This window comes from Aquarana catesbeiana, linkage group LG02 (genome assembly GCF_042186555.1).
Source record: "Aquarana catesbeiana isolate 2022-GZ linkage group LG02, ASM4218655v1, whole genome shotgun sequence".
Classification (NCBI taxonomy): Eukaryota; Metazoa; Chordata; class Amphibia; order Anura; family Ranidae; genus Aquarana; species Aquarana catesbeiana.
Window position 1 is genome coordinate 276,668,534 of NC_133325.1, and position 288,358 is coordinate 276,956,891.

Sequence of the window (288,358 nt, forward strand, 5' to 3'; positions counted from 1 at the left end):
TTGATTGCAAAAGATTATAAAAGTTGACTGACTGTAATTATTACCCGATGATAAAGGTGGTCCCCTGGAAGAAAATATTGTGATTGGTCAGTAGCATCATGCCATACAAGCAAGTGCCCACATCCACTCATCCAATTGATGATAGTGAACATCAGGCAACACTTACTGGATGTTTCAGAGGCTTAGGAAATGTAGGGAAAAAAAATCACTCATATGAATGTGGTTTTACATTTTATGGATTTGATAAGAAATCAGTGATACAATAGCAATTAATGAAGTACAACTATAAAAAGTAGAAAATAAGTTTTACTAGTAAGCAAAATCATTTTCCTGTACTACATAGAGTAAATACGATTTTCCAGCATTAATAACATGCTGTACAGTTTGGTATGGTAAATAATAAATATATATTATCTCCTAGCAGAAATATTTATAAAATGCCCCATTCAAATCAGTAAATGAAAAAAAGAAACCATTCTTCAGGAACCTATCAGAAGATTTGGGGAGAGATCTTTAGTCAATAAACCATGCAGATCAATTCCATTAAACATACTTGATACAATACCATGCTAACTTACATCTTTATAGAGATAATATTCTTTACACGCCTTAACTGTTGTGTCCCAAGGGCAAAGTCAATGCAATACTGAAATTATATTACTACACATGTGCTTATGCAAAATATCTAATGGATCACTGTGAACGGCTGGATGTCAATTCTAAAATCATAGCTGGAAGCTTTCGATAAACCAGTGATCAACCTATCAAATAATAAAGCTTTCATGAATATATAGAAACTTTCTCAAAAGATCAGTTTATTTTTCATGGTATTTATAAAAATTTGGAGAACTAGAATTTTATATTCTAGAATAAGCAGAATTTCAGTAACGGAGATTTAGTTATAGAAACTACACCTGAAAAAGTGGATCAGCCCTTAAAAATAAGTCGGGCTTGCGTACTAGCACAGGAATTGAATAAAGTCCTTGTCAGCTTGGGTTGGTGAGGGTCTGCCATTAAAGGCCAATTAAAGTTTTATCTTTAACTGCATATTTAAGTAAAATGACTTGCTATCAATTCCGATGTATCCCTTGTACATCTGGCTGTGGTTTACTTGAAATCCTCCCCTGATCCACCCCCCACTATAATCTTCCAGTGCAGCATGGGTTAATAGAGCTGAGGGACCAGTCGTTTGCGCATCCAGAGTGCCAACTCTGCCCCTTTCTGCCTACCTACTCCATTCATAAAAGCTGTATTCGTTTTTCATTCATAGAAACTAGATCTATGAATGGAGGGGACAGACCTTTCATTCATCCACAAGTCCTACATACATAGATTTTTTTTCATTCATAGAAGCTATAGTACAGTTTCTATGAAAAAGGTAAGACAGGCTGCACTCTTGACAAGTGCCTGTGACAGGTCCATCAGATTTTTAACCCCCACTGCACCCAAAGATTAAGGGGGGGGGGGGGATCGCATGAGGAAGGTTTCACTTAAACAAGTGCCAGCAGCATAAGGGACACATCAGATTAATAAGTCATGTCCCTTGTCCCGATTTTTATTTTAATTTTTTTTTTACTAAATTTAAGCTTACATTTGCTTGCTTAAATTAGCTGAAGCCCCCCAAAAAACCTGTGTTTAGAAAGGAGCTCTAGTCTCCTGTGTAACAATTAAAAGCCAGCAGCTACAAAAACTGTAGCTGCTAACTTGTAATAAACGGCCGTGCACCTGTCCCATGATCCAGTGATTTGCCCCACCCCAGCCGTTTTTACCTCATCTTCTGTCTTCGGTGCCAGCATCTTAGCTGTAGGCACCCGGGTGCCCGCCGCACATCGTGAATGGTCCCGCAGTCTTCTGGGACCTGTCACATGTCCCAGAACAGTGGTGGAAGGGAGGAGAACTTCTGCTTCAGATCACCTAGGCCAGTGGTTCTCAACCTCAGTCCTCAAGTACCCCCAACGGGCCATGTTTTGGGAACTTCCCTTAGATAAAATAGCTCTTATTAATACCATGTCATTGATATTGATTTAAAGCAGCTGTGCAAAGTAAAGGAAAAATCCGAAACCATGGCCCGTTGGGGGTACTTGAGGACTGAGGTTGAGAACCGCTGACCTAGGCGATCGGAGCGGAAGTGGGAACGGGTACCTGTCAAAATCAGGTACCCACCCCCTCCTCAAAAGTACCACTACTGAAAGATGAGCGGGGGAGGAGACCTTAACGTGGAACTTCCCCTTTTGGGTGGAGCTCCGCTTTAAGAGCAGGAGACTTCAGAGAAGACTGCTGCCATCTATGCAAAAGCAGCAATCTCAGTTGGACTCCTGCCCCTCCAAAGTCAGAAATAGTCCTCTCCAATCAGCATATGCTTTGCTAAATGGAGAGTTCTACATCTAACTAGGTTGGGTGTCTAATGGAGACAGCGGTTTCACATAGATAGCACGGCACCACTGCATCTTGCTGTCCTTAAACACAGATATGTACTAGTCCTTAAGCTAATTTAGGCTATCCAATTGAAGTAACCTATTTATATAACACCATTTTCTGCACACTTTAAATATACAGTCAAAATGAAAACTTCAATTAGGCTTTAATAATAACAAATTTGAAGGTTATATAGAAAATATGCTGTCTGAATGTCCTGGCATTTGCAAAAAAAAAATCCCTGTAATGTTTGTAAAATGTGTCATTTTCTATGCATTTCCTATGATCGTCCGCTCCATCTAGTGGCCATAATGCAGCGTATTCCTGATAGCAATATTTCCGAAAAATACCACACTATGGCCACTAAATGGAGCCGATGATCATAGGAAATGCATAGAAAATAACGTTTTACACATAGTACAAACATTACAGGGATGGCTTGCGTTGTTTGTGCAATTGCTAAGACATCCACACAGCAAATGTTTTTTAAAAACACTGCAGGGAATCTGTACTGAATACAAATCTTGACAAATTCATGTTTAGCCAAGCATTAATTGATGATTATTGTGTCACTTGGCCAAGTGTCAGGTATGGATGGCATATTGTGTCACTTGGCCAAGTGTCAGGTATGGATGGCATCGGCATTGCAAAGTCTGCCCCGTCACACTTCCTCCCTCCACACCCTGCTTTCAGCTGTGAATCCACACTTGTAAAGTGAGGCCAGTCTTTAAAGATCACTTTAATTTTATTTTTTTTATAATTAAATTAGGCCATATGTTTCTTAGATTAGATAGTGATTTTGTTTTCTAACAGGCTGCCCATGTGAGTTTATCCAGCTTCATGGATTTGAGGCAACAAAGTCTTTGTTATACATACAGTATCACAGTCATGACCACAGTATTTCAACATCATGAGCAGCTTACACCAATGTGTAACAGAAATGAACAAAACTAACAAAGAAGAGGTACATGCGTGGTTTTTATACCTCTAAAAAACACAAGTTCATCATTCCAACACTATTGCTGTGAACTGATAACATAGCACACATTTCTAGTAGAATATTCATTTGCAATGTTGACCTTCAGGTCAGTCAGTCCCATCGCCATCTGTATCGCTTTCTGGGGAGCCACTGCCTCGTCTCTCACTGACGTTACATATTCTCTTCCATGCAAGCTCCTGCTGAAAGCCAGTACTGAATGACCTTCCCAGGCGTCCGTGTTGTTTCTTCGTCACATTATCTTCACTTTCCGATTTAGGAATTCTCCTTGTTTGAGCTGGAGGCTGGGGGTCAGGTCTCAGGTTGCCAAGCTGAAAGGTCCACGGACCAAATCTTTGCCAGCTGAGTCTTTGAAAAGCCATGATACAATGGAGATTTCCTCCAGTCTGAAATATGTTACATTATAGAGAGAGATCATTTAAAAAAAATAACTTAAAGTGGATGTAAACCCAATGTCATCCTTTGTAAACTACTGCCATAGGGGTTATCTATAAGGATATACATGCCTCCTGCATGTATCTTTACCTGTCAAATGTCTCCCCTCTGTCTGTTATTAGACCCGAAAAACTGCAGATTCTGTGGGTGAGTCTGTTGTCTGGAGCTCGGTGGGTGGAGTCGTGATATCAGTAGACTCCCCGCCCACCTCTACACTCCCCTTGTCAATATGCATTTTCTCCTGTGTATTTCTTACACTGAACTTCTGCTATGATCTCTAACATCCAGTGAAAAGACAGAAAAGTAACCACATGACTTCAGCATGCCAAAATCATGCTGAGGTGTGGAACAACCAATCCTTGCAGAGCTGCTGAAGAAACGAGTGGGGTTGGGAATTAAAAAATATTGCAGGTCTCTTAGGCTAGTGCACGGGATATGTAAATCACCTGTCACTCACAGCAAGGAGGAGGATTTGACAAAGTTTTTCTCTGTTTGTCAAGATTTATCTCACTGAACAATAAAAGAATTGCTCAGAGCTGGATTAGCTCTTTGTGGCAAGACTGGGCTCAAATGATAGAAAATCTTATACTCTACAGTATGATAAAAAAAAAAAAATTTCGGGTTTACATCCACTTTAAGATTATGGTGCTTAAAGTGATTGTAAAGTCTGTTTTTTTCTATAAAAATAAGAAATAACAAACATGTTATACTTACCTCCTCTGTTCAGTTGGTTTTTCACAGGGCAGCCATGATCCTCCTCTTCTTGGGTCCCTCTTCGGCTCTCCTGGCCCTTCCCTTCTGTTGAGTGCCCCCACAGCAAGCAGCTTGCTATGGGGGCACCCGAGCCGAGCCTCCTGTGTCCATTCAGCGGTTCTGCCCCGCCCCCTCTTTCTCCCAACTGGCTAACTGACTTTGACAGCGGCGGGAGCCAATGACGCCGCTGCTGTTTCTCAGTCTATCAGGAGAGAGAGTCCTGGATGGCCGAGGCACTCGTAGACATCGCTGGGTAGTGGGGGTTCAGGTAAGTATTGGGGGGGAGCCATACACACAGAGGGCTTTTTATCTTAATGCATAGAATGCATTAGGATAAAAAACCTTCTGACTTTACAACCCCTTTTATTTGCATTTCCAGCCAAAACGTTTTTTCTTTTGTTTTGGATAGTGTGAGGAAGGAGTAGATTTTTCCTTTTACCTAAAAGATGATAGAGATACTAATCTTCCCTACTCTTTACAGCAGTTCTAAAGCCTGAACATTTTTTTTACCTTAATACATTCCCTCCATTAAGGTAAAAAATATTTAGATAGTAATAATGCCCCTCATACTTACCTGAACCCTCACTCGATCCAGTGCTGTGCCTGTCGGTAGTTGCTCTCTCCACTCTCACAGGCTTTGCTGTGACAGTGGGAGCCATGGGCTCCTGCTGCTGTCAGTCAAATCCTGTGACGAAGGAGTGGGGCCGAGCTGCACTGTCAGTGTCTATGGACACAGTCAGCGTGGCTCGGGATCGAGCCCACAGTTGTGCCACCATAGGAAGTGGCTTCCTATGGTGGCACACCTGAGAAGAGGAGGAGCAAGGAGAAACAGTAGGGGACCCCAGAAGAGCAGGATTGGGGCAGCTCTGCATTTTTTTTCCTCACTGGGTAAATCCAACTCTTTTATTCCATCATTGTAAAAGCATAGAAATAGATGCTAACGCATTTCACACTGCTGTGCGTGATCAATGTTTCTCCTGTCACAATATGGTTACTGTCCATGCTTTTACAATGATGGAATAAAAGAGTTGGCTTTACCTAGTGTGCGGTTATCCCTGAAATACTGATTTGAACTGGTGGTGGTTAGCTGAACCTTCACCTTGATGACTACCTGGTAGACTGGCCAGGAACTGACTTGTTGTTACATTTGGTTTGTCTCAGGTTATACTACCACCTACAGAAGTTTGGGACATATAGAAAAATTGTAAGCCAGCCCCTCCTTTACCCAACATGCCCTTTTCTTCAGCTCTGAAAAAAGTAACGATTTTAAAGTTAGCTCTCCCAATCTGTGGCATTTTTTCCCCTCTGACTTCAATCATGATTTTTTTGTGGCACTTTTGTTTGAGCTGGTCTCTACATAGCAATTAACCAGTTGCTGTTTCCTCAGCATTAGCTTTTGAGGCCACACCCAGGTGCTGCTGGACATGCAGGGCTAGCCTGTAATGTGACCTGTGAGCACTGGGCTCTGCACTTGGTAGTTTGGGTCCAGAGCTTTGTCACAGCCCCAGGTATGAACCAGACTTTGAAGGCTCACTTAGTCAGGCCAGTTAAGCTGAAGTACCAGGTGCTACCTCGCTATTTGTACATTGGGTACCATTTCAAAATTTTGCAGAGGTAAAAGGTTAAGGCTGAGGAATTAACTGCTGACATAATCTTCTAGGTGGAGTTCTGCATGTGCTCTTTCCCATCATTCAGCCTAGAGCAGCCTTTATCAACCAGGATGCTGCGGCACCCTGAGGTGTTGTCTGGGTTCTTCAGGGGTGCCTTAGCAAAATGCCTAAAAACTGCCCCAACAAAGGCATGCAGATTGATCAAGCCTACATTACTTTACACAGAGTCCTGGGTTGTTAATACTTTTATTACTGCAGCATTACAAGCACTGACCCTGTGTGGGGCTGCCAACAGATGTCATCTGTTGCCAAGGAGTACGTTTGGCACCCACACAGTGGTCCTAGGTCTTACCCTCCAACCCTGCCAACCTCCCCTGCCTTTTTCCTAGTGTCAAGGCTACGCTGGCTGTGCGAGGGAGAGAAACTGGGGAAGAAATGCGGGTTAAGAGCTGCTTTTGCTGGGTTCTTCTGCAAAGCAGCATTGAAGCTGTCCAGAACTTTTGACTGTGAGCCTGTGACGGTTACTTCTGAAGATCTGAATATTGTATAGGTACAAGGCAACTGTGTATTACAAACTACTAACTACAAAAAAACTCAGCTTTTTAAACCTAGCCTAGATCAATAACAAGTACAGGGAGCAACTTAGCCTGTGGTTTAGGAGCTCCATATCTGCCTTCATCCATTCCTGCCAGCACAAAGTGGTATCATCCCATTGCTGCTCCTGTGGATTTCTGGTCTATATTCACTGCCCGGGTACGTGATTTGGTCACTACTGGCTGCCTAAAACACTCATCAGCATTAGCTGCCTTAGTTTGTACTTGAAGCTTTGTCTCACATACATTATCAGAGTTGTCCTCAATGGTGTCTACTGCAGCTCTGTTGGGTACAGTCGAGGCCTCTCCCCCATGTCAGTTGTGGACTTCCTGACTGTTTGTGCTCAGATACTGGAACACACTGCTCACAGAAGTTCTAAGCCCGCTCTAGTGCCGACCCCTGCAGAGTCTATCACCGACCCTCTCAAGCCCCTAAACCAAACCAGGCCTGTGGCCCGTTACCATCTCTGTTTCAGAGTCTCAACAATCAATTACTAGAGAGACTGTTTTAAGGCACTGCAGTCCCCTGCAGGTGATTCATACAGGAGGAGGTTTTAAACCTCATTGATGCAGTGTGTACTACCCTGCATATCGAGGATCAGCCTGCTGTTCCAGGCATTGAGTCTTTTAGAGCCCCTACAGCTGAAAGAGTGTCCCACTAAATTTTTGCCATTCCTCTATGTAGATGAAGATTCCTGGGTCCCACCAGGACACTAACGTCTAAATTGGTGGTCCATTCCCACCATGGACACACCAGTGATCCACTTTAACAAGCAGACCACTAAGCAGGTTGAAGGTATGCTCACTTTTCCAGATTGTATCGCTAGACAAATTCCCTCCTTAACTCCCAGTTTGAATTATTTAACGTGACTCTCCATCCTATGTTAGCGGTATAGTAAAACTCAGCTCTAAGAAAATAAAAAAAAGCCACCCTTGCAGTGGTGGATCCCTCATATTGCACTGGTTAAATTCTCATTTAGTCTATAGGTAGAGGATTAAGGAGCAAATACTAACCTTACTCCAGCAGGGTCCCTTCCAAGGCTGTGACTGGTCCCCTGCAACCTGCTCTGTAAGCTTTGATCGACTTTGATCTCGCTCCAGCCTCCTCAGCATTAAATATTCTGGGCCCCTGTACTGTATGTAATGATGCAGAGGCTCCACCCACTCATCTGCTGAGGTAGCCCCTGTTTCACAGAGGGGTTGGAGCAAATGATTGAAGCTGTGGTCTTATGCTGTGAGGACTTGCTTTAAGCATCTAAACATGCCTCTCATTGGACTAATGTCTGTACAAATGCTTGAGAAGCTGATGTTGCATCCAAGGAGCATCTGATTTGGTTTACCTTTGAGGAACAACATCTCTTAGGACCTGCTCTTGACACCTTCATTAGCAATGTCATATAGTTCACCAGAGAATGCTTCTGCTTCAACGCAGGACGACTGTGGAGGGGTTGGAGGAATCTAACCTCTCCCCTTCATTCAACAGTAAGTAAACATAAGCATTCAGAGCCTGCCTCCCACTTACGCCATAGGGTTTGAAGTCAGATAACCACTCTGTTAACCCTTCTGCATGAAACCAAAGCTGTGTCCCTTCTGTAGAGAGTAGACATCGCCATCTGTCTCTCCCAGAATGGTGGTCTCCACACTGCAGAGTGAGGTGAGGGTTCTGCATCTGGATGCTTCTCATCTTCTGCATGGTAGGAAGCATCCATTGCTGGATGACCCTAGCTCCTCTCAGCAGGCATTACACAGTGGGATCCTGCAGCAAGTGCTGCCTTCATGGGACCTGATCACTGGGAGATGGACCCTCATTCTCATGTGGCTGATTGCAGCCTTTTGAGGAAGCTCCTTCAGATTAGGTACATCAACCACGGAATAAACAAGTCCTTGACCTCCAGGGAAGAAGAGCCCCAGGTGCTGGCTAATTCTGAGACAGGCAGGAAGGATACAAAAAAGTTCTGGACAGCCGCACACTGGAAGAAATTTCAAGTGTCTTTATTGAAGATGCTGGATCATGAAGTACACAGGACACCACAGCGTAAAAGTACAGGACAACAGCTGACATGTTTCACACTTATACTAAGTGCTTACTCATTAAGTGTGAAACGTGTCAGCTGTTGTCTTGTACTTTTACGCTGTGGTGTCCTGTGTACTTCATGATCCAGCATCTTCAATAAAGACACTTGAAATTTCTTCCAGTGTGCAGCTGTCCAGAACTTTTTTGTATACTTCCTGCCTGTCTCAGCATTAGCCAGCACCTGGGGCTCTTCTTCCCTGGAGGTCAAGGACTTGTTTATTCCGCGGTTGATGTACCTAATCTGAAGGAGCTTCCTCAAAAGGCTGCAATCAGCCACATGAGAATGAGGGTCCATCTCCCAGTGATCAGGTCCCATGAAGGCAGCACTTGCTGCAGGATCCCACTGTGTAATGCCTGCTGAGAGGAGCTAGGGTCATCCAGCAATGGATGCTTCCTACCATGCAGAAGATGAGAAGCATCCAGATGCAGAACCCTCACCTCACTCTGCAGTGTGGAGACCACCATTCTGGGAGAGACAGATGGCGATGTCTACTCTCTACAGAAGGGACACAGCTTTGGTTTCATGCAGAAGGGTTAACAGAGTGGTTATCTGACTTCAAACCCTATGGCGTAAGTGGGAGGCAGGCTCTGAATGCTTATGTTTACTTACTGTTGAATGAAGGGGAGAGGTTAGATTCCTCCAACCCCTCCACAGTCGTCCTGCGTTGAAGCAGAAGCATTCTCTGGTGAACTATATGCTGACACGTTTCACACTTAATGAGTAAGCACTTAGTATAAGTGTGAAACATGTCAGCTGTTGTCCTGTACTTTTACACTGTGGTGTCCTGTGTACTTCATGATCCAGCATCTTCAATAAAGACACTTGAAATTTCTTCCAGTGTTCGGCTGTCTAGAACTTTTTTCATATACTTAATTTCTGTTCATAGTGAGGTGAATGTTCTTAGTGAGATCATGAATCCAGCCCCTCACTCCTTCACTGAGCATGTTTCACCGTAGTGGGGTAGGTTGGACGAATCTTATGCCGCGTACACACGGTCGGACTTTTCGTCTACAAAAGTCCAACGGACGCTGACGGACTAAAGCTGGCTGGTAATCCGATCGTGTGTAGGCTTCTCCGGACTTTCAGCAGACTTTTTCAGCCTCAAATCCGACGGACTTTAGATTTGAAACATGCTTCAAATCTTTACGTCGTAACTACGACGGACCCCGAAATCCGCTCGTCTGTGTGCTAGTCCGACGGACAAAAACCCATGCTAGGGCAGCTATTGGCTACTGGCTATGAACTTCCTTATTTTAGTCCGGTGTACGTCATCACGTACGAATCCGTCGGACTTTTGTGTGGTCGTGTGTAGGCAAGTCCGTTCGTTAGAAAGTCTGCTGCAAGTCCGCCGAAAGTCCGCCGGAAGTCCGCCGGAAGTCCGCCGGAAGTCTGTCGGACAGGCTGTCGGACTTTTGTAGACGAAAAGTCCGACCGTGTGTACGCGGCATTAGAACCAGGTTTATTTGGATGAAGGTTAGTCAGGTTCTTGTTTGTAAGACCACTGAAAAACCTTCAGGTGTTTAGGCGGATGAGGTTTTGCTCATCCTTCTGATGTCAAGTGCCCCAATCTGGGTTGTGGTATACCCTCATCTCTGCCTAGCCTTTTATAGGTGACTCTAGGGCAGCCGACTTCTTTCAGTCAGCATGACATTGTAGTTGGTACCCTTGGATTTTTCTACCAGCCTCAAGGGTCATTTAGATGTCGGTTGAGAGGATATGCTGTGAAGGCTCTCACATCTTTTTAATATCTCCCTGCAAGATTTGTTGTCAGAGCAGTCAACCTCTTTTCCCTGACTCCTAAAAATTAGGAACATGAAGCTTGGGCCTTTGGCTGTTCCACTTTTTTTGGGTGGATTGTTAGTTGTTTCTCACAAACTCGCTGGCTTAGTGTTCTTTAGGCTCCGTTCTCACTAGTGCGACTCCAAAGTCGCACATTTTTCAGTGCGACTTGTTACACTCTATGGCATTCAAGTTGCAAGAAAGCCTCATCAAAGTAGTGCAGGAACCTTTTTTGAAGTCGCAGCAATTAGAAAGTTGGCCATTGAAATACATAGTTTTCAACTTGTCATGAGTCTTCACATTCATGTTGCATGATAAGTCCCATTAGTGAGAACGGAGAATTAGTGACATTTCCCTTGGCTGTGCCCTGGTCTAGACCACCAGGTTGATCCTTTGTTGCCTCCCCTTGGTCATGGCTGTTGCTCTCTTTGCTAGGGCTTTACCATCTGGCCCAGGTTTGGGCATTCTGTTACTTCCGAGTTATGTAGGGTTCCCAAAATTCTTGGAACTGTTGCCCACTCTGCAGCTGGACTTCTTTTGGATGTCCCAATTTTTCCTGAATTCCTATTTCTCTCAATGTATAAGAAAATGGGATTTTTGTACTTACCATAAAATCTCTTTTTTCATGAGGCCAATTGAGGAAACCGGTACCACCCTGCTGTCTTTTGCTGGTCCTGTGTATTGCTTGCTTAACAAACTAAGGCATGCTGGATAGAGGAGGAGTTTCCTGGGACTGGCTTGTCAGTGTCCCAATCGCCTGTAGGCTGCAGTATAACCCAACGGTTTTTGAATACCTTTAGCCTTTAATGCACTCCATATTACTATGAACATATTAACCATATATCTCTCCTCTGCCTGCCTCTTTGAAACTAGTTTCACCTTATTAGGGATCTGACTACCCACTCACATGCTAGTAATTTGTTTTTTCCCAGCGCATGATTCAATGTAAACACAGGTTCTCCTTATTCATCAACATTCACCTTGCTTTACATCAATGGCACAGATAATGTGATTTAAGCCTACACATTGAAGAAGCCATAGGAAACAGAAGGAAAATGGCATGGCTCTTACATACAGTGGGTATAGAAAAGAATCACCCCCTTAAAAATTATCACATTTTAATGCTTTGCAGCTTGAAATGAAGACACCGTTTTTTTTTGTTTTTTTTTTTTTTTTTTTTTTTATCCAGCTGTATTTACTAGTGCAACGTATAACATCCAAGTAAAGGATATAACACCAACATGTCAGAAAAAAACTGACCACCTTGTGTCAGTATTTTGTTGAACAACCTTTTGCTTTAATTACAGCCTTTATACTGTTCGAATATGTCTCTACTAACTTTGCACATTTAGAGACTTTGCAATATTTGCCCACTCTTTTTTGCAGAACTGCTCAAGTTCAGTTACATTTGATGGTGACTGTGGACTGCAGTCTTCAAGTCATTCCACAGATTTTTCAATGGGGTTACATAGTTGGCGAGGTTGAAAAAAGACACAAGTCCAACCTATGTGTGTGATTATATGTCAGTATTATTGATGCTCCCCGCTGAAACCACCGCCTGTGGAAGGGAATTCCACATCATTGCCGCTCTTACAGTAAAGAACCCTGTATGCAGTTTGAGGTTAAACCGGTTTTCTTCTAATTTTAGTGAATGGCCGCATGTCTTTTTTAAATTCCCTTACGAAAAGTTTATACCTATTGTGGGGTCACCAGTATGGTATTTGTACACTGAAATCACATCCCCTCTCAAGCATCTCTTCTCCAGAGAGAATAAGTTCAGCGCTCACAACCTTTCCTCATAACTAATATCCTCCAGACCCTTTATTAGTTTTGTTGCCCTTCTCTGAACTCTCTCCAGTTCCAGTATATCCTTCCTGAGGACTGGTGCCCAGAACTGGACAGCATACTCCAGGTGCGGCTGGACCAAAGTCTTGTAGAGTGGGAGAATTATCGTTTTATCTCTGGAGTTAATCCCCTTTTTAATGCATGCCAATATTCTGTTTACTTTGCTTGCAGCAGCTTGGCATTGCATGCTATTGCTGAGCCTATCATCTACTAGGACCCCCAGGTCCTTTTCCATCCTAGATTCCCCCAGAGGTTCTCCCATTAGAGAGTAGATTGCATTCATATTTTTGCCACCCAAATGCATTATTTTACATTTTTCCACATTAAACCTCATTTGCCATGTAGTTGCCCAACCCATTAATTTGTTCAGATCTTCTTGCAAGATTTCCACATCCTGCGGAGAAGTTATTGCCCTGCTTAGCTTAGTATCGTCCGCAAATACAGAGATTGAACTGTTCCTCCCATTCTCCAGGTTGTTTATGAATAAATTAAATAGGATTGGTCCCAGGACAGAACCCCTATTTATCGCCACCCTCTGAACTCGCCCAGTTTTCAATCCATGTACTCACCCTATGGTCCATGCCAACGGACCTTACTTTGTACAGTAAACATTTATGAGGAACTGTATCAAATGCCTTTGCAAAATCCAGATACACCACGTCTACGGGCCTTCCTTTATGGAGATGGCAGATCACCTCCTCGTAGAAGGTTAGATTGGTTTGGCAAGAACGATTCTTCATGAATCCATGCCGATTACTGCTAATGATACCGTTCTCATTACTAAAATCTTGTATATAGTCCCTTATCCTCACCTCCAAGAGCTTGCATACAATTGGTGTTAGGCTAACTGGTCTGTAATTCCCAGGAATGCATCTTGGCCCTTTTTTAAATATTGGTGCTACATTGGCTTTTCTCCAATCAGCTGGTACCATTCCAGTCAGTAGACTGTCAGTAAAAATTAGGAACAATGGTCTGGCAATTACTTGACTGAGTTTCCCCAGAACCCTCGGGTGCAAGCCATCTGGTCCCGGTGACTTATTAATGTTAAGTTTTTCAAGTCTATTTCTAATTCTGTCCTCTGTTAGCCAGAGTTTAGGTCTGGGCTCTGACTAGGCCATGCAAGGACATTCTTTTTTATATCTTTTACTTGGATGTTATAGGTTGCACTGAGTAAATACAGCTGGATAAAACAAAACAAAAATGGTGTCTGTCTTCAATTCAGGCTGCAAAGCAACAAAATATGATATTAAAGGGGGGGGGGGGCGATTCTTTTCTATGCCCACTACATACGGCTGGCAACAACTATACATTTGTTCTATTGTAGATGTATATAAGAGTAATAAAAATCACCTTTTTAGTTTTTCTGTATTGCAGGCCCCTTTCCGTGTGTCGAATATCAAAGAATTCTGGATTTTGTGTGTTCAAATCTGTAACAATGTCTGTCCATCTAGAAAATCAAGAAAAACACAAAAAAAAAAAAAAAAATTGACTATTACATGAATTGTACTAAAACAAATACAAACTTGACATATTCTCCACTAAAATTATTGCATCAAAATGCTTGTCACGAGGCATATGAACAACGACATATGTTCGTGACATGAGTTTTGTTACATTTTCATTCTTTTCAATGGAAAACACATTGGGGGAAAAACAAAGAGTTATGCATTTAGCCTTAGAGTGAAGTTCTTTCCTTTAAAGAATAAGTTCTCCTTTAGTAACAGATTACAGCCATATTGTGTAACATGTTACTAAATCACCTGTTGCCACCCCAAACCGATCCCCTATTGTGACAGCGGGTGGGGATCCTCTCCCTGCACCCAGTGTCACAATTCAAAAACAGCGCTGCCATGCAGGGCTCCACCCACACAGCTACATTATTCATCAACAGAGTTCTGTGAATGAACTACACCTACCATCAGCCATTGCGGCTTATAGTTGTCAATGAACTATACGGATGCTGTTGAGCGCTCTAGTAGTTTATTGATCTTCCTGCAACTCAATAACTAACCTGTCCATATCGGAGCTTCACTGACAGCCTGCAGGAGCCTGGCATTGCATCCCCACTCTGCTGATCACTGGTGTATTGGTTTACAGGCTCCTAAGAAAAAACTAATAAATGCACATTTTTGTTTACCTGCAAAATGTGCATTTATTTTTTTAAAGGCAAAACAAGCCTTGTGGTCTCCTAACTATCTTGCCATGATTTGACATAGTAAACATTGCAGTGTTTTGTGTTTGAAAGTAAGATGTTCATAAAATATTTAGACCCTTATGCATCAAAGTGTCTAATGGAAGAACCATTCTAGCTGCCCCAGCAAGCAACAAGATTCCTAATTTTATGGTCCCAATATATTTCGGGGGAAAAAAAACGGCTAACGTACTTTTTGCAGTGAATTGTTGGATGTTTTCTGCTCGGCTCTCCTATTAATATCCAGTATTCTACTTCATGCTGGAACAGCTGACCTCTAGAACAGAAATATATTTGTTAGTAAAACATGCAGTTAACAGTATGTTTTAAAGTGTACACTCAATATTTAAAATGTTTTAGCTTTAGAAACAATTAGGGTTGCACCGATACCACTTTAAGACCGAGTACACAAGTACTGATACTTTTTTTCAAGTACTTGCCAATACCAATTCTTTTTTTTTTTAATGTCATGTGACAGTGGCACTAATGTGTAACACTGATGGGCACTGATGAGGCGTGAACTGTCAGTAGTTTTTTTTTACTCTATTTATTTATATTTTATACATTTTTTACAATTTTATATTTTATTTATTTATTTATTTATTTTTACAATGTTTTCTTTTTTTTGGGGGGGGGGGGGGGGTGGACAGTGTCAGTGTTTTTATTTTTTACAATTTAACTTTGGAATATTTATTAATATTTATTTGGAATAACCTGAGCCTCCAACAGTGAGTCCGGCAAAATCTTATTTTCTAAGCAAAAAGGGAAAGAGATTTAAGTCCTGGGACCAGAGCCTCCATGTGTGCCCTGTACAATTCTATACATAACCCCGTCAGGGCCAGGGGATTTGTGCGGTGGAAATGATCTGATGGCCAATTCAATCTCCTTCTCAGTTATCTCAGCCTCCAAATCATTCCTATCAGCTTCCGATAGTATAGGGATATCTAAAGACGACAATAGTGTCTCCAATTCTTGTGTGTTGTAAGCTGGTATAGGAGCGTATAGTGTCTTGTAATATTCTACAAACGTATCCAAAATATCAAATGGATCCATAAGAAGAATGCCTTGGCCATTTTGAATACATGGTATATTTGTCTGCATTCTCTGTTCTGCTACTAGAATGGCCAATATCTTCCCATTTTTATCACCCTGTTCAAAGATGGACTCAACACGCTTTGTCCAGGAGGTATGCGTTAGCTCTGTGAAGTGTAGTGCCAGGAGACAACGAGCCTCCAGAAGCTCTAGGTAAGTGACATCTGATTGGTCCTGTGCATGAGCTAGTTCGCGCGTCCTCTCTACATCCTGTAGCTCTTGGGTTTTAGCATTGAAAGCTTTCCGTGCTTGTTTTATGGCCGATGTACTGTCCCCGCATACATGCCTTGAAGGCATCCCACACCACAGGCAAGGCAGCCGACTCGATATTATCCTCCCGGTAACCAGAAATATGCGGTGCCACTTGAAAGGACACTGACTCTACCTCCAACCAGCCCGGATTTAACCTCCATGCTCCCCCTCTAAGCCGCGAGGGCAGACCTATGTGCACAGACAAGGGTGTATGATCCGATAGGCCACCAGCCAGGTAGTTTGCGCCCCTTACGAACTGTAGCATGGGGTCACTGGCGAATGCCAGATCTATCCGAGAGGAAGATCTATGAGTTCTTGATAGATAGGAGAAGCTCCTGGTGGTTGGATTTTTCCACCTCCACGGTTCTGTTAAGGAAGCCGTGTCTGCCCATGGAGCTAAATCTACTGAGGCCACCCTGGACACGTTAGACGAATCCAAGGCGGCACACAAGATAGCGTTGAAATCACCCGCTATCAATAAGGGAAGATACATAAAAGGTGCCAACTTACCCAGCAGATCATACAACACCTGAATCTGAAATGGAGGAGGAACATAGAGGTTGGCACCTAGCATTTTGAAAAGAGTTTAGGAATAGCAGCCTCCATGTGCTTTCCTAATGATTTTTTTTCAATAGATGTTTAGAGTTTGGTTAATATTTCAAAAATTGACACAGCAACTACCTGGAATATGGTGATTATAGATAATCATCTGAATGTAGTACTTCTAGAGCTTAGAGTTTGCTCACCTGTATGCTTTACAGGCCTTTAACGGAGTGGCTTCAAATCCAATAGGGCAAAAGTAATGATTCTGGCAGTGATAAATGTAGGCCATGCAATCATCTTTCAAACCCTGAGTTAACTTTGACAAAGCTCCAGCAGCTAAAAAGTATAAATGAGAAACCAGGTCAAAACAGTAGAAATGCATTCAATAGGCACACCAAAAAAAAGACACACTGCAGTCAGGGAAGGGGCTTAGGGACTCATTAACAATCAGGTTGTGCAATTTAAACCACAGCTAGTATAATTCCCTGAAATCTACCTTTTTATAATATTACTATACTCTTAATTCACACTGCTGCCTGCAGGCAGCTCACTCACATCCATTAGGATACAGTGGCTGTGACAGGCATGTGGGTGCATCTGAACGGCCCCAAACGCAAACTGTGTTCAGGTCCTCTCATCGACACCTACACACTTGTAACATTAGGAAATGTGTCTGTGTCCATGCAGTCCCTGCATCCTAAAAAAACTTGAATGGACTGCCCACATGCAGCAGTGGGCACCTGGAGCCTAGAGATGCAGAAAAAAAAAGGCCCGTTGACAGTATATGGGCCCCAGCGCATGTGTGAACAAGGCCTTATTTAAACAGTCAGATTGTTGACAGGATTGCATAAAGAAGTTTTCACAAAGGGTGGTTTGTATGTACATTTAAAGTGATTTGTTAATTAAAATAAGATGTAATACCTGCTCTGTGCAATGGCATTGTTAGTCCCTTACCTCCTTTTCTGGAGTCCCCCGCTGGTGCTGTCCACAGCTCCTTTCCCACGGGTGCCCCCTCAGCAAGCTGTGTGCAGAGGGGGTACCCGTGCTTTCTCGCTCCCAAGCCAGGCTGTGTGTATCCATAGATACACACAGCACGGCTTGGCCATGCCCCCCCCCCCCCCGCTCCCCCTTCACAGAATTTGACTGACAATAGCAGGAGCCAATGGCTACATGCTGCTCTCATTGTGTCTTGTGAGAGCAGGACGAGGACCACAATTCAACTTTAAAAAATATAATGTAAAATCTAGAATATTTACAGAAAAGATCTCATGAAAGCACTGGCATTTAAAAAATGTTCACTTCAAGAATAATAAACAATGTCAGAACAAAGATTTATTTGTCCATAAAAGAAGGTTGGTGCATTTGCGGAAAGTCAATTTATAAATGTTATATAGAGAAATAAAGTGAAGTCACATACTTAAGAATTTACCCAGATTCAACATTAATTCATAAGTTAGTTTACTAAATAAAAAAATAAAAAAACACAACAGTATGCTACGTGCCAGTACCATTCTCCATATTCAAACAACAATACAAATGTTTGGAACATTTTGAAAAAGATATTTGCTACACTTAGTGTCTGAAGAAGCTCATATAATCTTTTCTCCTTTTTGTTTCCCTTGATCCTATATTTTCAGACTTATACGTACTTAAAAGGATTTACATATTACAGTATTGCCATGCACTAGACAAGCCCTTAACAAGCCTTCAGTGACCTAGATGCTGGTGCTTTGAAGTAATGTATTCTTGAAGATTCTCAAAGATCACAAACAAGAATGGTTCACACTATACCAGTTTCCCTGTGGCCACATTTGTGTGGACACAGCAGCTACCTACAGAAAACACTGGGAAGAAAGTTCTTGCACCTTTTCTAAAAAGTGCAGCCGCAGGGAAATGATAGGCGGTTCCCAGCATGGGAAAACGTGCTGCAGTTTCCAGTGCGTGGGAGTGTCTTTGAGGCTAGGTTCACACTTCTTCAGGTGCAGGACTGCTTGTAAATTGCACACTTTCCTGAACCAAAAACGCGCTGCGGTTAGTACTCGCACAAGGGTGCCATCAATTGTTAACGTCTCCCCCACATACTGGAAACCACACCAAGTTCTCCTGTGCTAGGGACCTTATATCACTATGTGGTTTCCCTGTGGCTGCAATTTTGGAAAAGGTGCAGGGACCTTTTCCTTGTGTTTTCTGTGGGTTTCAAATAAATGGGCTGCTGTGCCTGCATAAATACAGTCGCAGTAAAACTGGCATAGTGTGAACCTAGCCTTAAAAAATAAGTCACCTGTCTATGTGATGTACATTGCAGGGATTTTAACAAACTTTGTTGCAGATTCCTACATTTTGTTATTCTGAAAAAATAGTTGGCTATTTGTCTGTTTCCATGTGCAGAGTGACTCTAATAGGAGCAATTTTATAACTATCAATCAGCTACTTCACCTGCAGGGCTCTAATGAGGAAATTGGCAAGGTCTGCATCCCTTTAGATTTCCCTTTGGGAGCATCTCACCAAAAATTATATATTTTTTTTGTTGCGGCGGATGCCAAAAATCTGATTTGTATCTTAGTTCAGACTTCTGGGAAAATCAGTGAGCCAAACACTCAATCAGTAAATGACATATCTGGGGGGTGTTTTGTACAAGATCTTTGTACAGAATGCCTCCAAGTAGCCTTGTTGCATTTTACAGAAAATTACAACTCCACAAATTGAAGAGGAAAAGTCATTTTTAAGAACATTCAATTACAATGTGACTTGAGTCGCAATTGTATATGCTATATATTTTTTTTATTTGCAAATTATTTCCCCCACAAAAGTGGTGTTAGCCTCTAATAATTAATGGCATCCCTATGAATCTGTGAACAGTAGCGTGTCTTTTTTAGTCAATGGGCTGGTGCAATAAAAGGTGTAATGCAAATTATGTTGCTCAGGGCTGGTTCATGTATAATTAATTTCTCTACAATGCGTATAGCACAGTGATGAATAAATGCTTGTTATAACCCTTTCATGACTAAGCCTATTTTTGAAATTTGGGGTTTACAATTTAAAATCCATATTTTTTGCTAGAAAATTACTTAGAACCCCCAAACATTATATATATATTTTTAGCAGAGAATCTAGAGAATAAAATGGAGATTGTTGCAATAGTTTATATCACACGGTATTTGTGCATCGGTGTTTTAAACGCAAATTTTTGGAAAAGGGACACTTCCATGAATTTTAAAAAATCCAAACAGTAAAGTTATCCCAATTTTTTTGTATAATGTGAAAGATGATGTTACACCGAGTAAATAGATACCACACATGTCACCCTTTATAATTGCACGCACTCGTGGAATGGCGACAAACTATGGTAGCTATGAATTTCCATAGGCGATGCTTTAAATTTTTTTTACGGTTACCAGGTTAGAGTTACAGAGGAGGTCTAGGGCTAGAATTATTGCTCTTGCTCTGACGATCGCGGCGATACCTCACATGTGTGATTTGAACACCGTTTACATATGCGAGCGCGACTTCCGTATGCGTTTTCTTTGCTGCGCGAGCTCGCGGGGATGGGGGCGCTTTAAAAAAAAATTATTTTTTTTTTTTATTTATTTTATAAATTGTGTTTTAAAAAATAATTTTTTTTTTTACTTTTATTGCTGTCACAAGGAATGTAAACATCCCTTGTGACAGTAATAGGTGGTGACAGGTGCTCTTTATGGAGGGATCGGGGGTCTAAAAGACCCCCGATCCCTCCTCTGCACTTCAAAGTATTCAGATCGCCGAAAACGGTGATTCTGAATACTGTGTATTTTTTTAAATTCAGCGCCATTGACAGCCGAGTAAACGGGAAGTGACGTCATGACGTTGCTTCCGCGTTTACATTGAGAAGGCTGGAACGAAGCCACCCACAGCTTCGTTCCAGCCTGCCCACAGCCGCCGGAGGCAGCCGATTGGACACCGGGCCTCCCGATCGCACAGGAGGCCCGGTAAGAGCGGTGGGAGGGGGGGGCGTCCCCTCCCGCTCCTCCGGTATAACAGCTGAGCGGCTTTTAGCTGCATCGGTTGTTATATACGGGTAGCCGATCACCCGCTCGAAACAACGGTACCGGGATGATGCCTGCAGCCGCGGGCATCATCCCGGTATAACCCCCGAAAGCCGAGTACGCACATATGCGTACGGTCGGCGGGAAGGGGTTAAAGTGTTTAATGATTTATCAAAATATGTAAATCATTAGTGTGCATGATTTGGGCACAAGTTCACTTTAATATTGTAGTGGAAAGTCCAAATCACAATAATCCATAGCATTAGCATATAACTAAAACTTTTCTAGTTTTGGATAGAGTGGGGAGGGATTACAATAATGTCAGGATTTTATTGCTGTCTATGTCCCTGTTAGGGAGATTCAGCATCTGTTTGTCCAGTTTACCCTTATCACAGAAAGTGCACCCCACCTTCCCCTTCCAGGAATAGTAGGATGTCCCCTTTTCCCATCTGCTATATTTGCTCCTTGCTCAACATTGAAAACATTACTACTTCAGACAGTTAAAGGTGTATAGGAATGTACCAAATAGGGGCATGATTTCATCAACTGATACCAACAATGGGGCATATTGGCCCCCCACCACCAGTGAAGGGGCACAATTCCTTCCAATGATGCCAAAGATGGGGCATAATTCCTCCCACTGACACCAACAATAGGGCACTATTTCTCCCACCGACACCAACAATGGGGCACCATTCCTCCAAATGACACCAATGAAGGGGCACAACTCCTCTCGTTGGCACCAAAGATAGGGCACGTTTTTTTCCTGCTGACTTGGAGACCTGTTCTACTCCCAATGGCCACAGTCTGGTCCCCCTAAAGTCTGAAGAACTGTAACTGGCCTCTTGTTTAGAAAGTTTGGAGACCCCTGCCCTACACTAAGCTTTCAAGGGGTTGAAAACAAACTCAAGGATATATTCAAAAACACTTACAGCTATTCTTTTGGACACACACACAGAAAATTGTTTGGTATCTACAGACAGATCACTCCAGCCTTTCAGGCCTGGACTCTTCCCTCAAACCTCTGAATATTGATATGGCCCAAAAACACTGCATCTGAAACAAACTGCCATGTGTCTCCCTGGGGAAAGACTTTTCCCCTTCTCTGCCCACCCCTTCTCCTTATCACCCCCTACCACTTTTTTTTCCCTTATCTCCTGTTCCTTTCTATGCCACTTTACTGTAGCATCCTCTCCACCTAACTTCTACTATTCACTTCCCCAACCCACAGCTTTGTAAAAGAAAAAGATTAGCACCAGGGCAAAATGTTGACATTTGACAGCAGAATACCCTTTAATAAATGTTTGTACTGTATACACTTACCGGACTCTCCAGCAGTCTTGTTTTTTCCATGAGGTTTGTAAAGAACATATGAACACCCCTTCACGTGAAAATGATCATTTATTTGTCTGAACCATCTGGAAAAAAAAAAACTCATTAAGAGATTCAACTGAAATTTCGATATAAAAGGAAAAGTTATAATGAATTCTTACTTGGCTCAGAAGAGTAATCTACAGTGTTAAATAGAAATAAATAATTGCGCTATTATTAACCAATTAATATCACACTAGGTGCTGAGATTCATAAATGACATAAAACACAATGCAAATTAAATACGGGTGAGTGTGTATAATACATAAATAAACAGACCTCCTGTGAATAAATAAAGTGGATAAATAAATATGAAGGAAGCTTGGATGAAATGACAGCAAGTTCAATGATACCCTTCACCTGCCGGTACTGAATGGTAAAATTCCCAGCCCTCAACGGCCATCCACGGTATGAAAAACAAGAATGGGAAACAGAACCATTGCGCAGGGATTAAACTAGAGTGATAAAATATAATAAGAGTAATCTCACTCACATGTCCCCGTTCATATTGATCGCATAGAGATAAATGGTCAGCTGCATTCAGCTACGAGCTGAAAACTCCTCATTCACCTCCAGTGTACACACACACAGACACTGCTGACACTGCTGAGAGCGTCACAGGCTCCTCCTCCCGACGCGTTGCGTCACCAGACCTGTGACTTTTTCAAGGGTGCTCATGTGATGGCCCTGAGCGATACTTATAGTATGTGTACTGGTTGCCACGGTAACCCCGGAAGTCAATGCATCATCATACCATTTTTCAGATCAAAGATTTTATGACATGTAGAACTGAGGGGGTGGTGTATGTATTGCAATGCCCGTGCTCATTACAGTATGTGGGAAGAACGAAACGACCGATGTGGAAGCGCATCAGGGAGCACATACAAAACATTATTAAAGGCTATCCAAAGCACAGTGTTTCACGCCATTTTTCATTATGTCATGATAAAAATCCAACACTATTAAAATTTTGGGCGATAGAAAAATATAAACCCCAATGGGGTTAAACATAGAGTTTGATCTTAATTGCTTCATAGCAGATTCTTAAATTTCATGATTTTAAAATACAAATAGATTTTAATATTTTCTATCTATATCTTGATCTTAATTGTTGTCTACAATATATTTTTTCTATTTTTATTTTTCTATTTCTATTTTTATTTTTATATGAATTATGATTCATTGTGGATTTATCTTAATATGTATGATCGGCTGCAAATTAATTTCTCATCATACTGCGATGAGGGAGCGCTCTCAAATTTGTTTGCATTTTTTATTCTTTTAGATGGTTAAAAAGTTAATTAAGTTTGAGGCAACCAGCCCGTTCTTATATATTTATTCAGCTCAAGTGAATTTTAAATGTTGTATTAAAGGTGTTCAGTGTTAATCCTTGTATGTAAATAAATGATATGTTACGTTGTTTAGTAATTTAAAATACCATGTAATCTAAAGATCGCTTAAATGGTATGATGATGCATTAACTCCCGGGGTTACCGTGGCAACCAGTACACATACTATAAGTATCGCTCAGGGCCGTCACATGAGCACCCTTAAAAAAGTCACGTGTCTGGTGACGCAACGCGTCGGGAGGAGGAGCCTGTGACGCTCTCAGCAGTGTCTGTGTGTGTACACTGGAGGTGAATGAGGTTTCAGCTCGTAGCTGAATACAGCTGACCATTTATTTCCATGCGATCAATATGAACGGGGACATGTGAGTGAGATTACTCTTATTATATTTTATCACTCTAGTTTAATCCCTGCGCAATGGTTCTGTTTCCCATTCTTGTTTTTCATACCGTGGATGGCCGTTGAGGGCTGGGAATTTTACCATTCAGTACCGGCAGGTGAAGGGTATCATTGAACTTGCAGTCATTTCATTCAAGCTTCCTTCACAAGGTTCCGGTTTCTTATTAAGAGGATCCCTGCTTGTTTCACAATAGTGGACTATATATTTATCTACATATTTATTTATCCACTTTATTTTTTCACAGGAGGTCTGTTTATTTATGTATTATACACACTCACCCGTATTTAATTTGCATTGTGTTTTATGTCATTTATGAATCTCAGCACCTAGTGTGATATTAATTGGTTAATAATAGCGCAATTATTTATTTCTATTTATACATGCATTTGTGTATTTCACATATTTATTGCAGCTTTATTATTTGGGCATCTTTTAATATATTCTCACATAATTTGTTTTCCACTTCAGCGCTTTAGTAAACTTATTACTATTATAATCTACAGTGTTGGCAATAAAATTAAAATATAAGAGATACCCCTCATTGCCTTACTGAAAATCTCATATAGCACAAGCTTTCGAGAATACTCGGTTGTTTTCATCAGGAATGATGTCATACAACAATGAAGAGAAACACACACACACACACACACACACACACACACATACTTATTTAATTTTTTTCTTTGTAAGTTACTTGTATGATACCATGCCTGGAGACTAGAATGGAGTATTCCTTAACACTTACACTAAAAAATACATATAGTTAGCCAAGTGAAGGTATGACCTATATTTTCACTTTTATCCAAAACTGTATGCTGTACACTTCACTCTGACATAATAAAAGACAAAAGCCAGGCAGTTCAAAGACATATAATTTAGGAATGTCTTGAGTTTGTGGTTACTGAATGTTCTTTACTGTCTTTGTAGTCTAGCATAAAACACAAGGGAATTATATGACCGTTCGTCCGTGAAGCACGCACACCTTTTAGCTTGGTATTTAAAATTAGCCTGTTTGTATGTGATGCAATGTCCTGGGCAAAAAGAAATTGGGAAGACTGACCTCATTAAAGTGGTATTTCCAGTAAAAGGACCAAACCGAATTTCTTCAAAGGGTGGCTGGAAACCCAATATATGCAGAGCTTCTTCTTGAGTGATTGGTGGGAGGCTTTGTGAAGAAACAAAAAAAAAAAAATCATATAACTCAATTGGAGTTTGACTGCTTTTTAGACCAAACTTTTATTTGTTCCTAAACTGAAATAGAACTCTAACGTGTATATGTTGTAAAGTGGAAATGAGCTCATTCTTGTATGTGTTACAACAACACTGCACGCTGTTTGCAATGGTGCAACGCAGTGCCATTCATTCTGATGACGTGAGCTGCAGCGCAGTGCCAGGCAACACATTGGTGTGCTGCCAAAAAAGGTACAGGTCTGATTTCTGGGCTGCTGAGTTCATTTTGAATGGGCTGCCCAACAGAGCGCACATTACCAAGCAAAAAACCTGCATTGCACCTCAGCGGTCAGGTGTGAACTGGTAGCCAATGGAAATAATGCCTCTTACATTGGTAGTCAGTGGAAAGAATGTTTCTTACATTGATAGTCAGTGAGAAGGATGCTCCATACACTGGTGGTCAGTAAAAGGAATGTCTCCCTTACAGATACAGTAGCTAGAAAAATAGGTGGTGTCAGTAGTTACAAATGATGGTCAGAAATTGCTCATAGAACACCTAGCAACCTCTGGATGAACCCTGGTTAAGAGGGCCACTCTAAAAGTAATTTGTCAGAAACCTAGGCAATACATACATACATACATAGCATAGGGAGCATATATATATTGTATATTCATATAGACAATTTTATATGCAAATCTTAATTTTTCCAGTAAAGTTCGAGCTAAACACACCTATTCCACCTTCCTGACCTCTCTATTGGTCATTGAGGATCCCAATCTTATTAAGGAGCTAACAATGGAGTTCAGGAGCCAGGCTTTGGTGGGCAAAGCTAGACCTTTACAGAAAAAGTCTAGATTTGGAAATACAGTAGTACCTTGGATTACGAGCATAATTTGTTCCAGAAGAATGCTTGTAATACAAAGCACTCATATATCAACGCAAGTTTCCCCATAGGAATCAATGGAAACTCAGATAATTTGTTCCACAGTGACTGCTGGTGTATGCAGTACCACATGTGCTCAGAGGTGCGGGGGCACCGGAGACGATCGGGAACAGAGTATTTCTGGTGCCCCCGCACCTCTGGCCATATGCGGGACTGCTTACCCCAGCGGCTTGAATCCTGCTCGTCTTGCGAGATAACGCTTGAAAATCGATTCAGAATTTTTTTTATTAAGTAGCTTGTATTGCGAAACGCTCATAAACCGCGTTACTCGCAATCTGAGGTTTTACTGTAAAGTGATTGTAAAGTCTATTTTTTTTTAGTTAAAATTAACAAACATGTGTATACTTACCTGCTCTGTGCAGTGGTTTTGCACAGAACAGCCTGGGTCCCTCTTCGGTGCTCCTGAACCCCTCCCTCCTGTTGAGTGCTCCCACAGCAAGCAGCTTGCTATAGGGGCACCCGGGCCGAGCCACAGCTCCCTGTGTCCATTCAGACGTAGAGCCGTGGCCCAGCCCCCTTTCTGTCCTCATTGGCTGCTGTCTGATTGACAGCGGCAGGAGCCAATGGTGCCGCACTGCTGTCTCAGCCAATGAAGAGGGGAGTCCCAATCAGCAGAGACAATCCTGCAACATTGCTGGATTAAGAGGAACCTCAGGTAACTGAGTTCTGCTGGCAGGGTGGACCGGGGAGTCTTCCTGGCCAAGAGAACACATTGATTACTGCTAGCAGCTGTAGCAATCGCATTTCAAAGATCTGACAGGCTGGTTGTACTGAAGTCAATCGATGGATCATCTTCAGTACAACCAGCTCCAAGTTCAGTACAACTAACTCCAAGTTTTAGTAAAGTTTAATTACTGCAGTTCCTTTGCACCAAGCTGGTCCAAACTAACAACTCTCTTCACTATCAGATGCAGCAGCTGCGTGTATTGTATACATTGCATGTAGCCTCAGCTACATGCAGTATACAGGGAATTTCCTGTCCCGCTTCCAGAACAAAATTGAGTCGCCATTCACTGGGAGCTTTGTATTCTACGAATGAATAAAAAGTTTCTTCTGATTTGGAGAGGCGGGCAACATTGCGATCTCCAGACTCCACCTCAGCCAATCAGAAGAAGTTTTTGTATTCATTCATTCCTGTAAATGGCTGAGCAAATTCTGTTTCAGGAACAGGAGAGGAAGGTCCCTGACTCGCTGCTGAAGCACAGCGCTATATACTATATTTAGCCTTATCTACATACAGTTTATACAGCGCACACAGCCGCTGCAACTGTTAGTTAAGTAAACAGTTCATTTGGACCAGCTTGGTCCAATCGAATGATTTAAACTTCATTAAAACTAGGAGTTAGGCTTTAATCTCTATTTACGCATTTCCTTATCATGACCTCTGTTTGAATTTAAGAAAAATATAACATTACAGGTTACTAAAAGAACATGGATTTCAATCAGTCTTCTGCATTTCCTCAATATGCTAGTAGCCTTTACTCGGTGCACTATACCTTCCTGATCCCAGAGTGCTATACAGAAAGTTCCAGCAGGATACTAGAGAGGAAATACCGCAGGACGTCTTGTACTGGGGCCGACTGATGCAATACCTGCAGAGACAAATGTTTTATGTATAAAATACTGCCATTTAAATATATTTATACAGATTATACAAAGATACATGAAGCCTTTTCCAAACACCAAACTATTATGGAACAGAGGCTTGATCTGTATGGAAAGCTACATAGTTATAAATGCTCAGTCAATAAAAATGTATCCCTTCAGTACATTTTCCTTTTTCCACTGACAGTTAACTTGATACAACAATCTGCTACTACCAACATCAAAATTATTAAATACAATTTTTAACATATTAGCAAAATCGAAAAAAAGGGGAAAAATAAAAAATCTAACACATGGGACTTTCGAGGCACACCATGTTACAATAAAATACTACTTATTATTATCAGACAACATACATAAAATATTATAAGATAATATTTTATGTATGTTGTCTATTAATAAAGAAGTGGTGTGCCTCCACAGTCCCACATGTTAGATTTTTTCTTTTTCCCCCTTTTTTCGATTTTTCATTTTAACATGTTAGATTGTTGTTGGTCACATCTGAGTTTTCATCTCCTTATTTGCTAATTTTGTATAATAAAAGGGCACCTCCACGGATCTGCTCCTCATCTTCAGAACATAGAAACTCATAGCTGCAGATGTGGTCACAAGATGGTTACATATGGACCAATGTGTGGCATGTCAAAAATTAATACTTTATCATAAAATTGAATAGTAACAAAATAATTAAGTAAACATCCACTAAACCATAACCACAATAAAAATATGAAAATGTGGTAAATCAAACACCACAAAGGTCCAGGAACTACAAACCCAGTGCATTCCAATGTGAAAATCTCCACTTTTGCTAAGAACTTGAGAGTTGGTGAGCCCATTCTCACCTCCCACAACTCCCTACTGGACACTGAGGTTGCCCATCATTCTGAAGATCCAAAAGGGAGCTATGGGAAGCTAGTCGGAACTGGCCAGCTCTCGGTTCTCTCAGCAAGAATTCAGAATTGCATCTCAGAGCACTCCGGGGTTTGGGGGTTCTGGAGTGTTCCTGAAGATGAAGATAGATATGTGAAGGCTATTGAGTATTCAAGGATTTCAATACAGCTGCATTTTTACAGGATGTTTTTAAGGGTTACTTAAAAAAGCATTCCAATCTTTTCATTTGTAAAGTATTGTAACAGTTGAAGGAAAAGTACCATCTTCTGAGATCTAGAACTTTACGTTGTTTAATCTCATCTGCTATGAAGTGTTGTGTGCATTCCCTCAGTGGCTTCACCTTTCTATCAGGCTTCTTCTTTGGAGCTTGTTTAGCTATGCCTGGATCAAAAAAAGAACAGAGGAACAGAGGAAGTGAAGGCTTACCTGAAGTGCTCACACATTAAAAAAAATAAAAATAAATAAAAAACACACAAAAAAAAAAAAATAGTAAGTACACTAGAAAATAAATCACACTTATTACATTTTACCCCTGTGGTGAAGTTTGAAAAATTGCATAGGTGGAGGCCTTGATAGCTTTACAACTTTATCACTCTAAGACCCCATTCACACTTATGCGACTTGTCATGCTACTTTGGACATCAAAATCGCATGACAAGTCACAGCCAATGATAACCAATGATAACCATTCATATATGTGTGACTTAAAGTCGCAGCGACTTGAAAGTACTTCATGCACCACTTTGGTCTGACTTTTATGCAACGTGAGGGCCATAAACTAATGCTGACCTTCAAAAGTTGCATGAAAGTCGTAACTGAATGTTTTACATGCAACAGTGGATCCGACTTTGCAGAGGGACAAAAACTCACATCCAAGTCGTACCCATCCAAAATTGCGTCAAAGTTGCACAACTTTGGAATCGTACAAGGGGGAATGGAGCCTTAAGCCCCACTACAGACTAAAACTAGCTTTCTACCACCTCTACCTCCCACCCTCCTCTAACCCATTGTTTCTCAACCAGGGTGTCGCAAGCAGTTTTCCCCTGGGTGCAGTACACTGCTATGGTGCTGGCAGTCAGCCCACCTGCCCCATAGCAACTCACCATGTTGATCCAGGGCCACCCCAACATTCAGAAGAAGGTGAAAGCCTGGCTCCTTCACACCTGCTCCACTTGCTGCCCTCTGCCTGGCACCTGGAGCCAAAAGGTAGGGTTCTGATCATTATGGGGGAAATCTGATGTGATAGAAGACTTTTGATGTGAAGTTAATTTCATTAAGGAGGTAGTGTGCATCGCCCCAGGCTCAGGTTTCCCATTGATAAGTAACATTTACATTTTTTAGACGGGTGCTTTGAGATTTTACATACTTTTAAAGGATGCCACAGCTGAAAAAATAGTTGAAAAATGCTGCTCAAACCCATCTTGTCTGGCTTTTTTTTTCCTTACCTGGTGAAGCCAGCAATACTCACCTAAGTTCCCTGTCCAGGCCCCGCTTCACTGTCAGGTCCAGGTACAAGGGGCCGCTAATCCAGCGCTGCAATGACGCCCGAGATGTTGGTCCACTCAACTTCCATCTGTTGACTTCAGTTCTCTTCTGAATCCTAAGAGAACCCCCAATGCTGGTCATCCAATGGGAAGGGTCGTCCATGTCACACAGGCAGTGATGTGGACACTCGAAGAAGGACTCAACCAGGGAGTAAACAGAAGAGAAGGCTTGGGGCTGGAGCATCTCATGGCTGCAGCTTAAGATAAAAAGAAAGGGGAATTTAGATTTTTTTTTTTACAGCGATCAATTATAGGCGGGGGGGGGGGAGTAGGGATATTACCTTTATCCCAGAGAGAGGCTTCATATTAGTGCCGATTACACTGATCGTTCACTTTTGCATCTGTTCAGAACTGACCTGACCCTTATGTGTCTATGTAAGATTGGCACAAGAGGACATTTATTGGCACAAGGTGACATTTCCCCCCCATGACTGCCCCTTTATATTTAATGTGTGTTTATGTCATATTAATTCTTTTTTATTTTTAAAGAAAGTAAAAGAAAGGCTCAACTATTTCTATTAGAATAGGAAAACTGTTTACCTGTCTTAGGTTTTAAGTTTGTAGTCATTGTGTTAAAGTCTGATGTGTCAATTTCCCAAGCAAGAGGATATGTCCCAACATCACTGGATAAAGAGTCCAAGCTAGTATCCTCATTATATATGCCATCAGAAGCACTAGCCGGAAGATCTATGTAATTCAATGGGTTGGTAAAGCTGGGTTTCTCATGGGAACTTGCACTGCTAGCAGAACTGGAAGTTTTGCACAGGGATGTTGCTTGGTTTAGGAACGCATAGTCTGAACATATAGTATAGAACTTTTCTCTTGTGTGAGTCACTGGACATCCCCAAGGATGACGGTCATTAGCATGTCCCAGGCTTCCCACATTGTAGGTCTTCACATTGGTTTGGCGATTGTCTTTCTCAGATTTCTCTGTAGACGTCTCCTCGTTTCTGCCAGAACCATTAGCTTCTCTGACAGCCTCTACGTTAGGCATTGAATGAAAAGGCAATCTGGAGTTTACCAAAATTCACCTTGTCACCAAGGACTACTGGAGTAAAGGAGACGAGCTATTTCATCCGACGAGCTTCACAAGGAATGCACTACCTGAAAATAAGAGAAAGAATATTAAAGAGACCCTGTCACCAACTAAAAAAAAGGCAGGTAAAGCACCAATGTATTTTAAATGCTTAGTTGCAGTGTATTCCCCTTCCATAAATGTTTTTATATTCACTTGCGATGTGCCTCTGAACTTTTTTTTTTTTTTAATCAAAAGGTTTTTATTGTTCATAAGACAAACAATATATTTAAAAAAATGAAACAAAATACACTGCATTTAGACATTGAAATGGCCTATCCATTAGTCTTAATTGCACCAACAAATATATACATTTTGCTCATTTTCCCTTCACGTAGATTACCTTCAGTGTATTCCATAGCATGTACCAGTCCTGCCTCCCACTCCCCTCCCCTCACACTCCCTTATTCATCCTGCATACAGTCAGCCTACCATCTGGATGACTCAAAATTTATATGTCTCTCAACAACCTCATCTGTACCAGTTCCATGGGACTTATACCTGGTGTAGCAAGCCATGCATCCCATAATCTCTCAAATTTCTTGGCGTTCCCCCTATGCTGATATATGTATCTTTCCATTATGAGTGTTTTACCCATGTGTTGTATCCATGTTTTTACCTTGGGCGGTATAGCTGATTTCCAGCTTAGAAGTATGGTTTTCCTTGAATGGAACAGTGCTCTGGCAAATACCACTCTTTTCCCCTCCTCCGTTATCACCCCCTCCAAAACTCCAAGCAGGCAACTTAATGGTTCCAAAGGGACGCTGGTCTGGAACACCCGATTCAGCGTATCCAGGACCTCCGTCCAAAATCTGTGGAGTTTGGGGCAACACCAGAGGAGGTGAATCAGATCCCCAGGCACCGTTTTACATCTATTACACATTGGGTCTGATGCCCTGCCCATTTTGTAAAGCTTCACAGGAGTGTAGTGCACTCTCAGTAATATATACAGTTGGGACACCTTTTGTGACACATTTAAGGAACATGTAGTAACCGCCTGCAGTGCCTCCTCCCATAATTCCCCTGCAATAGGCCCCACGTCTGCCTCCCATTGAGTCGCTGCTTTCATGGGATGCCCCTCTGGGAATGATGAGAGCAGCATGTTATAGCATTGGGAGGTTAAACCCTTCGTGTCAGATGCGTCCTGCGGCATGTGAAAGATCGGAGTGGGGGACTAAACCCATTCCACTGCGTCCCCTTGTGCTCTAACAGCATGTTGTAGTTGTAGGTAGTAGAATAGCATATTGGACGGTATTGCGTATTTAGATTGCAAGTCACTAAAAGAAAGGAGGGTCCCATTTTGAAAGACATGTCTCAAGTGAGTTATACCTAGAGGGCACTATTTGGGCCCCTGCTGGATCTTGGCTAGCTCAGTGTATGTGTTGTTTCCCCATAGTGGGCTATATACTGTGTACCCCTTCACATTCTGAAGCTGTTTAGCTTTGTTCAACACCTTCTGAAGGAGTATGTGGGCATTATCTTCTTGGGTATTTAAACTGCTGGGCCTCTAGTCCCTCGGGGACCGATTCGGCTCCCGAGCCAAGTAACTTGAGCCTGGCTGTTGAGCTCACAAAGGTGTCATGGCTCCTATCAGGTGCTGTAACTGCGCAGCCAGATAGTATATCCAAGGGTTGGGTAGGGCAAGGCCCCCCCTCCCTCGGGTATTGCAGCTGTTCCAGTTTGATCCTGGGGGGGGTTTAGTGTGCCACAGTAATAGTCTGAAAAGAGAGTTGACCACTCTGAATATTTTCAGGGTGAAAAATACCGGTGTGTTGTGAAGCAAATATAACAGCTGTGGCATTAGAATCATCTTGATAAGGTTCGTTTTGCCTGCCAGGGACATTTTAAGTTTGTTCCATATGTGTATTTTATCTCTAAACCGGGTCAAGAGGGGATAGATGTTCAGCTTGCAGAAGTCAGTCACTATGGGGGGGACACCATGGGAATCGGGCGCGAGGGCCCCACATCAGGCCCAGGAGTCTCATCCAGAAACATTAAAGCTGATTTGGACCAATTAATAGTGAGGCCTGAAAAACGTCCAAATTTCGTAATAAGGGACATAACCTGAACCAAAGAGTCATCTAGCCTCTGAACTTTAATCCATTACAGGTACTTATATAGCGTGGGCAATTATTTATGCAGACACACACACACAATTACCAAAAGTATTGGGACACCTGCCTTTACACGCACACGAACTTTAATGGCATCCCAGTCTTATGCCCTGTACACACGGTCGGATTTTCTGACGGAAAATGTGTGATAGGACCTTGTTGTTGGAAATTCCGACCGTGTGTAGGCTCCATCACACATTTTCCATCGGAATTTCCGACACACAAAGTTTGAGAGCTTGCTATAAAATTTTCCGAAAACAAAATCCGTTGTCGGAAATTCCGATCGTGTGTACACAAATCCGACGCACAAAGTGCCACGCATGCTCAGAATAAATTAAGAGACAAAAGTTATTGGCTATTGCCTCGTTTATGGTCCCGATGTATGTGTTTTACGTCACCGCGTTCAGACCGATCGTATTTTCCGACAACTTTGTGTGACTGTGTGTATGCAAGACAAGTTTGAGCCAACATCCGTCTGAAAAAATCCATGGATTTTGTTGTCGGAATGTCTGATCAATGTCCGATCGTGTGTACAGGGCTTTAGTCTGTAGGGTTCAATATTGAGTTGGCCCACAATTTGCAGCTATAACAGCTTCAACTCTTCTAGGAAGGCTGTCCACAAGGTTTAGGAGTGTGTCTATGGAAATGTTTGACCATTCTTCCAGAAGCGCATTTGTGAGGTCAGGCACTGATGCTGGACGAGAAGGCCTGGCTCACAGTCTCCACTCCAATTCATCCCAAAGATATCAGGTTGATGTCAGGACTCTGTACAGACCAGTCAAGTTCCTCCACCCCAAACTCACTCATCCATGTCTTTATGGACCTTGCTTTGTGCACTTGTCCAAATCATATGGTGGAGGGGGGATTATGGTGTGGGGTTGTTTTTCGGGGGTTGGGCTTGGCCCCTTAGTTCTTACTTTTAGTAATATAGTGTTTATATGTACATTCACATCTGTCCCTGTCCTCAAGGAGCTTACAATCCAAGATGCCTAGTACACACAATCAGAAAATCTGACGAAAAATACCAATTTCAAAATGATCATTAGTACACAGTTTTGGAGAGCCGATCACAGTTCATGTAAATTATCGGAAGGGACAAACATAAAAAAAAATTCTCATGCGATACCAGATTGTATGATTTTCATTTAATCAGTACAGTTTTCGTAAAAAAAAAACAAAAAAAAAAAAACACAGATGCTCATTCGTCCGATATTCTCATTGTATGTATGAGGCTTAAAGTGATTGTAAAGGCAATTTTTTTTTTTTAATAAAAAAATAACAAACATATCATACTTACCTCCACTGTGCAGCTCGTTTTCTGGGGTCCCCTGGTGGTTCCTCCCCACATCTGATAACCCCCTCGGGGAAGCGCTTCCCCGAGGGGGTTACCTTGCTGGCACGCTCCCGAGTCCAGCAATCGGCGTCCATAGAGGCCGAATGCAGGACTCGGCCCCACCCCCCCCCCCCCGGCGCTCCCATCATTGGATTTGATTGATAGCATTGGGAGCCAATGGCTGCGCTGCTATCAATCTATCCAATCAAGAGCCGAGAACCCCGGGCAGAGAGACAGCGCGTCCCCGCTGGGCTGGGGGAGCAGTCACTGACAAGTGTTTTTTTACCTTAATGCATTAAGGTGAAAATAAACATGAAGGTTTACAACCCCTTTAACTCACATTCATACATATAGGGCCAATTTAGACAGGGACCAGTTAACCTACCAGCAGGTCACTGGAGTGTGGGAGGAAACCCACGCAGGCACAAGGAGAACATGTAAATTTCAGACAGGTTGTGCCGTGGTTGGCTATTCGAACCGACGAGCTTAGTGCTGCCAGGCAGAAGTACTGAATGTGCTAAATGTGCTGAATGTGCTAAGAAATATAACTACCTCTGTAAAGTCCATTAGCTAGCACTGCTCCTTCCATCTGAGTACATCATAGCCCTCTCTTCTCTCTATGCTGGTCCAGATCCCCCATCCCACATTACCTTTTATGTAGCTGCCATGGGAGGAGTGAATGAGAATACTATAGAGCAGGGGTAGGCAACCTGGGGCCCTCCAGCTGTTGCAGAACTACAAGTTCCATCATGCCTCTGGGAGTAATTGTAACTGGCAGCTTTGCAATGCCTCATGGGAAATGAACTTTTGAACTGTCAAATCGCACTGGTGGGAACCAGGGTTAGGGTTGCCACCTCATCCCTTTAAACCCAAACACATGAAATACACAGGTTCGGAGGCTAATTTAATGCAGATAAGGCAGCGAGTTTAATTACCACCTTAATCAGCCACGGAACCTGTGTAATTAATATGTCTTCGGTTTTAGAGCCGTTTCACACTGGGGCCGCCTGTGCGTTAGCGGTAAAGTGCCGCTTGTTTTATTGGCACTTTACTGCTGTTTAAGCACCGCTTTTCAGCCACTAGCAGGGCGCTTTTAACCCCCGCTAGCGGCTAAAGAAGGGGTTCAAAACGCCCGTGTTGTGGCGCTTCCAAAGCCTTCATTCATTGCAATGGGCAGGGGCGGTGTAGGAGCAGTGTACACATCGCTCCTACACCACCCCAAAGATGCTGCTTGCAGGACTTTTTCTAACGTCCCACAAGTGCACCGCCCCAGTGTGAAAGCACTCGTACCTTTCAAATTCGGGGAGCATGGGAGGCAGTTTTCAGGTGCCATTTCTAGCGCTAAAATGCCTGAAAACTGCCTCAGTGTGAAAGGGACGAGATAACCCATACAGGGCTCAACCCACGGATTTAACTTTTTCAAAAAAACGGTTCTATCCCCGGCATGCTGGGATTGCCAATTGTCACCTTAGCTTGTGCTCTCAATCCATCCAATGTCTGGAGTCATAACAGATCACATGTGCAGCACCATGGTAACTGCAGATCAAACACAGGCCAAGATGGCAGCTTCCTTGGCTGAAAAGGAGAGGAGGGTTTAGTTCCGCTTTAAAAGCAGGAGTTCGGGGCGCATTTTTTACCACTCCTCAAGCTCCTAGTAAAGCAGTCTGCAACTAATAATATGGGCAGCACACCGAGCCACTCACATTATCAAAACATGAAGCATTTATGTCGCTCATTCAAAATCCAAGCTTCGTGCTGAGTTTGGAAGGGAATGAAGCACCCCTACTCTTACCATTCAAGTCTATAGAAATGTGCTTGCGTGTTAATGCCACTTCCTTTAATTTGGGTGCATTTTTTAACACGCGTCAAATGCACCAAATAAAAAAGCATTACGCTACAGGCGTGTTTTTTTTTTTTTTTTTCAAGCGTCAGTATTTTGAGCAAGTGAAAAATGAGCTGAGGGAGGCGAGAGGTAAGAAATCATGTGCTGGAGATCTCCAATCAGATTTGTAGATCATCACTTTGCTTAGAAATAAATACATTGCTTCCAATAATAACACAATATGAAAGGTGCAGAGTAATAATCATTCCCACATATGGTCCTAATCCTACATGAAGAGTCCAGTAATAGAGGACCAAGGACATGTGAATGAAGCCCTATGGAAGGACACGTGAATGAAGCCCTATGGAAGGACACGTGAATGAAGCCCTATGGAAGGACACGTGAATGAAGCCCTATGGAAGGACACGTAAATGAAGCCCTATGGAAGGACATGTAAATGAAGCCCTATGGAAGGACATGCAAATGAAGCCCTATGGAAGGACATGCAAATGAAGCCCTATGGAAGGACATGCAAATGAAGCCCTATGGAAGGACATGCAAATGAAGCCCTATGGAAGGACATGCAAATGAAGCCCTATGGAAGGACATGCAAATGAAGCCCTATGGAAGGACATGCAAATGAAGCCCTATGGAAGGACATGCAAATGAAGCCCTATGGAAGGACATGTAAATGAAGCCCTATGGAAGGACATGTAAATGAAAGCCCTATGGAAGGACATGTGAATGAAGCCCTATGGAAGGACATGTAAATGAAAGCCCTATGGAAGGACATGTGAATGAAGCCCTATGGAAGGACATGTAAATGAAGCCCTATGAAAGGACATGTAAATGAAAGCCCTATGGAAGGACATGTGAATGAAGCCCTATGGAAGGACATGTAAATGAAGCCCTATGGAAGGACATGTAAATGAAGCCCTATGGAAGGACATGTAAATGAAGCCCTATGGAAGGACATGCAAATGAAGCCCTATGGAAGGACATGCAAATGAAGCCCTATGGAAGGACATGCAAATGAAGCCCTATGGAAGGACATGCAAATGAAGCCCTATGGAAGGACATGCAAATGAAGCCCTATGGAAGGACATGTAAATGAAGCCCTATGGAAGGACATGCAAATGAAGCCCTATGGAAGGACATGTAAATGAAGCCCTATGGAAGGACATGCAAATGAAGCCCTATGGAAGGACATGCAAATGAAGCCCTATGGAAGGACATGTAAATGAAAGCCCTATGGAAGGACATGTGAATGAAGCCCTATGGAAGGACGTGTCAGGCCTGTGACATCGGATCCAAGACAACCCGATGACAACAAAGCAGCATCTGTGTGCGGAGCTTCTATGGATGACAGGCACATGAGGACCGATCCTACAGCACAGCTCCTCCACTCTTCTCTTCCATCCACCCGCAGCACATTGTCCTCTCTATGACACATCACCGGATCTTACCTGTCCGCATACCTCCTATTAACAGTGCGATGTCAATCAGGATGGATGAAGCACCCCCCTGTCCCCTCCGTTATCCACCACTCCCCTAACAGACCTGGGGATGATCGCCACCTACTGGACGGAGGAACACACCGTTTAACCTGCTGATCGCTAATAGGCTTCTGTGGGCAGCTACACAGCCAATGGCACGGCTTGATTTTATTCTAAAAAAGTGTCACCTGTATAAACTGCATAGCTCCCAACTGTCCCTGATTTCGAGGGACTGTCCCTGATTTAGAGCAATGTCCCTCTGTCCCTCATTCCTCCTCATTTGTCCCTCATTTTGGTCTGATCTATACAGTTGTATATAAAATGCACTTTTTAGCACTTTTTAAAAGTGTTTTCCAGTGCTAAACCTTTAATCTGATTTCTAAATTGTTGTATTTGTAAATTCCAAAAGCCAATATAAAGGAATAGTAGTGGTAAAAAAAAAAAACACTTGTGGATTTAACCAATCTTGTTTTTTGTACAATTCTCCTTTAAGGGGGCGTGGCATTGGGGTGTGTCCTATATCTGTATACTTTTGCTGATAGGTGTCCCTCATTCCCATCTCAAATAGTTGGGAGGTATGGAACTGTGACTGATCTACAATTCTTAACTCTTGATGTATAATTTGATTTATAAATGATCTTGGTTTATAATTTGATCTATCATTTCTTTCATCCTGAATGATAGGCAAAACTTTTTTTTTTTTCATTTTGGTTTCAATTCGACATCAAAACAGTGTCACGGACTTCTAAATACTGTATTTCATGATATAAGCTCAGTTTAGTGGTAAAAATAAGTGTGAAATGCAAGACTCCGGTGGGTGTAAAAAGATGTCCACTTGGCGACTTCAGACTGTAGGCTTACTGCGGGGTGTACTAAGATGGCTGTGACAAAACGTCACTTTCGTTACAAGTTTTGACGGGTCGCCTAATCTGACAGAACAGGGGCACTCGGCGCGCCCGAGTCCTGCTGCTGCGTCCATTGACACAAACAGCAGGACTCAGCCCCGCCCCCGGCTCACGTGTCACTTCATTTGAGTAACAGCAGTGGGAGCCAAGGGCCTCTGCTGCTATCAATCTATCCAATGAGGACCTGGAGCTGCTGGTTTGTTTGTCACCCCCCCAAAAAAAAGCACCAGCCGCCACTGACACCCATTATGATCTGATTGTACAATCTCCTATTTTAAAAAGTATCACTTGTATAAACTGTGACTGATCTCGAATTCTTTAACTCTTGATGTATAATTTGATGTATAAATGGTCAACGATCTCTGTTTTACAAATGAGAAAATGTGCTCAGAAAGTGTTTCCCATACCCTCTTTTTGAATATAAAGTGAACGGACCCATGGTCTATATAGGTTTGTGATACTAATAGGCTGTATAGATGCTTATATTTTTATTTCATCTTTCAGTGTTTTGTTCCCTCTACTTTTCTCCGGAAGAAGCAGGAGTGCGTGAAACATGTTGAGTTAGATGGTCTACACATAATGATCTTCTCTGGAGTAGCATCCCAGGTAGAAGTAACCCTAACATTGGGGGGCGTAGTAACCGTCAAGAGGGAGATAATTTGCATATTGTGTGTTCATGTGATCTTTTATACTGTATTGTAAAATTATTTGTATATAATAAAACTTTTATGTTTTTAAAAAAAATCCTTGTTGTAATGTTCTATGACGGTACCGATAAAATCTTGCTGCCCCACTCTATCCCTTTTTTTTTCCATATGTTTTATAAACGATCAATGATCTATAAATGTTCTTGATGTATAATTTGATCTATAAATGATTTATGTTTTATAAATGGTCAATGATCTATAAATTAATCTTGATATATAATTTGATCTATTATTGATCTTTTTTAATGGTCAGTGATCTATAAATGATCTTGTTTTATAATTTGATCTGTAATTAATCTACAATTTCTTTTATTCTTCAAGCCGGGTTCACACTGGTACGACACGACAGTCATACAACTTTGGATCCGACTTTTTCCTGCGACTTGAAGTCCCCTTTCACACTTATACGACTTGTCCCACAATTTTGTACTGCAAAATCGTATGACAAGTCATTCTCCATAATTTTCAATGACTACCATTTATATTGGCACGACTTTAAGTCGTGCCAACTTCAAAGTAGACCCTGCACTACTTTGGTCCAACTTCCATGCGAGTTGTACTCCATAGACCTCAATGTTAAACCCTCAAGTAGCATGCAAATCGTACCTGAATAATATAGACACAATTTCAGTACGACTTTGTAAGCACAAGCTGAGAATGGTTAATGCCAAAGTTGTGGCAAAGTCGTACAAAGTAGTACTGCTCCCAAATCGCGGCAAAATCACAGTAAAATTGCAGCAAAATCGCGGTAAAATCACACGACTTTGAAGTCGCACAAGTGTGAAAGGGGCCGAAGTCTGACATGCGTCTGACTTCAATGAACAGGGATCCGACGTTGATCCCTGACAATACCAGGCATTGTGTCTGGTATTAATCTTTAGGGGAAATTCCACGCACAATGTAAAAAAAAAAACAGCATGGGCTCTCTCTCAAAGAGCAGACCAGGCCTTTCAGTCTAGTATGGATTTTCATTGTCATGCATCTATATGCTCACAACCTACCAGCAATTTAGAACACAGTTCTTCAATCAATTATGGTTTTATGTTGTGTCAAAAATTTTACTCTCCCGGCTCAGTGCTGTTTTTTACGTGGATGTTTTATATGCATTCATTGTATGTATTTACTTATCAGTTATGACCACTATGTGGCGTCTTGTTGACATAATTGATGTACTCTCGATGCCCCTTTGTATGCGCACATACATATGTGTGTATAACAATTTTGGAATGACATTCACTACAATGCTCTTTCCTTTATGTGGTTCTTGTTGTGATATGTTTGATACATTTTATGATTAATAAATATACTGTATTCAATTCACCTCCACGCTGTCCATGGACCTCATTTAAAGTCCCAAATTCCCATTTTTCTCCTAGTATGGATTTTCAGGCGAACCCCCACGCCGAAAAAGGCGTTGGGGTCCCCCCAAAATCCATACCAGACCCTTATCCGAGCACACAGCCCGGGAGGTCAGGAAAGGGGATGGGGACGAGCGAGCGCCCCCCCCCCCCCCTGAACCGTACCAGGCTGCATGCCCTCACAATAGGGGGGTGGGTGCTTTGGGGCAGGGGGGCCCTGTGGCCCCCACCCCAAAGAACCTTGTCCCCATGTTGATGAGGACAAGGGCCTCTTCCTGACAACCCTGGCCATTGGTTGTCGGGGTCTGTGGGCGGGGGGCTTATCGTAATCTGGAAGCCACTTTAACAAGTGGTTCTAAAGTCAAAATTGGTTTTTTTTACCTTAATGCATTCTCTGCATTAAGGTAGGAGCCTGTCCACTACCTTTCCTACCCACCTCCTTCCCTTAACACTTACCTGACTCCTCTCACTGATCCAGTGCTGTCCCATCTGCAGCACTGCTCTCCTCTCTCACTAGTCCCACAGAAGACACTGAAAGCAGCGGGAGCCATTGTCTCCTGCTGCTGTCAGGCAAACTTCTGTGAGGAGGGAGTGGGGTGCACGGCTTACCAGCACTGTGTGTGTCTATGGATGCACACCGCTCAAATCGGGAGCGTGGGCGTACAGGTTCCCCCATAGCGCAGAAGGAGAAGGAGTTGACAATGCCAGCAGGGGACCACCAAAGAGGACGTAATTGACCACTGTGCAATTTGGATCACGCTGCAGATAACCATTTTTTAGTTTAACACTTTTTTTTTTTTTTTTTTTTTTTTTTTAGTATCACTTTAAGCATGCCTTGTCTGTAGATCTGAGGCTAGGAGGGAGAGTTACCAGTTTTCCATGCAGAGAAAGCAGCCTTGGAGAATGTGAGCCTGTGGAAATATTGATCACTCAGGATGTAAGACTATCCCTTGAAATAGAGAACGGCTGTTCAGTCCTGTGCAGAATAACATTTCAACAATGAAAAGCTTGCAAGGCTACTACGGCTCTATGGACATTGATCACTCCTTATGTATCGTAAAAATAATCTCATCAGAAGGTAATGCAGTTTCTTCAGTAGATGAAAAGGGGTGACTAGGGCTACGGAGAGATGTATGAGCTGATTTACTAAAGGAGTTGAGACTCTTCACACAATAAATGTGTGTAACTATTCATTTTAGTTATCCAATCATGTAAAAAGCAAATTCCTGTTCACGTTGAATACACAATCAGGTGAAGATAAAAGAGTTAAATGGGAATTTGCTTTTATCATTGAAGCGAACATTTACTGTACATAGGTTAGTGAGTGAGAATTCTTAGCTCCTTTAGTAAATCAGCCTTAGGTTAGGTACACAAGTCAGAAAGGTAAAACCCAGCTTTTTACTGTGCGGACTAGTGACAGCGCTGGCTCCGGCAGACAAGTTTGTTTCAGCGCATCGCACTGCTTGTATTTTTTCCTCGTGATGTGGAAATCTAGGCTAATACTATTTAGTCATAAACCTGCTCCCACCTCCCACCTCTATTCTAAGCCCTATAATAACTCTCCTGTAAAGGAAAGATGTCTATACTTACCTTACCTAATCTAAGGGCGCTCTGGTCCAGTTATGTGATCTCCGCTCTGGTCGGGTCATGTGAACGGCCAGCTGCAGGGGAGAGGAGAGAGCAGCAACAACGGCTGCAATGCCTGGGCGATGACATCACCCAAAGACTTACTATGGAGCATCCCTTGTCGGCTGTCCCTCCTCTCCCCTGGAGCCGGCGCAGAGAGCTGATCACGTGACCAGACTGGAGTGCCCTTAGATGAGGTAACTATACATATTTTCCTATACAGAATAGTTAGTATAGGGTTTAGAATGGGAGTTGGGGCTGGTTCACGCTTAGATAGCATTAGCCTGGGCTTCTACCTCAACTTTATTTGAATTGTTAGGTAGTGACACCTCATTCAAATCAGAGAACAGCAGTGTAGTACATTGCACTGCTCTGTGCTGACCAGTGGTGTAGTGTGAGGTGCCAGAACCTGGGACAAGGCAAGTATTCTGCCCCCTAACCCATGGACCATTAGCACTTCTTGAATCCTTTCAAGAAGTGCTAATTAGAATTAGATAATGTATGTATCATAGTTGAGACACTTAGCCTTGTTTCCATGTTTTATGCATGAAAATATAGGAACCGGGGTGCAAAAAAAAGCCAGCAGGTGCTCTGGACTGATAAGTTAAAATTTGAAATATATGGCTGTAGCAAGGAGGCAGTTTGTTTGCTGAATGGCTAGAGAAAGGTACAATTATGAGTGTCTGCAGGCAACAGTGAAGCATGATTGAGGTTCCTTGCAAGTTTGGGGCTGCATTTCTGCAAATGAAGTTAGAGATTTGGTCAGGATCAATGGTGTCCTTAATGCTGAGAAATACAGGCAGATACTTATCCATCATGCCATACCATAAGGGAGGCATGTGATTGGCCCCAAATGTATTTTGCAGCAGTACAATGACCCCAAAAATGCAGCCAATGTCATTAAGAACTATCTTCAGTGTAAAGAAGAACAAGGAGTCCTGGAATTGATGGTCTGGTCCCCACAGAGCCCTGATCTCAACATCATCAAGTCTGTCTGGGTTTACATAAAGAGATGGAAAGATTTGAGGCAGTCTACATCCACAGAAGATCTGTGGTTAATTCTCCAAGATGTTTAGAACAACATACCCGCCAAATTCCTTCAAAAACTGTGTGCAAGTGTACCTAGAAGAATTGATGCTGTTTTGAAGACAAAGGGTGGTCGCACCAAATATTGATTTAATTTGGATTTCTCTTCTGTTCATTTACTTTCCATTTTGTTAATTGATAAAAAAATAAACTATTAACACCTCTATTTCTGAAATCATTCTTCATTTACAACATTTTCACACCTGCCTTAAACTTGTGCATATTATATATATATATATATATATATATATATATATATATATATACACAGGCATACCCCACTTTGGGGTTTATTTACTAAAGCTGAAAAGTGCAAAACCAGGCTCACTCACTTCTGCATAGAAACCAATGAGCTTCCAGGTTTTATTACCAAAGCTTAATTGAACAAGCTGGGGTTAGAAGCTCATTGGTTTCTATGCAGAAGTGAGCCTGATTTTGCACTTTTCAGCTTTAGTAAATAAACCCAATTGTGTACTTAAAAGTGGGGTATGCCTGTATATATATATATATATATATATATATATATATATATATATATATATATTGTGCACCCTAGTTCCATATATCATGGCATGCCGGTTGGTGGTGCTCTCAGGGAGGAAGGAGGAGAGGAAGAATTGAAGAAGTGCACCGAGCAGTGCACTTCCATGCACTTAGCTGAAGCACGCACCTCGCTCTGCTCAACTCCACCTAGAATCACCCATTCGGTGCTGCCCACACAGCCTACAAGGGAGAGAGAGGAGGGAGTGAGCCGCTGACAAGACTAGAACGGGAGCACCCGCAAACTGGTCTCTGTGTGCACTAAAAAATAATGTTTCTGTATTTTCTATTGAAAATTGTATTTTGTTTCAATAGTATTTATTGAAAGTGTTTTACAAAGGTTAGAAAGGTAAACATACAAAAATAAGGCCTACGATCGGCCTTGCTTGAATCAATTAAACTTGAACATAGTGCAAAACCGTGACGCAGGCGGCATAAAGTATTAACTTGGAGATCACAACAATAGTAAACCATGGGAATGCATACTGGCAGTCACAAGATCACCAGTGGGAATTCATATTAATGTTGCAAACTTGAAAAAGGAAGGGAAAGAGAATCCGAGTTGCAAGTGGAGTTATAGGCTATGCAGTGGGAGGAGAATGGAGCATCCCACAGAGAGATGTCCCTCCTCCTCTCGACATGCCTGTTGGGGCAGGGAGAGAATAGTGGATTCCAATAAACACAAAACATGGCTCCCCAACCACACAATAATTGAAAAGCACTTTGCTTAGGAAGGGAAACAGGGCCCCCCTAAATCCAACCATCATCAAGGAATAGATGTAAAGGGCAGGTAGAGCCAGAAAGAAAGGGGGAAAAGAACAAGGGGAAAGAGATAAAGAAGGAATAAAAGTAGAAGAAAAGAAAGAAAAAGAAAAAAAACTAGAGAAAGCAGAGAGAAGAAATCAAGATCTCCACTCTGTCCGCACCCCTGACTACCATCCTATGAAAATGTCATTTTAATAAACATTTGCACATGTACAATAGGATGTAAAAGATTAATATAATGTATTTTTATGCGTATAAATGATATGTCCTGGAATCTTTAGAGTGTCGTAGTCACCATCTAGAATTCTTTTGTGCCTCCTCATGACAAATGTTGGGGCTTGTGACTTCTTAATGTTCTTGCTGGAAACTGGTATGTGAATTTTTCACATGGAGGCCAGCCACTCACTCCTCAGGGTGTTCCCAGTCAGCAGCTAAGGAGGTTTGGGGGTGGCTGGGTGAAGGCTGATAGGGATACTGAGAGACTCAGATTTGCCTTCCTTGTGATCAACAGCAGATGGCAGTGGCCAGATTCCAAAGCTGATCCAAATGAAACTTGCAGTGCCACTCTAAGCTGAGACAGAGATTTCTCCACTGGTTGCACTGAAGGGAGTTGGCAGTGCACCATTCTGAGGTGTAAGAGCATTATCAAAGAGAAGAAAGGGTGCCACTCACCAACCCAGTGCATTGGAATGTAGATAAATTTGGCCTCAGCCAGTTTCGCTCCAACCATGTCCCCCTGACATGTTTCCCCAGATCACTGTGGCTTGGTCACAGAAGTGGGCCACCTCTGTGATCAAGGCTCAGTTAATGAGGCAAAACATGTCAGAGGGATGTGGCTGGAGCAACACTGGCTGAGGCCAAATTTATCTACATTCCAATGCACTGGGTTGGTGAGTGGTGCCCTTTCTTCTTTTTGAGAATCAGATTCCAAAGCTGCTAGGCATCCCACTAGTGGCTAGAGAATCCATCCACTGCTGTCCCCTGTCAACCACAAGGAAGGTGGACCTGATGCCACATGCCCTGCACTTTAATACCCAGTACACAGCCCCAAACTAAGCACTCTAGCCTGTCTCCATATGCCATCTTAAAGAGTACTTTTACCCTCACCTATTACTTTACTTAATTTACCCCCTGCCGCCTCCCCACCCTACAAACTTGGATATTACACTAGGCATATATGAGAATGATATTCCCTCCACCCAAAGTCTCCCAGGATGCTCATTCCAGGGAGGCTTCCGGTCAACCTCTGCCACAATGCGAATGTGCCAGGCAATTTCTGCTGCCCTGCACATGTAATGCTATACATTATCGGGGGGGGGGGGCATCTCAGAGCACCCCAAAAAGGCAGCTGACCTCCTGAAGAGGTGGGACAGGGCAGCAGCTTATACAAGATAATGCTGGATTCGCTGTGCTGGTGAGTATGTTTTTTAAGGACAACTTGTAGGAAGGTTGTCAAAGGGTTATATAGATAATGGCTGACCCAGGCTGGCAAGTGGTTAATATTGTGCTCTGCTGTTCCCGGGCTAATTGGACTCAGCCTATTCACCTGGTATTATAAAAAGGGGGAGGCCAGGGTCCAAGGCCCTTCACCCATTCCCACTAAGATGAAGATGCGATTGCTGCAAAGCAGGACTGTTGCACCTTGCAGTCTGTCTGAGTCACTGGGAGGCTAGAGATTTACCCTCGACTGAAGAGCACCAAACATGGGCTTCTACCTTATGGAGGTAAGCCTGGGCAGGCCTGCTAGAGTTAGTTAGGTACATCCCATGTTTACTGTTCATGTTGGACTGTGTTATTAGGATAATTCAAGAAAAGTTGCATCAACTTTCCTAAGCCTGATCTGAAGTCATTTGAAAGGGTGCATGATGGTTCTGGACATATGCAAGAACTAGGGTCAGTACAAAAGGTCTACTCAGCAAGTCAATTAGGAGTAATGCAGTTTCTATGGGTAACCAAGTACTTGAGCAAGTTACAGTGCAGCCAGTTGCTAGGCATGGTACCCAGTGCAGTTGATGGGTTCTCCAGTAGAATGGGGTCAGAGTCCTGGCTCCCTCCCCAGGGGTCGATCTCCCATAGCAACTGGGACCAAACCTGTGTTACGGAGGCCCTTAGCATGGCCATATGGTGTGGAAGGAAGGAGTTAAAAAGTGCATGCATTAGGTCCACACTAAGTGCCTAGTGGGACCCATGTCTGTTACTGGGAGTGAAGTAACAGAGGTATGCTGGACAGGTGGAGAGGGCACAGGCTCAGCAGTGTCCCTCCCGATTGCAACATACATCAGGCAACAGTGTGTAGCAACAGTGACATGCCATAGTTTTTGATTCTCACATGAACGTGGTCCCCGCCTGGCCCTGGGCATTAATGAGCGTGTGCACGGCAAAAGTTACCCCCAAGTGCATGGCGAATGGCCCTGCCCACAAATTCAGCTGTTAATGTTAGAGGGAAAAGAAATGTAAAGTTCCTCTTTAATATTGGTCTTAAATTCATTGTAAAGGCACCTTCTGTGTTCAGCTCTGAAGACCGAGAACTCAGTTCATGGTCTTAGAGTAGGTAAGTAGGGCTGTTTGTTTTTTTAATCCTACACTTCTCTTTTGTTACCTCCAGTTCCTTATCTACCAACTGGCGGTAATTCTATTGTCAATTCAATGCACCATAGCAACATATTGTGAAAGTGGTGCAAATATGAACTACCAGAAAGTGACGCACTTACTGAAACTGATCTGTCACAAGTCTTTCCAATGTAACAATACTGCCTGAAAAGTGTCCCAAATGCTTTATTGGCTTGCCCAATGGTATGTGGTAGGTGGGGGTTTTGTGAACTTTCACCTCAATAACTGTATGTAAAAAATGGTAAAGCTGACACAGCAGAGAAAGAGTTGTCTCCAAAAATATGCTGGTGGGTTATTTAGCTCCTGTCTAAATATATGTAGTATGTGTACATGTATAGTATGTATGTGAGATTAGAGACCTTAGCCTACGTTCACATTGGGCCGACATGGCATGCGATATCAGAGCCTATTGCCGGCAATGGTACCGTCCGAATCAGTGTGACGCTGACTTTGCGGCGCCACACCGATTCCCAAAAGTAGTTTCTGCACTACTTTTGGTGACTTCAGGGGCAATTTTAATAGACATCTGTGCATGATCCCGCACAGACGTCTGTCGAATCGCCCCCCGAAGTTGGACTGAAATGCCGGTTTGAAATTGTGCAAATTCAGCTGAACTCGCCTTCAGTGTGATCCTAGGCTTAGATTGTAAGCTCATTGAGGGGAGGGACTGATGTGAATGTGCAATATGTAAAGTGCTGAGTAAATTGTCAGCACTATGGAAATACCTGTAATAAATAAAAATATAAGTAAAACCGACAAATTATAACATGAAGACTATAGGAGTATATTTCTATGAGATTGGATTGACTTTGGATTTCACTTTCACAAGCATCTTGTCTTAGTTCTCTTACTACAAGGGCTGGTTACAAGAACTGCCATAAAATGTGCCATAAAAGTGTCTTAAAATGTGGAATGCAGCATGTTGTAACTTTGCCCAAATGTCTAAACGCCATTTCCAATAGTGCTTTTGCATAATCTGTAGCACATTTTTGCAGGTTTTGATGTGCATTAATGTGTTTTTGATGCTGATTTGGCCAATGACAAGCAATATTCGTGGTGACATCAAGCATTGTTTTCCTTTTATCTGCTTCCTCTGTGTTATGATATCTGACCAGTCATGTTCGTTATGCCATTTTTTGGCAGCTCCACAATTGTAGTGAGTCTGGGTAGTCATCCCAATTGACATAAACAGTGTGGGAAATATCATTCCTCCTTTGTAATCTTTGCAATTATCTTGGGATCAGCAATGTCCTTTCAAACACCAGCTGTATGGCCTTGTTCACACGGGTAATGATGCCCTTATAGCGTGAACAGGCCATTTTTTTCTGTAGCATCCCAGCTCCAAGGGGTTGTGTGCAGGCAGCCCATTGAAGTCTATTAGGACACAGCGCTTGCATGGACACAGCCACTGCCCCTAACATGGCAGGCATGTGGGTATGGGTAAGCGCCCTCCAAATGTAGACAGCATGGGATTGCCCGTGTGAATGAGGCCTAGGTCTCCATTTTGCTGCTCTCTCAATTTTGTCTGCAGCCTGGTTAGAGTAGTTGTTGCTGGAAAAAGGAAACGTTGTTTTGCATATTTTTTTTTTTTGCAAAAAAAATATTAAAAAAAGCACATTTTTTATGAATCCATGCACATTGGCTTAACCATTTGACCTCCGGAAGATTAACCCCGTTCATGACCAGGCCATTTTTTGCGATACAGCACTGCGTTACTTTAACTGACAATTGCGTGGTCATGTGACGCTGTACTTTTCGGTCATTTTTTGTTTGTTTAGCAAAAAATTAAAAACCCAATGCTTAATTAACACCAAAAGAAAGCTCTATTTGTGTGGAAAATATGATGAAAATTTCATTTGGGTACAGTGTTGCATGACCATACAATTGGCGTTCAAAGTGTGACAGCTCTGAAAGCTGAAAATTGGCCTGGGCAGGAAGGAGGTAAAAGTGCCCTGTAGGCAAGTGGTTAAGCTCAGCGTTAATGCCTGGTTCACACCTATGCATTTTTTAGTGTGTTTTTAGTTTTTCAGAAACTTGTTACAGTCCATTTAACATGGATGTAGTTCACATCTGTGCATTTTATGGAAAGGGCAAGAGACTTATTTTCTGTTTTTTGGTCCCATAAGCTTCAATAGATCAAAAGCAAGTATTGAAAAATGCAAAATACACCTGGAATATGCAAACTGCAACCTGCATAGGTGTGAACCAGGCCTAAGACCCCTTTCACACTGGGGCGATTTTCAAGCATTTTAGCGCTAGAAATAGCGCCTGTAAAGTGCATGAAAACCACCTCCCATTCATTTCAGTGTGACTTTTCACATTGGGGAGGTGCGCTTGCAGGATGTTAGGAAAAGTCCTGCAAACAGCATCTTTAGGAGTGCTGTTTTTAGCGCTCCCAAAACGCCCTGCCCATTGAAATGAATGGGCATTGTTTCCAAAGCGGCTGAAAAGCGATTCGGAAATGCTGCAACACGGGTGCTTTTATCTCCTTCTTTGGCGTTAAAAGTGCCCCGCTAGTGGCCAAAAAATCGCAGCTTAAACAGCGCTAAAGCGCCACTAAAACGAGCTGCAACCGCGGCCCCAGTGTGAAAGGGGTCTTAGAGCCAGGAAAGAAAACTTTTTGGTTTGCGTTTCTGATTGGAGCTTTCTGGCAGAAAAAAAAACGCTAAACTCTCCTAAACTGTGTACAAAATGCTCTATATATGAGCGTTTTTTTTCTGCCAAGGGAACTGCCATTTGCCCAGTGTGCATAGAGCCTAAGTGCCCGCAGCCGCTATCGAGAAGTGCCCGGGATGTACTGCGCATGCGCCTTATGGAACAGTACAACAGTAGATTTTATGATCAGCTCTTGTGACGGCGAGATGGTGCCTGCGCACAATAGCCGATGGAACAAATTTTTCTGTCAGATTGTGCCTCGTGCTGTCGAGGCATGTTCATGTTGGTGAGGGGCGGATTTGTACATGTTGGGGGCAGTTCACACTTATGCGATGCGAACCGGTGCGATTGCACAGTGAATTTTTGCTGTTTTTGAGTGCAAGTTTTCATTGCGTTTTTGGTTAATAACAGCACGATTGTAATGTGAATTAACCACTTGCCGCCCGCCATACAGCAGAATGACAGCGGCAAAGTGGTTTCAATATCCTGACTGGGCGTCATATGATGTCCTCAGGATATTAAGGGATATTAAGCCGCTGCGCGCCCCCGGGGGCGCGTATCGCGGTGATCATTGTTGCGGTGTGTCAGTCTGACACACCACAACTCTGATCTAGGTAAAGAGTCTCTGACGGAGACTCTTTACCACGTGATCAGCTGGGTCCAATCACGGCTGATCACGATGTAAATAGGAAGAGCCGGTGATCGGCTTTTCCTCACTCGCGTCTGACAGATGTGAGTAGAGGAGAGCTGATTGGCTGCTCAACCTCGGATCCCGCCCAGGACCACCATCATGCTGCCCAGGACCACCAGGATGTCCATCCACACTGGACCACCAGGTATGCCCCCCTAGACCCCCAGGGAAATACTAATCTGTGCCAAGGCAGCTGCCAATCAATGCCCAGGCAGCCGCCAATCAGTGCCCACTCACAATGCCTACACCTGCCAGTGCCACCAGGGATGCCTATCAGTGCTGCGTATCAGTGTCCATCATTTCCATGTATCAATGCCCATCAGTGCCCATCAGTGCCGCCTATCAGTGCCACCCATAAGAACCCATCTTTGCAGCCTTTCAGTGCCCATCAGTGCCGCCTATCAGTGCCACCCATAAGAACCCATCTTTGCAGCCTTTCAGTGCCCATCAGTGTTGCCTATCAGTGCCCACCAGTGCCACCCATGAGTGCCCATCACTGCTACCTATCAATGCCCATCAGTGCTGCATATCAGTGCTGCCTACCAGTGCCCATCAGTGCCACATATCAGTGCCCATCGTCAGTGCCCGTCAGTGCCCGCTCATTGGTGCCACCTCATCATTGCCACCGTATCAGTGCCTGTCAGTGAAAGAGAAAACTTACTTATTTACAAAATTTTATAACAGAAACAAAAGCAAAAATGTTATTTTTTCAAAATTTTTGGTCTTTTTTATTTGTTTAGCAAAAAATATGAACCGCTGAGGTGATCAAATACCACCAAAAGAAAGCTCTATTTTGTAGGAAGAAAATGATAAAAATGTAGTTTGGGTACAGTGATGGATGACCGCGCAATTGTCATTCAAACTGCGACAGCGCTGAAAGCTGAAACTTGGTCTGGGCAGGAAGGTGTATAAGTGCTTGGTATTGAAGTGGTTAAATCTGATTTCTTTTGTCGTGCACTGTAGAAATACAAAAGCACCATAAATGGTACTAATGTGAATGGGAGAGTCCATAGCAGGAGTTGTCTCCATTTATTGTATTTATTTATCCATTTATGTGTTTATTGTAACATTCCCCTGGATAACCTGTTACATATCATTCACGACGTACTTGTTTGTTACAAAGTATTCATAATAGATGCTTTCCCCTCATACTCCAAAACTGACTAGAGTTAGAGCGAGCTGAGGGAATAGCCAACCAGACCGCGTCTGACAAAAGCATCGAAGGGGGCGGGCCAGACGTGTACCATTCAGGTTGGCGGACACAAAAGAGAAGGCGTGTCTGTGTTGTCCCACATTCCGCGCATTGCCTGTGAGCGGATTGTAGGTAGCGCCGCTGTGGTGATGTAGTGCCCGCTCCCACCAAGGCAGGGATGCCATCCAACACATGAGACTGCTGCCCATTGCTGTGTCCCTCCCATATCCTCTGCACACTCGCAGTCATCAATAGACGGGCAGTGCTCCGGCTGTGTGTTACATTGTGGTGGGGTTCCCTCCTGTGAATGTTGTCAATGATCTGGCAGCTGCTATTAGTCACATCTACAGTGTACTGCACTGCCAGCCCCCCCACACTGAGTGCCAGACTGAGCAGGGTATGGGGGCCGGGGCTCCAGGGACAAGTGCGACTTCCTGCCCGCTACTTCTACATCCAGGCTGTGGACACACACGGGGACAAGTAAGTGATCACTATAGGGACCGTGCTGGAGGGAGGGATCAGCGAGTGCTAGGAAAGAAAGGATCACATCTACCATAGACAAGGTACTTTCCTGGACAGGACCACTTGGGTCACACATGCCCAGACTATGACTCATGCTGTAAGCCTAACATTACACAAAACTTTCCTATAGTGCATGATGGAAGGATTTCCACTCCTCTCAGGTCCTAAGATAGAAACAATACAGCCCTTGTAGTGAGCTGCCCTCCTCTGCAAGGGTTATCATAGACCTACAACAAACATTCTTATGTGCTGGCTGCATTCCTTTTCTGCTTTAGCCATTTTTCCTTAATTTCTTTATGTTTTCCTTTATGTCACCAGGTGATCCAGCCGGTAACGCACTTATAGCTCCTAACTGTCCCTGATTTGAAGCAATGGGGGTTATTTACTAAAGGAAAATCCACTTTGCACTGAAAGTGCACTTGAAAGTAACTGTAGATCCGAGGGGGACATGCAAAGAGAATAAAAAACAGCATTTTAGCCTGCACATGATTGGATGATAAAATCAGCAGAGCTTCCCCTCATTTCAGATCTTCCCCTTAGATTTAGAGCGACTGCACTTCCAAGTGCACTTTCAGTGCAAAGTGGATTTGCCTTTCATAAATAACCCCCAATGTCCCTCTGTCCCTCTTTCCTTCTTCTTTGTCCCTCATTTTGGTCTGATCTATATAGTTGTATAGAAAATGCACTATTTATCTTTCAAAAAGTGTTTCCCAGCACTAAACCTTTCATGCAATTTCTAAATTGCTGTAATTGTAAATTCCAAAAGCCAGTATAAAGGTATAGCAGTGGTAAAAAAAAAAAAAACTCGTGGGTTTAAAACCTTCCTGCCCAGCCTATAGTGGATTGATGGCCAGGAGGTGGCTTTACCGTTCTGACTGGACATCACATGACATCCTTCAGAAGGGGCCGTTTGCTAGCATGGCAATCGGTGATGCAGTGTGACCCTCGGACACACCGCATCACGGTATAGAGCCTGTGACTTAGGCTCTTTACCATGTGATCAGCTGTGTCCAACCACAGCTGATCACAGTGTAAATATTTAATGCCAGTTATCAGCATTCCTCACCTCACGTTGACAGTGTGTGTGGAGAAGAGAGGCGGTAAGCGGCTTTTCTCAGTGCCCTTAATTGTCACCTTTTAGTGCTCATCAGTGCTGCCTATTAGTGCCCATCCATGCTGCATATTAGTGCCTCCTCATCAGTGCAGCATATCAGTGGCCATCAGTGCAGCCTCATCAGTGCACATCAGTGAAGGAGAAAAATTACTTTTTTTTTTAACAAAATTAACAAATTACAAAATGACAAAATAACAGAAACTTTTTTTTTCAAAATTTTCAGTCTTTTTTCGTTTGTTTAGCAAAAAATAAACCCAGTGGTGATTAAATACCACAAAAAGAAAGCACTATCTGTCTCAAAAAATGATAAAAATGTTGTTTGGGTACAGCATTGCGTGACCGTGCAATTGTCATTCCAAGTGCAACAGCCATGAAATCTGGCCTGAGCAGGAAGGGGGTAAAAGTGCAGAAGTGGTTAAAGAGGAAGTAAAGTGCCATTTTTTTTTTTACCTCCAAAAGTAAAGGCATAATGTGCTAGTATGCATTGCATACTAGCAAAATATGTTAAACTTACCTGCAAACGAAGCCCTCGTCATTCTGCTGGAGGCCACATCCATATTCGCCCGTCTTCCTTCCGGGTCTGCGGGCTCCAGCTATGTGACTGGCCGGAGAGTGTGTGTGAGCTGCTGGTCACGGCACAGGGTTCTGAAGAAACGGCATGGGTGGCCGTTCCTTCAGAGCGCATGCACCAATGACGTAATCGGCTGCATATACAGTAAATATCTCCTAAACAGCGCACTTTTAGGAGATATTTACAGTACCTATGGGTAAGCCTTATTAAAAGCTTACCCTTAGGTAAGCTTTTATATATAATAATACACAGAAGTTTACTTCCTCTTTAACTAATCATATTTTTGTATATAATTCTCCTTTAACCACTTCAATACTGGACGCTTTTACCCCCTTCTTGCCCAGGCTAATTTTCAGCTTTCATCGCTGTCGTGCTTTGAATGACAATTACACGGTCATGCAACACTGTACTCAAATAACATTTCTATCATTTTTTTCACACAAATAGAGCTTTGCTATGGTGGTATTTAATCACCACTGGGTTTTTATTTTTTTGCTAAATAAACAAAAATTGGCCAAAGCAACATTTGAAAGATTTTTTTTTTTTTTTACCTTAAGGCTCGATTCACACCTATGCATGTTGCTTTTGAGCGTTTTTGGAGGTTTTTTTTTCATGCTTGCCGCGTTTTTGAGCCGCGTTTTTGCCGCGTTTTAGCGGCGTTTTTGCCGCGTTTTTGCCGCGATTTGCGTTTTGCGTTTTTTTTTTTTTTTTTCATTTTTTTTTTACAGTCTTACAAAAAAATTACAAAAAAAAAAAAAAAAAAAAAAAAACGGCAAAAACGTACCAAAAACGCACCAAAAACGCATCAAAAACGCTGCAAAAAAGGTGCACTTGCGTTTTGGATGCTTGTCCATTGAAAACCATTACATGCAAAACGCTGCATTTTGCATGAGAAAAAGTCCCCGACCCTTTCCAAAAACGCGGAGATACAAAAAAGCATTGATGTGAACATGTTCCATAGGAACCCATGTTAAAAAATTCCCGTGCATTTCTGCAAAATGCAAAATGCATCAAAAAACGCGCTAGTGTGAATGGGGCCTTAAGCGGAGTTCCACTCAAAAGTGGAAGCTCCGCTTTTTTGCTCCCCCCCCCCACCCTCCACTGCTACATTTGCCACTTTTATTTGGGGGGTGAGCGGATACCTGCCAAAACCAGGTACCCACTCCCACTTCCGAGTAAGATCACCGCACAACGATGCAGCTATCTACAAAATTTCCAGCCCCCCCCCCCCCCCACTGCCTTCTGGGAGACACACAGGTCCCAGAAGACATCAGGACCATTCAGAAAGCGCAGCGTGACTCCTGCATGCGCAGTAGGATTCAAGATGTGAAGCTGCAAGGCTTCACTTCTTGTTTCCCTTAGTAAGGATGCTGGGACCTGCACCCAAAGCCGATGGACGATTCGGCTAGGGGTGCCGACATCGTGGGATACCTGGACAGGTAAGTGTCTTTATATTAAAAGTGTTATTTTAAACAGGCTGGAACTCAGCTTTAACATGGTTAAGTGTATATAGTATTTTAGTTCATAAAGCCTCGGTCTTGTCACAAGCTCAGAATACCAGAAAGTACAGGCTATTTCACAAATCTTCCAGGACAGTTACTTATTTATTTATTTATTATCTTAAGAGATGGTTGGCTCCACCTTTAACAGGAAACATAAGCCAATAAAAATTGTTAAAGCCCCCTACCCCCCCCCATGTTTTGTTGTAATCTGATTGTGATTCTGACCATCCAGGAACATGCACCATCATATTTATGTTTCTTTCTCTGGATTAGTGTGGTCAGTGACCTCGGTGTAGTCAGGCATCTGCTATGTATACTGACGTCTCCTTCTTACCTGAATGTTTCTCCTCTTTTTGTTACCTTGATGGATCTTGTGACTGCCAAGTCTATGGCCCCATTCACACAGCTGGATATAGCAGCAGAAATGTTTCACTGTTCACTGCATATAGCAGCGTAAACATAAAAACTGGACACAGCTGCATCCAGAGGCATAATTTTACATTGCATGCATGAAAACATTTCTGATAACATTTACATGTGTATAGCAGGCAGTATACTGGCACCCTATTTACCGCCACTGCTCTTGTCCAACAGGTCAATATCAACCATGTGTAATCCACTGATTATGCACTTTTGATCTGAGTGAGTCATTGATGCGCCTGCAGCCCATGTACAGAATTACCTCCAGTATTCATTCATGAATGACTGCCTGGAGTAACTTTGCACATGCACAGCCAGCACCACAATGACTTATGGCCCGTACACACGATCCGAATATGGTACGAAAACGGTCATCCGAGGAAGGATCGTACGATTTTCGGATCGTGTGTACACTACTTTCGACAGCCGATCACGACCATTCATCCGATCTTATTTGATCAGGCATGCACAGAAATTTTCCTCGTACGATTCCAGATCGTACGATTTTCGGTTAGTCAGTATAGTTGTCGTCCGAAAATTCAATACAAAGACATTACAACACATGACATCACTTCCGATTTTTTTTTTTCTGTCGTACGAGAATTTTCGTGACTTTATTTAGCTATTCAATTTCTACTTGCGATTATTAAGCGAAAACGGTCGTACGATCGGTCGTACGATATTCGGATTGTGTGTACGGGTCATTATTCAGCCCAACAGTGTGTAATCAGTGGTACAGGTGCTGCTTCTTACACATTGTTGATTTTGACATGTCAGCCCTAGCAGTGTGGGTGGGCAAAAGGGTCCCTGTACACTGGAAACTATATGCATTGCACAAATATTACAAGCATATAGGTGTTCCTTACAAAGCCTTTGTGACGTAACACGTAGGATGGCGCTGTTGGTGATATTATCACAACAGACGATCTAGAGCCAGACGGCAGTGTCTCTGGTGTACTCCTGAGTGGACACACTTTTCATGCCAGCAAGTTTGTGCACATTGAGGTGCACTTTCAAATGTGAGTAGTTTTCATTATTTTATATAAAGAAGTATTTATACTGAGTATATTTCAGCTGAGTGTGTTTTATTTTGAGCAATTGTGAAGGAAATAAGGAGGAAGGAGCAGAGGCAGACAGCCAGGGATCTAAGCTCAATTGCTGGGGAAAGCATACTTTGACATTAGGTTTTTGCTGTCCATCCTGAAAGGTGAACAGATTTCCAAATTGAGGTGGAGGAATAACATTTTCTCACTTAGCCCCCTTTCACACCGGTGTGAATTGTCATGCGATTTAACAGTTCCAAATGGCATGACAATTTCCACTCCATTATCGGCAATGGAACCATTCAAATTCCTACCACTCATGTTGCAGTGACTTTGGAAAAAGGTTTCTGCACTACTTTTTGCTGATTTCATTGCAACTTGCATAGACTTCTGTTGTATGAAGTCGCAAGCCTCAATAAAATCTGCAGTATAATCGAATGGATGTGCGGCTTTGAAATCACGCTGCAGTAGCATGATTTCAAAGCCGCACCGGTGCTTAAGGTTAAGGCTGTACAAGGATCCCTATATTTTTTTTTTTTTTTTCACTGAATGGTTTGGAAGAGTGGTTGCAACAGTGGTTGAAGGAGTTTGGGACATTTGGAAAACATTTTATTGTCTTTCTCTCTTTAAAAGAGAAGCTCAGTTTTTTTTTAGAATCATACTTACCTAAGTGGATGCAGCATCAGTCCCATGCTGCATCAGTCCCATGCTGCATCTGTCCCCCGCCGACTCCAAGACTGAGAACAGAGCAATCAAAGACCGCTGAACACTTGGTTCTCAGTGCTTCGTGGTGCCGGTTCAGGGTCGTGGGAGCGGATCCCGACATATTATTGCAAGATTTCCTCACCCTGGACCGGCTCTGTGATGTCAGCTGACAGCAGGCTTCAGCCCGATGTCTGCTGAAAACGAGTCAAAGGAGTGCAGAACGAACTGCACTCCTGTGATCGACAGGAGAAGTATAGCCAAGTGAACTGCTCCTTTAACCACTTGCCGACCGCCGCACGACTATATACGTCGGCAGAATGGCACGGGCAGGCAAAAGGACTTACATGTACGTCCTTGCCTGCCCGCGGGTGGGGGGTCCGATCGGACCCCCCCCCGGTGCCAGCGGCGGTCGGCAAATCTCCCCCGGCGATCGGAGGTGAGGGGGAGGCCATCCATTCGTGGCCCCCCCCTCGCGATCGCTCTCAGCCAATGGGATCATTTCCCTGCCTCTGTATTGTACACAGAGGCAGAGGAAATGATGTCATCTCTCCTCGGCTCGGTATTTTCCGTTCCGGGCCGAGGAGAGAAGACTGCAATGTGAGTGCACAACACACACACACACAGTAGAACATGCCAGGCACACAAAACACCCCGATCCCCCCCCCGATCGCCCCCCGATCCCCCCCCAATCACCCCCCCCCCCTGTCACAAACTGACACCAGCAGGTTTTTTTTTTTTTTTTTTTTTTTTTTCTGATTACTGTATTGGTGTCAGTTTGTGACATTTACAGTGTTAGGACAGTTAGTATTACCCCCCTGTAGGTCTAGGGTACCCCCCTAACCCCCCCTAATAAAGTTTTAACCCCTTGATCACCCCCCGTCACCAGTGTCGCTAAGCGATCATTTTTCTGATCGCTGTATTAGTGTCGCTGGTGACGCTAGTTAGTGAGGTAAATATTTAGGTTCGCCGTCAGCGTTTTATAGCGACAGGGACCCCCATATACTACCTAATAAATGTTTTAACCCCTTGATTGCCCCCTAGTTAACCCTTTCACCACTGATCACTGTATAACCGTTACAGGTGACGCTGGTTAGTTTGTTTATTTTTTATAGTGTCAGGGCACCCGCCGAATAAAGATTTAGCCCCCTGATCGCCCGGCGGTGATATGCGTCGCCCCAGGCAGCGTCAGATTAGCGCCAGTAACGCTAACACCCACGCACGCAGCATACGCCTCCCTTAGTGGTATAGTATCTGTACGGATCAATATCTGATCTGATCAGATCTATACTAGCGTCCCCAGCAGTTTAGGGTTCCCAAAAACACAGTGTTAGCGGGATCAGCCCAGATACCTGCTAGCACCTGCGTTTTGCCCCTCCGCCCGGCTCGGCCCAGCCCACCCAAGTGCAGTATCGATCGATCACGGTCACTTACAAAACACTAAACGCATAACTGCAGCGTTCGCAGAGTCAGGCCTGATCCCTGTGATCGCTAACAGTTTTTTTGGTAGCGTTTTGGTGAAATGGCAAGCACCAGCCCCAGGCAGCGTCAGGTTAGTGCCAGTAGCGCTAACACCCACGCACGCACCGTACACCTCCCTTAGTGGTATAGTATCTGAACGCATCAATATCTGATCCGATCAGATCTATACTAGCGTCCCCAACAGTTTAGGATTCCCAAAAACGCAGTGTTAGCGAGATCAGCCCAGATACCTGCTAGCACCTGCGTTTTGCCCCTCCGCCCGGCCCAGCCCAGCCCACCCAAGTGCAGTATCGATCGATCACTGTCACTTACAAAACACTAAACGCATAACTGCAGCGTTCGCAGAGTCAGGCCTGATCCCTGCGATCGCTAACAGTTTTTTTGGTAGCGTTTTGGTGAACTGGCAAGCACCAGCCCCAGGCAGCGTCAGGTTAGTGCCAGTAGCGCTAACACCCACGCACGCACCGTACACCTCCCTTAGTGGTATAGTATCTGAACTGATCAATATCTGATCTGATCCGATCAGATCTATACTGGCATCCCCAGCAGTTTAGGGTTCCCAAAAACGCAGTGTTAGTGGGATCAGCCCAGATACCTGCTAGCACCTGCGTTTTGCCCCTCCGCCCGGCCCAGCCCAGCCCACCCAAGTGCAGTATCGATCGATCACTGTCACTTACAAAACACTAAACGCATAACTGCAGCGTTCGCAGAGTCAGGCCTGATCCCTGCGATCGTTAACAGTTTTTTTGGTAGCGTTTTGGTGAACTGGCAAGCGCCAGCGGCCTAGTACACCCCTGTCGTAGTCAAACCAGCACTGCAGTAACACTTGGTGACGTGGCGAGTCCCATAAGTGCAGTTCAAGCTGGTGAGGTGGCAAGCACAAGTAGTGTCCCGCTGCCACAAAGAAGACAAACACAGGCCCGTCGTGCCCATAATGCCCTTCCTGCTGCATTCGCCAATCCTAATTGGGAACCCACCGCTTCTGCAGCGCCCGTACTTCCCCCATTCACATCCCCAACCAAATGCAGTCGGCTGCATGAGAGGCATTTTCTTTATGTCCTCCCCCTAGTACCCCTACCCAACGAACTCCCCCAAAAAAGATGTCGTGTCTGCAGTAAGCCCGGATATAGGCGTGACACCCGCTATTATTGTCCCTCCTGTCCTGACAATCCTGGTCTTTGCATTGGTGAATGTTTTGAATGCTACCATTCACTAGCTGAGTATTAGCGTAGGGTACAGCATTGCACAGACTAGGACACACTTTCACAGGGTCTCCCAAGATGCCATCGCATTTTGAGAGACCCGAACCTGGAACCGGTTACCGTTATAAAAGTTACAGTTTCAAAAAAAGTGTAAAAAAAAAAAAAAAAAACACAAACAAAAATATAAAATAAAAAGTAATAGTTGTCGTTTTATTGTTCTCTCTCTATTCTCTCTCTCTCTATTCTCTCTATTGTTCTGCTCTTTTTTACTGTATTCTATTCTGCAATGTTTTATTGTTATTATGTTTTATCATGTTTGCTTTTCAGGTATGCAATTTTTTATACTTTACCATTTACTGTGCTTTATTGTTAGCCATATTTTTGTCTTCAGGTACAGCATTCACGACTTTGAGTGGTTATACCAAAATGATGCTTGCAGGTTTAGGTATCATCTTGGTATCATTCTTTTCAGCCAGCGGTCGGCTTTCATGTAAAAGCAATCCTAGCGGCTAATTAGCCTCTAGACTGCTTTTACAAGCAGTGGGAGAGAATGCCCCCCCCCCCCATCGTCTTCCGTGTTTTTCTCTGGCTCTCCTGTCTCAACAGGGAACCTGAGAATGCAGCCGGTGATTCAGCCAGCTGACCATAGAGCTGATCAGAGACCAGAGTGGCTCCAAACATCTCTATGGCCTAAGAAACCGGAAGCTACGAGCATTTTATGACTTAGATTTCGCCGGATGTAAATAGCGCCATTGGGAAATTGGGGAAGCATTTTATCACACCGATCTTGGTGTGGTCAGATGCTTTGAGGGCAGAGGAGAAATCTAGGGTCTAATAGACCCCAATTTTTTCAAAAAAGAGTACCTGTCACTACCTATTGCTGTCATAGGGGATATTTACATTCCCTGAGATAACAGTAAAAATGATTAAAAAAAAAAAAAATGAAAGGAACAGTTTTAAAATAAGATAAAAAAGCAAAAAAATAATAAAGAAAAAAAAAAAAAAAAAAAAAAAAAGCACCCCTGTCCCCCCTGCTCTCGCGCTAAGGCGAACGCAAGCGTCGGTCTGGCGTCAAATGTAAACAGCAATTGCACCATGCATGTGAGGTATCACCGCGACGGTTAGATCGAGGGCAGTAATTTTAGCAGTAGACCTCCTCTGTAAATCTAAAGTGGTAACCTGTAAAGGCTTTTAAAGGCTTTTAAAAATGTATTTATTTTGTTGCCACTGCACGTTTGTGCGCAATTGTAAAGCATGTCATGTTTGGTATCCATGTACTCGGCCTAAGATCATCTTTTTTATTTCATCAAACATTTGGGCAATATAGTGTGTTTTAGTGCATTAAAATGTAAAAAAGTGTGTTTTTTCCCCAAAAAATGCGTTTGAAAAATCGCTGCGCAAATACTGTGTGAAAAAAAAAAATTAAACACCCACCATTTTAATCTGTAGGGCATTTGCTTTAAAAAAATATATAATGTGTGGGGGTTCAAAGTAATTTTCTTGCAAAAAAAAATAATTTTTTCATGTAATCAAAAAGTGTCAGAAAGGGCATTGTCTTCAAGTGGTTAGAAGAGTGGGTGATGTGTGACATAAGCTTCTAAATGTTGTGCATAAAATGCCAGGACAGTTCAAACCCCCCCCAAATGACCCCATTTTGGAAAGTAGACACCCCAAGCTATTTGCTGAGAGGCATGTCGAGTCCATGGAATATTTTATATTGTGACACAAGTTGCGGGAAAGAGACAAATTTTTTTTTTTTTTTTTTTTTTTTTGCACAAAGTTGTCACTAAATTATATATTGCTCAAACATGCCATGGGAATATGTGAAATTACACCCCAAAATACATTCTGCTGCTTCTCCTGAGTACGGGGATACCACATGTGTGAGACTTTTTGGGAGCCTAGCTGCGTATGGGACCCCGAAAACCAAGCACCGCCTTCAGGCTTTCTAAGGGCGTAAATTTTTGATTTCACTCTTCACTGCCTATCACAGTCTCGGAGGCCATGGAATGCCCAGGTGGCACAAACCCCCCCAAATGACCCCATTTTGGAAAGTAGACACCCAAAGCTATTTGCTGAGCGGTATAGTGAGTATTTTGCAGACCTCACTTTTTGTCACAAAGTTTTGAAAATTAAAAAAAGAAAAAAAAAATTTTTTTTTTTGTCTTTCTTCATTTTCAAAAACAAATGAGAGCTGCAAAATACTCACCATGCCTCTCAGCAAATAGCTTGGGGTGTCTACTTTCCAAAATGGGGTCATTTGGGGGGGGTTTGTGCCACCTGGGCATTCCATGACCTCCGAAACTGTGATAGGCAGTGAAGAGTGAAATCAAAAATGTACACCCTTAGAAATCCTGAAGGCGGTGATTGGTTTTCGGGGTCCCGTACGCGGCTAGGCTCCTAAAAAGTCCCACACATGTGGTATCCCCATACTCAGGAGAAGCAGCAGAATGTATTTTGGGGTGCAATTCCACATATGCCCATGACCTGTGTGAGCAATATATCATTTAGTGACAACTTTGTGCAAAAAAAAAAAAATAAATAAATAAATTGTCACTTTCCCGCAACTTGTGTCAAAATATAAAATATTCCATGGACTCAACATGCCTCTCAGCAAATAGCTTGGGGTGTCTACTTTCCAAAATGGGGTCATTTGGGGGGGGTTTGTGCCATCTGGGCATTTTATGGCCTTCAAAACTGTGATAGGTAGTGAGGAGTAAAATCAAAAATGTACGCCCTTAGAAATCCTGAAGGCGGTGATTGGTTTTCGGGGCCCCGTATGCGGCTAGGCTCCCAAAAAGTCCCACACATGTGGTATCCCCATACTCAAGAGAAGCAGCTAAATGTATTTTGGGGTGCAATTCCACATATGCCCATGGCCTGTGTGAGCAATATATCATTTAGTGACAACTTTTTGTAATTTTTTTTTTTTTTTGTCATTATTCAATCACTTGGGACAAAAAAAATGAATATTCAATGGGCTCAACATGCCTATCAGCAATTTCCTTGGGGTGTCTACTTTCCAAAATGGGGTCATTTGTGGGGGTTTTGTACTGCCCTGCCATTTTAGCACCTCAAGAAACGACATAGGCAGTCATAAATTAAAGGCTGTGTAAATTCCAGAAAATGTACCCTAGATTGTAGGCGCTATAACTTTTGCGCAAACCAATAAATATACACTTATTGACTTTTTTTTTACCAAAGACATGTGGCCAAATACATTTTGGCCTAAATGTATGACTAAAATTGAGTTTATTGGATTTTTTTTAGAACAAAAAGTAGAAAATATCATTTTTTTTCAAAATTTTCGGTCTTTTTCCGTGTATAGCGCAAAAAATAAAAACGGCAGAGGTGATCAAATACCATCAAAAGAAAGCTCTATTTGTGGGAAGAAAAGGACGCAAATTTCGTTTGGTTACAGCATTGCATGACCGCGCAATTAGCAGTTAAAGCGACGCAGTGCCAATTTGTAAAAAGTGCTCTGGTCAGGAAGGGGGTAAATCCTTCCGGGGCTGAAGTGGTTAAAGTACAACTATAGACAAAACATTTTTTTTAGTTTTTGATAGTGTGGAGATGGATTAGAACACCTGTCAGTTTTTATTGCTGTGTGTGACTCCGTTAGGTAGATTCAGCCTCTCTATATGTCCTGTTATAATTGAAAGTGAATGAAAAAGAAGATTCAAAATTTTGGGTTATCCCCAGAAAAGAAGAAGAGAAATATTCCAGTGGGGGCACTAGTTCTGGTGACCTAATTGGTCCCCAAGGAATTACCTTAATTTGCAGGGATTTCCTTACACTTCCTGTTTTGGCTATGGGACAGCAAGTGAAGGGAAATCTCCTCAATGGGACACAGATGGCAAAATAAACTGACAGGGGCTATAACCATTCCTTACTCTATACAAAATAGAAACAAAAAGTTTTGACTATAGTTCTACTTTAAGAAGTGGTATAAGATTAACATGTTTTATTCACTCTTTTTGTATGGTACTTGAAATTGATGGATTATTTCTTAGATATTTACACACTATATGTGGTTGTAATTGATTTATATATTTGAAATCTATACAATAGGATTAGGGTTGATTTGATATACATACATACTGTATACATTCATTGTTTTGTTCATATATAGATTTATTTATTATTAGGTCTGCGAGACAGGTTCTGAATTACATAACAGGACAGGCCATTCTAGAAGTCCTAGAGAACAAACGATTTCAGGGGCTCTACTCCCAAGTTTATCTGGTCAAGAAAAGGAAATTCAGAATGATTATGAATCTGAAGAAACAAAACGTTCTGCATGGAAATAATCCTCTTGGTGAAAAATCTTCTCTTTCAGAAGGCCACAAGTATCTATAGACTTGCAGGATGCTTACCTACATGTTCTTATTCATCTAGTTCAGTGGTCTCCAACTTGCAACCCGGGGGGTCCTTTGCCCACCTTTATCTGGTCCTTCTGGCACTATTCCATCAACTGACACCATCAATGTGCATTATTATTCTCACTGATCTCATCAATGAGGCACTATTCCTCCCAATAAAACCAATGATGGGGCACTGATGCCGGGGTATTTTCTACTCCCACTGGCCAATGTCTGGCTCACCTAAAGCCTGAAGACACCAAACTGGCCCCCTTGCTTAGAAAGTTAGGAGACCCCTGATCTAGTTAGTCAAAAATATCTAAGGTTTGCTATTCTTATCTAGAAGTGCCTGCAACATTGACAGATCTGTGCTTTCTTTTGGCCTCTCAGAGACACTGAGTATTTTCACTAAGATGTTTGTGTTGATGGCCTTTCTCCAATTCCAGAAAATATTAATCATTCCTTATCTGGATTAACATTATTTTTTTCCCCCAGAACAGGGAGAGATTATGCCTGGATCTCTATTTAGTTTTTCAGACATTGCATAAACTAGGGTGAATGGTGAATCTGCAGAAGTCAAATCTGAATCCATCACAGTTAGTGGTGTTTTGGGGGTACAAAATAGACACAGTACAGCAAAAGATCTTCCTCACAGAGGAAACGGTGCAAAAGATCATTTCTGTAAGAATGATCAAGGATCTCTCACAAGTATCTATCAGACATGTCATACAAATTTTAGGTCTTATAAGGGCAGCCCATGTGGTATGGGCTCAACTTTCACCCAGAAGCCTACAGGTCATTTTGTTGGAGATGTGGAACCAGAGACATAGTTCACTGAACTTTACAGTGTTGATTTTAAGAGAAGTTTCTAAGGATCTCTCCTTATGTGGCAATATTCTAAATCCAGTGAAGAGCTATGCCTGGGCTCAGACTCGCCCATGCAAAATAACCACAGATGCCAGTGTCTGGGGATGGAGGGCTTGTGCAGTTCTACAGGCGCAGGGAATTTGGAGTGCAGATTTAGTAGATCAATCTTCTAACTTCAGAGAACTTTAAGCTGCTGGGAAATCATTAGTTACCTTAAAAAAAAAAAATATTGCAGACAGAGATGTCCTAGTGTTTTCAGACAACGCAACAACTGTTGCATGTGTAGGCAAGTAGCCTACTGTAGGTGTAGTTAGCACCCGTCTGCCCAGGTCAACGGGAAAGGGTTATTGGTTTTGCCACCTTTTTTACCGTTATGTGCGCAGGCTTTCGCTGGAGTCCAGCCTCCCTCCCATGTTCTATAAAAGGGAAGAGGTCGGATCCTAATGGGGCTCCGGGGAACACTTGGGGAAACCCATGGGGAACCTAAGCTTAAGAATTGCTGGGACCTATGGACCGCTCTGGAACGCTGATTTTCTGGAAGAAACTTAGAACATTAACTTCTCTGTTCAAGCACCGCCAAGTTTGGACTGTCCTCTAGGAGACTTCACCTGTGCAGATAACCTGGGGCAGTGGGGGGTCCTACTTTTATGAAATTGAGAAAAAGGGGGCTTTTAACCATTTTTTGGCTTGTGTTTCCTGTTGCAGGTAGGGACAATCATCTCTCAAGTAGCTGTCCTGGAAGACTCTTGTAAATACTGACTGTTATACTGTAAGACAAAAGCTACATTCACACTGGCGATTAAGGCCAGTGCAAATTGTAGCAGCAGGAATCTACTGATTCTTGCAGCGGTTCTCATCGGCTCTCGGACTAGGTGTGGCCACCAGTTTCATTCACTATAATGACAGGTTGCCAGCAGCCACATCTCTTTGCAACTACGTGCACAGCCAGTGATTACTGGTGGTGATTGCTGGTGGACGCACCGGCCTCAATTGCCAGTGTGAATGTATTGGAACTGTCTAATAATGTATGCAAAACTAGGGAGAGTGGCATTTAAATGAAACTGTTCACAGGCAAACCACAGGATCCCTTGAATGAGACATGCTTGTACTTATTTGCTTACTGTTTGGTTAGTGTAACATGTATTTCTTTATTGTACATCATGGGACACAGAGTCTTAAGTAATTACTTAATGGGTTATGGGCCACCTTCAAGTGTTGACACTGGTATACCTAATCAAGGAAGTTCACTCCCTATATAACCCCTCCTCCTTCCAGGAACACATCAGTTTTTTCGCCAGTGTCTAAGGTGTTGGTCACCAGTGAAGATGTGCTCTGAGGAGCTCCAGGAGGGATCCATGCTGGATTTAAAAAACCTCCACAACCAGATCCATCCACGCCACTGCGGCCACAGGATAGTACCCGGGCCTCGCATAGAAGAACGAGGTTTTGCCTGTAATGCTTCTCTTTGAGGGCTGGACCCTAGGAACCAGGAATCTTTTTGGTCTTGCTACATTACCTAAAGTTGTCCTGAGGGGTGCTATACAGGTCCAAAGGAGTGGAAACCCTATTAAAGGGACCCGGTCTTTGAAGGCTTAACTACGCTGCCCACCGTGATGGGTGAAGTTTGGATCTGTCTGTTTTCAGCAGTATCCTGCAGTGAGGAAAAGGTAAGAGAAAAGCTTAGGAACTGCAAAGTCCACCTATGACTTTTCTTCCATATGTTACATTATAATGCCTTAAAGTCTCCTCTAGAAGGAGTAAGAATACACTTACCCTTTCAATCTGTGCTACAACAGCGTGTGTCCTAGCAGCTAGAGGGGGTTCATTATTTTCTCTCCCCCCAATTGGGGAAAGCTGAGTGACTGGGGGTACATGTACTGTGGTATATTATACCTTGTAGCAGTTTTTGGTAATCTATGCTCATTGCAGTGTGACAAGCACTAAAAACGCTGATTCACAAATTGCTAAATACCCCTCCCAACCCGCCCCCCCTCTCGAGGGACGCGGGGCATTTTTGTTTTACATAAACATTTTATGTCTACTTGCCTATGCTGAATCAGCCTCTCTCAAAGGAGAGAAAGAAACGCTGCATGGCGGCTGCAGCCTCCTCTCCTCCTTCTGGTCTGTTACAGACCCGTATGCTGTGGTCCCCACGAGTGCGGGCTGAGGTTGTTTCTCTTGGAAAGAGGAGGAGGGCGGGTTGAGGAAAGGGGCGTGGCTAAAGTGGGCAGTGCCATGTGCGGACTCAGCATCCTTGTGAAAGTACAAGGCGCACAGGCAATCAGGTTTGAACCCTAGAGAGCTTAAAGGCTGATGCTCTTATAAACTAAATGTGCAGAGCAGCTGAAGCAAGAGCTGCCACAGGACACAGGAGCGCTGGAGCACGTGAGGGGTGTACACAGGCATTTCCAGTACAGCAAAAGACATTATTGTTTAGCATCAGATTAATCTGTTGCCATTGTTTTTTCTTTCTATTGCTCAGTAAATAGAACATTTCTTAGCGTGCCTCTGCTTTTGTGCTTAGCACTATGGCTTCCAAGGTTACTACTAAGGCACCAAAAGTTCCACCCCCAGGCACTGGGAACTCCAGTCATGCCTCCACACTGTCATCCTCTCTGGAGATACCAGATATGGCAAGCCAGGGTGAGTCTTTGGAACCGATTGGTGGTGCATTCTTTTCACACTTCAACCCCTGTATACGTGACTGAAGATGCATTTTCCTTTGCTCTGCAGGGCTTAGAACGAAGATTAGCAGCTTTAATTGCATCCTTCATCCAAGGGGATAGGAAGCGTGCTAGATCCCCCTTCCCCACCTCAAACCCTTTATTAAGAGAACAGTGGGCACAGGAAGAGGTATTACCCTCAGGCGATCACGTAGAAAAATAAGCCGATTTTTTTCTCTGCGGAGGAAACAACAGTTGATGAACCTTATGCAACCTCGCAATCTGAAGAGATTGAGGGTACAAACTCTTACGGAGATGGTTCGTCCCTCTTTCATGCTACCACTAACAGAGTCAGCTAAAAGTTCGGCCCCTTCCTTGGGTTTTTTAAAACCTTTACAGCCTTTTCATGCATTACTAGAAAAGCTTATTTATGCTGGATGGGATCATCTGGATAAGCATTTTCTCCCTCCAAAGAGTTTCTCAGTTCTCTATCCCATGGAGGAGAAATTCACAAAAGATGGAAACTACCAGCAGTAGATGCTGCGATTTCCAGCATCAATAAAAATGTAACTCGTCCAGTAGACAATGCCCAAATGCTTAAAGATCCACCAGATAAGAAGTTTGAATTTTTGTTAAAATCCTCTTTTTCGCCGTTTCTCAGCCTGCAGTCGCTGCAATAGGCATCTGTCAGTCCCTAAAGGACCAGTTCAAAGAGGCCCTTAGGGTGGTCCCTGCACAACAGGCCCGTGAGTTAGCCGAACTACCAAAGGCGCTATGTTTCGCCATAGACACCATAAAAGACTCTATCCACCAGGCGCCCCGCCTTGCGCTTGTGCTAAAACACATGCGTAGGACCCTGTGGTTAAAAAGTTGGTCAGCCGAAGCATCTTGCAAAAAAAGCTTCTGACTAGTTTCCCTTTTCATGGGGAGCGACTATTTGGGGAGGATTTGGTCAAATATATCCAAATGATTTCTAGCAGGAAGGGTACTCTCTTGACCAAAGGAAGGTATAAACGTCCTTTTATTTACACTGACTCCTTCCCCTGCGCCAGGGGAAGCTGCCTGTAGGCAGTGGCGATGGCCTCCACCGTCAGACTCTAGAGGAGAAAACTTTCAGCCCCTGTATACATGATTGAAAATGCATTTTTCCTCCGCCCTGCAGGGCCTAGAAGGAAAATTAGCGACTTTAACCGCATCCACTATCCAAAAGGATAGGAAGCGTGTTAGATCCCCCTCCCCCCACCTTAGACCCCTTATCAAGGGAACAGTGGGTAGAGGATGAGGGGTTACCCTCAGGTGATCAGGAAGAAAAGCAAACCGATTACTCTGCGGAGGAGACAACCTTTTATCAGCCTCGCAATCTGAGAGATTGCTGATACTAATCTCTTAGAAATGGTTCATGCCTCTTTCAAGGTACCTCTAGTAGAGTCAGCTGATAATTCTGTTTCTTCTTAGGTTCCTTAAAACCTTCACTGCCTTTTTCATGCGTTTCCTGTACATGTACAGATCCACACAGAAATTCAACAGATCCATTCTAGATCTAACAGAATCCAAATCAGTTCCTGAAGATCTGCCCCTTTCTTTGGAGTCGAGCAGGTCAGTAGTTTCTAGCCTACAAGGAGGAAAACCTCTGACGTCTATCGGCATCTGGGATGCATATCTGCATGTCCATATATTTCCCGCTCACCAAAGGTTTCTGCAGTTCGAAGTAGAACAACAGCATTTCAGTTTGTAGCTTTGCCTTTCGGGCCAGCAGCCCAAGTGTTCACAATAGTGCTAGCCCCACCTCTAGCCAGGTTAAGGGCACAGGGCATAAACAGTCTTGGCATACCTAGATGATCGGTGTTCAGAGTAAGGTGTACGCATTACAACCAGTTACCTGGAAAGGTCTGGGTTATGTTCTCAACCTAGAGAAGTCTCCCTTAAAACCGCTAAAAAAGCTGGAGTATTTGGGTCTGATCATAGATGCAGCCCACAAAAAGGTGTTCTTGCCCAGGCAAAAAAACAACTCCATGAGAGAGTTGGTGCGGAGGGTCAGGTCAAAAGGAGATCCTTCCATTCGCCTTTGCATGAGGTTGTTAGAAAAGATGGTGGCTTCATTCGAAGGAGTTCCCTATGCCCAGTTCCATTTGAGACTGTTGCAAAACAGTGTTCTATTTGCTTGGAACAAAACGAGCCAAGCTTTGGACTTGCCAATGCGGCTGTCCCCAAGGGTGTCCCAAAGCCTCAATTGGTGGTTACTAAAAAATCTGCTAAAAGGTAAATCCTTCAGACCAGTTACCAGGAAAGTGGTAACGACAGAGAAGACAACTGTCCAAGGACAGTGTTCAAGAACCGAAAGAGCCTTGCCCATCAACATCCTAGAGATTCAGGCAGTGCATCTGACTCTGAAAGCCTGGACTTCCAGGTTAAGGGATTGTCCTGTTAGGATCCAATCCGTCAGTGCCACGGCTGTGGCCTATATCAATCACCAAGGGGCCACCAAGAATCTCTCAGCGCAGAGAGAGGTGAACCATATTCTAACTTGGGCAGAAAGAAATATTCCGTGCCTATCAGCAGTCTTCATTCCGGGAATAGAGAATTTGCAGGTGGACTACTTAAGTCTCCAGAAGATTATTCCCAGGGGAATGATTTCTTCACTCCGACATATTTTCGGGCTGTTTGTCAAAGTTGGGGGACTCCGGGTGTCCAGTTCAACATAAAGTTAATCAACTTTGTGTCCAGAACAAAGGATCCATTTGCATGCAGAACAGATCCGTTGGTGATACTGTGGGATCAGTTCTCACTGATCTATGCATTTCCCCCTATTCAATTGCTGCCTCAACTTCTTTGCAGGATCAAGCTGGAAAGAAAACTGGTAATTTCTGGCAGCACCAGCATGGCCCAGAAGGTCATGGTATGCAGAAATCGGAAAGATGGCAGTGAAGGCTCCATGGTCCCTTCCACTAAGGCCAGACCTGTTCTCACAGAGGCCGATATTCCATCCTACTTTACGAACGCTAAATTTAACGGCCTGGCTATTGAAACCCACATTCTGAAGAAATGTGGGCTTTCCGGGTCAGTTATCTCTACTTTGATTAATGCAAGGAAACCAGCTTCCAGAACTATACGTTATAGAGTCTGGAAGGCTTATGGTGTGAATCCAAGGATTGGCACCCTCGGAAATATATCACAGGCAGAATTCTTGCCTTTCTACAATTAGGCGTAGAGATGAAGTTGGCCTTGAGTACTATTAAGGGCCAAGTCTCAGCCTTATCGATTTTATTTTAAGCACTTGCTGCCGGGACGGTGCAGCTGTTATCCTGGGCCGCCGTCATATGGCGTGACGACCTTCCAGGCCCCTCCAGGGGGCGCGCACGCACGCCGCGTCACTCGGGTCCCGGTGCCCGGCGGCTGTGATGTCTGCCGGGCACCCGTGATTGCCTGGTAACTGAGCAGGACCGTGAATCTGTGTGTGTAAACAGATGGTGTGTTCCTTGTACAGAAGAACACTGATCGATCTCCTCTCCTTGTGAGTCCCCTCCCCCTACAGTTGCAATCACTCCCTAGGAACATAATTAACCCCTACAGTGCCCCCTCCTGGTTAATCCTTTCATTGCCAGTCACATTTATACAGTAATCAATGCATTTCTATAGCACGGATCACTGTATAAATGTGAATGGTCCCAAAAATGTGTCAAAAGTGGCCGATGTGTCCACCACAATATCGCAGTCACAATAAAAATCGCAGATCGCCGTCATTACTAGTAAAAAAAAAAAAATAATAAAAATGCTATAAATCTATCCCCTTATTTTGTAGATGCTATAACTTTTGCGCAAACCAATAAATATACACTTATTGCAATATTTTTTACCAAAAATATGTAGAAGAATACGTATCGGCCTAAAATTAATAATATTGTGTTTTTTTTCAAACTTGTCACTCTTGTTTTGTTTATAGCGCAAGAAAAAAAATCTGCATGGGGTGATCAAATACCACCAAAAGAAAGCTCTATTAGTGGGGAAAAAATGATAAAAATTTAATTTGGGTACAGTGTTGCATGACCGCGCAATTGTTATTCAAAGTGCGACAGTGCTGAAAGCTGAAAATTGACTTGGGCAGGAAGGGGGTGAAAATGCCCTGTATGGAAGTGGTGAAAGAACGCTTGCTACATATTCTTAGTCCGGGGTTTTATGCAAGAGGTGATGCAGATTAATCCACCAGTTAAATCACCTTTAAGCCCTTGGGACTTGAACTTAGTTTTGTGAGTGTTAGAAAAACAGCCATTTGAACCGATACAACATATTCCCTTAGTCCTTCTGACAAGGAAGCTGGTATTTTGGTTGCTATATCCTCAGCAGGGAGGGTTTCGGAATTGGCTGCTCTTTCTTGTAAAGAGCCATATTTGATTATTCATGAGGACAGAGTGGTGTTACACCCTTGTCCAGGCTTTTTGCCAAAAGTGGTTTCAGGTTTTCACCTGAACAAGATATTGTCCTGCCATTGTTTTTTTCCAAAACCATGTTCCAGGGAAGAAAAGTCACTACATTGTCTTGATGTGGTGAGAGCAGTGAGAATCTATTTAAAGACAACTGCTCAGATTCTTAAGACTGATGTCTTATTTCTTCTGCCAAGACAGGCAGCGTCAAAATCCACTGTCGCTAAGTGGATTTGACAAGTTATAATTCAAACTTATAATTTAAGGGGTAAGATTCCCCCTTTTCAAGTTAAGGCGCACTCTACCATGGCGGTTAATGCTTCTTGGGTAGTGTGTCGCCAGGCCTCCATGGCCTCAGATCTGTAAGATTGCAACTTGGTCTTCAGTGCATACATTCACAAAATTTTATTAGGTGGATGTAAGGAGGTATGAGGATACTGCCTTTGGCCGCAGTATGCTGCAGGCAGCAGTATAAGTCCTCAAGTCTGGGGGTACCCTGCGGGTAGTGTCTCCCTCCCCTCAAGTAGCATTGCTATGGGACATCCCATTAAGTAATTACTTAAGGCTCTGTGTCCCATGATGTACAATAAAGAAAATAGGATTTTTATTACAGCTTACCTGTAATATCCTTTTCTTGGAGTACATCATGGGACACAGAGGCCTCTCCCCTCTTTTAGGATTTAAGTTTATTGCTTTACTACAAAAACTGATGTGCTCCTAGAAGGAGGAGGGGTTATATAGGGGGGTAAACTTCCTTGACTGGGTATACCAGTGGGCTTTCCGGGTCAGTTATCTTTACTTTGATTAATGCAAAGAGGGACCTCTGTGTCATAGGACACAGAGGTCCCTCCCCTCTTTTGGGATTTAAGTATATTGCTTTGCTACAAAAACTCATGTGCTCCTGGAAGGAGGAGGGGTTATATAGAGGGTGAGCTTCCTTGATTGGGTATACCAGTGTCAACACCTGAAGGTGGCCCATAACCCATTAAGTAATTACTTAAGGCTCTGTGTCCCATGATGTACTCCAAGAAAAGGATTTTACAGGTAAGCTGTAATAAAAATCCTATTTTTTGCTAATAATACTTTCTTTTCTTTTCATGTATAGCTTTACTTTTTCACCAACAAAGGATGTTTTTCAAATCCGTATAACTGCTCCTGGAGAGCAGTATACCAGAGTGGGAGTGCAATTACTTGACCGGAAAGATGGCTCCTTCCTGGTGCGGTATAGAATGTATGCCAGCTACAAAAGCCTACAAATCGAGGTTACACTCAGCAGCAAACATGTTGCAGACTCTCCTTACTTTCTAGAAGGTATATTATTTTTCAGCATTTCTGTGTTTATATTAAATCTAGTCAAACCAGAAAAAATGCAGACATTAACAGGCTGCGATGTGATTGTTAGGGTTGGCTGGGCTTACACAAAGTGAAAGAAGAACTGTTCTTGTGACCCACAGCATCTAGTTAGCTTCTCTTTCATGTTTCATGCAGTATATGAAACGGTGAAAGGGAGATACTGGTGTGATACAAGAACTGTTCTTTCTGTACATGTTTTATTCATAAAGATCAGGTTGGCCAGAATAGGGCGGTTTATAACTGACCTATATGTTTTAGGGCTCATGCGCGCAGGGCATTAGAAAAAAACAAGCTGTAAAACCACTACCTATGCCAGGAAAAAGCAGCTGTAAAAACATGCTACTAGTAGCTTTTTGTATTGGCGTTAATGCACGTTTAGCTGCGCTAGCTTTTAGTGGCGTTTCTCTGCCTCTATTCAAAATTAATGGTTCCCTATGAGAGCCCATTGATTTGAATAGAAGTCGCACCGGAAGTCGGATCATGATGACTTGTGCGCTGAGGATCTTGAAGAGGAACCCCACGCCAAAATGAAAAAAGAACCGTTGTGGTATTCCCCCCAAGGTTCATACCAGACTTCTTCCCCCATGGTTCTCCTCTCTCCACTGTCTTCTCCTGCCACCGGTTCTCCTCTCTGCACTGTCTTCTCACTCTGCCGGGTCTCCTCTCTCCACTGTCTTCTCCCTCTGTTCTTCCTCCGATGTTCTCTGGACACTCTCTCCTGGTGTAATGCTAGGGCCGTTGTGTGGCAATACTTATATAGCCATGGGGCGGGGCCACCTGGCGACATCCTCCGGAGGCTGCGCCCCTTGTGACATCACCGCCCCAACATACCCCAGGCTGTGATGTCACAAGAGGCGGAGCCTCCAAATGACATCGCTGGGTGGCCCCGTCCACATATAAGAAAGAAAGCTTGCTGCGGCTTAAGAGTGTTAAGCTGCGTCAGACGTTTTTACAGCTTAACCGCCTCTGGTCCTGAACGCACAGGCTGTCGTTTTATTCTACTGCCCCTAAATGCTTAAAAGCAGTTAAAAAAAACGCCAGACGCCCCTAACAGCAGCTGTAAAAACATCCTGTGTGCATGAGCTCTAAATCAGGCATTCTGACTTTTTTTCCCTTGTTTTAGAGTTTAGAGATTTTTAGATAATTTTAGTTTCCTTTATATGTCTCATTTTTTATGCATCCCCAGCAGGGGTGTATATATATATATATATATATATATATATATATATATATATATATATATATATATATATATACATACACACACACATACAGTGGGGACGGAAAGTATTCAGACCCCCTTAAATTTTTCACTCTTTGTTATATTGCAGCCATTTGCTAAAATCATTTAAGTTAATTTTTTTCCTCATTAATGTACACACAGCACCCCATATTGACAGAAAAACACAGAATTGTTGACATTTTTCTGAATTTTTAAAAAAAGAAAAACTGAAATATCACATGGTCCTAAGTATTCGGACCCTTTGCTCAGTATTTAGTAGAAGCACCCTTTTGATCTAGTACAGCCATGAGTCTTTTTTGGGAAAGATGCAACAAGGTATTCACACCTGGATTTGGGGATCCTCTGCCATTCCTCCTCGCAGATCCTCTCCAGTTCTGTCAGGTTGGATGGTAAAAGTTGGTGGACAGCCATTTTTAGGTCTCTCCAGAGATCCTCAATTGGGTTTAAGTCAGGGCTCTGGCTGGGCCATTCAAGAACAGCCATGGAGTTGTTGTGAAGCCACTCCTTCATTATTTTAGCTGTGTGCTTAGGGTCATTGTCTTGTTGGAAGGTAAACCTTCGGCCCAGTCTGAGGTCCTGAGCACTCTGAAGAAGGTTTTCATCCAGGATATCCCTGTACTTGGCCGCACTCATCTTTCCCTCGATTGAAACCAGTCGTCCTGTCCCTGCAGCTGAAAAACACCCCCACAGCATGATGCTGCCACCACTATGCTTCACTGTGGGCAGCACAGTGGTGTAGTGGATAGCACTCTCACCTAGCAGCAATAGGGTCACTGATTCAAATCCCGACCACGGCACTACCTGCCTGGAGTTTGCATGTTCTCCCTGTGCCTGCGTGGGTTTCCTCCAGGTACTCCGGTTTCCTCCCACACTCCAAAGACATGCTGGTAGGTTAAAAAGCACCCTGAGGCGATTCAGTTCGCATAGGTAGCGCTATACAAGTCACTCATTCATTCATTCATTCATTCACTGTTGGGACTGTATTGGACAGGTGATGAGCAGTGCCTGGTTTTCTCCACACATACCGCTTAGAATTAAGGCCAAAAAGTTCTATCTTGGTCTCATCAGACCAGAGAATCTTATTTCTCACCATCTTGGAGTCCTTCAGGTGTTTTTTTTAGCAAACTCCATGCGGGCTTTCATGTGTTTTGCACTGAAGAGAGGCTTCCGTCGGGCCACTCTGCGATAAAGCCCCGACTGGTGGAGGGCTGCAGTGATGGTTGACTTTCTACAACTTTCTCCCATCTCCCGACTGTGTCTCTGGAGCTCAGCCACAGTGATCTTTGGGTTCTTCTTTACCTCTCTCACCAAGGCTCTTCTCCCCCGATAGCTCAGTTTGGCCGGACGGCCAGCTCTAGGAAGGGTTCTGGTCATCCCAAACGTCTTCCATTTAAGGATTATGGAGGCCACTGTGCTCTTAGGAACCTTAAGTGCAGCAGGATTTTTTTTGTAACCTTGGCCAGATCCGTGCCTTGCCACAATTCTGTCTCTGAGCTCTTCAGGCAGTTCCTTTGACCTCATGATTCTCATTTGCTCTGACATGCACTGTGAGCTGTAAGGTCTTATATAGACAAGTGTGTGGCTTTCCTAATAAAGTCCAATCAGTATAATCAAACACAGCTGGACTCAAATGAAGGTGTAGAACCATCTCAAGGATGATCAGAAAAAATGGACAACACCTGAGTTAAATATGAGTGTCACAGCAAAGGGTCTGAATACTTAGGACCATGTGATATTTCAGTTTTTCTTTTTTAATAAATTTGCAAAAATGCTCACCTCTAAATGCCTGTTGCTAGGGGGTCCCTCGTAGTCTGCCTCTTTCAGTGCCTGGGCTGGTGACATCACTTCCCCTCTGCACAGGAAGGGCTCAGCTCTGCTCCCTCCCTCTTGTCAATCATCTGGGACCCATTACAGATCCCAGATGACTGAGCGGCCAATCATGGCACGCCTCTCGCGCATGCGCAGTGGGTGCCTGGCTGTGAAGCCACAGCCCGGCGCCCACAGTTGCAATGCCGGCGCTGCCGAACGGAGGGGGAGACGTGCGGGGCTTCGATCTCCCGCATCGCTGGACCCTGGGACAGGTAAGTGTCCAATTAAAAGTCAGCAGCTGCAGTATTTGTAGCTGCTGACTTTTAATTTTTTTTTTTTAAATGGAAACTCCTCTTTAACAAGGAAAAAAATGAACTTAAATGATTTTAGCAAATGGCTGAAATATAACAAAGAGTGAAAAATTTAAGGGGGTCTGAATACTTTCTGTCCCCACTGTATGGGGGAGGAGGACAGAGGAGAGCACGAGGGGAGGGCAGGATCAGCCAGGTATTTCAGGTTATTCAAAGGGCCAAATTACACAGCACAAGCACTGTGCTGTATAACATGCTTTAAAGCAGGGGTCGGCAACCTATGGCTCGCGAGCCAGAGTTGGCTCTTTTGCTGGCTGCATCTGGCTCTCAATCCGCAGATCGCGTGGTGTGCCAATCCGTGGATTGAGCCCATAGGAAAGGCCGCGGCTTCACCTTATCTCCGGAGCCGCAGCCATCTTGGTACACCCGGCGGCGGCCTAGCACGCTGATGTCATCATCGCCTCAACTTCTCGTGGATCTGCCTGCTAGTGGTAAGCAAGCAGACAATCGCAGGGCAGATGTGTATATTACAGTGGGGGAAATGTGTATATTAAAGTGGGGGAGATGTGGATATTAAAGTGGGGGAGATGTGGATATTAAAGTGGGGGGAGATGTGGATATTAAAATGGGGGAGATGTGGATATTAAAGTGGGGGGGGGAAGTGGATATTAAAGTGGGGGGAGATGTGGATATTAAAGTGGGGGGAGATGTGGATATTAAAGTGGGGGGAGATGTGGATATTAAAGTGGGGGGAGATGTGGATATTACAGTGGGGAAGATGTGTATATTAAAGTGGGGGAGATGTGGATATTAAAGTGGGGGAGATGTGGATATTAAAGTGGGGGGAGATGTGGATATTAAAGTGGGGGGAGATGTGGATATTAAAGTGGGGGGAGATGTGGATATTAAAGTGGGGGGGATGTGGATATTAAAGTGGGGGGGATGTGGATATTAAAGTGGGGGGAGATGTGGATATTAAAGTGGGGGGAGATGTGGATATTACTGTGGGGGGAGATGTGGATATTGCAGTTATAATTGTAATTAGTCGATTATTCGATTAAAAAAAAATCGATTAATCGAACACGAAAATTTTAATCAGTAACAGCCCTATTAAAAATATAAAACTTTCTCATGTATTTCAATCCATTTATTTCCTACCGCTCATGTGCATGGTTGCAGGTGGCTGGAGGGAATCGCAGCTGTCTTCCGGGACAACACCAAATTTTTATTGGATGCGTAAAGTGCACGGGTCGTTGTGATGTCAGGAAGTAAACTTCCCTCCTTTTAATCAAGTAGTCAGCTAGCTAATTGCAGAAACCCTTTTATCGAAGAAGATGGCTAAAAGAAAAAAAGATATGAAGTATCATACTTTTCAGCAGGAATGGACAGAGGAATTTGCCTTTGTGGAGAGAGCAGGTTATGCAGTGTGTCCAATATGCAATGATAAAATTGCATAGATGAAACGGTCAAATATAAAGCGGCACTTTGACACACTCCATACTACATTTGCATCGAAATATCCTGCAGGGGACAGCAGGAAGAAAGCATGTCAAGAGCTACTGTGCAGAGTGCAAGCTAGTCAACAGAAACTCCGTGTTTGGACCCAACAAGGTGACTGGAATTCAGCTAGCTTTGCTGGTGCTTTAGCAATTGTGAGAAATGGAAAGCCATTCACAGATGGGGAGTATGCCAAAACATTCATGCCTGATGTTGCCAATGAACTTTTTGACGACTTTTCGGATAAAGACAAAATAATCAAACGAATAAAAGACATGCCTCTGTCGGCAAGAACTGTTCACGATCGTACCATCATGATGGCAAATCAAATTGAGGCAACACAAGTGAAGGACATAAATGTAGCACCATTCTTTTCTCTCGCTTTGGATGAGTCAACAGACGTAAGCCATTTATCCCAGTTCAGCGTGATTGCAAGGTATGCTGTCGGTGACATACTATGTGAGGAAAGTCTTGCTGTTTTGCCTATGAAAGGGACAACAAGAGGGGAGGATTTATTCAATTCTTTCACTGAGCTCGCTAAAGAACAAAATCTACTGATGGATAAACTTATTTCGGTGTGTACTAATGGTGCTCCGTGCATGGTGGGGAAAAACAGAGGATTCATAGCGCTTCTTCGTGAACATGAAAAGAGACCCATCCTAAGTTTTCACTGCATCCTACATCAGGAGGCGCTTTGTGCTCAGATGTGTGGCGAGCAGCTTGGTGAGGTGATGTCGCTGGTCATTCAGGTGGTCAACTTTATTGTTGCCTGAGCTTTAAATGATCGCCAGTTTAAAACACTGCTCAATGAAGTTGGGAATAATTATCCTGGTCTGCTTCTGCACAGCAATGTGCGTTGGTTGTCAAGAGGGAAGGTGCGCAGCCGTTTCGCGGCTTGTCGGAGCGAAATCAGGACTTTTCTTGAAATGAAAAACGTTGAGTATCCTGAGTTAGCTAACACTGAGTGGCTCCTGAAGTTCTACTATCTTGTGGACATGACTGAACATCTGAACCAGCTCAATGTGAAAATGCAAGGCGTTGGAAATACAGTCTTATCCCTTCAACAAGCAGTGTTTGCATTTGAAAACAAGCTAGAACTCTTCATCGCCGACAGGTCATTTACTACACTTTGAAAAACTGGGAGAATTTAAAGATGCATGCACAGCAAGTGACCCTGCTCAACAACTTTATCTTCAGCAGCTAGCGGGCTTCACATCTAATCTCCTGCAGTCATTCAAAGTGCGCTTTGGAGAATTTCGTGAGCGCATTCGTCTTTTTAAGTTCATCACCCATCCATACGAGTGTACAGTGGACAACGCCGTCCTGAGTTACATCCCCAGTGTCTCCGTCAGATTTTGAGCTACAAGCTGCTGACCTGAAGGCCTCAGACATGTGGGTGAATAAGTTCAAGTCACTGAATGAAGATTTGGAAAGACTTGCACGACAGCAAGCAGAGTTGGCGAGCGAACACAAGTGGAGAGAAATGAAAAAACTTCAACCCGGGGACCGACTGATTGTCAAAACTTGGAACGCGCTTCCCGTCACATACCACAAACTGCAGCATGTGAGTATTGCTGTACTGACAATGTTTGGCTCTACGTATGCATGTGAGCAGTCTTTCTCACATCTAAAGAACATTAAGACCAACCTACGATCACGTTTAACGGATGGAAGTCTCAACGCCTGCATGAAGCTTAACCTCACCACGTATCAACCAGACTACAAAGCCATCAGCAAAACCATGCAGCACCAGAAGTCGCATTAATGAAGAAGTACTTTATTCATCATTGGTTAGCAACAGCATAACAACATTATTAAAAAGAATTCAGAGGTCATGTCATATTCGGCAACTTTGCCATATTTCTTTGTTCTCTGATTTATCCCTTAATAAAGAACACCTGATTGTTAAAAAAAAGAATTCAGAGACTTATTGTACTTTAAAAAAGTGTCGGTCCTACATAAAATGCACACATTTACTTGTATTTAGTTTTAAGCATATTGTATGGCTCTCGTGGAATTACATTTTAAAATATGTGGCGTTCATGGCTCTCTCAGCCAAAAAGGTTCCTGACCCCTGCTTTAAAGGAACAGGATACATTTTTTTTTTAAGGGTTACAAATACTTTAATCCAGCATAATAAAACCAGTTAGGACTGTTCGCCCAGGTTAATATAATGTACATCATAGTATATACAGTGCAGGGGGACGCGTCAAGTGTATAACATACAACATAGCGTATGCAGTACAGGGGTCAGGAATATAACATACAACACAGTGTATGAAGTGGGGAGGTCAAGAGTATAATGTACAATATAGCATATACAATGCGAGGGTCAGAAATATAATGTACAACATAGCTTATACAGTGCAGGTTTAAGAAGTATAATGTACAACATAGCATATTAATTTCAAGGGTATGGAGTATACAATACAACACAGTGTATACAGTGCAGGGGTTAGGGGTATCATTTATTACATAGTGTATAGGTGCAGGGGTTAGAAGTATAACATACAACATGGTGTACACAGTGCAGAGATCAGGAGTATTATGTATAACATAGGTAATGCGGTGCAGGGGTCAGGACTATGTATGATACAGCACTGTGTACAGAGCGCAGTGGTCAATAATATTGTGCCCCTTTCTGGTCCGTAGGAGAGAATATGCCCCAAAGTTGGTGCATGAAGGTGTAGTAATAGACCCCCCCAACCACCTTTATCCTACTATTAGCCCCTCTGTGGCTTCCCCCACAGTGGAGGTAGAGCATAGGAAGATCGCAAGATGGAAAGAAACGCAAGATGGAAGAAAAACACTAGCAGCCCATGTTTCCCAGACACAAGAGATAACAGCCAAAAAGTAAAAGCAGTATACCTTCATGGAAACGTGGGGTGGTAATAATGTGACTCAGCAAACGGTAGTAGAGGGTCACAAATTATTTTGAAAATGTAAAAGACATCTGTGGGTCAAAGTCCAATGTCAAACAGACAAATCAGTGTGATAATAGGTAAATGAATCAGTGAATCCGGAAAACAGTCCCCGCTTGCAGCAACACACCAACAGCCAACTTCAACTCTGATGTTTTTGGCTGATGTCCCTTGTGTTTGGGAAACATGGGCTGCTAGTCTTTTTCTTCCATCTTGCATTTCTCTTCCACCCTGCGATCTTCCTATGCTCTACCTCCACTCTGGATGATCTCCGGTATCACCAATCAATTTGCAGTGTGTGCATTTTATCAGCTATAGAATCCTCCATTGTGCTATCCAAGGGCAAAACCCTGAAGAAGACCACACTGGTCGAAATGTGTTGGGGCCACTTGTTAAAATGCATAATAGAGTATCTGTTTAGATTTACTGTATTGTATTACCTTGTACATGTTTAACCACTTCAATACTGTGCACTTTCCCCCCCCTTCCTGCCCAAGCCAATTTTCAGCTTTCAGCGCTGTTGCTGTATAAATGAGTCATGCTACGCTGTACCCAAACAAAATTTTTATCATTTTGTTCCCACAAATAGAGCTTTCTTTTGCTGGTATTTGATCACCTCTGCAGTTTTTAGAGGCACCGATGAGGCTGCACTGCTGGGCACTGATGAGCACGGATGAGGTGGCACCAATGAGGTGGCACTAATGAGGTGCCACTGATGGGCACTGATATGTGACACTTATGGGCACTGATAGGCGGCACTGATAGGTGGCACTGATATCCAGCACAGATGGGCACTCATAGGCGGCACAGATGGGCACTCATAGGCGGCACAGATGGGCACTGAAAGGCTGCACTGATGGGTACCTACTTATGGGTGGCACTGATGGGCACTGATAGGCGGCACTGATGGGCATGGATGGGCACTAATAGGTGGCACTGATGGACACTGATGAGTGGCACTGATTGACACTGATAGATGGCACTGATTGGCATCACTGATTAGGAGGCACTGGCAGGTATTGCTGGTGGGCACTGATTGGCATCACACGTGGGCACACATTGGCATCATGTGTGGGCATACATTGGCACCCTTCATCAGTGGTGGCCATCCCTGGTGATCCTGGTGGCATCCCTGGTGGTCCTGGATGGGCATCCGAGGGGGGCCGCGCTGATAATCAATCAGCGCAGACCCCCCCGTCAGAGGAGAAAGCGATCAGCTCTCCTCTACTCGCGTCCGTCAGACGCGAGTGAGGAAAAGCTGATAAATGGCTCTTCCTGTTTACATCGTGATCAGCTGTGATTGGACACAGCTGATCACGTGGTAAAGAGTCTCTGTCAGAGACTCTTTACCTAGATCTGAGTTGCAGTGTGTCAGACTGACACACCGCAATAATGATCATCAGGATGCATGCCCCCGGGGCGCGCAGCGGCTTGTTATCCTGACCATGTCGTATGACGTCCGGTCAGGATATTGCAACTACTTTGCCGATGTCGTTTTGCTATATTTGCGGGCGGCAAGTGGTTAATGCTATTTGTTTGTTTACTGTTCAATGATGCCCTCTACTCTGATAAAGGTGACATTTTAGCTTTTTAAATAAATTTTTGTTTTATATTTTCATTACTGTGTATGACTTTTTAAAAAATATCTGGGTGTCACAAAGCCCCGATGCTCCTCAACGTTTCCCCTTCCCTCTGTGGACCATATTGTTATGAATAGAGAAAAAGAGTGCAGCCCTGGATAAATACCACAAGTAGTGTGTGTGATATAACAATGAATCAATAACGTACAGAAATAACTGATAATATCTAATAAATTCAAATAAAATAATTGATAATAACATCAAATAAAAATAATTGATAATAACATCTAATGAAGTAAAAAGTAAATAGAAAAATAATCAATTGGTGGTGCATGTATATATATCACAAAAACATAATTAAGTGAAAAAAATTGTGAGGAAAAAAGGAGCAAATAGTTCATAAAGTGAAATGAAGTCCAAAAGTGAGATGTCCAATGGAAGACCCTGGGTCTGTATTTTCACCACTAGTCCTGTCCGCCACCTGACAATAAAGCAATGGAGGCTTACCAGAAAGCCTGTGACCACCCTTATTTAGGGGGGTCAAAACAGGCTTAGTAGAGCAATCGGAGACACAGGAAACACTGCTGGAGTCCCAGCAACTTCCTTTATGAATAGCCGATCAGCAGCAAGGTGCCTCCTGTTGCTCCTAAATAAATGCAGACCCAGGGTCTTCCATTGGACATCTCACTTTTGGACTTCATTTCACTTTATGAACTGTTTGCTCCTTTTTTTCCTCATAATTTTTTTCACTTAATTATGTTTTTGTGATATATATGCATACACTACCAATTGATTATTTTTCTATTTACTTTTTACTTCATTAGATGTTATTATCAATTATTTTTATTTGATGTTATTATCAATTATTTTATTTGAATTTATTAGATACTATCAGTTATTTCTGTACGTTATTGACTCATTGTTATATCACACACACTACTTGTGGTATTTATCCTGCGCTGCACTCTTTTTCTCTATCCATATTTCTTGTGCCTTATTTTTCGGGGTTACAGTGTTCAGCTGCAGAACACCCTTCACTTTTTTTTAAAAAAAATGTTTTCAATTTTTATACTATTCACGCTCCTAGCGCAATTTTTTCTTTTCCATATTGTAATGAAACCTGTTTAATACACCTGGGATTCCATTCAAATTCCAGATCTGGACAAAATTTTAAGGTCTTTTGAACAAAACTAGTTGACTTCATGATGGCAAGAAAGATCGTTTTGACAAGAATTTTCATATGAATGCTTACCGTATATGAAATTCTACTAATATATGGCCAGCTTAACAGTGGGAATATTCGTGTACATCCTTCTGAGCTCAATGACCAATATCACCAGAAGGGTTGAATCTCTTTGTAGGATAGCTACAGTTTTTATCTGAACCAACAAAGTAACTGTATATAATTCTACTTTTCTCCAGGTCCAGTATATAGTGAAGAATGCTATTGCCCTGAACCAGACAGCAACCTCTGGTTAAAACACATGGCTTGTAATAAATTCATTCCACAAATTGAGCGTGATCTTAAACCATTTCCTACTGTGGATCCTGACAAGATTGCTGTGGAAATTCCTGAAAGGTTTGGTCATCGACAGAGTTTATGTCATTACACCATCAAAGACAACAAAGTAAGTTATGCTTCCTACAGACATTGATAGATTACAAAAAGTTTGTCCTTGAAACTTAGCTTTCACCAAGAAGCAGAATGTGTATCATTTGCTTTAAAGCAACCCTGTCATTAACCAAACTCCAAACAGGCATACCTACTGAGAGAAGCTTACCACTTTTTAGGAGGTTATTGCTTTTAGGCACTCTTCTTTTAAGATTCCTGGCTGCACCAAAGCCCCTGGCTTTTATTTGCAGCTTCTGGATTTGCTGAGCATTGGAGGACTGTACATGGACCCTATCTGGAGAAGATGTGGGGTCAGCCGGTAATGTTCCTTCAGGAACTGGATCCTGCACATCTTGGTACATCACACTGAGGTAGCCGCAGGGTGATGTACAGGTCTAGGGCTATGGTCTGCCAGCAGTCTAAATACCTCTTCGGGGGTATGCTCATCTTGGAAGGTAAACCCAGTATGGGGCCTGCTCCCTTAAATCCTTCCTAGAGTTTAAGGACATCTTTTTTGGTAGGCGCAGGGCTTGTGCCCTTAAAGTCTGTCCCTGGGTGCGTCTGCTCTTATGCCTAGATAAGGAGTCTCAACTTTCTAAACAAAGAGTCAGTTTACTGTCGTTCAGACGTAAGGTGGGCCAGACTGTGGCCATTGGAATTTGAAAAGGTCCTGATGTCAGTGGGAATAAACAGAATAAACAATGCCCCATCTTTGGTGTCAGTGGGAGGAATAGCTTCCCATTGTTGGTGTCAGTGGGAGAAATCGTGCCCTATTGTTGGTGTCATTGAGAGGAAAATTGTGCCCCATCTTTGGTATCATTGGGAGGAATTGTCTACCTATAGTCAGTAGCAGGAGGAATAGTACCCCATCATTGGTGTCAGTGGGGAATAGTGTCCTATTGTTGGTATAAGTGGGAGGAATAGCTTTCTATCATTGGTATCAGTGGGAGGAACAGTCCCCCATCGTTGGTTTCAGGGAATAGTGTTTAATCAATTATGTATATCAGTGGGAGGAATTATGCCCCATTGTTGGTGTCAGTGGAAGGAATAGTAACCCCATCATTGGTGTCATTGGGAGCAACGATGCCTCATCATTGGTGTCAAAGAATATTTGGTGGGAGGAATAGTGCCTATAGAAAGACATATTCTAAATTACACCACTTGAGTGCATACATGAGGCCTAAGCTGGCATGCAGACAATATGGCAACATATAGAACCTCAAGGCATGAATATAAAATATGTCTGATGTGCAGCAGAGGTATGTTTCCTCTTATAGACTTTCAAGCTGCAAAACTCAAACCCTAATAGTATTATAAGCTGAAATAAGCCACAGAATATGAAATCAGAGGGGTACACCAGCACTTTAAGACAATATTTGGGCTTTAAGATCATGTGATCACTGATCGGGAACCTGTCCTATTGGCTCACGATTGCTTCTTTGTGACTGGGAGCTGACGGAGACAGGGCAGTTGCAGGGCTGCTGTTAGAAATCACGGGAGTACAGCCTACCTGACAGGGCCCCCTCTCCCAAAATAATAAAACAATATTTTTGTTAAAAAGACACTAAAATCATAATTAGCGGACACAAACACAAAATGACTTACACAATTTCTGCTGAATCTAAAAGATCAAACTGTATTGAGTTAATAAATAAAATCCTGTTTGTGAGGTCTTGGGGCTCATTCACATGGGTGCTGTGGCCTGTACAGTCTGAATCTGTGTTTTTTTTTACGTGGCTGGAGCTGTGTGCAGGCAGCCTATGATACACTATGGGGATGCAGCAGCTGTATAAACACAGCTGCAGGTCCTAATTTGACAGGTGTATGGATGCAGGTGTATGGCCCCAAACACAGACAGACTGCATTTGGGGCCACTCACCCACACCTGCATACTTTTCAAATTAGGACCTGCGGCTGTGTTCGTACAGGCAATGTGACCTCGCAGAGTAACATGCTGCACAAACAAACCGCTCATTCACACTGTATGGGCCAGAGAACCCATGTGAATGAGCCCTTGCTTTTTTTTTTTTTTTTTTTTTTTTTTTTTACATTTTTAATATTTCTTTACAATTTTTTTTTTAATGAAAGTGCTTGTAAAGGCTGACTTTTTTTTACCTTCATGCATTCTATGCATTCTATGCATGAAGGTAAAAAACCTTCAGTGTGCAGCTACCCCCTCAGCCCTCCTAATACTTACCTAAGCCAGATCTCGATCCAGCGATTTGCAGGAGACCCAAGGCTTTCCTGGGTCTCTCCCTTCTGATTGGCTGAGATGCAGCAGCAGGTGCCATTGGCTCCCACTGCTGTCAGTCACATCCAGGAGGTGGGAGTGGAGGGGCAAGGCTGAGCCACGCTCTCTGTGTCTTATGGATGCAGAGAGCTGGGAGCGAGCATGCACAAATGCTCCCACAGCAAGCAGCTTGCCATGGGGGCACTCGGCAAGGGGGAGGGGCCCAGAGCCACCGGAGGACCCGAGCAGAGGAGGGTAGGGGCTGCTCTGTGCAAAATCACTGCACAGAGCAGGTAGGTATGACATGTTTGTTGTGTTTTTTTTGTGGTTTTTTTTAATAAAATTTTTCTTTTGCAATTACTTTAATTTGCATATAGAAATCTACATTTGAACTTTTAGGCTGGGTTCACACTTATGCAGATTGGATGCGGGTTTCCCCGCATCCAATTCACATAGCAGGAGATTGTGACCGTCTTTCTATAGAGCCTGTTCACACATCTCCGCATTGGCTCCGGTGTGAATTCTTTTGGTTAATTTCAGGTCCGAATTCAGCCCAAAATTCGGGCTGAAATCGGACCTGAAATGGTAAATGGAGATGCACCGGACTCCTGCTGTAAGCCGCTATGTGTTCCAGTGTGAACCCAGCCTAAATGTTTAAAAACTCACAGATGCACTATGGTGTTTTGAGGACTCTAGTATTGTTTGACTAACACAAATATGTTCACATATATGGACTGATTTATATGAATTTATTTTTACTACTTAACTACTTAATGACCGCCCGCCGCAGTTGTACTGTGGCAAGTCGGCTCCCCTGCACGAACCGCCGTCATTGTACGTCGGCTCACGCGGGCGCTGTTGTGGGCGGGAGCATGCCCGCGGGTCAGGCGGACTCGATGTTCGCCCGCGATCGCGGTGAGAAGAGGCAGAATGGGAATCTGCCTTTGTAAACAAGGCGGATCCCCATTCTGACAGGGGACATGTTAGAGATCTACTGTTCAAAGTGATCAGGAACAGTGATCTCTGTTATGTTCCTGTCAGGCCATCCCCCTATAGTTAGAACACACCTAGAGAACACAGTTAACCCCTTGATCGCCCCTAGTGTTAACCCCTTCCCTGCCAGTTTCATTTTTACATTGATCAGTGCATTTTTTATAGCACTGATCAATGTAATGTCACTGGTCCCCAAAAAGTATCATTTGGGGTCAGATTTGTCTGCTGCAATGTCGCAGTCCCGCTAAAAATCGCAGATTTCCGCCATTACTAGTAATAAAAATAAAAAAGAATAAAAGTCCCTAAATCTAACCCATAGTATGTATACGAGATAACTTTTGCGCAAACCAATCAATATACACCTATTGCGATTTTTTTTTTTTTTTTTTTTTTAACCAAAAATATGCAGAAGAATATTTATCAGCCTAAACTGATGAAGAAATTTGTTTTTTTTTTTTTATATTTTTCTATGGGATATGTAATATAGCAAAAAGTTAAAAAAATGTTTTTTTTAACAATTGACGCTCTTTGTTAGTTTATAGCACAAAAAATGCTGTTTGGGTACAGCGTCACAAGACCACGCAATTGTCAGTTAAAGCAACGCAGTGCCATGTCCTGGTCCTTAAGTGGTTAAATGTATATATATTTCTAAAATGTAAACACTGCGCTGCTAGTAACTTATCTTTATTGGTTACTTTTTGTTTTTTCATCTCGACCTGTTTGTTCAGTTTGAGTTTCCTAAGGGATCAAAGGCTTTAAAAATACCTTCATTAAGCAACAAGTCTTGGATCTGTTGGTGAACCAGGACTTGTGCTTTGGGAACAAGGTACTACAGGCTGTGATTTTAAGTGGACATGAGTGTATTCACTTTAAGCATTAGAATGTTTTTAAGGGTTCATTCAAAAATGAATGTATTCCAGTGAGCATAAGTTAGACCACTGCAGTGCTTTAATTTGTGCTTAAAAAAGTACAGCATTATGCACTTTTCAGCATCGGAATGTACGCATAAACATGTACAAATGCATGTCAATGCAAATTAGTGAAAAAAAATTAAGAAAATTAATTGAAAGAAATGAAAAAAATATTCCTGAAAATGCACTGCAAATGCACAGAAAACGCTTGCAAATGCACATGCAGAAATGCATAGTGAACACAGAGATTGTGGTGTAAATGAGCCCTTAGGTTCTGTTCACACCAGAACCCTCATTGTGCTCAAAACGTATGGGGTGTGTGATCTGCTGCAGGTGTCAGCGTATTCCTAATGACACTCCGAACACAGATTGCAAACACAGTGCGTTTGCCTGCACCAGATCGCATGGTACTGCAGTACCATGTGATCCGGTTGCAGTGTATTTTTAAAAGTAGTGCATGCAGTACTTTTGGTGCGATCCAGGGCGATTTCAGCCCATTTAAATTAATAGGTTGAAATACGCACCACACTGATTATTGTTCTTGTTGGGGGCTTATTTTTAACTTTTTTTTTTTTAATTAATTACCTATGCATACTGCATACTCTTTAAGTTTACTACAGGTCATTATCACGAGTCATTGAAAAACGACATAACCCATGCAATATTATTGGCAGCAATTATACCTTAGTACCCATCTGTCTTTTTATAACATAGTTGAAGTGCTTTGATATAAATGCATAATTATAGACATGTCTAATATTACTTTTTTCTTTATTTTATTAGGTCTATATAAAGACGTACGGAGAGCATGTGGGATTCAGAATATTCATGGATTCCTTTCTTCTGTCTTTAACAAGTAAAGTAAGTTCTTATATTCCTAACAGGTAAAGTAAAACCTTAATAAACAATGCTACATTACTGTGTATTGTAATGGCATAACATCAAATATCTATAATTTTGCCTGGTACTAGTGTGAAAAGTTGCTGAGGATCCACTAAGCAATATCAAAGTTAATATGTGGCTCCTGAGATTCTAAATAGCAACCAGTGCTCTTAAAGTACTAAAAGAAATTCAAAAGCTGTCATTACTGGCATAATTCTGACAATGCTAGATTTCTTGCTGTGAATGGTTTGAGTATTTTTCAAAAATTTTTGCGAGAATTCCTTATAACAGGTCTGTGGCTCAAAGTAATGAAGTAAAAACATCAGCATGACAGCCAGGTAACTAACAGGAGTGATCAGCAGTAGTTTCTTACATAATTCACTGATGACAGGGTCCCTTTAAAGAATAGGTACACTTTACAAAAAATGTCTTTAGAACGTCCTCTTGTCTTGCTCATCAAACGCTTAATATATTTACCGATTTCACAATAAGATGCAGAGAGATCTCAGTGGTTCATCCAACAAGGTGATCAAGGGGTAATAGCTCATAATCCAAATACCCAAAAGAGCATTTAGAGACAGTATTGTTGGCAAATGGAATTTCTCAAATGAGTTCTTACTTATGTAAAAATGACTCAGTTACTGTACTGCAGAGCGTCCATTTTATTAAAAAGTAAGAAAAGCAAAGTCTTCTAAAAACCAGCAACCAGCTTCATTGTATAACACATAGGGTCATTCCAGCGAATGCATGCTACATATGACATGGATAAAATCCTAATGGTTAGCACTTACATAGTCCCCAGGGGCTGGTATCTCCGCAGGTAGCAATGATGAAACATGATGAAAGGGCAGCAAGCCCAAGGCGTACTAGACCACATTAATATGAAGCTCCACTATAGCCTTTGGCTGGAACGCCAGATCATTCTCCTGAGGCAGCGTGGCACCATATATTCCTGCTGCTTGGAGCAATTTCTCCTCAATCTATGAAACTGGGAATGTTATTATGCCAAGATACGTGGTGACAACTGGAATAATGGAAGTGGGCGTTGCCTCCCGTAGGTTTGCAATAATTTTTAGTAACAATGACACCGTCCTCATGGGACAGCTCCAAATACAAAAATACAAGTGAACAGAGGGACACCACAAATAGGGGAAATGTAGGCCTAAATCATTATTATTGCAGTGGGACACAAAAGAGGAGAACATGTCCATGCTCCCATTCCAGATAAGCAGGACATCATGGATATACCTGACATAAAAGATGATATATCTGGCAAAGGGATTGTTGTTCCAGATGAATAACTCCTCCCAGTTCCCCATCACAACATTAGCATAACATAATGGGGGGCAAAGGGGACAAGGAGGCAAGAGATCCTCTGTGGTAAAAAGTTTAAGAAAAACTGCTTGTCAGGGCTGGGTCCAGCCCCTCCTTCTCTGAGCTGGCTGCTCAGCTGTTGGCTAATTGCCAGCTCCTATCTCTCCACAGTGACTCACCTGTTGATGATCCTGCTTGTTGGTCCCGCCTACTTAAGCCGTCCAGTCAAAATGATCTCTGCCTTTGTTTTGGTCACATCTCTAGAGATGCTCTCCTGTGTTTCTGTTAAAGACTTGCTTGGCTGACATTCCTTCTGGCTCCAGATACTGTTTGCTGTTCTACTACGCTGTTCTCTGGCTCCCTGATGTTTTGGCTTGTTTGACTGTCCGTTCCGGTTCCTGATCTCTGGCTATGTTCTGACTAGTTTACTCTGTTTACCTTTTTTTACTATTAAGCAAGTGTGATTTAACTGCACTTCTGTCTCAGTCTGATTCATGGTTTCTGACAGTAGGCGAAGGCCATGAATTCAGAAGATGCAGTCAATTCACTTGTGGGTAAAATTTTTTCCAGATTGGATGAGCAGGATCACCGCATGGATCAGTTTACCATGGCGTTACAAACGCTCCTGAGTCACACGACTCACCTGGAATCTCCCACTGTGGCTGCTCCGGTACAACCTGGGTTGCAGGCCATCCCTGCTGCTGCTCCAGTCTCTGTGCAGACACCCATCTCGAGTATTACTTCTGTAAAAGGTATGTTTGGTTCTGCTCCACTTCCCCAGTGATTTGGGGGCAATCCAGTCCAATGCAGAGGGTTTCTCAACCAGGTTGAGCTATACTTTGAGATGCTGCCCCAGGCGTTTCCCATGGACAGAAGCAAGTAGGTTTCATGATATCTTTGCTTTCTGAGAGAGCCTTGGCCTGGGGAAACCCTCTATTGGAGAAGCAAAAACCCATTGTCTTGAGTTACCCTGAGTTTTTGGCTTCTTTTAAAAGGGTATTTGACATTCTTGCACGCTCCGCTTCTGCTGCCAAGTGCCTCATGTCCATCAAACAGAGTATGAGAACTGTTGCCGATTATGCCATTGAATTCCATACTCTGGCAGCAAAGGTTGCTTGGAACAATGAGGCCCTCGTGGCTGTTTTTTCTCATGGTCTCTCGGATACCATCAAGGATGAGATAGCAGCCCAAGATATACCCACTGAACTGGAGGGGTTGGTCACGTTTGCCATCCTCATTGACTCCAGACTCAGAGAAAGACTCTCTTTTAAGGAGTGCTTGTGGAAGCCTCCTGTACATTTGTCTCCAAGCTTTGCAGTCCCACCCTTGCCTCCCTCACCCCCTATGCCTCCTGGTACCGAGTTGGTCAGTGAAGGTGCACTTGGGTTTCACGCGTCTCTGTGCGGATGAGAGAACCTCTAGGAGGAGGGAGAGATCGTGCCTTTATTGTGGCCAGGCAGGTTACTTTTTGAAGTCTTGTCCCACCCGGACAGACCTTAGGTGGCGTTGTTTCCTCCCCAGTTATCCAGAAGGATAAGCTCCTGGTTTCGGTTACCCTTTCTTGGGCTGAGTCGTCCATAGAGATACAGGGTCTAATTTACTCTGGGGCTGCAGGCCTGTTCATTGATGCTGCCTTTGTTTTGAAGCACTCGATTCCGCTGCAGCTGCGTGACACTCCACTTGCAATTGAGGCTCTTGACAGGAGACCTCTACAGCCTGCCCATGTGACTCATAAGACTGTTCCGTTGTCCATGGCCATAGGGGCTCTTCACCATGAGATAATGCAATTCCAAGTTATTTCCTCACCTAAGTTTCCGCTGGTTATTGGTTATCCTTGGTTACAGAGGCACAACCCCTCTTTTGATTGAAGTATGTTGCAGACGCACTTTCTCGAGGTTTCATCCACAAATCCTGGTCTCCTGCTGGTGATGGTTTCCTCTTTGTGAAGAAGAGTGGTGAACTGAGACCTTGTATTGATTATAGGGGTCTCAATCGTTTCACGATTAAGAATGCCTATCCGATTCCATTGATTATGGAGTTATTTGACCGCCTTAAGGAAGCAACAGTTTTCACAAAGCTTGATTTGAGAGGGCATACAATCTTGTGAGGATTAAGGAGGGTAACGAGTGGAAAACTGCGTTTAATACCAGAAGAGGCCATTATGAGTACATCGTAATGCATTTTGGCCTTTGTAACGCTTCGGCAGTTTTCCAGGAATTTATTAATGATGTCCTGCGAGATTTGTTGCAGTTATGTGTGGGGGTTTATCTCGTTGATATCCTCATATTTTCCAAGTCCCTGAAAAGCCACCACACAGATGTCTGTTGTGTGCTTCAGAAACTAAGAGAGAACAATCTCTATTGTAAATTGGAGAAGTGCGAATTCCATCGTGAACAGCTTAAATTCCTGGGTTATGTCATTTCCACTGCTGTTTTTTTGGACCCAGAGAAACTTTCAGCAGTCCTACAGTGGCCCCGACCCATGAGTTTATGTCCTTTGCAGTGTTTTCTTGGCTTTGCCAACTATTATCGGAAGTTTATTAGTAACTTCTCGTCTCTGGTCAAGCCCCTTAGTGATATGACCAGAAAGGACGCTAACCCACAGAGTTGGTCTCCGGAGCTCATTAAGGTCTTTATAAGTCTCAAGGCTGCCTTTGTTTCTGCTCCTGTGTTGGCACATCCTGATCCTACGTTACCTTTTATCCTTGAGGTTGATGCTTCTGAGACTGGAGTTGGCCCCTTCTATCTCAACGTCCTACCTCTGAGAGCGCTATGCATCCTTGTAAAAATCAAAATATAGGGAGTGGCGCTGTGTTAGAACAAAGGGTGTGACTGTAAAATTAACAAGTGCTCTTGTGTGTGATGTAAACGCTTCTTAGAAATGAAGAAATATATTATAATATGAAACTCCCAAAAATCAATGTATCCATATATGTAATTAGTGAAAAATCCTTATTTAGTGGTAGAGGGAATTTTCAACTATGTGTGCAAAAAGTAACTCAAACTTTAAGTTATCACCATTATATAACATGTGTAGACAATGGTGTATATAAATATACTAATTAGTAAATATAAAGTGACAAGTGCCAGGTGGTGCTATGTATAAAAACTATGGCTATCAAACCATTGTGCAATAATGTGCAAAAAACATTTAAAAATTATAAATCATTAATTATGTGTAAAATCCACAACTATGTATCGAAAAAAATCCCATACAGGGAGTCCCCTAGTTACAAACATCCGACTTACAAACGACTCCTACTTACAAACGGAGGCAGACAACAGAAAGTGAGAGGAAATCTACCCCTAGGAAGGGAAATTCTCTCCTGTAAGAGCTATTATGGGGAAAAGATACCTCCACTGATGCTTTATCACCAAGGCTTGTTTCCACAACAACCCAAAATTTTCAAAATCCAATTGTTATTGGGACAGAAAGTGAGGTGAAATCTTCTGAACAGGGGCACAGACAGCAAAACAAATGTTACAGGGGTGTTAACCCTTCCCTATGCTATCCAAAAAGCTTAAAAATTGTTTTTTTGGCTGGAGCTACACTTAAAAAATGTACCTGTTCCAACTTATAAACAGATTCGACTTAAGAACAAACCTATAGTCCCTAACTTGTTTGTAACCCGGGGACCCCCTGTATACTGTTTATTGCAAAGTATTCGTAACATTAATGTAATGTGCCATGCACCAAATCCCCGTAGAAATCATGCAGAAGGTTCTTCTTTGGTGGTAAAGAGCCATGCTGTAATTGTTGGCAATCACCCCCCAATGTGGTTACACTAACCGGAGCGCTCCCCCCCTCAGGGGTACGAGCGTATGATGTTGATCCTGTTGGTCTCTCCAATTGTATGGGTGCCAGTATCCTTCCACGCGTCCCAATCCAAAGCAGCTACTTGCATACAGGGAGATGGGGACTCACTGTCCTTTGATGTAATGCAGGTCCCCACTAGATATCCACTTCAGAAAAAATAAATAGAAGAAAAACTAAACCAAAATGACACTTGCTAGAAACTTGGATCCTTGCTACGATGAGCTTATTTGTTTCCTGTGATTCAGGTGTTGTATTTTCTCCAAGGATACTAGATTCGACTTGCAGAGCTCAGAACTGCTACCGCAGTTAAACAGTCCTACTCGTGGAGGAGTATAGAGGAGACTGTGGATGGTGGTTTTGTGTACAGTGGTAAAAGTGCACGTTGGTGTCCTGCCTGGAAGCCTGCTAACAGGGAAAGTTACCTGCGATTAAAAAAACAAGGACTGTTTAACTGCGGTAGCAGTTCTGAGCTCTGCAAGTCAAATCTAGTATCCTTGGAGAAAATACAACACCTGAATCACAGGAAACAAATAAGCTCATCGTAGCAAGGATCCAAGTTTCTAGCAAGTGTCATTTTGGTTTAGTTTTTCTTCTATTTATTTTTTCTGAAGTGGATATCTAGTGGGGACCTGCATTACATCAAAGGACAGTGAGTCCCCATCTCCCTGTATGCAAGTAGCTGCTTTGGATTGGGACGCGTGGAAGGATACTGGCACCCATACAATTGGAGAGACCAACAGGATCAACATCATACGCTCGTACCCCTGCAGGGGTGGAGCGCTCCGGTTAGTGTAACCACATTGGGGGGTGATTGCCAACAATTACAGCATGGCTCTTTACCACCAAAGAAGAACCTTCTGCATGATTTCTACAGGGATTTGGTGCATGGCACATTATATTAATGTTACGAATACTTTGCAATAAACAGTATACAGGGGGTCCCCGGGTTACAAACAAGTTAGGGACTATAGGTTTGTTCTTAAGTCGAATCTGTTTATAAGTTGGAACAGGTACATTTTTTAAGTGTAGCTCCAGCCAAAAAAAATATTTTTAAGCTTTTTGGATAGCATAGGGAAGGGTTAACACCCCTGTAACATTTGTTTTGCTGTCTGTGCCTCTGTTCAGAAGATTTCACCTCACTTTCTGTCCCAATGACAATTGGATTTTGAAAATTTTGGGTTGTTGTGGAAACAAGCCTTGGTGATAAAGCATCAGTGGAGGTATCTTTTCCCCATAATAGCTCTTACAGGAGAGAATTTCCCTTCCTAGGGGTAGATTTCCTCTCACTTCCTGTTGTCTGCCTCCGTTTGTAAGTAGGAGTCGTTTGTAAGTCGGATGTTTGTAACTAGGGGACTCCCTGTATGGGATTTTTTTCGATACATAGTTGTGGATTTTACACATAATTAATGATTTATAATTTTTAAATGTTTTTTGCACATTATTGCACAATGGTTTGATAGCCATAGTTTTTATACATAGCACCACCTGGCACTTGTCACTTTATATTTACTAATTAGTAGATTTATATACACCATTGTCAACACATGTTATATAATGGTGATAACTTAAAGTTTGAGTTACTGTTTGCACACATAGTTGAAAATTCCCTCTACCACTAAATAAGGATTTTTCACCAATTACATATATGGATACATTGATTTTTGGGAGTTTCATATTATAATATATTTCTTCATTTCTAAGAAGCGTTTATATCACGCACCAGAGCACTTGTTAATTTTACAGTCACACCCTTTGTTCTAACACAGCGCCACTCCCTATATTTTGATTTTTAGTTTTTTTGGGGTATCACTGAGGTGTTCCCTACTTACATAGGGGGGCTGCAGGTGTAAAATAGTCTGAAGCGCGGATCTGCTGATATATTTATAGCTATGCATCCTTGTGGCTACTTTTCCAAGAAATTGTCACCTGCGGAGTCCAATTACGAGATTGGTGACAGAGAGTTGTTAGCGATCATTTTAGCCCTGAAAGAATGGAGACATCTCCTCGAAGGTACCACTGTGCTGGTTCTCATTCTTAAAGACCATAAGAATCTCACATTCTTGTCTGAGGCAAAACGCCTCTCTTCCAGAAGGGAGCGATGGGCTCTTTTCTTGTCAAGTTTCAATTACATTGTCTCATTCTTATCCGTTAGTAAGAATGTAAGGGCTGACGCTTTGTAACAACAGTTTTGCTCCACTTCCAAGATGGAGTTGGTTCTGGTTCCTGTGATTCCTGATCGTATTCTGGCTATGGTTCGCACCAGTCTCACTTCTCCTTTGGGTGACAAAATTCTTGCTGCTCAGGTCCATGCTCCTCCTGAGAAACCTTGTGACTGCTGCTTTGTCCCAGAGAGTCTCTGTACTGCCGTGCTCCAGACTTACCATTCTCCCAAGGCTGCTGGCCACCCTGGGAAGAATCAACTCTTTTGAGCCATTTCCCGACAATTCTGGTGGCCTAGTCTATGTGCTGATGTAACCGCCTTTGTAGCTGCCTGTTCCATATGTGCTCAGAGTAAGACTCCACGACATCTTCCAGTGGGTCTCCTACAACCCATACCCAATGGAGAGAGGCCCTGGATCCACCTGTCTATGGATTTCATTGTGGAGTTACCCAACTCCCAGGGCAGCACAGTTGTCCTTATGGTGGTTGACTGGTTTTCAAAGATGTCTCATGGTATTCCACTTAAGAAGTTGCCCACTTCTAAGAAACTGACTTCCATTTTTGCTCAGGAGATCTTTCACTTACATGGACTATCCAAGGTGATTGTCTTGGACAGGGGTAGCCAGTTTGTGTCCCGGTTCTGGTGAGCCTTTTGTGCACAGTTGGGAATTCAGCTTGCTTTCTCCTCTGCGTATAACCTGCAGTCTAATTGGGCAGCAGAACGAGCCAATCAGTCCTTGGAACAATTCCTACATTGCTATATTTCTGACCTTTATAACAACTGATCAGACCTCTTACTTACTGGGGGGCGGGGGCTCCGCCACTGCGCATCAACGTCACGCATCCCAATCTGGATGTGCGGCGTTCCCGGGACGCTGTCACGCCCACTTGTGTGGTTGTCACGCTCGCGAGCAGCCCTGGGGGTTGTTGGTGCTGGCTGGCCGGACATTGGTTTCCCGACTCGCCTTGCCCCTCCCCCCTCCCTGCCACGTGGCGTGACGTCGGTGGGCGGTCCCCCAGCGGCGCTCATAAGGCATTTGGCACACGAGGCTCCTCTCCACACCTTAGTTTGCACTCAGCCTAGGATTCCGTTTCACCTTGTTGGTTCTCTCATTACAGGTATCTCCACCATATCTTTGGTCTCCTCCTTCACTCCTTCACTAGTTCTGTTAGTACTTTCCTTCATCCCCTTGCTTTTCCATCACTGCTTGGTTGCTATTCTCACCACTCATCCCTTTCCTCCTCACGGATCTTTCCTTCACTCATGCACATCACCATTTCTTATTGTGAACACTCTGGTTCACCTCCCATTCATCTCACACCCAGGTTGCCTCCTGATCCTATGCCTGTCTTGGTCGATGCCTGTTGGGCGCTGCTGCTGGGATACCCACCCCAGCTCCCGGTTGGGAATACGTTTGGACGGCTTGCGTTACCCGGTACCGCATCACCTCCACATGAACCCGAGTGAGTTAATTGGTATGGGGGTTCCTAGCCTTACCCCCGTCCATGTTTACATATACATTTTTTCATACCTCCTAATCTTATATAATTTCTCTTACCTTTAGCTACATCAAGTGCTTGCTCCTGACAAGTGGCCTTCTGTTTCTGGTTATACATATTACTATACAAGCTAATATTTTATACCATATACCTGGATCACTGAGACCAGAGGTTTTTGCAGGCAGTATCATTCAATATATGTTTAACGGTAATGCATTGTTGGTGCACTCTGGAGACTATTGTTTGCCATATTATGTGATATTCCAACAATTTAATTAGGATGTACTGTATTATCCTTTGTATCATTCTGTGATGTTTTCATATTTTTTTACATGATGTATTCTAATTGTACTTTTTGGCAATTAATAAATTCCAACTCTGTTCACCAATTTATTCCTTTGCAACCACGTGCCTCAATTAAAGTCCCACCCCCTTGCCCTCCCCCTTCTTGACTCTTACTGTGGGCAGAGTTTGCTCACAATAGTGCCTTGAATTCTGCTTCCCGATTGTCCCCGTTTATGGCGAACTATGGTTTCCAATCTTCCATGTTGCCTGACTCTTTTGTTCCGCAGAGTATTCCTGCATTAGAGGAGCATCTCCGTGGTCTTCGTTCCACTTGGGCACAAGTTCAGGAGGCTTTGTGACATGCTAATGATAGGTACAGACTCCATGAGGAGTATGAAATACAGTCCATTGTTGACTCCCATAGGTTCTATGGGCGCATACAGTACCTGGTGCATTGGAAAGGGTACGGTCTGGAGGAACGCTCTTGGGTCCCATCCTCGGACGTACCTGCCCCTGACCTCCTCCATGTTTTCCATAGACGTTTTCCCCTCAAGCCTGGTGGTCCTTTGAGGGGGAGTGGTCGTTGAGGAGGCACTGTCAGGGATGGGCCCAGCCCTTCCTTCTCTTGGCTGGCCGCTCAGCTGTCGGCTAATTGCCAGCTCCTATCTCTCCACAGTGACTCACCTGTTGATGATCCTGCTCGTCGGTCCTGCCTACTTAAGCTGTCCAGTCCAGATGATCTCTGCCTTCACCTTGGTTACATCTCTAGAGACGCTCTCCTGTGTTCCTGTTAAAGACTTGCTTGGCTGACATTTCTTCTGGCTCCAGATCCTGCTTGCTGTTCTACTTCTGTATTCTCTGGCTCCCTGACATTTTGGCTTGTCTGACTATCCGTTCTGGTTCCTGAACTCTGGCTATGTTTTGACTATGTTTACTCTGTTTACCTTTCTTTATTATTATTAAACAAGTGTGATTTAACTGTACTTCTCTCTCAGTCTGATTCATGGATTCTGACAATGCTCTGGTGTATTTTCCATGGGAATATATAGCAAACTGACAAAGGAGCAGCTTGTCTACACCATCAAGTTATGAGTACATCAGAGTGAGAAGAGATCTCTATGCAGAGTTAATTCCTGTCAGTCAGTACTCTGTGCTCTGCCCCTCCAGTGCGCACTGGAGTACCGGGCAGGAGAATAGGGCAGGAAACGGCTGGTTTAGGCTCTCAGTGCTGCACTAAGAGGCTGAGCCAGCTACCTGTAAGGCATTTGGGTAGATTCTGACATTATTGTTAGGATCTCTACAGAGTCTGTAGCGGCTCTCTGAGGTCAGTCTTCAGTGGGCCTAAGCCTGGGTCAAAGGAGAGAAGAACTATGTGCACTCCTGTGACCCACATGAGAAGTACAGTATGGCCAAAAGAGCTTTGGCCATATTTCTCTTTTAGTCAATCTGTCAATGGATTTCTTATGTGCTTTTTTGATATCAGTAGGGTATCTAAACTTGTAATCTCTCTGTATTATCTGCTTGATCCTGGCAGTTCCCCACTTCCTGATTTTAAGCTGATCTTGCTAAGCACTGACGCCGATCCATGCTAGCGATGTCAGTTTTTGTCATTTCGTTCAGAGATACAGGCAAGCTGTGCGTGCCTGTATCTTCCGTGGTCAGTGTTTAGCCATGCCCCCTGCCAATCCCTTGTCCCTTGACTGACAGCAGCTTCCCCAGCCAGCCAATCCTCATCTTTCTTATGAACCTGCAGTGTCTCCCAGTTATGCCTCAATGTGGAAATGCCCACTTACAGATCCGTGATGCTCTGAGGAATGAAAAAGGTATGAAAACGTTACTTTAGGGTTAATTAAAAATAAAGACTATTTAAAGGTACACATTACCTAAAGTAATATCATATCAGGATACCTTGTCTTCACAACTAATTTAACACTGCGGGTACCACATTTGAGGACTGCTTCAGTTCTGATTCAAACCAAAAAAAACAGTGTAGCGCAAAAAACCCCCCGAAAACGAAGAGATTATGTTATATATGTATCGTGAAAAAATCAAGTGTCCAAAATATTGTAAATTCAAAAATCAAGTTCTTATAACCTCCAAACAGAAAAATATAAATATATCAAAACAAAAATCAATGACAACAAAAAGTGCACATCCACCACCAGGTGAAGGGCCTGCTCACCTCAATTATTGTGGCAATATGCTCATCAATATTATCCCTTTAAATGCTGCAGACCCGAATTCACCTCTCTTATCCTCCTCCATTTTCACAGGGAATCTATGTCATCCACTTGTCACAGCACCCCAGTGGCTCAGCTCCCATATCAATCAAAAGTAGAAAGGAATAGACATAGTGTACTCAGTATCGCAAATTTTATTAAAACACCCCAGCATATAAAAACACTTACAGGATAATCAAGTAAGCCCAATCATGGAGCGCAACGCGTCTAAGAGGGAGTAGCCGAGCCCGGGACATCACGCCGAAGTCACACCGATAGCAGTGGTAAGCCGGCAGGAGATTGCAGTTGTATAGCGCGGTTTACTTGAATATCTCTGGGGTGCTGTGACAAGTGGATGACATAGATTTTCTGTGAAAATGGAGGAGGAGGAGTGGGGAATTTGGGTGTGCAACATTTAAAGGGATAATATTTATGTGCATATTGCACAATAATTGAGCTGAGCAGGCCATTCACCTGATGGTGGATGTGCACTATTGCATGAAGAGTGAAGACCCGGGGTGTTTTTTTTCTGTCATTGGATATACAGTATCTCACAAAAGTGAGTACACCCTCACATTTTTGTAAATATTTGATTATATCTTTTCATATGACAACATATAACAACACTGAAGAAATGACACTTTGCTACAATGTAAAGTAGTCAGTGTACAGCTTGTACAGCAGTGTAAATTTGCTGTCCTCTCAAATAACTCAACACACAACCATTAATGTCTAAACTGCTGGCAACAAAAGTGAATACATCCCTAAGTGAAAGCCAAATTGGACCTAATTAGTCATTTTCCCTCCCCGCTGTCATGTGACTTGTTATTGTTACAAGGTCTCTGGTGTGAATGGGAAGCAGGTGTGTTACATTTGGTGTTATCGCTCTCTCTCTCATACTGGTCACTGGAAGTTCAACATGGCACCTCCTGGCAAAGAACTCTCTAAGAACTGAGAACTCTCTGAAAATCTAAAAAAAAAGAATAGTTGCTCTACATAAAGATGGCCTAGGCTATAAGAAGATTGCCAAGACCCTGAAACTGAGCTGCAGTACGGTGGCCAAGACCATACAGTGGTTTAACAGGACAGGTTCCACTCAGAACAGGCCTCGCCATGGTCGAACCAAAGAAGTTGAGTGCACATGCTCAGCGTCATATCCAGAGGTTGTCTTTGGGAAATAGACATATGAGTGCTGCCAGCATTGCTCCAGAGGTTGAAGGGGTGGGGGGTCAGCCTGTCAGTGCTCAGACCATACGCTGTAAACTGCATCAAATTGGTCTGCATGGCTGTCATCCCCAAGGAAGCCTCTTCTAAAGATGATCCACAAGAAAGACGCACACAGTTTGCTGAAGACAAGCAGACTAAGCACATGGATTACTGGAACCATGTTCTCTGATGAGACCAAGATTAAACTTTTTTGGTTCAGATGGTGTTAAGCGTGTGTGGCAGCAACCAGGTGAGGAGTACAAAGATACATGTGTCTGGCCTACAGTCGAGCATGGTGGTGGGAGTGTCATGGTCTGGGGCTGCATGAGTGCTGCCGGCACTGGGGAGCTACAGTTTATTGAGGGAACCATGAATGTCAAGATGTACTGTGACATACCGAAGCAGAACATGATCCCCTCCTTTTGAAGACTGGGCCGCAGGGCAGTATTCCAACATAACGACCCCAAACATACCTCCAAGACGACCACTGCCTTGCTAAAAGAAGCTGGGGGTAAATGTGATGGACTGGCCAAGCATGTCTCCAGACCTAAACCCTATTGAGCATCTGTGGGGCATCCTCAAATGGAGGGTGGAGGAGTGCAAGCTCTCTAACATCCACCAGCTCAGTGATGTTGTCATGGAGGAGTGGAAGAGGACTCCAGTGGCAACCTGTAAAGCTCTGATGAACTCCATGCCCAAGAGGGTTAAGGCAGTGCTTGAAAATAATGGTGGCCACAAAAAAAATATTGACACTTTGGGCCCAATTTGGACATTTTCACTTAAGGGTGTACTCACTTTTGTTGCCAGTGGTTTAGACATTAATGGATGTGTGTTGAGTTATTTTAAGGGGACAGAAAATTTACACTGTTATACAAGCTGTACACTCACTACTTTACATTGTAGAAAAGGGTCATTTCTTCAGTGTTGTCACATGAAAAGATATGATAAAACATTTACAAAAATGTGAGGGGTGTACTCACTTTTCTGAGATACTGTAGCTTGTTTTAAACAACAGCAGAATCCTCCAATGCTGGAAATGGTTAAATTAGTGGTTGATTATTTAAAGAGGTCTTTTGCAATCAGTATATTTGAAGTTTTCTATTATTCTGGCCTCCCAGAAAAGTGGTACAGTAGACTCCAATGCAATAGATAATGATAAAACTACCAGGGGTTTACAAATTGATTATGGAACTTTGGGGTTTGGCACATGTTTTCTACCTGAGAATTCAGTAAGAAGTTTTGTAATGTATTGTAAGTATTCAGTTATTCCTCCCAGATAAAAATTATGTATTATTTGAAGACTTCTGGTAACTGAAAAAATAAAACTTGTGCCTTAATTATTCTTATTTCAGGGAAATTTATAGCCAGACATGACATTTTGAGAAGAAAACTGTGGTCAGGTCAAAGGGCCATGTCTCCTGCTGTTATGTTTCCAGCTTTTTCTGGATCTTTTCCTATAAACCAAATATTTCATTACATTACCCTCAATTATGGCTATTGTGCTCCAAGTAGCTTTTTTTCTTGAATAGATAATAAATGTAACCACATTGTTATCGTTTGCTCTATATTTGTAAATTATTCATACACAATACAAAGAATACAAAAAAATTTTAATGACAGGTCGGGAGAATGGTGTACACATTGTGGGGCCTATTTACAAAGATTTAAAAAAAACAATTTTTATTAAAATAATTGTAAAGCCTTAAATTTTCAAAGAGCCCAATGTCACTTAGTGGATTTATAATGCAGGATGCAATGTTCGAAATAATTAAAATTAGATGAATTTTATCTTATAGTAATTGTTTTCAGCACTGATGGGGACCGATTTGAATGTACAATATATATATGTCTGTGTGTGTGTGTGTGTGTGTGTATATATATATATATATAGCATCAGGAAGGTGCTTCTAGTGAGGAGTCCAAATCACATAATCACATATTAACACATATTACATATTCTCAACATTATACTGAAAGAATTAGGTAGTTAAAAATTTGCATCCTTTTTTTATTATTTACTTTTTTTGTGAAAAAAAACTAGCACGTTGTTCAGCTTTTGTTATATCTAGGAATATTAACAAAATGCCACTTTGCTTATTGTGTGTTTTTGAGGAGGAGATTTTAAAAAATAAATCAGAACATATTTTGCAGGTATAATAAAAAGTTGTGAAAATTCAGTATTCTAAAAAAAATCTATAAAAATTCTAATGACCAAAAGTTGAGAAAAGCAACTAGATTTCTAAATATTAGTTGGGCATTACCTATAAAAATAAAACTGATAAAATAAATAATATATGAGCCACTGTACCATTGGTAACCTCCATATGAAAATGCCGCTGATCCTATAGATAATTTCCAAGCCGCTGGCCCAGAACTTATTGAAGCCATAGGATCAGCCTAACCAACAAGAAACCAATGGCGCTTATATGTTTTTCTTTAAACATTTTTTTCAGTTATCTTATTTAATTCTGGATTTCAATCTTATGCAAAAGATCCAGTAGATGTCAGTATATACCATTCCAAGCAAAATCTGTATGTGTCTTACTGGCTTAATTTCTGTTTTCTTAGACTTGTATAGAAAATTTAGCAATACTGCCAGAGAGAGGCTCTCTACTTTGGCCACAGGCGATCTAGAAGTTTGAAACCTTTTTGTCAGTATCTGACTCACATTTCCGTGTACTTGGCTGCTATTTTTGTAGCTATCCACTGCGTATGTAATTACTCCTTTTTGGAAAATACCGATATATATAACCTTTTAGACACTATGCCTCTCTCTTGGACTGTATGTTTGCTGGAAAAACAAAAATGTGAAAAAAAAATCTGTTGCAAATTATTATATAAAGTATGTGCATGTAAAGGCAGGCGTCCCAGGTGGAGGTGGATCGCTGATGTTTTGATGCGTGAGCTACAAAGAAACAGGAAATTTGGTCAAAATTGATTGCAAGATGAATGCAGTATGTTATCAAAAAATACTGGAGGAACATTTGTATTCATCAGCCAGGAAACTGCGCATGGGACGTACTTGGACATAAAAAACACAAGGCCAAGTTGACCTGTCATTGGCTACAGCAGAATAAAGTGAAGGTTCTGGAGTGGCCATCTCAGTCTCCTGACCTCAATGTCATTGAGCCACTCTGGGGAGATCTAAAACATGCAGTTCATGCAAGACGGGCCAAAAATTTACAGGAACTGGAGGCTAGGTGAAAGTGCTAACATATATATATATATATATATATATATATATATATATATATATATATATATATATATATATATATATAAAATTTTGTTATTAAAAAGAATAAAGTAATACAACTCTACTAATTCTATATTATTCTACAGGTGAAAGTTCCAGATGTGGAATTCTTTGTAAATTTAGGGGATTGGCCACTGGAGAAAAGGAAGGTTCAGCCCATTCACCCCATCTTTTCTTGGTGTGGATCCACAGAAACAAAGGACATTGTAATGCCCACTTATGACCTGACCGATTCTATACTGGAGACTATGGGGCGGTAATCTGAAGTTTTTCTTTTCCTATGTGTTGGATCTGTAAATTATCTTTGTTTTTATGACATATACCAATTTTAATTCAATTAGTGAGAGAATAAATATCCAGAATAAACCAAAATTGGACATTCTGTAAATTTAATCTCAATTCTATTTTTAAAGTTTTACTTTTTGGGGTGTACATAGGAACTGTTCACATCAAATTTAAAGAAGTTGTAAACTCTTAAAAAAAGACAAGAAAAAAAAATCTGTAAGACAAAGGCATAATGAGCTCATTATGAAATACTTACCTTAGAACGAAGCCTTCCAGCAGCGCCCGCACACTGCTGAGACGGCTGACATTTTCCCAAAAGTTTCTTCCGGGTTCGCTGTGAGTGACTGTGAGTGGCTGGAGCCACAAGGACATCACTCCCACGCGTGGTACAGGGCACGAAAGAAACGGCACCCGTGGCCGTTCCCTCAGAGTGCATGCGCCAGTGATGTCACTGGCTGCATGTAATATAAATATCTCCTAAATGGTACACGTTTAGGCAATATTTGCACTACCTATAGGTAAGCCTTATTATAGGCTTACCTATAAGTAAATGTCTGCAGAGAAAGTTTACTTCCTCTTTAAAGCCTGGGACAAATTTACTATTATTATTACTATTATTATTAAAATTTACTATTATTAACATTAGGTCTTTACCTAGAGGCAGCAGAATCAGAAAGGCGATGTTTCCCTGTGTAGCTATCAGCCACACATTTCATATTTTGTAATCTCATTTACACATTGTCACAGTGTTCTAAGCTCAGCCAGAAACAATAAAAACAAATGTTTTTCGTAAAGTAAAGTGATTTGTTTATTTAAAAAACAAAAAAAACCAAACATGTGATACTTACCTCCACTACGCAGCTCATTTTGCACAGAGTGGCCCCGATCAGCCTCTTCTGGGGTCCTTTGGCGGCTCTTGCAGCTCCTTCCCACATCAGATAACCCCCTAGGAGAAGCGCTCTCCCGGAGGGTTACCTTGCGGGAGCGTTCCTGAGTCCATCATTCAGGGTCTATAGCTGCCGAATGTATGACTCAGCCTCGCCCCCCGGCACACGCGTCATTGGATTTGATTGACAGCAGCAGGAGCCAGTGGCTCCGCAGCTATCAATCTATCCAATCAAGAGCCAAGAACCCCGGGCAGAGTAAGAGCGCATCCCCGTCTGATGAAGTTCCAGGGCTCAGGAAAAGCAAAACGGGGGGGGGGGGGGGGGTCTGTTGGGGCAGGTCACTGCCAGGTGAAAAGGATGGGATGCATTATTAAGGTGAAAAAAACACAAGGGTTTACAACCCCTTTAAGTTATCCTGGAAGAGAGGTGTTGCTTCGAGCTATAAAGGCTGGGTACCTAGGCTCTATTGAAGACAATCTGGCCCTAAGTAGATTGTTTTTAACAGCTGGATACAAGTGCACAAATTATAACTGGATAGTAACATTCATAGGTAATAAGACTGCCATAGTCATAATTTTTTTTGATTGTTTGAGTTAGATAATTATGACATTTTTCTCATGAACATTTTGTATTTCCCTGTTCTAGGCAGCAGGTGGAGATCTAGGCTTCTTTTCATGTGTTCTTCTAACTAATCTTAAAACCAAATTCCAGGCAGATTTTAAAAATGCACTTTAGTATTAATAAAAAAAAATACATAAATGTAATTTTAAATGCAACTAGTGTACCTGTTTTATGCTTCGCATCAGCTTGTGGCAGTTTTCTTTACAGTAGAACACAGACAAGGAAAGGAGGGGGCAACACAAGGTGTCAGTCATGTGTTGTTTGTGCAAAGATAGTGAAAAGAAATATGGTGACTGGGAAAAAGAGCAACTGGATTATCTCATTAATCTGCTGTTGCTTCTTCACTCTCCAATTATGGGTTTGGGGCAGGGGGGTGACTTAACTACATTACATAGTAGCAGCAGACCACAGTTCTCGCTAAAGACTCAGCGCGTATGTTGAAACAGATTTCATGCAACTGGAAGTCCCATCAGGCAACTGCAGCTTAGGAGGTAAAGCGTATTTCTGTACCTAGTGCACATGGGTCAATGATGTAGCCCTATAACCACCATTACAGCCTTACTGCTGTCTTTCTGTATGAGGGCATTCTCTGGTATGACTTTAAAGAGTGAACTATGGTTGCTGTGGGTTACTGCACTTAACGTAAATGTACTGTAAACCCAAACAGAATGGCATTTGGTTTAGTAAAGCAATTTGTTTCATAAAAAAATGCCTCCCGGTGCTGCTGATATCCTGCAGCTCCCTTTTCAGCAACTTCATATTTACATGTGCTTGCTTTACATAGATATGGCATATCTTAGGGTGGCTTACGTCATGCTGTAGTGGACAATGCCTGTGTAATTTGCATTGAAATGTGCACATGTAGTCTCCTTCGGGAGCATGTGTGGTAGGCAGGGACATGCAGTGAGGTCAGTGGCCGGTGAGGCACTGGCTAGTATCAGAGCCAGATACACACAGGTTGCATACTCTGAGATTGTTAGAGCAAGAGCAATAATTCTAGCACTAGACCTCCTCTGTAACTCTAAACAAGTAACCTGTAAAACATTTTAAAGCATCACCTATGGAGATTTATATGTGCTGAAGTTTTGCGCCATTCCACATGTGTGTGCAAATTTATAGCATGACATGTTAGGTATCTATTTACTCTGCGTAACATCTTTCACATTATACAAAAAAATAATGTTAGTGTTTTTAAATTTTTTTTATTCATGAGTTTGGGGGTTCTGAGTAATATTCTAGCAAAAAAAAAAAAAATTATGATTTTTTACATGTAGAAAAGAATTGTCAGAATTGGCCTGGGTGGCAAGGGGTTAATTACCATAAGTAAGTAATATAAAAATAATTATTATATATTGTTTTTAAGGTAATTTACTATGTTTTTAAAATCTGTACTCAAGCAGGTGGCTTAATGGACAGTAAATAGATAGATAAATAATAAATTATGATGTTATAACATATAGCATATAATTATATGATTTAGCTTGAATATAACAGTACCTTTTTCAACAGAATCAGTCTTCCCTCTGTGAGAAAAACATGGGATTGTGGGTAAATCTTATACACACAAACCCATGTTTTTTCCTTCTAGTTAATAGGGCTGGGCTGGAAGGGAGCATTTATCTTTTAGACACATGGCCCTTCTATGACACTGCAGTGAGAGGTGTGCCTCCACTGCAGCATTTTTATTGGACAGCCTGGACCAATGGTACTTTACCATTTTTCCAAGACTCCAAGCTGTTCTGTCAGGAAGCACATGCAAGCAAACAAAATAATCCCTCTGGAAGAACTCTTGGGCACAAGCTAAAACTGATTCCCTTTCATGCTCGTAAGAATTGGGCATTGGCTAATAGGTATGCGCATGCGCGAACTCGCGCACAAACACAAACCGCTGCGCATCCCCGTGCGCACCGACACTTGCGTGCACCCGTGACAGACGCTGGCGCCAAACAGACTATTTAAACCCAGCCAGTGCTCAGATTCAATGCTGCCTTGTCTTCAGCCTCCTGTGTATCTGGCATCCTGTGAACCTGTATCCTGCTTCCAGTTATCAACCCGGCTTGTCTTGACCATTCCCTAAACTCCACCTGTATCGACCTCGGCTTGTCCAGTGACCATTCTTCTATCTGCTCCTTTGGCTCCAGTTCCACTGATCGGTTCCAGACCCGGCTTGCTTCCTGACGTTCCTGTCTGTGACCTGTACCCGATTCTTTAAGTCTATGTATGACCCAGCCTGCCTGACCCTGCTACCCTGCCTGCTGTCACCAGCACCAGCTGCCTGCCTACCTGTCTACCTGCTGAAGCCATCTGATGACTTCACTTGCCCAGCAAGGACATCTGCCCTGCTGCTAGCAAGACTTTCTGACACTTGTACGACTCTGCACTCCTGTGCCTCCTGTCTACACTATCACGGCCCCTGAGTCAGAGGTGTAAGAGTGGCCTTCTTCATCCTATCAGGCTCTGCTACCAGGTACATGATATGTTCATTGGGCTCAGTGCCTCTGACAAGAAGTGAGGAGAGGCACTGTGAGCTCAACCTCTCAGTCTGCTGCAAACAGTGTGCCAGCTTGTATTTAAACTGGCCACTCTGTATTTAGCTTCTGACAGGCTGCGCAAGGAGCCCTGTATCTCTGGAACCATAGGTCGTAGGAGCCCCAAATTTTCCTCTGTGACCCCAGGTCGCCGAGCTACGACCCTTGAAGCTCGACTTTTTAATTTTTTTTAACCGCTTGCCGACCGCCGCACACAGATGTACGTCGGCAGAATGGCACAGGTAGGCAAATGGGCATACCTTTACGTCCCTTTAAATTTGTCGCCTATTGCGCGCCCGCCGTGGGAGCAGGGAACTCGATGTTCACCAGCGGCCCGCGATTGCAGTGTGGAGAGGCAGAATGGGGAGATGCCTATGTAAACAAGGCATTTTCCTGTTCTGCCTTCTGACATGACAGAGATCCACTGCTCTCTGTCATCGGAAGCAGTGATCGCTGTCATGACAGTGGTAGCCCATCTCCCCTACAGTTAAAACACCTCCCTAGGACACACTTAACCCCTTGATTGCCCCCTAGTGTTTAACCCCTTCCCTGCCAGTATAATTTACATGGGTGCATTTTTATAGCATTGATCGCTGTATAAAAGACAATGGTCCCAAAGTAGTATCAAAAGTGTCCGCCATAATGTCGCAGTCACGATAAAAATCGCAGATTGCCACCATTACTAATAAAAAAAAATAATAATAAAAATGCCATAAATCTGTCCCCTATTTTGTAGACGTTATAACATTTGCGCAAACCAATCAATATACGCTTATTGCGTTTTTTTTTGGTTTTTTTACCAACAATATGTAGAAGAATACATATTGGCCTAAACTGAGAAAGAAATTTGTTTTTGTTTTTTTATATATTTTTTGGGGACATTTATTATAGTAAAAAGTAAAAAATATATTTTTTTTATTCAAAATTTCGCTCTTTTTTTGTTTACAGCACAAAAAATAAAAATCACAGAGGTGATCAAATACCACCAAAAGAAAGCTCTATTTGTGGGAAAATAAGGACATCAATTTTGTTTGGGTACAACATCGCACGACCGCGCAATTGTCAGCTAAAGCAACGCAGTGCCGAATCGCAAAAAATGCTCTGATCAGGAAGAGGGTAAAATCTTCCGGGGCTGAAGTGGTTAATGTTCATGACAGGTGAGGCCGTGCCTCACCTGCCTCCCCTGACTGCATGTCTCTGGTGGTAGGGTGATGACCCAAAAGCACAATAATAACAAAAATTGCTTGAGCAAGAACCTTCATGGTAAGATTAGCAGGTAATAATATAATGAAAGCTGCACATTAAAAAATATTGAAAAGTCTATTAACATGTAGCTTGATATTTTAGTAATTTAGTCTATATATACACTTACTTTGTCTGCTTTGAGGCTAAGTTCACCTTTTTAAAAACTTCAGCTTGTATTAACTGGAACAAGTTATTTACTTCTGTGTGTAAATATCAGCTTGTGATATTGATCTCGGTAGGCAAAAGGCTTCTTTTTTTTGTTAAAAAGGCAAAGTGATCAAAGGAAACACGTAAAAGTGAAAAGTTGTTGTCATTGTCATGCACACTGGTTTCTTGTAAATGTTGTTATTCTGATAGGAGAAAATCAGCATTATAAACATTTTTGCCTCGTGCACACTGCTGCTGTTAAACTCACATTTTTGGGCATTTTTATTCTGCCCTTAAAGTCCCCTCTATGTTATCCTATGTATCCATGCACACATGGACGTTTCTAGCAGTTTATCAGCAGGGAAGTTGCTGTTTTCTGAATACCCTAAAATTGTGTTCAGGAGCAGGAATTCTGACCACAAAAAACACTGAAATGCTGAACGCTCATAAACGTGCATAAGCTCTAGGCACATTTAGGCCTTCAGCGTTTACTTATTTCAATGACCAGAATAAATTAACATTCTGGCCAAAGAAATAAACAAACTCCCAAACTCCAAACTCTGTAAAACTCACCTAAAGGTCTCATGCACACAGCTACTGTTAAACTCACATTTTTGTGAGTTTAGCCGTTTTTTTCTGCCCTTGAACTCCCCTAATGTTATCCTATGTGTCCATGCACACATGGACATTTTTAGCAGTTTAGTAGCAGGTGAGTTTAGAGGAAGTTTTCTTAACGCCCTAAATTTGTGTATTCTGATAGCTCAGTGATTTCCCTGCAGCACTGAGCAGCAAAAATCCTTATATGGTGGCTGTAAAGAATTTGATCGGTAGAACGACTTCTGTACAACCATCTTGTCCATACATGGATCAAAATTCGTCCAGCCCCTGCTGAACTGACCTAATGTCAATCCATGTATGGCCAGCTTAATAGCCAACAAGCATTTTCAGAAAGGCCAGTAATGGCTTGCACCATATTTTTTATAATGGCAGGTTTATGTTAAACAACTTTGTGATAATAACTAGAAATGCAAGGTTTATAGACAGTTTAGTCTGATCCCTAGGAAACTTTTCAAACCATATAAATTATATACATCTGATAAGTAAACCAGAGGTTAGGTTTAATTTTGGCTGTTCTTTATCTGCTTTCCCTCTTTTTTAAAGTTTTTATCATTACCAGAATGGACAAAATTCCCCCAAAAATATGGAATACAAAAAAATATAGTCACCATTATTGACATCAGGATAATCAAGTATGAGTAGCCGTAGTCTGATAAGATGTCATATAAAATATTTTGAATACAGAGTGGTTCCATAAACAATCTTTATATACTATAATTTGCCCAAGGGCAGCTAAGTTGAACAGGCAATTAATGAGTCACTTTATTCAATTGTAGGACATAATTGCAGCAGTGCATCTGGTTTAGGTAGTTCTTCTTGTAATATACAGGAATGGGAAGTCACAATGACAGTATAGGGACACAGAAACAGGGGAAGTAGGGTCCAATTGGAAGGGGAAGCTAAGCTAACAAGAGGGATCAAAATGGGCAAGTATGGGTAGGAAGTAGAGGTCGACCGATATGGGTTTTTCTCTGGCCGATGCCGATGCCGATATTTAGAAATCTCGGTGGCCGATATGTAATGCCGATTTTTTTGGGCCGATATATTAGGCCGATTTTTTTTTTTTTTCCTTCATCTCATAAAATTTAACAGTTAGACCCCTTTCACAACTGGGGCGTTTTTCAGGCGCTTTTGGGCTAAAAATAGCGCCTGTAAAGTGCCTGTAAAACGGCTCCCCTGCAGTCTCAGTGCGATATCCCAAGTGCTTTCACACTGAGGCGATGCGCTGGCAGGATGTTAAAAAAAAGTCCTGCAAGCAGCATCTTTGGAGCGTGTATACCGCTCCTCCAACACTCCTGCCCATTGAAATGAATGCGCACCGCTGCCGAAGCGCCTGCAAAGCGTTTCGGCAGCGGCGCTTCAACCCCTTCCTCGGCTGCTAGCTGGGTTATAAGCTCCCCGCTAGCAGCCGAATAGCGCCGCTAAAATGACGGTAAAGCGCAGCTAAAACTAGCAGCGTTTTACCGTCAACGCATGCCCGCTGCAGTGTGAAAGCAACCTAAAGTGATACAGAAATTTTTTTACATTTAGGCCCCTTTCACACATGCGGACCGTATGTCCGTATTTCATCCATCCGTTTTCGGATGAAATACGGACATACATGCATCCCTATGGGATAGCGGGTGTCAGCGGATGTACATCTGCTAACACCCGATGTCATCCGGCTCCGCTCTCGTCCGATTCTGTAGACGGAAGAAAATCCTATTTTTCTATCCGTCTGCAGAGCGGATCGGATGAACACGGACAGACGGTCCATGTTCCTCCGATCCCCCATAGGGGAGAGCGGAGATCTGGCAGGGCGGTCCCTGCACAGTGTGCGGGTCCCGCCCTGTCATCCGCCGGCTCAGCTGGGGAAAACGGAGCGATCCCCGCTGAGCAGCGGATGTTCACGGGGCGGATCAACACGGATCCGTCCCGTGTTGATTAAACATTTATTAAACAAAACAAACCTCCAATCAGTTCACTTGTATGTAGAATTTAGATAAAAAAAAATATATAAAAAAAAACTATATCTTAAAAATAAATACGCAAAAACATGTAATCAAAACTTTTGGACGAAAAAAAATGGGCTAACTTTACTGCTTAGTTTTTTTAAAATTTATTAGTGTATTTTTTTTTTTTTTTTTTAAATTGCGTTTGAAAGACCGCTGCGCAAATACCGTGTGACATAAAATATTGCAACAACCGCTATTTTATTCCCTAGGGTCTCTGCTAAAAAAAAATATATAATGTTTGGGGGTTCTAAGTGATTTTCTAGCAGAAAATACTGGATTTTTACTTGTAAGCAACAAGTGTCAGAAAAGATTTAGTCTTTAAATGGTTAAACTGAGAACTTCTACACACCTCAGTTCATTCAGAAGTGTAAACATTGTATCAATTCAGGTTCTTTTTATAAGATTTGGCAGGCTGCCCAGAGAGGGGGAGAAGAGCTTCACAGAAGATTACAGGCAACTTGTATTGACTTCAGAAGTCATTTACAAGTCGCGCTGAGTTATATCGGCCTTTTTTATCAGCACAATCGGCTGATGCCGATTAAGAAAAAAACACCAAATATCGGCCGATATATCGGTCGACCTCTAGTAGGAAGGGGGATGTGGAAGAAATGCAAGGGATGGAAGAATGCATGCCACATGAGGGAGGATAATAGCCCTTACCTCAAGGTGTGAATAAGTAGTGAAAACTGGTAAAACTCAGGTAAAAATTTAAGGGGGTTAAAGATGTACTTATCGTAAGGTACCAGTGATAGGTAGTGTCCAAAGTGGAGCTTGTGTGCTGAGGATTCAGGCAAAAACTTAGTCAGGCAGATCAGGAGGGCAACAGATCAGGCAAAGCGGTACACGATCGAAATCCAGAGATTGGTCAGGCATGCAAAGGTCATACATGAGCTGGTGGTGAAGTACAAAATCAGCGGGCTAGAGCATAGTCAGGAACTCAGGCAGAAGTTCAAATGCGGTATTCAGACTCAAAAAGCAGTCAAAACACCCAGGAAGCTAGTCCAAACAAACGGGCACAGAGAGATAGGAAGTGCTGCTATTGATGGGCTGCTTTGATTTTAGATTTCCACAGCTGGCAGCAGGTGGGGCTAGTGAGTCCAAGGTAATGCATCAAACTACGAGAACATCGCTATAACTCCAGAGCTCCTCTGTGGCACAACAAGTAAGACTGCAGCTGTGGGACCAGGAACATCCCAGTTCAAATACACCCAAGTACATGACTGGGCCCCCTCCCCAGTGGACCCCTCTGGGGGCCTAGCGGGGTTTAGTGGGAAAGGAGGCATGGAAGTCTCAAATAAGACCAGGAGCATGCAAATCTTTGGCTGGGACCCAGGAACGGTCTGTGACGGGATATCCCTTCCAATGAACCAGATACCGTAGGCCATGACCCTGTCTTCTAGAATCAAGAATCTTAGAGACTTCAAACTGACTTTGTCCATCAACAAGAACAGGAGGAGGTAGCTGTTGCGTTCTGGAGTAGCGATTGAAAATGGCCTTTTTGAGGAGGGAAACGTGGAATATGGGATGAATCCGGAGAGAGGAGGGCAATTTCAGCCGATAGGAGACTGGCTCGACTCGAGCAACAATTCTGTACGGACTGATGAATCGAGGTTCGAATTTGGTAGAAGGTTGTTTCAGTCTCACGTATTTGGTTGATAGCCAAACTCTGTCCCCCACCACATATGGAGGTATATGGCATCTTCGTTTGTTGGAGAAAAGCGCATACTTGCCTGCTGATTTCCATAGTAATAAGCAAATCTTTTTCCAATGTAGCAGAATATTTTTCACCCGCAGATCTGCTGCTGGTACACGAGAAGGAGGCTGAGGGTGATAGCCTGAGGGTGATAGCCTAGGGCTGCGTAGAATGGTGTGGTATGAAGAGCACTGTGGCAACGAGAATTAATGGTGAACTCAGCCAAAGGCAAAAACTCAGACCAGTTGGAGTGTAGGGTCTGGTTCATGCGTTCGGTTTGACCATCCGTTTGAGGGTGATGTGCGGTACAGAGTGAGAGCGTTACTCCCAGTTTCTTGCAGAATGCTCTCCAGAATTGGGGATCCGTGGTCTGAGATGACATTGGTAGGTATGCCATGATATCTCACAATTTGAGAAAGGAAGAAGGTAGACAGTGCTTCCGCTGTAGGTAATCCCGGGAGCAGCACAAAATTAGACATTTTGGAAAAGCGATCCACTATGACCCATATAGCAGTCATGCCCTCGGACTTGGGTAAGTCTGTAATGAAGTCTATAGACAAATGGGTCCAAGGCTGGCAAGGTGGTTTTAACAGTCCAGTAGGCAATGTGCAAGGTACTTTATTAGCAGCACAAGTTGGACAGGCAGCCACATAGTCAGTAACATCTCTTTTCATATGTGGCCAACAGACATGATGTTGCAAGGTTTTAAGAGTGATGGTGACACCAGGAAGACCGGATAACACACCATCATGAGCCCAGAGGAGTACAGGTTTTCTGAGGCTAGGGGCTATGAACAGGCGACCTGGTGGTATCTTCAAGCCTTGGGGAACACGATTATGGGTTTCTTGTAACTGTTGGTAAAGAGCCGTAGAGATCTGTGCGACAATTTTGTGAGGTGGGATTATATACTGCTCGGTAGGTTGATCTTCTTCAGAGGTAGCGAACTGTCTGGAAAGAGCATCGGCTTTCTTGTTTTTATGCCCAGGAACAAAAGAAAGAACAAAATAAAAACGGGAGAAAAACGGAGCTCATCAAGCCTGAAGTGAGTTCAAACGTCTTTCAGTCTAAAGATACAGCAGGTTTTTATGGTCAGTGAGGATAGAAAAAGGCTTGGGAGCCCCTTCCAGAAAATGTCACCATTCTGACAATGCCAATTTTGATGGCCAGTAGTTCTCGATTCCCAACATCGTAATTTCATCTCCGCTGGAGACAATTTTCTAGAAAAAAATGGTACTGGATAGATTCTACCAGACTTAGGCTGTCTCTGGGACAGCACGGCACCTGCTCTGGAGGAATCAACCTCAACTATGTACTGGAGATCGGGATTTGGATGCTGAAGAATCGGAGCCTTGCTGAACATGTCTTTTAATTGCTGGAAAGCCGATTCTGCTACTGAGGACCACACCTTGCAATTTGTACCTTTCTTAGTCATAGCAGAGGGGGGGGGGCCGCAATGGAGGCAAAACCTTTGATGAAGCGTCTGTAGTAATTTGCAAACCCTAGAAAGCTTTGGAGCCCTCTTAAAGTGGTCGGTTGGGGCCATTGCAAAGACAGCGGAAAGTTTTTGAGGGTCCATTTGGAAACCAACAGCACTTATAATGTATTCAAGGAAAAGAATATGGCTTTGATGGAAACTGCATTTCTCAATCTTCGCGTAAAGATGGTTTTCCCTCAGTCGTTGCAATACCTGCTTTACATGTGTAATGTGCTCTGGATGAGTCTTGGAAAAGATTAAAATGTCGTCCAAGTATATGATCACAAAACTGTTGCTGAAATCGTGAAAAATGTCATTCATGAAACGTTGGAAGACAGCAGGGGCGTTACACAACCCAAATGGCATAACCAGATATTCAAAATGTCAATTACGAGTGTTGACTGCTGTCTTCCACTCGTCCCCATCTTTAATTCGAATCAGAAGCCCCTTGTGGGTCCAGCTTAGAGAAGATAACGGCTCCCTTAAGTACATCAAACAGTTCAAGAATGAGAGGCAAATGGTAAGAGTCTTTTACAGTGATTTGATTTAACCCTTGATAATCTATGCATGGTCGAAGACCCCCATCTTTTTTTTCAACAAAGAAAAAACCTGCACCTACTGGAGAAGAAGAGGGTCGGATAAAACCTCTTTCCAAGTTGTCTTTCACGTATTCCTCCATGGATTTTTGTTCAGGCAAAGACAGGGGATAGGTCCTTCCTTTGGGAAGAGGTGCTCCAGGAATCAAATTAATTGCGCAATCAAAAGAATGATGTGGAGGTAAAACCTCTGCCTTTTGCTTGAAAAATACATCTGCAAACTCATGGTATTCACAGGGCAAGGTAGGTGGGATGGCCACGGAAGCCAAAAGACAACCAGAAAGTCTTTTGGGTTGAGACAAACAGTTTAGATGACAGAACGACCCTCAAGAGGTTAGTTCTCTTTTTTCCCAGTGAAAAGAAGGGTTATGTTGTTGTAACCATGGGTAACCACGGATAACAGGCAGAAGTGGGGAATCAATAAGAGACAAGACAACTTCCTCTTTGTGAACTACGCCTACCTGAAGGGTGATAGTCATAGTCTCAAATTTTACAATGCCATCTCCCAAGGGTTGTCCATTCAGGGTGATGATGTTTGGGGGTCTAGACTTTGGAACGAATGGGATTTTATTTTCTTTAGCAAAAGTGTAGTCCAAGAATATGCCAGCGGCTCCAGAATCCAAGTTGAGAGGGTAAATGGATAATTGCGGGAACGGTAATCTTGGTCTTGGAGGATATACCTGTAAGGTCTAACCCAGCTCCTCCAACACTGGTTAGACCATGCCTTTTACTGGACGGGAGGGGCAGACAGATAACAAAAGTCTTTTAAGTCCACAGTACAAGCATAGGCCCAATGCACGCCTCCTTTGTTTCTCCAACTCAGTTAGGTGGAGACAGCTTACTTCCATGGGTTCTACAGGTGCCTGGGGTTCAACTGAGATTTCAGGTTCTGGCTAAGGTGGTGCTTGGAAGTTATGGGCCAAATGGTAAACTGGCCTAGGAAACTTGCGAGTTCTAAGTCTCTCTTGGCACCTTTCATGATACCGGACATCCAGACGAACACACAGCTCTATGAATTTCTCAAGGTCTTCTCCTTATAGAATCCTTATAGACTAATTCATCCTTGATGCGATCTGTAAGACCTTTTCTGAAGGCTGCACGTAATGCCCTAAAGTCCCAATTAGTCTCAGCGGCCAGGGTACCTTGTTGTATGTCCAAAAGTGAGTACTCGGCTGCAGAAGCTCTGTCTGGCTTGCCAAATACAGTCTGGAGAGAAGCCAGAAATTTGTCAGTATCTAGCAGCACAGGATCATTGCGTTCCAGGAAAGGAGAGACCCAGGCCAGGGCCTTCCCCTGGAAATGACAAAAGTCACTTTGGCAGAAGAAGTGTTAAAAGTCCCAGGGTTGTTGCGGAAATGCAAACGGCAAACATTTAAAAAGCCTCTGCAGTCCTCAGTATCACCACCAAATTTTTCAGGCAGGGGAAGCTTGGGTGGTACAGAAGAGGTGGGTTGGATTGGAGCAGGAGTCTGGACCATTGTAGAAGGACCAGGCAAGCAAGATTTAAGCATAGTACAAAGTTCATCTAACTTGGCGTCCAGGGAAGAAAGATGCTGTTCATGAGCTCCAATCAATTGTCCCTGACGTGAAATCGCCTTAACAATCTCAGCAGGGTCCACTGCCATTGTGGTCCGTTTGTAATGTAAGGTACCTGTGATAGGTAGTGTCTGAAGTGGAGCTTGTGTGCTGAGGTTTCAGGCGAAAACATAGTCAGGCAGATCAGGACAGCAACAGATCAGGCAAAGCAGTACGCAATCGAAATCCAGAGATTGGTCAGGCAGGCAAAGGTCATACACGAGCTGGCGGTGAAGTACAAAATCAGCAGGCTAGAGAGTAGTCAGGAATTCAGGCAGAAGTTCAAATACGGTATTCAGAGTCAAAAAGCAGTCAAAACACCCAAAAAGCTAGTCCAAACAAACGGGCACTGAGAGATAGGTAGTACTGCTATTTAGTGGCTGCTTTGAGTGTAGATTGTCCACAGCTGGCGCCTTGCGGCTTCACTGCCCGTTTCCTACTGGGCATGCGCGATGCTTTGTGAATGGCCAGCTGTGTTCTGGGACACACACAGTTCGCAGAACACAGCGCGACCCATTCCCCAGAAGACAACGCAAGGAGTAGAATGAACATCACCGCGGTGTAGGAATTGGCAGATTAGGACGATCTGCCTAGCAACAGCCATTTCTGGTAAGTAAAAAAATGTTTTTTTTCATATTTTTAGGAGCATTTTTGTGTATTTTTTTTTTTTTTTTTTTTTTTTTAGGGTGGACCTCCGCTTTAAACCCCCTTCCTAACCAGACCGATTTTTAGCTTTCGGTGTTCTCACATTTTGAATGATAGTTACTCAGTCATGCAACACTGTACCCATATGAATTTTTTGGCCCTTTTTTCACACAAATAGAGCTTTATTTTGGTGGTATTTAATCACCGCTGGGTTTTTCATTTTTTGCGCTATAAATGGGAAAAAAAATGAAAATGTTGAGAAAAAAAAATTTTTTCTTAGTTTCTGTTATAAAATTTGGCAAATCAGTAATTTTTCTTCATACGTTTTGGCCAAAATTTATACTGCTACATATCTTTGGTAAAAATAACCCAAATAAGTGTATATTATTTGGTCTTTGAGAAGGTTATAGAGTCTACAAGCTATGGTGCCAATCATTGAAAACTGATCACACCTGATGTACTGACGGCATTTCATTTCTTGGGACACTAACAAGCCAGGACAGTACAAATACCCCCCAAATGACCCCTTTTTGAAAAGTAGACATTCCAAGGTATTTAGTAAGAGGCATGGTGAGCTTTTTGAAGTTGTCTTTTTTTTCCCACAATTTTTTGCAAAATTAAGATTTTTGTTTTGGGGGAAGATGGTAGTTGCGCTGTGATGAAGGGGGGGGGGGAGCTACAAAGATGACTACAGTGGCAAAGTGAACTAAAAAAGCAGAAACGGGCCAATGCATGAATGGATCCTACATGCTAAAAAAACATGGTGGGGATGCAGTGCAGTGCAACGTAGCTGATCAACATAACTATAATGTTGCAGGCAGACAAAGCCTAATATATAAAGGTAATTGTGAAACAGTGACTGCTTGAATATAGCAAAGCAAAAATGCATATACTAACACAAATAGGATGAATAATGACACAATGCAAAAAAAAAAAATATATATATATATGTGGGCTAGAGCCCCATTAACAAAAACGTGACAAATCCTGGTGAACTACAAGTGACAAATCCCTAGGACAAACATGAATATTAGTTCTATCATCCAGTCCAAAAAACAAAAACTCATGATGAGAGACACAAAACAATTCCAATCGTGAAGGGAAGGGGGATCTTCAGTGAGGACACCTCCGTGTTTGCAAGCCGCTTACCTTACAGCTGTAAGGTGTACAGCCTGTGTTGCAAATGACCCGCAGGTGTAGACGTTCCGTGTATAAGGTAGTGACAATGATGAACATGCCAAGCGAAATATAAAAAATAAAAAGTATACAGCATGTAAAATAACTCTGCGACGACCACAGTGGAGGGGGGGGGGGGGCAAGACACACACGGGGGGAGGTTGCACTCACTTTCATGAAGTGAGTGTGGGCATCAATCCACGAGCGCTGAGCTCGTATGCCTCCAGGGGTATCCCCAATCTGGAATCTGTCCCCGTGCCTGGAAACTGGAATATGTCCCCGTGCCTCTCTCCTCAGTGTACGTCAGGTAGAGTAGTGATGTAGAGTGTGAGGGGGAAAGAGACGCACATAGCGTGATCCCATATAAAAGGTATATTTATTTAATAAAACAAGTCCAATCAACTTACTTTTAAAACAATGCTGCAGTGTGGGACTTTTTATTTTACAGCCTAGCCACATACAGAGGCCCAACATGCAGGAAGCATCATCAGGTGTTTCAGGGATATAAATTACACATTTAATTTCTTGACTACCTCTTATACTTTTAAGACCCTGGAGCACCAGGACAATGGAAACGCCCAAAAAATGACTCCGTTTGGGAAAGCAAACACCCCAACATATAAACTATGAGGCATAATGAGCCTTTTTAACATGTAATTTTTTTCCACAAGTTTTTGGAAAATGTGGAAAGAAAATGAAAATGCATTTTTTTTTTTTACACAAAGTTTTCCATGTATAAGATATTTCTAACACATAGCATATAAATAGCAAAAAGTACACCCCGAAATATATTCTGCTACTCCTCCTGAGTATGGAAATACCACATGTGTGAGTTGGCAACATACAGAGGCCCAACATGCAGGGAGCACCATCAAGGGCTTACATTTCAAATCTAATTTGCACTGTAGTGGCACTGATGGGCACTGTAGTGGCATGGATGTGGCATGGATGAGAACTGATGTGGCATGGATGTGGCACAGATGAGTACTGATGTAACATGAATGTGGCATGGATGCGGCATGGATGATTACTGATGTGGCACGGATGAGCACTGATGTGGCACAGATGAGCACTGATGTGGCATGGATGTGGTACAAATGAGAACTGATCTGGCCTGGATGAGTACTGATGTGGCACAGATAAGCATAGAGGTGGCATTGATGTGGCATTAATGAGCATTGATGTGGCATGGATGTGGCACAGATGAGCCATGAATGGGCATGGATGAGCATGGGATGAGCCATGGATGGGCATGAATGAGCTCTGGATGAGCCATGGATGGGCACAGATGAGCACGGATGAGCCATGGATGGGCACGGATGAGCCATGGATGGGCATGGATGAGCCATGAATGAGCCATGGATGGGCATAGATGAGCCATGGATGGGCACGTATGAGCCATGGATGGGCACGTATGAGCCATGGATGGGCACGTATGATGCATGGATGAGCCATGGATGGGGCATGAATGGGCACTGATGAGCCATGGATGGCCACGAATGAGCCATTGATGGACACGGATGAGCCATGGATGGAGCATGGATGGGCATGAATGGGCACAGATCAGCGCTGTGGGCACTTCAGATCCAGCCCACAGTGCTGCTGCACCCAGCTCCCTCCTCTCCTCACATGCTGTACCGATCTGTTTAAGGAGAGGGTAGGAGCTGGACCAGGAATGCTAGGTTTGTTGACAACTGATCGCTCCATCATCGGACGGAGCGATCACGTGGTAAAGGGCCGTTGTCATTAGCAGTTTACCCTGATTCGTGACGCACCGGGTCCAGAGGACCCCAAGGTCATGGGCATTCTCAGGTGCGTGTCCCAGGGGGCATGCTGGAATGTGGTTCTGGGAGGACGTCATTGTACGCCCTCCCAGAATTATCCGACTGCACTGTAGTAGTCATTTCACTATGGCCCGGTCGGAAAGTGGATATAGAATCCCATACCCACAGTTGATCCAAAGGAAGGCAAAAAAATCACAGAAAAGCATGATCCAATTTGCTCCAGCATGAGGAAAAATTATTTCCTGATCGCCTGAGAGGCAGTCGGATATTCCCTGGATCAACTTTACCTATAAATGTTAGTATCCAGTTATATTATGTACATTTAGGAACGAATCTAGGCCATTTTTAAAGCAATCTACTAAGCTGGACAGAACCAGCTCTTGAGAGAGTCTATTCCACATTTTCACATCTCTTACTGTGAAGAAACCTTTCAGTATTTGAGATTAAATCGCTTTTCCCCCAGATGTAAAGAGTGCCCCCTTGTCCTCTGTGATGACCTTAAGGTGAATAACTCAACACCAAGTTCACTATATGGACCACTTATGTACTTGTACATGTTGATCATTCCCCCCCCCCCCTTTACTCTCCTCTTCTCAGAGAGAATAAATTCAGTTCAGCTAATCATTCTTCATATCTGAGCTCCTCTGTGCCTCTTATTATGTAGTATTGGGTAATAGTGGGGAGAGAAACAGAGTAGAAACCATAGATTTCTATGGCAGCTATTGCTCTATATTATGAATCGGGTGGCTCTGTGGCTCCACCCCGCTGGCGAAGTCCCGCAGGATGTAACACGTATGGGAGGAGGAGCCCGCTATCTGTGACATCAGCCGCTGCTACCTGAAAGAGCTGATTTGAAAAAAACGCTCTGGCATTGTACACTTCTTTTATGCTGGGAACAAGAGGAATTTCTTGTGAGTGTTTTTTTTTTTTGTGTGTTAAAGTGTGGATTTTAATACTAAACTAAGAACACTTAGATTCTTTCATTCTTTATCCTGATCGGGTCGGCTGTGATCATCAGGACTATCAGGACCATTTGCACCTGACATTACTTATCCTGTGTTATTGGGTACAAGTCCTTATTGACCATCCTGTTGGCTCAGGGGACAATACCTTGAGATGCACGAGCAATCTGTGTGCTGGTGGTGGGCTCATTCACCTACGTCTATCATCTAAGGACATTTTCCTATTGGGCTTTGGACTGTTTTAAAAATAATATGCTGATACTTTATTGTCATATGTATATTTGTTTGTTTTATAATATTGTCTTGTGAAATTACCCTTAGTGTTATTGCTTTGTGAAATTACCCTTAGTGTTCAGCTTGCAAATTTAATTGTTTGTCACTTCTGGGTTGCGCTGACTGAATTCTTTGTTGTGTTGTTGGACATTTCATTCATGATTGGTTTTATTTTGCACAGGGTGAGCCTAGACATGACTTCTGTCCAAGGAAACACTGGCCCAAAATGGGAAGAGAAAAACAATACAGCTTTTTGGAGAGGTCGAGACAGTTGTAAAGAGAGGCTGGAGCTGGTGAAGATGAGCAGAAAACATCCTGACCTAATAGATGCTGCTTTCACACACTTTTTTTTCTTCAAACATGACGAGAGCCTCTATGGCCCTATTGTACAGCCTATATCTTTTTTTGACTTCTTTAAGGTAGGTGACTATTGCTGCTGTTGGTGGTGCTTATTTCTAGCTGCAGAGCTTGGAATGATTCGTGAAAAGTGCTTTTATTACAAAATACAGTTTTAAGGCTTTATGCACAGGCAAGGCAGCCCATTCATTTGAATGGGCTGCTGTGCCTGCATTTTACGCAGGAACTGCCAAAATTAAACCTAGCCCTGCAGCATCTTGAAAACACAGTGGACAAGAAATTGGATGGTGCTTTTGCACCATGTGATTTTCCTGCGGTTTCCACACCTGCATACGCACTGCGTTTTTATATGTGTGGGGGTGCCATTAAGAATGACAGCCCCATGCATTTTTAAAGAGCAGCACGTTTTGGATGCAGGTGCCTGTGGGTGCGGGAGCAGGGGCATTTCCTGCACCCACAACCACCTGCAACAATGTGAACCTAGGCTCAGGTAGACTGTCAAGTGGCATACAGTATTTATCCAGGGAGAACTGGAATGTGCTGGTGGCGGGAGGTTGTGCTGTGAGTATAGCGCACACAGTGGCCGTGTCTGTGTGATATTTAGGGGTGGGGTGTGAGTTGTAGGGACACCATTCTGTAAGGTTCTGGTTTGTTTGGCTTTTTTTTCTACCACGTGGAGTCCAGTCATTGCTGATTTTCTACTGGAAATGCCACTTATCTGGCTGCTCTGCTCATTCTCTGACGAGGAAAAATTATTTGAGACACACGGTTGGAATTTGGATACTCGTTTTGAAATCCTGTCCATGTGGTTTAAATGCGTCTCAGCCTAACATGAAAGTGTAGGCATTGGAATTTGGTGAGTGCGTTTCTTTAGGGGAGTGGAATCAGATACACTGGTGTGGTGGATGCAATAGGAGGACCTCACATCGATTTTGGATTTATTTGAACACTTTTATGGACTATTTTTTTGCGCTAATTATTTTTGATTAGTTTTATTTATTTTATTATTTTTTCACTTGTCACAGGGTGTAATCAGTATTTATTATCTATTATTTATTACTTTTATTTTTCACTATGTATATGTATATTTAGTGTTTTTCAGTCATATGTCACCTAGAACTGGAATATTGTGTGTACAATGTTGGCACTTGCAATACACAACATAGGAACTATGAATCTTTTTTTTTTTCATAAATATTTTTTTCCATAAAGATATTTATTTATTTAAATTGAAAAAGAAAAGCAACAAGTTCATCTCCGTGAATAGTACAAAACACAGAGAACAGAATCACATAAATCAACCATATACAGGGCTATAGCAAACCCACGCCAGCGGCATATCATGAGCAGATGCTGACATAACGCTTTTCCATAGCTACAAACTCAGTAATCACACAAAATACTGGTCATGGGGAACACTGACCCCTTGCTCTATAAGGCTCTATTTTTTTTTTATCTTTTGTTAACATGAGGATGTTGTAATCAAACTATTTAAAAAAATATATACCGTATATACTCGAGTAAAAGTCGACCCGAATATAAACCGAGGCACCTAATTTTACCACAAAAAACTGGGAAAACTGATTGACTCACGTATAAGCCTAGGATGAGCAATGCGCAGCTACTGTAAGTGGACAAGAAGGTCAACAATGCCCATTTGCATGCCTCACTGTGCCCATTTGCATGCCTCACTGTGCCCATTTGCAGCCATAGGTCCCCCGAACTTCAAACTCGGCAGTTAAGGGTTCCTAGATGCCCCCTAGCTGCAGCCAAAATTTGGGGTCTCTGGACCCAAAGGGTCCCAAAATGCCATTGCTGCAAATGGACACAGTTGACTGAATTGGGGGCCCCGTATCTTGGGGCCACTTAGTGCTAGGAACCCTAAATTTGGTATGCAAATCCAGTGGAACTAGCACCATAATATATCCAAAGCTGGGGTTCCTAGCACCAAGTGGCCCCGAGATACAGGGCCCCAAAAATCGGTTCAGAAAATGTCAAGCACTTTTCTGCAGCAGAGAATGACATTTTCCGAACCGACTTTGGGGGCCCGTATCTCTGTGCCACTTGATGCTAGGAACCCCAAATTTGGTGTGCAAACCCAGTGGAACTAGCACTACATCATATCCAGCTGGGGTTCCTAGCACCAAGTGACCCTGAGATACGTGGCCCCAAAATTGGTTCAGAAAATGTCAAGCATTTTTCTGCAGCAGAGAATGACATTTTCCGAACCGAATTTGGGGCCCCGTATCTCGAGGCCACTTGGTGCTAGGAACCCCAGCTTTGGATATGTTGTAGTGCTAGTTCCACTGGGTTTGCACGCCAAAATGGGGTTCCTAGCACCAAGTGGCCCCGAGATACGGGGCCCCAAAGTTGGTTCGGAAAATTACATTTTTTGCTGCAGAAAAGTGCTTGACGCGAGTATAAGCTGAGGGGGCACTTTCAGCACAAAAAAATGTGCTGAAAAACTCGGCTTATACTCGAGTATATATGGTAATGTATATATTATAATACATATGTTCTTCATTTTAACAACACATACTTCATATAATATAAATGTTACTTCATTGTTTTGTGTAATTTTCCTTTGGTGTGATTGTTTTCCCAATAACCAGTCAGCTGATGTTTTATTGAAAACAGCTTGTGCAGTAAATACAGTATGTGTACCAAATAACCTTACCTTTACATACAGAAGCTGTGCTGGCTAGCCAGAGTGTTACATGGACATACTCTCAACCTTGTTTATCAACTATGTAAGAAGTGAGTTGTGATTACATTCTAAAACTGAAAGCCCTACAAGGACTTGATACTCTTCTAATAGGAAAGTTATATAAAATTAGTATTTGTTCGCTGAAAGACCACAGTTTTTCTTGGCATACAAATAAAGTACAAATAAAGTAAAAACAGATAAATTGCTTTTTTGACAGAGCTCATACTATTTTTTCCCAAAAGACCCAACAAACACTGTTTGGGGTTGCAGATGTTAGGGATGCAGAAGTTATCAAACATGAACTCTGTGACAAACAGAAAGGTCTAATTTCACCGCAGCTTCATATCATATGCAACAAATTACCCTCCACCCCTTGACATTCGTGACAAATAGGCATGGTTCATTTACCCATTTTGAATAGTCTCAGTGGTGTGAAATACATTCTATGAAAGTGCCTAAGTTGAAAAAGTCTATCTCCCTACGACAGTACAAAATATAGGATTTGGAAAATTTCTCTTCATCAAGGTCAGCAATGTCTCCGCACCGCTGGTCTACAACTTTTTGAAGTCTAGAATCTTGCATCTGCATAAATATAGAATAGTAATAGGAGACAAGTTTTGTATGATTAGGCAAAAGTAGGATAACTTCTAATGGCAAATTTTGAAGGGTGATAGTGGGGAGTCAAAGTGGGCTACAGCAGCATGCCTATCGCACATATACTTAAAAAAAAAAATGTTACTGGGTGGGAGGGCATAGTACAGAGGTTTGAAATTTACCTCTGTCATATACAACCCAAATTCCAAAAAAGTTGCGGTGCTGTGTAAAATCTACATAAAAACAGAATGGAATGATTTGCAAATTTCATAAACCCACATTTCATTCACAATTGAAAATAGAAACATCAGAATGTTTAAACTGAGAAAATGTACCCTTTTGAGAAAAAAATAAGATAATTTTGAAACTGATGGCAGCAACACATCTCAAAAATGTTACTATGGTGTAGCATCCCCTCTTCCAGGCCCAGACTGGGACAAATAATAGGCCCGGGCATTTTAGACTGAGCAACCCATTTTTTTTTTTTAAACCAAATTACAAATAATGACAACTACCAGTTTTTCAATGTCTTTTAGTTATATTTAGCCTGCTGCAGTCACTGTAATTCATCAATCATTTGGAATTATGTAAATAAATCAGTATACGTGAAGTATGGGCAGACAGTTCCTGATGAGCAAGAAGATCAATGAACTATGAGAGCACTCACCAGCACCCTCACAGTTCATTGAGGACTTAAAGTCTACTTAAAGCCTACTGCTGCAGTGGCAGACGGGACTTGTAGTCGATTCACTCACAGACCACTGTGAATGAATGGCGTGGCTGTGTGAGCTGAGCCCCGCACAGCTGCACTATTTTTAAATTGTGACAGGAGAAGAACCCCCACCCGCTATCACAGGGGAGGAACAGGAAGAGGGGGTTGTAAGATTGCTGGAGCATGTTACACCTAAATATGGGTATAAGGTGTAACATGCTCTCAAAGGTGAACTTATACTTTAAATGCAGCGGGGAAATCCAGGCATTTGCTAGCAGATTCTATTTGGTCTCAATATTTTCAAGTTTACTTTGTAAATTCTATCAAAGGTTGCCAGTTGAACGAACGGGTTAGTGGCAAGTTGGCATTGTTACTATTTGCAATCAAAGCGTGCTCGAAATGTCTGTGTGTATGGCCAGCATCGGACACGGTCACTAAACACAAAAAAAATAAGCTTTAGAAACAAAGTTAAGCCATCTCTGTTATTAAGCTCAAACTAGCTTCTATACAGTTAGGGAAGGGCAGATTCACAAATAAGTTTTTATTAAACACAAAAAGGTCACTGGGTGTCAAAAGTGCCAATAGCTGATGTGTCAAATTTTAGTTGCTTATCTGAAAGAACATGTAATGATAGTCAGAAAATGGCTACATCAGCAGATTTTAAAGCAGCAGCCATTATGTAGTCTCAGTAAAGGGCATGTCGCTCTGACACTTGGGGTGATCCTCACCATGTTTCCCTAGCACCACCCTCCACGGATGGCCCTTTGGCCCAGTTGTCAACCAGATTGTTGGTCTCCTCCCGGTCCAGAGTGGCCATCTCTCTGGCTGATCTCTCCCAGGCCCCGGTTCTTCTTCCCCCGTGCACATGCTTGTGTCTACTGCTTCCACCTCTGTGCGAGCGCCCTTGGCTGGCCCTGGCACTGTCCCTGAAATTCCACAGGCCGATGAGGGAAACAAGCAGCCCACCGGCCCCTACCCCCATCACCACCAGTGGCTGCTCGATGGCCTGTGGCTTGGTGAAGCACTGAATGGCCTCCAGCAAGCCCAGACTCACCCTCTAGAGCTCTCTTGTAAGGACATGCAGCCCAGTGGCCCCGGTCCACCGGGCAGGTGTGCACAATTGGCCAGTCCGGGCCTGCCCTCTTCGTTTAATCACTTCAAAACCAGGCCAGTTTTGACTCTTCTGGTTTCTGATGTCACAGAAGAGGAAAAGGGACCTCCATTCTTTCCACTTTTCATGGTGAATGCGTTCTGACCAGTTGCATCGGTATCGGGCTCCCTGATTGGATGGGAGAGCCCAGTAACTGTAGCAGGAGGGGGGTCTCGCTTCCGCTGCCTGTAAAAGTGATTAAATGGCTGTATAACCACTCAGATCATCTTTACAAGCTGAAAAGAATGGTACTAGGATCATGGCTGTAGCTGCAAAGAGCTTACAGAAGGATTGCTCACCCATATCTCCAACTAGTTTTCAATAAAGAACACAGTATTCCTCTCCTCTGCACACTCAGGAAATCCTAGTGGACAAATATTATCTTCACCATTACCAGTCTCTTAAATCACTTGAGGAATCAACATGGGCTGTAATGTCTTGTTTGGAAGTAATGAGGTCTGCAGTTAAGGGCTTAACAGAGTCCTCCAGAGTGCTAATTCTTTGTTCTACCTCCTGAACTCTCCTCCTGACTTTGTGTAAATTGTATTTCAGCTAAAAGATGTCCACCCATACTGTTGCAATCTATGTCAGTGATGACTGAGTGACAATGTTTTATGGCCTTAATAATTTGTGAAAAGGAGGGCTCAACAGCTATGTCTGTGGGTGCATGTCGAATACAATTACCTTCAGTCTCCCCTAAATCCAGAATCTGCCGTGTCCCAGGTGAGGATGGGTTTGAAAACTGCTATCATGCTTTTCTCCCTGCCAAATTTATCCAGTCTCTCAGCCCGATCTTCACCATAATGATGGTAGGGGAGGAAAGCACAAGGCAGGGAGGCACAGCAGCAATCGATTACCAGGATCACTGTATGGATGTGGTGAGCAGCTATGGAGCTCTCTCAGAACGCTGGTTCCAACTTGATGGTTGGTCACAAACCCCAATTGGCATTTAATGCATATATTTATATACAGTATGTATCTGCTTCCAATAACCTTAGATGTTAGTACTCATTCTCCAGCCTGCTAGAAGTAAATTGCTATTGCACTTTTAGCTTTCCCTGTTTTCATAAATACAGCCTATAAATCTTCTTTCATTGGCAAACTATGAATGCTTATGAGAAGTATTGATGTCCAGCCTTAAAGATTACTGGTAGTTTTCATTCTCAAAAGATGATTGGATAAGCACAAGGAAATTTTTTTTTAACAGAAGAGTTTTTTATTTTTTCCTTAACACAAAGAAAAAGAAGACAGTACATCATGGTAAGAAACATACAGAGGATCAGACATGGGGTGATTAGTTAGATGACATAATATAGGTATAGGTGTTAAATTATTCCTACTGGGTGGGTGTATTTATTAGAGTTATCAGGCGTAACCAAATAAATTATTGCAAGATCAATGCTATACCAGGGGCGGTCCCTTGAGATCACCTCGAGACGGGAGCAGACATATCACTCCAGCTCACAGTAGGGCTCCCACCCCCTCCCCAGCCCGGGGGGGGGGGGAAGCAGGGGGGGCGGGGGAACAACCCCCATTCCCCGGTCAAGTCATATAGTATGATACCCTGAGATCAAGGAGGAGGTGTAACCCCAGGCCCTCCCGACGAGAGGAGCGAGCCCCCCAGCAAACAAGTACACTGGTAGATGCACTCCCAACACCGGTCTAGCCACAAGCATCAATCCAACTCGACCATACTTTATCATATTTCTGTGGGCAGTTCCTGCTCTCATAAGTTATACGGTATAATGGTAATACATTGTTTATCGCCTTTTGCCATGCTTCTTTAGTTGGGGCCTCTTTTTGTTTCCATTTAAGGAGTATTTCCCTTCTCGCATAGAATAGCGAGTATGTTAGGCATAGTTTAGTATAACGGTCCCCTTCTAAGTCTTCCAAGTGGCTCAATAGGAAAGTGAATGGGTCTAGTGGTATCTTAACTCCACATACTTTCTCCAGAGTCTCCGCGACCGACCTCCAGAAGGGGTGAAGTTTGGGACAGGACCAGGCCATATGATAGAAGGTGCCTGTGTCTAGTTCGCATCTGGTGCAGTTAGGGCTAAGAGCAGGATAAATCTTCGCTAGTCTTTCCGGCGTATAGTAGGTCCTGTGTATAAATTTCAATTGGATAAATCTATCCTTAGCTGCGATCATAGATGGTATGAACGCAATTAGACACTCCTCCCATTCCTCCTCGCCTAAGGAAGGAATATCCCCCTGCCATTTGGTCAATGATCTATTATTCTTAACCTCATGGGACACTGTTAGGTAGAGGTATAAGGAAGAAAGGGGTTTGTCCAGTATCCCCGAGGTCAGAAGACGCTCAATGGAATCAGGCTCCAGTATCACCCGGGAGGGGAATTGTAACTGCCAGTATCTAAATAGGAAAGTCCTCAGTAGATTATAAGCTGCTTGTAGTTCATGAAATGAAAGTATAACCCCCCGAGGCATGACGTGCTTTATTGTAGTGATACCCCTCTTGGCCCAAATTGCCGGGTCCGGGACAGTAAAGAGATGGGGGAGCATGGGATTGGCCCATAGTGGGGTATGCGGGGAGACGTGTGTCTGCTTTATGAGGGATGCTCTAGATGTTTTCCACACCTGAATTGTGGTTTTCATAGTACTTGTCACTGCCGGGTTAGCCCTCAGTCCCCTGTACGGCAGATTAGATAACGCTGCATAAGATCCTAGTAAGGCCGCCTCCAGAGTGACTGCAGGATTCTGCCTAGGTTGCGCAAACCACCACCTCACCGTCACCAGGACTGCCGCCCAATAATACATCAGGAAATTAGGCAGCGCCAGACCTCCTCTGGACAGTGGGAGGTAAAGTATATTCTTTGCTACTCTTGGGTGTTTTCCTGCCCAAATGAAGGAGATTACCACACTTTCCAACCGGCAGAAGAAGGATTTGGGGATAGGAGTCGGGGTGTTTCTAAAATAATAAAGAAATTTCGGTAAATAGAGCATTTTTAAGAGGTTCCCTCTGCCCACCGGGGTTAAGGGAAGGGATTTCCAGGTGGAGCATCTCTGCTGAAGCTGGGTCAAGAGAGGGAGTAGAGGGAGTACATTTTTTTCCAGGAAGCCTGACAATACATTCCCTATTTTTACCCCCAGGTAGGTAAACTCGTCTACCCATTTCAACGGGGTTCCAGTATCTATCCGTGGCATTGCATGGCAGAGGGGAAAAAGCCGAATCTGGAAAGAACCGCCCATAAGTAGCCCCAGTCAACCAAATCAAAGGCTGTCTCCGCGTCGAGTGAGGCCACTACTCCCGGCCTATCCGGGGAGGCAATAGCTATATGTGTGTGTAATCTACGGATGTTTATGTCCGTCCCCCTGCCTGGCATGAATCCCGTCTGGTCTGGATGTATCAGGGCTGTAATGACAGTATTTAGCCTGTTAGCCAGGATTTTTGCAAGTATTTTTGCATCAACATTTAGGAGGGAAATGGGACGGTAGGAAGAACATAAATTCGGATCCTTTCCTTGCTTGTGGATGACTACTATTACCGCCTCATGCATGGAGTCAGGTAGGTGGCCGTCATTGAAGGATTGGGCGAACAGGGATTGAAGTCTGGGGGCCAGTTGTTCTACATACGTTTTGTAGAATTCCACCGGGAAGCCATCCGGTCCCGGCGTTTTCCCTGTCTGCATCATCTTAAGAGCCTTTTGGATTTCTTCTAATTTAATAGGGGCGTCTAGTTTGTCAGCATAAGTCTGGGTAAGGGTTGGTATATCAATATTTTCAAGATAGGCTAGTAGGTCCTCTGAAAGATAAGCAGTCTGGGATCTATATAGTGCTTGATAGTAAGAGACAAATTCACGGTTAATGCCCTCAGGTGTGGAGGTAAGAGTGCCATCTCCAGCCTGAATTTGACCTATGGTCATGCCCACTGTTTGCTCCTTGGAAAGCCAAGCCAGCAAATGTCCCCTTCTCTCCCCCTGCTCGAATATTCTCTGTTTTTGGTGGAGAAGCTTCTTGTGCATCAGAGCTGTCCGCATGAGAAGAACCTCTCCAAGAAGAGACTGCAGCCTGGCATAAGTTTGTGGGTTTGGGGATCTAATATATAAAGCTTCCTGTTTCTGCGCCTCTGCCTCAAGGGCTGTGAGCTCCTTCCTGCGTGTCCTACGGACTTGCCCTATGATGGTCTGGTACTGTCCCCTGGAGTACGCTTTGAAAGCGTCCCAAACAGAGGAGGGTGAGGCGGAGTCCGGGTTTATCTGCCAGTAGGACTCCAGCTCGTCCTTATATTTTAGTTCAACATCTGCATCCGAAACCCAGTATCTAGAGAAACGCCAGAGTTTGTCTGATGTGGCCATGGAGACATCCAATTCCAGGAGGATCGGAGCGTGGTCCGAGATACCCCGGGGAAGAATCGTGATATCACGCACCTTAGAGAGAACTGGTCCCCCTGCATAAACCAAGTCAATACGGGAGAATGTTCTATAGGAAGCGGAGTGGCAAGTGTAAGCCCTAGTCTGGGGATATCTCCATCTCCATATGTCATAGAGACCATAGGTGTCAGCCCAATAAGACAGTCCCTGTCTAGTAGTACCAGCGGTAAGGAGTCTGTCCAGACTTGCATCCGGAACTAGATTAAAGTCTCCTAGCAGGAGCACGTTTTCAGTAGAGAATTCCGCTATTTTGGCTGTAATGTGATTCAGCACGTGAAGAGAGGCCGGGGGTGGGAGATATAGTCCTACTATTACCCATGGCATATTATATATCAAGGCATGTAACACCACAAACCTGCCCTCCGGATCTAGAGCCAGATCGAGAAGCCTGAAGGGGAGGGATTTAAGAATTAGAATGCTTACCCCTCTGGAGAATGTAGAGTGGGTAGAGTGATAGTGATATCCCACCCACGGTTTTTTGAGGCTAAAGGTTTTTTTCCCTACTAGGTGGGTCTCCTGGAACACGCAAATGTGGGGATGATAAGATTTAACAAATTGGAATACTAGTGATCTCTTAATAGGAGAATTTAATCACCTCGTGTTCCAGGATATTATCTTAAGGGAAGACATTATCGCTGTCTATAAATTCTATAGGATAATAGGATGGGGTCAGGCCTCTTCCACCAGTACCTCCAGATCCGGATGGGCGAATAGAAAACATTAGCCACCATGTCATATTGGTCAAGGTGATCACCACCAATACTGTCATAAACCATAAAAACAATAAAACTAGTAACTCAGGGCCTGCAACGGCAGACCAACATAACCAACTATCCCCGCCCCCCTCCCCGCCCGTCCCACAGTCCAGCAGGAGGGCTTTCTTCCCCAAACAAAGGTTGGCTTCCCAGCCTAACATGAGGGCAATGTGCAAGAGGTGCTCCGCCTCTCACTTCAGACTTATTTAAAAATAATAAAAAAATGAAATAAGAGTAAAAGAGAAAAAAGAAAAAAGGGTTCTGCAGTCCGGCAAGGATATCAAGTGTTGATCTCCCGGGTCCCCGGGGGCACAGTCTTCTGATCTCGGGGGTACTATTCCAACCCTCCTCATCATCGTGTAACAGGGGAAGGGGGAAGGAGAGAACTAAGAGAGGGAGAGCACTCCTGGAGGTTATCCTGGTGCAACCAGGTGTCTTCAGGAAGGGGCATATCAAGCAAGCCTCCATAAGGATTTCAGAAGTAATTTTCCCGATGCAAACCTCGTTCGACAAGCCACCAGTCATTCCAAAGAATCAGTAACCCAGCCATAGTGTACGCAAGTGTATCCTGGAGGGGAGATTCCCAATCAGTTCCTGGGCATCAGAGTATGGGGAATACATAGTTCTTCACTCCTTCCTCAAAGGATTCAGGAAGGATAGGAGATGGACCGGGGTTAGTTCTAGCATTAGGGGGCAAACCATACAGAGCGCTGGTCCGGTGTACATAGTAGCATAAAGTGCACTATTATAGCTGACACACTGAGTCCGATCTGCTCAAGGGGGTTGCCACCATGGAGAAGAGCATACAGATGTATAATAAAGAGTTCTGAGCCCTTGCCTGAAGTTCAGCATTCCTGCGGAGGGACTAGTTGGGGAGTGTTTCCGCCCATCTTGCAGCTTCCTTAGGTGAGGTGAAAAACTGGATCCTTTCCCCATCTTGAACTCTCAGCCTAGCTGGAAAAAGCATGCTATACTTTACTCCCTTTTGACGCAACATCCCTTGGACATGATCGAAAGCCTTGCACTGGCGTTGCGTTTCCACTGTATAATCTGGAAAGATGAGGAGCTTTGTATTTTCAAATTTAAGTTCCCCTTGCAGTCTAGCTGCTCGCAGCACTGTATCCCGGTCTCAGTAGTGTAGTAATTTAAATATGAAAGTGCGCGGGGGGGCTCCCTGGGGTCCCCTTGACGCCGGAATTTGATGAGCCCATTCTATGGAAAAGTGGGGAGAGAACTTAGCTCTGGGCAATAAGGATGGTAGTAACTCCTCCATGAAAGCCACGGGGTCAGCCCCCTCAGCTACCTCCGGAAGACCGAGAACTCGCAGGTTATTGCGCCTGTTACGGTTCTCGGCGTCTTCAGCCCTGATTTCCAGGTTTTTTACTTGCAGTTTCAGGGCCTGGAGGTCTGTGTGGTGTTCCCTCTGGCAATCTTCCGTTTCAGAGACTCGTCTCTCCACCTCCGTCACGCGATCGCGGAACTTATCCACGTCTCTACGGATGAGGGCCGCCTCAGTTTGTACCTGGTCAATTTTCGTGGTAAGTGCAGCCTGGCAGGTTGTGATCGCCAGCATTAGGGCATCGAAAGCTGCCGAACCAGCCTGGATGCCACCGTCAGGTGGTGGATCTGTCTGGGCCTCCATATGGTGGGCCGCGTGTGTCGTAGGCCGCAACGTAGGCCGGGTATTCACAGAGGTCGTAGAATTGGTATGTTTTCCATACCTTTTGCCCGATGGCATCGCCCGGTCCCCCCCGCAGAGATTCAGCTGAAGGATAGCTGCTTTTCTGACACCAGGATTTTAGTAGGATTCGGTGCCGGAGACGGGAGGTCAGTTAAGACACGTCTGCTCCCAGCGCCATCTTGGACACGCCCCAAGCACAGGGAAATTTAACAGGCAGGGCAAACAAATCTGTGGCATTATAGCCATATGTTCATGAGGTTCCTGTTAAAAGTTCCTATTTAGTTGGGATGATTTGCAAAAGGTGTAGAGGCTGTTCAATTTGCAAAGGTAATTTTAGTATATACAGTGGGGAAAATAACTATTTGATCCCCTGCAAATTGTATAAGTTTTCCCACTTACAAAGAAATGAAGGGTCTTCAGTTGTTATCATAGGTGTATTTTAAATGATAGAGACAGAATATCAATCATAAATCCAGAAAAAACAAATGTTATAAATTGAGTTGCAATTCAGTGAATAAAATAAGTATCTGATCCCCTATCAACCAACAATAATTATGGCTCCCACAGGCTGGCTACAGTATGTGCTCCTGTGGTACACAGATTAGTCCTGTCAATTAAAGAAGGTGCACCTAACGATAACTCGTTATGTGTATAAAAGGAACCTGTACACAGAAACTTTCTTCTATTCAAACCCACCATCATGGGCAATACCAAAGAGCTGTCAAATGACATCAGGGACAAGATTGTAGACCTGCATAAGACTGGAATGGGCTACAGGGCTATCAGCAAGAAGCTTGGTGAGAAAGAGACAACTGTTGGAGCGATTATTTGCAAATGGAAGAAATACTAAATAACCATGAATCGCCCTCGGTCTGAAGCTCCATGCAAGATATTGCCTCATGGGGTAAGGATGATCATGAGAAAAGTGAGTGATCAGCCCAGAACTACACAGGAGGAGCTTGTGAATGATCTCAATCCAGTTGGGACCACAGTCACCAAACAAACCATTGGTAAAACAATACGCTGGCATGGATTGAAATCCTGCAGAGCCCTCAAGGTCCCCCTCCTCAAGAAGGCACATGTACAGGCCCGTCTAAAGTCTGCCAACGGACATCTAAATGATTCAGAGGATTGGGGGATGTTCAGCTCATCCTTAATGACAATGACCCAAAACATACCTCCAAGGCAGCACAGGAGTGGCTCAAGAAGAAGCACATTAATGGAGTGGCCTAGCCAGTCTCATGACCTTAGTGTTGAAGGGAGCTGAAACGTCAAGTTGCCAAGCGAAAGCCAAGAAACCTTAAGACCCCTTTCACACTGGGGCAGTTTGCAGGTGCTATTGCACTAAAAATAGCGCCTGCAAACCAACCCGAAACAGCCACTGCTTTGTCTCCAATGTGAAAGCCCAGAGGGCTTTCACACTGGAGCGGTGAGCTAGCAGGGCGGGAAAAAAAGTCCTGCTAGCAGCATCTTTGGAGCGGTGAAGGAGCAGTCTCCTGTCCATTAAAATCAATGGGGTAGTGCGGCTATACCGCCGGCAGAGCGCCTGCGAATACCGCCGCTAAAATGACGGTAAAGCGCCGCTAATATTAGCAGCGCTTTACCGCCAACGCACCTCCCGCCCCAGTGTGAAAGAGGCCTAAGGATATAGAGAAGATCTGTAAAGATGAATGGACCAAAATCCCTCCTCAGATGTGTGAAAACCTGGTAACTAACTACAAGAAACGTCTTACCTCTGTGCTTGCCAACAAGGGTTTCTCCACCAAGTAATAAGTCATGTTTTGCTTGAGGATCAAATACTTATTTTACTCACTGAACTGCAACTCCATTTATAACATTTGTATCATGTGTTTTTTCAGGGTTTTGGTTCATATTCTGCCTCTATCATTAAAAATACACTGCTGATAAAACTTATAGACCCTTCATTTCTTTGAAAGTGGGCAAACTTACAAAATCTCCAGGGGATCCAATAATTATTTTCCCCACTGTATGGTGAATCTGTAAACACCCAACCATGTTGTGTCTTGAGCTACATGATCAGTGTTTTATAGAGCTTTTTTGCACCCTTTCTTTGACAAGTCTCAAATAATATCTAGACACTTATTATCTCAAGGTATATCTGATTTTTTTATTATCTGAGGTGAGTCTATTATCTTTACATGACTTATAATAAAACATTGCTGCGTAATCTGATAATGCAAAATTTGCTTACTGTAAAAAGATTGTTATCTTAATAACAGATGCAGTATAATAATCATCAGACGTGCAACTCATGATAAGCAAAAGGACACGTGAACTGTGTAGGATGTGACTTTGTGTTTCACTTGCACAATGGAGACTTTGGTCAGCAGTGAACAGTTTTATAAAAAGAACACGTTGATTATATATAAGGAGTGATGGCAACTGGGTTAAATGTGAATTCTTTACAAATATTCACTCAATATTTTATTATTGTGGTAAACCTTAAAATTATCTTGTTTGATATTTTAATTAATAGCAAACCATTAGAACCATTGTCTATTTTACTGTATTGTGCACCTATCTCTGCTGTTAAATAAGAATAAATGCAGAAATTCCTTCATTATCATTCTTTGTATGGAAATCTGAAATAGTAACTTACAGTATGCAGTATCTCACAAGTGAGTACACCCCTCACATTTTTGTAAATATTTTATTATATCTTTTCATGTGACAACACTGAAGAAATGACACTTTGCTACAATGTAAAGTAGTGAGTGTACAGCTTGTATAACAGTGTGAATTTGCTGTCCCCTCAAAATAGCTTAACACACAGCCATTAATGTCTAAACCGCTGGCAACAAAAGTGAGTGCACCCCTAAGTGAAAATGTCCAAATTGGGCCCACAGTGTCAATATTTTGTGTGGCCATGATTATTTTCCAGCACTACCTTAACCCTCTTGGGCATGGAGTTCACCAGAGCTTCACAGGTTGCCACTGGAGTCCACCTCTTCTATTTCTCCGTGACGACATCACGGAACTGGTGGATGTTGGAGACCTTGCGCTCCCCCACCTTCCATTTGAGGATGCCCCACAGATGCTCAATAGGGTTTAGGTCTGGAGATATGCTTGGCCAGTCCATCACCTTTACCCTCAGCTTCTTTAGCAAGGCAGCGGTCATCTTGGAGGTGTGTTTGGGGTCGTTATGTTGGAATACTGCCCTATGGCCCAGTCTCCGAAGGGAGGGGTTCATGCTCTGCTTCAGTATGTCACAGTACATGTTGGCATTCATGGTTCCATCAATGAACTGTAGCTCCCCAGTGCCAGCAGCACTCATGCAGCCCCAGACCATGACACTCCCACCAACATGCTTGACTGTAGGCAAGACACACTTGTCTTTGTACTCCTCACCTAGTTGCCCCCACATGCTTGACACCATCTGAACCAAATAATTTTATCTTGGTCTCATTGTACCACAGGACATGGTTCCAGTAATCCATATCCTTAGTCTGCTTATGTTCAGCAAACTGTTTGCGGGCTTTCTTGTGCATCATTTTTAGAAGAGGCTTCCTTCTGGGACAACAGCCATGCAGACCAATTTGATGCAGTGTGCGGCGTATGGTCTGAGCATTGGCAGACTGACCCCCCACCCCTTCAAACTCTGCGGCAATGCTGGTAGCAATCGTACATCTATTTCCCAAAGACAACCTCTGGATATGACGCTGAGCATGTGCACTCAACTTCTTTGGTCGACCATGGCAGAGTCTGTTCTGAGTGGAACCTGTCCTGTCAAACCGCTGTATGGTCTTGGCCACCATGCTGCAGCAATCTTCTTATATCCTAGGCCATCTTTATGTAGAGCAACAATTCTTTTTTTCAGTTCCTCAGAGAGTTCTTTGCCATGAGGGTGCTTTAGGGTAGGGTAGCCCCCCGGGCAAGGGTTGTGGGGCCTCATCCCCACAACCCTTGCCCGCTGGTTGTGGGGGTCTGCGGGCAGGGGGCTTATCAGAATCTGGAAGCCCAAAGGAACCCCCAGATCCCAGCTCCCCCCCCCCCCCCCGTGTGAAATGGTAACGGGGTACAAATGTACTGTTCTAAACACGGGAAACATGCGCCACTTTGCAGGCATACTATAGACACCCCCCAGGTACGAAATTTAAAGGAATATTTTACTTTTAATGTTTCACTTTAAGCATTAATAAAATCACTGCTCCCGAAAAAATGGCCATTTTTAAAACTTTTTTTTGCATTGATACATGTCCCCTGGGGCAGGACCCAGGTCCCTAAACACTTTTTATGACAATAACTTGCATATAAGCCTTTAAAATTATCACTTTTGATTATTCATGTTCGTGTCCCAAAGCACTCATACATCTATTTCCTAAAGACAACCTCTGGATATGATGCTGAGCATGTGCACTCAACTTCTTTGGTCGACCATAGCAAGGTCTGTTCTGAGTGGAACCTGTCCTGTTAAACCGCTGTATGGTCTAGGCCACCGTGCTGCAGCAATCTTCTTATAGTCTAGGCCATCTTTATGTAGAGAAACAATTCTTTTTTTCAGTTCCTCAAAGAGTTCTTTGCCATGAAGTGTCATGTTGAACTTCCAGTGACCAGTATAAGAGAGTGAGAGCGATAACACCAAATTTAACACACCTGCTCCCCATTCACACCTGAGACCATGTAACACTAACGAGTCACATGACACCGGGAGGGAAAATAGCTAATTGGGCCCAATTTGGACATTTTAACTGTGTTCATTTACATTGGGGTGTACTCACTTTTGTTGCCAGTGGTTTAGACATTAATTGATATGTGTTGAGTTATTTTGAGGGGACAGCAAATTTACACTGTTATACAAGCTGTACACTCACTACTTTACATTGTAGCAAAGTGTCATTTCTTCAGTGTTGTCACATGAAAAGATATAATAAAATATTTACAAAAATGTGAGGGGTGTACTCACTTTTGTGAGATACTGTATATATAGACTTTATTGTGTAGTGCAGGGATATGCAATTAGCGGACCTCCAGCTGTTGCAGAACTTCAAGTCCCATGAGGCATAGCAAGACTGACAGCACAAGCATGACATCCAGAGGCAGAGGCATCATGGGACTTGTAGTTTTGCAACAACTGGAGGTCCGCTAATTGCATACCCCTGTTGTGTATCTAAAGCCATGATGTTAAAATAAAACATTCTCTTTCTTTCTTATTCTCAGTCGGACAGACAGTAAAAGAAAATCGAGAATTTTACAGATGTCACTGGAACAGGCTGTTAGGGGAAATCCTTCAATGGGAACACTTATTCCAGTGACAACTGCCTAAAGCCCAGTACACACACAGAAAGTTTTTTTGTTTTTTCTGTATAACCCAGCAGGCTGAACAAAAAAAAATGGAGGAGCTTGTTTTACTAACTATGCGATGTTAGTACAGTGATCTCCCTGTTAAACTATTGTTTTCTCAACAGAAGCTGGAACAGGCTGCTGTACACACGGGCTGAATTTCAGCTGGTTTCTATTGAACCCACCGATACTGGACAATATTCAGCCTTTGTGTACCAGGCTTAAAGTGGTTGTAAACCCACAAACAAAACAAACAAAAAAAAAACCTGCAAGACAAAGGCATAATGAGCTAGCATGCATAGCTTACTAGCTCATTATGTATTACTTACCCTAGATTGAAGCCCCCGCAGCGGTCCTCGTTCACCGTTCCGGCCGGCGACAATGCTCCCGGAGTTACTTCCGGGTATAGAGGGCTCCGGAGCTGTGATTGGCCGGAGCCACGATGACGTCACTCCCGCGCATGCCGCCGGTAATGGGTTTAGGAGATATCCAGGGTAGCTACAGGTAACCCTTATTATAGGCTTACCTGTAGCAAAAAGTGGTTGTAAAGGGTTTACAACCACTTTAAGAGGGAAATTTTCTTCACTTACTGTTGTGTCTCCAGAACAGGAAGTGAAGGGAAACCCCCACTAATGCCGCGTACACACAGTCGAAATTTTGGTCGTAAAAAGTTTTTCTGACGGAATTCCGACAGGATTTTGCTCAAGCTGTCTTGCATACACACGGTCACACCAAATTCCGACCATCAAGAACGCAGTGATGTACAACACGTACGACGGGACTAGAAAACGGAAGTTCAATACCCAGTGCGCCACCCTTTGGGCTCCTTCTGCTAATCTCGTGTTAGTAGAAGTTTGGTGAGAGATGATTCGTGCTTTTCAGACTCGTGCTTATTTCCGATTGTTTTACTGCTGTTCAGTTTGTGCTTGTGTGTTTGTATCTGGTTTTCAGTGCGTGTAGTCAGTTCGTATCTTTTTTTCAGTGCGTTCTTGTCTGCTCGTTTCTGATTTTCAGCTCGCTCTTCACAGGCCTTGCTGTTCTTCAGTGCGTTTGGTTAGTTCGCCCTGACCAGCTGACCGTTTTGAAGCCATGTTGCGGTTACGAACTCGTCGTAGAGTTTGTGCTGTGCGGGGGGCTTGGTGTTGGGGTTCTTAGCCAAGCCCAGTCCATGAACAGAGTGGGGAGAAGTTCATGGACCAAGAATTGGTTACTCCAGTGTGACGAATTCTCTCATATGCCTCTGCTGCGTGAGATCCAGGAGAATAACCCTGATGATTTCAGGAATTTTCTCCGGATGACGGACCCCATTTTTCACCGTTTGTTGGCTTTGCAGGCATCTCCCCCCAGGCTCTGGGGATCATTATTCCAGAGACCTGTTCTGCCATCATTCAGGTCCTGCAGAAGGACTATATTAGGGTAAGTTTTATCCTTTAACATCACATTATATGTATTTGATGTATGCTAATGTTTTGTATTTCTTTCATCATTCCATAATTACCCTGTTTGTAATATGCTGTGAATGTCCCCTTTGTCCTCATGCATGCTTGAATCTTTTAATGCTCCTTTTTTGGCCTACATGCATATTTGCCTTCACTAACCTCCCCACCATGCTATCCTGGCCCATACGCACCTAGCCTAGTCACTTAAAGGGGTTGTAAAGGTATAAATTTTTTCACCTTAATGCATTCTATGCATTAAGGTGAAAAAACTTTTGAAAATACCGCCGCCCCCAGCCCCCCCCGTTTTACTTACCTGACACCTCAAAACTCGGCCGCTCGCTCCCGACCTCCATTCAGCCGATCAGCCTGGTCGCTGATTGGCTATAGTGGATGGATTGAAAGCAGCGCAGCCATTGGCTCGCGCTGCTGTCAATCACAGCCAATGACGCGGCACACCGGGGGCGGGGCCGAGTGATACAGCGAGCGGCTGTATCACGGGAGCGCGCCCGCAATAACTAACCACCATGCGAGAGAGCTCGCATTAAGGTGGTTAGTTATTGCGGGGAGGAGCTGAGACAGCCGCCGAGGGACCCCAGAAGAGCAGGTTCGGGGCCACTCTGTGCAGAACGAGCTGCACAGTGAAGGTAAGTATAACATGTTTGTTATTTAAAAAAAAAAAAAATTTACCTTTACAACCCCTTTAAACAATGTATTTTGTCAGCTTTATTGTACTGCTTTACCCTAAACACCCCCTATAATGTGTACAAATGTTATTGTCCTTAAATTCATGTAGAGTGTCAGAGGCTTTTTTGGGGGCTCACAAACTCATTTAGAACCCCCCCCCCCGCCTAAAATTTTGACAATGGGCCATCAGAGGGGGTGAGGAATCTGATAAGTGGACCTTACTTTTTTGTCTTTAAATGCGCATTTAACTCAATGTTATGCTGATGTTGACCAAGAATGTTTGCGTCTAATCTGCTTGTTTATGTGCAAAATTACTAATTTGTTTCTTCTGTTTGGACTCCATAGCTTCCTTCAACGCCACAGGAATGGCAGACTGTGGCATCCCACTTTGCCCATCGTTGGGACTTTCCCAAATGCGGAGGGGCAATAGATGGGAAGCACGTCCACATCGTCCCACCACCCCATTCGGGGTCATACTATTTTAACTATAAGAGGTTTCATAGTATAGTGTTGATGGCGGTGGTGTCGGCGACATACGAGTTTCTCTATGTGGACGTGGGGAAGAATGGCTGGATGTCGGATGGTGGAATCTTTGCCCAGAGTTCTACGGATGTCTCCAGAGCGGTGGCCTGGGATTGCCACCTGCAGAAGAGAACATCGAAGGACTTCCGTTTGTTTTTATTGCTGATGAAGCATTTGGTCTGGCCAATCACATGATGAGGCCATTCCCCCAGAGGACCCTCACCCCGGAGAAGAGGGTTTTTAATTACCGGCTGTCCAGAGCCAGAAGAGTCGTGAAGAATACCTTTGGGATAATGGCCAGCCGGTTCTACCTGGCAGAGTACAAACTGAACCACATTGTTTTATGCTGATGCATCCTGCACAACTTTTTAAAAAGAAATGCTCCAAATTATATAGCCTCAGTTGGGCCTGAGGCCAGACTTCAGGAACCAACACTGACGGCCCTGGAAGCTGTCCCCCCAAAGCGTCTGTGAAGTGCGTGAAAAATATGTGGAATATTTTACGGGTAGGTGGGTCATTCCTATGCCAGCTAATTTGTAAATATTTTTTAAATAAACAAGAAATTGATATGATAAAATCTTGATTTGGATGTACTGCTTATGTTTGTTTTACCTGTCTCCTAGGTTCTCCTAGTGCACTTGTAGTGCCAAGTGGTTTTCACATTATTTAAATAACACCCATTGTCACGGTAAACACCAACTTAATACAAAAAGTGTTATTGAGCATTGAAAGAAGAAGCCACACATTGTTGAGTAGAAAGCCTTTTAGTCCGTGCACATTCACATGTGCGTATTATAAAACATTTGGCGGTAAAAAAAAACACTAAGTTTTACCTTGAAATTTTTGAAAAATACAGAAACAGGCATGTTTCCAAACATAACATACACAACTCTGGAACTTACAAAGTTCAACATTGCAAAAAAGAAGGCAATATCACATATTTTATAGTGTGAAAAAGGTCTTAATCTTGCCTTCATCAGATGGGGTGAAGTCACCCCTGTAAAAGCCAAATTTAGAAGATACACACAAATTGTGAGTCAAAATGGGGATTTCCTTTCTGATCCTATACCTAATGTCAACATGACATTGATCTCCCATCATGGGGGATCAATGACGTGTTTTGGGGGAGCAACCACTTCCTCTCTCCTACTAGAGTTGGGAGGAAGGGGTTGCACCCATAAAACGCGTACATTGAAATCCCCTGATGGCAGATAGCACATGTTGACACACTGTGTGCATCTTCCAAATTTGGCTTTTAAACTGTATTAAAACTTTAGATACATTTTTTAGAAAAAAAAAACCCAAAATCCAGGAATCTTTTTAGAATTTAGATTCTCCCTAGTACATCAATCATGTTCTTCAGTCTTTGTTCAATCTCCTTGGTTTTTTCCTTGATAAGGTCCAAATCACGACTACAAATCATGATTTCCTGGATAAGCCGTTGTGCACTGTCACTGGTGAAATGACTCGATTTTGGTACCACAACCTGAACATCACCTAAAATAAAAATTCACACCATGTATTAAAAATATGCAGGCATACATCTATTACCTGAATCTGTGGTGTCCGACACTGACCTGTTGTGGTGCCAAATTTGAGCACTTCTTCCACCTCTCCTTCCTCCACATCCTGAGGTACCACAATACTTTGCTCCCCTTCTTCATGAGGTGGGTGTTGCTGGTGTCCTCCGACGGAGCGAGTCTTTTCTCCCCTATGAGAATGAAACAAAATGTATACTTAGCACACAGATATTTGTGGACAGAAATATGAATGTGAAACAATGCTTGGAAGTGGTGTACAATTGTCTGTTTGGGCAGAGTTCCAAGTTGAAGAAATGATTAATTCCCTTAACCAAGCTGGAATACTTACCTTTTTTGGACAAGTTTCACACATGGAGACACCCCAAGTATCCACTGAAGCACCTTTGTGGGTCACCCTAAAAATGTGCTCTGGTGTCCCACACTAGTGCTTCAGAGTCCAGATGTGTAAACAGCTGCTGAGTGTCCTCTCCTTACATTCCACTGAATCAAAATAATTCTAGTTTCAAAGACATCTAGACAACAATGTCCTAAACTTCCTTTTATACAAATTATCATGACCAAATGTAGTTAACCCTGTATCTGGAAAAAATATTGTATTTAGTTGGCAAACGAACGAGGTATACTACGACCGATTACTGTGCCCACGAACATGAAAGTAGCCATTTTAAACTGTACAACAGTAAAGAAAAGCACATGGAGCAGCATGCAAGTAATAATAATAGGAACACACAACTACTTACATTTTATAAACATTTTCTTGATCCTTCTGTACTTATCGTGCTCCCAAAATTCTGGCGCAGACTCTTCACAACTTCAGTCATGATCTTGGCCTTTCTCACATTTGGGTTTAGGTACGGTCCATACTTCCGTCATTGTTGGCTCTCTTCAATATGTCCACCATCTCTTAAAAGGACATATTTGAGGCCTTAAATCTCCTCCTGGAATGGGACGTTTCTTGCTTCGGGTTTTCCTCCTCGTTACTGCTATTAAGCACCTGCTATGTCTCCGCCATGTTCCTCTCCCACTGCGACGAAATACGGGGTGGGGAATATTCTAGAAAGAACGTCAGGGGCAGGCGACGCGGGTGGAGTTTCACGCATGCGCAGTGTATATAAAGCGTAACACGCGTGCGTCGTAGGTACGATCTGTGAGCGACGGAAGGTATAGCGGAAGTGCCGATCGTTATAATCAAGGTGCAATTTTAAGTTGGTGCATCAGTGGCCTATACTGCTTATAGATTGAGGCCTACATTGGGTCAAGATTAGGAGAGTTTAGCCTGACATTAGGGTTTGTCTTGTGTTGTGTCTTGCAAAGAAAATTGATCTATTCAATGACGAGGACTTTATGCCCATATTCATTGATATGTACAGGGAGCTGCCCTGTCTGTGGCAGGTAAACCACCCCTTTTATAACAATAAATTTATCAATTGGAAGAATTTGTGACGCCGGTGATCCCCACGGCAGACATCCCCTATTTGAAGGCCCTAATTGGTGGCATGAGGAGCACTTATAATAGGGAGCTCAAGAAGGTCCAGGATTCCCTTAGATCAGTTGCTGCAGCAGATGACATTTATGTAACCAGGCTGTGGTACTATGACAGACTGCATTTTCTGGCAGGCCAGAATGAACCCAGGCCAGCACTCTCCAGTCTTCCTTCCACACTTCCTTCCCCCCCAGCTGAGGCTTCTGATGTCCAACCTGGGCTTTCCAGGCAGCAACATGTGGAGGAGCCCAGTTTGAGCCAGGTATAGCATTCTTCAAAATATTTCGGGTTGTCAAATTAATGATGTTAAATATATGCTAATTTTGATCACTAATTTCTGATTTCACAAAGTGTTTTACATATCAACAGACAGTAGTGGCCACACATTATTGGGACAAGAATGAAAAATGCTGGGGTCAGAATGATAGTCTTTTCTATTTATTAACATTAAATTTGCAACAGCCATGACATGAAAATTGTGTGTGAACGATGTCCCTTTTTCTTAAACAGGAAAGCCTCAGCCAGGCCATGGAAAGTGGCAGCCAGGAGGTGGCTGGGCTCAGTAGCCTGCCAGAATCGCAGGTCCCTCCCCTCCGCCTTCCACCAAAAAGTGGCAGGAAGAGGAGTACCGTGAAGGAGGCAGCAATTGGCCTATTTCTGAAGGCTACTGCGGCCCTCAGAACCCCCCACAGTGTTCAAGAGGACTTTGCGTACATTACAGCCTGCAAAATGCTGGAAATGGAGGAGGGCCAACGCCTCTTATGTGAGGAAGTAATGTTACAAGCCCTAAATAAGGGGTTGAGGGGCCAACTCAAAAGTCAAAGCCACATTTGTGAGTTGAACCATGGTCCTCTTCCTCCAGGTCCTCCCCTTCCACCTCCTGCCACACCTCCAACACCACAGCCACAGCCTGGAAGGAAGCGTCTAAGGAAGACCAGAGAGTGATGGCCTGGGTTCAGTCTGGTCTGGCAAAAGATGCAGGCTGTTGTATGACCACAGCCTGGGGACAGATATGTCATCTGCTGCTGTTCCTGATCTCTTGTAGTCCCGGACCGGATTGTGCTCACTATTATAAGGACTCTTCAAGCCACCAATTTTGACTGTAAAATTATTGATGTCTGCCCTGGGAAACAAAGGTTTGGCAAATCTCACCAGTTTCTCCAGCGTTTCCTTCCTCTTTATTTTGTTATGACCCGGAATAAATGGATATTTTGTTTTCCGAAATACTTACCTATGTGTTTTACTTCAAAAAGGACAGTTTGTTTGTGTGTAGGCAAGTACATTTAAAAAATACAATGTCAAATTAACAAGGGACACCAACCTCCTTGGGATTTACAAATACAAGATAATAATAGTGTTGTGGAAACGTGACATACAAAAAAACAAAAATGGAGATCACTTTAAAATAAAAAAAAACAAAAAAACAGGAGATCTTGATTAAAAAAAAAATGACTATAAAAATTAATTCTAACAAGTAGGGAGATCTGGCTTGAAAAACAAAAGATTATTCAGGAGATCACGAGAAATAATAAAGAAATCAGTTTGTGAGAACTCTGTGTGAATATGAGCAGCAAAACAACTTCATTCTTCTAGCATTATAAAGAAGAAGAGAATGCGCTGCATTGAAATATTTAAAAATTTGCAGTGTGACGAATGTGCCATCTCCATTACTAACTGTCGTTTTACTAGACTGAGCGGCTCCATCTCGTACTTGATTCTGAGCATGCGTGTTTTTTTGCACGTCGGAATTGCATACATACGAACGGAATTTCCGAACATGCTCTCAATCTTTTGCTGGTGGAAATTCGATGGAGCATACACACGGTCGCAGTTTCTGACCAAAAGCTGTGTACGCGGCATAATAGGACAAATACAGGAAAAAATAAACTATGTCAGAAGTTCTAAGAGTTCTAACCATGTTTTTGCTCTATCCAAAGCTAAATAAAAAAACATGTTTTAGATTTACTTTAAGGTACTCATCAAAAGAAAAAGGCCTGTCACAAAATTAAAGAGCAGCTCCATAAGCTAATGAAAAATGTAGGATATTTTAATTATGGAGCTGTTGAAATCAATAAATAGAATTAGTTAACGCATTTTTGTGCAGTTGCAGCTAATTTGAAGTCCAGTGTCTAGTGGAAACTCATGTTGAGAAAAATATATAGGTTCTCATTGCTGATTTTTCCTTCTGAAAATGTTAGTTCCCTGCTGTCAGTTGTTTTAATACTTTCTTTAAATGGTTCAAAGTAACTATGCTGATCAGAAGTTTTGCCTTCACTCTGACTAGCCTCTGCAGAAAGAATTCACATGAGCGTACCTAACCATACACCTGTGCAAAGGGCTGTCTTTGCCTGCACAGGATGTACAGTTGTTCCATGCATCTGAGGGCAGACAGACCCATTCATGTCTATTGTTGCTCAGTGGCTGCACAGACACAGCCGCTAGTCCTAATATGATAGCCACGCAGGTGCATCTCTCCGAAAGCAGTTTGTGTTCAGGAAAACACAAACTCACATGGCTGTCAGATTGGGATTAGCTGCTGTGTCTGATGCTTCCCAATAGATATGAATGGGATTGCCTGCATGCGGAAGCACAGAATACCTGTGTGCACAAAGGCGGCCCTTCGCACCGGTGTATGAATAAGTACACCTGTGTGAATGAGGCCTAATGGCAGCCTTTTAATAAGAACTGGTATGACACAAAACACATAAACCCTTCCAGTGCATAGAGTTCAGCCTCAGAGTGTACTTGTGCAGTGGATCATCAAAAGCAATGGAATAACGACCTTCAGGTATGCGTCATCGATGCAGCCCACCTCATATTGGGGAATCTAGTAGACATCTGTGAAAGAGCACACAGGAGGGCGCACATGCCTAGTGCTTTACCAAAGGTTTAATGTAAAAACAAAACATACAGCCAAATAGATGCTCACAAGGATAAATGTTTACAGGCGTTGTATGAACACAAAGTCTCAATCCAGTGTGGGAATAGCGTGGCCAAACACACTGCAACGTTACGCTGGCCATTATTATTGTAGTTCTTCTTTGACCTTGTCTGAGGCTGTGCAACGACCCCTTCCTGTGGGTGTCACCAACTGTAAAGTGCATGCATATGGCATTTGTTGTGCTGGTGAGTTTAGCTCTGAAGAAAGTGTTAGCTTGCCAGCGCAGCGTTATGATGTGTTTGGCTATGCTATTTCCACACTGGTTTCACACCGAGGGCGGGTTTGAAATTATGCCAGTTCAGCTGAACTCGCACGATTTCAACTGGCATTTCAGTCCGACTTCGGGGGCGGGGGGATTTGTCAGAAATCTCTGCAGGTTCCTGCACAGATGTCTATTGAAATCACCCCTGAAGTTGCCAAAAGTAGTGGAGAAACTACTTTTGGGAATCGTTGCATTGCTGCAAAGTCGCCCTCGCACCGATTTGGACATTGCTATTGCTGGCAATAGACTCCGATTTGGAATGCGACTTGACATGTCACTTCGCATGCCAAATTAGCCCAATGTGAACGTGGGCTGAGTGTCATACAACTCATGTATACATTTATTTTTGTGAGTATCCATTTGGCTGTATATTTCTTGTTTTATACAATAAACCTTTAGTAATGCACTAGGCATGTGTGCCCCCCTGTATGCTCTTTTACAAGAACTGGAATGACCTTTAGAACTTAGCAGACAACCTTGTGAACAAATGGCAAGTCTGTTGGCTAAATATGACTGTGCCAAAGTATTGTTTCTCCAGAATAAGTACAGCATCTCTAATATGAATATACAGGGAACTTTAAAAAAGAAAACAAAACTGAGGTCAAATGCCTTTGGCAAGCTTTGGTGATCTCAATGTCCAGAGTCAAAAAGTATAAATCTCTAAAGATGTGATTTGATGCTTTTTTGTTTAAACAAGCCTTTTCCACATCTTCTTAGCGGTCATAAACTGAAATAGATAATAGCAGTTCAGTTTTGTTTAATTATGAGCAAAGCGTGGAGCGCAGTTATAGAGGGAAAAGTGTTTGATGTAGATGCGGTTGCCAGAGCTTGTTTGACATTTCATGCTGACTTCTCCTTGAGAACATCCTTTCGCCACAGCTACGCAATGCTGAAAAGTTCTGAGGTCATCGACCTTTTCATATATAGCATTTAAACGCAAACTCCAGAATCACTAAACAAAACTTGTCTCCTTTTCCCCAAGCCATAAATCTAAATTGTTTCTTGGAAACGAAAAGAAACGTTTACCCTCACTCGAAGCAACACATAATTCCATTTTATGTTGTCAAAGCAGAGTTTGCTGACGTTTATAGATCAATATAGTTTTCTTCAGTGAAAATGCTTTAAGCTGTGTCATAATAGAAAAGATTGGTATGGGGAATATGTGCCTAGTCTGTGCTCGTACATCATTTCATCTGTCTGTGAATCTGCCGCAGCTCAAGTGACTGTTGATGATGTTCAGGCTAAATGGCTTTTTATGGGCAGCAGACTCTGAGCATCTTTTGTGACATTGAATGGGATTATTATTACCACTGCCATGTCTGGAGTGCTAGTTCATCAGTGTTGCAATCAGCTGTGCTAGAAAATTAACTATATAAAATCCAATTCATTTGCAATTAACCAGAACTCATTTCTATGTTGATTAAATTACCATCTGAACATTGTTGTCCTTAGGATGCATACTGTTTAGTCATGATGCTATCAAGAGTTACAGGTACTTCAAGCTGTGATGCCAATGCTTTGGTGGCAGTTAAGAGCTCTGCTTATGCTGGTGTCATTTAGGCTGGGCTATAAAAAGTATCGCCCCAATTTTAGCTCTAATTTGCGTGCTGAGATATTGCACAACAATCCCACCAAGTCTATAGAAAAGAAGAACTTTTCAAACTATCAAGCTTATTCAGTAAGTCAGTACAGCGACAAGTGAAGATGCGCAATGTGTAATACAGGGCTTGAGAAATTTGCTTTGAATCTAAGAGCCAGCTAAAAAATTTAGGAGCGAGTTTGTGCGCGGGGATATGTAACATATGTATCGCATTTAACGTGTTCGCGCAGGCACCCCATAGCGTGCGTTTACATTTGTATGGTTGGGGGTGGAGGGGCCTCACCATTTTTTGGGGGGGGGGGGTGTTATGTGCTTGCGAGTATTTTTTATAGTAAAAAAATATTTTTTACTTACATTTTTTTTCTCATCACAATGCGATTGCTTTTGGTGACAGGTTCTGTTTAAAGAGACATTTAGGGTCTTTTAGACTCTCTTGTGTGCCACTGAATGTAATGCAATGCGGATCGCACTTTACCTGCTAGTGTGGAAGCAATTGGGTGGCAGCAGAGCCGCCTGAATGCTTCCACCTGACAAGTGAATGTAGAAAAAAACGACCTGCCCGGTACTGCATGTCCTGGTCATAGGGCGATACAAACTGTGCATCCCCACAACAGTAAATAGGCTGACAAAAGCAATTTCACAATTTCTAGTTGTCATGCTGACCTGGCACCTGGGATTTGTCGAGCCCTGGTGTAATAGACCATTATGAGTTTGCAAATGGCTTTTTTTTACCGTTACAAAACATTGTTTGAAAATTTTTGTGTCATCTTTGCCCTATAACTGTAATACGCTTTAAAATTACATATGTTAATGATTTGATAACAGTTATATTAATACATTGCTATTTAACCAATTTTCTGTTAAATTAGTGATAAGTATTAAGTCCAAAGTAAAAGACAGGTCCCAGGACGAGTTTGCTGAATCGGAGGTGGTTTCATTTATTCCGAAATCAGGGCATAAACAATGGCCAGATTGCAGACAGATCTGGAAGCGTTTCGCACCAAAAGGTGCTTACTGTGGCACTTGTAGTCCCCTTTATCAAGTGTCTCCAGAAAAAAAAAAGAGGCTTCAAAGGCTTCCTCCCAGATGCCTCTTACCAACCCTTTCTGTTCAGGTTCTGTTTTTACATACTGACAACTCCAGGTGACCAGACAAGGCCTCACAAAAAAATGATTGCTTTGGTGCTGACAATTGCCAGCACATAAAAATTGTCCTGGCTATTTTTTTTGTTTGCAAACGTTTTTATTTTTTTAAAAGGAAAAAAAAAATAAAGTAAAAATAGTACAATCATGTAACAGTGTACATCATAAAGTTGACATCCAAAGTATAAGATAAACAAAAAATAAAACAAGCAACAATTTCGAAGCATACAGAAAAAGATATGAAAAAGGTATACACGAAGGTATTCTCTTATGGCATAATGATCTTGGCATATTCTTTAGTTTTGTGCCAACAGAATGTGCCTATGGCAAAACACAGAAATATGATGGTAAACTGCAGCAGAGAATGACATTTTGCGACCTGACTTTGGGGCCCCATATCTGGGGGCCACTTGGTGCTAGGAGCCCCAAATTTTGTGTGCAAACACAGTGGAACTAGCACTACAACATTTCCAGATTTGGGGTTCCTAGCACCAAGTGGCCCAGAGATATGGGGCCCCAAAATCGGGTTGCAAAATTTCAAGCACTTTTCTACAGCAGAGTGTATCTCGGGGCCACTTGATGCCCCAAATATATTGAATATGTTGTAGTGCCAGTTCCACTGTGTTTGCACTCCAAATTTGGGGTTCCTAGCACCAAGTGGCCCCAAGATATGGGGCCCCAAATTCGGGTCACAAAATGTCATTCTCTGCTGCAGAAGTGCTTGACATTTTGCGACCCGACTTTGGGGCCCCGTATCTCGGGGCCACTTGGTGCTAGGAACCCCAGCTTTGGATATGTTGTAGTGTTAGTTTGACTGTGTTAGCACACCAAATTCCTAGCGCCAAGTGGCCCTGAGATACGGGGCCCCAAAGTTGGGTTGCAAAATGTCATTCTCTGCTCTGCAGACGCTTCTAGACGCAAACGTGGTAAAACACCGCTAAACGTGGCATGCAAATGCGGCAAAATGGGCGTTTCTAAATGCCAGTTTCAGCTTTTAAAAACATGTGTTCAGCAGAGTTTGCATCGGCGTCTCGTGTGCATGAAGCCTTATGGCGATGAAGCAATATGAACATGTTTGTAGTCCATCTCAAGAGAGCAGCCTAGAATGACAACCATGGCTCTCTACATGGATACAATGAAGGAATGATGTAGCCACCTAGGGACAGGAAGTGTGTTATCTGAAGGATTACCAGGTGAAGATAAAGCAAAAGAAGCCTGAAAAAATTAAAACAAATACAACCATCAAACCAAGGTCTAGTAAGCTGCAATATATTAACATTTTGGTTTTGGGTTTAGATACATTTTAGGCTTCATGTACTCTGCTGCTGATAAACGGACGTTTTGGAGAGGTTGGGCGTTTTTTTCAGCTGCCCCTGAACTCTTCTCTGTTATCTTATCAGTACATGTACACAGGGTAATTTATAGTCCTTTCTAGGCAGTTGAGTTTAGAATAATGCAAAAAAATGCGTTCAGGACGGGTGTTCAGAGGCATTTGAAACACCAAATGCCTGTAACAGCTTGTAAACGTCTTGTTTAGCTGCGTTTCGTTTACAGGCATTTTTAATTTTTGACTATTTGAAAAAAACATATGTAGTTCTGGTAGATTTCTAATCTACCACTTATAGGTAAATTTAATGGATCATCTGTGCCAGTGGTGTATTTAGGTTTTGTGCTGCCCTAGGCCTGACTAAGCTCGCGCACCCCCCTAATTTAACTATGACCCACCCCTTCCTGTCAAGGCCACACCCCTTCCTTTTTAAGACCCGCCCTGTCATCTTCATGGGAGAACAGAGGGACGCCACGGGAAGAGGACAAAGGGACGCTGCGGGAGGAGGACAGTGAGCGATACAGCATCTTTTCATTTGGGGGTAAGGGGATATGTGCTGGGTGCTTTGGGAGGCTCTTGCACTGAAGTTGTGTCCCTCCTCTGTGGCTCCTCCTCCTCCTGGCTGTGTACTGAGTGTGTGTGGCTGACAGTGGGGAGAGAGGTGTGGGCTGCTACTGAAAGCCCATCGCCGCTTGTGGGACTCCGGGCGGCAGATGTCCTGGGTGCCCACGCTGGAACATCCCTCTCTGGCCAGTTACCGAAACTCAGTGCCGTAACTTGTTTTGGGCTCTGGGACAGTGGCGTCACTAGGGTTGGCCTAGAGGATATCAGGTTAGGTACTTCCTAATGGCTCAGTTCCTGAGAACAGTAATGTATAATGGCCAACAGGCTCTCTTACCAGATCCGGTGAAACTGCAACAGTGATCCCTCCGGCTGGACTTTCACTCACTCTGGGTTGCCCAGGCCAACTCTAGTCAGTAGTGTAGCATCTCTACCCTGGCAGTGGCTTCATCTTTCTCCCCCTCTGTTGGTGCGGGTACAGCGTGGCTCTCTGGTGGTGCGGGTACAGCGTGGCTCTCTGGTGGTGCGGGTACAGCGTGGCTCTCTGGTGGTGCGGGTACAGCGTGGCTCTCTGGTGGTGCGGGTACAGCGTGGTTCTGGTGTTGCGGGAACAACGTCTCTCTGGTGGTGCGGGAACAACGTGGCTCTCTCTCTGGTGGTGCGTGGCTCCCTCTCTGGTGGTGCGGGTACAGCGTGGCTCTCTGGTGGTGCGGGTACAGCGTGGCTCTGGTGGTGCGGGTACAGCGTGATTCTCTGGTGGTGCGGGTACAGCGTGACTCTCTGGTGGTGCGGGTACAGCGTGACTCTCTGGTGGTGCGGGTACAGCGTGACTCTCTGGTGGTGCGGGTACAGTGTGGCTCTGGTGGTGCGGGTACAGCGTGGCTCTGGAGGTGCGGGTACAGCGTGGCTCTCTGGTGGTGTGGGTACAGCGTGGCTCTAGTGGTGCGGGTACAGCGTGGCTCTGGTGGTGCGGGTACAGCGTGGCTCTCTGGTGGTGTGGGTACAGCGTGGCTCTGGTGGTGCGGGTACAGCGTGGCTCTGGTGGTGCGGGTACAGCGTGGCTCTGGTGGTGCGGGTACAGTGTGGCTCCCTATCTGGCTTCCCCCAGCACAGTACTCTCTTTTTCTCCTCCTGTAACCCCCCCCCCTCAGAGTGTATGCATGCTGGGGGCTGTAGCATGATGTCTGTGGACACACACAGGGCTGCCATTCTTCAGGGATTACTCTTCCCATGATGCCCCCAGAGTCTTCTGATTGGCCCTCTGCTGTGGCCAATTATGGGGAGGGAAACAGCGGGGAGGAAGCTGGGCAGCGGCACAGGGAAACCAATTAGAGCCGCTCTCTCTCTCTTCTCTCTTCGGCTGACAGAAAGAGGAGGGGGGCGAGCGGGGGAGATACACAGACAGCCTGCATCTCTCCTCTCCCTGTCACAGCGCTGCTCCATTTACCAGAGAACTCCCCCGCTCACCCCCCTCCCCTTTCTGTCAGCTGAACGGAGAAGAGAGAAGAAAGAGAGAGAGCGGCTCTAATTGATTTTGCCGTGCCGCCGCCCAGCTTCCTCCCTGCTGTTTCCCTCCCCATGATTGGCCACAGCAGAGAGAGAGAGAATCACGGCTTTACAGGGGCGGCTTGACAGCTCCTGATTTAACTGCTTCCTGGCCCCATCTGCAGCCGCGAGGCCACTGCACTCCCAAGCTGTACTCCTGATGTGCCCTGCTGTGTGGGAAGAGAGCGGGTGCCGTTTTGGGGGGGGGGGGGGGGCGGCTTTTTGCCGCCCCCCGCAAAGTGCCGCCCTAGGCCTGGGCCTTGTTGGCCTAGGCCAAAACACAGCACTGATCTGTGCTATACATTGTTCAGGTTTAATCTAAGCTTAGTTTAGCCTCTCTTCCAGCATGGCTGTGTTACGTGCAGTTCCACATTGCGCCTGTGGGTGTCGTTGTCATCGTGGGTCAATGTTGGAAAGCAACAAGCTGAAGTGTATGAGTGCTCTTCTGTCCCGGAAATAACTCGGCGGAGGTGGTCCTCCGAGTTGCATTCTCGGAGAGGGTATTTATGGGGCAGACGCCATGTTTCGGGGAGCTTTTTGCCTCGTGGCCCTCTTGGCCTAGAGGTATGTGTCAGTGAGTGCTATCTCGTAGCATAGTTACATAGTTACATAGAGTTACATAGTTAGGTTGAAGTCCATCCAGTTCAACCTTAAAAACAATAAATAAATAAAATAAAAAATATCGTACAATCCAATATACCCAATTGTATACCAGAGGAAGGCAAAAAACCCCAGCAGAGCATGCTCCAATTTGCTACAGCAGGAGAAAAAATTCCTTCCTGATCCCCCAAGAGGCAATCGGATTTTCCCTGGATCAACCTTACCTATAAATGTTAGTACCCAGTTATATTATGTACATTTAGGAAAGTATCCAGGCCTTTCTTAAAGCAATCTACTGAGCTGGCCAGAACCACCTCTGTTGGGAGTCTATTCCACATTTTCACAGCTCTTACTGTGAAGAAACCTTTGCGTATTTGGAGATGAAATCTCTTTTCCTCTAGACGTAAAGAGTGCCCCCGTGTCCTTTGGTTTGACCGTAAAGAGAATAACTCAACACCAAGATCACTATATGGACCCCTTATATATTTGAACATGTTGATCATATCCCCCCTTATTCTCCTCTTCTCAAGAGTGAATAAATTCAGTTCCTCTAATCTTTCCTCATAGCTGAGCTCCTCCATGCCTCTTATCAGTTTGGTTGCCCTTCTCTGCACTTTCTCCAGTTCCCCGATATGCTTTTTGAGAACTGGTGCCCAAAACTGAACTGCATATTCCAGATGAGGTCTTACTAATGATTTGTAGAGGGGCAAATTTATATCTCTCTCTCTAGAGTCCATACCTCTCTTAATACAAGAAAGGACTTTGCTTGCTTTGGAAACCGCAGCTTGGCATTGCATGCTATTATTGAGCTTATGATCTACCAAAACCCCCAGATCCTTCTTCACCATGGATTCCCCCAGTTGTACTCCCCCTAGCATGTATGATGCATGCATATTCTTAGCCCCCAAGTGCATAACTTTACATTTATCAACATTAAACCTCATCTGCCACATAGTCGCCCAATCAGACAGTGCATTGAGGTCGGCTTGTAAATTGGAGACATCCTGTAAGGACGTTATTCCACTGCATAGCTTGGTGTCATCTGCAAAGACAGAAATGTTACTTTTGATCCCAGTCCCTATATCATTTATAAAGATATTAAAAAGTAAGGGTCCCAGCACTGAACCTTGGGGTACATCACTGATAACCTTAGACCATTCAAAGTAAGAATCATTAACCACTACTCTCTGAATTCTGTCTTTTAGCCAGTTTTCTTCTTAATTTACAAACTGATATTTCCAAGCCTGTAGACTTTACCTTACACATGAGCCGTGTGTGGGGAACTGTGTTGAACGCTTTTGCAAAATCCAAGTATACCACATCCACAACCACCCCTCTGTCCAAGGTTTTACTTACCTCTTCATAAAAAGAAATCAGGTTTGTCTGACAACTTCTGTCTTTCATGAATCCATGCTGTCTGTTGCTTAAAATGTTTTTTTCCAGCAAGAACTCGTCTATGTGGTCTTTTATTAAACGCTCCAGTATCCTCCCGACTATAGAAGTTAAACCAACAGGTCTGTAGTTACTTAGTAACGACTTTGATCCCTTTTTAAATATAGGCACCACGTTCGCCCTGCGCCAATCCAGTGGCACTGTTCCCGTCATTAATGAGTCCCTAAAAATTTGATACAATGGCTTTGAAACTACAGAGCTCAATTCTTTTAGGATCCGTGGGTGGATGCCATCAGGTCCAGGTGCTTTATCCACCTTTATTCTGTCTAAATAATTCTGGACCATATCACTTTTGAGCCATTGTGGATCATTCGGGGCTGTGTCACTACCACCCCCATTATGGACATGAGCTCCCCCATGCTCCTTTGTATACACAGAGCTGAAAAAAAGTACTTAATAAATTTGCCTTCTCTTTGTCCCCAGTCACCCACTCTAGATTATTTTGTAAAGGGCCTACATTCTCAGACCTGACCTTTTTACTATTAATACATTTGAAGAATTTTTTGGGGTTTGTCCTACTATCTTTTGCAATCTGTCGTTCGTTTTGAATTTTTGAATCCTTGATTTCCTTTTTACATGTTCTGTTAAATTCTTTGTAACATTTAAACGACACTAGTGTTCCTTCATTTTTATATTTTTTAAAAGCTCTTTTCTTATTGTTTATAGCTTCTTTAACTTTGGCCGTGAGCCACATTGGTTTTGTTTTTAGCCTTTTAAACTTATTACCCATGGGAATATGCTTTGCAGTGAGGTCCCAAACAGTCTTTTTGAAGAATTCCCATTTCTGTTCTGTGATTATCAATGCAAATATTCCCTCCCAGTCTAAATCCTGGAGAGCAGCCCTCATCCTTGGAAAATTTGCTCTCTTGAAGTTAAGTGTTTCTTGTTTACAGCTAACATCAAATGAAATCATGTTATGATCACTGCTACCCAGGTGTTCCTTAATCTGGACATTAGTAATAAGCTCTGGAGGGTTACGCCACTGCAGCCGGGCAGGTAGGCCCAGAAGTCTGTCTGGGGGCTGCTACTGCTGGGATGGTCCTGTGCTGTCTGTCCTGCGGGAAGAAGCCGGACAGTTGAGAAGAATCCAGGGGAGGACCCGTCTTGGAAGGGACCATGCGGAGCGCTGGCCTGGAGAGGGGCCTGGTGACTCAATTGGAGGACGCATCCTAGATTGCCCTACCACACAAGTACTGCCGGGTCAGCTTAAAGGTTCTGGTACTGTGTTTGCTGTTCATTGAAAACTACTACATCCTGTGGCAGAGGATCGTATGAGTTTGTCCCACCAAAGTCTGTGGCAGAGAGTTTTTGTTCGTGTTGCGTTCCGGCTGCTAGGTCAGTGAGAGAAACCTATCCGGGCGGGCAAAAGATTTAATCCTAAGCTGAGAATACATTCATCTTAAAGATTTAAATTCCTTGACGCTACGCCAAGAAAAGGTATTTGAACACCCCTGCAACTCTCCTTCTACCTCTTTCCTGCTACTTCTTCCAGTTATCCCCATTAAAGCATTGAAAAAGTACTTAAGTGACTGGTGCCTACATTGCCTCGCAGTAAACTTAACGGAGATCCCTAGACCCGGTGTTGGTGAAATTACAGGTAACAAGGTAACAGCCCGCTTTAAACCAGCAGCTCCACCGTGAGTAAGTGTTACACATAAAAAAGAAATACTTCTAAATGCAAACGCAGCTAAACGTGGCATGTAAATGCAGCAAAACAGACGTTTTTAAACGTAGGTTACTATCTGCCAAGTTAAATCGTTCAGGAGAGGTTGTAAAACGTCCCGTGTACATGAAGCCTAGAAGCATGTATAGGTGGTGGGGTCCCCTCTCTGTTGCTACAGAGAAAGATCTTTAGCAGGGGCCACTTATAGTTTATTCTTAACCACCTGCCGACCACTCACAGTAAATATACTGCGAGTGGGTGGCAGGTACAGGCACAGTCATGTTCATGTACAGAACGTGATCGCCCTTCTTCTGGGTTTGAGACGTGCATGTGCGTGCCCCATGCCATCCCGTGCTGTTTGTCAGCAGATTTCAACGAGTGTAAGAAATATGTGGCGCTAACTAGAGTGCATAAATAATATAGACAAATATCACAAATAATATGGCTGAAACATGTAACTAGTAGTAATTCTGCAATGTGACATCAAAAAACTAACAAAATAACATTGATGTAAAGTTCCAGTCATGCAAAAATAAAATAAATAAAAAAAAATCGCATAAAGTGCAAAAAAGTGAAAAAAAAAAACACTAATTAAATAAATAAAGGTGTATAGTCCAACAGGTGCAATATGGTTCCAACATACAGTAAATGGAACAAATCTTCATATGACAGTTCATGCAAAAAAACAAAAGCGAATGTGCAAAAAATGATCGGTTTCAGATTCCTCCAATCATCAGCAATCTGTGGTGTGCCACACAATTCCCCAAGCCTCTCACCTCTAATAAAGACCCCTACGGGTCAAATCAAGCATGCCGTCTGGAAGCAGATGAGAACCAGCAATCGAATGATCTCTGATCGTCACAGCACTGGCGGGTCTCTGATGGAAGGCTTCAAACACAAAAATGTCGGCTTGCCTTTCTCCTGTCTGCGCACGCACGTTTCTATAGCAACCAGGCACACTGTTACTCTTATGTACTTTATGAGTTTTTTGGATTTATTTATCTTAATGTATTGTTATTTTTGCACGATTGGACCTTTACATCAATATTATTTTGTTAGTTTTTTTATGTCACATTGCAGAATTACTACTAGTTACATGTTTCAGCCATATTATTTGTGATGTTTGTTAGTTAGCGCCACATATTTCTTATATTCATATTTGTTTTTTCTGTGTGGGAACACTTTTATGTTTGGCGGCTTCTCTTACCCTTAAATTTATTTCTGTTATAGCTCACTTTGGTTTTGCGCATTATTTCCCCCCCCCTTCTTTTCAGATTTCAACTAGTGATTTTTCCTCTCAAACCTGCTGATTGGCTGTGTCTGTATGTGATTGGACAAGCAGGAAGAAGAAACGGCTATATCAGAAAATTAAAGCAGAACACATTACACATTGTTAGGCACCTCTTGATTGCTCCTAGATGTTAACCCCTTCCCAGCCAGCGTCATTAGTACAGTGTCAGTGTACAGTATTAACACTGATCATTGTAATAATGTCACTAGCGTCAGTGTCAGTTAGTGACCTTCTTAGATAGTGTCTGTTAGCACCAGATTTCCTGCCACCCTATTACAGTCCCACTATAAGTCGCTGATCACTGCCATTACAATATAGCGTATAGTTGCATAAATCCCAGTACAGTATATGTACCATAGTATGTAGGAGCTATAACTTTCACACAAACCAATTAATATACACTTTTGGGACTTTTTTTTATCAAAGACATGTAGCAGAATACATTTTGGCCTAAATTTAATTTTTTTTGTTTTCTTTATTGGATATGTTTTATAAAAGAAAGTCAAAAATATTATTTTTTTCTCAATTTTTGGTCTTTTTTCGTTTATATGATAAAAAAAAGAAAAAACCTAGCAGTGATCAAATACCACAAAAAGAAGGCTCGATTTGTGTAAAAAAATGCCCTGGTCTTCAAGGGGGTAATACCTTCTAGAGGTCAAGTGGTTAAACCAGCATGTGCTTTCAAATGAATTCCAGAAATGTTCTATTCAAGATGTAAAAATTTAATGGTATTATCTTTTTCAATGCTCTCTTTGCTAATGAAGCATTGACTGTTTCATATTTTTTTTATCCTGGAGAAGCGATACAGTTTAAAGCTAACTTATGGCAGAGACAGCTATTTCTAAGAATATCTTGTGGTATTTTTACACAAGCCCTACCCTTTAAAGGACATTTTGTACCTGCAATAAAGTGTTAGTGAAACATACCGCAGGCTTATAACCTTCTCCTTTGTACAGCACAAGGACAGGCGTTGCATGGTGCAAGTTCATCTAAATTATTACTGTGTTACACTTGCCTTGCACAATATGCAGATTTACTATATTTATTCAAACTCCAGAATATGTATTCCAAAAATAAGCATAATTAAAGTTTCTGCTGTATATGGAACTGCAATTACTGAAGTACAGCTGACCGCAAGGGTCTATTAAATAAGCACCAGTCATGTCTATCACTCTAAGAAAAGTGCTGTAATCATTTCCTTTTTACAAACTCCAGTTTTCCAACTATCCATCTTTCCTTGATTACATGGGGGTTAATATATGGCTTTAAATAGGAAATTATTGTATTTAACATAAGTCAGGAGCTTAGCTTTAATAACATTTAAAAAAAAAAGATAAAATAGTGTCACAGAATACTATGCTGGCATAAAAAGATACTATTGACTACAGTAGTGTGCCTCTGTGTGCCATTTTTTGAAAATCGCACTACATGAACAGTACTGTCATACTTTAAAAACAAAAAAATGCAAAATGCATCAAAAACTAGGGTTAGGGTTAATTGTTAGGAATAAGGACTAGGGTTATCTGTAATTGTTAAGGTTAGACTGCTAACCCTAAAAATTACCCCTAAATCTAACTCAAACCTTAACCCTAATGATTACCGCTAACCATAACTCTAACCCTAACAAATAACCCTAGCCCTTAACCCTAACATTTGACCCTAACCCTAGCCTTTAACCCTAACATTTAACTCTAACATTTAACCCTAACATGTAACCCTAACATTTGACCCTAAACCTACCCTTTAACCCTAACATTTAACTCTAAATCTAGCCCTTAACCCTTACATTTAGCCCTAACATTTGACCCTGACCCTAGTCTTTAACCGTAGCCCTTAACCCTAACATTTAACCCTAGCCCTTAACCCTAACATACAAATTTGTTCACATAAAGGTTCCTGCACTACTTTGTTGCAACTTTGATGCTACTTGAATGCCAGAGAGTGTAAAGTCGCATCAACGTCGCACTACATGAGCAGAACTGTCATACTTTCCCATTAACCCCCAAAAAACCACCACAAAACGCATCAAAAACGTGTGTTCAAAAATGCACTGCAAAACATGCCCGCAAAACGCATCAACCGCAACCTGCAAATATGTGAACCTAGCCTTAATCAAACTTTTCTTACATGAGACATTTCAACTAATATTGTACCCAACCACCAGAGGGAGAGTAAGGAAAAAGCAGGCAATTACAGCCCAGTGCGTTTAAGAACTCTTGTAATAAAATGAATTGAATCACTCCTGAAAAAGAAACTTGCTGGACCCAAATCAGCATGGCTTTACTGAGGAAAAACCATGTCAAACTAATCCAATGATATTCTTTGACTATATAACAAATGTTTTGAACCATGGTGGTGCTTTGGATACTGATTTCAGCAAATTATTTTATATGATTCCACATAATGATCTCATAAGAGAGTTATACAAGCTAGCGCTTATCCCTTGGGTGGTTCAGTGGACATGAAGATGGCTAAAGAATAGATATCATATTGTGATTGTAAATTGGGTGCATTTGGAGCAGAGACCACTCATAATTAATTATACTGTATTTATAAAAGATGAGTGCAATCACCTTGTACAGTAAGTGTGTTATGAGTACATGTTGGATTCATTAGTTAAAACTCCAAAGTTAGTTGAAGAAAAGTAAATGGAAAAAAATCACTATAGTTTAATTGCTTTATTTCCTCTCTTTTATTTTAGTACAAATATCAAATCCTTATTGATGGAACCGTGGCAGCATACAGAATGCCATACCTGCTTTCTGGGAATAGTGTGATCCTTAAGCAAGATTCCATATACTATGAACACTTCTACAGTGATCTCCAACCATGGAAACATTATGTGCCTTTTAAGAAAGACCTTAGTGATTTACTTGAGAAGATCCAGTGGGTCAAAGATCATGATATTGAGGTAAGCATACATGCATCACCAAAATGTTATCCTTATTTATGTCTACTAATGCTTTATAGGTAACTGCTGTGCACATACTGTACATGGAGGAAGCCAAATTTCTCAGTACATATGTAGGCTACTACTGTTATTACGGCTGTGTATCAATGTTCCTTTCTTAGTGCAACTCAGAATGACTGAAAACAATACATACAGTAGATAGCATATCCTATCATTTTGCTGTTTGTTCACATGCAGATAGCCACTAGAGGAGGATCTTTCATTCTGGATCTAAAAATATGCTTGTTAAAATATGGAATAGCAAGCAAGAAGTATGTGAAAGTAATTTTCCATTATTTTGGCAAACACTACGCTACTTTTCCTTTAAAGAGACACTGTCACCCTACCCATGCAAGGCAAAGGCAAAGTGACAGTGTCTCTTCAAAAGCCTCAATATTTGACCCTGACCTACAACATACTTACACTCCCCTTACAGCAATCCCCCAGTGTTTCCTCCTCCTCTACAGTTGTCAACAATACCAGGCACTTCCAGTTATGGAGGAGCATAAGACCTCCTCCCCTGTGACAGTGCTCAGGTCTAGCAAATCATTAGACCAGAGCACTGGTGCATGACAAAGGGAGTGCAATCACCACTACCAGGCTCAATTTAGTGTTGGCTACTGAAGGAACAGTGAGTGATCGCTAATAAGGAGAGTATAGAGGGGTCAGGGAGGTTGACTTTACAGAGACACTGTCAATTTTCCCTGTAAGAGCAGGCAATGCAAGTTACAACATAACATATAAGGATTTATATAACAAGTATAGCAAGACCCCCCCCCCTTTTTTTTTTGTTTACACCTTTTTATGTCATCTTAATCTTGGTCTCAAAACTGATATTTCCACATTGGGTGGTTGCTGGTTGCAAGCAGGTATAAGAACCTAGTTTACTTGCGTTATATATTAACTGAAATTACATACAGCTAGTGTAAGTACCTAATTTTTGATATCTGGGTCCTGTAATCTTATGCCCATTAGCACTCAGTGAGAGATGGAGTCGTAACAGTTTGGGCCAATCATGATTGATTTGTTTTGCAACGTGCATACAGTATATGAACATGCCTACAGAGGGCAGAGCAGAGGGCCAATTGCATCAATGTACTGTTGCTGCTTCATTGTCCAGTCACAGGCTGGATCGAAAATTGGCTGGTTTAGCAAAGAGTGGCTGAATTTCGATCCTATCTTTGGCTGTTCCCACTCGATAGAATTCAGATCTAATGATCGGCTTCTCTCAAGCTGGAAAGTTGGAAAATTTTCATTTCTGTTGGCTGCAGCACTGTTCAGTGTATTCTGATGATGTAGCCGTCCAATAACACAGCGTCAGGATTCCTCTATTTACCTCCCTTGTATGGATGGGGCTATCTGTTTTTTTTTCACTGGCTGATCAAAAAAACGTGATCCATGTATAGCCAGCTTAAATGCAGTGTAGTCTGTTCAAAGGTCCAGAATATGGTTATGCTGTCGGGCAGGGTTCCTGGATTACAAGGCTGGTTGGGAAGAAAATGTAAAATTATTTGGCAGGTATAAAGTTTAACACCATGACATATGATTCTTGTAATGGCAAATACATTATACTATAGATATAACTTTGGAGTCTAGCTGTGAGAGCAGAACCTTGTCAGTATGGCTTTGAGGAAATGGATGGAGAGGCATGCTACTACAGAATTTTAAGCCCCACAGTTTTAGAAAGACGCCAACTGGTAAGTCAACCCCCTTCTTAGCACTCAAACTTTAGGTTGAGTCACTGTATAAAAAAAAAGATACTGATACAATTGGAATGATAAATCCTGTGATTTTGATCCAGTAATTGTGTAAAATACCATGTGGCTGTGTTTGGCTTATGACTATATACTGTAACAGATCATACATTTTCATTTTTATTTTCCAGGCCAAAAGAATTGCACAAGCAGGGCAGGAATTTGCAAGGAATAACCTAATGGGAGAGCATATTTTCTGCTATTATTTTAAACTTTTTCAGGTATGTACGCCCATTATAATAAACTATGTATAATAAAATATACTTTTGAAATGTGAAAAATTCTATGATCACTAAACACTGAACAGAGTCAAAATAAGCCATTTACTTTGGTTTTTTTTTTTTTTTGTTGTGCTTGAGGTGTGACTGAAGAAAGTTTTCCAACAAACCTGCACTTCATATATTCTATTTCTCTTAAAAGATATTATTTGGCCATACAAAGTTTATTTGTGCCAATTGCCACTCTGTGCTGCATTTATCACATTTAAAAAAAATATTATTACACTTTAAATTAAAATTTGCTGTATTGCCCGGCAGTTGTATTGCTCCTTATGTTTTTTCTAGATTGTATTTAAAAAAAGTTGATTTATTGCTTATGATAAAACAGACACTGTCTTTAGACACTGGGCAGGGGTAGATTTACTAAAACCGGTGCACTCTGGTACACATCTGGTGCAGCTGCGCATGGTAGCCAATCGGCTTCTAACTGCAGTTTGTTCAATTAAGCTTTGGCAATAAAACATGGAAGCAGATTGGTTGCTGATTTGACTTGCACCAGATTCTACACTTTTCAGTTTTAGTAAATCAACCCCTGTGGGGGAGATTTACCAAAACTGGTGCATACAGATTCTGGTGCAGCTGTGCATAGTAACCAGTCAGCTTCTTGGTTTATTGTCAAAGCGTAATTGAGCAAGCTTAAGTTAGAAGCTGATTGGTTACTATGTACAACTGCACCAGATTCTGTGTGCACCAGTTTTAGTAAATATCCCCCTATGATACAAAATGCCTACTGTGACCTAGCTGTAACTATACACCCCAGAACAAACATCATTTTTATTGAAAGATATTCTATGAGACAGTGACAATGTGCAATATGCAGCAGCCTATAAGAGTATCATACTATATATGTGATGATTTCTGATTGGTTACTATGGACTAATGTAGTTTGCACTCCATCATTGCAGTTCTTACTAAGTCCAACTGCAATATCTATGTAAATTCATTTTTGTTTCTTGATTTTATTCAATGTTGCTATCACAAAAACAATAATATTTTAATCATTGTAGTACAAATCTTTGCTTTGTAGCTCTAGCCTTCATTAAAAGGTCATCTTTTTCAAGCTTCTGGGAAGGAGAACAGCTGTATTTTGTAATCTTTTGTAATATTGGATGAGAAACTGTAGTAAGAGAAATATAGGTATGCCAATGTCCCCCTATTGTGAAAAAGTTATTGAGGTGTCTCTGGTGTCAATATTTCTTAAAGTATAACTAAAGTACATTTTTTTTTTTTTAGTTTTGGATAGAGGGGAGAGGGATTAGAATGCTTGACAGTTTGTATTGCTGTCTGTGCCCCATTAGGGAGATTCACCATCTCTATTTGTCCTGTTTACCATTTACTTTGAAAGTGAAAGTAAAGGAACTTCCAAATTGTGGGTTGTCCTCAAAAGTAGTAGCGGGGAAGTCTTCCAATGAGGACATTTGTTCTGGTGACCTGGGGGACCCCAAGGGATTCCCTTAACTCCTTGGCAGTATTCCCGAGTGTGGCACGGGGTGAAATTTCAATATTAGCGGTAACCCCGAGCCACACTCGGGATTGCATCGCTGGATCCTGAAAGAGGGGACTTACCTTGTCCCCACGGTCCCGCAGTGTACTCCCGCTGTGTCTGGCGGCCGGATCTTCCGCACAATGCTCTGTGTATTCTGGCTTCCCTTACCTGCGAGCATCACAACGCAGGGGGGTGGAACCGGTGGCAGATTCAAAATGTCTAAATCATAACACACACAATACATTGTAATCTTATTGGATTACATTACTGTATCAAATCATTTGACCTCAGTTTGCCCCTCAGTGCTTTGTCCAGTGCCCTTGCCTGCAGTTTTACTGTTCTTTTTGCCTGGAAACTGGAGAACGACCATGGCATCCAAAAAGCGTGCCTCTACATCAAAAGCAGTTTATGACCTGCTGGAAAACAGCGATAGCAATACAGAATCACTTGCAGAATTGAGTGATAGCATTTCATGGGGAAATTTATCAGACACAGGAAGTGATTTCAGCGATAATCCTGCGACTGAGCTCAGTGATGTGCGGTCTTGGTGCTCTATTGACTGCGGTACGGATCATGCAGTGCCCCCAAGATTCACATTTACTGGAACACCTGGTATGAAAGTGGATGTTGAAGATGACAAGCCCTTGGCATACCTACAACTATTTTTGACTGATAAGGTTATTGAAAAAATAGTTACGGAGACAAACCGGTACCAAGAGCGAAAAGCTGCTCCGCATCGGAAGTTTTCAAGAAGTAGAAAGTGGGAACCAGTGACCAAAGAGGACATTTGGAAATTTCTGGGCCTAATAATTCTTCAGGGAGTGGTGGGGAAACCCCTGCAGAAGTGGTATTGGACAACCAATGAATTACTTGCCACTCCATTCTTTGGCACGATCATGTCAGAGTACAAATTTTCCCTGATAATGAAGTATTTGCACTCTGAAAACGATGAAGAATTTGATGAAACTACTCATCCAGCACCCAAACTCAAGAAAATTTGGGAAGTGTATCAAATGATTCTGAAGAATTTCCAATGGAGCTATGTGCCAGATAGAGACATCAGCATAGATGAAAGTCTAATGGCCTACAAGGGAAGGCTCAGCTGGATACAATACATGGCATCAAAGAGAGCACAATTTGGCGTAAAATCCTTCATGCTATGTGAATCGACAACTGGTTACATTTGGAATTCTGTCCTATACACTGGGAAAGGAACCAAATTCAACCCAAAATACAGTAATTATGGAATAGCAACATCTTCCGTTCTTTCACTGATTGAGCCATTGCCAAATCAGGGCTATTGTGTAACTACAGACACATCTCCTGAACTTTGAGTTCCTTCTGCAGAAAAAAAACGGATGCTTATGGAATTGTTAGGGCTAATGGGCATGGCATGTCACCAATCTTTATCAATAAGAAGCTCGAGACTGGAGAAATGGTTGCCTGGCAGAAAGGCAAAATGATGGCACTGCGATGGCGTGACAAAAAAGAAGTGTGCCCAATGAATACAATCCATAATACCTCCGCTGTCATGGTATGCACAAAAGGTGGGAAAGACATCATGAAGCCACATGTAGTGATAGACTACCTTTTGTTGTAGTGATAGGCTACAACAACACCATGGGAGGTGTTGACAGAGCTGACCAAGCAATATTTTATCCAGCAATGAGAAAACAACAAAAAAGTATTAAGAAGATCTTCAGGCATCTTCTTAAAAGTGACAAGCCTGTGATTCATGCTGACCTTATTTGGAAAGTTGCTGAACTGATCTTTCTGAAACACCAAACACCAATGGCTGTGAATAGAGCTGGATGTCGTGCTGCTGGTGCTGGCGTTGTCAATCTGGAACGCCTGACTGGTCGTCACGTCATGGACTACATCCCACTAACTGAGAAAAAGTCAGCACCCACAAGGATATGCATGGTTTGTTGCTCAAAGCGTGATGACAGTGGAAAGAAAATTCCGAAAGGAAACCAGTTTCCATTGTCCTTATTGTAACGTCGGACTTTGTGCAGTCCCATGTTTCAAAATGTATCATACCCAGGATGTTTACTGAAGCAAAATGACTAGTAATATTGCACCCTTGTCTGGACAAAAAATTTTTCAGTGTTTTTGATTTGATTATATTATTGAATAAAATGTATTATTATATTATTATTTGTTATTATTTATAGTTATTTATTAAATTATAATTTATGATTTTGTGTTTCAAACTTTATCATACCCGGGATGTCTACTAGACTCTTGGACAGATTTAAGTGAGTTATTCTTAAGAATTACAGGCCTACAAAATAAAACGCCATATTTCCATACAAAACAATTCTACTGATTTCAGCATCAAAAATCTGACATAATCATACCGCCAGGGAGGTTAATTTGCAGGGATTTCCGCTCACTTCCACTCACTATAGGACGGGAAGTGAAGGGAAATCTACAGACTGGGGACACAGATGGCAAAACAGGGGTTATAACCCTCCCTTGCTCTATCCGAAGTGAAAAAAAAAAGTTTTGACTATAGTTCTACTTTAAGTCACTGACTCAGGAAAAGTAAGCAGGGAAAATCAGAATGCTTTACCTGCATACTTATTCTAGGTCAGTGTCTCAGTCTGAAAGTCTCTGGATTGACAAGGCAAACAGCATTTTCAAAAGGAGAGTTTAGCAATGGCAGCCTACATATTCTCTATTTACATGTTTCCTTTAAAAGATCAGCACAAATTATTTTACGAGTGACCAACTTTGGAAACCCTGGGGAAAAAGAGTCTTTATGCCATGTTCTCGGTTATTCTGCACCATTCTCCTGTTTCTCCAGAACAGCTGTTACTGTAATTACTTTGGAACAGCCTTTTCATAATTGTGCCTGTTATTGTGCAATAGCCTGTCACATTATCTCCTCCTTTAATCAGGCTTTCATCTATATGATTTTCTACACACCAGCCTGCGTTGTGCATTACGGTAGTTTTATTTTGGTTTATCTCCAGTCCTATCAAGATACCTTGACCTTCGTTCTTCATTTAGCTAAAAAAGGTTAGATTAATATCACAATTTTAAGATTAGTTTAACATACTCACTTATGGGTTATCTATGCACAGTAGTCTAGATAAGATTAATGTGATATCCTGGGTCTTTTGCAATTATATAGATCCTATAGATATTCAAAATAAATACAATAAACAATGTGTTCTCAAGGAGAGAACTGTTAAATAGGCTGACACAATAATGATTTTTTGTCTCTGAGATTAATTTGTCAAGACAAATCTTTTAAAGAAGACTGCAACAAAAAGGTGTCTGGTTGGCGTTGCTAAGGGTTACTAAACAATGATCTGGTAAATCAAAGGTCACAGGTGCTTCTGTGAGTTAATCACAAGAAATTAGAGAATATTTAGTGTGCTTGCAGTTGATATGATGTGATTAACCTGTAGAATAAGGGTGATGTAATAATAGTAGGCAATTTCCTGTGTGTAGGATTCTAATTGATGCTAATGAACTGCTATTAAGAAGGCCAGCTGAAAGATCTTTCTATTGTTACATACACATGCATGTTTTTATCCCCTGCTTTGGCAAGCACTTTTTTTTCAACAACAATATAACAATACAGTGTTGGTCAAAATTTTCCAACCCAGCCAATCCTGGTGTGTCATAGATCTCCTGAATTTGATGTGGAGTTTGATTGTCATATAGACCTAGTAAAATATCTTTAAATGCAGCTAACATCTGTGGGTACTGTATGCCTTTTAAATGTCAATAAGACTGGCCCTTACCACTAATTAACTTCTAGATTTGTCAAATAATCAAGTTGGAGGCATTAAAAAAATTAAATGTGAGCCTACAGTCCACAATAATAAGGATCATAAGTTATATTTACTTTAGTGAAGAATGGAGGAATCCCAACTATGTCTTCAACATATATTACCACATAAGACCTTTAAATCTTAAAAGGTACATTTTGGCAACCGTTCATTATTCAGTGCAGTGAATTGTGGGCAGAGCTACACAATCCATCAGTCTGTCATAGTTCCGTAGTTTTTTTGTTATGCCTTTAAACTACTTTGTGTTCAAGGCCATCTCATCTATCTGCCATTCTGCTTTGTCAAATTTAGTAACTTTGTGATCTTCAGAAATGTTGCGTGAGAGGATTTTCCCTCCCTGTTTGTTATTAAACAGCTTGTCCTGTGAGTCAATGACCCATACTACACCTTTCCTTTATTGGCCATTCAACTTTTTTTCCCCAAGTTTACACTTCCTAGTGATCATAATACGGCAAATGTCTTAGTTACCTTCATAAAAAGTGAAGTTGTTTTTCCTTTAGGCAAATATCTTTTGTAGAGGTACAAAAATGGATGTCATAGCCAGTCTTCTTATGTGTAGTAAGTGTCTGTCTCTAGTTTTTATCTGTCATTCTTGCCACCGCCCATTTAGCACAGAAATCACAGCAAAAGCTTTTAAGCTTTTCTGCTCCTCCCTAAAACTAAGACCCTCATTAACCTCACATGGAAGTTCACTTTCCTCTCAAAATGTAATATTGCAATAAAATGTCATGCATTTCCTGTGTTACCTCTGGACTAATGTTTTGCGTTATTGGTTTAGGTCATACATTAAATTTGATTATACTTTTGCTTACTAAGGCTTCTCTGGTACCTGGCAAAGACATGTTGATACTCTTCAGTTCTTTATGACATCCAAGTAAAATCTATTACCTTGAAACATTTTAATATTTAACACCCTATTTTTATTGCTTTAACCTTCACATTTATAGTACTAAGTCATGAGATATGAATGTACTGGTTGTTTTGCTGGAAATCAGAACTAAGTAGCAGTGATTACAACTGTATAATGTACTTTTTACTGTCTAGGTAACAACATAGATAATATAATAGGATTTTTGCCTTACCAGTAAAATTTGTTTCTGCGACTACAGTACAGGACACAGGATCTATAGTCTTTTACGATGGGTAATATATCTTCAGGTGACTGGACACTGGCAAAAAATTAAATTTCAGGGATTTCTCTTATATAACCCCTTCCCCTCCAAGCTAGCCTTAGTTTTTGTAGCAAGCAATAGGGAAATAATAAAGAAAACAGGGGAGGGACCCATGTCCTGTACTGTACTCCAAAAACTGATTTTACTGGTAAGTCAAATCCAATTTTCTTAGTTATATAGCACAGAATACATGAAATTTAGACTTTAACCATTGGACATCCAAAAGCTGTCCAAATGAGGGGTGGGCAATACAGCAAACAAATGCCAACAGGCCCACATTAAAAAAAAAAGGGTCAAAAAAGGCTCAACAGGCTCAGAGAGACATTTCTAGAACCTTATGCCCGTAACTGACACCAGAGGAGGCTTGAACATACTGGTAGAACTTAACAAATGTGTGAACAGAAGACCAGGTGACAGCCTTGCAAATCCAAGAAGCAGATGCTTGTTGCTTACAGGCCTATGAAGCACTAACAGATCTGGAGAAGTGTGTTTTAACAGGGAGGAGAGGAATCCTATCCTTTAGACCAGGGATGGGCAAACACTGGACCTTGAAACATTGCAAGACTGGCCATAAACACAACTCTTAGAGGCATGATGAGACTTGTGGTTCCACAACAGCTACAGGGCCGATGTTTGCCCACCCCTGTTTTAGACCATAGGTGTGAATGATGACTTCAATCAACCTAGCAATGGTGGAGCAGGAGGCAGAGACCCCCCCCCCCCCCGTGGAAACCCTCATGATGCACAAAAAAAGAATCCGATTGCTTAAAGGAGGCTATAGATGATACGTAGGCTCTCACATCGCATACCACATCGAGATCGTGGAGATAAAGTTCCTTTGGGATGCATTAGACATAAGGAGAAAAGGACAATATCCTGGTTAAGGTGGAAGGAGAAAACCACATTAAGGAGAAAATATGCTTTAGGCCTCAGGACAACCTTGTCCTTATGTAACACTAGTAAAGAATCTAGAGAATAAAGGTGCTAACTAGGAGACTCTCTACACAGAGGCGATACCAATGAGAATGGCCACCTTGGGAATAAGCTCACACAAGAGAAAATCCTTAATAGGTACAAAGAGCTGCCTCTGAAAGGCTGAAAGAACCAGGTTAGGACTCATGAGGTCACAAGGGAATGCACAGGGGCAGAAATGTGTAGGACACCCTGCACAAATGCCTTAACTAGGGAATGAAAGGCCAACTGTGCCTGAAATAGAAAAAGATTTGCCCATTAATGGTATTTAAGGCCTGATGCTAATGGTGACCAGACATGGAGCAAGGGCAAGATGCTTCCCACCTAGTACTTCCTAGAATTAAAGTTTCTGGTCTCACAGCATGCAAAATAGGCTTTCCAGGTGCGATAGTAGACTTTTCAAGAAGTCCACTTCCTAGCCTTCGAGAGTGTAGGAATAACTAAATCCAATAGGCCCCTGTCCCTTAGGATCTGGGCTTCAACAGCCTAAATTTTAAAGCCAGTGATTGAAAAGCAGAATGGTGGATAGACCTTTGGGCTAGAAGGTTCAGACCACCAGAAATGGCCCACAGGAAGTCTACCAGGAGTCTTGAGTATGTCTATGTACCACGTCCTCCTGGGCCAGTTGGTGCAGTGGCCTCCATTTTGATCTTGTGAAACAGACTAGGGAGAGGATAAGTGAAATTTATTCCACAGGGTCACCAGAACATCCACTGCAAAGGCCAGAGAGTCTTTGAATCTGGCAACAAACCTTTTTAGCTTGTTGTTGAATCCACGTCTGGTGTCCCCCATTTGCGGTAAAGCAGGGACATGTGGTGAGGTCAGTGGCTGGTGAGGCACTGGCTAGTATCAGAGCCAGATACACACAGGTTACATACGCCACGATCGTTAGAGCGAGAGCAATAATTCTAGTAGTAGACCTCCTCTAACACTAAACATGTAATCTGTAAAAAAATTTAAAGCGTCGCCTATGGAGATTTTTAAGTACTGAAGGTTGCCACAAGTGTGCACAATTTTTAAGCGTGACAAAATAATATATATATAATGTTTTGGGGTTCTTAGTAATTTTCTAGCAAAAAATGATTATTACATGTAGGAGAGAAGTGTCAGAATTGGTCTGGGTGGCAAGGGGTTAATTACCATAAGTAATATACAAATAATTATTATATATTTTTTTAAGGTAATTTACTATATTTTATATTTTATTTTTACTATATTTTCAAAAACTGTACTCAAGCAGGTGGCTTAACGGAGAAATTCCTGAAGTTTGAAGTTATAACTCAAACCAGTAATTTCACAGTAAATAGATGAATAATAAATGATTATGTTATAACATATAGCATATACATATATGATTTAGCTTGATTATAACAGTACCTTTTCAACAGCAGCAGATTCTCATTCTCCCTCTTAACTGTGTGAGAAAAACATGGGATTGTGGGTAAATCTTATACCCATAAACCCATGTAGTTTCTTGTAGTTAAGAGGGCTGGGTTGGAAGGGAACATTTGTCTTTTAGACACATGCCCCTTCTATGACACTGCAGTGAGAGGCGTGCCTCCACTGCAGCATTTTATTGGACAGCTGGATCTAATGGTACTTTACCATTGGTCCAAGACTCCAAGCTGTCCATTGAGCTCAGTGCTTCTGACAAGAAGCGTGGAGAGGCACTATTAGCTCATCCTCTCAGTCTGTTGCAGAGTGTGCCAGCTTATATATATATTTTTTTAATCAAATTGGAAAAACCAACTTTATTGAAAAAAGTATGCATGGAACATAAATCAATATAGACCAACATAGCCTTGACAATAGTACATACATGAATACTTTGAAATGTCTGTATAGCCTACAGTAAAACACATCAATGGAGATGGAGTCAATGTACAACATATATAAAAGAAAAAGAGAATACAAAAAGGGGAAGGGGGGAAATAGGAGGTGAGGCTATTAGGTGCACGTTTCACCGTCTGCTAACCATCTGCTCCAGACCTTTTCATATTTAAGCGAACACCCTCTATGGAGATAAATCAGTTTTTTATATGGGAGAGTGTCATTAACCTCCTTCTTCCAGCATTGAATTGTAGGGGGCAGGGCCTGCATCCACATACGGGCTACCGCTTTACTTGCCAAGAATAGCGTCTCCTGCAAAAAGGTACGGAGGGGTTTGTCTGTGTCTAAGCCTGGCGACAGACCGAGTAGGCAGATTTTTGGGTCTAGTGTAGCAGGAGAACCTATCTGATCATGCAAGAAGCGGATCACCTGTATCCAGTATGTTTGTATAGTTGGGCAGGACCATATAAGGTGGTAGAAGGAGCCTGGGGTGTGGACGCATCGGCGACACCCTGGATTATACATGGGTTTAAACCACGCTATCTTCTGGGGGGTCAGATATGTCCTATGTATGATATGCAACTGCGTGAGGCGGTCTGATAACTTAGGGGATACCTTTTTCACGTCTTCCAAAATCTCATCCCAATCCTCATCCTCAATCTGTCCGATGTCTGCCTCCCATCTTGTCTTGGCAGCATAGGCCAAGGCCATGGTACTGGGGAGATGGATAGCGGAGTATAGAGTGGAGAATAATTTGGCAGACTCAGTACCAGTGACTGTGTCTACTATAGAAGGAACTGCCAGGGAAGGGTTAAGGCCAGTAAACTGGGTTTGTATAGCATGACGAAGTTGTAAATATCTAAAGAGAAGACAGTTAGGGAGGGAATATTCGTCCTTCAGCGTTTGGAATGTTTTAAGTCCCGTAGTGGTCATGACCTGATGTAAGTACAAAATCCTGTGTCGTATCCACACTGCAGGGTCTGGGATGGACAACAGTTCAGGTAGATACGTGTTACACCAGAGAGGTGTATGGGAGTGGATCTGCGGGGTTCAGAATTTTTGTAGTGCCACCCGCCATACCCTCCGGTGGTGTGTCAGCATGTCTGTGTTGTGGTGGGGGGAACGTCTTGTCAACTGAGCTCTAAGGACTGATTGAAGCGGGGTGTGGGCTAAGTCATCAGGGTGCTCACATAGTAGTGACTGGTATCGAGGTCACTCACTTTTGTCAAAATGAAAGAAATGGGACAGTTGGGAAGCAAGGTAATACTCCTGAAAGTCTGGAAGGGCAGCTCCTCCCAGTGTCACCGGGTTTTTTAAGGTTTTCCAAGATAATTTGTGTCTACTGTGCCCCCATATAAATGAATTAAGAATAGATTCGATTGTCTTGAAGAATTTTTGTGGTATGTATAGGGGGGCATGCCACACCAGATAAAGTTGGAAGGAGTATCATCTTGACTAAACTGATGCGCCCCATAACACCTAGGGGAAGTCTGGCCCAAATCTGAGTTTTGGTCTTGATCAGGGGCCAGAAAGGTTCAATGTTTAAGAGTGTATAGTCTGCGAGTGATCTAGTGACCTGCACACCAAGGTACTTGATCACGGAGACCCTTGGGAGGGTCAGAGGAGGGGACGTGAACGGGGAGGGGAAATGGTCAATCGGAAGGATCTGGGACCAGTTAATGCTCGGACCCGAGTGAGTACCAATACGTTCTATAGAATGGAAGGCTGCAATCAGAGAGTGACCAGAATCCGCCAGATACAAAAGCGTATCATCGGCGTACATGCCAATCTTTTCTTCCAGATTCCCTATGCTAAGACCATGGATGCTAGTATCTGCACGAATCATAATGGCCAATGGCTCTACAGCCAGTGCGTATAGCATAGGGGAAAGAGGGCAGCCTTGTCGGGTCCCCCTTTCTAGTGGGAATTGGTCAGAGAGCCAGCCGTTCAAGAACACTCTGGCTTTTGGAGATTGATAAAGGAGCTGAACCCAACGGATAAAGTCGGGGCCAAATCCGAATCCCAAAAGGCACTCCCATAGGTAGTTCCACTCCACAGAATCGAAGGCCTTGGCGGCATCCAGAGCCACCACAACTCTCGAACCGATTTCATTGTGGGATCCCTGAATGTTCATGAATAGGCGGCGAATATTAATTGCAGTATTTTTCCCTGGCATGAAGCCAGTCTGATCAGGGTGGATCAGTGACAGAATGACTTGGCTAAAATCTTGGCCAGTATTTTTATGTCGACCTGTAGCAGAGAAATAGGTCTATAGGATTCCGGGTATTTAGGGTCCTTACCAGGCTTAGGGATTACCACAATTTGGGCCTCTCTCATGGAGGGGGGTAAAATGCCGTATCAAATATGGATTTGTACAGGTCATAAAGTTTAGGGATTAGAATTTCAGAGTAGGTGGCATAGAATTCGAGGGGTAGGCCATCTGATCCTGGGGCCTTAGATGCGGCCAAGCAGGAGAAAGCCTCAGAGACATCCTCCTTAGTGATAGGGGCTTCCAAAAGGTCAAGCTGATCTTTGGTCAGTTTAGGGAATTTAACTCCCGCTAGGTAGTCCCTGGTCTCTTGGGGAGTGTGAGTGACACGGGAAGTGTAGAGTGTACGGTAGAATTTCCCAAATTCCTCCGCCACTTGTTGCGGATCATTGGTCGTTCCCCTGAGGATCCGTCAACGACACCACCACAGGGGGATGCGCATCTAAATGAGCAAGATACGCAAGTAGTTTGCCCGATCTTTCTCCATATTCAAACACCCTTTGTTTACAGAAAAAAATGCGTTGTTTAGCTTTTTCAATGTGTAGTTGGGAAACCTGTCACGCCTGAATGTTAAGATTATTAGCAGTGCTGGGCGAGGGGTCCCAATGGAACGCCTCCTCCAACACCTGCAGATGTTCTGTAGCCTGCTGGACAATAATTTTCGATGACCTTTTAACTCTGTTAATACGCATGGAAAGGAGGGAGCGGGCGTGGATCTTAAACATCTCCCATACCAAGTCATATGTGGCCGAGTCCCTGTTGGCTGTGAAATAATATTGTAGCTCTGCAGGGATGTCATCCTGGTCCGTCAGAGCCATCAGCCAAAATGGGTTCAACCGCCAAGATGGAGCAGGGGAGGCTTTCAGGAGCTGGAGCATGATCCAGTATGGGGCGTGATCCGAAAGTATTCTCGGAGCAAATCCCACATCTCCCAGTTTAGGTGTCAGGGACTTGGAAATTAAAATGAAATTGATACGTGACATCGTGTTGTGACTGGCTGAAAAGCAGGAGAAAACTTTAGTGTGCGGATGCTTGTGACGCCAGGTGTCAACAATAGCGAAATCAGTCAGTATGCGGTATAGTCTGGTATGGGTCGGTGGGTCAAGGGGAGGGTCCAGTGTGCCCATTCAGTCTAGAGTGGGGGTGAGGGTCATATTAAAGTCCCCCATCCATACTGCCGGTATAAAGGGATATTGCGTCATAAATGCAAGACCCTCCCTAATTACAAGCGAGTTGTACGGGGGAGGGACATAGCAAGCTAGTATCAGGATAGGGGATCCATTATTGGTGGCATGTATAAACACATATCTGCCCTGCTGGTCCGTTTGTAGCAACACTTAGGTCGAAGGGAACCCTTTTTGCAACCAGGATCGACACCCCTCTGGAATATGAGGTGTGGGTAGCGTGATAGGCCCAACCTATCCAAGGCTTTTTAAGAGAGCATTGTAGGTGGCCCGTAACATGAGTTTCAACTAGCGTGATAATGTCAGCACGCTGAGATTTGAGGAATGTCAGGACGGCTGTACATTTGATCTTATTGCGCAAGCCTCTGACGTTCCACGTAAGAAATTTCAGGGAACTCATGGCGGATATAAGGCGTGTATAATAGACCGCAGTTGTACCAGGACCAGCAGAGCAGAGATAAACAGATCAGGTAACATAAAACACAGTGACATCGAACATCGATAATGTATGTATGGCAATAGCATAGTACCTAAAGCATAAACAGACATTTGGAAATACGTTGGTGTAAAGAAACAAATACCCATAACAGTTTTCCCCCCACCCAGTCCACTGCCACCCCAACTCGGCATGGACATAGTACCCCATAACCAGGTATCATCTGGGGACATCCAATGGGTAGGACCCAATGGAGGCAAGGGACTTAGTTTCAAGGAAGCATAGATACCCATAATGAAAAGAAAAAAAAAGGGGAAAAAAAAACAGTCTGGTAAACGGGGGTGAGAAAGTTCACGAACATCTTATGGGGGCGACTTCTTCTCTGAGAAGTGCATGGGGTGTAGAAGCCACAAAGGTACAACGCCATTGTAGCTATGTAGGAGGGGGGCCCCTCTTGCCATCAGGACAGTTAGTAAAGTAAAGGAGGAAGTCTCAGCAACGGTCAGTGTACTATCTTCCACTGGTCCTTCTCAAGCATGGGGAGAGCGGGGACCACAAGTCCGTGAGATCACCCAAAGGCAGCAGGCCTACTGTGAGGACCAGGGTAGTACGTGGAAGGATTTCCAGTCTCGTCCCCACACTCCACTGGAGTTATACGCAAACAATACACCCACTGAGGGGCGAAACATTAAGGTGAAAATATACAGCATTGCGGGTATAGGGGGGGAGCAGGGGGGGGGAGAGAAAAGTACTCACACCTTGTGGACAGTATGTCATAGTCAGGCTGAACGGTCCCTCTGATCAACCTCATTGGAAAAGTCCGGGAAGACGGCCACATGTGTGTTGGTATGGGGGATATTTCCTTTTTCTCTAGTTAGACGGAGGATCTTGTCTCGGTCTCTGAAATTTAGGAATTTCGCTATTAGGGTACGTGGTGGGGCTCCTTGGGGAGGAGGACGGGCAGGGATTCGATGGGCTCTCTCCACCGCGAACATCACCGAGAATGCGTCTCTGCCGAAGTTGGATATCAGGAAGTTTTCGAGAAAGCTCGCCGGGTCGTTGCCCTCAGCAGTCTCGGTAAGGCCAATAAAGCGGAGATTACATCTTTGGAGGCGATTTTCCATAGCGTCCTGCTTCGCACTAAGCTGTTGTAGCTGACGGCATACCTCGTCAGTAGTGTGTTGTAAGGGGTGCAGGATATCCTCCGCTCTACCAATACGGGTCTCCGTCTCCGCAACGCAGTCTCTCAGAGTAGAGAGATCCTGCCGGATAAGGGATACATCAATTTTGACCTCCTCAATTTTGGTGGTGAGCGTGCTCTGGCACAGGGCGATGGCATCAAGCACCTTGTTAGTGGCCGCCTCGGAATGTTCCGTGTCCGAGGAGGTGCCGGCACCATCTTTGGCCTGTTGGTCTTCTCCAAGCCTGCGGTATTTAGCAAGCTTATCAGCAGCCTCTGAGGTTTTTTTTGGTGGAGACATATTGCAAAGGTGGACAGGAGGGTCCCCGGGTATACCAAGATGGCCGCTGTCTACTAGGCCAGATCCTCAATGTCTTCCTCCCACCGTGCTTTAGGAGCAACACAGTATGTTCTGCAGGTAGTGGTCAGCCAGCTACAAGGTCCAGCAGCTGTAGAAGGAGAAAACTGGACTCAGAATAGTCCGGAACACCTGTGGATACTTGCCAGGGCTGTTGCAGGGTGTAGCAAGATGGCCGCCGGTCCGGGAGCTAGGCCAGATCCACAGACTGTCCCTCAGGCAGCCACAGGGGAAAGAGGCACAGCTATAGGGGCTCCAGGCCATCCAGTGGCTGTGTGAAGCAGAAGCCGGGCTCTGAGCATACAGGGAGGGCAGGCAGAGCTGTAAGAGCTGCCGCCGGGTGGAGCAAGATGGCCACCGCTCTGGGAGGTAGGCCGAATCCCCAGTCTTTCCTGGCAGCTGATGCAGGATGATGAAGAGGGCCTGCGATGGTGGCCCAGAGCGGTGCGCTGACAAGCTGGTAGGCTCTATGGATGGCGCTGGACAGAGGGGAGGTCCGCAGGTGTATAGATGCTGAAAGGTAAGCAGGATTGAGGCAGGATGGTAAGTACAGCAGTGTGGGCAAGTGGAGCTTTCACTACATGTGTCCTACTCCATTGCTCTCCAGGCCATGCCCCCCTGCCAGCTTATATTTAAACTGGCCGTTCTGTATGTTGCTTCTGACAGGCTGCGCAAGGAGCCCCGTATCTCCAGAACCATAGGTCGTAGGAGCCCCAAATTTGGGGTCTCTGTGACCTCAGGTAGCCGAGCTACGACCCTACGACCCATGTTCATGGCTCTGCCTCACCTGCCTCCCCTGACTGCATATCCTTGCAGTAAAGGGCTTGGAACATCTTCAGATGGAGAGCCTATTCCCCTGGATCCCCTGTCCTCCTGACAATTTTCCATGCCTAGGATATGGATGGCAGACAGGGTGGGACATACAGTTTTGACCAAGAGAGCACCAAGGTTGCTTTTCTGTGCTTTTCTGTGCTCAGTGCGACTTCTGGTGCCTTCCCAATGGTTTATGCAAGCCACAGCCATGGCATTTTCTGACTGAATTTTTATTGAGTAACTTAACTCAACTGAGGGGTCCAGTGTTAAAGGACAACCAAATCTTCCCGAGTTCCAGGATGTTGATGGGAATACAGGCTTCCCCCAACAACCAAGTCATAGTTACATAGTAGGTGAGGTTGAAAAAAGACACAAGTCCATCAAGTCCAACCTATGTGTGTGATTATGTGTCAGTATTTCATTACATATCCCTGTATGTTGCGGTCATTCAGGTGATTATCTAATAGTTTCTTGAAGCTTTCAATGCTCCCCGCTGAGACCACCACCTGTGGAAGGGAATTCCACATCCTTGCCGCTCTTACAGTAAAGAACCCTCTACGTAGTTTAAGGTTAAACATCTTTTCTTCTAATTGTAATGAGTGGTCACGAGTCTTATTAAACTCTCTTCTGCGAAAAAGTTTTATCCCTATTGTGGGGTCACCAGTACAGTATTTGTAAATTGAAATCATATCCCCTCTCAAGCGTCTCTTCTCCAGAGAGAATAAGTTCAGTGCTCGCAACCTTTCCTCATAACTAAGATCCTCCAGACCCTTTATTAGCTTTGTTGCCCTTCTTTGTACTCGCTCCATTTCCAGTACATCCCTCCTGAGGACTGGTGCCCAGAACTGGACAGCATACTCCAGGTGCGGCAGGACCAGAGTCTTGTAGAGCGGGAGAATTATCGTTTTATCTCTGGAGTTGATCCCCCTTTTAATGCATGCCAATATTCTGTTTGCTTTATTAGCAGCAGCTTGGCATTGCATGCCATTGCTGAGCCTATCATCTACTAGGACCCCCAGGTCCTTTTCCATCTTAGATTCCCCCAGAGGTTCTCCCCCCAGTGTATAGATTGCATTCATATTTTTGCCACCCAAATGCATTATTTTACATTTTTCTACATTGAACCTCATTTGCCATGTAGTCGCCCACCCCATTAATTTGGTCAGGTCTTTTTGCAAGGTTTCCACATCCTGCGGAGAAGTTATTGCCCTGCTTAGCTTAGTATCGTCTGCAAATACAGAGATTGAACTGTTTATCCCATCCTCCAGGTCGTTTATAAACAAATTAAATAGGATTGGTCCCAGCACAGAACCCTGGGGAACCCCACTACCCACCCCTGACCATTCAGAGTACTCCCCATTTATCACCACCCTCTGAACACGCCCTTGTAGCCAGTTTTCAATCCATGTACTCACCCTATGGTCCATGCCAACGGACCTTATTTTGTACAGTAAACGTTTATGGGGAACTGTGTCAAATGCTTTTGCAAAATCCAGATACACCACGTCTACGGGCCTTCCTTTATCTAGATGGCAACTCACCTCCTCATAGAAGGTTAATAGATTGGTTTGGCAAGAACGATTCTTCATGAATCCATACTGATTACTGCTAATGATATCATTCTTATTACTAAAATCTTGTATATAGTCCCTTATCATCCCCTCCAAGAGTTTACATACTATTGATTTTAGGCTAACTGGTCTGTAATTCCCAGGGATGTTTTTGGGCCCTTTTTAAATATTGGTGCTAAGTCCTCTGCATCAAGAGGGCATCTAGGATTCTCAAGCTCAGGAGGCTATCGTGCATCATGTGAACTTTCCACATATTTGGGGGAAGGAGTTTCCCTGCTTCCAGTGTCAGTTTTGAAATCCACCATGCCAGGGAGAATCTGGCCTTGCAGGTCAAATGCATGGGATAGTCTAAATTGGTTTATCCTATGCTGCCAAAAAGCTTGATTGCAATGCCGAGAAGTGAAACCTGACATATGGCACCAACTTGAAGAAGGCTACCATCATGCCCAGGACCCTCATGAAGGCATAATATGAGGGTCAACCTTGGCACCAGGAGGACACAAAGTTTGAATTTTGGAACAATACAAAAGTGAAAAGGTGAGTACAAGGCATTCATTACAAAAAACAGGCATTGTATAACATATCACTAAAACACTTGAATATATATAAAAGTCCAAATCTGCATATACAACCTAGTGATAAATCTGTCTTAACATCCACAGAACTGCTTATGTCAAACAGAATCAAAAATTCGTTCAACACCCTAAAAAGGTAAGAAGACACCCTGAAAGGGTGAGAGGACAGTTTTTAAGGCATCCAACATTCCATTATAAATAGACGTGGGTCAACATACCTAAGTACATGGAACAAAAAATAAAGAGAGAATTACCCACGAGAAAAGTAGGTATAAAGTGACCCCAGGCAGTATGCTGCTTTATAAAAATATAATCTATATTGGACTTGCTTTAAAAAAGTCAGCAAATATAATGTATCAAAAATCCTCCACCTGACACCATAATAACAACGTTTGTATTTAAAATTGCAACAACCACACAGGGCCCAGTCTAAAGTGAGATACCACATTTTATCAAGATGCATCACCAATCACCTTTCAAAATTAAGTATCACTCATGTCATAAGCTCAGAAGAGCATTAGAGGTATATAGCAACGAAAAATGAAAAATCAAATGACATGTGAGCACTTATTTGGAGGGTGGTATAATCTCATTCAGTGGCTAATCAGTGAATGCGGGATCTTTGCATTGAAAGTATCCTTGGATGGACAAGATATTCCTCACTTTGAACCACTAGTGTATTCCCCTTTAAATTTGGAGATACTGGATAGAAAGTGTTTGAGCTTGCATTTGATCAACCCCCCCAGGTGTTCCTAGGGTAACCACCAAATAAAGTTTGCAACAGAGCAAAAGTTCAGTGCTAATATTAAATATTTCAGTCATTTGTAGTATTTCAAAGGCAGTGTTCATTAGTAAATATTAGCAGCTTTGTCCATATCCTGGATGGATGGTATACCGACTCGCAAAACATCCAGCACAATGTGAATGAACACAGAGTGCGGCAGGTCACTGCATGTAGCTATATTCTGGTCAGTACAAGGGTTAGGAGATCCACAGAGACTCACGGTAACAGATGCAGGACGTTCTGGTATATGCCTGTTTACATTTGAGACTCTTGGAGGACGACTTGTCTACACCTCGTCGATGTATAGTGCTCATGTAGCTACCTGGGCACGCTACATCGATGGCATGCTAGTAATATGGACAGGGACCAGTGAGGAACTTCAAGAATTCATGAGAGATCTTAACCACAATGATAGGAACATCCACAAGATTGGCAAGTACAGAATCACAGGATATATAAAATAATATGCAAAGTGGTTGGAGGGACGCTTCAGAATGGCAAAGATGTTTTTATTACAAATTATGTGAGCAGACTGCAGTTCCTCTTTAATTTTGAAAGGTGATTGGTGATGCATCTTGATAAAATGTGGTATCTCACTTTAGACTGGGCCCTGTGTGGTTGTCGCAATTTTAAATAACGTTGTTATTATGGTGTCAGGCGGAGGATTTTTGATACATTATATGTGCTGATTTTCTTAAAAACTAGTTCAATAAAGTTTACATTTTTACAAAGTAGCATACCGCCTGGGGTCACTTTTACCTACTTTTCTCAAGGGTAATTCTCTCTTTATTCCCTCTTTTTTGTTCCGTGTACTTTTAGGTATGTTTACCATGTCTATTTATGATGGAATGACAGATGCCTTAAAAACTGTCCTCTCACCATTTCAGGGTGTCTTCTTACCATTTTAGGGTGTTGAATGCATTTTTGATTCTGTTTGACAGAAGCAGTTCTGTGTATGCTAAGACAGATTTATCACTAGGTTTTGTTAATGCACATTTGGACTTTTTTTCTATATATTCAAGCATTTTAGTGTTATACAATACCTGTTTTTTGTAATTAACGCCTTGTACTCCCCCTTTTACTTTTGTATTGTTTCAAAACTCAAACTTTGAGTCCTCTTGGTCCCAGGGTCGACCCTCATATTGTGCCTTCATGAGGGTCCTAGGCCTGATGGTAGCCTTCTTCAAGTTGGTGCCATATACCAGGTTTCACTTCTTGACATTGCAATCAAGCATTCTGGCAGTATAGGATAAATCAATTTATACTACCCCATGCAAGCTACCCCATGCATCTGACCTGCAAGGCCAGATTCTCCCTGGCATGGTGGATTTCCAAACTGACACTGGAAGCAGGGAAACTCCTTCGCCCAATAGTTAATAGAACAGGGCTCTGTTTAGTGCTATTAGTTAGATAATTTGCTATACTGTGCTATTTTGCTTTAACTGGCAGTGTAGAATATTAGTTTAATGTCAGTCGAGGGATAGTGTGAGTGTAGTGAGCTTTGCATAATGTGCAGCTAGAGTAGGGACAGCGCAGATAGTTTCACTGTAATGTTGTGAGACCGTGTCATTCATACATACATTAGTGTAGAGTAGGGACAGCTCAGATAGTTTCAGTGTAGTGAGACCGTGTAGAACAGGGCTCTGTTTAGTGCTATTAGTTAGTTAATTTGCTATACTGTGCTATTTTGCTTTAACTGGCAGTGTAGAATATTAGTTTAATGTCAGTCGAGGGATAGTGTGAGTGTAGTGAGCTTTGCATAATGTGCAGCTAGAGTAGGGACAGCGCAGATAGTTTCACTGTAATGTTGTGAGACCGTGTCATTCATACATACATTAGTGTAGAGTAGGGACAGCTCAGATAGTTTCAGTGTAGTGAGACCGTGTCAGTAATCTATACATTAGTGTATAGCTAGAGTGGGGACAGTTCAGATAGCATCAGTGTAGTGACGGTTGAACACCGTCTATTTGATTGCGTTACTGACAGTTTAACGCCATTTACTTCTGTGTGCGTTATTGCCAGTTTAACGCCATTTACTTCTGTGTTCGTTACTGCCAGTTTAACACCATATAGTTATGTGTGCGTTACTGCCAGTTTAACGCGATATAGTTCTGTGTGTTACTGCCAGTTTAACGCCATATAGTTCTGTGGGTCACTGTACGTTTGGCGCATTATATTGCAGTATATTATAGTGTATCTGTGGAGTGTGTCTGTGTAGTGTGAGTACTCAAATTAAAGTGCACCAAACACCTCTTTATATTGATTAACCGCTTCCCGCCCGCCGTACGCCAAATGACGTCCTTGGCTTTGAGCGGGGAAATCTGAGTGATGCCTGTAGCTACAGACATCATCCAGATATCGTCTTTTAGAGCCGGCGAATCTGTGCACCATAAGAATAATCATAGCAGCTGTTCCACCGCTTGATCGTTCTTACAGGAGGCGAGAGGGGACAACCCCCCCCTCTCACCGTCCTCTGGTGCTTGTACTGACTCACCGCTACGATCGGTGAGTCGGTCACAGGATCCGCCAGCCCCGGATGTTTAGCATAGAGATTTCCAGCGGACCAGATGGTCGCCAGAGTCTCTATGATTGTTCAGAGGCCGGGTGCGATGTTATGACGTCACGTCCGGCCTCTGTATTTAAAAAAACAGCGCCGCTTCGGCTGGGAAGCGGTGATCTTTTTTTTTTTTTTTGATTTCAGGCTTCTAAGCCTAGAGGTGAGATGTGGGGTCTTATTGACCCCACATCTTACTGTAAGGAGCACCTGTCATGCTTATTCCTATTACAAGTGATGTTTACATTCCTTGTAATAGAAACAAAAGTGATCAAAAAAATTTTTGGGGGAAAAAGTGTCAAGCTAAAATAAAAAAAGTAAAATTAACAATAAAAATGTTTTTTTTAAAGCGCCCCTGTCCCTGTGAGCTCGCACGCAGAAGCGAACGCATACATAAGTCCCGCCCACATATAAAAACGGTGTTCAAACCACACATGTGAGGTGTCGCCGTGAACGTTAGAGTGAGAGCAATAATTTTGGCCCTAGACCTCCTCTGTAACTCAAAACATGTAACCAGTAAAAATTTTTAAAGCATCGCCTAACGGGATTTTTAAATAGTGAAGTTTGGCACCATTCCACGAGCGTGTGCAATTTTGAAGCGTGACATGTTGGGTATCTATTTACTTGGCGTAACTTCATCTTTCACATTATGCAAAAACATTGGACTATCTTGTTTTGTTTTTTTTTAAAGCCCAAAACTGTTTTTTTCCCAAAAAAAACGCATGCGAAAAATAGCTGCGCAAATACCGTGCTAGATAAAAAGTTGCAATGACCGCCATTGTATTCTCTAGGGTCTCTCCTAGAAAAACATATATAATGTTTGGGGGTTCTATGTAATTTTCTATTATGATTTTTACATGTAGGAGAGAAATATCAGAATTGGCCTGGTAGGCAAGTGGTTAAAGTGCATCTACGCACAGATTTCAACTTCTTCTTTACACTTTGCTTATAAGCACTGCCCCCTCCCTCCTAATAATGTCTGGGAGAACAACAAGAAGAGGCAGACATTCCCTTGGCACTGTAAGGGGGCCAGCAACAAATGTGTCCACAGGCAAAGGTGGACGTGGTGGTCAGTCCTTAGGCAGGGCATCATTTCCTCTGTTTAGTGAGTTTGCCCGTGCTATCCAGCCACATCATGCAGAGGAGATGGTGGACTGGCTTACTAAACCTTCCTCATCCTCCTCATCCTCTGTCACGCAAGTAGAGACAAATGTGCAGTCCCCTGCAGTTGCCAGAGTAGATAAGCCTGCCTCCTGTCTGCATCTATTCCTGCCATAGCCCCAACAGCCATTGAGGAGTCCGCTGATTTATTTGACCACAGCGTCAACCACTTGCTCCTTGATGATGCCCAGCCATTACTGGATTCAGACATTGGTTCTGAGGTTGAGGATGACAGTAACATGAACCTAGAGAGAGGGAGGAACACTAGGAGACAAATTGGCATTCATTTTCCGCAAGCCGCAGCGTATTGCCAAGTTGTCTCCAGTGGTAATGCTGAAGATGGAGGAAATGGAGATGAGGATGATGATGATGATGTCACTGATGTGACTTGGGTGCCAGATAGAGCAGAGGAGGAAACTGAAGGTGAGGCGGCACAACCCCAAGGAGGCCGACATCAAGAAAGAATAGAGAGCAGCCTGTTTGACAGGTGCATATCATTGCAATTTTTTACAGCAAGACCAATTCTTGCTTTCATCAAGAGTACCTCTATAGGATTACCGTGGGAAAGCGCCACCGACACCCAAAAAACATTTTTTTTGCCCCTGTTTGACAGGTGCATATCATTGCAATTTTTTACAGCAAGGCCAATTCTTGCTTTCACCAAGATTACCTCTATAGCAGTGGTTCTCAACTCCTGTCCTCAGGACACACTAACAGGCCAGATTTTAAGTATTACCTTGGGGAGAAGCATACTAGAATACTGCAATCACTGAGGAGCAAATGATATTACCTGTGATGCATTTCAGTTATGTTGCAAACCTGGGACACATTACCTACAAGCTGTCTAACCCTGTAAGCGGTCTATTGTCAGCACTTACTCTCTTGTTACCTATTTTGCTACTTATTCACACAATGACATCTAAAATTGCATAGGGTATAGCGCAGTAAGGTTCACAGATAACAAATTTGTGGCAGTGTTGAATTGCAAGTCTGTTAACTTGCTGCACATTTTCACTGGCAAGTTGTATACTAGCATTTGACACTTTTCCAACTTAGCAAATTTGCGTGGCAAGTAGGGGTGAGCCGAACAACCCCCCCCCCCCCCCCTTTCGGTTCGCTGCAGAACATGCAAACTGACAAAAAGTTTGTGCGAACACCATTAAAGTCTATGGGACCCAAACATGAAAAATCTAAAGTGCTAAGTTTAAAGGCTAATATGCAAGTTATTGTCATAAAAAGTGTTTGGGGACCCAGGTCCTGCCCCAGGGGACATGTATCAAAGCAAAAAAAAGTTTTAAAAAAGTCAGTTTTTTCGGGAGCAGTGATTTTAATAATGCTTAAAGTGAAACAATAAAAGTGAAATATTCCTTTAAATACTGTACCTGGGGGGGTGACTATAGTATGCCTGTAAAGTGGCACATTTTTCCTGTGTTTAGAACAGTCCCTGCAGCAAAATGACATTTCTAAAGGAATAAAAGTAATTCAAAACTGCTTGCAGCTGTAATGTATTGTCGGGTCCCAGCAATATAGATGAAAATCATTGAGAAAAACGGCATGGGTCCCCCCCCCCCCCAGCTCATTGCCAGGCCCTTGGGGTCTGGTATGAATATTAAGGGGAACCCCACACCCAAATTAAAAAAAAAAAGGCGTGGGGCCCCCAGGCCCTATATAATATGAACAGCAGTATACAGGCAGTCCCCGGGTTACAAACAAGATAGGGACTGTAGGTTTGTTCTTAGGTTGAATCTATTTGTAATTTGGAACAGGTACATTTTTTAAGTGTAGCTCCAGCCAAAAACCTATTTTTAAGCTTTTTGGATAACATAGGGAAGGGTTATCACCCCTGTAACATTTGTTTTGCTGTCTGTGCCCCTGTTCAGAAGATTTCACCTCACTTTCTGTCCCAATGACAATTGGATTTTGAAAATTTTGGGTTATTCGGGAAACAAGGATTGGTGATAAAGCATCAGTAGAGACACCTTTTTCCCATATTAACTCTTACAGGAGGGAATTTCTCTTCCTAGGGGTAGATTTCCTGTCACTTCCTGTTGTCTCCCTCCGTTTGTAAGTAGGAGTCGTTTGTAAGTCGGATGTTTGAAAATAGGGGACCGCTTTATATACTATACGGCCTGCCCTATATACTCTGTGGAAAATTGGGCCTTAGGTGTTGGTGGTACCAGAACACAGTAAGCCCTCACAGTTACTCTTGGTGGGCACTGGTGTGAAATATTTTATCAAGAATTGTAATTACATGCCCCTGTTAAACAGGGGAAAAAAAATTGGGCCTTTGGTAGTGGTGGTGCCACAACGCTGTAAGCCCTCACAGGTCCTCTTGGTGGGCGCAGGAATGGGCCCTGCTATGAAACACTATATCAAGAATTGTAATTACATGCCCCTGTTAAACAGGGGCAGAAAAAATTGGGTCTTGGGCATTGGTGGTGGTGCCACAACACTGTAACCCTTCACAGATTCTCTTGAGCGCAGGAACGAGCCCTGCTATGAAATATTAGAGCAAAAATTGTAATTCCATGCCCCTGTTAAACAGGGGCAGAAAAATTTGGGCTTTAGGCAGTGGTGGTGGTGCCCTGAACCAAAAATATTCTTAGAAGCTATCATCATGAAGATTGAGGGGAATAGGATAGTCACTCAGCATAATAGGATAGTCACTCAGCATAGGCAGTCTTCAAGGAATCCCACATCCATAGAAAAATCAATCGGTTACATCAGCATCAGGTGCTTGGTAGCTGGTGATCCAAGACTGATTAATTTTTATGAATGTGAGCCGATCAACAGAGTCTGTGGACAGGCGCACTCTGTGATCGCTTACAAAGCCTCCAGCAGCACTGAATGTGCGTTCAGAAAGAACACTGGATGCAGGACAGGCCAGTAGCTCAATTGCATATTGAGCAAGCTCTGGCCAGTGGTCCAGCCTCAAGACCCAGTAACCCAGTGGATGTTCTGTTGGAAAGGTCTCTAAGTCTGATCTTGCCCCTAGATATTCCTGCACCATGTAATTCAGACGGTGGCGATGGTTGCTGGAACTGATCAGACCTGGGCGCTGAGGACTGAAGAATTGTCTGTAGGCATAGATCAGCCAGCCAACTTCTCCACCGCTCTTTCTGTGACTGAACAAATGTAAGCGGGGGTATAGTGTAGCGTTTTCACAGAGGGAATCACACATACTGACTTTCTAAACCAGGCAACGTTTATTATCTTATTATTATTATTATTTATTATCGGAGAGACGGTAGTATAAAGAGTATCTACAGCAGTAAGGCACGTAGTTTCACTCCAAGCATGGAGGCACAAATACACAGCACAGTCACTTCTGATGTAAGCGGTAATTGTATTTGTCAGCACTATAGGCACTTTCCACTGACTGACACAGTATAAACCCAAGCACATGGTGCGTATCTGTAGAGGCTGCTATTCACACACATTACCCGGTACAACGGTATTCCTTCAGCAGATGGATATAGGCATCTGATCCGCTTGTCCCGCCCTCACAGTGAGGACACCAGATTTATTATCTGCAATGGGGAGTCTTTCATCCGACCAGGATTGCTGATACAGGACTCCGTAGGAACCCTGAGCTATCCCTCACAGGCCGGAACACTCTCCCTATCTTCTAACTCTCCCTGACAAGAGGGTTTTCCATCCCTGTCTATGCACACACGTGAACTGAACTGAACTAAACTTGGCTGGGCTTTCTTATATAAAGTATCCACCCAAAAATGGCCGACCAAATCTCCCAAGATTTGCTTGTCCTATCAGGACACCAGGCTTCTCCAAAATGGTGCTGGAGACAATTATACACAAAGTCTCAGCAACGCGTTGTCCAGCACAAGGAAATTGTAACCTCCCAGGCTCTGGAAATGCATTGCACAAACCTTTCTGCAAGGCCTCCCGAAGATGTTTTATCATCCGGTCCCTCTGCGAAGGCTGGATAAGTTCTGCAACCTTACCCTTGTAACATGGATCAAGAAGGGTTGCCAGCCAGTAATGACCCCTCTCCTTGATACCACGAATCCTAGGGTCCTTTCACAGGCTTTGCAGGATCAGAGAGGCCATGCAGCGTAAGTTTGCACAGGCATTCGTTCCTGAGTCCTCTGGGTCACTAAGGATCACATGATCCGCAACTACCTCCTCCCAGCCACGTACAACTACATGGGTTTCTGGGAACTGAAAAAGATCCCTTGAAGCTGCTGATGCTGAGTGTTATCCTCCACCTCCATGCTGACACAATCCTCCTCCTCCTCCTCTTCTTCCTGTGTGATCGGTGGGCCTGCAGGAATACTATCTGGATAAAGGGGACCTTGAGAGGTAAGGAAGTCCTCCTCTTCCTCCCGCTGTTCTGCCTCAAGTGCCCTGTCCATTATTCCACGAAGCATGTGCTCCAACAGGAAGACAAGAGGGACAGTATCACTGATGCATGCACTGTCACTGCTCACTATCCTCGTGGCCTCCTCAAATGGTGACAGGACAGTGCATGCATCCTTAATCAGTAGCCACTGATGTGGCAAAAAGCCAAGCTCCCCTGACCCTGTCCTGGTGCCATACTCACACAGGTACTCATTGATGGCCCTCTGCTGTGTGTGCAGCCACTGCAGCATTGCCAACATTGAGTTCCACCTGATGGGCATGTCACAAATGAGGCAGTTCTTGGGCAGGTTGCATTCCCTTTGAAGGTCAGCCAGCCGAGCACTGGCATTATATGACTGGCGGAAATGACCACAGACTTTCCTGGTCTGCCTTGGGAGATCCTGTAAGCCCGAGTACCTACTCAAGAACCGCTGCACCACCAAATTCAGGACGTGAGCCAAACAGGGAACATGGGTCAAGTGTCCCTGTCGGAGGGCAGAGAGGAGGTTGGTGCCGTTGTCGCATACAACCATTCCTGGCTGAAGCTGGCGTGGTGTCAACCACCTCTGAGCCTGCCCCTGCAGAGCTGACAGAATCTCTGCCTCAGTGTGGCTCCTGTCCCCTAAGCAGACCAACTCAGTGCTTGTGTAGCCCCTTGAATGCCTATGGAGCACTGCTGGTTCAGAGGACAAATCTGTAGAGGAAGAGGCCATAGAGGAATAAGAAGAGGAAGAGGTGGAGGAGAGAGCTGTGACAGTATCACCACTAGCATTGTGGAGGCGTGGTGGTGGAACAAGCTCCAACAATACTGGTCCCTGTCCTGCATCCTTCCCAGCTGCCAGCAGAGTTACCCAGTGCGCTGTGGAAGAAAGGTAACGTCCCTGTCCATGCCTGCTTGACCATGAGTCAGCGGTAATATGCACCTTACTGCTGACCGCCCTCTCCAACGAGGCCAAGACATTGCCTTCCATATACTGGTAGAGAGCCGGAATGGCCTTCCGTGAAAAGAAATGGCGTTTGGGAACCTGCCACTGAGGTACCGCACATTTCACAAATTCACGAAAGGGGGCAGAGTCTACCAGCTGGAAAGGCAGCAATTGCAGTGCTAGCAATTTGGCCAAGCTAGCATTCAGACGCTAAGCACGTGGATGGCTGGGACCAAATTTCTTTCAACAGTTTATCATCTGGGGTAGGGAAATTTGCCTGCTAAAATCGGATGTTGGTGTACCGCTAGCAGATTGGCCACAAGTACTTGGGACACCCATTTCTATACCTTCATTCCTCTCAGTGCAGGTTTTTGAGAGGTCTGGAGGTATAGTTAGGTTGGAGATCCCAGCTGAAGAGGAGCAAGGAGAGGTCCGTCTTGTTCTTTGATGTGGGTCTTTTAAAGGGGTTGTAAAGGCAATTAAAAAAAAATAAAATAAATAACAAACATGTTATACTTACCTCCACTGTGCAGCTCGTTTTGCACAGAGTGGCCCCGAACCTGGTCTTCTGGGGTCCCTTGGCGGCTGTCTCAGCTCCTCCCCGCAAGAACTAACCACCTTCATGCGAGCTCTCTCACATGGTGGTTAGTTCATGCTGGCGCGCTCCCGTGATACAGTCGGCGGATATAGCCGCCCACTTTATCGCTCGGCCCTGCCCCCCGGCGTGCCGCATCATTGGATGTGATTGACATCAGCAGGAGCCAATGGCTGCGCTGCTTTCAATCCATCCACTCTAGCCAATCATCGGCCAGGCTGAGCGGCGAAGGGGACATCGGGGCGAGCGCAGCAGGTGAACGGGCTCAGGTAAGTAAAACGGGGGGGCCGGTATTGTCGGATGTTTTTTCACCTTAATGCATAGGATGCATTAAGGTGAAATACGCAAACCTTTACAACCCCTTTAGGTGCTGACTGCATGGGAGGTCGTCATATGTCTGGTCAAGCATGTGGTGCCCAAGCGGCTGCTGTTTTGGCCACGCTTCATATCCTTCAGACATATGTTGCAAACAGCAACGGTGCGATTTACTGCACACGTGTCAAATAAGGCCCACACCAAAGAACTTTTCAAAATATGCGGGGAGTCAGCAGCACCCTGCACCTGCTTAGCTCTGCGGTGTGATGCAATAGGGTAGCTGCCCTTAAGCTGCCCCCTGTAGGGCATCCTGCCTTGTTGGATATGTGCCTCCTCCTCTCTTTTATCAGGCACCCAAGTAGAGTCAGTGACCTCATCATCTGCTCCCTCCTCATCACTGGAGCAAACTTGGCAGTATGCTGCAGCTGGGGGAACATGACTGCCAGTTTCTTGTCCTTCTTGGGCACCCCCTCTCTCTAGGCTCACATTACTCCCTTCCTCAACCTGGGTACCATAATCGGAGCCTTTAAATCGCTGTGCATCCTCCTGCAGCATGTACCCGACACTGTGGTCTAATAGTTAGGGAGACTCCTCCATGCATGATGGTGGCGCTAGGGAAGGAGTGACTGTTGACATGGAGCTGATGGAATAGGCTGCTTTGGCAGCTGCATTGGCAGGCAAACTACTCTGAGCCTGGGTGATAGAGGATGAGGACGGCTTTGTTATCCATTCCACCAACTCTTCTGCATGTTGTGGCTTATTAACACGGCCAGCTGCAGAAAAAAAGGACAAGCGCGCCCCACAGCCACGTGCTGGGGATGTACCGTGTCCATGACCAGCACTGTTGACTGTAGACACAGAGCCTGCTTGCCCTCTTTTAGTGGCCTGTTAGTGCTTGCCTCTCCTTGGTGGCCTTCTGGACATGATGTAAATTTTGTTTAGCAAAACCACACTACACTGTATTGTGTACTATGTACACCACGAGAAAAGTAGTAGCAACTACACTAGGGGTGCACGGCACTATGTACACCACCAGAAGTGTAATAGCAACTATGGGTGCACTGTATTGTGTACTGTGTACACCACCAGAAAAGTAGTAGCAACTGCACTATGGGTGCACGGTACTGTGTACACCACCAAAAGTGTAATAACTGCACTATGGGTGCACGGTACTGTGTACACCAACAGAAGTGTAATAACAACTATGGGTGCACTGTATTGTGTACTGTGTACACCGCCAGAAAAGTAGTAGCAACTGCACTAGGGGTGCACGGCACTGTGTACACCACCAGAAGTGTAATAGCAACTATGGGTGCACTGTATTGTGTACTGTGTACACCGCCAGAAAAGTAGTAGCAACTACACTATAAGTGCACGGTACTGTGTACACCAACAGAAGTGTAATAACTATGGGTGCACTGTATTGTACTGTGTACACTGCCAGAAAAGTAGTAGCAACTGCACTATGGGTGCACGGTACTGTGTACACCAACAGAAGTGTAATAACTATGGGTGCACTATATTGTGTACTGTGTACACCACCAGAAAAGTAGTAGCAACTGCACTATGAGTGCATTGTACTGTATACACCAACAGAAGTGTAATAGCAACTATGGGTGCACTGTATTGTGTACTGTGTACACCACCAGAAAAGTATTAGCAACTGCAATATGGGTGCACAGTACTGTGTACACCACCAGAAGTGTAATAGCAACTATGGGTGCACTGTTTTTTGTACTGTGTACACCACCAGAAAAGTAGTAGCAACTGCACTATGGGTGCATGGTACTGTGTACACCAACAGAAGTGTAATAACAACTATGGGTGCACTGTATTGTGTACACTGCCAGAAAAGTAGTAGCAACTGCACTATGGGTGCAAGGTACTGTGTACACCAACAGAAGTGTAAAAACAACTATGGGTTCACTGTATTGTGTACTGTGTACATCGCCAGAAAAGTAGTAGCAACTGCACTATGGGTGCATGGTACTGTGTACACCACCAGAGGTCTAATAACAACTATGGGTGCACTGTATTGTGTACTGTGTACACCGCCAGAAAAGTAGTAGCAACTGCACAATGGGTGCACGGTACTGTGTACACCACCAGAAGTGTGATAACAACTGCACTATAGTAGCAACTGCACTATGGGTGCACAGTACTGTGTACACCAACAGAAGTGTAATAACAACTGCACTATAGTAGCACCTGCACTATGGGTGCACGGTACTGTGTACACCAACAGAAGTGTAATAATAACTATGGGTGCACTGTAATGTGTACTGTGTACACCGCCAGAAAAGTAGTTGCAACTGCACTATGGGTGCACGGTACTGTGTACACCACCAGAAGTGTAATAACAACTATGGGTGCACTGTATTGTGTACAGTGTACACCGCCAGAAAAGTAGTAGCAACTGCACTATGGGTGCACGGTACTGTGTACACCAACAGACGTGTAATAACAACTTTGGGTGCACTGTATTGTGTACTGTGTACACCGCCAGAAAAGTAGTAGCAACTATACTATGGGCGCACGGTACTGTGTGCACTGTATTGTGTACTGTGTACACTGCCTGAAGTATATTATAAAAAGTACACCAGGAATTGCCTGCAGTCAGATATAGGCTTGGCTACACTGGATGCAGTGTGTATATATATATATTTTTATATATTTTATATATATATATATATATATATATATATATATATATATATATATATATATACATACTGCATCCAGTGTAGCCAAGCCTATATCTGACTGCAGGCAATTCCTGGTGTACTTTTTATAATATACTTCAGGCAGTGTACACAGTACACAGTACCGTGCACCCATAGTGCAGTTGCTACTACTTTTCTGGCGGTGTACACAGTACGCAATACAGTCCACCCATAGTTGCTATTAGACTTCTGGTGGTATACACAGTACCGTGCACCCATAGTGCAGTTGCTACTACTTTCCTGGCTTGGCTTGGCTCTGGCCTGGCTACACTGGATGCAGTGTATGTATATATATATTACACACACACGAGACTGTATATGTATGTATATATATATATTAAATACACAGCAGCTAACTGAATAACCTGCCTGCCCGAAGTATATTAGAAAAAGTACACCAGGAATGGCCTGCAGTCAGATATAGGCTTGGCTACACTGGATGCAGTGTATATATACAGTGCCTTGCAAAAGTATTCAACCCTTGCCATTTTTCGTGTTTTGTTGCCTCACAACCTGGAATTAACATGGATTGTTTGAGGATGCATCATTTAATTTACAGAACATGCCCACAACTTTGAAGATGTTTTTTTTTATTGTGAAGCAAACAACAAATAGGACAAAATAAAAAAGTCAATGTGCATAACTATTCACACCCCTAAAGTCAATACTTTGTAGAGCCACCTATCACAGCTCCAATTCGCTTTGGATAAGTCTCTATGAGCTTGCCACATCTTACCACTGGGATTTTTGGCCATTCCTCCTTGTAAAACTGCTCCAGCTCCTTCAAGTTGGATAATTTGCGCTTGTGAACAGCAGTCTTTAAGTCTGACCACAGGTTTTCTTTTAGATTGAGGTCTGGGCTTTGACTAGGCCATTCCAACACATTTACATGTTTCCCTTTAAACCATTCAAGTGTTGCTTTAGCAGTGTATTTGGGGTCATTGTCCTGCTGGAGGGTGAACCTCCGTCATAGCCTCAAATCACACACAGATGGTATAGGTTGTGCTCAAGAATATCCCTGTATTTAGCACCATCCATCTTTCCCGCAACTCTGACCAGTTTCCCAGTCCCGACTGCTGAAAAACATCCCCACAGCATGATGCTGCCACCACCATGTTTCACTGTGGGGATGGTGTTCTTTGGGTGATGTGATGTGTTGCGCCAGACATAGCATTTTCTTTGATGCCCAAAAAGTCCAAGTTTAGTCTCATCGGACCAGAGCACCTTCCTCCATACATTTCGGGAGTCTCCCACATGCCTTTTCGCAAACTCAAAATGTACCATTTTGTTTTTTGCTTAAAGTAATGGCTTTCTTCTGGCCACTCTGCCGTAAAGCCCAACTCTATGGAGCGTACGGCTTATTGTCATCCTATGTACAGATACTGCAGTCTCTGCTGTGGAACTCTGCAGCTCCTCCAGGGTTACCTTAGGTCTCTGTGCTGCCTCTCTGATTAATGCCCTCCTTGCCCGGTTCATGAGTTTTGGTGTGCGGCCGTCTCTTGGCAGGTTTGCTGTTGTGCCATGTTCTTTCCATTTGGTTATGATAGATTTGATGGTGCTCCTAGTGATCATCAAAGATTTGGATATTTTTTTATAACCTAACCCTGACTTGTACTTCTCAACAACATTGTCCCTTACTTGTTTGGAGAGTTCCTTGGTCTTCATGGCAGTGTTTGGTTAGTGGTGCCTCTTGCTTAGGTGTTGCAGCCTCTGAGGCCTTTCAAAAAGGTGTGTATATGTAATGACAGACCATGTGACACTTAGATTGCACACAGGTGGACACCATTTCACTAATTATGTGACTTCTGAAGGTAATTGGTTGCACCAGAGTTTTTAATGGGCTGCATAACAAAGGGGGTGAATACATACGCACATGCCAATTATCAGTTTTTATTTCTGAAAAATAGTTTTATGTATTTATTTTTCTAATTTTACTTCACCAACTTAGACTATTGTGTTCTGATCCATCACATATAATTCAGATTAAAAAAAACATTGAACTAAAGGCTGTAATGTAACAAAATGGGTAAAAAGCCAGGGGGGGTGAATACTTTTGCAAGGCACTGTATATATACGAGACTGACTGTATATATATATTAAATACACTGCAGCTAACTGAATAACCTGCCTGCCTGCTCAATCTAAATCACACTCTCTCTCCGTCTCTCCGTCCACACCAACAACACACTACACAGGGCCGATGTGCAGGCAGCCTTATATAGTGTGGGGCGTGCAATTAGTCCCCCTGAGCCATAATTGGCCAAAGGCACCCTGCCTTTGGCCAATTATGGCTCTCTTAGCTGAGGGCGCTGGGATTGGCCAAAGCATGCAGGTCATGGTGCATACTTTGGCCAATCATCATACAGCAAGTGATCTCGCAGTGCATTATGGGGCAATACGCAGTGCTCAAATTTGCCGCGAACGCCCCATAATGTTCGTTTTTTGACGAACGGCGAACACCCGATGTTCGAGTTGAACTCATGTTCGACCCGAACATAAAGCTCATCCCCAGTGGCAAGTCTCTAGCAAGAGCAAAGTTGCAATGGTGAGTCTACAGCAAGAGCTCTGCAAGTCACACTCCTGTGGTGGAATGACTGTTGCACAACATAACTGAACCAGAACTTGCAGAATGTTTGCAAATTAAGTTGATTTGGAATCATGCAGTACGGACTTGTTGCAATTGTGCAACAAGCTTGTGAAGCCTGGCAAGTCTCGCAATAGCTTAGCAAGTCATTTTCAAACTTGCAGCTCAATTGCTTGCTATCTGGGTTGTTGTTCTGCCAATTACAAACATTCTTAGAGAAGATAATAAATGTATTAGAGAGCCAACCTCCTATGTCTGTATCTAATTGTATGTGCAGTACATTAGAATATACTGTAGATATTTATTGCTTCATGTAGTTATACAGAACTATTTTGGCAAATGTATGTGAAGTGTGGTTGGGTTTAGGTGCAGTGCATTTTTGGCATGTTGTAGGCAGGTTTCACATGCATTACCACTGATGCCTATAAAAGGTTAATTTTGATAGAAAATGCACCAAAGTTACACGTTTTTTTAGTTTTCTGCACCAAAACAGATGTAAATGCATGTTAAGACAACTACAGGATGCCATTGCGTCACTGAATCTTAAACCAGCATTTTTTAAATGGACTACCTCCACTACTGGGTAGGGTACAAAGGAAACTGTATTCAATAACATGTCTGCAATATTTTCTTTGTTTCAATGTTGCGCTTGATTTTTCTCTTATTTTAGGCTTATGCAAAGCTGCAGGTGAGCGAACCGAAAATAAGAGAAGGGATGGAGATTGTTGAACACTCTACAGATAACCTCTTCCCATGCCAATGCCACAGAAATTTGGTGAGCAACACACTTACAATCATGTATATGATGTTGGCAAAGTAAAAACAAGTTCCAATGACACAGGTTGAACCACTCTACAGCACAATGTGTATTAACCAGATGTGGACATTGGACATGCTACACATGCCCCCGAAAGTTTTTTTAAATACACAAGGCATGTGTGGAACACTCTTTGTTGCTCCCCCTTGCATTTTCTGGCAATTCAAGGCTGGACTTGTTGTGTAAATACACCTACTACTACAGCTGCTGCTGTCAAAACAGGCTTTCTGACACAGTGTTTATAAACACTGCTCAGATGCAGGATAATGAGATACAAAGTAACATTGTTAACTTTGTATCTATTCATCCATCTGCAGATCCAAGATTTGACTTTGATCTGCATATTGTGTCAGTTAAAGCAACCTAGCAAGGAAAAGAGGCTTTTTTAGATTACATTTGTTTATATTTATCCCTTTTTAACCCTTATTTTATTCTATTTAGCCCTAATTAACTCCTTCTTTCTCTTCCCCCCTAAAGCCAGCCATGCATGGATCAAAATTCGTCCAGTTCAGCAGAGACCAGATGAATTTCAATCTATGTATGGGCAGGCTGATTGTACACAAGTCAATCTATTGATCGACTTGTGTTCAACCAGCCTGTCGAGTTTTTCCCAAACAATCAGTGCCGCCGGCTATAGCCAGCAACACTGATCATGTATTCTGACAGCGGGTAAGGCTCCCCGCTGTCAGAATACAATACCAAAGTGGAGGTGGATGGGGGATGCGAGGCATTTTCTTTTGTTCAACCTACTGGTTAAACAAAAAAAGGTGCATAATGTATGGGCTGCCCAAGCTATTAGTTTCCTGCTGATATTTTTTGGTGTATTTCTATTTTAATACATATAAACTTTTTTCCTTTTTATTTAATTTGTTTAGTTTAAAAAAAAATTGTCAATAAAGGAGAAGTATGACCAAAGCTCTTTTGGCCACCCTTCTCCCGTGGGTCACAGGAGTGCACTTAGTTCTGCACTCCTGTGACCCAGATTAAGCTGACAGCGGGCCAAAGTCCAGGCTCTGCAGGGATCCCCACAATAATGTTGGGATCTGCCCACATGCATGACTGGCAGCTAACTCGGCCTCTCAGCACTTTGCTCCTACCCCCTCCATAGTCCGGCTCTCCAATGAGCACTGAGGGGGCAGAGCACCAGGGTCCCACACTTCTCTTTTAGAACAATTATTTTGAATTAACACTGATCAATGTAGAAAAAAAAGTATTTTTTTTTTAGTTTTGTTAGTTTTTTGGTCTATAGATTACATTAAAAAACCATATCACCATAAGAAATCATTTTGTTTATCCTAAAAAAAACAATATATATATATATATATATATATATATATGTATATATATATATATATATATATATATATATATATACTACTTCATTATTTTAAGTAAGAACAAAGTTATTGCTGAATAAACAGACCCATAGCAGAAGTATAAAAGTTGCTTTGGCCCATGGCTGATATACAAGCGTGAGAGCTGAAGTGGTAGCTTATATCACAAAAGGTACAAAGAGATACAAAACTTTAAGGGATAGTTCACCTTTACCACAAAACTGCTTATGCAGATAAGGGGCATCTGTAGATACAGTGCCTTAAAAAAGTATGCATACCGCTCGAAATTTTCCACATTTTGTCGTGTTACAACCAAAAATGTAAATGTATTTTATTGAGATTTTATGTGATAGACCAACACAAAATGGCATATAATTGTGAAGTGAAAGGAAAATGATAAATGGTTTTCAACATTTTTTACAAATAAATATGTGAAAAGTGTGGCGTGCATTTGTATTCAACCCCCCGGAGTCAATACTTTGTAGAAACACATTTCACTGCAATTACAGCTGCAAGTCTTTTTGGGTATGTCTCTACCAGCTTTGCAAATCTAGAGAGTGAAATGTTTGCCCATTCTTCTTTGCAAAATAGCTCAAGTGTCAGATTGGATGGCGAGTGTCTGTGAACAGCAATTTTCAAGAGTTGCCACAGATTCTCAAATGGATTTAGGTCTGGATTTTGACTGGGCCATTCTAATGCCACGTACACACGAGCGGACTTTTCGACCAGACTGGTCCGATGGACCTAGTGCGGCGGACAATTCGACCGTGTGTGGGCTTCATCGGACCTGTAGCAGACTTTTTCGGTCGAAAATCTGACGGACTTTAGATTTGGAACATGTTTCAAATCTTTACGTCGGAACTCCGCCGGACCCAGTTCCTATAGAAAAGTCCGCTCGTCTGTATGCTAGTCCTACGGACAAAAACCGACGCTAGGGCAGCTGTTGGCTACTGGCTATCAACTTCCTTATTTTAGTCCGGTCGTACGTCATCACGTACGAATCCGTCGGACTTTGGTGTGATCGTGTGTAGGCAAGTCCATTTGTTTGGAAAGTCCGTTGAAAGTCCGCCAAAAGTCCGTCGGATAGACCGTCATACCAGTCCGGTCGAAAAGTCCGCTTGTGTGTACGTGGCATAACACATAAATATGCTTTGATCTAAACCATTCCATTGTAACTCTGGCTATATGTTTAGAGTTGTTATCCTGCTGGAAGGTAAACCTCCGCCCCAGTCTCAAGTCTTTTGCAGACTCTAATGCTGCGTACACACAAGCGGAATTTCCGACAGAAAGAGTCCGATGGGAGCTTTTCATCGTATATTCCGACCATGTGTATGCCCCATCGGACTTTTTCTGTTGAAAATTCAGACGGACTTAGATAGAGAACATGTTCTATATTTTTCCGACGGAACAAATTACTATAAGAAAAAACGCTCGTCTGTATGCTGCTCTGAAGCAAGTACGAGACAGAAGCTATTGGCTACTGGCTATTGAACTTCCGTTTTCTACTTCTGTCGTACGTGTTTTACGTCAGCGCGTTTTGGACGGTCGGAATTTGATGTGACCGTGTGTGTGCTTGAGTGAAATTCTGTCGGAGAAACCTTCAGAGTTTATTCGTGTGTACGCGGCATAACAGGTTTTCTTGTAAGATTGCCCTGTATTTGGCTCCATACATCTTCCCATCAACTCTGACCAGCTTCCCTGTCACTGCCGAAGAAAAGCATCCCCACAACACGATGCTGCCACCACCACATTTCACGGCGGAGATTGTTTTCAGGGTGATGTGCAGTGTTAAATTTCCACCACGCATAGCATTTTGCTTTTAGGCCAAAAAGTTCAATTTTGGTCTCATCTGACTAGAGCACCTTCTTCCACATGTTTGCTGTGTCCCCCACATAGCTTCTCGCAAACTGCAAATGGGACTTCTTATGGCTTTCTTTCAACAGTTGCTTTCTTCTTGCCATTCTTCCATAAAGGCAAGATTTGTGGAGTGGACAGATTCTCCCACCTGAGCTGTGGATCTCTGCAGCTCCTCCAGAGTTATCATGGGCCTCTTGGCTGCTTCTCTAATTAATGCTCTCCTTGCCCGGCCTGTCAGTTTAGGTAGATGGCCATGTCTTGGTAGGTTTGCAGTTGTGCCATACTCTTTCCATTTTCTGATTATGAATTGAACAGTGCTCCATGAGATGTTCAAAGCTTAGGATATTTTTTTTATAACCTAACCATGCTTTAAACTTCTCCACAACTTTATCCCTGACCTGTCTAATGTGTTCCCTGGCATTCACGATGCTGTTTGTTCACTAAAGTTATCTAACAAACCTCCGAGGGCTTCACAGAACAGCTGTATTTATACTGAGATTAAATTACACACAGGTGGACTCTAGTTACTAATTAGTTGACTTCTGAAGGCAATTGGTTCCACTAGATTTTAGTTAGGGGTATAAGAGTAAAGGGGGCTGAATACCAATGCACGCCACGCTTTTCAGATATTTATTTGTAAAAAAGTTGGAAAACCATTTATCATTTTCCTTCCACTTCACAATTATGTGCCAACTACAAGTCCCATCATGCCTCTGCCTCTGGGTGTCATGCTTGTTGGTGTCAGAGTCTTGCTATGCCTCATGGGACTTGTAGTTCTGCAACTGCTGGAGGTCCGCTAATTGCATAGCCCTGGTCTATCACATAAAATCACAATTAAATACATTTACGTTTTTGGTTGTAACATGAAAAAATGTGGAAAATTTCAAGAGGTAGTGAGAGCCCTAGGAAAGGGTCGAGGCGCAGAATCTAAGGAATTGCCTGGTATTTACTAGAGCTCCTAGAGGTGGAGCTGTTACATTCCAGGTGATACCCAGGTGATAATATGACTCACCCATGCAGGCTGGAGATCTGGACTCACAAGGCAGCAGGTAACACAGTAACACAGTAGAAATAGCAAGGGTGCACCAAATTACTCAGAGCCAAGACACACAGCCTTGGAGTGAACATGTGCAACCAGACTGGCTGGAACTCACAGGGGAAACAGATTGATACAGAGAAGCAAGTAACAGATTAAAGTGCAAAGAGAGACATGGAGGTGAAGGAAGACAGAATGCAATCAGGGACACGCTGCGAACATAAGGCAGGAAGCAGGCTGGGACACACTGGAAACACTGGAAACACAAGTCTGGAAGCAGGCTGAGACACACTGGAAACACAAGTCTGGAAGCAGGTTGAGACACACTGCAAACACAAGTCTGGACACAAGGCTGGGATACACCGGGAACACAAGACTGGAAGCAGGCTTGGACACACCAGGAACACAAAGCTAGAAGCAGGGTTGGACACACCAGGAACACAAAGCTGGAAGCAGGCTGGGACACACTGGGAACACAAGGCTTAAAGCAGGCTTGGACACATTGGGAACACAAGGCTGAAAGCAGGCTGGGACACTGGAAACACAAGGCTGGAAGCAGGCTGGGGGACACAAGGCTGGAAGCAGCCTGGGACACACTGGGAACACAAGGCTGCAAGCAGGCTGGGACACACCGGGAACACAAGACTGGAAGCAGGCTGGGACACACCGGGAACATAAGACTGGAAGCAGGCTGGGACACACCAGGAACATAAAGCTGGAAGCAAGCAGGGACACACCAGGAACACAAGGCCGGTGTGTCCCTAGTGTGTTCTCTTCTCTTCCTGTGCCTAATCCAGTGCACAGGAAGAGAAGAGAACACACTAGGGATACTCTGGCCTCGTGTTCCAATTGTGTCGCAGCTTGTTTCCACACTTGTGTTTCCAGTGTGTCACAGCCTGCTTCCAGATTTGTGTTCCCAGTGTGTCACAGCCTGCTTTCAGACTTGTGTTCCTGGTGTGTCACAGCCTGCTTCCAGACTTGTGTTCCCAGTGTGTCACAGCCTGCTTTCAGACTTGTGTTCCTGGTGTGTCACAGCCTGCTTTCATACTTGCATTCCCAGTGTGTCACAGCCTGCTTCCAGACTTCTTACTTGCCCGGATTTTCAAGGGAATCACGATTTTGGGACACTCAGCCCGATCGGAGGCCGTCCCGATTAAAATCCCGGGATGCGCCCTCTGTTTTCATGGTGAGACAGTTTTCCCCATGAAAACCGGGGGGGGGGGGGACGTGGATGGGGGCGGTAGACAGACGAATAACATTGTGAGGGAGAGTGGGAGGAGCTGCAGTGCAGAGGGCTGGAGGGGCGGAGATTAGGAGGAGCTGGAGTGCAGTAGGCTGGAGGGGCAGAGTTACGATCTCAGCCGAGAGCCAGCCAAGAGCCAGGGGAAACAGGTTTTCTGGGGGAAACCAATGTTGGCACAACACCGGTCTGTGAGAGGCAGAGCCAAGGGACTCTAGTGCACTGGGGAAACCTGATGTAAGGAGGGACTCCGCTGCCTGGGTGTCAGGGCTGGCTCAGCCCTTCCTTCTCTGAGCTGGCCGCTCAGCTGTCGGCTAATTGCCAGCTCTCTTCTCTCTGCACAGTTAACCAGCTGTTATGGATCTGCTCGTTAGTCCCTCCTACTTAAAGACATCCAGCTCGCTTCTTTCCTGCCTTCGCCTTGGTCACATCACAAGAAACCATCTCCTGCGTTCCTGTTTAACCACTTCAATACCAGGCACTTAGACACCTTCCTGCCCAGACCAGTTTTCAGCTTTCAGCGCTGTCGCAATTTGAATGACAATTGTGCGGTCATGATACACTGTACCCATACAATTTTATCATTTTGTTCCCACAAATAGCTTTCTTTTGGTGGTATTTGATCACATCTGCGGTTTTTATTATTTGCGCAACAAATAAAAAAAGACCGAACATTTGGAAAAAAAACAAGTTTTTCTTTGTTTCTGTTAAAAATTTTTGTAAATAAGTATGTTTTCTTCAATGACGGGCACTGAAATGGCTGCACTGACGGGCACTGATTCGGCGGCACTGATGGACACAGATGAGGTGGCACCAATGAGGTGGCATTGATGAGGTGGCACTGACGGCACTGATGATGGGCACTGATAGGCAGCACTGATGGGCACTGATAGGTGGCACTGATGGGCACTGATAGGTGGCACTGGTATGCGGCACTGATGGGCACTCATAGGTGGCACCGATGGGCACTCATAGGCGGCACTGATGGGCATTTGTAGGTGGCATTAATGTGTACTTATGGGTGTCACTGGGTACTTATGGGTGGCACTGATAGGTGGCACGGATGGGCACTGATAGGTGGGCACTAATGGGCACAGATGGGCACTGACAGGTGGCACCAATGGACACTGATGGGTGGCACTGATGACACTGGTGGCACTGATGCCCCTAAGGGTGGCATTGCTGGACATCACTGCAATATACTGGTGCCAATCAGTGCCCATTTGTGGACACTGATTGGCACAGATTGGGCACATGTGTATGGCCATAGGGTACATACCTGGCCATCCACATGTTGCCCCTCTCCCTGGTGGTCCTAGTGGCGATCCCTGGTGGTCCAGTGTGGTGATCTGAGGGGGGGCTGCACTGATAAACAATCAGCGCAGACCCCCCCTGTCAGGAGAGCTGCCGATCGGCTCTCCTATACTCGCGTCTGTCAGACGCGAGTGAGGAAAAGCCGATCAACGGCTCTTCCTATTGACATCGTGATCAGCCGTGGTTGGACACGGCTGATCACGTGGTAAAGAGCCTCCACCTGGGGCTCTTTAACAAGATCGGTGGAGCGGTGTGTCAGACTGACACACCGCTCCATCGATCGCCGCAATGCGCGCCCCCGTGGGCGAGCGGTGGCATGTTATCCTGCTGGATGTCATATGACGCCCAGTCAGGATAACTGAGCCACCGCCCAGCCATCATCTACTATGGGCCGGGCGGGAAGTGGTTAAAGATTGGCTTGCTGACATCCCTTCTGGCTCCTTATCCTGCTTGCTGTTCCTCCACTTGGATCCCTGACTTCTGGCCTGGCTGATTACCCGATCCTGTTACTGGACTCTGGCTATGCTTTGACTATGCTTACTCTATTTACCTTTTTATTTTTATTAATAAACAAGTGTGATTTAACTGTACTTCTGTCTTGGTCTGGTTCTGGTTCTGACAGTAGGTGAAGGCCATGAATTCAGAAGATACAGTCAATCCACTTGTTGGTAATATTTTTTCCAGATTAGATGAGCAAGGCATGGATCAGTTTGCCATTGCATTACAAACATTCCTGAGTCGCACGGCTCACCTGGAATCCCCCACTGTGGCTTCTCCGGTACAACCTGAGTTGCAGGCCATCCCTGCTGCTGCGCCAGTCTCTGTACAGGCACCCGCCTTGAGTATTACCTCTATAAGAGGTATGTCTGGTTCCGCCCCACTTCTCCTGCGATTTGGGGGCGATCCAGTTAAATGCAGAGGGTTTCTCAACCAGTTGAGGTATACTTTGAGATGCTGCCCCAGGCGTTTCCCACGGACAGAAGCAAAGTAGGGTTTGTGATATCTTTGCTTTTAGAGAGAGCCTTGGCCTTGGCTAACCGTCTATGGGAGACGCAAAAACCTGTTGTTTTGAGTTACCCTGAGTTTGTGGCCTCCTTTAAAATGGTATTTGATGTTCCTGCACGCTCCGCTTCTGCTGCCAAGTGCCTCATGTCCATCAAACAGAGTACGAGAACTGTTGCTGACTACGCCATTGAGTTCCATACTCTGGCAGCAGAGAATGCTTGGAACAATGAGGCCCTCGTGGCTGCTTTTTCTCATGGTCTCTCAGATTCCATCAAGGATGAGATAGCAGCCCGAGATATACCCACTGAGCTGGAGAGCTTGATTTCGTTTGCCATCCTCATTGACTCCAGACTCAGAGAAAGACTTTCTTTTAAGGAGGAAGCCTCCTGTACGTTTGCCTCCAAGCTTTGCAGTCCCACTCGTGCCTCCCTCATCTCCCATGCCTGGTACCGAGTTGGTCAGTGAAGATGAACCCATGCACTTGGGCTTCACGCATCTCTCTGCGGATGAGAGAGCCTTTACGAGGAGGGAGAGATTGTGCCTTTATTGTGGCCAGGCAGGTCACTTTTTGAAGTCTTGTCCTACCTGTCCTGGGAACACCCGAAACTTGAGATCCTGTCATGGACAGACCTTAGGTGGTGTTGTGTCGTCCCCAGTTATCCAGAAGGATAACCCCCTGGTTTCGGTCACCCTTTCTTGGGCTAAGTTGTATATCGAGATACAGGCTCTAATTTACTCTGGGGCTGTAGGCCTGTTCATTGATGCTGCCTTTGTATCAAAGCACTCGATTCCACTGCAGCTGCATGACACTCCACTTGCCATTGAGGCTCTTGACGGGAGACCTCTACAGCCTGCCCATGTGACTCATGAGACGGTTCTGTTGTCCATGGCTGTAGGGGCTCTTCACCATGAGATAATCCAATTCCAAGTGATTTCCCCTCCTAAGTTTCTGCTGGTTATTGGTTATCCTTGGTTACAGAGGCACAACCCCTCTTTTGATTGGCTCCGTGCTGAGGTTCTCTCCTGGTCACCACAATGCAGTGAAACATGCTTCCGGAAGGTAGCCAAGGTCCTGTGTACCTCTTCACTCTCCTCCCTGCCAGAGGAGTACCGTGGTTTTAGCGATGTCTTTGACAAAGGTCAAGCCAGTAGTTTGCCTCCACACCGGCCGTATGATTGTGCAATTGACCTTCAACCTGGTGCCACTCCCCCTCATGGTCGGGTTTACCCTTTGTCAGTCTTGGAGGATAAAGCCATGGAGGAGTATGTTGCAGACTCACTTTCTCCAGGTTTCATCCACAAATCCTTGTCTCCTGCTGGTGCTGGTTTCTTCTTTGTGAAGAAGAGCGGTGAACTGAGACCTTGCATTGATTATAGGGGTCTCAATCGTTTCACGATTAAGAATGCCTACCTGATCCCGTTGATTACAGAGTTATTTGACTGCCTCAAGGGAGCAACAGTTTTCACTAAGCTTGATCTGAGAGGGGCTTACAATCTCATGAGGATTAAGGAGGGTGACGAGTGGAAAACTGTGTTTAATACCAGAACAAGCCATTATGAGTACCTCGTAATGCTTTATGGCCTTTGTAACGCCCTGGCAGTTTTCCAGGAATTTATTAATGATGTCCTCTGAGATTTGTTGTAGTTATGTGTGGTGGTTTATCTCGATGATATCCTCATATTTTCCAAGTCCCTGGAGAGCCACCTCACAGATGTCTGTGGTGTGCTTCAGAAGAGAACAATCTCTATTGTAAACTGGAGAAGTGTGAGTTCCATCGGGAACAGGTTAAATTCCTGGGCTATGTCATTATCACTGCTGGTTTTTCGATGGACCCAGAGAAACTTTCGGCAGTCCTACAGTAGCCTCGACCCGTGGGGTTACGTCCTCTTTCCTGGGTTTTGCTAACTATTATCGGAAGTTTATTCGTAACTTCTCGTCTCTGGTCAAGCCCCTGACCGATATGACCAGAAAGAACGGTAACCCACAGAGTTTGTCTCCGGAGTCCATTCAGGCCTTTGAAAGTCTCAAGGCTGCCTTTGTTCCTGCTCCTGTGTTAGTTCATCCTGATCTTACGTTACCTTTTATCCTTGAGGTTGATACTTCTGAGACTGGTGTTGGCGCCCTTCTGTCTCAACGTCCTACCTCTGAGAGTGCTATGCATCCTTGTGGCTACTTTTACAAGAAATTGTCACCTGCTGAGTGCAATTACGAGATTGGTGACAGAGAGCCGTTGGCAATGATTTTTGCCCTGAAAGAATGGAGACATCTCCTCGAAGGTACCACTGTGCCGGTTCTCATTCTTACTGACCATAAGAATCTCACATTCTTGCCTGAGGCTAAACGCCTCTCTCCCAGAAGAGCGCGATGGGCTCTTTTCTTGTCAATTTTAAATTACATTGTCTCATTCTTACCCGGTACTAAGAATGTAAGGGCGTGATTTCCGTGATTTCCATAGACATTTTCCCCTCAAGCCCGGTGGTCCTCTGAGGGGGAGGGGTCGTTGAGGAGGGGGTACTGTCAGGGCTGGCTCAGCCCTTCCTTCTCTGAGCTGGCCGCTCAGCTGTCGGCAAATTGCCAGCTCTCTTCTCTCTCCACAGTTAACCAGCTGTTGTGGATCTGCTCGTCAGTCCTGCCTACTTAAAGACGTCCAGCTCACTTCTTTCCTGCCTTCTCCTTGGTCACATCACAAGAAACCATTTCCTGCGTTCCTGTTTAAAGACTGGCTTGCTGACATCCCTTCTGACTCCTTATCCTGCTTGCTGTTCCTCCACTTGGATCCCTGACTTCTGGCCTGGCTGATTACCCGATCTGGTTACTGAACTCTGGCTTGGCTGACTACCCGATCCAATTACTGGACTCTAGCTATGCTTTGACTACTCTATTTACCTTTTTATTTTTATTAATAAACAAGTGTGATTTAACTGTACTTCTGTCTCGGTCTGGTTCATGGTTTCTGACACTGGAGACACCTGATGTAAGGAAGCACTTCGCTGGGGATGCCTGATGTAAGGGGGACTCCACTGGGGACACCTGATGTAAGGAGGGACTCCGCTGGGGCCACCTGATGTAAGAAGGCACTCCACTGTGGACAACTGATGTAAAGAGGGACTCCGCTGGGGACACCTGATGTAAGGAGGGACTTCTCTGGGGACACCTGATGTTAGGAGGAACTTCGCTGGGGACACCTGATGTTAGGAGGGACTCCGCTGGGACACCTGATGTAAGGAGGGACTCCGCTGGGGACAGCTGATGTAAGGAGGGGCTTCGCTGGGGACACCTGGTATAAGGAGGGACTCCGCTGGGGACACCTAATGTAGGGAGGGACTTCACTGAGGGTGCACCTAATGTAAGGAGGGACTCCGCTGGGGACACCTGATGTAAGGAGGGACTCCACTGGGGACCATAACAACCATGGTGCCTGGATGATTGAACCGCTGACATCAGGAGTATCTTTATCTGCTGATTGTTAAACTTTCTGGCATACACATATTTCTGTTGTGGTGTACGATCTGGGCCTGCTGTCCATCCATCCCTCTTTCTTTCCTTCCTTCTCTCTCCTTCCCTCCCTATCTCTTTCCAGAGTGCTTCTGCTTCTTCCCAGGGGATTTTTGGTTTACCACCACACCTACAGTTTTACTCTTGGACTACAACAGTCCGATCTGGACCGCTGTTTGTTGACCACACTTGGGGCACAATCAAGCCCCCGCTCTGGCTATCCTGGTGTGCAGGACTTTCTTGTTTATATTGACTTTACATGGTTCTACTTTGTCCTTTACCCTACATGGCAACCCCCCTTCCCCTGAGATTGCCACACTTGTATACCCACTATTGCATTGCCCACACTCGGCTTTCATCCTGTGCTTTGATTTGCTCTTACCACGAGTCATCTGCTCCAATGTTGGAAGCTTCCAACTTTTGAATATTTGTTGATTGGCGCTGACTCTTCTGTAAGATAGTGAGACCTTTTCTCTTTCTTGCAACTATTGAACCCAGAGTGTGTCCTGAAGAAGTTTTGACAACGAAATGCGTAGACGCATTAGGGCTCACATCATGTATATTTTATGTTTTATACATATTATATATATGATTTTTATGTGTTTCTTTCATGTCCTTTTTGCACTGTGAATATGTATATCTATATTTGTATTTCAATAAAAGTTTATATTTTTTGAGATCCTTTTGGTTTGCTGTGCCCCTTAAAGTCCGACCCGGGGTCACCTTTTTGGGAACCCCTTTTTCTTTTGCAACTTCTCAATGATTTACGGATGAGGCAATTGGAGTGTTCACTTTTTTCTTTATTTTCTTTCTTTCTCCCTCCATCCCTCATTCATCTCAGACTCGAATCACACCCCATTAAGCCACGTCCCCTTTAACCCATGCCCACTATTTTGTTTAAACAACGCCCAGTTTTCGCTGCGGCATGCGCATATCTCTTTTCCTTCTACACCACGCCTTAAATGAATGCCCCGCCGACTAATCATAACAAGACTCCGCCTACAGACAAAAAAGTGTCCCTATAATTTTTTTTACAATGTTGGCACTATGAGACTTGTGTTCCCAGTGTCCCAACGTGCTTTCAGACTTGTGTTCCCAGTGTGTCTGGGAACACAAGTCTAGAAGCAGGCTTGGACACACTGAAGATGCTAAGGAATGCTGGGGGGTCACTGGATCAGGCTGCTAGCACGTGGAAATTTTTCTCAAACCCCAAGCAATCCACACTCTAGCCTTTTAAAGCGGAGTTTCCGCCTGGAGAGGAAAAATTAAAAGTCAGCAGCTACAAATACTGTAGCTGCTGACTTTTAATATAAGGACACTTACCTGTCCAGGGAGCCCACAATGTCAGCACCTTAAGCCGACCAGTCCATCGGCTCCTGGTGCAGGCGCCGGTATCCTTACTATTAGGGAACAAGAAGTGAAGCCTTGCGGCCTGTTTCCTACTGCGCATGCACAAGTCGCGCTGCGCTTTCAGAATGGTCCTGCTGTCTTCTGGAAGCTGTGTGTCTCCCAGATGGCATCAGGGGGAAGGAAATGACGCGGCGCCCTTACACGGAAGTGGGAGCGGATACCTGTTTTTGACAGGTATCTGCTCCCCCCGAAAGGTGCTAAATGTGGCACCAGAGGAAGCATATAAGCGAAGCTCCCACATTTGAGTGGAACTCCACTTTAGGACAGTGTTTCCTGTGTAAATCGGTGGCTGCACACAGAGGGAAAGACCTGACATTGGGGCATGGAACAGCGAAATGTGATATTAACACAGTGAAAACTCCCCTCCAAGGGTGTTGTGTACATGTGAGGTTTTATATCTGTAACTTTTAATATATACATTATGTACATTGTGCAGTAGAGTGGTTTAGGAACTTGTTCTTCTGTTTTCAGCTAGGTATAATTTGGGTTCCAAGCTAGAACGCTCTGGTGCAGTCCACAACCATTGTGTTTTGGTCACTTGTGTGAAGATATGAGCAACTGTTGCTGTTGATTTTGAGTTTTTAGTATACTCCTGATCATTGCTTTATATATGTAAATCTGTTTACACAGTTCCAATAGTTTACAATTAGCCCGGGTTCACACCTATGCGAATTAGATGTGCGTGTCCGCACATCTAATTCGCATAGCAGGAGAATGTGACTGGCTCCCTATGGAGCCGGTTCACATATCTCCGGGGCGGCTGCTGTGCGTCTTTGGCTGCGTTTCAGGGCCGAATTCAGGCATAGAATCGGCCCTGATTCGTCCCTGAAACGGTGAACAGGGACGCACAGCGCTCCTGTGCGGTCCGCAGTGCATTATGGTGTGAACCGGGCTTAAAGAGGTACTAAACTCTGGATGCTGTGTCCAAAAAAAAAAAAAAGGACAGACAGAGGACAAAAGACTGGTCATTATTATTGCCTGTGGCTTCTCTGAGGCTCATTACTGACTTACAGTATCTCACAAAAGTGAGTACACCCCTCACATTTTTGTAAATATTTTATTATATCTTTCCATATGACAACACTGAAGAAATGATACTTTGCTGAGTATACAGCTTGTATAACAATGTAAATTTGTCACCCCCCACAAAATAACTCAACACACAGGCATTAATGTCTAAACTGCTGTGAGTACACCCCTAAGTGAAAATGTCCAAATTGGGCCCAATTAGCCATTTTCCCTCCCCGGTGTCATGTGACTCGTTACAAGGTCTCAGGTGTGAATGGTGAGCAGGTGTGTTAAATTTGGTGTTATCGCTCTCACTCTCTCTTACTGGTCACTGGAAGTTAAACATTGCACCTCATGGCAAAGAACTCTCTGAGGATCTGAAAAAAAGAATTGTTGCTCTACATAAAGACTGCCTAGGCTATAAGAAGATTGCCAAGACCCCAAAACTGTGCTGCAGCACGGTTGCCAAGACCATACAGCGTTTTAACAGGACAGGTTCCACTCAGAACAGGCCACGCTATGGTCGACCAAAGGTGTTGAGTGCACGTGCTCAGCATCATATCCAGAGGTTGTCTTTGGGAAATAGATGTATGAGTGCTGCCAGCATTGCTGCAGAGGTTGAAGGGGTGGGGGGTCAGCTTGTCAGTGCTTAGATCAAATTGGTCTGCATGGCTGTCATCTCAGAAGAAAGCCTCTTCTAAAGATGATGCACAAGAAAGCCTGCAAACAGTTTGCTGGAGACAAGCAGACTAAGGACAAGAATCACTGGAACCATGTCCCGTGCTCTGATGAGACCAAGCTAAACTTAATTGGTTCAGATGGTGTCAAGCGTGTGTGGCGGCAACCAGGTGAGGAGTACAAAGACAAGTGTTTCATGCCTACAGTCAAGCATGGTGGTGGGAGTGTCATGGTCTGGGGCTGCATGAGTGCTGCCAGCACTGGGGATCATTGAGGGAACCATGAATGTCAACATGTACTGTGACATACCGAAGCAGAGCATGATCCCCTCCCTTCGGAGACTGGGCTGCAGGGCAGTATCTCAACATAATGACCCCAAACACACCTCCAAGATGACCACTGCCTTGCTAAAGAAGCTGAGGGTAAAGGTGATGGACTGGCCAAGCATGTCTCCAGACCTAAAGCCTATTGAGCATCTGTGGGGCATCCTCAAATGGAAGGTGGAGGAGCGCAAGGTCTCTAACATTCACCAGCTCTGTGATGTCGTCATGGAGGAGTGGAAGAGGAATCCAGTGGCAACCTGTGAAGCTCTTATGAACTCCATGCCCAAGAGGGTTAAGGCAGTGCTGGAAAAAAATGGTGGCCACACAAAATATTGACACTTTGGGCCCAATTTGGACATTTCACTTAGGGTGTACTCACTTTTGTTGCCATCGGTTTAGACATTAATGGCTGTGTGTTGAGTTATTTTTAGGGGACAGCAAATGTACACTGTTATGCCCTGTACACACGGTCGGATTTCCCGACAGAAAGTGTTCGATGGGAGCTTGTTGTTGGAAATTCCGACCGTGTGTAGGCTCCATCGGATATTTTCCATCTGAATTTCCATCACACAAAATTTGAGATCTGGATCTCAAATTTTCCGACAACATAAATTGTCATAAATTCCGATCGTGTGTACACAATTCCGACGCACAAAGTTCCACGCATATTCGGAAATCAAGCAGAAGATCCGCACTGGCTTCATTTTTCTCGGCTCATCGTATATGTTGTAAGTCACCGCATTCTTGAGGTTCGGAATTTCCAACAAGATTTGTGTGACCGTGTGTATGCAAGACAAGTTTGAGCCAACATCCGTCTGAAAAAATCCATGGATTTTGTTGTCGGAATGTCCGATCGTGTGTACGGGGCATTATATAAGCTACTTTACATTGTAGCAAAGTGTCATTTTTTCACTTTTGTAAGATACTGTACCATGCCTTGTTCTAAACTGTTTCCATGTGTGATGTTGGCCATCTTGCTAGATACAAATCTGACTCCAAATTGTGCAAGACTAGCTGCCAGAAGTAAAAGTTTCTTAGATTCACACTGCAGACATACAGCTATGAGGCTGTATGCACAGGAGTGCCTAGGCACACTCACATACTAGGAAGTGTTCTGGTCTGAAAAATCTTTCAGGGTACTGCTTAGAGTTAAATTTATATTTCTAGATGTTCCATGAAACCTATTAAACCTTCACATTTTGAGTTTAGTTCCACTTTAAGTTGATGTAATAATAAATAATAAAACAACAAAAAAAACAGTTTTTATAGGCTGCACTGAAAATGCATTAAAGTGTATGTAAACCCTAACAATTAACATCCCATTTGGTCTCTTTTGGTCTGTTAAATATATAGTTTAATGAGTTTTGTTATATCTGTTTAATAAGTGCAAAAAAACCTGTTGATCCTGTCAGAAATTCAGCACTGGCCTGTGTACTCTGCAATCTTATCCCAAGCAATGATATCAGGAACACCTCGCCCCTATGTTATGGAGAAAAGGAGAAGGGGAGGTATTCTGTAGATGTAACACACCTCTGTTCTGCTCCTCCATAGATACAGAAAAGTGAGTGAGTGTTGTCACCCTATGACAGGAAGTGTGTTACAACAGGATCACCAGGTGATAATAAGGAGAACAAAAAACAAAAATGGAAAACAAATGCAGCCACCACAACTATTGACTGGTAAGCTGCAATACATTACATTTTGGTTTTGGGTTTAAATACACTTTAATATATCATAGCAATATGTTAACATTTTGCAACACTTAAGTATTTCTGACCCATCTTTATCTCTTGCAGGTGAAGGATGAGCTTTGACTAGATATTGGTCTTATCTTTTTACAGAGTTGGACTTCCTTTATTACACAGTATTATGTGAATTACCTGAGATTTTTTTAAAAATAAACTTTAAAGTGATTTGCTACTTTTTAATGATAAAACTTTTAATAATAAAAACAGAGCTATAATACATTTTTGGTTTTTTTTTTTTCTATACCCTGTTTTGAACTGTAATTTCTCAGTGAATGATTTGTCTTTTTAGAATTAAAATGGCAAGCATGAGTTGAAATGATTGCTCAGTCAATAGGTCCATAGTTCAAATGTGGAAAAAGTAGTTGGTGGTTTAAAGTGGTTGTAAAGGCTCAGCTTTTTGAAAATAACAGACATGTTATACTTACCTGCTCTGTGCAATAGTTTTATAGTGAGCAGCCCTGAACCCTGTCTTTTGGAGTCCTCCAAAGGCGCTGTCTGCTCCTCCTCTTCTGTGCCTGCTCCAATTGCAAGCGCTTGCTATAGGCATAAACGTGCGTGCTTGATCCCAGGCAATGGGTAGGCACTAGGCAACATTTTAAAGCAGGTTTATTCATTAGCCTTTCATTTTACTTTAAATTATAGCTGCAATGTATTTATATTTGGTATCCTAACGTGTGTATTCTCCAAGACTAGCACATCTCCTGTGTAAATCCTCTTTGGCCCTTTTTCCTTCTTTAATAAAGCTGATCACCTAGTACAATTTTTTCTCCTCTGTTTCTCCATGTGTCAGCATCTAGGCGAAATCAGCAAAAAATACAGAAATTTACAAACCAAATCTAAATTTATTGTTTTGTGTGAAATGTTTAATCTGCAAAAAAGTTAATGGATTTGTATGTGCAGTGCTCTGCAGATGTACAGACAAAATAAGATCGGATGATGCATTGCATTTCAGAGTGTTCTCACGCTTATAAAGGGTTGAACAACTAAGCAAGAATAAAATGTATGAAGAGCTAGTGAAAGAGTTACTGGAGAGAAAGGGGTACTGTATTTTTGTACCCTTCTGTGCTGAAGCATGCTAGAATTCAATCTCTTTGTATTTGATGACCAGCTCTAGCCAAAACCTTTTCCTAGTTTAGCGTAAACTTATCTTAGCTTTTAATAGCTTATTATGTTCCCACTGGTGAAACATCCCGTCCATGTTACTGACATACAAAGGGAGGGGAAATTCTGGGACAGAGTCAAGAATATGAACATTATCAAAATACAAGTTTAGCACCCTCAGTGTTACAGAAGGGGGACATTTAGTTTGGCTCCTCTATAGGCGGAGGAGCTGGAATTAATTTGTTTGTGCTTAGCTGTGCAGAGCTCCAAGGGCTGGGCCCTATTTTACTTCCCCCTGGCATCCAGAATTGGCTCGATAGTTCTGGAACTTAGAGGATGGAGAAAAAGAGGCCAAAGCCTGAATATTTATGGAGTTTCCACCAATCCCTAGGGAGGTAAAGCCCAGAAGGTGGGGAAATAGGCCATAAATGTTCAGGAGCCTGGCAGTGAGGGAGCAGAGTCCAGGGTCCAGTCACCTGGAGGGGATCCCTGGACCAGAAAAGAAAGGACAGGAGAAGGAGAGAGCGGGTAGAGGAGAGAAGGTGCAGTTGGAAGTCTCACCCCTTTTTACCAGCCTCAGTTAGGCTTAGGTAAAACCACCCTGACAGACAAGACTTGGCTTGTGTAGAAGGAAGCCTGTGCAGCAGCTTCTTGCATTCACCAAAAAGAGACTGAGTGAGTAACTTCCTTTCATCACACCCTAAGCCTAGATAGAGGGAACAGTGAGGTTCAATACTTTGCTCATAACCAAGGGACAGCCCAGTGCTAGTACAAAGCTATCAGGAGCCATCCCACACCTCTAGCTTGGGTTAGCCAGGTGCGATAGTATTTCTCTAAGGAGCAGCACCTGCATTCCCCAGTTGGAACTTTTTCTTGTCAGTTTGGTTGGGCCATCAATCCTATAGGAGGACAGAATTTTTGACATTGAGGCTGGGTTCACACTGATGTGAACTGGATGCGGGTTTCACCACATCCAATTCGCATGACAAGAGAGTGTGACCGGCTCTCAATGGAGCCGGTTCACACATCTTCGGGGTGGTCGCAGAGCACATTGCACAAGGGTCCTGTGCGTCTTTGGCTCTGTTTCAGGTCTGAATTAAGGCAAGAATTTGGGCCTGATTTGTCCCTGAAACAAAGAACAAGGACACACCGGACCCCTGCTGTAAACCTTGTCCGCACACAGTGTGAACTTAGTCTAATACCTAGAAGCCAGAGAGGTTAGCAAGTCCTCAAGATTTCATTCAATTTCTACAATTACAGGCATCCCATGCTTCCCTATTACCCATTTAACTTTAACCCCTTTATAAAAAAAAAAACAAAACAAAAATCCCCTGAGCTGATTTTCGAGTCCAAGAAAGAAAGAACACTGGCTAAAATTGGTTTTCAAACAACTCTGTAGAAGAAAAAAATACCGTCAGTTTTACAAAGGTGCAGAAACCTCTAATACCTTGTACACATGAGCAGTTTTGCCGTCAGAATAAACTCTGAAGGTTTCTCCGACAGAATTCCGAAGGAATTCCGCTCAAGCTGTCTTGCATACACACGGTCACACCAAATTCCGACCGTTAAGAAAGCGGTAACGTACAACACGTATGACGGGACAACACGTACGACGTCTCGTACTTGCTTTAGAGCATGTGTCATTTTTGGTATGTCGGAACAGCATACAGGCGAGCGGTTTTCCTGATAGGAATTAGTTCCATCGGAAAAATATAGAACATGTTCTCTATCTAAGTCCGTCTGAATTTTGGACATAAAAAGTCCGATGGGGAATACACACGGTCGGAATATACAATGAAAATCTCCCATTGGACTTTTTCTGTCGGAAATTCCAACCGTGTGTACGGGGCATAAATCCCAGCCAGAGCTACTACACTTTTTGGTACGCTGGAAACTTGCCAGTTCCCTTTTTCCCTTCCATTTGTAATAGGGTCCTGATCCAGCCCAAAGTAAATCTGGTTCTACATTTATTGAGTGATCATTCACACAAATGTGCTCCAGAAACATTTTCCTTAAAGTGGAACTTAACTAATTTCAGCAACCTTTTCCCTTTTTGTTCCTCCCCACCTCTTACAAAATTGGAAAAAATGTGTTATAATTTTTACCCTTTTTATGCTGCAGGACAGAACTTCCTGTACCACAGTCTACCTCCCTGAATTACTACATCAAACGTATTCCAGGAGGTAGTGTGTTACCAAGGGTACAAGTGCCACAAGATTCAGCACATGTGCAGCTCGCATCTAGCGCATCCAAATAAAAAGGGAGCCTCCACATATCACACTATTAAGGGTTGGTGCGAATGGGCCCTATAATAGGATTTCTAGTATTAGCAAATCGAATACAATTGAACTTGGTAATAGTTTGGTTACCTTTTAGTCAGGAGCATTTTTTCTTTAAAAGAGAAAACCACCAGTCTGTGTATGTTACTGTTGTTAGAGTGAACTGTCCAGGCTCTGTTAGGAACATTATTTTACTTCATAATTTATTGTAGCTGTGAGCTAAATAATATCACTTTACCCATGTGGTCCAAAAGTGTAATCGCCACAATTTTGCTTCTCCTGCTTTCCTATTAGAAACTGAACACACTGTGGTCAGTTCTCTAGCTGTGCTGGGAACTCAGGCTGCTCTCCTCCAATGATGAGACTTGTCTTGACACCCCCCCCACAGACTTTCACTGGGAAGATCAGTGTGTTGCTGTTTCTCCTCCCCTAGCTCTTATGCAGCTGAGAACAGAGGGAATGTGATCACTTATAAAAAAGGGAAAAAAGGTGTATTTTTTTTATATATCTATACACAAATGTTCTGCCTTTCATTTCTATTTGAAACTGAATAGGTTGTATTACAAGGTGAGGGTTTGCAATCACTTTAAAGCTTAAGTGCAACCAGAATAAAAAAAAACATGAAAATCAGCATGCCTCTTCTGTTGCGAGAAATATTTGACTGCCCTTTCTGCCCAGCTCCACCATTCAGAAGCCAATCCTACAGCTTTTTAAAATGGAAAGCGATCTAAGAATGGAGAAACAGACTTCCATACAAGCTATAGTACAGTTTCTATGAATGGAAGAGCTGGGCAGAAAGGACCTGTTAGGAGCCTGCGACAGCTCTGACAGTTTTATTAACCCCTACTTCACCGGAAGATTACAGTGCCAAGGTCGAAGGAGGGTTTCAACTGAAGAAGCATCTACACAAGGGATACTTCCTACAGACTGTAAGTTAGATCCCGTGTGCTAATTTTTGTGTTTTTAATTTGACTGCACTTAGACTTTTTTTTTAGATCATTTGGTTCTTGTAATAAAAAGATAGATCAGTATAACAAATTCTGTCTGCTCACTATTTTTCAATGCAGACACTTTAGGGTGCTTTCATACATGAGTGCTGTGTTACCGAACGCAGGTAAACGTGTGGTATGCAGTATTGTCATTCCATGCCATTTTATTTTTTAAAGGGATTGTAAACACAATAAAAAAAATAACAAAAAGGTTTATTTTTTCTTTTGGGAGAAAAGTTTTAAATGAAAAAATAAAAGCTGATAATTTTAAGCACCCCTGTCAGTGTTAAATGGTTTGTCTCAGCCATGTAAACTGACACATTCTTCTGGAAAGCTTGTGCTTTTGAAAAACAACTTGCTGGCTGGATCCCCAGATGAAAATAGAAGAAAGAAAGCCAAAAAAAAAACAAATGCATATAGCCATCACATCTAAGAATTAGTGAGCTGCAATATAATAAATGTTTCCTTTTGGATTTAATACTGCATTAACATCCTCTTACTAGAGCTGAAGTTTGCTTTAAGCAAGGGTCTCAAACTGGCGGCCCTCCAGCTGTTGCGAAACTACAATTCCTATGAGGCATTGCAAGGCTGACAGTTACAAGCATGACTTCCACAGGCAGAAGCATGATGGGACTTGTAGTTTCGCAACAGCTGGAGGGCCGCCAGTTTGAGACCCCTGCAAGGCTTCACCAAAACAGCTTGAAGCTTCCTGCAGGCTTGAAAATACTTTTTTTAAAAATTAGCTGTATACCCTGCTTCTACAAACTGAAAGCCATATTTATAGGGTTTTAATATTTGCCGACAACCCAACAACAATTGAGACACAAATAGATGTTATATTAGATAAAGCATCAGAAGAATTCATAGAAGGCAGGCATGGATACTCTCACAGCCTATGTCTGGATGTAAATGCACAGCCCAATTTGCAAAGCTTATCTTGTACTTTGCACTTTGCATTCAGGGGCGAATACTGAATTGGCTTTTATATAAAAAGGGAATGCTTGGACCCTAGCTATTGTGGTCAGTTATTAAATCGCATATTTCACATTGAATCTCTGGAGATTTTAAAGTTAGCATAAATCCTGTACTTAAAGACTGACAAGCATCTTTTACCTTTGATTGAGAGCATTTTTGCCTCTTGTGAAGAGATGAGTTTAAAAAAAAAATGTATCTCTTACAAATGTACCTAAAGGAATGAGAGGAAAATGTCATTCTGTCTTAGAATCAATGCAATAATGTGTTTATATCAATAAAATGCATTTGTGTTTGGCATAATGGCAAAGAGTAATGGATCAAGTTCTACAAACATTCACATGCCCAGTGTTATCCAGATATTATTGCTATAAATGTAATAAAGGCAGATGACAGCATATGCTGTTTCAATTGGGTGGACAGTATATCTTTATAAGTCTTTTTCCAAACCTGTATTACAGAACACCAGTCCCCTTCATAAGTGGGAAAACAGCGTTTTGCCTGCTCTGCCAAAACAATGTGCGAACACTAAAAGCATACATCTAGTACATCTAGTTTGACTGTACAGCCTAGATAACATTTCCCAAGAATCAGGTAGTATGATACCTTACCTATTCAGTCTATTCACTTTTGGCAGGGCCGGTTTACATCTCAGCAGCCCTAAAGACATTAAAAATCTGGTCGCTCAGAGACAAAATATTCAATTTCTCACTTCCTCTTCGAAATCTAAACTATTTCGGAACTTGGAAATAGTGGAAGAGTTCCATAACTACTATTTGAAGTTGTATAATCTGCCCCCTCTGGGTGGGCCCACGCATCATCTCATTCTTAGTAGTCTGTGAAACTACCTTACCCACAATCTCCACTTAGGAGTAGGGATGAGCCGAACACCCCCCATTCGGTTCGCACCAGAACATGCGAACAGGCAAAAAATTTGTTCGAACATGCAAACACCGTTAAAGTCTATGGGACACGAACATGAAAGATCAAAAGTGCTAATTTTAAAGGCTTATTTGCATGGTATTGTCTTAAAAAGTGTTTGGGGACTCGGGTCCTGCCCCAGGGGACATGTATCAATGCAAAAAAAAGTTTTAAAAACGTCCGTTTTTTTCGGGAGCAGTGATTTTAATAATGCTTAAAGTGAAACAATAAAAGTGTAATATTCCTTTAAATTTCGTACCTGGGGAGTGTCTATAGTATGCCTGTAAAGGGGCGCATGTTTCCCTTGTTTAGAACAGTCTGCCAGCAAAATTACATTTCTAAAGGGAAAAAAAAGTCATTTAAAAGTGCTAGAGCTAGTGCCGGCTATAATGAATTGTCGGGAAAAAAAGTCATTTAAAAGTGCTAGAGCTAGTGCTGGCTATAATGAATTGTCGGGAAAAAAAAGTCATTTAAAAGTGCTAGAGCTAGTGCCGGCTATAATGAATTGTCGGGAAAAAAAAGTGCTAGAGCTAGTGCCAGTGTCTTGCCGAGAAAGTTCCCCCGACGGATAAGGACCCGCCTGTACTGTGCATGTGCTGCGCTTGCGCAGTACGAACGACTACAGAACTGCCGAAAGTCTCCGAGGTTGAAAAGCTGATCGTCACGTTCCACGTTCAAGCCCCACCATCCAAGTGGACATAGAGTTAGAATAAAAATATGCACTGGCCCTAGCTGGAGGGAGCACGATGTGACGCGCTAGGGCTAGGGGAGGGGCCTGACGGCGGCGCTGTGGAGGAGGGCGGCGGAGGAACTTATGATGGCGAAGGGATCTGCACGGGATGAGAGCCCGTGGATGACCCTGTAATTTCCACCTTTGTGCAGCGGGAGGTGACACTCTGGAAGAAGCGGTCGGAGCCAGATGGTAACGCTGGCTGCAACATCATCGGATCGCCGCACAGTGAAGGTGCCTGGACACGTCCAGCCCGCATCTGCTTCTTTCCTGCACCCACCCTCTTGGCTCTGCTCCCGGCTTGAGACCTCCCCATTCTAGCCTCACTATTCCATCTTGTGGAGCCGCATAAGCATCACAACCACCGGATTCCACCTCTAGAGACACCCTAGTGATCCCAGAGACTCGGACTGACCCCTGTAATTGGAACAGGGCACCCTGGGGATCAGGCTCAGCGTCTCCCTGGAAGCCAAGCGGGGGTCTGAAGCAACCCTCTGAAAACAGCTGCGGTCTCAAGGTAGGATCGATGGATGCTGAGATTAATTCAATGCTTTGTACAGTTTAAGCCTAAATACATTGCAAAAGAGGTAGTGGGTTACTACCCCGCATTACCATCTGTTTGAATATGCTTAGCGGTTACCGATAAGACTCACATGGCAGAGACTTAATTGCCAGAATTGAGTGTCATCTGCAAAGGAGGACACTGAGAGCAGGTGTGCTGCATCAAACCTTGCCTTTGTCTTGGGACGAAAGGGTCATTGTGCGTTTGAAATTGCTGAGACTTATATCCTATTCCTGGACTCTATCTTGTCTCTTGAATGGTCTGTGTTAAATAGCTCATAATAGGTAAAACAGCCCATTTGCCATTATAAATAATAAAAAAGGTTGCTTTGAAAATTGTAACAAGAAAGCAATTGCAGATGCAAAGTAAATTCATGTGTGGGGCACGAAAAGTGGGGCAAAGCAGGCGCAAGGAGCAAATTAGAGAGAGCCATAAGTAAGGAAGAGAAAGTGAACAGGGTGGAGTGGAACATGAGAGGTCGCTCTCAAAAAGTTGCTGAATCTAAAAAACCCAGAGAAAGCCTAAATTCAAGCTTGATCCAAAAATACCTAAAAGAAGCAAATTTAAAAAGCCCGGTCATGGATAATAAACAACAGAGGGGAAAGGAAAAGAAGAAAGATCCAGCTAAAAATAAAGGTGCCCAAGGAGGGGCTCCCAGAGGGGAGGTGTCCCCTGAAGGGGATCTTGACCTCAGCACTGAGGAAGAGAATGTCATGGATTCACTCCCAACTAAAACAGAGATGCTGGACATGTTTGCTAAATTAGAAAACTCAATTAAATCAGAGATCCTCAATGTAAGGTCGTATATGAGCCACCTTTTGAAACGAGTGGAAGTAGTGGAGGAGGTACCAGAGAAACAGGCTCAAGAAATCATAGAGTTAAAAACTCAAATAAGAAAGCTACAAATAGACCATCGTGAGGTTCTCTACAAACTGGAAGAACAAGAAAATCAAAATCGTCGGCAAAACTTAAGGATTCGATCCTTACCAGAACAACGAGGAGAGGACCTGACCACTAAGATGAAAGATATTTTGAACCCCCTGCTAGACAGAAGTATAGATGAAGAATTAAAAATTGACCGGCTACATAGGATAAGAAAACCCCCAAGTGTGAGAGAAGATATCCCTAGGGATATTATTATTAAATTCCATCAATATGAAGACAAGGCAAAGATTTGGAGTAAACTCAGAGGAATTCAACCTGTGAAATTTAACAATATTGAAATTCAAATCTTTGCCGATCTCTCAGCAGGGACTTTATTTAGGAGGCGTCAACTGAAACCCCTATTGGAGTCACTGAGGGCGGCAAATTTAAAGTATAGTTGGGGTTTTCCAGCATCCTTAAATGTTATGAGAGAGGGTAGAAATGTTAGACTGAAACATATAGAGGACTTACAGGACTATTGTAGTAATTTAGATATTCCAATACCAATTATCCCAGGTTGGGTGAGGCTATAAAATGTAAAAGGTTGAAATTAGGATCTGGGGCTAGGGGGTATTATAAAATTACCCACAAAGGTGTTGATAAGATAGTAATGTAAGGGGAATAAGAGGAAACTAGAGGGGTTGAGACCTGGGCTCTGGTGGAGTCCTTGTGATGCTGTAATTGAAAGTTTGAGTGCTGGGAGGGGGGGAGGGGGGAGGGGGGAGGTGGAGGGGGGGTTGTGTGGGAAGGATGTTAGGGCCTTAAAGGGGGGGGTGGACCACGGCTGCCCGCTGTTGGAGTCACACCTCATTATATGGTGGGATGCAGGTTGAGATAGACGTGATCTCGATGCTGCGGTCCGGTGGTCAGGTATTGGCTGGGGGGGGACGTGGGAGGGGGGGGAGAGGGTTGGGGGGGTGAGAGGGGGGATAGGGGGGATCCTATCCTTCAGAGGCATTATAAGCGGATCCTAAGTGCTACGATTCGGTATTTGGTATAAGGCCTGTTCTATGAATACGCGGGATGATGGAAATTAACTGTTTGACTTATAATGTAAAAGGGCTTAATTCTCCTAGTAAGAGGCATAACGTGCTTAGAGAGTTACATCATTATGGCGCGGATGTGGTATTCCTGCAGGAGACCCATTTGGCGCTGGATACGGGTATTAAGTTGTATTCTAGAAATTTCCCAAGTTGGATCTACTGTGACTCTCCTATAAAATGGGCGAAGGGAGTAGCAATCGGGTTCTCTAAATGGACCAAATTTGTTCTGATAGAGAGGAAAACAGATCCTGAGGACCGTTACCTATTTTTGAAGGTAAGGCTTGGAGAAAGGATTTTTACTTTGGCAAATGTTTATTGCCCAAATAGAAACCCGATTAAATTTCTCTCTCAGATCTTGAAAAAGCTGATGGAATTTAAGGCGGGGGAAGTGATATTAGCGGGTGATTTTAATTTCTGTTTAAATCCAGTTCTGGATAGTACGTCTAGTGCACAGTGAACAAGTTAAAACCTCTTAAATAACATCGGGCGCAAATTACATAATTGTCAAATTATAGACGTATGGAGGGTGCAGCATGCGAAATCTAGTAATTACACCTTCTTCTCTCCTGTGCATGGGACTTATTCAAGACTGGATTATTTAATGGTGGATCATAGTCTGTTGGAGTCAGTAGGGTATACGAAGATAGAGATAACCACGCTATCAGATCACACCCCTGTCTTAATGAAAGTAAGACTTAAGGGGCTCCAAAAGTACCTGTATACATGGCGCCTTAATGAAAATCTTATTAGTAATGATAAGGTAGCCCAAAAAATACAGCAGGAAATCGACTTGTTCCTTTTGATTAATGACACGAGAGAGACATCGGGAACAAAAAATACAGCAGGAAATCGACTCGTTCCTTTTGATTAATGACACGAGAGAGACATCGGGAACAGTTTTATGGGAAACCTTAAAAGCGTATATCAGGGGGGTTCTTGATATCTATTGGGGCTGGAGAGAAAAAAGAAAGATTAAAAAGGAAGGAGAATCTTATTTCCGAAATTCATAAACTTAAACAAGCTCATAAAGCCTACAAAGGGAATCATAGGACCCTCCTGCAGCAATTGATAACTAAAAGAGAAGAACTTAAAGATTTAATGGAGACTGAATCAAATAAGATTTTGAATAAATATTTAAAAGATAGATTTTGGTGGGGAAACAAAATGGGTAAGCATTTGGCAACAGTCCTGAAGAAAAAAGAGATATAAACTTTATCGATAAAATTCAAAATAAAAAAGGGGAACTCAGGCAAACATATAAAGAGATAGGTGAAGAATTTCGGCAATATTTTACACCCCTCTGTTAGGTTAGGCAAAGTGAAAGTGGTTACTTGGGAAGAGAGGAGAGGGTGATAGACTTCCTGAAAGCGGCCGCGCTACCCACTTTGTCTGAAATTGACACTCTAGAATTAGATAGACCTATTACTGAAGAAGAAACCTTTCTAGCTTTGAAAGCATCTCCTCCGGGCAAGAGTCCCGGACCAGATGGTTTCACATCTTATTTTTATAAAAAATGTAAAGACTCTTTTGTCCCGAAGCTCTGTCAGGTGTGGAACGGGTTGGGGGTGCAAGGGGAATTATGTGAGGGAGCATTAACAGCATCAGTGACCTTAATATTAAAATAAGGCAAGGATTGCATGCTTTGCTCCAGCTATAGGTCAATAGCACTTTTGAATGCAGATATTAAACTGTGTGCCAAGGTACTGGTATTGCGGCTAAAGGAAAAAATGTCCTACTTGGCTCACCCGGACCAAGTGGGCTTTATTCCAGGGAGAGAAGGGAGAGACAATGGCGTGCGGTCTTTCCTTATTTCAGAGGCTATTAAAACTTGTGGGTCCCCAGGTATATTTCTGTCAATAGATGCTGAAAAGACATTTGACAGAGTAGACTGGGGATTCATGATTAAAACTCTGGAAACCATGGGAGTTGGCCCAACTATGATGAAATGGATTAAAGTTTTGTACAATCATCCCTCAGCATTTGTTAAAGTAAATAGTATAGCTTCTGCACAGTTCAAAATGGAGAACAGGACTAGGCAAGGTTGCCCGTTGTCTCCTCTTCTGTTTGTTTTGACATTAGAGCCTTTATTGGCTTCGATTCGAAACAACCCGGACATTAGTGGCTGTATGGTAAGAAGAGATGAACACAAATTGGCGGCGTTCGCCGATGATGTGTTATTCTTTATCACTAAACCAAGGATTTCAATCCCAAATTTACTGTCCATCTTGAGGAAGTACAGAGAGCTTTCAAATGATAAAATCAACCTCGGTAAATCGGAAGCCCTAAACATCAATATAGACAGACAGGAAGTAGCTAGACTCAGGAATGTGTTTCATTTCCCTTGGAGGGAAAACATTATCTAGGGGTTAAATTAGCCAATTCACTAAGGAAGATCTATCTGTTAACCACTTGACATCCGGAGGACGTCATATGACGTCCTCGACTTTCGGGGCTTATATCTGAATGATGTCTGAGGCTACAGACATCATTCAGATACCGGCATTTTCAGCCGGCGATTCCGTACACCATAAGAACGATCATAGCGGCTGTTCCGCCGCTTGATCGTTCTTACGGGCGGGAGGGGGGGACGTCCCCTCCCGCCGCCCTCCGGTGCTACTACCGACTCACCTCAGCGATCGGTGAGTCGGATAGCGGATCCGCCGGCGCCGGATGTTCACCATAGAGATTTCCGGCGGACCAGATGGTCGCCGGAGTCTCTATGATCGTTCGGAGGCCGGGCGCGATGTTATGACGTCACGCCCGGCCTCTGCATTCAAAAAAACGGCGCCGCTTCAGCTGTGAAGCAGCGATCGTTTTATTTTTTTTTTTGATTTTAGGCTTCCCAGCCTAGAGGTGAGATGTGGGGTCTTATTGACCCCATATCTCACTGTAAAGAGGACTGATCGTCTCATATTCCTATTACAAGGGATGTTTACATTCCTTGTAATAGGAATAAAAGTGATCAAAAAAAAAAAATTTTTTTAAAGTGTAAAAATAAAAATTTTTAAGTAAAATTAACAATAAAAAAAAAAAAAAAATTTTTAAAGCGCCCCTGTCCCCGTGAGCTCGCACGCAGAAGCGAACGCATACGTAAGTCCCGCCCACATATGAAAACGGTGTTCAAACCACACATGTGAGGTATCGCCGCGAACGTTAGAGCGAGAGCAATAATTTTGGCCCTAGACCTCCTCTGTAACTCAAAACATGTAACCAGTAAAAAATGTTAAAGCGTCGCCTATGGGGATTTTTAAGTACCAAAGTTTGGCGCCATTCCACGAGCGTGTGCAATTTTGAAGCGTGACATGTTAGGTATCTATTTACTCGGCGTAATTTCATCTTTCACACAATGCAAAAAAATTTGGCTAACTTTGCTGTTTTGTTTTTTTTTAAAGCATGAAACTGTTTTTTTTTCAAAAAAAACGCGTTTGAAAAATTGCTGCGCAAATACCGTGCAAGATAAAAAGTTGCAATGACCGCCATTGTATTCTCTAGGGTCTCTGCTAAAAAAACATATATAATGTTTGGGGGTTCTATCTAATTTTATAGCAAAGAAATGATGATTTTTGACATGTAGGAGCGAAGTGTCAGAAATGGCCTGGATGTGAAGTGGTTAAATTACATTCCATTACTTGATGAAATTAAACAAGAAATAAAAAAAATGTTGAATCGCCCGATCTCTTGGATCGGTCGTGTAAACACAGTTTAAAATGGTCTTAGCCTCAAAGGTTTTCTGTAAGATGCAGATGCTCCCAATCCCACTGGCTCAAAAATATTTCAGAATTTTAATTGGTTTAATAGATCTGTATGGAATAATAAGAAACCACGGATCGCATACACGGTTTTGAAAGCACATGGTGGTCTGGCTATTCCAGACGTTAAAAAATACTACAATGCGATAGTTTTATCACGGGCACTAGATTGGGCAAAAGAAGGGCCTAATAAAAGATGGGTTAACTTGGAAATGGGTTTAAGTAATGCACAGTTAAATAATTTGATTTGGAATCCCCCACACTATAGGAATTTAGGTCCAAACTCACATGACATAACACTTCACACATTTAAAATCTGGGATCAGATCAGATTTACTCACAAAATAAATGGGAGTACAATTCACCTTTAATTTATTTAAAAGATAATGAATTTTTTCTTCCAGTGATGGAGGCAGTGGGAGGTAATTCGATAAAAAATAGAGAAGCACAACTAAAAGATATTACTAAAAAAGGTAAAATTATCTCTTTTCAGGAATGATCTGTACACACAAGTTTAATGAAAGTAGATGTGTGGCGGTATGGCCAGCTCGCTCATTTTGTCAAAAGCCTTCCTGGGCCTACAGGCCGATGGAGAAGCTTTTTTTAAGGGAAAAGTCAAAGAATAATATATCAGTGTTATATAAAATTTTGACAAATGGAGGGGAGCGGGAAGTGCCGCCATACATCAAAAAGTGGGAAAAGGAATTGGGATCAGTTTGTAGCAAAACCACTTTAGGGATTACTTTTGGGGCAACACATAACTCGGCAGTAGATATGAGAATGATTGAGACAAATTATAAGTGTCTGGCTAGGTGGTATGCGACACCCGATAAAATTTGTAAATTCCAACCTGATAAATCCTCAAAATGCTGGAGAGGGTGTAGGGCCTTGGGAACGATGGCACATCTCTGGTGGGATTGCCCTATTATTAAAAAATACTGTCAGGAAGTGATTCAGCTTATTGAGGCGATTACGGGCAAAATCATCCCGGAAGATCCACGGGTCTGTCTGTTCCATGGGTCAGAGGGCTTAAACAGAAGGTACAAATATTCAATCATTCCTGTTCTTTTGAACTCAGCAAAAAGCCTAATACCAAAAAAATGGCAGGAGGCAGAGGGACCTAGGATTCGGGATTGGATAGCTAGGGTTAATGAAACCTATATCTTAGAGAAAACCGAGGCAGCAGACCTTTTGCCCGGGGAAGGGGAAGTTAATGGGGCTAAATGGGCCAACTGGGTATCTTTTAAAAAATCTAAGAGATTTGCCGAAGTTATCATGAGTTAATATATGTGAATTTTTGTGTAGTGTTTCTGAAGGATGGGGGGGTTGGGGAGGAGGGAGGGGGTGATAAAGGGAAGGTATGGGTGATAACGAAATGTCAATAAGGTTGCGATAAATTGAAGTATGTGATTTTTGTATTTTTATATAAAATTAAAGAAGCGTGGCGAGCCCGCGAGGGGCCCTGTTACAGGCGCAGTGTACAGCTGACTCACAGGTGTTTAGCTTCGGCTATTTTCGTCGGCTCGTACTGCGCAAGCGCTGCGCCTGCATAGTACAGGGGGTCCTTATCCGCTGGGGGGAACCTTCTTGGCAGATCACCAGCTATAATGAATTGTCGGTCCGGCAATACACATAAGTTCATTGAAAAAAACGGCATGGAATTTCCCCACAGGGGAACTCCGAACCAAAATTAAAAAAAAAATGCGTGGGGTCCCCCTAAATTCCATACCAGGCCCTTTAGGTCTGGTATGGGTATTAAGGGGAACCCCACGCCAAAATTTTTTAAAAAATGGCGTGGGGTTCCCCCTCAAAATCCATATCAGACCCTTCAGGTCTGGTATGGATTTTAAGGGGAACCCCGCAGCAAAATTTTTTTAAAAATGGTGTGGAGTCCCCCCAAAATTCCATACCAGACCCTTATCCGAGCATGCAATCTGGCAGGCCGCAGGAAAAGAGGGGGGGACGAGAGAGCGCCCCCCCTCCTGAACCATACCAGGCCACATGCCCTCAACATTGTGAGGGTGCTCTTGGGTAGCGGCCCCCCAAAGCACCTTGTCCCCATGTTGATGGGGAGAAGGGCCTCATCCCCACAACCCTTGCCCGGTGGTTGTGGGGGTCTGTGGGCGGGGGGCTTATCGGAATCTGGAAGCCCCCTTTAACAAGGGGACCCCCAGATCCCAGTCCCCCCTGTGTGAAATGGTAACGGGGTACAAATATATCCCTACCATTTCACAAAAAATGTGTGAAAATGGTAAAAAAAAAGACACTAAACGCCTGGGGACAAGTCCTTTATTAAAAAAATAAAGCTGTCCCACGGAGTCTTCTTCTTCTTCTCGCGCTCTGACGGACCGAAAAAGAAAAAAAAAAGCCGCAAGCTGCCTACGATCTGCCTCCATGTGAGGCACCCGCCGTAATGACGGGCCTGTCAGGTAACAGTTCTTTTATAAGTGAAAGCGGAGCCACAAGATGTCATCCCCGCCCCCCTCTACGTAACTGAGTGACCCCGCCCCCCTCTGACGCTATGGGAAAGCCATAGGGCTATCCTCTTACGTCAGAGGGGGGCGGGGTCACCCGGCGATGACATTGTGTGGCTCCGCCCTCACTTATAAAAGAACTGTCACCTGAGAGGCCCGTTATTACCGCGGGTGCCTCCCATGGAGGCAGATCGTAGGCGGCTTGCAGCTTTTTTTTTTTTTTTGGAGCGCAAGAAGGAGAAGAAGAAGACTCCGTGGGACAGTTTTATATTTAAATTTTTTTAATAAAGGACTTGTCCCAAGACGTGTAGTGTCTTTTTTTTACCATTTTCACATATTTTTTGTGAAATGGTAGGGGTACATTTGTACCCCATTACCATTTCACACAGGGGGGCCGGGATCTGGGGGTCCCCTTGTTAAAGGGGGCTTCCAGATTCCGATAAGCCCCCCGCCCGCAAACCCCCACAACCACCGGGCAAGGGTTGTGGGGATGAGGCCTTTCTCCCCATCAACATGGGGACAAGGTGCTTTGGGGGGGCCGCTACCCCAAAACACCCTCCCAATGTTGAGGGCATGTGGCCTGGTACGGTTCAGGAAGGGGGGCTGCTCTCTCGTCCCCCTCTTTTCCTGCAGCCTGCCAGGTTGCATGCTCGGATAAGGGTCTGGTATGGATTTTTGAGGGGACCCCACGCCATTTTTTTTTAATTTTGGCGCCATAAAACCATAAAACCATATAAAACCATATAAAATCCATACCAGACCAAAATTTTGGCGCGGCGTTACCCTTAATATCCATACCAGACCTGAATGGGGAACCCCACACATTTTTTTTTTTAAATTTTGGTTTGGGGTTCCCCTGTGGGGAAATTCCATGTCGTTTTTATCAATGAACTTTTATGTGTATTGCCGGACCGACAATTCATTATAGCCGGCACTAGCTCTAGCACTTTTAAATGACTTTTTTCCCCAACAATTCATTATATCTGGCACTAGCTCTAGCACTTTTAAATGACTTTTTTTTCCCGACAATTCATTATAGTCAGCACTAGCTCTAGCGCTTTTAAATTACTTTTTTTCCCTTTAGAAATGTCACTTTGCTATCAGACTGTTCTAAACACGGGAAACATGCGCCCCTTTACAGGCATACTATAGACACCCCCCAGGTAGGAAATTTAAAGGAATATTACACTTTTATTGTTTCACTTTAAGCATTCTTAAAATCACTGCTCTCGAAAAAACGGCCGTTTTTAAAACTTCTTTTTGCATTGATCCATGTCCCCTGGGGCAGGACCCGGGTCCCCAAACACTTTTTATGACAATACCATGCATATAAGCCTTTAAAATTAGCACTTTTGATTTCTCCCAGACTTTTAAAGGTTGTTCCGTGGCTTTCGAATTTGCCGCGAACACCCCAAATTGTTCGCTCATGTTCGACCCGAACATAAAGCCCAACCCTATTAGTAACTATATTGTGAAGTGCAGTAAAAAAAAAAAAAAGAGCAGATGGAAAAGGGTTTTTTTTTAACCACTTCAGCTCCGGAAGGATTTACCCCCGTAGCCCTTTTTGCGATAAGGCACTGCTTCGTTTTTTAATCAAACTACAGTAGGTGTAATCTGGATAGATCTTAGTTTACTTGTAAATCATAGAAGCATGGAAAAAGTTAATTGCAAAAAATAAATAAAACAAAATAAAATGAAATGAAATGCAATAAAATGAAATAAAGTAAATTAAAATAAAATAAAGCTGTAGTTATTAATTGGATTATTAGTGAATGATTATGAACTAGGTATAAGATGATAGCTGATACTGGATATACGATGCTTATGATATTCGCACTAGTGATAGTATATGCAATACCACTGCTAGTGCTAATGATGATGATCATTGCTGCCAGTGACACTGAATATGATAGTGACACATGGAGTATGCCAGGCCAACCAGGCACGTGATTATAGAGGAGCAAAGGAATAAATACTCCATATAGATGTGTGGAGCAGACAGAGCTAGGCTCATCACAAATTGGATGGAGGGGGTTATGGGAAAAAAATATATACAGTGTCCAATTATACGACCCCATGGACCTCGAGGTCTTCATTCATTCCATCAGGAGACAAGGAACCGAGGGTGAAGATTCAGAAAGTCTTTCTCCTGCATAGCCTCCGAAATCTTCTCCGAACACTTGCAAGCCCATTGGATGTCCATTATGGCAGTCCTTAAAGTGCCATGGAACTGAGTAGTTGTGTCTCCTCCTTTTTTTCATGTTGGGATTATTCACATTGCCATTGATGATGTTGCACTTATGTTCACCAAATCTTATGCCCCGTACACACGATCGGACATTGATCGGACATTCCGACAACAAAATCCATGTTTTTTTTCCGACGGATGTTGGCTCAAACTTGTTTTGCGTACACACAGTCGCACAAAGTTGTCGGAATTTCCGATCTCCAAGAACACAGTGACGTACACCACGTACAACGAGACTAGAAAAGGCCAGTTCAGAACCAAGCACGGCACCCTTTGGGCTCCTTTTGCTAATCTCGTGTTAGTAAAAGTTTGGTGAGAGACGATTCACGCTTTTTTAGACTCGTGGTTTTCAGATCGTTTTCTGCTGTTCAGTTTGTGCTTGTGGGTTTGTATCTGCTCTTCAGTGCGTGCAGCGAGTACCATTAACTTGTCATTGTGTTCTTGTTCGTTCGTTACTGTTTTTCAGGTCGCTCTTCACAGGCCTTGCTTTCTTCAGTGCGTTCTGTTACTGCGTTCTGAGCAGCCGACCGTTTTCTAGCCATGTTGCATATATGTACTCCTCGTAGAGTTCGTGCTGTGCGGGGGCTTGGTGTTGGGGTCTTGACCTTGACACAAGCCCAGTCCATGAACAGGGTGGGGAGGAGTTCATGGACCAAGAATTGGTTACTTCAGCGTGACCAGTTCTGTCATATGCCTTTGCTCCGTGAGATCCGTGAGAATAATCCTGATGATTTCGGGAACTTTCTCTGAATGACGGACCCCGTATTTTACCATTTGTTGGCTTTGCTGACCCCTTATATTAGCAGGCAGGATGCCTGCATGAGGCAAGCCATCACTCCGGAGCAGAGGCTCGTCACCACCCTGCGGTACTTGGCGACGGGGAGAAGTCTGCAGGACCTCAAGTTCTTGACAGGCATCTCCCCTCAGGCCCTGGGGATCATTATCCCAGAGACCTGTTCTGCCATCATACAGGTCCTGCAGAAGGAGTATATTAAGGTAAGATTTTTATCCTTTAATATCACATTTTATTGTATATAATGTTTGATAATATATTTTATTTCTTTCCTCATTCCCTAATTACCATGATTGTAATATGCTGTGAATGTCCCCTTTGTCCTCATGCATGCTGGATTTTTATGTAATTATTATTTTGCTCCTTCATACATATTTGCCTTCACTTACCTCCCCAGCATGCTCTCCTGGCCCTATATTCACCTCATGTAGTCACTTAACAATGTATTTAGTCAGCTCCATAGTAGTGCTTTACCCCAAACACCCCTAAAATGTTTTGAAATGTGATTTGTGCTTTAAATTCAGGCAGAGTGCCAGAGGCTTTTTTTGGGGGGTCCCCAAATCATTTGGAACCCTCCCTTCCCCCAACTGCTAAGTCAGCTGATACCAATTCTCTGTCTATCCTCAATCATCTATCTGCTGACTTTGCCAAACCCATACACACTATACCCATCTCTTTTGTGGTCAGATGTATGGATGAATTCCCCAAAGCATGTAGTGCAAGGGCCTGCCTGTATACTTTCGAATGGTACTGTTTAAAGTTTTTGTATCCTATTATTATCTTGATAGGTAATAGCAGAATGTCCAAATGTGCTCAAATGTGTACAGTGTGTATTTATATCTTTGTATTATGACACTTTTTACCTGTCCAGTGGGCTTCCAATAGTGTAACTAAGTAGGGGCTGTTCAAAAAAATACCCATTATTTAGGCATTCATCTCTCAATGAAGTGGAGAGGGTTACCTGTCCAAGAGTCCCCCCCCTATAATGTTAGAAATGGCCCATGAGAGGGGGGGGGGGGGGGATATGATCTGTGTACCTTATACTTTGGTCTTTAAAAATCCCCATAAATAAATGTTATCTTGATGTTGGCCAAGAATGTTTGTGTCTAATCTGCTTTCCATGTTTATGTGCAAAAAGACTATTTTTTTTTTTGTTTTACTCCACAGTTTCCTTCCACGCCACAGGAATGGCAGACTGTGGCCTCCCACTTTGCCCAGCGGTGGGACTTTCTTAACTGCAGAGGGGCAATTGATGGGAAACACGTCCACATCATCCCACCACCCAACTCGGGGTCGTACTATTATAATTATAACCGGTTCAATAGTATTGTGATGTTGGCGGTGGTGTCGGCTACTTATGAATTTCTGTATGTGGACATGGGGAAGAATGGCCGGATGTCCGATGGTGGAGTCATCGCCCAGACGGAGTTCTACAGGCGTCTCCAGAATGGCAGCTTGGACTTGCCACCTCCAGAAGACAAAGTGGAAGGACTAATTGTAAAAGTGATTCCGCGCTACAGTGTATTAAAAAATATATTCACTCAATAAAGTAAATCAATAAAGTGGCAAACTCATTAAATAATTGAAAACAGTGTAAACAGGTGTACACAATAAAAAATTCTCATATATTCATAAAAACCCAGGGCAAATGATTTAAAATATTATTAGTCTCTTAATCACATTAACCAAAAAAATGTCCATAAGGGGGGTCAAACTTGTAAAGAAGGAGTTCCAATGTACGATTCGATGGACAAGGAGGAGTTAAAAATCCCATAAATTATGCTCACAGAGCCCTCACCTTCATAAACTGTTTAGAACAGCATATAATGATGATTTGAGGTCCGTTGCCTGACGTTGTTCCAACTTCTACCACCAGGGGGTCCTCCGTGCCATCATATGTGAGATTGCAATTATCCAAAGTATCAGCATATAGCCATAAATACAAGTATTATCCGCTATAATAATCTCTACCACCAGGGGGTCCACTACTTCATCCACCAGATCTCCCAGATAACACTGCACATCAACGTCTTCTTATAACCTCGTATCCTCCACCAAATGGAGGGGGGGAAGAGGGATGGAAGTGAACAAGGGTGGGAGAGAGAGAAAAAACCCCAATAGTGTAGTAGGTTAAAGTACACAATTTTTATTTAAAAGGTTAAAAATGGACTCTTACAATGGTAAATAAAAAGACAAGCATATAGAATTGCCAAGGCGTCTGAACGCTGCTCTCACATCACTTCCTGGTATCGCTCAGTCTCCGGCCACTCCCTACGTGTTATGTCATCATGTGACTTCTTCAGGGGATGCGGATTGGCTGAGGCGATCGTGTTTATATCTCCATAAACCGGAAATGGAATAGCGGCCATTTTGTCGTGGTCCGCTCTATTTACCGACGGCGGCCATTTCCTTGTAGTAAATCTAATGTCTTCATAGCGGCCATTTTTTGGATAAGTGTTCCTCTGCTGACACTTCTAAGGAAGATATTTTGTTCTAAAGGCAGACGCAAAGGATGTGATTAAAAAACCTGTGACACCTCATTGCACATGAATGTTTCTTCCGTTTATGCAAAAATTAGTGTGTTAGGTTTCAAAATGTGTTATAAAATATTTTGACATAAATACTTTAATGGATCTAAAAATTAAAATGCTACAATTGTTGTTAACACTCCTAAACGATGAGTCCATGACTTAATAATACAAAAATGGATAAAGTAAATCAAAAATAAAATCAAAAATAAATAATAAAAAATCAATAATAAAAAATAAAATATAAAATATAAAAATAAAAAATAATAAAAGTAAAAATAAAAATAAAAAATCGATAAAAATAAAATAAAATAAAATAAAAAAAAAATAAAAAAAAAATAATAATAAAAAAAAAAAAAAAAAAAAAAAAAAAAGGTATAGAAAGGAAAAATTCTAGAATTAAAAATATATTAAATCCTCAAAAGCCAAATTGACCTTAATTGTGCACCTAATAAATTCTCATAATAGTATATTTACAAAATATATATTTTTTTTAATTATTTCTAAAATTATCTATAATTAAAACATTTACAAGTTGCTTTCTATGACAAATAGTTAACAGAAGGGGATAAATAAACCCAACCATATAACCGGCTCAATATTAAAGGTGGCTACCGGGGAAAATTTAGCCCGACAAGCCTATACCAGAAATAGAGGGAGAGTTACACTTCAGATCAACATTGGAATAGATAAATAAAAGACAGAAATATCCCAATACATTAAAAGTTGCTTGAAAAACAGTTGAGATCAAATTCAACATTTAAACCCCCTGGCACTAAACTTTTCATAGTATATATCCATCTTGACTCTTTCTGACTAATCGTCCTTATCTTATGGCTACCTCTCCATGCTGCATTATACTTTTCTATACCCCAGAATTGCAGGTGGGAGGGATCCCGATTGTGTACTGTAGCAAAATGTTTCGAAACATTGTGTTTGGGGAACCCATTTATAATGTTCTGCACATGTTCTTTTACCCTGATCTTCAGTGCCCTTTTTGTTCTGCCTATGTACTGCAAATTGCAGCTACATCGAAGACAGTATACCACTCCTTCGGAATGACAACCTATGAAGTCCCTAATCTCATAGGTGTGACCTGTGGTGGTGGCTGTAAACTCTGACCTCTTTTTTTGAAATTTTTTAGTGTGATGGCAGGCGTAGCAGTTTCTGCAAGGCTAAAAACCCTTTCTAGAAAAAAACGTAAAAGAATTCTTCGGGGGAGGTTCAACTATGGATTTGACAATAATGTCTTTCAGGGTTGGAGCTCTCTTATACACGATATTTGGTGTGTCAGGCAGAATATCTTTTAAATCTTTATCATTTTTCAACACATGCCAATGTCGTTTGATAAGTTTGGCTACCTTCTTATGCTGTACGTTGTAGTCCAATATAAGGCATGGTGCTTCAGCCTGATATGTTTTCTTCTTCAGATTATTCTGCAGCATCAAGGTTCTATCCATTTTATTCACCTGTTGTATTTGATCGTTGATCCATGTACCATCGTAACCCTTTTCAATGAATCTTACACCAATCAGATCTGCTTGAGTTCTGTAATCTTCTTCATATGTGCAATTTCGCTTTATTCTGACCAGTTACCCTTTCGGAATGTTATATAACCAGGGTTTGTAGTGGCAACTGTTAATGGACAGGTAACTGTTAGTGTCCACACTCTTAAAGTGTGTTTTGGTGATCACTCTGTCTTTCTGCAAAGAGATATTGAGATCTAAGAAATCCAAAGATTTTTCATCTATTTTCCATACCAGTTTTATGTTCTTCTCATTCTTATTTAGTCCTTCTAAAAATTCTTCTAATGCATCCTTATTTCCATTCCAGACAATCACAATGTCATCTATATAACTTCCATATAGTGTTAATTCGGCTGGCACATTCTCATATACGGCCTCTTCTTCCCAAAATGCCATGAAGGCATTAGCTATACTGGGTGCAATCTTCGCTCCCATGGCTATGCCAGTTATTTGTCTGTAATAAACTTGGTCATGCCAAAAATAATTATGTTTTAAACAGAAATCAAGGCATTTAATAAGAAATTTTCTTTGTTTACACTCTAAAGTACTGTACGTCCTCAAAAGCCATTTTGCCGCTGTGCATGCTTCATGATGCTGCACAATAGTATATAATGAGGACACATCCGCAGTGGCCAGGAAAGTCCTGCCTTCCAGTACCGACATTGTATCCAATAATTGGAGCGTATGCTTAGTGTCTTTTATATATGCCTTCGTTTTCTGAACTGCCGGTTGAATAAAATAATCGATATATTCCCCCATTCTGGAAGTCAATGAATCTATGCCATTCACAATCGGCCTGCCTGGTGGTTCTTCACGATTCTTGATTCAAGATTAGGGACTTCATAAGTTGTCATTCCGAAGAAGTGGTATACTGTCTTCAATGTAGCTGCAATTTGCAGTACATAGGCAGAACAAAAAGGGCACTGAAGATCAGGGTAAAAGAACATGTGCAGAACATTATAAATGGGTTCCCCAAACACAATGTTTCAAAACATTTTGCTACAGTACACAATCAGGATCCCTCCCACCTGCAATTCTGGGGTATAGAAAAGTATAATGCATCATGGAGAGGTAGCCATAAGATAAGGATGATTAGTCAGAAAGAGTCAAGATGGATATATACTATGAAAAGTTTAGTGCCAGGGGGTTTAAATGTTGAATTTGATCTCAACTGTTTTTTAAGCAACTTTTAATGTATTGGGATATTTGTCTTTTATTTATCTATTCCAATGTTGATCTGAAGTGTAGCTCTCCCTCTATTTCTGGTATAGGCTTGTCGGGCTAAATTTTCCCTGGTAGCCACCTTTATTATTGAGCCGGTTATATGGTTGGGTTTATTTATCTCCTTCCGTTAACTATTTGTCATAGAAAGCAACTTGTAAATGTTTTAATTATAGATAATTTTAGAAATAATTAAAAAAAATATATATTTTGTAAATATACTATTATGAGAATTTATTAGGTGCACAATTAAGGTCAATTTGGCTTTTGAGGATTTAATATATTTTTAATTCTAGAATTTTTCCTTTCTATACCTTTTTTTTTTTTTTTTTTTTTATTATTTATTTTTTATTTATTTTTTATTTATTTTTTTTTTTATTTTTATTTTATTTTATTTTATTTTTATCGATTTTTTTATTTTTATTTATATTTTTACTTTTATTATTTTTTATTTTTATATTTTATATTTTATTTTTTATTATTGATTTTTTATTATTTATTTTTTATTTTATTTTTTATTTACTTTATCCATTTTTGTATTATTAAGTCATGGACTCATCGTTCTAATATTTTAGGAGTGTTAACAACAATTGTAGCATTTTAATTTTTTATAACACATTTTGAAACCTGACACACTCATTTTTGCATAAACGGAAGAGACATTCATGTGCGATGAGGTGTCACGGGTTTTTTAATCACATCCTTTGCGTCTTCCTTTAGAACAAAACATCTTCCTTAGAAGTGCCAGCAGAGGAACACTTATCCAAAAAATGGCCGCTATGAAGACATTAGATTTACTACAAGGAAATGGCTGCTGTCGGTAAATAGAGCGGACCACAACAAAATGGCCGCTATTCCATTTCTGGTTTATGGAGATATAAACACGATCACCTCAGCCAATCCGCATCCCCTGAAGAAGTCACGTGATGACGTAACGCGTAGGGAGTGGCCGGAGACTGAGCGATACCAGGAAGTGATGTGAGAGCGGCGTTCAGACGCCTTAGCAATTCTATATGCTTGTCTTTTTATTTACCATTGTAAGAGTCCATTTTTAACCTTTTAAATAAAAATTGTGTACTTTAACCTACTACACTATTGGGGTTTTTTCTCTCTCTCCCACCCTTGTTCACTTCCATCCCTCTTCCCCCCCTCCATTTGGTGGAGGATACGAGGTTATAAGAAGACGTTGATGTGCAGTGTTATCTGGGAGATCTGGTGGATGAAGTAGAGGACCCCCTGGTGGTAGAGATTATTATAGCGGATAATACTTGTATTTATGGCTATATGCTGATACTTTGGATAATTGCAATCTCACATATGATGGCACGGAGGACCCCCTGGTGGTAGAAGTTGGAACAACGTCAGGCAATGGACCTCAAATCATCATTAAATGCTGTTCTAAACAGTTTATGAAGGTGAGGGCTCTGTGAGCATAATTTATTTTTAACTCCTCCTTGTCCATCGAATCGTACATTGGAACTCCTTCTTTACAAGTTTGACCCACCTTATGGACATTTTTTTGGTTAATGTGATTAAGAGACTAATAATATTTTAAATCATTTGCCCTGGGTTTTTATGAATATATGAGAATTTTTTATTGTGTACACCTGTTTACACTGTTTTCAATTATTTAATGAGTTTGGCACTTTATTGATTTACTTTATTGAGTGAATATATTTTTTAATACACTGTAGCGCGGAATCACTTTTACAATTATTACTGAGAGTGGATTGTGATACACTTTAGGTTCTGCTGCAGGCAGTTATTGTTCAATTATTTGATTACACGTTAGGATTTGATCACGTCAAGATAGGATTATATTATTTTAATTTATTCACTATTACATCGTAGTAGCGCGAAGGCTTTATATTTCCACAATGTGGAAGGACTCCCATTCGTCTTCATTGCGGATGAAGCTTTTGCGCTGGGGGACCATCTTATACAGCCATTCCCGATGAGGACCCTCACCCCGGACCAGAGGGTTTTTAATTACTGGCTGGCCAGAGCCAGAAGAGTGGTGGAGAACACGTTTGGAATCATGGCCAGCCGGTTCCGCCTATTTCTTACACCCATACATATGGCGGAGTACAAACTGAATCACATTATCCTGGCGTGCTGTGTTCTACACAACTTTTTACAGCAACATTCTGTCAACTATGCTGGCTCAGTTGGTCCTGAGGCCGGAATTCAAAATGAACCAACCCTGATAGTGCTTGAAAGTGGCCGTCCTGGCTTGCCCCCCCGAGTGCCCGTGATGTCCGGCTAAGATACCTTGAATTCTTTGCGGGTAGGGGGGCTATCAATATGCCAGACAATGTGTAAAACCTTTTTCACTGTTGGGTTTTATTTACTAAAGGCAAAGACACTTTGCACTACAAGTGCACTTGAAACTGCACTTGTAGTGCAAAGTGGATTTGCCCTTAGGAAATAACACCCATTGTCACAGAAAGCAGCAATTAGAGCACCCCAAAAATGTTGTAGCGTTGAGACAATAATCCACACATTCTTGCTTAACAATCTTTTTAATACCTGCACAATCACATGTGGATTTAGAAAAGGTTTTTAAAACAAACCAACATGTTTGTTGTATAACAATTTTTGGGGTCACATTAGAAAAAGTAGAAATGTCCATTTAAGATAAAACAGGCATGTTTAAAACCAACAAGAAAGACACAAATCTTGAACTTACAAAGTTCACATTTGGTAGAACTTGAAGGCAATATCAGACATGATTATTTAGAAACTGTGTTTGATATTGCGTTCAGATAGGGTGAAGTCACCCCCGGAAAAGCCAAATTTTGAAGATGCACACAAATAGCCGAATGTCAACATGTGCTAGCTGCCATCATGGGGGATCAAGGGACGTGTTTTGGGGGAGCAACCCCTTCCTCTCAGCTACTTTATTATTGAGGAAGGGGTTGCACCCCCAAAACGCGTCCATTGATCTCCCGTGATGGCAGATAGCACATGTTGACACACTGTGTGCCTCTTCAAAATTTGGTTTTTCTCCAATTTGACAAAAAATGTTAAAATTGTAGCACACCACAAAATAAAGTGATTTGGAGGGGTTTTAAACTCTCCCCAAAACATCGATGATGTTCTTATTTTTTTGAAGAACATCACTGATGTTTTTCTTGATGTTTTCCAAGTCCCTATTACACCCCATGATCTCCCCAATCAGGATCTGTGCACTTTCCGAGGTGAAAGGATCTGGATCCACAACATCACGATCACCTAAAAAGATAGAAACCAAAAAAAACATGTATTCAAAATATGCCGGCATCCATCTCTTACCTGAGCCTGTGGTCGCAGACACTCACCTGTTGTGGTGCCAATTTCCACCACGTCTTCCTCCTCCTGCTCTATTTGTCTTGGGTGGATTTCCCCTTCTTCTAGAGGTGGGGGGTCTCTGGTCTCCTCGGATGAGGGGTGTTCTCCGAGTCTTTTCTCCCCTATGTAAAAGAAAAATGGTATACTTAGCACACAGATATTTGATGGCAGAACTGTAAATATGAAACATTGTTTGGAAATGGGGTACAATTTTTTTGGGGGGGGGCAGAGTTCCAAGATGTAGCATTTTTCTTGTCCTTTGTCAAGCTTGAATACTTTACCTGTCTTGTACAAGCTTCACAGATGGAGACACCTCTATAGAATACACTGGAGCACCTGTGTGGGCCCCCTAATAAAAAGGGTGTTCTTGTGTCCCACACTAGTGCTCCAGCGTCCAGATGTCTAAACAGCTGCTGAGTTTCCTCTCCTTACACAGAATCTAGTTTGCATTTCATTCTAGTAACAAACCCATCTACACAACCAAATTATTTTCAGAGGCCCTAAAAAATGTGAGCAAATGCATATGGCCAAAACAATGGTGTTTTATAGGCCGAAAGAAAAATGTTTGATATAATAATAAGAATAATGTGCCCATGAACATGAAAGTTGACATTTTAAACTGGATAACAGTTAAGAGAAGCACATGGAGCAGCACGAACGTAATAAACACAAAAAGACTAGGAAAACAGCACAGCTACTTACTTTTTTGCAGCACTCTCCGGATCTTTATGTACTGCTCGTGCTCTCTTAATTTCAGGTCCGACCACCGCTTCCTGAGCTGATCTTTCGATCGACGTACCCCGAAATTCCGGTGCAGACTTTTGACCACTTTCACCATGATCTTGGCTTTTCGGACATAGGGGTTGGGGTAAGGTCCATACTTTCCATCATAGTCGGCCTTCTTCAGGATTTCGACCATCTCCAACATCTCCCCAAAGGACATATTTGATGCCTTAAATCGTCTCCTTCTGGATCCAGACGTTTCAGGCCCTGGGCTTTCCTCTTCCTCGTTGGTGTAATTATCAGACACCTGCTCTGACTCCGCCATGTGCTCTTCCCCACTGCATCGAACGAGAAGGTGTGGGGAATAGGCTAGAAAGAACGGCGGAGTTTCACGCATGCGCAGTGTCTATAAAGCATAACACGCGTGCGTAGTACGTACGATCTGTGAGCGGAGGAAGGAGTACCGGAGGCGCCGATCGTGATAACAAAGGTAAGATTTAACATTGGGCCTATAGTGCTTCTAGATTGAGGCCTGTATTTGCACAAGTTTAGAAGACTTTAGGCTGACATTAGGGTTTGTCTTGTGTTGTGTCTTGCAGTGATATGGATATCTTGAAAGATAAGGACTTTATGGCAATCTTCATTGATATGTTCAGGGAGCTGCCCTGTCTATGGGAGATAAACCACCCTGATTATAAGAACCAAACAAAGAGGAAGGCAGCGCTGGATAATTTGTTGGAATTTGTGAAGACGGTGATCCCCACAGCAGATATCACCTATTTGAAGATCATAATTGGTGGCCTGAGAAGCACTTATCTAAGGGAGCACAAGAAGGTCCAGGATTCCCAGAGATCAGGAGCAACAGATGACATTTATGTCCCCAGGCTGTGGTACTATGACAGGCTGAATTTTCTGGCAGGTCAGACTGAACCCAGGCCAGCACTCTCCAGTCTTCCTTCCAGGCTTCCTTCCCCCCCAGCTGAGGCTTCTGAAGCCCAACCTGGGCCTTCCAGGCAGCAACATGTGGAGGAGCCCAGCTTGAGCCAAGTATAGCATTCCTCTAAATATTTCTGGTTGTCCCATCAATGATGTTAACTAGATGTTAGTTTGGAGTACTAATTTATGATTGTGATTGATGATTCAAAAACTACAACCATGTCCCTTTTTCATACACAGGGAAGTCTCAGCCAGGAGGTGGCCGGGCCAAGCAGGCTGCCTGATATCCAGGTCCCTCCCCTACACCTTCAAAGACAAAGTGGCAGGAAGAGGAGTAACCTGGAGGAGGCTGCCATAGGCCTCTTTTGGAAGGCTACAGAGGCCCTGAGAAGCCCCCACAGTGTGGAGGAGGACTTTGCTGGCCTAACTGCCTGCAAAATGCTGCAGATGGAGGAGGGCCAACGACTCCTGTGTGAGTCCTTAATTTTGGAAGCTCTCAATAAGGGGTTGAGGGGCCAAATAACATGTGCTACCCACATTTGTAACCTCACACATAGTCCTCCTCCTCCTCCAGGTCCTACTACTCCTCCTCCTCCTCCAGGTCCTACTACTCCTCCTCCTCCTCCTCCAGGTCCTACTCCTCCTCCTGCCACATCTCCAACACCAGAGCCACAGCCGGCAAGGAAGCGTGGAAAGAAGACCAGAGAGTGATGACCCTGGGTCCAGTCTGGTCTGGCAAAAGATGCAGCCTCTTGTAGTACCACAGCCTGGGGACACAGATGTCATCTGCTGCTTTCCGGATCTCTGGGACTTCTGGACCAGACTGCACTCCCTTAGATATGGACTCCTCAGGCCACCAATTTTGCAGGAAAAGATTTGATGTCTGACCTGGGGGTCCAAGGCTTCGCCAATTTATGATGTTTCTCCAGCATTGCCTCCCTCTTTGTTTGGTTCTGAGCCCTTAATAAAGGATTTTTTGTTTCAATTATACTCGCCTATGTGTGTTTTCCTTAAAAAAGGACAGTTTGTTTGTGAGGAGGCAGGTACATTTCAAAAATACAATGTGAAATTAACAAGGGACACCAACACCAAGCAACCTTCTTGAGATTAAATAATACAAGATAATAATGGTGTTGTGGTAACTTGACACACAAAACACACACAAAAATATTATGGAGTAAAACTAAAAATAAAATCAAACAAAGATCAGCCTTGAAAAAAATACAAACCCCCCCAAAAAAACAGCCTTGAAAAAATAAATAAATAAATAAAACAACAAAAAAAGAAATTTTGTCAGATGTGACAAATCAAAATATATTGAGGGAATTACAATAAATAATAAAGAAAGAAGTTTGTGAGAAGTCTGTGTGAATATGAGCAGCAAAACTACTTCATTCTTCTCACATTTTAAAAAAGAAGAGAGTGCGCTGTATTAAACTATTTCAAACATTGCAGCCTGACGAAAGTGCTGTATCCATTCCGAAGGCTAATTTTACCAGACCGAGCTGTTCCGTCTCGGAATTTCTTCTGAGCATGCGTGGCACTTTGTGTGTCGGAACTGGCCACACACGGTCGGAATTGATGCGATCGGATTTTGTTGTCGGAAAATTTTATAGCCTGCTCTCAAACTATGTGTGTCAGAAAATCCAATGGAAAAAGTCCAATGGAGCCCACACACGGTCGGAATGTCCGACAACACGCTCCGATCGGACATTTTCCATCGGAGAACGGGACATTACTCTTATTGTACTCTTACTCGTATTGTGGTTCCAACATGAAGGAGATCACAAGGGCAAATGATACCATAGACTGAGTACGAGGTGACACAGTTAATTAATTGTCAAATTCTATGACTGTGGCCATCAGTCCCCACTACCTCTTTTTTGCGGTGTGACATGTACACGCAAGCCCCACAGTTCTTAACCCCACATTTGTAGTTCCCTTTTTGATTGAATATTGATGTCCAAGGACCGATGGGGATCTTCGTTACATTTGGGGCTTTGTGTATTCTGCTCAGCGCTATCAGGCTTCTGAGATCTCTAGGTTTACGGAACACAACTTCAGGTCTGGAGAACAGGACTTGGTTCAAGATGGGATCTTGTTTCAAAATATTCCAATTGCACTGAGTTACTCGTTGGATGTCAAATGCCTTAGTGCTAAATTGGGTGTTGAATCTAATGGAATTAGTATTATCCTGCTTGTTACAGATCCGTTTGTTCTTTTGAGTTGCTATGGCATCCTTCTGTGTGCTATGTGAATGGCCTTCAACATACTGTATCCAATATTGGTGTATGCTTGTTCTACATGGTCTTCCTTGTATCCCTTTTCCAAGAATTTCCTTTTTAGGATAGACCCTCGCTTCTCATAATTACTCTTTCTGGTGCATGCTCTCCTTAACCTACAGAATTGCCTATAAGGGATGTTATAAATCCATTTTGGGTGATGGTGACTTTTGGCGTGAAGGTAGGAATTCCCAGCGATCGGTTTAAAGTGGGTTTTGAAAAAGAGTTGAGTTACCCTCTTTGTCTACCTGTAGTTCAAGGTTAAGAAACACAAGTGATGCTTGGTCAACAACATGGGTACACGATATACCAAAGGGGTTGCAATATTCAAGGAAGTTGTTCAGCTCTGTCTCTGATTTGTTCCAAATGATCAAGATGTCATTTATGTATATTGCATAGAGGGCAAGCTGTGCCTTAAAGGGATTGTTTGCCCAGATCGAACAGTCCTCCCAAAAACCCATGAACAGATTTGCGTAGCTTGGAGCAAATCTTGCTCCCATGGCTGTCCCTCTGGTTTGTCTGTAGAACTCTCTCACATAGGAGAAATAATTATGAGTCAGACAGAACTCAATAGAATCAATGAGTAACCTAGTTTGTAGGGGGTGTAGATTGCTCTTGGATAGATAGGATAGATAGTGTTAGATATTGTTCGACTGCCTTGATGCCATATTTGTGTTGGATGGAAGTGTAGAGTGATGACACATCGAGCGACAGCCACTTGTATTGGGGTTGTCAGGAGAAAGTTGAAAGAATCTCAAGCATATGTCATCTTGAACCAAGTCCTGCCCCTCAGACCTGAAGCTGTGTTCCATAAACCTAGAGATCTCAGACGCCTGATAGCACCGAGCAGAATACACAAAGCCCCAAATGTAACGAAGATCCCCACCGGTCGTTGGACATCAATATTCGATCAAAAAGGGAACTACAAATGTGGGTTTAGAAACTGTGGGGCCTGCGCGTACATGTCACACAGCAAAAAGAGGTGGTGGGGACCGATGGCCACAGTCATAGAATTGGACAATTCATTAACTGTGGCACCTTGTACTTGGTCTATGGTATCATTTGCCCTTATGGTCTCCTCTATGTTGGATGCACAATACATCCACTAAGAGTAAGAAAACAATACGTCCACTAAGAGTAAGATTTGGTGAACATAAGTGCAACATCATCAATAGCAATGTGAATAATCCCAACATGAAAAACAAGAGGAGACACAACTACTCAGTTCCACGACACTTTAAGGACTGCCATAATAGACATCCAACGGGCTTGCAAGTGTTCGACATAGAAGCCATTAATAAAGACTCTGATGGGGGAGAAGATTTCGTAGGCTATGGAGGAGAGAGACTTTCTGAATCTACACCCTCGGTTCCTTGGCTCCTGATGGAATGAATGAAGATCTCGAGGTCCATAGGGTCGTATAATTGGACACTGTATATTTACTTTTCCTATAACCCCCTCCATCCAGTTTGTGATGAGCCTAGCTCTGGAGATCAGGTTTGCTATTGGACGCTGGTGCGGTCTATGGAACACACGGCCCCGCCCACACGAATGACGGCATGCGTTCCAACAACCTGCAAAATCACTTCCTGGTTCTGGCGTACACATCACATGGCCGCTCCATGGAGCTGCCCATCTCTGCCCCTCAAAACACCAGCATTATAAATACGAATGTTGCCGAATTGCTGCATGGCTGCATTCCAACACAGGACTATACACAGCACCACACAGCATCCCGGCAGTCAGGGTCAACCAAGGAACAACTCGGGCATTTAGCCACTGACCACAAGCTGTAGCATCTAAATCAGCCAGTAGGTAGGCTCAGCCAGCACAGCCGAATCATTCCTTTATAGAGATCTGTGAATGAATGAACTACAAGTCCCATATGCCACTATGGCAGATGGGCTTGTAATTCTCAATGGAACACAAGTCCAGTAGTCACCTCACTCATTGTCCACTGATACTTTCTCCATGTCTCCAACTGAAAGCTCATAGTCGAGTTTGCAGGAGCCTGTCACTGTACCTGTGATCCACTGTTTGTGGGTGCAATGCTTTTCAGGCTCCTGTGAAAAAAAAAAAAAAATAAAGTCAGTTTTTTTTCCTGCAAAAACATGCGCATCTATTTTCCTTATAGGTGAATTTAACCACTTGCCGACCAGCCGCCGTCATTATACTGTGGCAGGTTGGCTCCTTCCCACGAATCACTGTAGCTGTACGTCGGCCTGTTTTACAGCTATAGCAGGAGCGTGCCCGCTGGGGGAGCTGATGCGCCTGGCTGGCGGCCGCGCTGTCTGCCGGCCACCCGTGATCACTCCACAGAGAGCCAGAATGGGGATCTGTCAATGTAAACAAACAGTGATCCTCTGTTCCTAGTGATCAGGAACAGCAATCTCTCTCCCAGTCAGTCCCCACCCCTCACAGTTAGAAACACCTCCTAGGGAACACATTTAACCCCTTGACCACCACTAGTGTTAACCCCTTCCCTGTAATTTATACAGTAATCAGTGCATTATTATAACACTGTATAAATGTCACTGGTCCCAAAAAAGTGTCAAAACTGTCTGATCTGCCGCAATGTTGCAGTCCCGCTAAAAATCGCTGCTCACCGCCATTATTAGTGAAGAAAAAATTAATAATAAAAAGTCCATAAATCTATCCCCTATTTTGTAGACGCTATAACTTTTGCAAAAAAAACAATCAATATACGCTTATTGCGATTTATTTTTATTTTTTTACCAAAAATATTTATTTCAAAATTGTCGGTCTTTTTTTGTTTATAGCACAAAAAAATAAAAACCGCAGAGGTGATCAAATACCACCAAAAGAAAGCTCTATTTGTGGGGAAAAAAAAGTACATAAATTTTGTTTAGGTGCAACATCGCACGATCGCGCAATTGTCAGTTGAAAGCAGTTTTGTGCTATAAACAAAAAACACTGACAATTTTGAAAAAAAAAACAATATTTTTTACTTTTTGCTATAAAGCGACGCAGTGCTGTATCACAAAAAATGGCCTGGTCATTAAGGGGGCAAATCCTTCCGGTCCTTAAGTGGTTAAGCTGCAAAGGCAACGGATGGGGGTGTACACATGCCATGGCCATAGGGATACCATTTCAAACCCTTTAAACCCAGACACGTATGAATTACATAGGTTCTGAGGCTAATTTATTGAAAATAAGGCACCAAGTGAGTTTAATTACCATTGTAATTAGCCACAGAACCTAATTCATATGTGTTTGGGTTTAAAGGGATGAGCTGGCAACACTACATGGCCATGATGCATTATAGTACCTTCCACCGAATGTGACCCATTCAGTTGAATGGGCATTGCAGCAACCACATGCAACACACATGTTTTTAGGGGTTATAATAGATGGCAAGGAGGAGATATAAAGCCTGCTCACCGCCTCTCAAATGCCCTCTGAAAAGCAATCTGCCACAAATTGCTCTTTAGAAGAGGAAGCTTGTGGAAATGAGCTTTAAACAGACCAATTAATAATGAAATGGTAGGGACTACATTTCACATGCATGAAATAAAGAGCTATTCTATTGTGTCCAGGGACAAATCTTGAAAACCTCAAAGAGCAACTATTTGCATCTACACCCTGAGGCTCTAGAGCAGGGGGTCTTAAACTGGTGGCCCTCCAGCTGTTGCAAAACTACAAGTCCCATGAGGCATTGCAAGGCTGAACGTTACAAGCATGACTCCCTCAGGCAGAGGCATGATGGGACTTGTAGTTTCGCAACAGCTTGAGGGCCACCAGTTTGAGACCCCTTATCTAGAGACTGTCCAGAATCAGGTGATCAGTAATGTATGAAAATGAACATGTGCACATTGTGTATACTTGTACTGCGTGTTATAATCATTGGGAAAAGCCTTTTTATCTAGTAATGAACACTGCAGCCATGTGACAGATCCTGCAGCATGTTGTAATGAGGAAGTTCCTCCCTCCTCCCCTCCTCTTCTAGCAGTGTGTATGAGTACAGCCATGGGGGACTTCACAGAGGTACAGTCATAATACACAGCCATGTGCTCAGCCTCTCCTCTCCTACAATCTCTCACACACTAGCCTACATTCACACTAACCTCCTGCATTTAGATTCATTGTGCAATTATCCTGGAAAATATAAACAAACTTTGCTTTCTGATGAAGTTTTACTACATTTAAATGTACGTGGGTTTAGAAGTGTTCAGAGGATCTAATCTATCTATCCCTGGATGCCCAGAATTCTATTTTCTCTAAATGCAAGTAAATGAAATGCGCCTAAATGCAGCTAAATGTACACTGAGAATATAAAATCATTGCATGCATTTATATGCATTTTAGAAACCAATAGGGCACATTCAGATGTGCGATGAATCCCGTTCTCCACGCTGAGTCGCTGGCAGACATGTGTGAATGCACCTCTGTTTGCAGGCAGCCCATAAAAGTGGATGCACACACAATGGCTGCATGGATACAATCGCATATGAAACTTTGACATGAGGGCAGGAGCGGGTGCACAGATCCGAAACACACAGTCCCTGGCATTCATAAAGACTGGCGCAGACAGATTTAGCAAAAGTGTTTCTCGTGTTGTAAAAGTGGTGAAGACTGCGCCAAATTCATGGACCTGTCTAGAACTTGTACTTCAATTTGGTGCATGTTGTGCCATGTTTAGAATGCAAGCAAGAAACTTTTTGCAAAATCGGTTTTCTATGTGCCCTTGTGGTGACTGTTGTTTATGCAGTGTGAGAAAACGCCAGGCACTGCACACAGTGTGAACGAGCCCTAATGCCCTGTACACATGATAGGATTTTCCGATGGAAAATGTGTGATAGGACCTTGTTGTCGGAAATTCCGACCGTGTGTAGGCTCCATCACACGTTTTCCATCGGAATTTCCGACACACAAAGTTTGAGAGCTTGCTATAAAATTTTCCGACAACAAAATCCGTTGTCGGAAATTCCAATCGTGTGTACACAAATCCGACGCACAAAGTGCCATGCATGCTCAGAATAAATTAAGAAACAAAAGCTATTGGCTACTGCCCCGTTTATTTTCCCGATGTATGTGTTTTACATCACCGCGGTCAGAACGATCGGATTTTCTGACAACTTTGTGTGCCCGTGTGTATGCCAGACAAGTTTGAGCCAACATCCGTCGGAAAAAATACATGGATTTTGTTGTCGGAATGTCCAACTGTGTGTACAGGGCATAAGTCCCCTTTCGTACGGATGCTCCGATTGGGTCCACCTATCTGTTTTGCAATCGGACCCGATCAGAACCTCCATTCTTCTCCATGGAGCGGTGGGTGTAAATGGACATGTGTCCGTTTACACCCGCCTACATCCAATTCAATCCCTTCCGTTGATCGGATGGCAGTCAGGTGTAAACGGTCAGGTGGTCTGTTTACATCTGGCCGTCCATAGAGGAGAGTGGTCTGTGTCCGTGTCTGCTCTGCCTAAGTGGACACGGACCTGTCATCCACCTGCTCGGCGGGAATAGCGGACAGATCCCCTGCTAAGCAAGTGGAATGCAGCCGCAGTCTGCCCCCTGTGAAAGGGACCTAACTTTTTTTTTTCTTTCTTCAATTTCTAAATTTTTTTATTGAATAGTTGTCATAGAACAAAAATTTTTGCATAAACACAGGATAATATGACAAGGTAGTTCATTGCGAGTACAATCAGCAGGTTGTTAAAACACAACTATTACAATCGTCCTGGAGGTGGTACATGAAATAAGATATAACTTTGTCTTGCAGTTACATTTAACTAAGTAATATGGTAGATATCGCGAGTCATTATAGTTTATGACTGACCATGGTAATTGAGGTATCATCAATACAGTTGTATTTAATATGTTTGATCACCTAAGCTCTCCCCGCCATCTAGGGTTGCCACCTCAACCCTTTAAACCCAAACACATATGAATTACACGGGTTCTGTGGCTGATTAAGGTGGTAATTAAACTCACTTGGTGCCTTATCTGCATTAAATTAGCCACAGAACCTGTGTAATTCATAAGTGTTCGGGTTTAAAGGGATGAGGTGGCAACTCTACCATCCTCTCTAGTGGTCGGGGAGGGGGGCAGATACTGTGCACATGATTCAGAAAGGTTTGAGGGAAGAATATGTCAGAATTGGGTTAAATCAAACTCCTGTATCCAAGACATCCACTTTTGATCAAATGAATGTGTAGGATTGTTTTGGCCCGCTACGTATTTTTCGTGTTCACTCTGTGGATGACTTCAGAGATGTTGGGGGTAGTTGTCTGTTTCCATTTCTTTGTTATTGACATTCGGGCTGCTATTAATATATATGAGATTATCATGAAAAATTGCTTAGGAAAGCGATCTAGTCGCATTCCAAAGAGGGCTACTAGTTGATAGGGATGAACTCTGGCGTGTTCGCACAGCCCACGTGCCGAGCCCGCCAGGAAGTCGGCACTGCGCTGCGCAAATCACAGGCTTTCACATGGGCTGTGCGAACACACCGGAGCTCATCCTTACTAGTTGACATGGTTTAGTGCTCGTTCCAGTAATGTGTGAGATTAAGGCGAACACTGATTCCCAGAAGTGTCTTATGGCCTTGTATTTCCATATAATATGTTGTAAGTCGCCCTTTTGTCCACATTGACGCCAACATTCAGAGGGAGTGTCTGGAAAAATGCGTTTGTTTGGCTGGTGTCATATACCACATGTAGGCTTATTTTTATAGCATTTTCCCAGTGGGAGGTACAATGGGAAGAGCTCAGGACCTCATTCTTTAAGGGAGTATTCCGATTTTAGTTCTTTTTCCCACCTAATAATTTGAGGGGGTTTAAGTTCAACCTGTTGGTTATTTAGGTATTTGTAGAACCAAGATATCCATTTCTTAGGAGACGTTGTATTGTAGTAGAATGACCAAATTACATTATTCACTTTTACATGGGAGGAAGGGTAATTATTATGAAAATGTTTTATCTGAGCTACTTTGTATAAGGTTTTCATGTTCCAGGACGTTTGCATCTCTGCAAGGGTTAGTTGTTCTGTGTCAGTGCTTGAATCTACTGTAAAAGAAGGTATTAGATATTCATATGCCTTCATAGGGATGGCTATGGGCCTTGAGGAGTCATTGTAGGGAAGTTCTTGGAGGGAGGCTTTCCATGTCTCCACAGCTGCTAGTATGGTGGGTGCCTTGGCTATATATATATATTTTCTGGTGGGCCTAACTCTTTCAAACTCCTTGGACTCAGTGTATGAAATGATTTGCCTGTTTTATAAATTTGCCGCATATCTCCCCAGCAGCTGTGACACATTAGGCCCTTGTTCACTTTATCTGCGGCTTTGAAATTGTGCAAATTCACTTGAAACTGAACAGTTTTAAAGCCGCATTTCAATGCGACATTTGTGTTGCTTCATGCACAGATGTCTATGTAAGTCGCACCCGAAATCGCCAAATGTAGTGAAGGAACTACTTTTTCAAATCGATGCGTCGCGGCAAATTCGGCGTCTCACCTATTTGAACAGTGCGATTGCCGGCAATAGGCTGCGAACTGTCAAATCGCATTGACAAGTCACTCCAGTGTGAACGAGGGCTAAGGGCCTTTTAGGCAGTAGCTGCTGGTGTGTGGTGAACAGATTGTGTCACACTATGCTGCACTGAAGAAAGTACAATATAAATAGGTTAGCGCACACATACAGTGCTTTGATCCAGGCATACACTTTATTGCAACACACCATGTTACATTGCATGCACAATAGAGTTGAATGAATGTGATTTTAAAAAAGGCAAATGAAGCACTGTGATGCTCTGTAAAAAGGCACTGCAGTGCACGTGCACAACGCGCACCAGTTATGCAGTGAATAACACACATAACATGCATTGCCACAATTTTTTAATTTTTTTTTACCAGTGGGGGCTTTGGGGAAATAGAGGTCTCAGGAGACCCCTGCTTTAAGTTCCTGGGTAGCACAGGTGGAGGTAAACAGCCGTGGCCAGCTAGCAATATCAATGACAGACGGTCTCGACTGTTTGCATGTATTCGCACATCGAGCGGTCTGAGTCCAGGGCTGATCATCTGTCCTTAATCACATATAACAGCTCAATATGAATACATGTGGACATCTGTCATTGAACTGTTTTTATTCAGTTTGGCCTTTCATTGTTATTTATACAGTATCTCACAAAAGTGAGTACACCCCTCACATTTTTGTAAATATTTTATTATATCTTTTCATGTGACAACACTGAAAAATTACACTGTGCTACAATGTAAAGTAGTGAGTGTACAGCTTGTATAACAGTGTAAATTTGCCGTTCCCTCAAAATAACTCAACACCGCCGGCAACAAAAGTAAGTACACCCCTAAGTGAAAATGTCCAAATTGGGCCCAATTAGCCATTTTCCCTCCCCGGTGTCATGTGACTCATTAGTGTTACAAGGTCTCAGGTGTGACTGGGGAGCAGGTGTGTTAAATTTGGTGTTATCGCTCTCACTCTCTCATACTGGTTTTTGGAAGTTCAACATGGCACCTCGTGGCAAAGAACTCTCTGAGGATCCGAAAAAAAGAATTGCTGCTCTACATAAAGATGGCCTAGGATATAAGAAGATTGCCAAGATCCTGAAACTGAGCTGCAGCACAGTGGCCAAGTCCATACAGCGGTTTAACAGGACAGGTTCCACTCAGAACAGGCCTCGCCATGGTTGACCAAAGAAGTTGAGTGCATGTGCTCAGCATCATATCCAGAGGTTGTCTTTGGGAAATAGACATATGAGTGCTGCCAGCATTGCTGCAGAGGTTGAAGGGGTAGGGGGTCAGCCTGTCAGTGCTCAGACCATACACCACACACTGCATCAAATTTGTCTGCATGGCTGTTGTCCCAAAAGGAAGCCTCTTTTAAAGATGATGCTCTAGAAAGCCCGCAAACAGTTTGCTGAAGACAAGCAGACTAAGGACATGGATTTCTGGAACCATGTCCCGTGGTCTGATGAGACCAAGATAAACTTATTTGGTTCAGATGGTGTCAAGCCTGTGTGGCGTCAACCAGTTTAGTTGTAAAAAGACTAAAGATGAGCGTGTTCGCACAGCCCACATGCAGAGCCCACCAGGAAGTCGGCACTGCACAGTGCTAATCACAGGCAGTGAGACATTGTCCCGATGCACGGCTGCAGAGATCGGGAAATGTCTCACCGCCTGTGATTAGCGCAGCGCAGTGCCCACTTCCTGGCGGGCTCTGCACATGGGCTGTGCAAACACGCCGGAGCTAATCCTTAAAAAAGACAAGTGTGTACTGTGACATACTGATGCATGATCCCCTACTTTCGGAGACTGGACTGCAGGGCAGTAATCCAACATGATACTGAAGCTGAGGGTAAAGGTGATGAACTGGTCAAGCATGTCTCCAGACCTAAACCCTATTGAGCATCTGTGGGGCATCCTCAAATGAGAGATCGAGGGGCGCAAGGTCTCTAATACCAGCTCCGTGATGTCGTCATGGAGGAGTAGAAGAGGACTCCAGTGGCAATCTGTGAAGCTCTGGTGAACTCCATGCCCAAGAGGGTTAAGGCAATACTGGAAAATAATGGTGGCCACACAAAATATTGACACTTTGGGCCCATGTGGGACATTTTCACTTATAGGTGTACTCACTTGTGTTGCCAGTGGTTTAGACATTAATGGCTGTGTTGAGTTATTTTGAGGGGACAGCAAATTTACACTGTTATACAAGCTGTACACTCACTACTTTACATTGTAGCAAAGTGTCATTTCTTCAGTGTCGTCACATGAAAAGATATAATAAAATATTTTCAAAAATGTGAAGGGTGTACTTACTTTTGTGAAATACTGTGTGTGTATATATATATATATATATATATATATATATATATATATATATATATATTAATATTACTGTAATGTCTGTCATTGATGTGTTGGCATATTCTTTAATATGTATAATTTGTATTTTTCAGGAGGAGATTAAAATCCCATTTGCAAAGAAACTTCTGGATGCTGTTTTATCCGTTCCTAAAGCTCACAGTGGTGTATTATATGGAGTCATTCTCACACACGGTGCTGGGGGAGACATGAACTTTGCACACTTGGTTTCTCTGGCGAGCCACTTGGCATCTCATGGTTTGCTCTGTCTACGATTTACATGCAAAGGACTCAATCTAGTTTACAGAACCAAAGCTTACAATGCTGTGGTGGTATGTAAATCATTAACATGAGTAGTAATTTCAGGTTTGTTGCAAAAATCCCAGTAATTTAGCATAGTTATATATAATTGCATTGTTTAGGCGAAATTACACAAAAATCCAGTTCTATGGTCAATTCATTAACCCATATGTTCCTTAGTCATTTAGTAGTGATCTGGGTGCTTTTGTCATTCCAAATGCCACATATGGCATATAGCGAATACGTTGTACACCAGCCATAAAAGTGAACTTATAATGAAAAACATATAGTTAGTTCATACCTTTAATTAAAACAATTATACAATCAAACAGATCTTCAAATATAGGCAGCTGATGTGCCATTCAAATTTCTACATTTCCTGTGAAAGGTGAGCTAGGGCCCCACACCGTTTCTTTCCTTGTGAGCCTCCCTATTGGTCATAATGGTCTGTTAATTTTTAATGTGGTTTTCACCAAAGGTAAATTTTACTTATTCATTTTTTATATTCTATTGGTTGAATTGCTTTGGTGTGAGGCATGTTTACTTTCAGGCTTCAAGCACATGGCCACGTAAGAGAGCCACAGGTGCAGTGTAGAGCATCCTATTGAAACAAATGACTGTATGGTCGTATACAAGGGTTTATGGTGGCGTTTGCATAGAATCATGCATGCGCACAGACGTACATCGGTGGACACAGACAATCTGGATTGAAGGTTGTATGCAAGTGCGTGTAAATCCTCATATAGCACTGTACAGCCATTTATTGCAGTGGGAGGCTGTATGCTGCACCCATGGCTCCCTTACACTGGCTACGACCTCTGCCTGGAGCCTGGAAAGCATGCTTTATGGTAAGCAATACCGCTGTGCACTGGTAACCATTGTCCAAAAGTGACAATGACATTAAATTCTGTGTGCAGCAGCACATTGCAACACATTGTTGCATATCATAACATACTGTGTCGCAATAAAATGTATATCTGCATTATTTTATCACAATGGGGTTTGAGGGGGCTTTTACAAACCCTGAAAGCTGTAAGTGAAAAATGACAAAAAAAGTAAAAAAATTGCAAAAATGGTTTGGCCACCTGAGATTAAGCCCTCGTTCACATTGGAACGAATTGTCATGCGATTTGACAGGTCGAATCGCATGACAAGTCGCAACCTATTGCCGGCAATGGCACCATTCCAATTGTTGCGGCGCCGCACCGATTTGCAAAAGTAGTTCCTCCACTACTTTTGCCGATTTCGGGTGCGACTGCATGAAGCCGCACAGACGTCTTAAGTAGCACCGGAAATCACGCTGACCTGCTACTTTGAAATCACACTACTTTAAGTGATGTAGCACGATTTCAAAGTAGCATCAATGTGAACCAGGGCTAAAAGTGGAGCTTGTGGCTTGGCAGTGAAAGGGTTATATCAGGGGCACAGCCTATCTGCACAGGACTGCAGTTTTTTTTTTTTTTATTAGGCATAACTGGCACCACTGCTCCATTTTTCTTGTTGGTGATATAGGGAAATTGCCACTTTCTGTGTAAAGACTTGTATACCATTAAAATTACTAAGACTTTCTAATAGCCACCTCAGAGATACAGACCCACCTGTGAAGTTTGAATGTGATTGGTGGTTCAACAATCAGGGAGAGGAAACGTTACAAAGCATATCCCTCAGGAAGACGTATGAATATATGTAAACTTTTTGATTTTATTGTTATAACTATTTTTTTTCTTATAGTTGTATATAAAATCTCTGGATGATTATAACATTGGTGGGATTTTCCTTCTAGGTGAGCTGTCTTATCTGATGCAGTAATGAGATTGTACTTTATAATGTATAATTTGTTCTAATTGTAATAGCTGGTCAATGTTATTATAAAGCACATTTTGCTGAAATGAAAATAGTGAATTTGTCTATATTCAGTGCCCATCACTCATGCTCTCCTTTGCCTCCCACTCCTCCAAATATGGTGTTGTTTATAAGTGTTTTGGCAATGCTTTGCCCACAATCACAACTGTCAGTGTGCTGCCAACATTTTTTATAGATATATCTAGATAGATAGATAGATAGATAGATAGATAGATAGATAGATAGATAGATAGATAGATAGATAGATAGATAGATAGATAGATATAGATCTATATATACATATGTACATATGTGTCATGCCAACATATTTTCATAAAACACAGTACACTACAGCGCTATCTCTGTGCCAATCCCGTGGTCTTTGGATATAATTAAGCAACTTATTAAAATAAATAGTCAAAAAAAAGTCTTATTCCCAGAGTTATAGGAATAAATGTCAATTATAAAAAGACTGGCTAACACCATAGGTGCTTGCAAGGATGCCTTTAGAAGTGGGCTGGGAATCCACAATCTGAAATGCAAGAGGGAAGAAGGAAGGAAAAAAAAGCACCAAGCAAGCATCGTGTAGCACAATTTATTAAGTGGATAAAAACAATATAAACAGCAATGGCGCTCACCAGCGGGCGTGGTGGGGGATGATGACAGGTTGCAGTGGATGGGAAGTCCAAGTGTGGCAAGCTGTATAGAGGGAGCGAGATCAGCCTGGGATCCGTATAGAGGGAGCCGGCGTCAAGCTGCCCTGTTTAGCTGGGATGGTATATCCGGTGTTCGGATATCCGTCCAAGGTATGTTTCTCCAGCGAGAGTGTAGAGAGGAGCTGTCAGTCCGTCCGCCGTGAGAGCCAATGGGAACGCGTCCATCAGCCTTATCAGGCTGATCTCGCTCCCTCTATACAGCGTGCCTTCTTCCTATAACATGTAAAGACCATAGCTCCAGGTTCACACTTGGACTTCCCATCCACTGCGAAATGTCATCATCCCTTGTGAGTGCCATTGCTGTTTATATTGTTTTTTTATCTTTTTTATCCCAGTGCTCCAAGTGTGTGACCAATCAAATGGTTATTTTGGGGACTTGTTGTCATAAGTTAACCTTTCCTTCACAATCCCAGTCTCATGGTGTTCCAAAACTGCCTAGGTACTTTAATATATATCCACATACAGTATACTAATCATGCTAGTAAAATGGAAAGGCAACCTTATGCTAAGAACTATTCATTACCAGCTCAGTCCTCATCAGCCTGTCATTCTGTTCTCTATTTTCTTCTACCTAAACAAATTTGGACCTCTACACAATATTTTGGCCAAGGGCCAACACGGACCTGAAAGCGATCTTTAAACCCAACTCTGGGCAAATAAAAAACGATTCCATGCAGTGGGACTGTGCCCGCACTGCAAGCGATAATTGCTTCTTTATGCTTATAGAAACAATAAACGGTGATATACTTACCTGATCCTTGGGGTGTACACTGGCTAAACTGGTCCCCACAGCTTCTGCATCCCTGCACTGTAGTGGTCTAGGGTCCTGACGTCATCAAGCCCAGAGCAGGACCCATAGCCCTGCTCTTGGCATGAGGATGCGGCGGGACAGTCTACCGCTGGATCGTGTGGGAGAGCCTCTGCCAGGGGAGCAGAGGATCAGGTAAGTAAACTGTTTCTCCTTTCCCCTGGACAAAATGACCTACTAACCCTTGCAGTGCGAGCACAGCCCCTCTGCAAGGGATCATTTTTTTATCTGCCTGAAGTTGGGCTTTAAATATTTGCAGTTACTTAAAGTGTTACTAAACCCAGGATCCTGCATTCACTATATCTGATCTCCCACAGTACACGGAAATGCAATTATTTTAGTAAATATAACTGCTAAATATCTTTTCTCATCAGCAGTCTTGTGACTTCTATCAGTTTCTGGCTGAGTACTGGTTAAAGCTTTTAGGAGGAGCTTTCATTCTTCTCTGATTGTCCTATGAGGCTTCATGACCACTGACCCTCTGTCTGGACAGTGCTGATTGGCCCTGTGCTGATCACATACACCCTCCCAAGAAAAAGCAAACGCTCTAGCAAAACACACCAAACTGAGCATGTGCAGAGTGCCTCCAGGGCTCTGTGCTATCAGCAGATACATTTGTAAAAAAAAATTGTAACACAGCATCAAACATCCTTTTTACACAATGCGGAGGATTACCCCATAGGTTTCACAATGAGTATAACAAGCATGTTTTACTGCATATACACACTGATTTTACTGTTGTGACTTTAGTAACACTTTAACAGTGAATGTATACATTGATAAAAGTTTGTTTTTAGTAAATTCTGTATGAATGCATAGTGTAAGATATTCTGCAAATTAATATATTACAGGTTTAGGTTATTATCTTTTAAGGTGGTAAATTTAGCTGGTTATTTGCTGTTAAGCAGTGTGTTAAAACAGTTTGCTGTTACTAACATCAATATGACTTTGACTAGTAACATAACTCCTATTAACAGGCTTACTTACAGAATGGATGATGATGTAACAGCTGTTTATATTGAATGGTGGTGATGAAGATTTTGTTATTCCCATTTTTTTGCACAGGCCGGTCCATGGGGTCCCGTGCTGCTGCTAGTGTGATGAGAGCAACTTGTGAAGATGATGATGATGCAGTCCAAGGCCTGATTTGCCTGTCATATCCCTTACACCCTCCTAATGCAAAAGGCAAGCTCCGGGATGAAGATATCTTGCAGATAACAAAGCCAATGCTGTTCATCTCTGGTTCAATGGATGAAATGTGTGATGAGGTGAACATAAACTTAGTATGCACAGTTTTTAGAATTAGAACTCACACCTTTGCAAGCTTTCCTGTTTTCTTGTCATGGGATATTAAGTCACAGTAAATGTATTTTGTTTTTTTACACTGATCAACAGTTTTAGACTTGCACATGTTGAAGTGATAAAAAAAAAGATCTCTGCAAAGTGGTTTACTTAAATGCCAATAATATGCTGATCTGCAGACTTGTTTTGGGTCTGTTACTCAGAATGTACTTTTATTATTATTATTATTATTATTATTATTCAGGATTTATATAGCGCCGACAGTTTACGCAGCGCTTTACAACATTAGGGCAGACAGTACAAGTACAATACAATTCAATACAGGAGGAATCAGAGGGCCCTGCTCGTTAGAGCTTACAATCTAGGAGGGAGGGTCAAGTTATACAAAGGGTAATAGCTGTGGGGGATGAGCTAATGGAGAAAATAGTGCAGTTGTTAGATGGAGGCAGGATAGGCTTCTATGAAGAGGAAAGTTTTCAGGGATCGCCTAAAAGTGGATAAATTTGGAGACAGTCTGACAGATTGGGGTAGGGAATTCCAGATGATAGGCGAGGCTTGGGAGAAGTCCTGAAGGCGGATATGGGAGGAGGTGATGAGGGAGCTAGAGAGCAGGAGGTCTTGGGAGGAACGGAGATGGCGATTAGGTTGGTATTTTGAGACTGGGCTAGTGATATAGCTGGGGGCAGAGTTGTGGATGGCTTTGTAACTTATTGTTAGTATTTTGAATTTAATTTGTTGGGCGAGTGGTAGCCAATGGAGGGATTGGCAGAGAGGGGTAGCAGACACTGAGCGGTTTGTAAGGTGGATGAGTCTGGCAGCAGCATTCATGATGGACTGAAGGGGGGATAGTCTGTTTAAAGGTAAGCCAATGAGGAGTGAGTTGCAGTAATCAAGGCGAGAGATAACCAGGGAGTGAATTTACTGGTCAATTCATTAGATTACCCTGACAGTCAGCAATAACAGGGTTTAGTACTGTCTGATTTTTCTTCCAAGGTCCAGTCCCCGAAAACTTGTCCTGAAAGTTTAACTGCTACCGCAATAAAAAAGGTATCACAGACCGTACTTAACTGTGTTGTAATAATGCACTAATACAGCTACAATCCCCTAAAGAAGAAATCTCACTGGAAGATAATAAGGCTTCTTAAATACCCCAGGGGATTCTGTGCACTTGTACCTTTTAAAATAGGTACTGTGGTTCCTAAACAGTGCTACTGTATGGCTAGCCACTCCCACCACCAACACTGGACAAAGGAGATGGACATCCAACTGACTGCACACACATTCAGAGCACAGAGCCTGCCTCCTCTAAATAACGCAGACAGATCATCTGCAGCTTTCCTTGCCATGCATTCCTGTGCTTCCTCTGCTCTATTTCTACAAATTAAAGGCTTACACAACCCCCTCTCCATTCTGCAGCTGTGCCACCTCTGTTCCCTCTGCTATTGGTAAAGACTGAGCCTGCAATCTTCCTAAGCTCCAGCTAGTTCAGGAGTTTACTCTATTTTTAACCCTCAGCACCAATTTTACAGGACAAGTGCTTGCTGTATTTACACAGGGCTCCCTGGAGGGTTTAACAAGCCATTCTAACTTCAGGTGATGGTTCTTCTTTAAGCATTTAAGCCGGACAGTAAAACAAATTTAAGACATTTAAACTGGCTGTAAATGATTCGAATTTCAGCCAGTTCAGCAGGGAAATTCGAACCATGTATGGGCAGGCTGATTGTATCCAAATAAATCCATCTATCAACTTGGGTACAACCAGCCTGTTGGACTTTTCATGCGATTTATTGCCAGTGGCTATAGCACATGGCAATATTCACCGTGTGTTCTCCCGGCAAAGATGGCTTCCCATGCCCACCCCCTCCACACCCCCACACCCCCCTCTGTGAGAACATAATAGTTCCTTACAGTGTTGATGGGGGAATGGAGCGATTTCCTTTCCTGCAGGAAAGAAAATCACACCATCTATGGCAAGCTTAAAGGATAAGTTCACCTTTGGGAACATGTTACATGTTCCATCTGTTTTAAGGGTGGAACATGTAACTGTTTCGAATGCTGCAGCCGCTGCCCGCTACCCCTGGCAGCAGTATAGGGAGAAGTTTCCCATACGCGGCCATGTCATTCATTCACAGAGCTCTGTGTGTGAATGAACTACAAGCCCCAACATCCTTAGTGGCTGTCGGCTTGTAGTTCTCAATGAACTACGACCGTGCTCTGGAGCACTGTGGTAGTTCATTCATTTCTTTCTGTCAGCGTATCTGCCTGCCCGTAAAAAAATGGTGCGTTTATTATTTTTTTCTAAAAGGTGAACTTCTCTAACGCAATTTTCATTTTCAGTAGGAGAGACAAGCAAAATAAAGTCTTTGTGTTCATCTCACTAGAGGTTTCCTAAAGCTGAACTCTAGGCAGATACTAATGAAAAGCCCAAATTAAAGTAGCTCTGCTGTCATTAATACATCATTAAATGCACATTTTACAACCCTTCTTTTAAAGTCCTACGAAATCATGGTTTACAACAGATATTTCTCAAGGAGCATATTCTCAGAACAGTCATTTTGTGAATTGGATTGCCTTAAACTGGCCATAAACTGGTAATTTTTTTCGTTCAGCCTGTTGGCTTGTCACAATACATGAACAGCAGATGCATCTAATTGCAGGCAGCCACTGTTTGGCCAAAGATTTACCAGAAGACTATGCCAAAAGTTGAATAAACGACTGATTTTTGTTGAACAGAGCAGGGCAGGCATGGCCACTCAGTGAGCAAATTTTTTATGATTCCTCACTGTGTATGATTAGTGATTGTAAAGCTTATTTTTTATTTATTTTTTAAAATAACAAACATGTTATACTTATAAAAAGGTAAAAATTGTGCTAAGTTATTAATAGAAAGTGTATATAAGTTGAAAAAATTGTGCAGGTAACAAAAAGTCCATAAATTGGAGTAATGAATTACACTTAATAGATATGTAAACAAAAGTCCAGAAAATTCAACTAATCTGAAGGTGCAAGTGCAAAAAAGCCTGCACTTATATGATGAAACAAATCAATCTACTTGGTGTCCTGATCCATCCTCCATCACCCAAACAAATGTGAATCCACCACCGGCAATGTGAACTGCTTACCAGCTCCTATTGTCCCCTTGTTGTATGGGGTCAATGTACGCCTGTGGCTTAACACCCAGCCAGAGCTTTTTCTGCGTCTCAGCACTGCTCCGCACTTCTGGTGTCACCCGTCAGATGGATATAAAGCGGGGTACTGAAAACGGAGACCAAAAAGCTTCGTATAGCGTAAAATCCTTTTGGAGGTTTTATTGTAAAATCCATATGCTCACAGCATAATAAAAAAATTCTAAATACGCCTAAAGTCTGGTGTGTCGGCCATACACACCAAAGACAGCCCATCTGTCTGGACATGGGAGTGGTGACGTCAGCATGTCGCTTACCTGCTCTGTGCTCTGTGGTTTTGCACAGAGCAGCCTGAATACTTTTCTTGATTTCCCTGCCGAATGCCCACATAGGAAGCCGCTTCTCAGGGCGGCACTCGTGCATGCTCGATCCTGAGTCAGGCTGTTTGCATCTTTTGAGGCTGGGTTCCCACCATTGCGAATTGGATGCATCCAATTTGCAATAGCAAGAGATTTTGACCGGCTTTCACATCTCCACAGCGGGTCGGGTGCGTTTTGCACAAAAACACTGTGCGTCTTTTGGTCCATTTCAGGTCCGAATTTAGGCCAAAATTCAGGCTGAAATCAGACCTGAAACGTTTAACCAGGACGCATTGGACCCCTGCTGTGAGCCGCATGCGGCTTATATGTGAACCCAGTCTCAGACATAGAGCCCGGCTAGGCCCTGCCACCCGCTCTCTGCTGACAGACTATAATAGAAATGGTATCAACATTCTAGAAAACAAATGACAAAACAAGTCCATTACAATTCAAACAATGCAGTGTAAGATATTCACAGAGCCCACATATCGTACCCCTAAGTACACTTCTATTCTTTAGTACTGTCAGCATACAAAACATTATGTTGCCATGTTCGCTGCTGACAGGTTTTGAATGGCAGCAACAGGAGCCAATGGCTCTCACTGCTCTCAGCCAAGCCTGTCAGAGCTGGAAGAGGAGCTACTGCAGATGTGCACAGTGCTGGAGCGAGAGTGGGTTTCAGCTGAGTATTTGAAGCCACTATTAAAAGGTTTTTTGCCTTAATGCAGAGGAATGCATTAAAGTAAAAAAAACTATTAGCACTTTAGAACCACTTTAAAGCCTTGTACACACCACTAGTTTTTTTTTTTTTTGTTCAAACCAGCTGGTTGAACGAAAAAAAAAACTGACAGCTTAGGTCGCAGCTGCTGCACTAACAATCCAATGTTAGTACAGCGATACCCTTCCTGTGCTATTGTGTTCTTTCTGACAGAGGGACACCCCCCCCCAGAACATTCCGGTCAGCACCATCTGGCTTCTGTCAGACCTGTTGCCATACACACATGGGCTGAATGTTGGACGGTTTCTATTGGCTGACATTCTGCTCATGTGTACTAGGCTTTAGACTACATGTGAATTTTAATCTCATTGGCTGGAATAACCCAGTTCAGTTCAGACCCTGTGTGAATCAGAGCCAGCCTCGGAAATTCATTGTGCTTCAGTGTAGGCCGAACTACTTTACTTAGACATTTTACTCAGCTGGAGACACCTACTGAAAAGCAATGAAGCAATGGCTTTGTCATCCTGGGTTGTTTTTAGCTGACCAATCCTTTTGCAATGGTAGGCATTTGCAGTGCAACTAAAACAGCTGATTGAGGAGATCTGCCAGCCAGGAGCCAGGGGCATGTGAATGGGTTTTCTATTTTTTTGGTTTTTTATCACTGTTCAAGGACTGAGTCTAAAGCTTTGAGTGATATGCAGGAACAACATACTTTAAATATGAATTGAAGGTGTTGTGTCTCTAGTTATATCACGCTTTGCAGAATGTACTTTTAATTACCATCTCTTACTATAGGCTTTGTTGATGAGGACCATTGGCAAAATGAAAGCTCCTGTACAGATCCACTGGATTGAAAATGCCAATCATGGAATGTCTGCCAAAGGAAAGACAGCGGACGATGTTATGACAGAAATAAATGAACAGACTTTGTCCTGGATTCAAGACATATTAAAGCTGTAAAGACTGGTACTACGTTTAGGCTGGGTTCACACTATTGCGAATTGGATGTGGGATCCCCGCATCCAATTTGCAAGAGCAGGAGATTGTGACTGGCTTTCTATGGAGCCAGTTCACATTTCTCAGATGCGGCTCCGGTGTGAATTTGCACATGAGTCCTGTGCGTCTTTTGGTCTGTTTCAGGTCCGATTTCAGCCCAAAGATCGGGCTGAAATAGGACCCTGTACGTTGAACCGTGATGCACCGGGCCCCTGCTGGGAGCCGTATCGGCATGCAGGGTGAACCGAGCCTAACTCAGCAGAAAGCTAAGCCACAACTGTTTTGTTGGCTGAAGTACTATTTGCTCTCTAGTAATTTATCAGCTTTTGTTGTAAACACTATTCTGAAACTGCAATAGACATTAACAGTTACTGAACATCTTCTATTTAGGTATTTAGGGGGCATACCAAGATATCGGTGTAACTTCTAGTGTTGTTCCTTGTAAAAAAAGACATTCCAAATTCCTGCTACATTATAAAAACCCCCGCAGGCATTAAACTTTTACCTTGAACTATGTTCTTTAGTTACAGAATTACTGAACCACACCTATGGTGACCTACCATAGTGTGATAAAATTATATAGTACAGGTATTAACTGCTGTTACATGTTAAGGAAGACCTGCCATGGGAAAATATTTGGGCTGTCATTGCTTACTTCCTTCTGATACTTCTACAGTACATGCTTGGCTGTATTAGTCATTTTCTAGCTTTAACACTCCTGGAGCCACTGACCCAGAACCTGTAGGGAGAAGTCCCTGTTCTATAAACATGTTACAGGTCAGTGGCTTGAACTTTTGATGCTAGAGGATTAACAAGACAAGGTAGTTTCTAGCATTTTAAGAAGGAGGGCATCAGCAGCATACCAAATATTCCTTTCAGGTGTTTTATTAAGTAGTTAGGATGACGCATCCTTCCAGTTTAGCATATGTGTTCAGCATTGAATGTTTCACTTTTTTGTCATGTTTAATTCTTGCTTTTTCCTCCGCTGGTCTGGATTAGTTGAAATTCGTTTTTGGTTTGTTTTTTTACTGATTGTTCAGCATTTTAAATATATTTGTATTACTAAAAAAGTTTAAATCAACAATATGTAGGTATTCTATGTAAATTTTGCTGCTGGCACAAAGCGAAACATTGCGACCGTGACACATGAATACCCCTATTCGCAGCTTACAGGAGAGCAGTAAAACGCAGCTCAACTACGCATTTGTATCACTTCCCCAACCACACATCTAAACTTAGCCCATAGGCTGTTAAAAATCTAACCTTAAAAGAGGAGCTCCAGTCTCCCCCCAAAAAATGTAAAAGTCAGCAGCTACAAATACAGAAGCTGCTGACTTTTATAACAAGGACACGTGCCTGTCCAGGGATTTAGTGATTTCCTCACCCAAGCCGATTTTTCAATTGACTTCGGGCCCAGGCACTAGCATTTTAAAGGAGACCCGCAATAAAGCCTTCTGGCTTCTCAGCTGGTTTCCTACTGTGCAGGGGTAAGGAGGGGGCCAAACTTGTCAAAACCAGGTACCTGCTCCCCCCCCCCCAAAAAAAAAAGTGCCACATGTGGTAGTGGAGGGGGGGAGCATGCAAACAAGCGCAACTTTCCCTTTTAGGTGAAGTTCCTCTTTAACTGTAGCAAGTAGCAAATAAAGAAAAAAAAATGTCATATTATAATTGAATGTTATTAAAAATTACCTTTCCTTTTCAATCTGCAGCTCTATAATTTTCTGAAAATGCAATATGGCTACCTGGAGGTATTCTGTACACAGAATGTGTACAGAACCTCCCCCACAAACATAATTTCCTGCTTGTGTGATTGGCTCACTGGTTTTCCCAAAAGTCTTCACTAAGATATACAAGTCAGATTTCAGGCATCCCCTGCAACAAAAATGTCATTTTTGATTAGATACTTTCAATAGGAAGTCACGGCTAAAGAGATGCAGACCCTGCAATTTTCCTCATTAGAGGCCTGCACATGTACAGCTGACTGATAATTATGAAACCACTCCCATTAGACTTACTCAGCAAAGGGTCACAGAGGAACAAACAGGGATTTCTTCAGAATAACAAAAGGTAGGAATCTGCAACAAAGTTTGTTAAAATCATTGTAATGTACATAGATCACCTAGAGGGGAATGTTTTTTCCTCAACAAAAGTGGAGTTACGCTTTAAGTCTTTATTTAAATACAGACATGCAAGTTACAGACTTTTGCAGACCTTCTTTTTGCTTTTAGTAAAAACATGTGGGTAGGTAGCGCTGTTGCCAGTTATGAAATGGTTTAAATACAAATGTCCTCTGGGGAAATGGATGGCTGGTGAACAATGGCACAATGGGAGTAAGGGGAAAAAAAGTTGGACAAAAAACCCTTTGCATAGGCTTAGAACAGTCTGTATTCCAGGGCAAGCTATCCAGGGAAGCATGAAGCAGGCTCCAAACATGTAAAAGAAAAGCAAAACAGAAGCGCCTCTGGGTCAGAATCAGTTAAAAAGCTTTATTATACAAAACGAAAATGTCCACTTACATGGATAAAAGGCAAGTAGAGCACAGATTTCCTCAAGTGGTGATGTCGCAGCATGAGTGCCTGTATGTCAGCTCATGTCCAGGGGAGAGAGGGGAGACAATCCCGTCCAGCAGGTTGTGTGAACTCCGTCCCAGGGATGAAAACGAGGCTTGGCTTGTGTGAGTAGTGGAACGCAGGCCTCCAATGCGGTGACGTCACAGACAGTGCGACGACGTTTCGGTGCATGCGCACTGTGTATTACAGGCACGCGCCTTCTTCAAACATTGAGGATAGAGGCTCATAGGAGCCTTATATGTGCTCAGTGATGGAGCCATCTAGTGGAGATTGCGTATTATAACGCAATCTAAATAGAGGGGCTTCACCGACAAGGGTAAAAAGTGATCAATAGAAATAAAAATAAGGGGGAGAGGGGGGCTGTGAGGGAAGAAAAAAATATAATATAATATAAAAATAAATTAAAAATGGTATAAAAAGCTAATGGGAAAAGGTATAAATGTGCTTGTGTATATATTGACCTCTGCAGAGCTACTGTATGCAGACGACAATATATAGATAATGTTGTCAGAATAAGTGTGATAATGAAAACAATACATAAAGGACATAACAAAATCAATGGATAAGTAATTAAAAACATTATTTCCATAAACAATATAGAGAATCTGGTAAATAGATAATCAAACAATATGTATCAGGGGGGGAAAAGGAGAGAAGATGTGTAGTAAAAATGGACAATGGACATTAAAAATAACTAATTATTGGGTAAAGATGATGACTGAGGAATAAAGGGGGAGAAAAACAAGATAGATACAGATCTATCATGAATTAGATTCCCTATATATGTGTATATGTGTACACAAAAATATATCATGGATAGGGTTGTAAATAAAATTGAAAACAGAAAGCATATGCGTATGTATCTCTCTAAAATAGTGCTAAAAAATCAAGATAGAGGAAGGAGAAGTGCGAGGAAGAGAAATCAGTCAAAAATCATGATAGGATCGTAGATAGCTCCAGAGTCTCGTTGATTCCTCCAGGTGACAAAGTTTCGAGGGAATATATCCAGTATGTTTCTCGTTCACACAGCCTGAAAAAACTTTCTGCTTCAAAGAGATTTTTCGGCATTTGTTCCAAGACCCACACTTTTAGGCCATGGGTGGAACCTTGTTGACATTTTGAAAAATGGCGAGGGACACTATGTTTATCTTTCCCTTCCTCAATTTTCCTGCGATGGTCGCCAAACCTTTGTCTTAAAGGGCGAATGGTGTGGCCTACATATAGTAGGTGGCAGGGACAATAGAGGCAATAGACTACGAAATCAGATGAGCAGTTGTAAAACTCATTGATGTCATAGGTCTTGCCCTTGGTGGAGAAATGTTTTTGGCCATGTTCCACAAAATCACAGGTTTTGCACAGAGCTTTTTTGCACTGAAACATGCCATATAGTGGAAGTAGACATAGGCGTGGGCTTGACGGTGTGAACAAGGGTTTTAATTTACTGGGAGCAACTTTATTTTTGACATTCAGTGCTTTTCTATAGGTGACAATGGGGAATTTGGGTAATAGAGTCTTAAGATGAGGATCCTCCAGAAGTATTGGCCAATGCCTCTTGAGGATAGTTTTCATTTTTTTATGATCACGGTGAAATCTAGTAATGAAGTGGACCGACTGATTGGTGGCTTCTTTTTTCTTACCCTGTGCAGGAGTATCTGATAGATAATGCATATATGCATCTTGGATAAGTGATTCAGGATATCCCTTATCCCTCAATTTGGCACTAAGCACACTACTTTCCTTGATGTAATCTAGGTGGTTGGTACAGTTGCGTTTAAGGCGACAAAATTGCCCTCTTGGGATGTTATTCTTCCACTGGTGGTGGTGGTAACTTTTATAATGCAGAAGTGAATTGCCAGCAGTGGGTTTGGAGTAATTTCTGGCGTGTATGGTATCACCATCATGATATAGCTCCAAATCCAAAAATGCCAATTTTTCCGCATTGGAAACATGGTTGAACCTAAGGCTATGGGGATTGTTGTTACAATGATTGACAAATTCTAATGTATCCTGAGAAGAACCACTCCAGATGATTATGATATCATCTATGTACCTGCCATAGAATACAAGGTACCTGGAATAGGGATTGTTATCCCATATATACTGGTGTTCCCAAAGGCCCATGGCCAAATTTGCATACGAGGGGGCGAAATTAGCGCCCATCGCAGTGCCTTGTACTTGAACATAAAATTGATTGTAAAAGGTGAAATAATTGTGTTCTAGATAAAATGCAGTACAGTCCAAAATGAATGCAGCTTGTCTATCATTCATATACTGGTCTTGGAACAGAAAATGACGAAGAGCTGTAAGACCAAAATTATGTGGAATGGATGTGTACAAGGAACTGACGTCCAATGACAGCCAGGTATAATCATCATTCCAGGAATATGGAACAAGTAACTCCAAAAGGTGAGTACCCTCCCTAATGTAGGACTGGAGGCCCTGAGCCAACGGCTGGAGGTAGTGGTCTATATATTTGGAAAGTCCTGATGTTAGGCTAATAATAGCTGCTATTATAGGCCTACCTGGAGGATTAACCAGGCTTTTGTGGACCTTCGGAATGTGGTAGAAATATGGGGTGAGGTAAATGTCTTTGATAAGGAATGAAGCTTCAGATTTTTCCAAGATGTAGGATTTATTGCCCTTTCTATTAGGAGGTTTAATTCCAATTTGTACTCGGGAAGGGGATCCTTGGTAAGTTTCCTGTATGTGGAGGTATCCGCTAGAAGACGGTGCCCTTCTTTGATATAGTTGTCTCGGTCCATGATGACAACCCCTCCACCCTTGTCTGCTGTCTTGATGATTAGATCATTGGGAACACCAGTATATATGGGATAACAATCCCTATTCCAGGTACCTTGTATTCTATGGCAGGTACATAGATGATATCATAATCATCTGGAGTGGTTCTTCTCAGGATACATTAGAATTTGTCAATCATTGTAACAACAATCCCCATGGCCTTAGGTTCACCCATGTTTCCAATGCGGAAAAGTTGGCATTTTTGGATTTGGAGCTATATCATGATGGTGATACCATACACTCCAGAAATTACTCCAAACCCAATGCTGGCAATTCACTTCTGCATTATAAAAGTTGTCACCACAACCAGTGGAAGATTAACATCCCAAGAGGGCAATTTTGTCGTCTTAAATGCAACTGTACCAACCACCTAGATTACATCAAGGAAAGTAGTGTGCTTAGTGCCAAATTGAGGGATAAGGGATATCCTGAATCACATATCAGATACTCCTGCACTGGGTAAGAAAAAAGAAGCCACCAATCAGTCGGTCTGCTTCATTACTAGATTTCACCGTGATCATAAAAAAATGGAAACTATCCTCAAGAGGCATTGGCCAATACTTCTGGAGGATCCTCATCTTAAGACTCTATTACCCAAATTCCCCATTGTCACCTATAGAAAAGCACTGATTGTCAAAAATAAAGTTGCTCCCAGTAAATTAAAACCCTTGTTCACACCGTCAAGCCCTACTTCCACTATATGGCATGTTTCAGTGCAAAAAAGCTCTGTGCAAAACCTGCGATTTTGTGGAACATGGCCAAAAACATTTCTCCACCAAGGGCAAGACCTATGACATCAATGAGTTTTACAACTGCTCATCTGATTTTGTAGTCTATTGCCTCTATTGTCCCTGCCACCTACTATATGTAGGCCGCACCATTCGCCCTTTAAGACAAAGGTTTGGAGAACATTGCAGGAAAATTGAGGAAGGGAAAGATAAACATAGTGTCCCTCGCCATTTTGCAAAATGTCAGCAAGGTTCCATCCATGGCCTAAAAGTGTGGGTCTTGGAACAAATGCCAAAAAATCTCTCTGAAGCAGAAAGGTTTTTCAGGCTGTGTGAACGAGAAACATACTGGATATATTCCCTCGATACTTTGTCACCTGGGGGAATCAACGAGACTCTGGAGCTATCTACGATCCTATCATGATTTTTGACTGATTTCTCTTCCTCGCAATCCTCCTTCCGCTATCTTGATTTTTTAGCATTATTTTAGAGAGAGATACATACGCATATGCTTTCTGTTTTCAATTTTATTTACAACCCTATCCATGATATATTTTTGAGTACACATATACACATATATAGGGAATCTAATTCATGATAGATCTGTATCTATCTTGTTTTTCTCCCCCTTATATTCCTCAGTCATCATCTTTACCCAATAATTAGTTATTTTTAATGTCCATTGTCCATTTTTACTACACATCTTCTCTCCTTTTTCCCCCCTGATACATATTGTTTGATTATCTATTTACCAGATTCTCTATATTGTTTATGGAAATAATGGTTTTATTACTTATCCATTGATTTTGTTATGTCCTTTATGTATTGTTTTCATTATCACACTTATTCTGACAACATTAACTATATATTGTCGTCTGCATACAGTAGCTCTGCAGAGGTCAATATATACACATGCACATTTATACCTTTTCCCATTAGCTTTTTATACAGAAAAATTAAGTGATGGGACCTCTGCGCTACTATATAAATGCGTTGAATCAGTAGGATGTGTATAAAACCATAAGAGTGATGCTGCAAAATCAAATAGTGCTCACTGAATCACCATAATAGTAAACTGTATGAAAAGGATTTCGCGCAAACACATAAAGTGAAAATTCAATATATAGCGATAAATCAAATAAATGGTGCAAATCCAATAAGAAATGTCCAATAATAGTGAAAAGTGTGAACTTCTAATTTCCTATAGGACACTTTGGTGAAAAATTAGCTGGATGATGTATTTTCACATACAATCGATGATTAGATGGTTTCCTTCCCTTAAAACAAGTCTCCCATTGCCCTTACCTTAAAGGGCTTAAAATAAAGCCTTGATGTAGATACAGGTGATGGTCTGGGCGTAGTTGGAGTGTGTCCCCTGGTGGTGGTTCCTGGTGTGTTGGTATTAAGGATGCTTCTAGTCAGGAGCGATTCCGAATCCTGGGCTCCGGTCCAACCAAGTGGGGAAAAAGAGAAGGGACAAGGAGGCTTCCGATGGTGTAGTTCGTTAAAAAATGATTTGTATTTTACCAAAAAAACTTTCCAAACACTGGGTAAAAAGCGATACACACTGTGGATACAGTGTGCAGCGGTGACAGGTAAAGATGGCGGCGGGACGCCGTCACCTGGTACAAAGCTTCCGGTCCAGAAGCTGTCAGTGTGAACCAGAAGCTTTGTACCAGGTGACAGCGTCCCGCCGCCATCTTTACCTGTCACCGCTGCACACTGTATCCACAGTGTGTATCGCTTTTTACCCAGTGTTTGGAAAGTTTTTTTGGTAAAATAAAAATCATTTTTTAACGAACTACACCATCGGAAGCCTCCTTGTTCCTTCTCTTTTTCCCCACTTGGTTGGACCGGAGCCCAGGATTCGGAATCGCTCCTGACTAGAAGCATCCTTAATACCAACACACCAGGAACCACCACCAGGGGACACACTCCAACTACTCCCTGACCATCACCTGTATCTACATCAAGGCTTTATTTTAAGCCCTTTAAGGAAAGGGCAATGGGAGACTTGTTTTAAGGGAAGGAAACCATCTAATCATTGATTGTATGTGAAAATACATCATCCAGCTAATTTTTCACCAAAGTGTCCTATAGGAAATTAGAAGTTCACACTTTTCACTATTATTGGACATTTCTTATTGGATTTGCACCATTTATTTGATTTATCGCTATATATTGAATTTTCACTTTATGTGTTTGCGCGAAATCCTTTTCATACAGTTAGCTTTTTATACAATTTTTAATCTATTTTTATTTTTATAGTATATTATATTTTTTTCTTCCCTCACAGCCCCCTCTCCCCCTTATTTTTATTTCCATTGATCATTTTTTATCCTTCTTGGTGAAGCCCCTCTATTTAGATTGCGTTATAATACGCAATCTCCACTAGATGGTTCCATCACTGAGCACATATAAGGCTCTTATGAGCCTCTATCCTCAATGCTTGAAGAAGGCACACGTCTGTAGTACACAGTGCGCATGCGCCGAAACGTCGTCACACTGTCTGTGACGTCACTGCGTTGCTGCGTTCCACTACTCACACAAGCCAAGCCGCGTTTTCATCCCTGGGACCAAGTTCACACAACCTGCTGGACGGGATTGTCTCCCCTCTCTCCCCTGGACATGAGCTGACATACAGGCACTCACGCTGCGACATCACCACTCGAGGAAATCTTTGCTCTACTTGCCTTTTATCCATGTAAGTGGACATTTTCGTTTTGTATAATAAAGCTTTTTTAACTGATTCTAACCCGGAGGCGCTTCTGTTTTGCTTTTCTTTTTGCTTTTCTTTTTGCTTTTATCTGATAATTTCAGTATTTCTGACTTTTAGCAGATGTCTGTCTCTCAATCTCCGTACAATATGCGAACACCCAGGAAGATAGCAAAGAGGGAGGTGGCCATGGATCTCCTTGAATGGGTCCCATGAGTACTAGGGACTAGTAATCCTTACCATATGGTATCAGTGGAACATATATGTGTAGCACCCTCTAGTAGTGTGTGCTACTAGTGTTGAGAGCAATGCCGCGTACACGCGGTCGGACTTTTCAGATACAAAAGGCCGACGGACCAAATCCGGCGGACAATCTGATCGTGTGTGGGCTTCCCCGGACTTTCGGCGGACTTTTCCAGCCACAAATCTGACGGACTTTAGATTTAGAACATGCTGCAAATATTTACGTCGTAACTCCACCGGACCCAGAAATCCGCTCGTCTGTATGGTAGTCCGACAGACAAAAACCCACGCTAGGGCAGCTATTGGCTACTGGCTATCAACTTCCTTATTTTAGTCCGGTGTACGTCATCACGCACGAATCCGTCGTACTTTTGTGTGATCGTATGTAGGCAAGTCCGTTCGTTAGAAAGTCAGCCGCAAGTCTGCCAAAAGTCCGTCGAAAGTCTGTCGGACGGGCTGTCGGACTTTTGTAGCCGAAAAGTCCGACCGTGTGTACGCAGCATAAGAAAAAGAACATTCTGGCCAGGAATAATCTGAGTCATTTAATTAGGTCAGGATTACTAGAGGCCAGGGCTGAATGACTCATCCCGGCAGCTCTTTGGTGCCTACCCCTGGTGTCTGGATGGTTATAGAACGGACGGAGGTTAGGAGGAGCTGCCATGAATATTTATGGGGCCTCTGCTAATCCCCAGAGGTGGGCTGGCAGGGAGCTGAGACGACCCTATAAATAAACATGGGCCATTCCAGCAGGGGAAAAAAGGAACAAAAACATAACAAAATTTCATAGCAAGCATAGAATTATATCATACTGTATATACTCTGCGATGATTGAAAATATAATCGGAGAGTATATATGATACAATTCTATGCTTGCTATGCAATTTTCTTATGTTTTTGTTACGTTTTTGTTCCTTTGTTTTTTGTTATGTCATGTTTTTAACTGATAATTACATGTTTGTATGATCAAATTTTATGTGTTGTTGTTGCCTTTAAAGTCCCAAGCTAGGAGGCTTCCTTTTTTCCTATACAATAGGGATGTGGCAACAACACACTAATCTCTGGCATGGTGAAGACTTATCTATATACATTCCAGCAGGGGAGTCGGGTGGAAGATGGAGAAGCGGTGCCAAAAGCTGGTGGCAGGCAGGTGGACTAGCATTTTCTGCAACCAAGTGGAGCTGGGATCAGTGGCCACAGGGAAGCAGAAGGAGGAATGTCATGCTGTTCAATCATATTGCACTACTTTGTAATGAGAGTTCCTGCCTATAATGGGCCCTTACTGAACTAGTGTCATCCTCCTAGTTCCCACAGGAGTGAGCAGCAGGTGCTATGCTATGAAAACCAAGTTTGTGCAGGAGGAAAAAAGAAGAAGACTTTTTGTAAATAGAGAGAAAGTGTCCCTTTGTTCTGTGTTTTGAACATTTTCAAGTTGGGCATCCCATAATTCCCAACCCCATCCAAGTGATCAACCCCTAAGTTATCACCGATGTGGAGCCTTGCTGTCTCCCTCGCCCTGATTACCAGCCCTCAGGAACTTTGCTATATGCCATTTTTGACATTCAGGTACGGGACCTTCTGGACCAATGCACTTTGGATCTAAGGGAATTACCAAGTAAGTAATTTCTTTTAGTTACTGAGCCAGCCTTTTGGGGAATAACATCCCAGGCTGACCCAGCATCCCCTGGAATTGAGACTAATTTTTTTTCCGGGGATTTACTATTATTCTTTGTCTTGCTCTTTTCCTTCAACCTACAGTGCAAAGTTTTCCAGTGCCATCCAGGGCAGTTAACATCAGGCAATCAATGGATGTTGACACGTTGGTGTCCTCTTGGGGGAGATTTTCTATGGCTCATGTATGTTATCCTTACCATGTGGAGGAGTGCTTCTGCTAAACACACATTTTTTTGTAAGTGCATGTTGATTATTTGTAATGATAATGTATATTTTCATACAATCTTGTACCAACGTTTTACTTATTTAAGCTGTTTTTTCAGAAGTGGTATTATCCCCCGTAGAAGATTTATAACAGTATATTTCGAAACGTGTCGGATATCCCCCTCTGCTGTATTCTTCGGCACAATCAATGACGAAGGGAACAGCAAGTAGATGGGGACTACTACTTTATGACTAATAGTCAAATGTCCAATGTTGTTGACACTATTGATGTAATGTTTTGTTTTTTCAGTACGAGACTTTTTATGCAATTTTTCTACGATAAATACATTTCTATATATGAAGTTTTATATATATTTTTTCAAATTGCCCACAAAATCTCACGTTTTGAGGTTAATTTTATGTATTATCAAGGGATGGTTGCAATTTACATGTGTGTAAATAAATAAAGTGCAGTGCTGAAAATATCTAACATAAGCTTGATATATGTATGAGAAAATATAACATTAAATACACCTGTGAAAATGTGAATATAACAGCAAACCAAATGTGGGAAACCAGCAGTGTAACCTGCTGGATTTAATCAAAGTGTCTATAGTGAAATATGGAACAGCAAAGGCCGGAAGTCCATAAGGTGTAGGTTAAAAGGGAAGTCTTCTCCAATAAGAGGGTACCATAAACACCGGGGGGTAAGTTGACACTCAAATGGAAAGGCGACCACAGATACCAAGGCACACAAATCTTCAATGGAAAAAATTGGATACCCTTACCAGGTCCGTAGGACGCACATGCCGTATAGCAGTGCATCTAATAGGCATGAGAGGATGGTCTCCCGTGATGTCAGATCTGTCCCTAAGGGACAGTTTCTTCGTATGCGATGAAACTGTAGCAACATTGAAGACTTTCAGTCCCAATCTCAGACCCTTAGGGAAAGATTTGTTGAGAAAGGGTATAGACCCTCGGACCTTGATGCCACCATTAGTGAGGTCAGAATGGTGGAGAGGAATTCGCTATTGGTGGATTGCCCTAGAGTACAGGAGAAAAACCAATTTAAATGGTCTTTCTTCACCTCATTCTCTGTACAGCACAAAGAAATTAAGAGAATTATTGACAGGCATTGTAGGGTTTTGAAAAATGATCGTGTGCTGGGTTCCGTTTTGCTGGACCGGGCTGGTGTCATTTTTCGTGGTGTGCGCTCCGTCCGTGGTGAAATCGCTCCCAACACTATCGATCCCCCCCGTCCAGTCTCCTTCTTTCAGGACTGCAAGGGATATTTCCCTTGCAGAAAGTGTAACGTGTGCTTGCACAACACGTGTGGGAGACGCAAAACTGTGACTTTCCATTCTACAGTCACCTCTAGGGATTACAATATGAAACACTTCACCACGTGCGCTACCCGACATATTGTTTACCTTACTACCAACTAGAGCCTTCTCCACCAGGGTTAACGAACACATTACGAAAATTAAAAAGGGTTGTATTAAGCATAGCGTTCCTCGCCACTGTCTGGAGTGTCATGATAGGGACCCTACGGGTACTTCTTTTTTGATCATTGACAAGTTCGTCCCACACTGGAGGGGCGAGTCCCGTCCATGGGGTGTGTCGCGGCTCGAAACTTATTGGATCTACGAGTTGAGGTGCTACTCGCTGTACGGCATGAATGTAGAATGGGATATTAATTGTTTCATTAGCCGTGCGTGATGCGTACCTCCACTTTCGAGCCGCAACACACCCCCTTTTTGATCTTTTTTGTTTTAGGATCTTTTTTTTGTTTTAAGATTTACTGTATTTATTTTTGATGAGTGGGATGATACCTTAACCTTATACACCTTTTGAGGTTCTGATTATATTGAATTTATGGTTCATTATATGTTTTGAGGGGGACATGATCTCTGGTACCCTCCCTTTGGGTGGGTAGTTGTATACGGGGGCCATATCTATTGGCCATCCAGTGTCTTTGTTAGTGCGCCTGTGACAACATGTTAACCAATTTTTTTTTTTTTCTTTTTGTGTCAATTTTTTTTCTTTTTGTGTCGGTTTCCTGCGTCTCTTTCCCATTTAGGTTGGCATTGTGGCGTTGCTCTGCACTCACCAGGGAGGCCTGAGCATGTATTACTCTGACGTGCCTGCAGGGGTCTTGTGACACAGATACCCCGCTCGTCAGACCATGAAACTTAGGCAATTTATGTTATTTTATCTGTATGCTGGTTCATGTGCCAGGAGGGTATTTTGGGTGGCAGCTGGATGGATTATGGCCCACGATGTCCTGCGCTGTGTTTTACACTGGTGCCGGACTTAGGGGGGCGTGGTCCGGCTGTCCTGGAGCGTGTGATCAATTACCATAAGCTTGGCGAGACGAGGAGGGCGTCGTAGCTGGACTGTCTCCTTCACACATACGAGGTGTGGAGCGCAAGCCTCCTGTGTGGGAGTCGGTCTAACACCAGCTGTTGATTGGTCCTAACGCACCTCCTCTCCTTGTAGCTGAGATGACGTCAGCCTTCATGCTGGCTGGTCTCTCTGACACATATGAGGCTTGGAGCGCAAGCTCCCTGTGGATGGGCCGATGAGACACCAGCAGCTGATTGGTTACTGGCTGTCATCTCTGCCTCGTGGATGGAGTTCATGAGGCTTGGAACGCAAGCCGTGCGGAGGATACACTTTTCAGTTCCCTGAGGTTTATAGCCATAATTTTCTTTATGGTATGATTAGATTTGTGATTTTCCCTTATATCTTTGGTCTGTATGCTGTGGTATTGTATATTAAATGTGAACTGGATATAAGTGTTTATGTCCTTACTGATTTTTCACTTCTGGTTCCGCCATGATGGGGCGGACCCGGTCAATTTGAAAGTTTTGTACAGTCTATAAGTAAGTGCAATGTGGGGAGGCTGTTTCATGCCCCTGTTGAAGACTGTTTAGTCGAAACGCGTAGGGCTAGCATTTTCAGCTTCCCACATTGCCATTTTTATCTGTTTGTGATCGCTTTTATCCTGTATGGTTTTTATCCATTAAACCCCACCTACACTATGTGGAGTTCCCTTTTTTTCTTTTTCTATGGCTCCATTTTGAATTGTTTCCTCCTGATCATTCTGTTCCGGAGCCGGAGAGCGTGTGTGACAGTGGTTCAACTTCTGCCTATGACAACTACTCCTCACCGGTGACCGTGGCCTATAGGACACCATTCTGTTAGACATCACGGGAGACCATCCCCTCATGCCTATTAGACGCACTGCTATACGGCATGTGCATCCTACAGATCTGGTAAGGGTATCCAATTTTTTCCATTGAAGATTTGTGTGCCTTGGTATCTGTGGTCGCCTTTCCATTTGAATGTCAACTTACCTCCCGGTGTTTATGGTACCCTCTGATTGGAGAAGACTTCCCTTTTACCCTACACCTTATGGACTTCCGTCCTTCGCTGTTCCATATTTCACTATAGACACTTTGATTAAATCCAACAGGTTACACTGCTGGTTTCCCACATTTGGTTTGCTGTTATATTCACATTTTCACAGGTGTATTTAATGTTATATTTTCTCATACATATATCAAGCTTATGTTGGATATTTTCAGCGCTGCACTTTATTTACATCTTTATGGGACTTGGTTTGTTTGTGTGCCAGCTGCTTTTGCTGTTTTTCTATTTGTTTTGTTGGGTTAAGCGCTGCATTTTCCTACATCCAATTTATATGTGTGGTCCGGTGAATCACTCAATTCTATCAACCCCTAATAAAGCATCAAAAACAAGCCAAGGACTGTTTTCTGCATTGGAATGTATGAAGGAAATGATGTGCGACTGGCTGTGCAGCAGTGGTGACCCGGGACACTAGCGATTCCTATGGGGTAATGCTATATATGGTATACTCTTCTTAGCTCCATGGCAACAAAAAAAGGGTTGGACCTAGCTGCAGAGAGATTTTTCAACAAGCTTCACTACTGCTGTCTCTGACTAAATGCAAAAGTTGATTAAGATGATCATTTTCCTATGTTGGTCCTCCTAAACAGACTTTGAAAGACTTTGCCAAGAGGCACATGCACAGAGCCTACGGAGCGCTAATGCTGTTTTTGCTGTTATAGTGCTCCAGGAAGAACTATACTGGAGCCCACCGCAGCTATCGGCCTCCCTAACGTCACCCGCAGATACCTGCAGTAGCGGGGAACACACCCCGCTCGTAGCCATGGTCCTTGGAGGCTCCAGAACAAAGCTGAAGAACAGCACCATTAAGGAAGCGCTGGCCAGGACATCTGCTAAGATAGAGCCGACTCCCTCTTCACAGCCCAGCACACCGCGCTCTGCCAAATCTCAGCTGCATGCCCAGAAGCTTGTGGAGGATACTGGTGAGTCTGACTCTGACACAGGCAGCACTCACTCTACTATACAATCCAGCATGTTTAAGCAATTTGAAAGAATGCTGCAGAAAGCTCTTAAGCAGACTTCTGATCAAATCACTGACAAGCTGACATGTGAGATCAGGGAACTGGGACACAGAACTGCTGAGCTGGAAGGAGGGTGGATGAGCTGGAAAACCACACACAGGATTACATTGCAGAGTTTGAGAATCTTAAAGAGGAGAATCTGGTATTGCATTCACGCTTAGAAGATCAGGAGAATTGGAACCAACGCTCCAATATCAGGATCAGGGGGATCCTTGAAACAGTGATTGATCTACAAGTACCATGCTGGCCTTATTTCAAGAACTGCTGCCTGGCATTCCAGTGGAAAGATTAGAAATGGACAGGGTTTACAGGTCCCTATGTGCCCGCAAAGCCAATAGTCCACCTAGGGACATAATAGCGAAGTTTCACTACTATCGCACCAAGGAGCAGCTACTAGCAGCAGACGGGGCAAGGACACACTGACCTTTTCAAGGTCATACCTACCAACTGTTTGCAGACCTCTCCCAACTCACAGTGGCCAAGAGACATGCTCTCAAACCTCACCTCCAAATCCTGCCGCGTCACCAGGTCACTTACCATTCGGGTTTCCCCTTCTCGGTACGTTTTACACATCTGGAAACCAAATATGTCTGCCGCATGGCTGCTGAATTACAGTCTGTCTTGCAGGACTTGGGCCTACTCGAGCAGTCCCCACAGAGGGACACATCTCGCAGACGCTCAGCCTCCCGCTCCCCCCAAAAATCCACGGATACTGGCAAAGATCACCCAGGCCACCCCCATCAAAGCCTTTACAAATGTGCCCGCTTTGATAACCTTGCAGCACCCGCCAAAGACTCAATGGACTGACCACGTTCATACATTTAACAACAGGACATACCCTGTCCCTTCCACTGATCCTAGGGATTGATGGAACTCTCCTTTGTCAGCACTTGATACATTCCCACATGAACTCTGACCTTTTCTTCAGTCACCAATCCTCATGAAACAACTTGCCTGGGATTACCTGGAATCAGGACCTCACCTTTCAGCCTCTCCTGACTGGCATGTAGACGATAGGCTCCGAACCAAAAGTTGAGCCTATTAAGCCCTTTAACTTCAGATGCACTTCCCCCCTTTGTTGTTTTTCTTTTTTCACAACACCACTGCTGTTACTGAGTGCCACTGTTTTAACGTTATAGAGCCATATAGCACTATGGTTTAGATAAATCGGGGTTGCTAACATTCCATATAAGTTACCCACAACCCGGTATACACTGGGTATTTATGTTACACCCCTAAGTTAAGTGTTACTGAAATCTAGTACCTACACTGTATAACTTTCGGTTCTACTCATTGATTAGATCCACAAGGTTAGACTTTTTTTACTAATATTGCCATGCCATGCCGATGTTCACAATGTTTACTTTGTTTTATCCTCCGGTGCTGTTCTCTCGCTGGAATTTCTTGCTCCTCCATTTGCTACCCTCGGCTCTCTGCCCTTATTATGCAGGTTCCCGATGGTAGTCCCGGAGCCTCTATGGGACCACTTGTCGCTCCCCTAGTACGCTCCAATACCCTTCTGTTATGTTTTATTTCAGCATTTTTGTTGATTAATAATAGGGTTGTTCACTCACTTCAGGTTCTCTTTACTCTTTCTGCTACTGTCTTTTTCCTCCTCTCTCTTCTTCTTCCCATGGTAGAAGCGGTTCCTTACCCTGGATATGTCCTCAACATAGAGTTGACTTATAAACTAATGTTATGGCCCCTTAAACATTCTCTCCTTAACTGTTCAAGGTTTCAACATCCCACATAAGCACACCAAGGCACTGCGCTTCTTTGTGGCCACCAAATGCCATATAATTTGCTTGCAAGAAACTCATCTCAATGACAACACCTCCAAAATTCCTCAGCGCTTCCTATCCACAATTTTACTTCAGCCTCAACCAAATAACGTGGAACCCTAGTTGGTTTTCATTGTTCCACACCATTCTCCCTCACATGCCAAATCAAGGATCCTGAGGGTAGGTAGCTGATCCTTACGGGACATATATCGGATACTGCGATCACGATTGTGTCATACTACGCCCCTAACAAGCGCCCGACTGCCTTTATGTTGCACCTTCTCCAGGTGGTTGATAAACATAAATTTGGAACGGTAGTTCTTTGTGAAGATTCTAACCAAGTAATATTCCCATGCCTAGATAAATTCCCACCAGCCCCATCCTCTAACCTGGTTAAACTGACTTTCCAACATCTACTCTCCACACACAATTTAGTTGACAGCTGGCGTGAAGCCAACCCCATTAAGAAGCTGTTCACTCATTACTCTCACCCAGACAAATCCTTTTCTCGCATTGACCACGTCTTTCTTGCTGCAAGCATGATCCCAGAGATTTTATCCTCTACTATCATTCCCTTCTTGTGGACAGACCACCGTGCAGTGTGCACCACAATTGTCTCTCCAATACCTATAGCGCGAGATACATCTTGTTGTAACAATAATACCACTCTCTCTCACCCATTAGACATAGAATAGCTCTTAAAGATTATCTTTCTGACAATGCTACCAATGATATTCCCACAGTGACATTATGGGAAGCCCATAAACCCGTTATTTGGAGCAAATTGATCCAACAAGCAGCGTCCCTTAAGTGTGACCGCAAGACCTCATTCCAAAAATTAGAAGCAAATTTCAATGCATGCCACACGGCCTTTCAGTCCAACCCTAATCCCACTAATAACTCACACCTAGATAAAACCTGTCTCGATTCCGACTTACCGATTTATTCCTTACCTATGGACGCCCCAGATCCGAAATTTTCCGCTACCAACAAACTTCTTCGCTAGTGCCAACTGGCTTTCTCAAGGCCAATAAATCTGACACACCTATGGCATGTACATTGCGGGCGATTCACCACCACACAAGGTCCATATGCTTAAAAACAGCTCACAATACGTACACGAGTAATCCCATTAAAATACTAGAAGTGTTTTGTTTCAACCTCGCTAAACTCTACTCACCCTCTCAAGAATTCGACCTTGCTAACGCAGACGCCCTTTTTTCCCATATTTCCCCTCCAACACTTAACCAGGATCAACAGGATCTACTTGAGCATCCTATTACAGACACAGAAGTAACAACGGTCATTAAAGCATTGAAACCCCATAAAATGCCAGGACCCGCCGGGTTTTCGGCAAGCTATTATAAGCAATTTTCACCCATTTTGACGCCTATGCTTACAAGTGCCTTCAACTCTCTGCTTGGCAGACACTCATTTAGATCCGAAACGCTGACTTCTATTAATTCTTTGTTACCCAAACCCAAATCAGATACCTCTTCTTGGGCAAACTATCGCCCCATCTCTCTCCTAAACCTCGTTATCAAACTACTGGCCAAGATCCTCGCTACCCATTTGAATACAATTATAGGTCAATTAATGCACCGCTACCAAACAGGTTTTATTCCAATTCGTCAAGCTGGTGACAGTGTCAGGTGCGCCCTCCTACTCTCCCACGCCGCCAAATCCAGACGCATCCCCACATACTTTCTATCCCTTGACATCAGGAAGGCATTTGACTCAGTACCTGGCCATATCTACGTTACACCCTCCAGTGCTGGGGTTTTGGGAACAACTTCCTGTCTTGGGTCTCCTCTCTATGTAATAGCCCGCAGGCTTACATTAAGTACACTGGTTACAAATCGGCAATGTTTGACATTCAGAGAGGCACTAGACAGGGTTGTCCCCTTTCCCCGTTGTTATTTGCCTTACTCATTGAA

The 288,358-nt window shown here is 43.0% G+C and overlaps 3 protein-coding genes across 6 annotated transcripts; 2 read left to right on the forward strand and 1 right to left on the reverse strand.

The window, feature by feature from the left end:
- Positions 1-218: 218 nt before the first annotated feature.
- On the reverse strand, positions 219-37,793 carry BIVM (basic, immunoglobulin-like variable motif containing). 2 transcript variants are annotated; one of them, XM_073614459.1, is made up of 10 exons: positions 37,685-37,793; positions 30,415-30,978; positions 28,591-28,711; positions 27,331-27,426; positions 24,781-24,885; positions 21,926-22,020; positions 16,784-16,916; positions 14,887-14,970; positions 13,853-13,949; positions 219-3,798 (listed from the first exon to the last, which is right to left on the reverse strand). In XM_073614459.1, the coding sequence occupies exons 2-10, from the start codon at positions 30,866-30,868 to the stop codon at positions 3,502-3,504; spliced, it is 1,482 nt and encodes a 493-aa protein (XP_073470560.1). In that variant the 5' UTR covers positions 30,869-30,978; positions 37,685-37,793; the 3' UTR covers positions 219-3,501. The 2 variants fall into 2 exon arrangements, with proteins under 2 accessions (XP_073470560.1, XP_073470561.1); XM_073614460.1 differs by having other exon boundaries at positions 37,697-37,764.
- Positions 37,794-51,923: 14,130 nt separating this feature from the next.
- Positions 51,924-218,138, forward strand: POGLUT2 (protein O-glucosyltransferase 2). Of its 3 annotated transcripts, XR_012241585.1 has the most exons (11): positions 51,924-52,329; positions 73,822-74,027; positions 84,853-85,058; positions 89,960-90,037; positions 105,901-106,070; positions 124,499-124,736; positions 164,717-164,926; positions 166,851-166,940; positions 201,324-201,428; positions 217,723-217,850; positions 217,968-218,138. XR_012241585.1 is itself a non-coding variant. In XM_073614462.1 (10 exons), the coding sequence occupies exons 1-10, from the start codon at positions 52,157-52,159 to the stop codon at positions 217,983-217,985; spliced, it is 1,494 nt and encodes a 497-aa protein (XP_073470563.1). In that variant the 5' UTR covers positions 51,924-52,156; the 3' UTR covers positions 217,986-218,138. The 3 variants fall into 3 exon arrangements, 2 of the variants coding, with proteins under 2 accessions (XP_073470563.1, XP_073470564.1); XM_073614462.1 differs by lacking the exon at positions 217,723-217,850; XM_073614463.1 differs by lacking the exons at positions 73,822-74,027; positions 217,723-217,850 and having other exon boundaries at positions 52,195-52,329.
- A 35,053-nt stretch (positions 218,139-253,191) lies between these two features.
- On the forward strand, positions 253,192-270,339 carry TEX30 (testis expressed 30). The gene is made up of 5 exons (XM_073614464.1): positions 253,192-253,255; positions 259,185-259,421; positions 261,121-261,172; positions 263,821-264,023; positions 269,055-270,339. The coding sequence occupies exons 1-5, from the start codon at positions 253,226-253,228 to the stop codon at positions 269,217-269,219; spliced, it is 687 nt and encodes a 228-aa protein (XP_073470565.1). The 5' UTR covers positions 253,192-253,225; the 3' UTR covers positions 269,220-270,339.
- The last annotated feature ends 18,019 nt before the right edge of the window (positions 270,340-288,358 follow it).

What these genes read in the sequence shown, in the direction of transcription:
- BIVM (XM_073614459.1), bottom strand. Translation starts at nt 30,868, where the DNA reads ATGCCTAACGTAGAGGCTGTCAGAGAAGCTAATGGTTCTGGCAGAAAC. An exon ending in AAACTTAAAACCTAAGACAG is followed by an intron (nt 28,712 to 30,414) that starts GTAAACAGTTTT and finishes TTTTTGATCCAG; the next exon opens with GCATAGCTAAACAAGCTCCA. An exon ending in CCAACAATTCACTGCAAAAA is followed by an intron (nt 13,950 to 14,886) that starts GTACGTTAGCCG and finishes TTGATTTTCTAG; the next exon opens with ATGGACAGACATTGTTACAG.
- POGLUT2 (XM_073614462.1), top strand. Translation starts at nt 52,157, where the DNA reads ATGTTGTCAATGATCTGGCAGCTGCTATTAGTCACATCTACAGTGTAC. An exon ending in TTCTGTCTTTAACAAGTAAA is followed by an intron (nt 90,038 to 105,900) that starts GTAAGTTCTTAT and finishes ATTATTCTACAG; the next exon opens with GTGAAAGTTCCAGATGTGGA. An exon ending in ATTATTTTAAACTTTTTCAG is followed by an intron (nt 166,941 to 201,323) that starts GTATGTACGCCC and finishes CTCTTATTTTAG; the next exon opens with GCTTATGCAAAGCTGCAGGT.
- TEX30 (XM_073614464.1), top strand. Translation starts at nt 253,226, where the DNA reads ATGAGTACAGCCATGGGGGACTTCACAGAG. An exon ending in AAGCTTACAATGCTGTGGTG is followed by an intron (nt 259,422 to 261,120) that starts GTATGTAAATCA and finishes TTTTTCTTATAG; the next exon opens with TTGTATATAAAATCTCTGGA. An exon ending in TGGTGGGATTTTCCTTCTAG is followed by an intron (nt 261,173 to 263,820) that starts GTGAGCTGTCTT and finishes TTTTTTGCACAG; the next exon opens with GCCGGTCCATGGGGTCCCGT.